This window comes from Oncorhynchus tshawytscha, linkage group LG01 (assembly GCF_018296145.1).
Source record: "Oncorhynchus tshawytscha isolate Ot180627B linkage group LG01, Otsh_v2.0, whole genome shotgun sequence".
In the NCBI taxonomy this organism is placed as follows: Eukaryota; Metazoa; Chordata; class Actinopteri; order Salmoniformes; family Salmonidae; genus Oncorhynchus; species Oncorhynchus tshawytscha.
The window spans coordinates 84,339,603-84,611,480 of record NC_056429.1 but is presented as its reverse complement, the minus strand read 5'-3'; the positions used below and the strand labels follow the sequence as shown (position 1 = coordinate 84,611,480).

The following is a 271,878-nucleotide window of genomic DNA, read 5'->3' as shown; positions in this document are numbered from 1 at the left end:
CTCAAATGGTGTCAATTAGCCTAACAGAAGCTTGTAAAAGCCATGACATAATTTTCTGGAATTTTGCAAGCTGTTTAAAGGCACAGTCAACTTAGTGTATGTAAACTTCTGGCCCATGTATATACTGTGATTATAAGTTAAATAATCTGTCTGTAACAATTGTTGGAATAATTACTTGTGTCATGCACAAAGTAGATGTCCAAACCAACTTGTCAAAACTATAGTTTGTTAACAAGAAATTTGTGGAGTGGTTGAAAAACAAGTTTTAATGACTCCAACCTAAGTGTATGTAAACTTCCGACTTCAACTGTATTCTATTCTATGGTATCTTAGTCACTTAATGTTTACATATCTGGCATTACTCATCTCATATGTATATACTGTTGTCTATACTGTGCTACAGTATCTCATTCACTTTATAATAATGTTTACATAACTTGCATTACTCATCTCATGCACTACCGATCAAAAGTTTTAGAACATCTCAGTCAACGGTTTTTCCTTTATTTTTTACTATTTTCTACATTGTAGAATAATAGTGAATACATCAAAACAATGAAATAACACATATGGAATCATGTAGCAACCAAAAAAGTGTTAAACAAATCTAAATATATTTTGTATTTGAGATTCTTCAAAAATCACCCTTTGCCTTGATGACAGTTTTGCACACTCTTGGCATTCTCTCAACCAGCTTCACCTGGAATGCTATTCCAACAATCTTGAAGGAGTTCCCACATATGCTGAGCATTGTTGGCTGCTTTTCCTTCACTCTGCGGTCTGACACATCCCAAACCATCTAAATTTGGTTGAGGTCGGGGGATGGTGGAGGCCAGGTCATCTGATGTAGCACTCCCTCACTCTCCTGAGCCTGGAGAGTGAGGAGGTGTGTTGGGTCATTGTCCTGTCGAAAAACAAATGATAGTGGGACTAAGCCCAAACCAGATGGGATGGCATATCCCTGCAGAATTCTGTGGTAGCCATGCTGGTTAAGTGTGCCTTGAATTCTAAATAAATCAGTGTCACCAGCAAAGCACCCCCACACCACAACACCTCCTCCATGCTTTATGGTGGGAAATACACATGTGGAGATCATCCGTTCCCCCACACCGCGTCTCACAAAGACCAAGGTGGTTGGAACAAAAAATCTCCAATTTGGACTCCAGACCAAAGGACAAATTTCCACCGGTCTAATGTCCATTGCTCGTGTTTCTTGGCCCAAGCAAGTATCTTCTTCTCATTGGTGTCATTTAGTAGTGGTTTCAATGCAACAATTCAACCACGAAGGCCTGATTCCCACTGTCTCCTCTGAACAGTCGACGTTGAGATGTGTCTGTTTCTTGAACTCTGTGAAGCATTTATTTGGGCTGCAATTTCTGAGGCTGGTAACTCTAATGAACTTGTCCTCTGCAGCAGAGGTAACTCTGGGTCTTCCATTCCTGTGGCGGTCCTCATGAGAGCCAGTTTCATCATAGCGCTTGAAATATATATTTTGATTTGTTGAAAAAAAAATGTTTTCCACTGATTCCATATGTGTTATTTTATAGTTTGTCTTCACTATTATTCTACAATGTAGAAAATAGTAAAAATAAAGAAAAACCCTTGAATGAGTATGCGTTCTAAAACTTTTGACCGGTAGTGCATGTATATACTGTATTCTATTGTATCTTAGTCTGTTCCGCTCTGACATCGCTCATCCATATGTATATCGTCTTAATTCATTCCTACTTAGATTTGTGTGTATATGTTGAGTAATTTATTAGATATTACTGCACTGTTGGAGCTAGAAGCACAAGCATTTCGCTACACCCGCAATAACATCTGCTAATCACGTGTATGTGACCAATAAAATTTGATTTGAAGAGTTGTTTCTGGACGGGTTTAGAGAAGCAGTGAAACGACTGCAAAGGCAATGTAATTCGCTTGTTTAGATAGCAACGGAACAGTTCTAGGAAGTGTGTTTCTTCAACTGCCATATTCAAAAAAATAGCGGGAATGAAATCAGAGGGGAACGGAAATGCTGCTGCACATCTGTAATAACTAACAAAACAGACCGGCAAAACATATGTTAGACGTTCTGGAACGAGTCCTGTTGCCGCACAAAACAATACGTTAGGACATAGCTAGGTATGGCTATCTAGTATCGTATGCATAGCTATAAATATGTTACCTTTCCCCCCAGACATGTGTTTTTGCATGTCTCTCCACTGCAGTCACCAGGAACTTTGATCCGGTGATCGAAAATGGTAACTATTTCTGCCGATGTGTGCCACTGTGTGTGTACGTTGTCGTAAGTAAGTATACAATACTATTATACAAATAATCCCCCCCCAAAAAAAAAAAAGAAACAAGACATTTAACATCAGAGCGAGAGCTAAGAACTTTAGAACTAAAGATAAATCACAGCCTGTCGTTTCAAATGGGAACACATTTACCATAGTGGGCAGAACCAAGTAAGGAGGTGGGCAGAGTCAAGCACGAGCTAGCGAGATCCTATTGGCGCTTTATAGCATATATTTGCATATTTCCATAGAGGAACCTCTGTACTGCGAAGAGCGCGTGTACAATAACTCAATTCGCCTTTGCACTCCTTCTAAACAAAGCTTAACGTCTACAAAACGTAGTCCACTCTGTTCGTGACGTATAGTTGTGGGAACAGAAAACTGTATGGAGGACAAATGTTTCATCGATTAGTAAATTAGCAGAATCTCGGCCAAAATCCATTTCGTCCATCTTCTAGCACTGCTGGCCACTGGGCTTCAGTTCAATTTGTTTACATTGCCTAAGCAAGTGAAAGACAAACAAAAAATTAACTGTAAACATTGCTCACAAAAGTTCCAAAAGAATAAAGACATTTCAAATGTCATTATGTCTATAATATGTGTCAAGAAAAAGTATGTGAAGCTTTTGTAATTACCTGGATTTATGCATAAATTGGTCATACAATTTGATCTTCACCGAAGACACAACAATTGACAAACAGTCTGTTTAAACTAATAACGCACAAACAATTATGCGTTTGTCTTTACTGAACATAACGTGTAAACATTCACAGTGCAGGGTGGGAACAAGTATGCGAACCCTTGGATTTAATAACTGGTTGACCCTCCTTCGACAGCAATAACCTCAACCAAACGTTTTCTGTAGTTGCGGATCAGACCTCCTTCAATGATAGCAAGCTGTCCAGGCCCTGAGGCAGCAAAGCAGCTCAAACCATGATGCTCCCTTCACCAGACTTTACAGTTGGGGTGAGGTTGATGTTGGTGTGCTGGGCCTTTTCTCCAGTGTTGTGTGTTCCTTCCAAACAACTCAACTGTAGTTTCATCTGTCCACAGAATATTTTGCCAGTAGCGCATCCAGGTACTCTTTTGCGAACTTCAGATGTGCAGCAATGTTTTTTTTGGACAGCAGCGGCTTCTTCCGTGGTGCCCTCCCATGAACACTCCTAGGGAGAGTAGCAACAGTGTTGAACTTTCCCCATTTAGTTGAGAAATAAAAATGTATAGACAATTTGTCTTACCGTGGACTGATGAACATCAAGGCTTTTAGAGATACTTTTGTAACCCTTTCCAGCTTTATGCAAGGCAACAATTCTTAATCTTAGGTCTTCTGAGATCTCTTTTGTTTGAGGCATGTGAATAGCAAACTAAAATTTTGTGAGTGTTTTTATAGGACAGGGCAGCTCTAACCAACATATTCAATCTGGTCTCATTGATTGGACTCCAGGTTAGCAGACTCCTGACTCCTATTAGCGTTTGAAGAAGTCATTAGCCTATGGGTTCACATACGTTTTCCAACCTACACTGTGAATGTTTAAATTATGTATTCAATATAGACAAGAAAAATACAATAATTTGTGTGTTATTAGTTTAAGCACACTGTGTTTGTCTATTGTTGTGACTTAGATGAAGATCAGATAAAATGATATGGCGAATTTATGCAGAAATCCAGGTAATTCCAATAAATATGGGTTGTATTTACAACGGTGTTGGTTCTTCACTGGTGTCCCTTTTCTTGTTCTCAACTGGTCACAAATCTTGCTTCTGTGATTGCACACTGTAGTATTTCACCAAATAGATATGGGAGTTTATCAAAATTGGATTTGTTTTCAGTGGGTTTGTGTAATCTGAGGGAAATATGTGTCTCATATTTGGTAGTGAGTGGACAAGCCAACCGGATGCTTCACATTTATACTTCTGGTGAAATATGTCTCATTGTTCTGTCTGTGACGAAAGGTACCTGTCCTCTGTAAGAGTGAAGATTCCATTGCACTATAAACATATGTACATATGTAGCCAGTTCCTCAGCGTAGCCACTAAGCAAGAGCCAGTACAGAGAAGTTTGGTCAGGAGTTGCGCATTGTGTTACTTTATTGTAGGGAAACCAGAGCACACAATTATTTTATTGAGTCTATTCCAGCCAACATCTGAATAAGCCTATCAGAGACACTAGTCACATTATACATACAATACATATACAAATGAGCTAGCTACTATAAGCATGATTATTAAAAAATATTTAAATCATACTAATTCAAGGCTTTTTATTTACACTTGAAACATCAAACTCATGCATGAGAACATGGCCCAGGGGTCTCGTATGGACCAACTTCAAAATAAACATTATTGGGTGTGATTTCAAAAGTTATATATATATATATATATATATATATATTAATTCGACAAACACAATAACTAAACTACCATTCGATGCGTTACATCAGTATTTATAGCTTGCATTATTGCCAACTCTCGCCCCTAAAAGCATTGCAGGGATAAGTGTTCCTCACTATGTTATAAGTTCAGAACACAGGGACAACATTTTTCATTACTAACATCTATATAGTCTCGAAAATCCGAGACCTTGGGAGCACATGACAATGGAACCTTGTGGGAGGTAACCCATCTGTCTTCAGAGACTAGAACATCCATACACAAAAAACAATCCCTTGATTTGAATTTGCTCAGTGTTCTTTCTTGTCATGTGCTTTCAAAAGTTCTGTCCGACTGAAAGCTTTCTCGCATTTTAAACACTTGTAGGGCTTCTCTCCGGTGTGAGTCATCATGTGTCTTTTCCGTACCCGTAAGTCAGAAAAGTTTCTCCCACAGACAGAACACGGATACGGCTTCTCCCCCGTATGAGTTCGCATGTGTCGAGTGATATAACAATTTTGCGTAAAACCCTTCCCACAGATTTTGCACTTATATGGCCGCTCTCCAGTATGATATCTCATGTGTACCCTTAGTTCCTTTGGAGATCTGAAACCTTTCCCGCACTCAGACTCTGTGCATTTAAAAGGCCTCTCCTGAGTGTGAATCAGGTCATGCCTTGTCAATGAGGACATACTAAGAAACAGCTTACCGCAGTATGTGCATGGATAACGCACCCCAGCATGACAGATTTTCACATGACTTACCAATGCCCTCTTCTCCCCGTAAGATTTGTCACACTGGGAGCAGGAGTGTTTATCTTCAGGTTTGCTGTGAACATTTAGCATGTGGTTTCTCAGCGTTGTTATGTTGATAAAGCCTTTTCCACACTCCCAGCAAAGGCATTTCTCCCCTGTGTGTATTCTTTCATGTTCGGCAAGGGTCGTTGACGATTTGAATTTCTTTGGACAGTGGGAACACTGGTAAGGGAGAGTGTGAGTCCTCTCGTGTCTGACAAGATCTGATAACTCAGTGTAGCTTTTCTCACAGTAGGTGCAGAGGAATGGCCCGCTGAATTTATGGACATCCAGATAGTGTTTCTTGAGTGGCTTGACACCATTGAAGCTGTTTTCACACATGATGCATTTCAAAGGGTTGTGCACCAGCTTATGCCTGTCTAGCTTTTCTATGTCTGCGAACATCCTTCCGCAAATGCAGCACACTTTTGACTCTTTCTGTTTTGAGTTCTGGATAGGCTCCCCTGTGTGGATTTGCTGGTGCCGCTTCATGTCTGCACTTCGACTGAAAGTCTTCTCACAAATCTGGCACTGCTTCAATGTATATTTTTCAGAAAATTCTCTGTCGGTTTGTTTCTGTTCTTGTGTAAGAAATGTCTTCATCTTCAGCCCTCTGTTTCTTCTGACTGGTATAAAAGGTAATAATATCAGGTTGGTAGTGTCAACCCTTTGTAGATCCACTGAGTGTTGGTAAAGCACAGAGGATATGATCACATTAGACTTGCTGTTGATTATGCTAAGCATTTGTTCTCCATGACTTCCACTGGCTTTGTGTGTCTTTATTTTAGGCTTTTTGAAAGATCTCTTTTTCCCGACACTTAAATCTTCAAAAGGCTGCACCATCCCGTCTTCCGCGATAACCATCACCGTTTCGTACTTTGGTTCCACCTTGCCTGTCTCGGGGTCCACAAACTCTGCATCATCCTCATCACTAACAGAGGATCTTTTGTTTTTCTCACATTCCCCTGACCTGCTATCCACCCCCTCTTCTCTTTCTTTCACATCCATACTTTTTCCTTCTTTCTCCACCTCTGTTGCAATCACCACCCGTTCCACGGGAGGAAGACAGAGAGCTGAGAGAATGCAGTCCCCATCGGTGGAAGTTGGAGGGTCTGTGAAAGAAGGAAAGGGAACCAAAACTCAACTCAGTAATGCTCAATAGACGTAATTTGCCATTGGGTGTGTCAAAACGAATCCATCATATAAAGCATGAAAATGGGTTCTGTGAGATGCCTACCATGGTTGTCCAGCGGGCCAAGGTCTCTGTGGTACTGAAGCAGGATATTCATCTGCTGAGGGTGAGACACAGACTCAGCACATTCCTCCAGAATAGAGGGAACATCGCTGAGCAACAAGGCAGCCTGACACAATGAGGAATACAGAGTTAGAAGGAATATAGGTATAATTCACACAATGCCTAAGTGTCAGTCCATGGTTCCTCTATATCAGTGGTCTCTAACCTTTTCTAGCACGAGAGCTACCTTTAAAAAATGAAACATGTCAAAAGCTACTTGTTTTGTTCTAGCTTTCGAATAGAAACATTTCTCTTCTCCCGCGCAACTCTTCACCAGGTCCTTAGTGTACAAGAGAAAGTAGTACACTATGTTTTCTGTCAATATACCTGGTAAAATAATGGTTAATAAACAACCTCCACCTGCAATTTTTATCCCCAAATTATGTTTTCAGTTCAAATAAAAAACCTGGTTTTAGATATTTTAGTTTTTCACTCTCAAAATTACAATTGTTCATAGAAAAACAACTAAATGTGATATTCTGAGTCCATATCAATAGCTCAATCACATCAGAAGACCATTTATTTTTAGGTCTGGAAGAAAACTAACAAATTTGGTTCTTCAAGTGTAATTCCCCTTTAATTGCGCATCTGGCAAGTGAGGAATGTGCGAAGGTTCTGTACTGCTGCTGCTCATTTCATGGCAAAGTGTGCAAATAACAAATAATAGATACAAATGATATACTTCTGCCAGGTAAGCATACATTGCAGTTAACATTTTCTTGAGAAGGTTTTGGGGAAAGTATTTCTATCAACCCACAAGACAGTAATAACGTCAACTGGCTACACACAGAGTGATAGACAAACGCGTGCACCACACACAAGCAATATTGCTGGAAATTAAGATATTGTGTTAGGTTTGGCTTTTTAAGCCAATAGTGTCTAACAAGGGGTGGGATAATGTTGCGTTGATTAGATAGCTGCTAGGAGCTTGTGGTGTCTGTTACTCGTGAGTTTTGTTTGTCAGTTTGCCGTGGAACACGTGAAAAATGCATGTACTTTCAGAATTGTTAGGCAAGCTACTCATAGGTGGGTTGCGATCAACCTGTTGAAGACCCCTCCTCTATACGAGTTTAGTTTATTTCTACTAGTACCTGTTGGAAGTTTGATACAGGAAGTAGCTTCTCAAGTCTCGAAAGAAATTGCCACATGAGTTTCTGAATGGCTGCATCATAACTGGGACCAAATTCTACAGGAAAAACATCCTAAAACAGAGTAAAGAAATATGAGCTATGAAACCTCTCAAAAGAGATTAATATTTAAATTGTTGAAATACACAGCAGTGATGTGGAAATGACCCATGGCTATTCCATACCCACATACTGACTGACCTGGAAGAAATGTTCTCTCTCATCAGGGTCTTTTAGAAGGGTTTGAACCAGCCCCAGGAAGTTGGATTCAGATAATCCTACCTCTGCATCAGTCGCCTGAAACACAGAATATAAACATGTTGACTTCATCAGGACATCTAGATGATAGCTTGTCATTTAGGCTGCATATTTTTTCCCCATAATGTATTATGGGAAATACACTACATGACCAAAAGTATGTGGACACCTGCTTGTTGAACATCTCATTCCAAAATCTTGGCCATTAATATGGAGTTGGCCCCCCCTTTGCTGCTATAACAGCCGCCACTCTTCTGGGATGGCTTTCCACTAGTGGTTGGAACATTGCTACAGGGACTTGCTTCCATTCAGCCACAAGAGCATTAGTGATGTTGGGCTAACAGTCAGCATTTCATTTCATACCAATGGTGTTCAATGGAGTTGAGGTCAGGGCTCTGTGCAGGCCAGTTAAGTTCTTTCACACCAATCTCGACAAACCATTTCTGTGTGGACCTTGCTTTGTGCACAGGGCATTGTCATGCTTTAACAGGAAAGGGCCTTCCCAAAACTGTTGCCACAAAGTTGGAAACACAGAATTGTCTAGAATGTCATTGTTTGCTGTAGCGTTAAAATTTCCCTTCATTGGAACTAAGGGGCCAAGTCTGAACCATGAAAAACAGCCCCAGGCCATTATTCCTCCTCCACCAACTTTACAGTTGGCACTATGCATTCAGCAGGTAGCTTACCTCTGGTATCCGCCAAACCCAGATTAGTCTGTCAGACTGCCAGATTGTGAAGTGTGATTCATCACTCCAAAGAACGCATTTCCACTGCTCCAGAGTCCAATGGCGGCGAGCTTTACACTACTCCCGACAAACAATTATTGTGCTGACGTTGCTTCCAGAGGCAGTTTGAGCTCTCGATGGTCCCGTTCTGTGAGCTTGTGTGGCCTACCACTTCGCAGCTGAGCTGTTATTGCGCCTAGATGTTTCCACTTCACAATAACAGCACTTACAGTGGACCGGGGCAGCTCTAGCAGGGCAGAAATTTGACACACTGACTTGTTGGAAAGGTGGCATCCTATGACGGTGCCACATTGAAAGTCACTTAGCTCTTCAGTAAGGCCATTCTACTGCCAATGTATGTCTTTGGAGATTGCATGCTTGTGTGCTTAATTTTATACAACTATCAGCAACGGGTGTGGCTGAAATAGCCGAATCCACTCATTTGAAGGGATGTCCACATACCTTTGTATATATTGTGTATTACTGACTGATTTAGAGTCTCTGCCCTAAGGAGCTCACCTGTGTCCCCCAGAGAGGTGTGAGGGTCTGTATCCTGTCCAGGTGTGGCTGAATGGTCTGGAGGTCTGTGATCGGCTTGGAGCGACACAACTCTAGGACCAGCTGAAACCAGGGCAAACCAGTTAAGATACTTATTTGGGACAATAAACATGACTAAATATGATCATATGCCATCGTTCCCCACATAATGATGAACACTAGTTCCATCCCTCACCCGTGCTCGAAGACCCAGAACAAGTTGGGCCCTCTGTCTGAGGTTCAGAAGCTCTGGAACCATCTCTGTGACCATGGTAACAAACTCATCCAGCATCCCATAATCCATCACGTGTCTCTGCTGGACCGTCTGCCAGATGGCAGCTGAGACCAGCCGCAGTGGTGGGACCATAAGGCGCAGAGAGTGGAGAGGAATACCTGAAAAAGAGAGGTTGACTTGATTTTTCACAAATCAATGTATATGCACCTATTATTGCACATCACAAAACACTCTAGCTTGTGTAACTATTTTTCCAATTCTGTGATTCGTTGTCAAGAATGTTGTGAGTGTGAGAAACATCATTCATCCAGAAACAACCCCTAGGTGTTCCCCTTATTAGAATAATTGAGCCTTCCTTTTGCTTAACTTAAGGGAGTTGATCAAAGCGTGGATCTACAATAAAGAGGACAGGTAGTAAGGGTTGTTTCTGGACGGGCCTAGAGATGCGGTGAAACGACTGTGCAAAGTAGCAAAGGAATGTTTGCTAGCTAGCAAGCCAACACTTCAAGGACGTTTATTTCTTAAACTGCTTACTGTATATAATAAAAGAAGGGCATGAAATGTTGCACATCTGCAATAACAACAAAACAACGGACACGCAAAACATATTTTAGACGTTCTGAAACGAGTCCAGTTCCCGTACGAAACAGTAAGAAGTTAGCCATACATATATATCTAACGTTAGCAAGTATGTCCGATATAGCTCTAGTATCGTAATTATAAACATGTTACCATTCCCCCCAGACATTTGTTTTTGCATATCTCTCCACTGCAGTCACACCAGACACCTGGAAATGCAATAAGGTGATCGAAAATAACAACTACTTGTGCCACTGTGCGTGCGTTCTCGAACAAGACTGTGGGGGACCTATTAAGATGTAACACATGAGGTCCCGATAAATGTGTAGTTCCTTTCTTCTTCGCTGAGGTTTAAATGGCGGTTGGCATCCAATAAATGTTGCAACACCGCCAAATCAAATCGAATTATATCAGTCGCATGCGCTGAATACAACAGGTGTAGGTAGACCTTACAGTGAAATGCTTACTTTAAAGCCCCTAACCAACAATGCTGTTAAAAAAATACGGATAAGAATAAGAAATAAAAGTAACAAATAATTAAAGAGCAGCAGTAAAACAACAATAGCGAGACTATATACAGGGGGTACCGGGATAATATGTACATGTAGGTAGAGTTATTAAAGTGACTCCACAAATTTCTTGTTAACAAACTATAGTTTTGGCAAGTCGGTTAGGACATCTACTCTGCATGACACAAGTAATGTTTCCAACAATTGTTTACAGACAGATTACTTCACTTGTAATTCACTGCATCACAATTCCAGTGGGTCAGAAATGTACATACACTAAGTTGACTGTGCCTTTAAACAGCTTGGAAAATTTCAGAAAATGATGTCATGGCTTTACAAGCTTCTGATAGGCTAATTGACATCAATTTAGTCAATTGAAGGTGTACTTGTGGATGTATTTCAAGGCCTACCTTCAAACTCAGTGCCTCTTTGCTTGACATCATGGGAAAGTCAAAGAAATCAGCCAAGACCTCAGAAAATAAATTATAGACCTCCACAAGTCTGGTTCATCCTTGGGAGCAATTTCCAAACGCCTGAAGGTACCACGTTCATCTGTATAAACAATAGCAATAGCTCTACCTACATGTTGTTAAAAACAAATAGAAGCAACCATGAATAAAAGTAATTTTTCTTGTAAAACATCCCATCTGTAAAGGCCATTTAAAATGTGTACAAACTATTTAACAAAGGTAACATTTTTAAGACACGAAAATATGTTAAGTCACTTTGTTCAAAAAGCTGTCTTCGTCCTTTGTGTACAGGAACGGGGTGGGTCCTTATCAAACTCACCTCCTCCTGCTCTTCTGGATTCTGGGGTTGCAGGTAGCCTAGTGGACTTGTAACCAAAAGGTTGCAAGATCAAATCCCTGAGCTGACAAGGTAAAAATCTGTCGTTCTGCCCCTGAACAAGGCAGTTAACCCAGTGTTCCTAGGCCGTCATTGAAAATAAGAATTTGTTCTTAACTGACTTTTCTAGTTAAATAATGGTCAAATAAATTAAAAATCAATTACCGTCCTGTCCTTCGGGGCCCAGAGGAGATCCCTCCCCTAGGTGCATCGCCTTAGGTGCTGCAGCGCTGTCAGGCCGTGGCCGCCGGGACCTTGGGTGTTGTGGGGGACCCTTCGCCTGGAGTCGAGGCCCCCTTTCTTCTGTACCACCCCAGGGCTTACGCGGCTACCATGGCCACTTCCAGGGAGGGTAGTCTCTACTAGTTTCGCTACCAGCAGGTTGCGGGAGGACCACAGTGCATCCTTCAGACACGTGAGGGTGGGCCAGAGCTTAGTGAAGGCCTTCGGTGGAATAGGCCTTCGGCCCACACCATACAGCACAAGCTGGCAGACACGGGGAAATCAGGGGGCCTGCTTCCTTCCACAGGTCCCTAGCTGCTCTGCACTCCCAGAGCAAGTGCCTCACCGACTCATCTTGGCCGCAGCCTGGACGGGGGCACGTGGGTGTCCTCACCATGCTCCGGGTGTGCATAACGGCCCTGACCGGGAGGATCACATAGGCGACCATCCAGGACAGGTCCCGGTGCCGGTTCAACAGAGCAGGATAGGCCACGTTGCGCCAAACCATTGTGGGCTCGCTTGTAGCAAGCCCGCGCACTGGACACTGGTTCCCGCTCCTGCACAAGAGAGAGAAGAGAGCGGTGTTTAGTTAAAACCGTGACTGCCTCTTTTTCCAGTTTAAAATGTCTTAACTTTAGGAGCTGGACGTAGTGTGGGGGGAGCAGGAAGGAGACTGGGGCTCGCAGGTTGACTGGGGTCAGCCTCAGGGTCCTGAGCTAAGATCCCAGCCAGAACTGTGCGAGGGCCTGGGTCTTGTTGTTGACCGGGGAGGTGGCAAGAGTGAGGTGTAACGCTGTGTAGCGGCTGCCCAGGAACAAGTACAGGTCAGGCAAAATGTTGAACTTACAATATGGCTGCTAATACTGGAAAAGCTCAATCAAAGTCCAAGTATACAGATTTAACGATATTCTTGCAGAAAAATTTAATGTAAATGTCTCCTTCACGATTTGCCCAAATGTACCTGGGTGACACACTAAATGTTATGTAGCTTGCTCATACTTCAAGTTATCAGTCTGAAACGTTGCATATACAATGCTGCCCTCTGGTGTACACCATCGGAACAACAACCAGAGTGATGGCTAGATTTGGGACCTTTCTGTTAAATTTCAAAGATGGTGGTAGAAAAAAAACAACTTTTTTTCCCTTTGCATTTTCTTCTACCAGATCTATTGTGTTATATTCTTCTTCATTCAATTCACATTTCAACAAACTTCAAAGTGTTTCCTTTCAAATGGTACCAAGAATATGCATATCCTTGCTTCAGGGCCAGAGCTACAAGCAGTTAGATTTGGGATTGTGTGATTTTTGTGATTATGTGATTTTAGGCGAAATTTTGAAAAAAAGGGGGCTAAGTAAATTTTAATACATGCATTTAACATAAATGAATGTAACCAAATGACTGGGGATTAACGGTACATTAACTAGACCTACTGGTGACCTATATAATGGGGGAATTGATCAAATAATAAACAATCTCGGCACTGTATTTTTGAGCATTCAAACTGCCAATCGATAAAATGTAATTGTGTTTCGTCATCCGAAGTTTATGCCTGCCCATACTGTAACCCCACCACGGGGCACTCTGTTCACAATGTTGACATCAGCAAACCGCTCGCCCACGAGACGCCAAACACATGGTCTGCAGATGTGAGGACTTATTTTGCAGAAAAAAATCTGGGCTCGTGCTGACAGCATAATATCCTGCTGCTAGGAGAACAGCTAATGATCTCGTGCTAAAGCAGGAGTTGACTGTACTATTAATCGGAATGTAATGTCCACCAGAACTTTTAACAGAGAATTGAATGTTTATTTCTCTACCATAAGCCACCTCCAACGTCGATTTAGAGAATTTGGCAGTACATCCAACCGACATTACAACCGCAGACCACGAATAATCACGCCAGCCCAGGCTACTTCACCTGTGGGATCGTCTGAGACCAGACACCCGAACAGCTGATGAAACTGTGGGCTTGCACAACCGAAGATTTTCTGCACAAATTGTCAGAAACAGTTTCACTTTCTGTAGTTTGGCATTGTAACCGACTGCAGTGGGCAAATGTACAGCTTCATATCGCAAGGATCTGTACACATTCCTGGAAGCTGAAAATGTCACAGTTCTTCCATGGCCTACATACTCACCAGACATGTCACCCATTTAAGCATGTTTGGGATTCTTTGGATAGACGGGTACGACAGTGTGTTCCAGTTCCCGCCAATATCCACCAACTGCACACAGTCACTAAAGAGGCGTGGGACAACATTTCACAGGCCACAATTAACAGCCTGACCAACTCTATGCGAAGGAGACGTGTCACGCTGCATGAGGCAAATGGTGGTCACACCAGAAGTGGACTGGTTTTCTGATCCACGCACCTACCTTTTTTTAAAGGTATATGTGACCAACAGATGCATATCTGTATTCCCAGTCATGTGATATACATAGATTAGGGCCTAACGAATTTCAATTGTCTGATTTTCCTTGTATGAACTGTAACTCAGTAAAATCTTTGAAATTGTTGCATGTTGCCTTTTATATTTTTGTTCAGGGTAGATGTAGGGGACATTGACATTTATTCTCTATTTAACCATTGTATTTCATTAATCATCTTCCTTTTCTACATACTCTGTCTTCCAATGTTGGGGACTGCATTCTCTCAGCTCTCTGTCTCCCTCCTTTAGAAAGGGTGATTGCAACAGAACAAACAGAATCAGAAACACCTGTATCATCCTTGAATGTCTTCATGGATACATTCAACATGAGTTGGATGTGGACACCGCAACACTGACAGAGTACACAGAGATGGAACCGGGGACAAGTATGAATGTCGTAGAAAGAGAGGAGAGGGTGGAATGTGAGAGAAACAACAAACTATCTATAGAGTTTGCTGACCCTGTGGACCATGAGAACATGGAGGTTCATGCCGGTAATGAAGAAGAGAAGGTTGTGGGGATTGGACCAGTAAAAGATGAGACGGAAGATATTGTTGAAGAGGTGGACTCCAGGTACAAAACAGTGATGGTTATTGGGGCAGATGGGGTGGCGCAGACTTATGAAGATTTAAGTGTCAAAAAGATCTTTCAGAAAGCCTAAAATACAGGCACATAAAGCCAGTGGAAGTCACGGAGAACAAATTCTTAGCATATTCAACATCATGTCTAATGTGATCATATCCTCTGTGCTTTACCAACCCTCAGTGGATCTACAAATGGTTGACACTACTAACCTGATATTATTGCCTAAGACCATTAAGAAGAAACAGAGGGCTGAAGATGGAGACATTTCTTGCACAAGAACAGAAACAAACCAAAACTCAATTTCCTGAAGATTATACATTCATGAAATTCCCAATCTGTGGAAGACTTTTAGTTGAGGTGCAGACATGAGATGGCACCAGAAAACCTACACAAGGTAGCGTCCATTTCGGTGTAGGAAGCGCTCCCAGTGCCATTTTGATCAGACGAGACATCAGCAAAATGTGTGTTAAGTAGTTATCAAAACCTAAAGGTGAAATACCCAAGCAGCTTGAAGGCAAAGATGAAGGACCTGAAATTTCAAACAAGTGCTTCAGACATGTCAAGGCACTTGAAGACCCATTCCCAGGATCACCTCTACCATTCTAGTAATTGTACAAGAACTTACAGAATGTACTTAAACACCATAATGGTTCACAAAGAGGCTTGACTGATTGAGAAAGGGCAACCAGGGGAGGTTCCCTCTGGAGAGAGCATTAGTCCTTCAGCTATGGGACAGAAAGACCCAGAGCTATCTGGTAGTACACAGCAACAACCATATGCAGGGGGAAAAGATGAGTCATCCAGGGCAAACCAGAGAAGCAGAAATCTCACAATCTCCCGTCATCAGCAAACCTCAGAGTTCATCCTCCATCAACACCCGTTGAGCAGGAGCTGTCACTCACAATAAGATTCCCCCAAACCACATAACCTCAGAAGAGCGCCCCAGTCATTGTCTAATGTGTGATAAGAGATACAAGGACCCACAATGCTTGGAGAAACACAGTCTTAAATGTGTCTTCAAACAATTGCATAGCAGATCGCCAGCTAGTGATGACATGGACTCAGATGTCCAGCGAAACAGTCCAGAAACTTGAAGGAGAGGACACCGAGCTGTCCAGTGGAACTCCTCGAGGCCACCAGTACACCACAGGACCCGTCTTACAACCCATTTAGCAACCTAGCCAGACCAAAACACACAAACAGTAAAAAGTATGCCGCATTTGCAAAAAACATTTGCCAAAATCTAGCAGCATGAGATCCCACTCAGATCTGCACCCTCACACGTCTTCATTGTGAGAAGAAATTAATGTTCCTAATAACACTAAGTGAACAAGAACTCACCCCCAACCCATTATTCTGTGCTCTGTGCAGAAGGATGTTCGCAGACCCCCCAAAAATAGAAATGGATCAGCTGGTATTTTATTTTCTAATTTAACTAGGCAAGTCAGTTAAGAACAATGTCTTATTTACAATGACGGCAAACCGGGGAACAGTAGGTTAACTCCCTTGTTCAAGAGCAAAACGACAGATTTTTACCTTGTCAGCTTGGGGATTTGATCCAGCAACCTTTCGGTTACTGGCCCAATGCTCTAACCACTAAACCACTGACAAAACAAAGCTGAGATTGCACATGCTGTTTGTTCATAGCAAAGCCGAAGATAAACTCTTCTGCTTCCAGTATGACAATCTTATGGTGGAAAGAAGGCGTTGTGGCAACCTGTCATGCGCATAATCCATCCACCTGATAGGTGTTGGCATATCAAGATGCTGATTAAAGAGCATGATCATTACACAAGTTCACCTTGTTCTGGGGACAAAAAAAGGCCACTAAAATGTGCAGTTTTGTCACACAGCGCAATGTGTGGTGGATGAATCATAATTAGTTGGGTAACATAGATAATTTAAGATGTCTTATCTGCATAATATGTTTATGTGATATAATTGTTATTAGAATGTATCCCTTTGGACTTTGGTGTTGGGAGTTGTACTTCTTACCTCAACTGGGGCTCAGTCACTTGGGGCCCAGAGAGGGAAGAGGTCAGGCTTGTCTTTCACATGTCTCTGGTGCTATGCAGAATATCAGAAAGGGAAGAGGACAGGATGGATAATTGTCTTCATATGTGAATGTATCTGTTAAACCATGTGAAGGGATGATGTGATTAATGGGGAGCCAATTACTTGTCTCCACAATGTCTGTGCACCAGTCACTCCCTCCTTTGGCATTGGGGGGAGGTGTATGGCAGTGTCTGGAACCATTGTATGTCCTCTCTGATGTTGCACTTATCCTGGGAGAGTGTATGACCTAGAGGCTCACTCCCCTCAGTGAGCTTGTCCAGGAGATGGGTCAAGAAGGGGTTTTACTTGAGATGGGAGTATCTAGAGTTGACAATTGAGTTATGCCATTGGATGAGGTAATATTTATGTGCTATGAAGTACCTTGAACGAGATTAGAACCTTGTTTAAGGAACCAAACTGAACGATAATTTATAGCGAATGCTATCTGGCTACGGCATACTCCTTTCTCAATTATAAGCAAGGGTAGCATTCCAGAGGGACATCAGAGACTGTAACGTTCTTTGCTTACTTCCGCGACGCATATAAGGCCCTCCCCCGCCCTCCTTTCAGAAAAGCTGACCACGACTCCATTTTGTTGCTCCCTGCCTACAGACAGAAGATAAAACAAGAAGCTCCCGCGCTCAGGTCTGTTACAACGCTGGTCCGACCAATCTGATTCCACACTCCAAGACTGCTTCCATCACGTAGACTGGGATATGTTCCGCACTGCGTCCAACAACAACATTGACAAATACGCTGATTCGGGAAGTGCATTGAAGATGTCGTTCCCATAGCAACGATTAACACATTCCCAAACCAGAAACCGTGGATTGATGGCAGCATTCACGTGAAACTGAAAGCGCGAACCACTGCTTTTAACCAGGACATGGTGACCAGAAACATGACCGAATACAAACAGTGTAGCTATTCCCTCCGCAAGGCAATCAAACAAGCTAAGTGTCAGTATAGAGACAAAGTAGAGTCGCAATTCAATGGCTCAGACACAAGAGGTATGTTCCTGTTCACCAAAAAGAAAGCCCCGTAGGTAACTCTTGCTCCCAGGCAGACTAAATGACTTTTATGCCCGCCAATACAGTGCCACTGACACGCCCGCACTAAAACATGCAGACTCTCCTCATCATGAGCCAACGTGCATTTGAACATGTTAACCCTAGGCTGCAGGCCCAGGATCCCCAGCCGCACCCTCAGAGCATATGGCTGGTGTGTTTACCATATTCAATCAATCCTTATACTACCTGACCCAAATGCTTCAGACCACCATTGTTCCTGTTCCAAGAAAGCTTTAACTGCTGACTACCGCCCAAATCATGTCCAGTCAGGATCATATCACCTCCACCCTACCTGACACCCTAGACAATCTCAAATAGGTCCACACAATCTCAACCACACTGCACACTGCCCTAACCCATCTGGACAAGGGGAATACCTATGTGCGAATGCTGTTCATCGACTACAGCTCAGCATTTAACACCATAGTACCCTCCAAACTCGTCATCAAGCTCGAGACCCTGGGTCTCGACCCCGCCCTGTGAAACTGGGTACTGGACTTCCTGACGGGCCGCCCCCAGGTGGTGAGGGTAGATAACAACATCTCCACCCCGCTGATCCTCAACACTGGGGCCGCACAAGGGTGCGTTCTGAGCCCTCTCCTGTACTCCCTGTTCACCCACGACTGCGTGGCCATGCACGCCTCCAACTCAATCATCAAGTTTGCGGACGACACTACAGTGGTAGGCTTGATTACCAACATCGACGAGACGGCCTACAGGGAGGAGGTGAGGGCCCTGGCAGTGTGGTGTCAGGAAAATAACCTCACAATCAACGTCAACAAAACTAAGGAGATGATTGTGGACTTCAGGAAACAGCAGAGGGAGCACCCCCCCTATCCACATCGATGGGACAGTAGCGGAGAGGGTAGTAAGTTTTAAGTTCCTCGGCGTACACATCACGGACAAACTGAATTGGTCCACCCACACAGACAGCATTGTGAAGAAGGCGCAGCAGCGCCTCTTCAACCTCAGGAGGCTGAAGAATTTCTGCTTGTCACCAAAAGCACTCACAAACTTCTACAGATGCACAATCGAGAGCATCCTGTCGGGCTGTATGACCGCCTGGTACGGCAACTGCTCCGCCCACAACCGTAAGGCTCTCCAGAGGGTAGTGAGGTCTGCACAACGCATCACCGGGGGCAAACTACCTGCCCTCCAGAACACCTACACCACCCGATGTCACAGGAAGGCCATAAAGATCATCAAGGACAACAACCACCGAGCCACTGCCTGTTCACCCCGCTATCATCCAGAAGGCGAGGTCAGCACAGGTGCATCAAAGCAGGGACCGAGAGACTGAAAAACAATTTCTATCTCAAGGCCATCAGACTGTTAAACAGCCACCACTAACATTGAGTGGCTGCTGCCAAGACACTGACTCAACTCCAGCCACTTTAATAATGGGAATTGATGGAAATTGATGGAAAATATATCACTAGCCACTTTAAACAATGCTACTTAATACAATGTTTACATACCCTACATTATTCATCTCATATGTATATGTATATACTGTATTCTATATCATCTACTGCATCTTTATGTAATACATGTATCACTAGCCACTTTAAACTATGCCACTTTGTTTACATACCCTACATTACTCATCTCATATGTATATACTGTACTCGATACCATCTACTGCATCTTGCCTATGCCGTTCTGTACCATCACTCATTCATATCTTTATGTACATATTCTTTATCCCTTTACACTTGTGTGTATAAGGTATTAGTTTTGGAATTGTTAGGTTAGATTACTCGTTGGTTATTACTGCATTGTTGGAACTAGAAGCACAAGCATTTCGCTACACTCACATTAACATCTGCTTAACATGTGTATGTGACAAATAAATTTGATTTGAAGTCCCTTTGTGAAGTGTTCCTAATATCTGTGGTTCATCAAGTAGGTTGAGAGGGGTGAATCTTGGCTATAAAAGATCTTTGTACTTTTATGCTGACACTTTCAATGTTTCATTAGAAATGGCGCATCATTGAAAGTCAGCGCTATTGCAAAACTCTTATTATTAAAGATGGAGTTTAAGTATAACTCTGACTGGTGTGTGAAGTTTGTCTCTCTCCTCATTTGGTAATGCAGAAATTAACCACCACAAATGCCACAGATGTCTCAAGTTTTGAGGGAGCGTGCAATTGCCAGTGCAATTCTTAGATTGGGGCCTAATGAATTTATTTCAATTGACAGATTTCCTTATGAACTGTAACTCAGTAAAATATTTGAAAATGTTGCATACACAATTTTGTTCAGTATAATTGATACGTATACACCAATCAAACACAGTGAGGGGGAGAAATGCAGTGAAATGTAAATATGGTGAGGAATGTGACACACAGCACAAGAAACCCCAAACTGTTTTGTTTCTGTAAATAACAGCAAGGATTGTGTTGACTCTCCAGATAGTCAAAGGGATGTTGAATCTTCTACTTTTCTATGCAACTCAGAATCATGACAAGTTAAGTAGAGCCATTGCAAAATGGATTTAGTTTAAAGGGGACTGTGACACAGTTATACATTCTATTGTTTGTGACAAGGTAAAAATAAAAAATGGTACAGAGATCATGTAAATAAGGCTCAGGTACAAAACCTATTGCCTGTTGAGAGTTTAAATGGGGAATGTCAACTGCTCAGAGAAAACCCTCAGACTGTCAACTTCATATGCTAAATTTACACACTTTTGAGGATGAAGAACCTGCTTCTGACGAATGGGAGTGGTTCCTTTCAGAAAGAAGTGGTAGGCATTTTGGGTAGGCCTATTTGCACCGCCGAGAAGCGGGGTCCAGAAAAGTCGGATCCGCAGCCTCTGCCTTTTAAAAAAAACATTGCAGTTGTGATGTTTGTGTGCTTGTTCTCTAAAGCAGTCTTATAAGAGGGCAATGTGGATACACTTTTTTACAATGGCATGCGAGACTATGTTTTACATGAGTTATCAGAGAGGAAATTACTTAGTTGTAGGAAGTTAAGGTTTTAAGTTTGAATTATACAGCACACTGATGAAATTAAGCTATATCCTTAATAATTCAATAAAAATGTTTTTTATTTAATGTAGTGGTGGGCACCAATATGGATAATTTGATATATCAATACCTGATATCGATATGAGCAAGGCATATCGTGATATTGGTTTATTCTTCCTGTTAACTGTACAAAAAAAAAGCAGTTGTCCGTACTCCACAGAAAACTTCAGTTGCAATGTATGAATCACAACTGATATTGTTATAGTATTTCCATACTGGTGCCCATCACTACTTTAATGGATTTATTCAATGAGTGATTGTAATGACTTAATGTATCATAGACTGTGTCAGACCATACATTTTTAACTGACACAATTATTAAAATGGGTGATTGAAACGAACGAATGCATCAAAGTGTGTTTAGATCATGATTTTTTTGCCAAAACATTTTATGAAATGGGGGACAGTAATGAATGAATGTATCCTAGAGGTAGTTCGACCATCAATTTTAACTGACACATTTTATAAAATTGGTGACTAGTGATGGTGTACCTATAGCCTGTTTGATATTTATTGCTAATGAATTGTAAGTAAACAAGATTTTCGTTTTGACTAAAAAGTTTGCTTATGTGTTGACGTCAGGGCCATTGACAGCACTGGGTCATTTGAAGGTGATTTCTACTGACTGCACTGAGTACTCCCAACCACACTTTCACCTCTGCACATAAAATCGTTTTTTCCCTCTATAAGCCACTATGTAATTTATCAGTCTACAGTGTATTGCATTGGGACCAATGGAGAGGGTGGAGTAGAAAGTGTTGCTGGGCATATAAACCTCAACTCTTATGAAAGAACACCATATATAGATTTTACAGACCATAATGAGTAATACCAACCCACGTTTACTTCAGCAAAATGGTTTAGTTTAAAGCAATGTATTTCATGAACAGTGTATTGCATTTGGGGAATTTATTTGACCTTGGAAAATATTTTTAAACCCAAATGTGTTGCAAATATCACTTAAATATGAACAAATATGTATCATTGTTAATGTATAGACACGTTTTCATTTCATGAATAAATAAGGTTAATTATAATTTTATACTATTACGTGGAGGACGTTTATTTTGAAAATGTCCTAAATTCCGGAAGTAACGTTACATTTATAATGTTGCTGACGAGACAGTCAAGATAGACCAACTACCCCAAGATAGACCAGATCCTGTCGTTTCCAATAGGGAAAAATGAATAATCGTGAGAAGAACAAGCAAGGATGTGGGCAGAGCCAAGCACGAGCTAGTGAGATTCTATTGGCGCGTTCTAGCATTTATTTGCACATTTGCGTTAGGGAACGCCTACTCTGAGCTGGCGTGTGCAATATCTCAATTCTCCTTGCACACATATGCAGAGCACTCTGTTACAAATTCTAGTTTTAGAAACTGAATACTGTATGGAGATCAAATGTTTAATCGATGAGAACATTTGCAGAACGTTGGCCAAAATCCATCTCGCGCCATTATCTCACACTGGGCTTCTTCTGGTAGTGAGTGGAAACGCGAACCGGATGCTTCACATTTATACATCCGGTGAAATATCTGGCTCGTTGTATCTGTGGTCGAGACGCTGAATCGCTTCCCGTCTGTATTAGTGACGGACAGATGCTGACGAAATACTGCCGGTACTCTTTTGACATTTTAGTCTTGCTGCACTAAATTTGACTTCGAGGCGTCTACATCTATACTTCAACAGCCTATTTATTCTACACTTCACCCAATAACAATTACTTATTTTGAGGGCATTTTCGATCCAATAATGGCAAATTCCGTTGCCTTTCACACTCAGCTAGCCTCCATCATGGAGGTTTTAGCTAACGCGGCCGTGGCTGAAATCTGCGAGCTTGTTGACAATGGCTATGCGGTCCTGCATTTGGAGATATCTCAAGGGCAGAAGGAGAATGACGCGTTGAGGAGAAAACTACGGATGATGGAGCTGAAAGTGTCTCGTGCGAGTGCCATGAGAGCGGGAATGGGAAGCTCAATCCTCGCGCACAGTCGCTTTCGAACTCACGTTGGCATGGAATCGAGAAGGACATCAAGCAGTAAGATTGGCGTTCTAATAGAGAGCAATAGTAATGGCGTCTTTTTGTAGGCACTAACTCCGCCTATGGAAAATGAATACCGTTTTTGTAGAGTTTTTTTGGACTGACGCCGAAAATGTCTTCAGGCGTACATTTTATACGTTTTGTTCTATGCGTATCTTCATCAGCTAGTCACTTTTTAAAACATTTAAGCATTTATGTCATATAAAAAAGCATAAAGGCAATGTTAACTGGCTGATATTTTCTTATAGACCAACACGTATATTATCTCCTAAACCTGTGTTAAACTCAGACCTTATTCTCAACGTTTATCCCAAAACCCAATAATTTCCCCCATCGGAATAGTGCCCCACAGTGGACACGTCAGAATACCCATACAATATAGCGGTCAACACGGAAATAGTTTGTCTGTTTTTTCACGATTAATTATCATAGGGGATTTTAGATCCACTACAAGGTTTGTTTCATGTAGGCTTTCCCATCGTGACTTTTATAAATATGTTCTGCTCTATTTACTCTCAGACTCGAAAATGTTAATTAGCATCAAAGTAGACATGCAAGACTACAAATTTCTGCAAGCTCCGGTACATCATCTTTAGCAGACACATTTGCTGTCAGCTAGTAACTACTAGCAACCTTGATCCAAAACAATAAATCTAGAAATGTAATTTACTGTTACAGATTTTAACTAATATTTAACTAAGGCTTATTTATGCATTTGGTCTTGTCTTGTTCAGAATACTTTCAAAAGAAGCTAGCATACCTACCCAACTAGATGATATTAGCAACATATCCATATTTTAACAAATCCTTCAGTCGGTGGAGGCCTGAATTTAATCCCTTATAATTTCTGCCAACTGTATGATTGAGGTGAAATCTGTTTCAATTTATAGTGTCAGAATGCACTGCTGCATAAAGCAATTCAAAACTTACTTGACATGTTCTGTTGCAGATTCAAAGCAAGATTAACTTATTGCTGAATGTATCTATAATCATGAATGAATAAGCATATTTATTTGACAAGAATGCACCTAGTCACTCAAACACCTGAACTCCAACAATTACATTGTTTTAAAGAAATCGAAATAGTGAACAATGCATACATATGTCTTTCATACATAACATATGAACATCTAACTTGAAGTAAAGATACAATTATTTATTAGTCAATGCCACAAACCTGGGACATCGAAGAGCACCATATTAACTATTATTACTATCCGAGCACACACAGATTATTCTGCTTGTCCATTTTGGGAATTAGACCATCACAAATAACACAATGTAAAACAGCAGATTGTGATTTATGGTGGTTGAGTTACAAATGGAGAAAAAAATGGCTAAGGTAGGTTAAATATAAAATACTGTGTCAACTCAAGTAGAATGAGAAACGCACTTAAGACTCAAAACAAGGTAGCCATGCCTAAACGCAGTTATATCAACACTCTTCTTGTCAATTTAACAGGTACATTTTTCTGCTGTCAATTGTGAGCAGCACATTTGACATTGCATTGTCAAAACCCCAGAATAAGCAGCAGGACAGCATTACTGAAGTGAAAAGTAGCAAAAACAGTAGTACACAGCAACACTTTTAAATGTGTTACTGAGTCTTGATGTTATCAAATCAGGAGAACAACAAGTGAAAGAAGCAGCATAGGGAAAATGGGTGAAGGTAGGGTGGGTTTATAGAGAAGATGCAGAGGTCCAAAGTTGAGGGACCAGGGGGCAAAAAAAGCTATATGGAATAAGGGGTAGCTAGAGGGATTGTTGGCCATGTAATAAATATAAAATGGTTTGCTTCTGCACCCCTTTTAGGTCGTTGTCACATATCCGGCCCATGTCCAGTTATACTCGGGGTCTCAGGGCGCGTCCCTCGACATCATTCCGTCTCTGTTACAGCCTTCAAATTGTGGTCATTGTGTGTCTGTGAATCACATTAAAGACGTTGACTGATCACAGCATTTCCACAAAAAGAGCCATACACAATACAACTTAAGCATTGAGGACATAATTTTGTTGACAACATGGTGGTTCACACGGTCTACTGTGTGAATAATGGAAGAATCTTACCCCAGCTGTAGGTCCATTTGAGTGTGTGGTCACTTAGGCCTGTACATCAACCAGTACTGGAACCATTGGAGACTTGGGATGCTTACTCAAAGTTCTTCTTGAATGTCTTCGGGTCTGTGTCTGTAAAGGTCAAGTACAACATGGAGGAAGTTAATCTGTGGCTTCGATTGACTTGAAAGTTTACACAAATGATAAACTAAGCAATATGATTCAACAAACTACTACACATATAATAGACTGCCACACAGTCCAGTCCAATAGCCTACACATGGAGAGGAACCTAAAAGCACATACAGTACCAACAAACACTACTCACCCAACAGACAGGGCAGGTGTGGATCAGTGCTGCCTTGGCTGCAGTCTTCTGGTCTGCAACTGCAGCCTCCACCTTGGCATCAGTCAACAAGTTCAACTTGAGAGTGGAGCATGCGTTATATTAGTTGAGTGGCGACTAGTGTGAGGGGACTGGAGCTCCGTTAATTGCGGGTGGGCTATTCTTTGGATGCTGAAATCAGTCGTTTTTCATACAACTTCATTTTATGTGACATCGGAGCTCCAGTCCGCCCACACTAGTTGCTGCTCAGCTCCATCGTTAATTGTGGAATTGAGTCGGCTAGGCTCGACTAACTTTTTTCATCACTGTCCCAGAATCATCCGGAAGTGCAATTTAAACTGTCCCAAACTGAAGATGAACGTCTCATAATAAAATACTTGTAAAAAAATAAACATTGATATGCCAACATGGACCTACTCTAGGACCTAGGTCACAGTGATTTAAAAGGCACTAGGACACTAGAAAATGTAGGTAAACTTTAATGAGACTTAAATATAGGCTGAACGCCAGTCATGTTTGACATTTATCAAGTAGGATATTTAACACATTAACGTTTAAAGGTTTGATTCTGTTGACATAGCTTTCTCGAGGCACAGTTAGTTTAGATCATTGGTCACGAGCGGAGAGTGAAGGACAGTGCCTGTTACGCACTGCACACACCTTGAAATCTGAATGGAGGCAGTCAGCATTTTGAAACTATTTAACCATGAAGGTAATTGTTTGAAACCTGGAAGTTGTCCTTTTTTAGGCATATCTTAGCTTGTTTCAAAGTACCCTATATCCAAAATCAGATCATAGAAATGTTGAGGGAATTGTTTATAAAAACGCCCTTATGCCATAGAAACCAGCATTTCTATGTTCTATTGGTTTTCAAATCAACTTTCTCTATTTTCCAGAAGACCACATCCTAGTCATATTAGTAACCCAAGCTAGTTGTTGCATCTTTAGATTTCACCTCGTTCTAAATTTCTAACTGCTTTTTTCATCTTTGTCACATCAAACCTGCTCACATGTGCAGTGCATTTATTTTTTATATCTTTATTTTTGTAGAACTGCGTTCCTGCTAATTGCATTTTGGAACATTCACGTGTACCCTAGGCTACTTCTGCGTGTGCATTTCTGTGCGTATGTGAACAAAATAATAGTTTATCAACATTTTAAGCCAAACCTTCTGATATGTTGCGCATTTGCCTCATTGCTTTTAAAATTGTACAGTAGTTGTATGTGTTTTGGATCTATCGTCTCAGAACTACATTTTTAAAAAAATCGTCGACGGGACAACCTAAATTTCGAGCCTTTGCTACATATCCAGAGAGAAAGTACATCATTCGATCCTCTCTCTGAAACTGTTGGATGATTTTCTCAGTTTCTCACCTTTCCTGTGTTGTCTCTAGTAATGATTGGTAGGTCTTGGGGTGGTCAGGATACAACAAACGAGGCAAATATGAATTATGAGGGAGAAGTATGTTTTTCTCACATCACTTGTCATGACTACCTGCTGCAGCTCTCTCTCAACTCCGGCCCACCCCTCCCTCCCCACCACTCTACTCACGCACTCAACAACAGCCTGCCTCACTACCTGATTGTCAGCAGTAGCAGGTAACAGTGAAATTTTAAAAATTAAAAATAATTAAAGAGAAATGCTATTTAGAAGTAGCCCAAAAACCTGCAACCCGCGACCAATACATTTTCACCCACAACATTGTTTTCAAAGTAGCCCAATTTTGCAAGACAACCGCAGACATGGCAACCCTGCTCATTGGCCAAACCCTACGGGGAAATCAATTTGATTTATTTTGTTGCAATTAGTGTATATATATTTTTGGGGATAAACACAGAAAACTAGGTATATGGGAAACCCAGGCTTAGGAGATTTGATACGTTTTGTTCTGAGAATCTTCATCAGCTAACTCACTTTTGTAATCAAAACCAACATATAAAGGCTTCACAATTCCTAAAGTTCATATTAACTGTCTATTATGCCATAGAACAAAACATATAAGATCTCCTAAGCCTGTGTTAACCTCAGACCTTTATTTTAGTTGTTTATCCCAAATCCCATTCCCCAATGAGAAAGGCTGAAGAACCAGAGGTAACTAATTTCTGTTTTTTTAGGACTACAAGCTGGCGAGTGCTATAGAACATATAGTAGCTACATTAATTGGTTACATCATTTTAGAAATGAACTTATCAAGACACCATTGATAAAATGTGTTGCGTATGTAAACAATTTCCCTTGTCTGCTAATTTTAGGCGAGGTACATTGTCGGAGAGGAGTTGATTCCCAGTTGGTCACCAGCCTGTTTAGGGACGGAAAGTCCCCAGGTGACACTGGACAGACTACCACACAGAGAAAGGTAAGCATTTGTCCACACTTGTTTCAGAAAGGGCAGCCTAATACTTCAGTGGTTGTCAACACACCCTAGGTCTGAATGTAAATATGACATATAGCCCACCCATGCCAGTGGTAATTTTGCAATCAAGTGATCCTGTTTTACCTGTTTACTGTTCTGTTAGTGTTCTTGTGTTACATATTTTTTCAGCTGTCTTTATGACTGACTGTACAGAGTAAATTTTCTCACAGTTAGTGGATTATTCCCAGTTATAAACTGTGTGGTTCCAGCCCTGAAAGCTGATTGGCTGACAGCCATGGTATATCAGACTATATACCATGGGTATGACGAAACATTTATTTTTGTTTTACGTTGGTAACCAGTTCATAATATAAATAAGGCACTTAGGGGGTTTGTGATATATGGCTAATATACCACGGCTAAGTGTTGTGTCCAGACACTCCACGTTGCGTTGTGCCTAAGAACAGCACTTAGCCGTGGTATATTGGTTATATACCACACCCCCCCGTGCCTTATTGCTTAATTATATCTTGCATCCCAATTGATTTTACCCAACCTTGTGTCCAACAGCCTGCTGCGTTGGATGAGATAAAGCCCAAATCACTTACCATCAAAGAGGAGAGGGGGGAAGAAGCCTGGGACAATCATGACCAACGAGAGAGATTGAGTACCGGTAATTAAATGGGAGACGGGCTTAAAAAAGTGTTTTCGTTATGCCCTTTGGGGGGGGAGATGTTGTATTACACACATCTCACTCCACTTAGGTTCTGGGCTGTACCATTTATCCTTTTCCCATAAATATGAATTCATCTAAATGTTATATTGGGGAAAAAACATGATAAATTAATATTGTCACGTAAAATGATTGCAATAATGTTAGACTGCATACAATTCATAAATTGATTTAATTATAAGTACAACTGATTTCATGCCAATATTTTGGGCTTTCATATCGACTATACATGGCTCATCCTTTGACTGATTTGTGATATTTGATAACCTTCATGAGCATCCAGTTCGTAGTGATTCACATACTGTTGTTGATTTTGTAGGAGCTTTAAATCACAGTGTTGATGGAGGAGAAAGGCATTCCAACATCGTCACAGAGGCCACACAACAAATCAGCAAACAGGAGAATGCCAGCTCTTGTAAATGGGTGAGTGGCGAAACCGACAACAATGAAAACCTGAGTGTGAACAAAAGATCTCAAACCCCAGCATTGGAAGATGGTGATGGAATACTTGACCATGCAGGCTTTGATTGTATGATGTTTGAGCCCCCCAGACAACTTGGGACCCTTAGCACCCAGGGTCCTGGGGCTGATCTTCCTGAGTGCTCTTACTCTCATGTGGATGTTGTACCTCTTAATTCTGATTCAGAGAATAGTTTTCCCTTTTCGATGAACAAGGTGAGTCGCTCCATAACTGAGCACAAACAACCTGTAGCTTACAGAGACAATAGACAGAGGGTGCCGTTGCCCTCAGATGAGCCTCACATGACTATGCGAAAAGGCATGGAGACTGGATCCAATGCCTTGGTAATGACGGATGGTTGGGTTTCCCATGACAGTCATAATAACGACGCTGTGAATTACAACCAAGACGGCACAGCAGGTAACCGGTTCATTTGTAGTTTCTGTGGTAAGACTTTGGCGTGTCTGAAGAACCTCAAGACACACCTTAGGGTTCACACCGGGGAGAAGCCGTTCAGCTGCATGCAGTGTGGGAAGCGCTTCTCCGACTCCAGCAACCTCAAGCGACACCAGAGCGTACACACGGGGGAGAGACGCTACGGCTGCAGCCACTGCGGCAAGCGCTTCGCCCAGTCGGGGCACCTCAAAGTGCACCTTAGCGTACACACAGGATGCAAGCAGTTCCGATGCCCACAGTGTGGAAAGACTTTCATATCGGCCAATCACCTCAAGAGACACATCAGTGTCCACGATGGAGAAGAAAGTATTTTACCAACCACTTTTCAGTGAGTGAAAGCATACCCAAACGTGCTCCAGCCCAGCTTGAACAAAAAAATGAATTGGGGGCTCGACTGAAGGAGTTGATCATCCAAAAAGTATTCCATACACTTTTGAATGACTGTTTTTGTAACTCTTATCATTTAAGTTGTTTATCACTCATCCTCAGCCCACTGTGTGAAAATCGGTTTGCGGACTCGAGGTGTCTCATCAGACAAAACTGTTCACACAGGAGAAAGACCCTCCATCTGCATACAGTCTGGGTGAGGAGCTTACTGCGAAACACAACCTTACACTTCACCTATAGAGAAACCATTCTGGTTGCTCAAGTGCTGGTGATGTATTGTCACTGAGTGTACCAGGAACACGATCATGAATAATTCTACTTTAACATTTTGACTGAACACATTTTTGTCTGTAGACTATTTGTCATTCACAGTTTAGGAGTCGTCTTATAATGAAACAAAAACAATGGAATCAACAAATAATTTGTGTACGTCCGTTAATATTAATATTTCAAGTGCTGCAAGCAATATATGAAATGTGCAGTACAAACAGTTACAACTATTGTTAATGTAAAAAATGCTACCTCTTTAGGAAAAACACTCCTCCAATCACTCTAATCAAATGCTATCTCGCAAAGGCTCATTTATGACATTTTTGTAATAAGTATTCTGTTGCACACTATTTTTTTCAGAATTACCCCTGACAATTGATGTTTTTGTGAAATAAACAATTTTAAGAAAAAGGCCACCACATTCCTGATTTTCTTGACTCTCATCCAGTAGGATGCAGAACCAGCTTCTCGTCAGCAACCCTAAAGAAGCACTTCTGGGTCATGTAATTTCTGAAATCTTCAAAAGGCTCCCACGTAATAGTAGAAGTGTCAATAACCTGTATTTATTCATGATATATGAAAATTGTCTAAACATTAACAATGAATCATATTTAAGTGACATTTGCATTGAAGTTGGGTTTTTAAAACATGTTCCAATCAAATAAAGAATAACACATTTCTATATATAGCACATACAAATATTGCACTGTTCAGGAAAAAATATTGATTGTATGTCCATAAAACTACTATAGCCCCTAGAATACAAAACAGATGAATTTGAACAAAAAGCTAGGTCATAGGAAGTGTTGCTGGCTTTTTAGTCTGCCCCTTCCATTGCCCACAATGCAACACACTGTATATGGCCAGCCAGCAGCATACCACCCTGCATCCAACTGCTGGCTTGCCACAGAAGCTAAACAGGGTTGGTCCCTGATGGGTGACCAGATGCTGCTGGAGGTGGTGTTGGAGGGCCAGTAGGAGGCATTCCTTCCTATTTTCCTCCATCTCCTCTCCCGTGTAACTTTCCCAGGTCGTTGCTTTAAATAAGAATGTGTTCTCAGTCAACTTACCTGATAAAATAAGGGTTGTGCTATATATATATTTTACTGTAGAGAATAATTTTACTGCCTGTCTCAGATAAACTGGGGTGGAAAATACTCCGTAGTACTAACCAAACATAATCAGTTTTGGAGGGGGACTTTGTCATACAGATTGTTGCTGGCTTTCACTCCACCACCTCCATTGCCGCCAGTGGATAGATGCAGCTACATGTAGCTGATATAATGAAAGTCCTGTGGGCAAAGAGTTTAACAATTTTGCAGGGATGGGGAGCATTCAAGCATAGAAGATGAAGATTCTGTAAAACTGCATTGTGCTGTTATGAAGGTAGATGACTAATAATGTGACAAATGTATAATATCTCTTACCTGGGAAATGTTTTCTACGGTTTCAGGCACCCTAGTTAAAATCCAGTATGTTACAGCCTTATTCTAAAATGGATTATTATTTTTTCAACCTACACACAATACCCCATAATGACAAAGCAAGAACAGGTTTTTAGACATTTTTGCTAATTTATTCAAAATAAGAAACAGAAATATCTTATTTACATAAGTATTCAGAGTCTCTCCCATATTTTACCTAGATAGTTTGTGTATGTATTGATATGTAGGCAACATGTGCCTTTTAATACATTTTTTAAATTGATGTAGTTCTTGTCTATTAATTTGATGTATTATGTCATGTTTTGTGTGGATTTCGGGAAGAGTAGTTGCTGCTTTTGCAACAGCTAATGGGGATCCTAATAAAATAAAAATACCAAGACCCTTTGCTATCAGACTTGAAATTGAGCTCAGGTGCATCCTGTTTCCATTGATCATCCTTGAGATGTCTTGTTTGGAGTCCACCTGTGGTAAATTCAATTGATTGGACATTACTTGGAAAGGTACACACCTGTCTATACAAGGTCCTACAGTTGACAGTGCATGTCGGAGCATAAACCAAGCCATGAGGGTCGAAGGAATTGTCCATAGAGCTCTGAGACAGGATTCTGTCGAGGCACAGATTTGGGGAAGGGTGCCAAAAAATGTCTGAAGCATTGAAGGTCCCCAAGAACACAGTGGCCTCAATCATTCTTAAATGGACGAAGTTTGGAAGCACCAAGACTCTTCCTAGAGCTGGCCGACCGGCCAAACTGAGCAATCGGCGGAGAAGGACCTTGGTCAGGGAGGTGACCAAGAACCTGATAGTCACTCTGAAAGAGCTCCACAGTTCCTCTGTGGAGATGGGAGAACCTTCCAGAAGTTCAACCATTTCTGCAGCACTCCACCAACCAGGCCTTTATAGTAGAGTGGCCAGACGGAACCACTCCTCAGTAAAAGGCACATGACAGCCCACTTGGAGTTTGCCAAAAGGCACCTGAAGGACTCTCAGACAATGAGAAACAGGATTCTCTGGTCTGATGAAACCAAGATTGAACTCTTTGGCCTGACTGTCAAGTGTCACATCTGGAGGAAACCTGGCACCATCCCTATGGTGAATCGTGGTGGTGGTAGCATTATGCTGTGGGGGTGTTTTTCAGTGGCAGGGACTAGGAGACTAGTCAGGATCAAGGGAAAGATGAATGGAGCTAAAGTACAGAGAGATCCTTGATGAAAACCTGCTCCAGAGCGCTCAGGACCTCAGACAGGGGTGAAGGTTCACATTCCAACAGGACAATGACCATAAGCACAAAGCCAACACAACGCAGCAGTGACTTTGGGACAAGTCTGAATGTCCTTGAGTGGCCCAGCCAGTGCCCGGACTTGAACACGATCGAACATCTCTGGAGAGACTTGAAAATAGCTGTGCAGTGACGCTCCCCATCCAACCTGACCGAGCTTGAGAGGATCTGCAGAGAAGATTGGGAGAAACTCCCCAAATACAGGTGTGCCAAGCTTGTGGCGTCAAACCCAAGAAGACTCGAGGCTGTAATCACTGCCAAAGGTCCTTCAACAAAGTACTGAGTAAAGGGTCTGAATACTTATGTAAATGTAATATTCCAGTTTTGTATTTTTAATACATTTGCAAAAATGTCTAAAAAAACATTTTTGCTTTGTCATTATTGGGTATTGTGTGTAGATTGATGGGGGGAAATAAACAATTGAATCCGTTTTAGAATAAGGCTGTAATGTAACAATGTGGAAAAAGTCAAGGGGTCTGAATATTTTCTGAATGCACTGTATATATTTTGTCCTTGGTCAGCTATGGCTCGGGGAAACAGTTCTTCAGATCACGTTGATAAGATAGTCTCGAACTGAGCTCGTCCAGTTTATTCTCCAGTGCTTGAACGTTCGACAATAGAACGGAGGGTAGAGGCGGTTCATCCACTCGCCGACGTAGTCTTGTCAGGTATCCCGCAGGCCGTCCTCTATAACAATACAGACCGTACTAACATAATTATCTCTGAGACGTCATATTATTGAAAGCTTTTAAGAAAGGATGAATCTGGTTCCCTTACAGTATATGGTGAAGGAGATGAGTAAGCCTGAGTGCATCGAATTCAAAGAGGAAAGACAGGAGGACACCATAAGCCTACAGAATGACTCAAGAATTAAAGGTGGGTGCTTATATTTGTCCTATTTCACACATGCACAAGTGTGTATTACTACGCATGTGTGAATTGAAAATGTGTTTTTTTGCATATTCCACTCCCTGAGACACCCTCGGCGAGTGGGATCAAGGCCATGGTCTGCCATTCAACGTCGACCGTGGAGCAATTAGGATTAAGTGCCTTGCTCAAGGGCAGATCGACAGATTTTTCACTTTGTCGGCTCAGGGAGAGTAAGTGCAATGCAGGCCTATAACAAAATGTAAAATGCCAGTCGTATGGAATGGATGATTTATCTATACTAAAAAATACCACCCCATCTTAGAATGATTTCTCCAAAAGTCAAGGAAAGGCAATTATCCACAATTTAGTGTATTTCATCAATTATTTCCTCTCTATAGGCAGTGTTGAATCAGGTGCTGATGAAGACAACAGGGGTGTGACTGGACACACTCAGACCGACAGCCTCTTTGAGGACTATGATCCGCACATCAACGCAGACCAAGAGAGGAAAAGCACGATCCAGAAGTTTCAGCATACGAACGTTGCACACCGCGTATGGAGGCAGGGATACTCAGGCTTGTGGACACCAAGAAGCACTGAAACAGATTCTGAGGATCCAGCTTGCTCTTATTCTGAGGAAATTAGCCCCACTCATGTCAAAGCTCACACAAAGCAACAACAACAGACTTCCGTATCTGAGGAAAGCAAGCTGTTCGCTGTTGAATCTCATAATGTGAAACCAGTGTCTGCAATGCTTGATTCTGAACCCTATGAAGAAAAATATAAATCTAGCAATAATGATAGCAGTAATAATTTGCATCTGCAAAACAGCATCTCTTATGAGACTAGTGAAAACTTTGGAAATCTTGCTGGGAGTGGTTTCTCTAACAGTCAAGGAAATATTAGAGGGAACACAGCTAGGCCCAAGGTGGGCATAGTTCAAAGCTACATGGCAGGACATAAAATGCAACACGGGGTTGGCAAGCGAGAAAAACGGTTTGTTTGTGGCTTCTGCAGAAAAAGTTTCACTTGTCCAAAGTATCTTCAGTCTCACCAGCGGGTTCACACGGGAGAAAAACCCTTCAGCTGCTCTCAGTGTGGGAAGAGGTTCGGCCAAGCTGTTTATCTGAAGAAACATCAGAACGTCCACACGGGAGAGAAACCATTTGTTTGCCCACTGTGTGGGAAGCAGTTTGCAGATGCAAGTAATCTCATCAGACACAAGAGTGTTCATACAGGAGAAAGACCCTTCATCTGAATACAGTCTGGGGAGAGGTTTGCTGTGAAGCACAACCTTATAATTCACAGAGAGAAACACTTCAGGTTGCTCAAATGCTGGAGATTCTATTGTCACTGAGTATACCATGGACACAATTAGTCAGGAATAATTCAACTTAACATTTTGACTGAACACTTGTCTTTAGGCTATTTGTCATTTACAGTTGATGACTGGTCTTGTAAACAAAATTAATGGAAATAAAATTTTAAAAAATTGTGTGCACCTCCATTAAAGCAGCAATATGTAACTTGATCGACACAACCAAATTCACATAGAAACCGAAGTTATAGATTTGTTATTCTCATTGAAAGCAAGTCTAAGAAATTGTAGATCTGTTCTATGTCCACCATTTCTATGCTTCCTGTCCTTAAGTTTTTTACTTTCGGTTTTATACACCAGCGTCAACCAGCTGAAAATATATTTTGGGTTATTGAAAATATATTTCACATCGGTTTAGATGGTACAATAATTCTTTCCACTATGCATTGCTTGTTTTGTCACAATCTGAAATTAATCGAAATTTTCTAGTCTTTGCAACCTTGAAATGACGGAGTGATTTCTGCATATTGATAGTAAAATGATATCCCACAAAGGCTCACATATCACATTTTTGAACAATTTAAGAAATGCCACCACATTCCTGACTTTCCAGGCTCTCATCCAATAGGATGCAGAACCAGTGTCTCATCAGCAACAGTTAATCACACCAGGCGGTTGGAATTTCTGACATTTTCAATATAAAAGCACCCCACGTAATAGTGGAAAAGTGTCAATAACCTGTATTTATTCAGGATATGAAAATACATTTTCTAAACTTTAACAATGATTTATATTTGTTCATATTTAAGTGACATCTGCATTAAATGTGGATTTTAAATTGTTTTCTAAGATCAAATAAAGAATCAAATTTCTGCATACAGCACATACAAATATTGCACTGTACAGGAAAAAAATGTTGAAACCAGGGTCCAGTCTACTCAATAGTCCCTAGAATACAATATAGATGAGTTTGAACAAAAATCTAGGTCATATGTATTTGGAATACATATTGGACTGTAGAGAATACACTTTACAACCGGTCTCAAATAAACAGGGGTGGAAAATACTCCGTAGGGTCTCTACTAACCAAATATGGTAGTCTGGACCCTGATTTTATGGACACACAATCGATTGTTTTCCCCACACATTGATACATTTGTACTGTATAATGTCCAGGCACCCCACATTAAGCTGTTTGACCACAGTAAAAGTCCAGCAACACTTGCTATGTTTTTTGTTCAAACACATTTGTTTTGTATTCTAGGGACTCTAGTGAGTAGACTGGACCCTGGTTTCATGGACACACAATCAATAGTTCTCTGTACAGTGTAATATCAAATCAAATTTATAAAGCCCTTCGTACATCAGCTGATATCTCAAAGTGCTGTACAGAAACACAGCCTAAAACCCAAACAGCAAGCAATGCAGGTGTAGAAGCACGGTGTCTAGGAAAAACTCCCTAGAAAGGCCAAAACCTAGGAAGAAACCTAGAGAGGAACCAGGCTATGTCGGGTGGCCAGTCCTCTTCTGGCTGTGCCGGGTGGAGATTATAACAGAACATGGCCAAGCTGTTCAAATGTTCATAAATGACCAGCATGGTCGTATAATAATAAGGCAGAACAGTTGAAACTGGAGCAGCAGCACGGCCAGGTGGACTGGGGACAGCAAGGAGTCATCATGTCAGGTAGTCCTGAGGCATGGTCCTAGGGCTCAGGTCCTCCCAGAGAGAGAATTAGAGAGAGCATACTTAAATTCACACAGGACACCGGATAGGACAGGAGGTACTCCAGATATAACAAACTGACCCTAGCCCCCCGACACAAACTACTGCAGCATAAATACTGGAGGCTGAGACAGGAGGGGTCAGGAGACACTGTGGCCCCATCCGATGACACCCCCGGACAGGGCCAAACAGGAAGGATATAACCCCACCCACTTTGCCAAAGCACAGTCCCCACACCACTAGAGGGATATCTTCAACCACCAACTTACCATCCTGAAACAAGGCCGAGTATAGCCCACAAAAATCTCCGCCACGGCGCAACCCAAGGGGGGGGCGCCAACCCAGACAGGGAGATCACATCAGTGACTCAACCCACTCAAGTGACGCACCCCTCCCAGGGACGGTATGAAAGAGCCCTAGTAAGCCAGTGACTCAGCCCCTGTAATAGGGTTAGAGGCAGAGAATCCCAGTGGAAAGAGGGGAGCCGGCCAGGCAGAGACAGCAAGGGCGGTTCGTTGCTCCAGGGCCTTTCCGTTCACCTTCACACTCCTGGGCCAGACTACACTCAATCATGACCCACTGAAGAGATGAGTCTTCAGTAAAGACTTAAAGGTTGAGACCGAGTTTGCGTCTCACATGGGTAGGCAGACCATTCCATAAAAATGGAGCTCTATAGGAGAAAGTCCTGCCTCCAGCTGTTGCTTAGAAATTCTAGGGACAATTAGGAGGCCTGTGTCTTGTGACAACCTTGAAATCAGCCCTTGCCTTGACAGGAAGACAGTGTAGGGAGGCTAGCACTGGAGTAATAAGATCCATTTTTTGGGGTTCTAGTCTAATATTTGTACCGCATAGTGTCCAGGCATCCCATTTCAAGCCTTTTGACCACAGTAAAATTCCAACAACACTTCCCTTTACCTATATTTTTGTTCACTCACCTTTTGTATTCTAGGGACTCTAGTGAGTAGACTGGACCTTGGTTTTATGGACACACATTCAATCATTTTTCCCTGTACAGTGCAATTTGTTTGTGCAATACAAAAAAAATACAGTAAGACTTTGCTTAAACACTACATTTCAAAATGGCATCCTTGAACAATAGCACCAGTAAATTAACAGGATTTATATAATAAAAATGATTTCTTATCTTTATTTTATTGAAGGTTTTTTAACCAGTAGACTTATGTTCCTTACATTAATTTACTTAAGCGCCAACCATTTCTCAATGAGCTGCAATGTATATTTTTCTTCTATAAAGTAGAAACTCTTTTTAGTTTAGATTTTTCCCCAATGTAGTTGTAATTTTGTAACAATTTTAACTATGTACTATGCAAAGCTGCAAAAAATATTTATTTTGTATCATGCACATAGCGTTTTACTGCAGACTTTTATTTTGAAGGCCAAATCCGAAAACCGGAAGTCTTACTGTGATAGATGAAGCTACAGGTTGCTAATATATCTGGAGTCCCGTAGGTAAAGAGTTGAACAATAAAAAAAACATCCCACGTTATGTCGAGACTTATTTATCTCATGAACACTACATAACAAAAGTTGTTTTGTCGAGATACGAGATTTTAAAAAATTCCAAGTATAATCCATGAATTTGTTCGGATGCACGATCACATCATCAAGGAGTCCTGTGACTGCTTTGATCGAAATGCTGGGCATTTAAGCCCTGAACGATGCCGGACAGTCAGCTCTCCCAGGCGTCGTTCAGCCCCCAAGACCACTGCCTATCGCATGCAACGAACAATGCAGCTAACTTGGCTAGGCATGTGAGCTAGCTAGTTAGCTACATAGTGTTGTAAGCTAGCTTGTTATCTACAGTGGCTTGCGAAAGTATTTACCCCCTCCACATTTTTCCTATTTTGAGGCCTTACAACCTGGAATTAAAATAGTTTTTTTTTAGGGGGGTTTGTATCATTTCATTTACACAACATGCCTACCACTTTGAAGATGCAAAATATTTTTAGTTTAACAAACAATAAATAAGACAAAAAAAAAAAAAAAAAAACTTGAGCATGCATAACTATGCACCCCCCAAAGCCAATACTTCATAGAGCCACCTTTTGCAGCAATTACAGCTGCATGTCTCTATAAGCTTGGCACATCTAGCCATTGGGATTTTTGCCCATTCTTCAAGGCAAAACTGTTTCAGCTCCTTGAAGTCGGATGGGTTCCGCTGGTGTGCAGCAATCTTTAAGTCATGCCACAGATTCTCAATTGGATTGAGGTCTGGGCTTTGACTTTTTTCTTTAAGCATTGGCTTTTTTTCTGACCACTCTTCCGTAAAGCCCAACTCTGTGGAGTGTACAGCTAAGTGGTCCTATGGACATATACTCCAATTTCTGCTGTGGAGCTTTGCAGCTCCTTCTGGGTTATCTTTGGTCTCTTTGTTGCCTCTCTGATTAATGCCCTCCTTGCCTAGTCTGTGAATTTTGGTGGGCGGCCCCTCTCTTGGCAGGTTCGTTGTGGTGCCATATTCTTTCATTTTTTAAATAATGGATTTAATGGTGCTCTGTGGGATGTTCAAAGTTCCAGATATTTTTTATAACCCAACCCTGATCTGTACTTCGCCACAACTTTGTTCCCGACCTGTTTGGAGAGCTCCTTGGTCTTCATGGTGCCGCTTGCTTCATGGTGCCGCTTGCTTAGTGGTGTTGCAGACTCTGGGGCCTTTCAGAATAGGTGTATATATACTCAAATCAAATTTTATTTGTCACATACACATGGTTAGCAGATGTTAATGCGAGTGTAGCGAAATGCTTGTGCTTCTAGTTCCGACAATGCAGTAATAATCCAACAAGTAATCTAACTAACAATTCCCCCCCAAAAAACTACTGTCTTATACACAGTGTAAGGGGATGAAGAATATGTACATAAAGATATATGAATGAGTGATGGTACAGAGCAGCTTAGGCAAGATACAGTAGATGGTATCGAGTAGAGTATATACATATGAGATGAGTATGTAAACAAAGTGGCATAGTTAAAGTGGCTAGTGATACATGTATTACATAAGGATGCAGTAGATGATATAGAGTACAGTATATACGTATACATATGAGATGAATAATGTAGGGTATGTAAACATTATATTAGGTAGCATTGTTTAAAGTGGCTAGTGATATATTTTACATCATTTCCCATCAATTCCCATTATTAAAGTGGCTGGAGTTGAGTCAGTGTGTTGGTAGCAGCCACTCAATGTTAGTGGTGGCTGTTTAACAGTCTGATGGCCTTGAGATAGCTGTTTTTCAGTCTCTCGGTCCCAGCTTTGATGCACCTGTACTGACCTCGCCTTCTGGATGATAGCGGGGTGAACAGGCAGTGGCTCGGGTGGTTGATGTCCTTGATGATCTTTATGGCCTTCCTGTAACATCGGGTGGTGTAGGTGTCCTGGAGGGCAGGTAGTTTGCCCCCGGTGATGCGTTGTGCAGACCTCACTACCCTCTGGAGAGCCTTACGGTTGTGGGCGGAGCAGTTGCCGTACCAGGCGGTGATACAGCCCGCCAGGATGCTCTCGATTGTGCATCTGTAGAAGTTTGTGAGTGCTTTTGGTGACAAGCCGAATTTCTTCAGCCTCCTGAGGTTGAAGAGGCGCTGCTGCGCCTTCTTCACGATGCTGTCTGTGTGAGTGGACCAATTCAGTTTGTCTGTGATGTGTATGCCGAGGAACTTAAAACTTACTACCCTCTCCACTACTGTTCCATCGATGTGGATAGGGGGGTGTTCCCTCTGCTGTTTCCTGAAGTCTACAATCATCTCCTTAGTTTTGTTGACGTTGAGTGTGAGGTTATTTTCCTGACACCACACTCCGAGGGCCCTCACCTCCTCCCTGTAGGCCTTCTCGTCGTTGTTGGTAATCAAGCCTACCACTGTTGTGTCGTCCGCAAACTTGATGATTGAGTTGGAGGCGTGCATGGCCACGCAGTCGTGGGTGAACAGGGAGTACAGGAGAGGGCTCAGAACGCACCCTTGTGGGGCCCCAGTGTTGAGGATCAGCGGGGTGGAGATGTTGTTGCCTACCCTCACCACCTGGGGGCGGCCCGTCAGGAAGTCCAGTACCCAGTTGCACAGGGCGGGGTCGAGACCCAGGGTCTCGAGCTTAATGACGAGCTTGGAGGGTATTATGGTGTTGAATGCCGAGCTGTAGTCAATGAACAGCATTCTCACATAGGTATTCCTCTTGTCCAGATGGGTTAGGGCAGTGTGCAGTGTGGTTGAGATTGCATCGTCTGTGGACCTATTTGGGCGGTAAGCAAATTGGAGTGGGTCTAGGGTGCCAGGTAGGGTGGAGGTGATATGGTCCTTGACTAGTCTCTCAAAGCACTTCATGATGACGGAAGTGAGTGCTACGTGGCGGTAGTCGTTTAGCTCAGTTACCTTGGCTTTCTTGGAAACAGGAACAATGGTGGCCCTCTTGAAGCATGTGGGAACAGCAGACTGGTATAGGGATTGATTGAATATGTCCGTTGTCCTGGTTGAAAGGCAGAACACAGGATCCGCTTCGTGAAAATCATATTCTTGGTCGTACTGATGGTGAGTTGACGCTGATCTTATATTCAGTAGTTCTTCTCGACTGTATGTAATGAAACCTAAGATGACATGGGGTACTAATGTAAGAAATAACACGTAAAAAAACAAAAAACTGCATAGTTTCCTAGGAACGCGAAGCAAGGCGGCCATCTCTGTCGGCGCCGGAAGTACTGAGATCATGTGACAGATCATGTGACACTTAGATTGGGCTAGGCTTGGGTTTCTTTTTTCTACTGTGTTATTGACTTGTTTATAGTTTACTCCATGTGTAACTCTGTGTTGTTGTCTGTTCACACTGCTATGCTTTATCTTGGCCAGGTCGCAGTTGTAAATGAGAACTTGTTCTCAACTAGCCTACCTGGTTAAATAAAGGTGAAATAAATAAAAATATTTCTCAGGACCAGATGCTAGAATATGCATATATATATACAGATTAGGATAGAAACACTCTAAAGTTTCCAAAACTGTCAAAATATTGTCTATGAGTATAACATAACTGATATTGCAGGCAAAACCCTGGGAAAAATCAAACCATGTTGAAACAATAAAGAAAACCCCTTGAATGAGTAGGTGAGTCCAAACATTTGACTGGTACTGTATATTATATCTGTAATTTAAATGGACATTTATTTGGATTACATGTAATGGACATACACAAAATAGTCCAAATTGGTGAAGAGAAATGGAAAAAAATTACTTGTTTCAAAATATTCTTAAAAATAAAAAACAGAAAAGTGGTGCGTGCACATGTATTCACCCCTTTGCTATGAATCCCCTAAATAAGATCTGGTGCAACCAATTACCTTCAGAAACTCCATGTTCCATAGCCTGCCTTTGCTCCATTTAAAGGGATATCAACCAGATTCCTTTTCCTATCGCTTCCTCAAGGTGTCAACAGTCTTTAGACATAGTTTCAGGCTTTTATTTTGAAAAATCATCGAGAAAGACAACATTGCGTCATTGTATGGCCGGGTGCCAGCAGCGTTTTGCTTGGCGCAACAGAGTTTGGGCAGCCATTGCCTTTCCTTCTCCTACTGAGAAAGACAGTTGCGGTTGATATATTATTGATAATATATTTTAAAAACAACCTGAGGATTGATTATAAAAAAAACGTTTGACATGTTTCTGTGGACATTACGGATACTATTTGAAATTTGTCTGCGTTGTCGTGACCGCTCTTTCCTGTGGTTTTCTGAACATAACGCGCCAAACAAACGCAAACGCTTGGATTGCTTTCGCTGTAAAGCATATTTTTAAAATCTGACACGACAGCTGGATTAACAAAAGTGTGTTTTGTTATATTGCACTTGTGATTTCATGAATATAAATATTTTTAGTAATATTATTTGAATGTGGCGCTATGCAATTCAGCGGTTGTTGATGACAATTATCCCGCTAAAGGGATGGGTAGAGTCAAGATTAAGGGCAGGGAAAACTTGTTGGACGCTAAGAAAGCTTTGTTGTAGAGAGTTTAACACAAAATCTGGGTGAGGGGGCAGCTGAGTATAAGACTATCATCTGCATATAAATGCATGCGAGAGCTTCCTACTGCCTGAGTTATGATGCTGATGTAAATTGAGAAGAGCGTGGTGCCTAGGATCGAGCCATGCAGATGTTCAAACAGCAGATGTTCTGACTTTATACACTGCACTCTTTGAGAGAGGTAGTTAGCAAACCAGGCCAAAGACACTTCAGAGACACCAATACTCCTTACCTGGTCCACAAGAATGAAATGTTGTACCGTACCAAAAGCTTTGGCCAAGTCAATAAAAATAGCAGCACAACATTGTTTAGAATCAAGGGCAATGGTGATGCCATTGAGGGCATTTAAGGTTGCAGTGACACATCCGTAACCTGAGAGGAAACCAGATTGCATACCAGAGAGAATAGAGTGCTGAGGACCAGGCAGTTAGCAAGTTTGGTAGGCTACTAATGACCACCAGCAGCATCAGAGCTTGGAGAAGCCTAATTACCCTGACTAAACGGTCATGTGGAAGTTGACTGCCTTCACAACTTGTGACCGCCGGTGTGGCAGTAATACAGTCACCATAACAGCCCTAGGGTGAACTCCATTCATGACAGACTGATCAGATTCAATTTCAGCCTCAGAGGCTGTTAAGTCAGGATTTGTAAAAATAAAAAATAAAAAAGAATATTTTACTTTTTTTTAACTAGGCAATTTACAATGACGGTCTCCCTCAGCCAAACCCTAACCCGGGCGACTCTGGGCCAATTGCGCGCAACCCTATGGGACTCCCATTCATGGCCGGTTGTGATACAGCCTGGAATTGAACCAGGGTCTGTAGTGACACCTCTAGCACCGAGATGCAGCTGCGCCACTTGGGAGCCCTAAGGCTGATCAGATACAATAGCAGAGTCTGATTTCTGGATGATGGCTTGTAGGCTGTTTAATATGTAAGGCTACTTGCAGACAGCCTACAAGGCATTATCCTGACTTGTCAGCCTCTGAGGCTGCTATTGAATCTGGTCAGCCTGCCAGGAGGAGAGAACCCATTCTTGATTATATTTATATATAATGCACTGAATGCAAATCTGCCCGCAAGGAGCTTTACTTACAAAATAGCCTACAAGGCAGCATCCTGACTTTGAGACTGCCTCTGATCAGTCTGTCAGGAATGAAGGTCAACCACTCTGTGAATGTAAATATTATCCATATAACATTAAGTGTCCCTTATAATTATACACATCAGTTATGCAAGCTAACAACCAGCATAGATAACAAGACTACTTATCTAACTAGCTCGCTCGCTCGTTCACAAGACTAGCCAAGTTTGCTGCATTGTTGCTTTCATGCGATTGGCTGTGTTTGTACACTGCCTGGGAGACAGGGCTGCCTGTCACGGATTGTTCAGGGCTTAGCTGCCTCATGAGCTTTTAGCTCAAGGTAAGGGACATTTATCTTGCTAACATTCTAACTTATAAACTGATAATGAACTCCAAACACAAATGAAATCAAATCAAACTTTTTTTGCCACATGCGCCGAATACAAGTGTAGACTTTACCGTGAAATGCTTACTTACAAGCCCCTAACCAGTTCAAGAAGAATAACATATAGGTGGGGGCGAAGTGACTATGCATAGGTAACAAACAAGCAGCGAGAAGCAGCGGGTACAAGAGGGGGGGTCAATGTAAATTGTCCGTTGGCGTTTTTATTTTTTATGAATTGTTCAGCAGTCTAATGACTTGGGGGTAGAAGCTGTTGAGGAGCCTATATACAGTGCCTTGCGAAAGTATTCGGCCCCCTTGAACTTTGCGACCTATTGCCACATTTCAGGCTTAAAACATAAAGATATAAAACTGTATTTTTTTGTGAAGAATCAACAACAAGTGGGACACAATCATGAAGTGGAACGACATTTATTGGATATTTCAAACTTTTTTAACAAATCAAAATCTGAAAAATTGCCCTCGTCACAACTGGTATGTTTGGACCATGATAGTTCATTGGTGATGTGGACACCAAGGAACTTGAAACTCTCGACCCACTCCACTACAGCCCCGTTGATGTTAATGGGGCCTGTTCGGCCCGCTTTTTCCTATAGTCCACGATCAGCTCCTTTTGTCTTGCTCACATTGAGAGAGAGGTTGTTGTCCTGGCACCACACTGCCAGTTCTCTGACCTCCTCCCTGTAGGCAGTCTCATCGTTGTCTGTGATCAGGCCTACCACTGTTGCGTTGTCAGCAAACTTAATGATGGTGTTAGAGTCGTGCTTGGTCACGCAGTCGTGGGTGAACAGGGAATACAGGAGGGGACTAAGTACACATTCTTGTGGGGCCCCAGTGTTAAGGATCAGCGTGGCAGACGTGTTGTTGCCTACCCTTACAATCTGGGGGCAGCCCGTCAGGAAGTCCAGGATCCAGTTGCAGAGGGAGATGTGTAGTCCCAGAGTCCTTAGCTTAGTGATGAGCTTCGTGGGCACTATGGTGTTGAACGCTGAGCTGTAGTCAATGAACAGCATTCTCACATAGGTGTTCCTTTTTTCCAGGTGAGAAAGGGCAGTGTGGAGTGCGATTGAGATTGCGTCATCTGTGGATCTATTGGGGCGGTATGCAAATTGGAGTGGGTCTATGGTGTCTGAGAGGATGCTGTTGATGTGAGCCATGACCAGCCTTTCAAAGCACTTCATGGGTACGGACGTGAGTGCAACGGGGCAGTAATAATTTAGGCAGGTTACCTTCGCTTCCTTGGGCACAGGGACTATGGTGGAAAAATGTAGGTATTACAGACTTGGTCAGGGAGAAGTTGAAAATGTCAGTGAAGACACTTGACAGTTGGTCCGTGCATGCTTTGAGTACCAGTCCTGGTAATCCGCCTGGCCCAGCGGCTTTGTGAATGTTGACCTGTTTAAAAGTTTTGTTCACATTGGCTACTGAGAGTGTTATCAGGGGCTGCAGGTAGCGTTGGGCCAGTAACAGAAAGGTTGCTAGATTGAATCCCAGAGCTGTCAATGTAAAAATCTGTTGTTCTGCCCTTGAATAAGGCAGCTAACCCACTGTTCCTAGGCCATCATTGTAAATAATAATTTGTTCTTAACTTCTTTGGGGTAGGGGGCAGTATTGGGTAGCTTGGATGAAAAACGTGCCCAAATTAAGCTGCCTGCTACTCAGCGATAAAAGCTAGAATATGCATATAATTAGTCAATTTGGATAGAAAACATTCTGAAGTTTCTAAAACTGTTTGAATGAGTGAGAATAACAGAACTCATATATGGCAGGCAAAAACCTGAGAAAAAATCCAACCAGGAAGTGGGAAATCTGAGGTTTGTAGTTTTTCAACTCAGCCCCCATTGAAGATACAGTGGTATATTAGTTATGTTTCACTTCCCAAGGCTTCCACTAGATGTCACTAGAACCCGTTTTGAGGATTCTACTCTAAAGGAGGGGTTCATAAGAGCTCTTTGAGTGAGTGGTCTGGCAGAGTGCCACACCCTCGGTCTGGCGCGCTCATGTGAAAGGTTCGTTCTACTTCATTTGTATAGACAAAGGAATTGGAACATTAATTAATTAAGTTTTATGTTAAAAACGATTGATTCCATACTTAGTTTGGCATGTTTCTACGGGCTGTAACGGAACTTTTTGTCCAACGTTCGGCGCGACCTGAACGCGCTTTTGGATTTGTTTACCAAACGCCCGAACAAAAGAAGATATTAGGACATAACTGATGGACATTATCGAACAAATCAAACATTTATTGTGGAACTGGGATTCCTGGGAGTGCATTCTGATGAAGATAATCAAAGGTAAGTGAATATTTAAAATGCTATGGCGGGTATCTTGTTGGCTGCTTTGTTGTCTCATGGCTGTACTCAAATTATTGCATGGTTTGCTTTCTCCGTAAAGATTTTTTGAAATCTGACACATCGGTTGCATTAAGGAGAGGTTAATCTAAAGTTCCATGTATAATAGTCATATCTTTATCAATGTTTATTATGAGTATTTCTGTAAATTGATGGCTCTCTGCACAATCACCACATGTTTTAGAACTACTGAACGTAACACGACAATATAAATATGAACTTTATCAAACAAAACATACATGTATTGTGTAACATGAACTCCTATGAGTGTCATCTGATGAAGATCATCAAAGGTTAGTGATTAATTTTATCTCTATTTCTGCTATTTGTGACTCCTCTCTTTGGCTGGAAAAATGGCTGTGTTTTTCTGAGGCTTGGTGGTGACCTAACATAATCGTTTGTGGTGCTTTCACTGTAAATCCTTTTTGAAATCAGACACTGTGGCTGGTTTAATGAGACTTTTATCTTTAAAATGGTGTAAAATACTTGTATGCTTGAGGAATTTTAATTATGAGATTTTTTGTTGTTTTGAATTTGGCACCCTTGAATTTGGCACCCGGGGGGTTCCGCTAGCGGAAGTCCAGTCCTAGACAGGTTAACTGACATGCCTGGTTAAATAAATAAAAATCACATAGTCATCCAGAACAGCTGGTGCTCTCGTGCATGCGTCAGTGTTGTTTGCCTCGAAGTGAGCATTAAAGGCATTTAGCTTGTCTGGTAGGCTCGCGTCACTGGGCAGCTCGCGTCTGGGTTTCCCTTTGTAGTCCGTAATAGTTTTCAAGCCCTGCCACATCCGACGAGCATCAGAGAGAGCCGGTGTAGTATGATTCAATCTTAATCCTGTATTGAAGCTTTGCTTGTTTGACAGTTCGTCTGAATAGTGGGATTTCTTGTAAGAGTCCGGATTAGTCTCCTGCTCCTTGAAAGCGGCAGCCCTAGCCTTTAGCTGGATGCGGATGTTGCCTGTAATCCATGGCTTCTGGTTGGGATATGTACGTACAGTCTCTGTGGGGACAACGTCATAGATGCACTTATTGATGAAGCCGATGACTGAGGTGGTGTATTGGATGAATCCCGGAACATATTCCAGTTTGTGCTAGCAAAACAGTCCTGTAGTGTAGCATCCGCGTCATCTGACCACTTCCGTATTGAGCGAGTCACTGGTACTTCCTTCTTTAGTTTTTGCTTGTAAGCAGGAATCAGGAGGATAGAATTATGGTCAGATTTGCCAAATGGAGGGCGGGGAAGAGCTTTGTATGCATCTCTGTGTGTGGAGTAAAGGTGGTCTAGGATTTTCTTTTCCCTGGTTGCACATGTGACATGCTGGTAAAAATTTGGTAAAACTGATTTAAGTTTGCCTGCATTAAAGTCCCCGTCCACTAGGGGCGCCACTTCTGGGTGAGCATTTTCTTCTTTGCTTATGGCGTTTATAGAGTTGGTTGAGAGCGGTCTCAGTGCCAGCTTCACTTTGTGTTTCTTGGCCCAAGCAAGTTTCTTCTTTATATTGGTGTCCTTTGGTAGTGGTTTCTTTGCAATAATTTGACCATGAAGGCCTGATTCACGCAGTCTCCTCTGAACAGTTGTTGTTGAGATGTGTCTGTTACTTGAACTCTGTGAAGCAATTATATGGGCTGCAATTTCTGGGGCTGGTAACTCTAATAAATGTATTCTCTGCAGCAGAGGTAACTCTGGGTCTTCCTTTCCTATGGCCGTCCTCATGAGAGCCAGTTTCATCATAGTGCTTTATGGTTTTTGCAACTGCACAACTGCACTGAAACTTTAACATTGACATTTAATATTGACATTTTCCAGATTGTCTGACCTTCATGTCTTAAAGTAATGATGGACTATTGTTTCTCTTTGCTTATTTGAGCTGTTCTTGCCATAATATGGACTTGGTCTTTTACCAAATAGGGATATCTTTTGTGTGTCACAACACAACTTCACTTCTAGATTAGACTAGTGCAATGCTCTACTTTCCGGTTACCCGGATAAAGCACTAAATACACTTCAGTTAGTGCTAAACACGGCTGCTAGAATCTTGCTAGCCTCTCTATACTGGCTTCCTGTTAAGGCTAGGGCTAGGCTCCTACCTAGCTCTCTGATTTGGTCCTGACCTACATACCTACTCGTACTCTACGATCACAAGACGCAGGTCTCCTTATTGTCCCTAGAATTTCTAAGCAAACAGCTGGAGGCAGGGATTTCTCCTATGGAGCTCCATTTTTATGGAACGGTCTGCCTATCCATGTGAGAGACAGTCTCGGTTTCAACCTTTAAGTCTTTATTGAAGACTCATCTCTTCAATAGGTCCTATGATTGAGTGTAGTCTAGCACAGGGGTGTGAAGGTGAAAGGAAAGGCACTGGAGCGATGAACCGCACTTGCTGTCTCTGCCTGGCTGGTTCCCCTCTCTCCCCCGGGATCTCTGCCTCTAACCCTATTACAGGGGCTGAGTCACTAGCTTACTGGTGCTCTTGCATGCCATCCCAAGGAGGGGTGCGTCACTTGAGTGGGTTGAGCCACTGATGTAATCTTCCTGTCCGGGTTCGCGCCCACCCTCGGGTTCGTGCCGTGGGGGAGATCTTTGTGGGCAATACTGTCTCAAGGTAGTAAGTTGGTGGTTGAAGATATCCCTCTACTGGTGTGGGGGCTGTGGCACTTTGGCAAAGTGGGTTATATCCTGCCTGGTTGGCCCTGTCCGAGGGTATCGTCGGATGGGGCCACAGTGTCTCCTGACCCCTCCTGTCTCAGCCTCCAGTATTTATGCTGCAATAGTTTGTGTCGGGGGGCTAGGGTCAGTCTGTTATATCTGGAGTATTTCTCCTGTCTTATCCGGTGTCCTGTGTAAATGTAAGTATGCGCCCTCTAATTCTCTCTCTCTTTCCCTCCCCTCCCGGAGGACCTGAGCCCTGGGACCATGCCTCAGGACTACCTGGCCTGAGTCCCCAGTCCACCTGGTCGTACTGCTGCTCCAGTTTCAACTGTTCAGCCTGCGGCTATGGAACCCTGACCTTGTCCCGGACCTGCTGTTTTCGACTCTCTCTCTCTACCGCACTTGCTGTCTCGAACTCTGAATGCTCGGGTATGAAAAGCCAACTGACGTTTACTCCTGATGTGCTGACCTGTTGCACCCTCTACAACCACTGTGATTATTATTATTTGACCCTGCTGGTCATCTATGAGCATTTGAACATCTTGGCCTTGTACTGTTATAATGTAAACCCGGCACAGCCAGAAGAGGACTGGCCACCCCTCAGAGCCTGGTTCCTCTCTAGGTTTCTTCCTAGATTCCTGCCTTTCTAGGGAGTTTTTCCTAGCCACCGTGCTTCTACATCTGCATTGCTTGCTGTTTGGGGTTTTAGGCTGGGTTTATGTGGCTTACTTTGTGACATCGGCTGATGTAAAAAGGGTTTTAAAAATACATCAGTTAAGTTGGCTAATGTTGCTCAACATTTCTCTGGCTAACTAACCTCAAACTTTCCAAATGCCAGTTGTTTTTCGGTTACAGCTCACGAAGTACGCTTCATCACCTTCTCACCCCCGTCTCTGTGGTCAGGCTTCTCACCTACCTCTTTGTTATCGTTCAGGGGATGTGCTGCTGTAACTGGAAAACTGCCTGTTTCGTCCCAGGAAACTTTATCTTTTAGTGTCACCTGAGAGGGAGGTTATTAGAGAACCACTAAAACAGATGATAGCTTGGGCTAACTATGAGGGGGTATTTGATAGTAGGGGTTTAATTTTACCATGCCATCAGATTCCTAATGTTAAAGCATTAATGGATGATACAGTACAATTAATTACATACAAGGCTCATAGTCTGTCTTGCTTTGACACCCGAGGATAAGGATGAAGACTAGGATTCCATTGGCATAGAACAGAACGGATGGACGGTTCTTTCCCCAGTCTTATTCGCATCAAGGATGGTGTGAAATTATTAAATGTGTATTTTCTCTTCCCTGTTCAAGACAATACAGTTGAAGTTAGAAGTTTGCATACACTTAGGTTGGAGTCATTAAAACCCGTTTTTCAACCACAAATTTCTTGTTAACAAACTATAGTTTTGTCAAGTCAGTTAGGACATCTACTTTGTGCATGACACAAGTAATCTTTTCAACAATTGTTTACAGACAGATTATTTTACTTAATTCTCTGTATCACAAAGTCAAGATATTGGAGTAGCCATCACAAAGCCCTGACCTCAATCCTATAGAACATTTGTGGGCAGAACTGAAAAAGCGTGTGCAAGCAAGGAGGCCTACAAACCTGACTCAGTTACACCAGCTCTGTCAGGAGGAATGGGCCAAAATTCACCCAACTTATTGTGGGAAGCTTGTGGAAGGCTAGCCGAAATGTTTGGCAATGCTACCAAATACTAATTGAGTGTATGTAAACTTCTGACCCACTGGGAATGTGATGAAAGAAATACAAGATGAAATAAATAATTCTGACATTTCCCATTCTTAAAATAAATTGGTGATCCTAACTGACCTAAGACTGGGAATGTTTACTCATTAAATGTCAGAAATTGTGAAAAATGTACCTTAAATGTATTTGGCTAAGGTGTATGTAAACTTCTGACTTCAACTGTATGTTTTCTAGGTGTCATGGAACGAGTGATCATTGTTCCAGAGGAGGGATTGTTGGAAATTTACTTTAGTAGTGACTAATGTGTTATGGGTAAGATGGAATTATTTATGTGCGAATGTATTTGTGGCCAGAGGCAAGGTATTGGAGACAGAATGTTTGCATAAGGGTGTTAATTGCAGAGTCTGGCAAGACCGACATCAGTATATTATGTGGAGTCCCGAAAAACCAAGGCATTAACATTGTAGGTGTCACATCCTGACCATAGTGAGCCCTTATTTTTTATGGTAGAGTAGGTCAGGGCGTGACTGGGGGGTTTTCTAGTTATTATTTTCTATGTGGGGTTCTAGTTTAGTTTTTCTATGTTGGTGTTTGGTATGATTCCCAGTTAGAGGCAGCTGGCTATCGTTATCTCTAATTGGGGATCATATTTAAGTAGCATTTTTCCACCTGTGTTTTATGAGATATCGTTTTGAGTTAGTGTATGTTACACCTCTTTCTTACGGTTCGTTGTTTGTTTCTTTCTTTGTTGTTTTGTGCGTTTCTAATAAATAATATGTGGAAATGTTATCTCGCTGCAGCTTGGTCTGATAATTATTCCAGCGTACCTGACAATAGGGAATTGGGAGAACGGAATGGAATGTGACTAAGGAGATCTGTGTGGCTCATAAGGAGGTAGTATACCACTCCTCTGTGTATAATGATATCAGGGAATAGCTTGTTGGAGAGGAAGGACAGCAAACTGTGCACAATATAGAGACTACGAAGTTATATTGAAAGTCACACATACCCAGATCATGGTGGGAGTAGCAGAGATAATGTGATCATTTCAGACACCATTGTCAACTTTCAATGATGGGTTTGTCAAAGGTACAATGCTTACGGATGCTATAGTAACAGCATGGAACTGGACTATAGGGCAAATTAGGGGATTTTGAAGTTTGCGTCATGGGCAGTGTTAGTAGAAGCAGGGGTTACCTTAGTGGCATTGTTGGGATATCATCTTCTGACGGCATTGATGTGAAATGTATGTACAGTGCTGAGTTTCCTCAAGATGAGGTAAAGTTGATTAGGGCCACCGCACTTGTATATCGGGTGGCAATGGAGGAGGAAGGAGATGGGGAGCGAAGTGAAAATGACATGGCTTGGGAACACCTCTTGGAACCTGTTATATTTTGAAAAGAAAAAAGAAAAACAAGTCTTTGCTATCACTCTCTTAGGAACCAGAAGGAGAAAAATAAAATACATTGTTATGTAATTTTTCTATTCATGTCACTAAGAGGAATGCAGAATGTTAACATTCTGTCAGAACATGTTCTTGTTAAACATCAGGTATCCTATGGAAAAGAGAAGGTCCACAGTCTGTTACAAGTCAACAGGACAGCCGTGAGTTGGGGAGGAGTGAGGAATTTGGGCTGAGATCAGGTCAGATGAAGTGAGAAAGAACAGGCATCACCAAAGTCCAGCCTAGCAACCGAGCTGTATTGACTGTCCAGATGTGTAAGGAGGCGACTCAGCATAGGACGAAGGTTAAATACCAGTGATTCTGTAAATACAGTGGGGCAAAAAAGTATTTAGTCAGCCACTAATTGTGCAAGTTCTCCCACTTAAAAAGATGAGAGAGGCCTGTAATTTTCATCATAGGTACACTTCAACTATGACAGACAAAATGAGAGAAAAAAAATCCAGAAAATCACATTGTAGGATTTTTTATGAATTTATTTGCAAATGATGGTGGAAAATAAGTATTTGGTCACCTACAAACAAGCAAGATTTCTGTCTCTCACAGACCTGTAACTTCTTCTTTAAGAGGCTCCTCTGTCCTCCACTCGTTACCTGTATTAATGGAACCTGTTTGAACTTGTTATCAGTATAAAAGACAGCTGTCCACAACCTCAAACAGTCACACTCCAAACTCCACTATGGCCAAGACCAAAGAGCTGTCAAAGGACACCAGAAACAAAATTGTAGACCTGCACCAGGCTGGGAAGACTGAATCTGCAATAGGTAAGCAGCTTGGTTTGAAGAAATCAACTGTGAGAGCAATTATTAGGAAATGGAAGACATACAAGACCACTGATAATCTCCCTCAATCTGGGGCTCCACGCAAGATCTCACACCGTGGAGTCAAAATTATCACAATAACGGTGAGCAAAAATCACAGAACCACACGGGGGGACCTAGTGAATGACCTGCAGAGAGCTGGGACCAAAGTAACAAAGCCTACCATCAGTAACACACTACGCCGCCAGGGACTCAAATCCTGCAGTGCCAGACGTGTCCCCCTGCTTAAGCCAGTACATGTCCAGGCCCATCTGAAGTTTGTTAGAGAGCATTTGGATGATCCAGAAGAAGATTGAGAGAATGTCATATGGTCAGATGAAACCAAAATAGAACTTTTTGGTAAAAACTCAACTCGTCGTGTTTGGAGGACAAAGAATGCTGAGTTGCATCCAAAGAACACCATACCTACTGTGAAGCATGGGGGTGGAAACATCATGCTTTGGGGCTGTTTTTCTGCAAAGGGACCAGGATGACTGATCCGTGTAAAGGAAAGAATGAATGGGGCCATTCTGGCAAAGATTTCCAGCTGGCAGGCGGACACTGGAATAAGTTTGAGTGACAGAGTGAGGTCTTTGCATAGGCACTTTGTTGTGATTTTTGTGGGACTGGGAAAAAATGCAGCTAACAAAAAATAAAGTTATTTATCGGTTCCCATGCATTTTTAAATAATGGTTCTGTTCTGGAACAGTATAAATCACTTTCATTGCCGGTTCTGATTCTGTTCCTCGAATAATTGTGTTATTTTCGGTTCTGTTCCATCACGTTTAAAAGTAGTACATTTTCTTCCTATATCTACTTTAGTGGTGGGTGGCAATGTCCATGCTAAAATGGGTTATGTCCATGAGTCCCCTATTTATCTCTATGGGCTAGATGCAGCTACATCAGAGATTTGGATATAATGAGGAGATGCCTAACAATGGGATTCGTTGTCCACAGAGCAGAACAGCAGGCTGTCAACAACCGCCCGTTCTCAATGGAGAGTGAGATGCTATGCTATCCTCATGAATATGCATAGACCGTCTCGAATTTCAACAGGGACAACACTGATATAAAGTGTTTTTTTCTGGGTTAAGCTGGCGGGTGTTAAGGAGCGCGGTTAGGTGGGTCATGTTTCGGAGGCCGTGGGGGGTTGCAGCGATGAGACAAGATCGAAAACTGGGGAGGAAAAGGGTGTAAATATAACAATAATGCATTTATAACATACATTTTAAGGGCCTATTCTGGAAAAAAAAGAATGTGTGCAAAAGAATACATATTTCAAAATGTCATGTGAGATATAATTTTACTAGAGTGATTGGCTTGGAGGAGTGTTTTTCCTAAAGAGAGGTAGTATTTTTTTATATTATTAATAATAGTAGTAACATTCACTGTTTGTACGGCACCTTTCATATATTGCTTAAGCACTTTTGAAATATGAATCACACATTTTGTTACAATAGTCCTCAAATGTAAATGACAAATAGCCTACAGACAAAATGTGTTCAATTAGTCCACTAATTGCTTTCCACACAGTGGGCAAACAAATCTTTTCTCTCGTGTGGACATTCTGATGTTTCTTCAGATAACCAGGTTGGCTGAACCTTGTGGTGGAAGAATCAGAAGTAGTTGTGTAACATAGATAATTAATATGTCTTATCTGCATAATATGCTTATGTGATATACTTGTTATTAGAATGTATCCCTTCGGACTCTTGTGTTGGCAGTTGCACTTCTTCCCTCAGCTGGGGCTCAGTCACCTGGGGCCCAGAGAAGGGAGAGGTCAGGCTTGTCTTTCACATGTCCCTGGTGCTATGCAGAATATCAGAAAGGGAAGAGGACAGGAGGGAACAATGTCTTCATATGTGAAAGTGTTTACCTATTCTTAAACCATGTGAAGGGATAGCGTGAATAATGGGGAACCAATTACTTGTCTCCACAATGTCTGTGCACCAGTCACTCCCTCCTTTGGCATTGGGGGATATGTGTGGTAGTGTCTGGAACCATTGTATGGCATCGCTGATGTTGCACTTATTCTGAGATAGTGTATGACCTAGAGGCTCACTACCATCAGTGAGCTTGTGCAGGAGTGGGGTCAAGAAGGGGTTTTACTTGAGATGGGAGTATCTGGAGTTGACAATTGAGTTATGCCATTGGATGAGTTGGTGTTTTTGTGCTATGAAGTACCAGGAACGAGACTAGAACCTCGTCTCAGGGGCCAAACTGAACGATAATTTATAGCGAATGCTATCTGGCTACGGGATACTCCTTTCTCATTTAAAAAGTCTCACCTTGTGACCTGTTCAAAATATCTGTGGTTTGTTATGTCGACTATGGGGTGGATCTTTGCTATAAAAGATCTCAGCAGCCTTTGTCTCGCCGTTCTCAACGGATTTGCTATTGCAAAGCTCTCACTATTAAAGATTTAGTTTAAGTATAACTGTGACTTGTGTGATAAGTTTGTCTCTCCTCATTTGATAGTAAAGAAATGAACCACCACAACCTCTACCCACACAGAGCAGCTGGAGGGTTTCTCTCCTGTGTGAACACTGTCGAAAAAAGGAATAAATCCAAAACTGAGCCTTGAATGGAAAATCAAGATGTTTATTAGAACATGGTGCCCAAAAAAATCATAGTGCAAGAAAGGTTAAAAAAAAAAAAAAAAAAAAAAAAAAAAAAAAAACAGGTCATCCTCAGTGTAAATCGTTGGCACACAAAGTTCCTCATCCGTGTCCTAGTCAATGATACCAGTACTGCAATTTAACTAGGTTGCCTAAAACCGTAGTAAACATTTCCCAGACAAGAGATATTATGCATTGTCACATTATTAGTCATGTACCTTCATAACAGCACAAGACTGTTTTACAGAATCTTCATTTTCTTTGATTGGATGCTCCCAAACCTGCAAAAGTTGTTCCAACACTTTGCCCACAGGACTTCCATTATATCAGCAACATGTACAGTTGAAGTCAGAAGTTTACACCTTAGCCAAATACATTTAAACTCAGTTTTTCACAATTCCTGACATTTAATCTTAGTAAAAAGTCCCTGTCTTAGGTCAGCTAGGATCACCACTTTATTTTAATGTAAAATGTCAGAATAACAGTAGAGAGAATTATTTATTTCAGCTTGTATTTCTTTCATCACATTCCCAGTCGGTCAAAAGTTTACATACACTCAATTACTATTTGGTAGCATTGCCTTTAAATTGTTTAACTTGGGTCAAACGTTTTGGGTAGCCTTCCACAAGCTTCCCACAATAAGTTGGGTGAATTTTGGCCCATTCCTTCTGACAGAGCTGGTGTAACTGAGTCAGGTTTGTAGGCCTCCTTGCTCGCACACGCTTTCTCAATTCTGCCCACAAATGTTCTATAGGACTGAGGTCAGGGCTTTGTGATGGCCACTCCAATACCCTGACTTTGTTGTCATTAAACCATTTTGCCACAATTTTGGAAGTATGCTTTGGGTCATTTTACATTTGGAAGACCCATTTACGACCAAGCTTTAACTTCCTGACTGATGTCTTGAGATGTTGCTTCAATATATCCACATAATTGTCCTACCTCATGATGCCATCTATTTTGTGAAGTGCACCAGTCTCTCCTGCAGAAAAGCACCCCCAAAACATGATGCTGCCACCCCCGTGGTTCATGGTTGGGATGGTGTTCTTCAACTTGCAAGCCTCCCCCTTTTTCCTCCAAACATAACAATGGTCATTATGGCAAAACAGTTCTATTTTTGTTTCATCAGGCCAGAGGACATTTCCCCAAAAAGTACGATCTTTGTCCCCATGTGCAGTTGCAAACCGTAGTCTGGCTTTTTTACGACGGTTTTGGAGCAGTGGTTTCTTCTTTGCTGAGCGGCCTTTCAGGTTATGTCGATATAAGACTAGTTTTACTGTGGATATAGATACTTTTGTACCTGTTTCCTCCAGCATCGTCACAAGGCCCTTTGCTGTTGTTCTGGGATTGATTTGCACTTTTCGCACCAAAGTACGTTCATCTCTAGAAGACAGAACGCGTCTCCTTCCTGAGCGGTATGACGGCTGCGTGGTCCCATGGTGTTTATACTAGCGTACTATTGTTTGTACAGATGAACGTGGTACCTTCAGGAGTTTGGAAATTGCTCCCAAGGATGAACCAGACTTGTGGAGGTCCATATTTTTTTTTACTGAGGTCTAGGCTGATTTCTTTTGATTTTACCACTGAAATACATCCACAAGTACACTTTCAATTGACTCAAATTATGTCAATTAGCCTATCAGCCATGACATCATTTTCTGGAATTTCCCAAGCTGTTTAAAGGCACCGTCAATTTAGTGTATGTAAACTTCTGACCCACTGGAATTATAAGTGAAATAATCTGTCTGTAAACAATTGTTGGGAAAATTATTTGTGTCACGCACAAAGTAGATGTCCTAACCGACTTGCCAAAACTATAGTTTGTTAACAAGAAATTTGTGGAGTGGTTAAAAAACAAGTTAATGACTCCAACCTAAGTGTATGTAAACGTCTAACTTCAACTGTAGCTGCATCTATCCAAAGAGCACATTGAGAAATGGTTGGAGCTCAAGTCAATTCATGTAAGGAACATAATAGTCTACTGGTAAGAAAATAAAACATAATAAAAACATATATTGTATAATTACTGTTAATTTACTGGTGTGATTGTTCAAGGATGCCATTTTGAAAAGTAATGTTTAAGCAAAGTCTTACAGTATTTTTGTTTTTTTGTATTGCACAAACAAATTGCACTACACAGGGAAAAATTGATGGTGTGTTCATAAAACCATGGTCCAGTCTACTCACTTGAATTCCTAGTATACAAAACAGTTTGAACAAAAAGCTAGGTCAATGGAAGTGTTGCTTGACTTTTACTGTGGTCAAACAGCTAAAGTGGGGTGCCTGAACAGTACAAATACAGCCCTGTACAGAAAAAAATGATTGTGTGTGCATATTTGGAGAACCTACTGACTATTTTCCACATCACTTAAGCTGAGACAGGTAATAAAGTTTATTCGCTACAGTCTAATATGTATTCCCTATTCAGTAAATTGAAATGGCGGCTATGGAGGGGGAAGAGTTAAAAGCCAGCAACACTTCATATGACCTAGCTTTTTGTTCAAACTCATCTGCTTTGTATTCTCGGGACTATAGTGAGTAGACTGGACCCTGATTTTATGAAGACACAATCAATAGTTTTTCCTGTGCAGTGCAATATTTGTATACAGAAAAGTATTATTTATTTGACCTTGGAACATGTTTTAAAACCCAACTAATGCAAATCTCACTTAAATTTGAACAAAAATGAATCATTATTATTGTTTAGGCAATAATTTTTCATATGCTATGACTTAAATACAGGTTATTTACATTTTTCTACTATTACGTGGGGGACTTTTTATTTCATGACCCGGAAGTGCTTACTTAGTGTTGCTGACGAGAGGCTGGTTCTGCATCCTACTGGATGAGTCAAAAAAGTCAGCAATATACTGGCCTTTTTCTTACAATTGTTTATTTCACAAAAACACATTTTCAGAGGAAATGTTTACAAAAATAATGTGTGCAAGATAATTCATATTTCAAAATGTCATACATGGGCCTTTGCGAGATATCATTTTACTAGACTGGTTGGCTTGGAGGAGTGTTTTTCCTAAAGAGAGGTAGTATGTTTTATATTACTACTACTACTAATAATAATAATAATAATAATAATAGTAGTAACAATCACTGTTTGTATTGTTCATATATTTCTTGCAGCACTTTTGAAATAATAATGGTACACATTATTAGATACATACAACATCTTTTGTTTTAATTCCATTCCTTTTGTTATAAGACTACTCCTAAACTGTAAATAACAAATAGCCCAATACAGACAAAATGTGTTCAGTCAAAATGTGAAGGTAGAATTATTCACAAATAACTGTGTTCGTGGTATACTCAGTGACCACCAGAACAGTTTCTCTCTAGGTGAATTCTAAGAGTGTGCTTCGCAGCAAACCTCTCCGCACACTGTATGTAGTATCCGGTGTGACGAATGAGATGACTTGAGTCCACAAACCACTTTTCACACAGTGGGCTGAGGATGAGTGATAAACAACTTCAATGATAGAAGTTACAAAAACACTCATTCAAAAGTGTATGGAATACTTTTTGGATGATCAACTCCTTCAGTCGAGCCCCCAATTCATTTTTTTGTTCAAGCTGGGCTGGAGCACGTTTGGATATGCTTTCACTCACTGAAAAGTGGTTGGTAAAATACTTTCTTCTCCATCGTGGACACTGATGTGTCTCTTGAGGTGATTGGCCGATATGAAAGTCTTTTCACACTGTGGGCATCGGAACTGCTTGCATCCTTTATGTATGCTAAGGTGCACTTTGAGTGAGCCTGACTGGGCGAAGCGCTTGCCGCAGTGGCTGCAGCCGTAGCGTCTCTCCCCCGTGTGTACGCTCTGGTGTCGCTTGAGGTTGCTGGAGTCGGAGAAGCGCTTCCCGCACTGCATGCAGCTGAACGGCTTCTCCCCGGTGTGAACCCTAAGGTGTGTCTTGAGGTTCTTCAGACACGCCAAAGTCTTACCACAGAAACTACAAATGAACCGGTTACCTGCTGTGCCGTCTTGGTTGTAATTCACAGCGTCGTTATTATGACTGTCATGGGAAACCCAACCATCCGTCATTACCAAGGCATTGGATCCAGTCTCCATGCCTTTTCGCACAGTCATGTGAGGCTCATCTGAGGGCAACGGCACCCTCTGTCTATTGTCTCTGTAAGCTACAGGTTGTTTGTGCTCAGTTATGGAGCGACTCACCTTGTTCATTGAAAAGGGAAAACTATTCTCTGAATCAGAATTAAGAGGTACAACATCCACATGAGAGTAAGAGCACTCAGGAAGATCAGCCCCAGGACCCTGGGTGCTAAGGGTCCCAAGTTGTCTGGGGGGCTCAAACATCATACAATCAAAGCCTGCATGGTCAAGTATTCCATCACCATCTTCCAATGCTGGAGTTTGAGATCTTTTGTTCACACTCATATTTTCATTTGATTCTGGCAAGAGGCTGTTGTCTGTTTCACCACTCACCCATATACAAGAGCTGGCGTTCTCCTGTTTGCTGATTGATTGAGCAGCCTCTGTGTCGATGTTGGAATGCCTTTCTCCTCCAACACGGGGATTTAAAGCTCCTGCAAAATCAACAACACAGTGTGTGAATCACTGAACTGGATGCTCATGAAGGTAATCAAATAATACACATCAGTCAAAGGATATGAGCAATTTCTGAGAAATGTATTAGTATAAATCTAGTCTAGTCTATATGAAAGCCAAAAATATTGCCATGAAATCTATTGTACTTATAATTAAATCAATTTATGAATTGTACGCAGTACAGTCTAACATTATTGCAATCATTTTACATGACAGTATTCATGTATCATGTTTTTTCCCAAAAGGCATAATGAAAACACTTTTTTAAGCCCGTCTCCCATTTAATTACCGGTACTCAATCTCTCTCGTTGGTCATGATTGTCCCAGGCTTCTTCCCGCCTCTCCTCTTTGATGGTAGGTGATTTGGACTCATCCAACGCTGCAGGCTGTTGGACACAAGGTTGGGTAAAATCAATTGGGATGCAAGATATAATTAAGCAATAAGGCACGAGGGGGTGTGGTATATGACCAATATACCACGGCTAATGGCTGTTCTTATGTGCGACGCATCGTAGAGTGCCTGGACACAGCCCTTAGCCGTGGTATATTGACCATATACCACAAACCCCCGAGGTGCCTTATTGCTATTATAAAACTGGTTACCAACGTAATTAGCGCAGTAAAACTAAAAGTTTTGTTATACCCATGGTATACGGTCTGATATACCATGGCTGTCAGCCAATCAGCATTCAGGGCTGGAACCACACAGTTAAAACTGGGAAAAATGCTCTGTACAGTCACAGTCATAAAGACAGCTGAAAAAAAGATAACACAAGAACACTAACAGACAAGTAAACAGGTAAAACAGGATCACTTGATTACAAAATTACCACTAGCATGGGTGGGCTATATGTCATATTTACATTCAGACCTAGGGTGTGTTGATAACCACTGAAATATTATGCTGCCCTTTCTGAAACAAGTGTGGACAAATGCTTACCTTTCCATAGGCGGAAATTCCAGGGGGGACACGACCCCCCCATCCTGGGAAAAATATGATTTGTCCCCCCCAATATATCACTGTAAACATGGTCATTAGGCAGATCAGGCAACAGAGGGCACACAGACAGCAGAGGTGGGGACAGATGGGCAGGGACAGACTGGCAAAGACAAGGAGTCTCAGGTAAGTTTGTTGAGTCTTTGTTTGGCAACATTATGAAAGGTTCTCAATTTTTTTTTTTTTTGACTTGTAAAATAGGGACACAATTGAAAAATGCCATGGATACCCCCACTCTCAACTTAAACAAATTTTAGTTCAGTCACCAGTTTAAGGCAATGGTATTGCTGTTGTGATTGGGTAGTTTTGGGTAGCGGTAGTTAGGAGTAGGGCAAACACCTTATTTCATTTCTAGGAGACAGACAGTGAGGCAGTGAGGGTGATGAAAGGGAAAGGGCCAGGGAGAGAGACTTCAGAGGACAGTGTCACAGCCATGGCAGGACCAGGTGTCAACCTTGTTGCCAGCAGCACCAGTATAGAGGACAGTGGCACAGCCACGGCAGGACCAGGTGTCAACCTTGTTGCCATCTGCACCAGTATAGGGGACAGTGGCACAGCATTGTCCAGTTACCTCAGTGATAACACAAAACCATATCAGTCACACCCACAATTTATAGAACCGCAAACTCTTGCCAACAGAGTGTTGACGTTTCAAGAGAGATGGTTTTGCGATTTCCCCTGGCTACATTATAATCAATCAATAAAAGGAGTTTTGTGTTTTCAGTGGAGCCAAGGGTTTTCATGCCAGCCATCTTTTGGCCAAAGAGCGGATGCCTTTGTAAAATTCACAGCCCATCAAAACTGCCAAACCCACCGCCACTGTGTAACTGTAACAGCACACCAGCTAAATCCAATCAATGTCCAGTTATCCAGCGCGTGGAAACGACGAAAGCTACCTTGCACTGTATGAGAAAGCAACAACATTGATTGAATCCATTGAGACACACTCAAGACGATTTGCTGGCAAAGCAGTGGATCACTATAGGGCAGAATTGTTTTAAGTGTTGGATGGTGTGGAGGTTCCGTTTGGCCACCATTTTGACCAGGACAGTCTAAACATTCTGCAAAAGTTGGAAAGAGTGCTTCTCACGGGGGAGTTGGATGAGTCTCTAGATCAGTACCCTGAGCTGAACATTGATTCTCTTTCAGTGCAGTTGCCTCTCTTTCGCAACAAATACCCCTGTAGCAGCAGTTGAGAGACAGCAGAGGTCCTCAGGAGGCTTCCAGTGCAGGTGCGGGGGTTGGTTGACCAAGTTGAGGTGCTGATCAGAATTTTGTCTGTAATTAACATAAAGACAGGCTGGAAAGTCTTGAGGGAAAATATCTGCCATCAATTTGTTGGATCCATTGAAACCCTCAAACATATGTTTGGTTGTTTTGTTCAGTAGTGTGTATAACAGTGGTTCTCAACCTTTTTTGAGTACTGGAACCCCTGCATATTTTGAGGAAAGGCAGGCAAGGTTTTGAGTGGTCCTCCTCAGGGACCTCCACCCCCTCTATATTATATGTAAAGTTAGTGGAATCCTTGTGCTGCTGAATACGTTCATTACACTTTTTTATTTCATGGACCCCTTGACATAACACCAGGGACCCACCTACCCTGTTTGAGAACCCCTGGTGTATAGTATGATATTTGTTATTTTGTTTAGTAGTTTTTAGTACATGAAAGTACACTTACTAATTATTTATTTCATTTAAAATTGCATACTTTGTGTGACATACTTGTCAATAGCTGTTGTTTGAAGAGTTGAGACACTGACTGAACAATAACTAAGTATTTCTGAAGGATATTTTGGTTGATTTATTTGGGTTTTTTATTTAAGTAGTTATTTTGCTTTTAGAACTGAACTTATTCTGAGTGCTTTGTTATTGTAAAGATGTTGTAATAGACTCAAACCAGTGGCACATATTTAATGACTATATAAATGAATCAGAAAAAGTTAAATAAAAAGGTCCGTTCAGTGCGGAGACCAATTTTGTGATGGTTCTCATTGGAGATTATTTGAGATTAGATCACATCATGTTCATTGTATTTATGAAACCTGCACCCATACAGGGTACAGTACCATTACCACCTACTGGCCTTGCTTGGTATTGCTGGTTGTAAATACAAATACCTGCATACATACTGGACTGATAAGGAACACTGCTATAACTATTATTAGTAGTAGTATTATAATGATTTAAACATTTCAACAAGTTGGGACAACCCTTCAGTTAACTACTGTACCTATCAATTATCCAGTAGTAGTAGTAATTATGATGTGTTACAGCACTACTTTTGGTGTCCCCTTCAGGAATTGTTCTTGAGAGAATGTCATGTAATTGTCCCCTCCAAAGTTGATATCAGATTTTCGCCCCTGTACCTTTCTCTGTGTGGTAGTCTGTCCAGTATCACCTGAGGACTTTCCGTCCCTAAACAGGCTGGTGACCAACTGGGAATCAACTCCTCTACGACAATGTACCTCGCCTAAAATTAGAAGACAAGGGAAATTGTTTACATTCACACACAACACACTTTATCAATGGTGTCTTGATAAGTTGGTTTCTAAAATGATGTAACCTATAAATGTAGTTAGTATGCGTTCTATTGGAACCGCCGAATCTTACCGACTGATGTCCTTCTCGATTCCATGCCAAAGTGAGTTCGAGAACGACTGTGCGCGAGGGTTGAGCCTCCCATTCCCGCTCTCGGAGTACTCGCACGAGACACTTTCAGCTCCATCATCCGTAGTTTTCTCCTCAACGCTTCATTCTCCTTCTGCCCTTGAGATATCTCCAAATGCAGGACCGCATAGCCATTGTCAACAAGCTCGCAGATTTCAGCCACGGCCGCGTTAGCTAAAACCTCCATGATGGAGGCTAGCTGAGTGTGAAAAGCAACGTCATTTGCCATTATTTGACTGAAAATGGCCTTCGAATAAGTAATTGTTAATGGATGTGTAGTGTAGAAGCAAAAGGCTGTTGAAAAGTACAGATAGATGCAGACACCTCGAAATCAAATTTGGTGTAGTTCACTAAAAAGTAAACAGAGGACCACCAGCGTAGGTCGCCTTTTCTTCTTCTTTGATGAGGTTTAATGGCAGCTGGCATCCAATAAATGTTGCATTACCGCCACCTACTAGACTGGAGTACGACTCCCTAATACTTTGCTTGAAAAAAATCTATAAATAAATACCTTTACACCACTCACAAAAAAAAATCAAATAATAAAAAAGTAACACCACCAAACTCCACTATTTAAATATATTTAGTCCTACCTCACACCCTGTAACTCTTCTCATGTCAAGTCTTGTATACCCAAATACCTCTCTGCAGCTGCCAACACAACCTCAATTTTCTGCGACTTACATTCCATCCCTGCAGTACAGTTGATAACCATTTCAATAAATGCTAAAAATCAAATCTTACTGAAACATATATCAATTGTTGGCCTATCCCTCTGTACTGGTACAGATCTACTACACACACCACTCCTTAATGTACGTCCTCTCAGGATCCCTCCCCCATGACCCATCTTCCTCTATTTTCTTCACTGCCTCAGCATATGACAACTTCTGCACTACTCTAACCCTGGAAACCTCAACCTGCTTCTCTCGCACGGGACATTACTGATCCCCAGCCCCATGGGCACCCCTACAATTACCACCTACCACTACTTTCCCCAATTACTTTATCTTCTTCTTCTTTTAGCTTTATTGGCAGACTACAATCGATACGGTGTATTGCTGCCACCTACTGTACGGGTAGTGAAAAAAATATATACAAATCCATAGCAACCATAAGCTTCTCTTTTCAGTACCAGGGTCTTCTTCTTCGTGTGAGAGGCTATACCAAAGATGTTTTATAACTAACCCTAGATAGACCAGAGCCTGTCATTTCCAATGGGAGCAAATCAATTAAATCATAGTGGGCAGAACAAGAACAAGCAAGGAGGTAGGCAGGTCCAAGCACGAGCTAGTGAGATCCTATTGGCGCGTCCTAGCATTTAATTGTATATTTCTGTTATGGAACGCCTACGATCAATCAATCAAATGTCTTTATAAAGCCCTTTTTACATCAGCCGATGTCACAAAGTGCTATACAGAAACCCAGCCTAAAACCCCCAAACAGCAAGCAATGTGATGTGCGAGTGTGCAATAACTAAATTCGCTTTTGCACTCCTTAACAACACCATTTTTGTTTTACTTTGGCAAAGGGTAAAGTCTACAAAACGCAGTCCACTCTGTGTGTTACAGATTCTAGTTTTGGAAACAGAAAATGTTATGGAGATCAAATGTTTCATTGATGAGAAAATTAGCAGAATGGCCAAAATCCTTCTTGGCCATGTTCTCCCCCTGCCGGCCACTGGGCTTCCTCCCACCACCATATTTGGTAGTGAGTGGAAATGCCAACTAGATGCTTCACATTTATCTGGTGAAACATCTGTATGGAGCGAGGTACCTTCCAAAAGGTTTAACGTACGTATCGTTAGGCTCGTAAGAAAATCCATCCGTAAATTGGTAGGGTAGTAAGAAAAGCCATGCGTGAAACATTAAACGTAAATGTGAAATTATGTCTGTGAACATACAAACATCATGTTAAGACTACGGACTAATATTTTAGGCTTGAACAAATAGTGTGATGCAATTCTGATTTACAATAATACCTGTCAGAGTTTTGGCAGTTTCATCTCAGCGACATAAAAACGTACACCAAACGGCCTGTGAGGAGTGCTACGAGAACAAGCATAACACAGTAAAAAAAACGGAAGTCAAGGAAACCAGAAAGAGTTATCCTGCACGTTTTCAAGTTAAAAGTCTCCATTCTCTATTACTCAGTTGAGTTTACTTCACATTTAGGTAGCTAACGTAATGGATTGATTTGCCAGCGTGAGTCTCGATAGCACTAGCTGTATTGTGCCTACAACAGTGAGGTTTCAGTCCGCTAGGTCTATCTCCACAGCATGGGCATCCCCATGCATGCACCTTATTAAAATATGACTAATCCAATATTGCACCATCCCATTCACTGGGCTCTGTCTGCAATCATAACCAGCTTTGAGGACAATACAGTGCCACTGACACGCCCGCTACCAAAACCTGCGGGCTCTCCTTCACTGCAGCCAAAGTGAGTAAAACATTTAAACGTGTTAAACCTCGGAAGTCTGCAGGCCCAGACGGCATCCCCGGCCGCGTCCTCAGAGCATGCGCAGACCAGCTGGCTGGTGTGTTTACGGACATATTCAATCAAACCTTATCCCAGTCTGCTGTTCCCACATGCTTCAAGAGGGCCACCATTGTTCCTGTTCCCAAGAAAGCTAAGGTAACTGAGCTAAATGACTTCTGCCCTGTAGCACTCACTTCCGTCATCATGAAGTGCTTTGAGAGACTAGTCAAGGACCATATCACCTCCACCCTACCTGCCACCCTAGAACCACTCCAATTTGCATATAGGCTATTTCCTCCATCGCGACCCAGTTGTTTTTTTTTAACCTTTATTTTACTAGGCAAGTCAGTTAAGAACAAATTCTTATTTTCAATGACGGCCTAGGAACAGTGGGTTAACTGCCTGTTCAGGGGCAGAACGACAGATTTGAAGAGCTTGTGATCTTCATGCAGAACCAAAGCATCATGCACCTTCAGAAAAGCACCCCTCAGCCTCAGAAGATGCCCTTCTATAGGCATGCAGCCATAGAGTTGAGAGATTGGGGTAGATGTTTGGTTAACTGTAACTCTAAGTAATTTGGCATCAAGATTATCTGTACCAGGTGACTTGTCATCCGAAAGAGACAACCACATCCTTTCTATCTTCCCTTTCTACTTGATGAAATTAAAACATGCAATGCCTCTCCTTCAAGATACAATCTTTTAAAAGGGTATATGACATGGAGCCATCATAGCATTCCTCAACTTGTCCACTTTGCCTGTAAAATATTCATGAAAGGAGTTTGTGATGTCATGTGGTTTTGTAATAAATATACCTTCTGATTCAACAAAAGAGGCAGACATGTTCAAATTCCTACTCATAAGTGTTCAACGCTCTCCACAGTTTTTCCCATCACCTTTTACTTCATACATTTTGTGCTGATAGAATCCCTTCTTCTTTCCTGTATTTAGCTTAGTCACAAGATTTCTTAATTTACAAAAACTTTGCTTATCAAACAGAGGGACAGATTTATCTGCTACTTTTTTTGGCATCATAGCGTTGAATCATTACATTTCTCAGCTCATCATCAATCCTTGACGCACCGTTTGACCTCATAGTGCATTTTCTTAAAGCGGCATGTTAATCAGCTATTACTCATAAATAATTTCATAAACAAACTTTGTGACATTTCAGGATCATCCTTACTACACACTTCCAACCATTGCACATTCTTAATCTCATCCACGAATTAGTCCTAATTGAACCCTCTGTATTTTAGTTTTCCTAGTGAGTGCAACCAAGTTATGAACACTGCAACCTAGTGCCACTGATACAGCTTTAGAACAATGTTCAACCATGTTAGTAAAAATGTGATCGATACAAGTAGATCATGTGATACCGGACTTATTAGTGAACATTCTGTTTGGTAATGTCATAACTTGGGTCAGGTTACATACATTGGCAACAGAAATAGGTTTCTTTCTCATTGGACAGTTGGTATTCAAAAAAATCTATATTCAGATCTCCCAAAAAATATATTTCCAAATTTCATCAGATACCTTATCCAACATTTCGCAAATTACATTACAAGATATTTCACATCAGCACTAGGTGGCCTATAGCAGCAACCAATTAGTATAGGTTTCAAATGTGGTAAATGCACTGTAACATCTGCTTCCAACTCACACTTTTCATACACATACACAGCTCACTTTCACAGCTCATACACAGCTCACTTTCCAGCCCACTTTCCAGCTCACACTCTCAAACACAAAGATCCCCTGAACGTAGCTCACTCTCCAGATCCCAATCACCTGAATTCTGATCACCTGTTCACACACCTGTATGTCATTATCACACACTAATTAGTTCAGTTCTTTGCACCCCATCATTGTGAGGCATTGTTTGTTTTTGACACACTTCTATTTGGAGCGCTGGTTTAACTGTAATGTACCTCTCCCGTGTATGATAGTTTTTGCCTGCCTCAATGACAATGCCTTTTTGCTTATTCCCTGAATGTACTTTAGCCTATCGGATTTCCTGTTATCTACCTATTGCCTGATCTCCCGGATGACGTTACTAGCCTTTTCCCTGCCTGTACTGTTGCCTTTTTTGGACCCACTGTGTATGACTTTCTGCCTGCCCCTGGACTCAACTACCTGCCTCCTCCTGTGGTCCTTTACAATGAACACCTGCTGCGTCCTGCGCTTGAAACCAGCTCTCTGTCTCCCATCGTGTTCATTACATGCACCGTTACCCACAGCGCCTCTAATCCATTCAACATTAAGTCTTGATGTTGTTTTGCTGTAATATGACTCTGAATGGAAACTGAACCTCCACCCCCATATCTATTTCTGTCCCTCCTGAAAAAATTGTATCCATGTACAGAGATCTCAGCATCCTCAAAAGAAGAGTCCAAGTGAGTCTCTGATATTGCCAATACATGAATATTGTTTGACTGCGCTAGACAGCATATTTTATAAATTTTGTTCCTTGAACTACATATATTCAAGTGAGCAATTAACATACCTTTCTTTGGTAGATTTCCAGTATTTATATGTCAAAACATGAATCAGCAGTTGGAATCTGAGAGAGCGATACTAAGTGTGTGTGTGGGTCTGGAATTACTTGTGTCGGTCGCTCCTCATAACTTCTTGGGAGGGAGGGTGAACAATCAGTTTGTCATACCTCAGATATGCTATGTCACCTCGTTCTCTTGCAGCCTTCATAGCTGGTATTAGTTCCTTTCTTATTTGACGGACTGCATCTGAGAAATACTCATTGATGATGATGAAGGACCCTTTAAGACGTTTGGCTTTTTCAAGGACCGCAAGCTTATCCTTAAACCTCAGGAATTTCACTACAATTGGCCTGGGTCTGGTTCCATTGGCCCCATCAGTGCCCCCTGGTTTCCCAGACCGGTGAGCACGTTCCAGCTCAACCTGTTGATCCAATTGTAGCTCCTCAGAAAACAGATTTTGAACTTTGTCATCTGAGTCAGCGCATGTCTCACTTTGGCTCTCCTGGATACCATCTATTACAAGATTATTTTTCCTCGATTGTCCATCCAGGTAATACGCATTCCCAGACATGTTCTGGAGGCCCTCCCTGTCTGTGGTGATTTTATTCCGCATAGAGGAACAGTTTCCGGAAAGTGTGTCCTGTGGGGTCTTCAATACATCCACATCCTTTTGTGTGAACTGAAGGCTTGTTTTAATGTCTTGTACATTGTTAGTCAGGTCGTCCAGCCATTTGTTGGTAGACTCCATGATCATTTGTATGAAGCTTTTAAATTATTTTCCTGCTGAAGCATCTTTTCCTTATAGAAAACGTTCTGCTTCTCCAAGAGTTCACGTACCTGCCCAGCAAAGATGTGATCCTCGTCTTTTTTCGAGGGCATGATAGTACTGATCGTAGGACGAGCCCGCTATTCACTCCGTGAAATGAGACACCGGCAGTATTAAACTCTGGAAATTGGAGGTCCTAAAACTGAGACAAATAAAAGTGCAGCCCTAGCCACAAGGGCTAACCGCTTAGCGTGCTTGGTATCTGGCAATAGTAGACCAGGTTGCCTAGCTTGATTGTTAACAGCTAGGTTAGCTGCTTCGCCAGTGTAGTACCACCTTGTTTGAGCAAGGATCCTGGGACATATATCAGTGGTCCTAGCGTTAACTCTAAATGCGTCCCAGGATCCAGATATGAATAGGATGAATAGAATAACAAGCCTTCACTAATACAACAGTCAAAATGCCTAATATAATAATATAAGGCCTACAGTCCATTCTCCAAAATACTGGAAAAGGTGTGATTCATTAGGTTACATTATCAACACAGTAGCTCCAAGCAGAGATAAAAAATATATGCAATTATGTGGCCATTATATAACACACAACATCATGGCATATTTAGATAGCGGAATAGACCTAGCCTAAATAAGAAACTGTTTTGCAGCTCAGGTGGTTATTCTAGAGAAGGATCTTCTGTGTCTATCATTCTCACACAAGTAATTTACTGAAGGCCCATCTACTGGTATAATGCCATTATTGAATGCAGTTATAAAACAAGCTCTAACGTCTGGGCTGGAGTTGCTTGATTGACTTGCCAACTTCGACTAGCTATGTTCGGTTCATGTCCTTTGCAGATGTGGGGCGGCAGGTAGCCTAGTGGTTAGAGCGTTGGGCCAGTAACCGAAAGGTTGCAAGATAGAATCCCCGAGCTGACAAGGTAAAAATCAGTCGTTCTGCCCCTGAACAAGGCAGTTAACTGTTCCTAGGCCGTCACTGTAAATAAGAATTTGTTCTTAACTGACATGCTTTGTTAAATAAAAAATGCCACATTACTGACAAAAGTTTAAGTTTCAAAAAGCTTTGTATCCAAGTAAAGGAAGACGTAAGATTTGAATGTGTAAATGTTCATTCATAGTCTTAACATAGATCTGTAAATGTACAAATTCTAATTTTACGTTTCACGTATTGGCTTTTCTTACGATCCTAACAATATTGTATTTTCTTATGATCCAAACGATACATATGTTCAACATTTTGGCAGCTATCTCGCTCCACATATCTCGCTCATTGTTCTATCTGTGGCTGTACGGACACCCATGGTGCCCAAACTGATGACGTAAATTGTACAGTTGAGAGTTGAGTGGAGACGAACGGATTCGGTTCAGTCAATTCTTCAGTCAGTCGCCTGATGAGTCTAGGTTATGCTGGCTAGCTGGCCACAACAGCAGCAGCTAGTTAAAACCTAAAAGAAAGTAATGTTTATTTTGATGGGTAAGGGATAAATAACTTGTAATATTTTTCACCACCTAGATTTCACTGTGACATAGCTTAATCCGGTGTGAATGACTAGTGTGCAACGGTGTTGTATCGAGGTGCTTCCCACTGTTGCTTCCAACTGGGCAGCTGTATCACTTCGCTGGTGGCAGTTAATGTGACCAATTTGTTCCATCCCACTTGATTATATTTCAAATTTGATAGCAGCCTACACGAGAAACAACTTGTTGTATATTGGCAGTTCTTGACTTGGGCAGGAGCTCACCAGAGCTGAGTACTGGTGTGGTGAGAACTCCATACATTGGAACATGGCAATAGCAGTGCTGTCAACTAATTTTCAGGGTAAGTTGCTAGAGGCAGGTTTGATTTGTTGCTAAATGACGTTGTGATGTCATTGTGTGATAACGTAAAACTGCGTCATTACGTATAATACACAATAACGTTACTCAAATTGACTGGCCTTCTCGGCGAAAAATATGATTTTACATTTGTTCAGGTACAGACTCCCACTCTTTTCTGTCCTTCTGGCTGTACAATATTGATTGAGACATGTTGATTGATGTTGTAAGTTCTGTTCAAGATCAAACATTCTTGACCAACTATATTCATCGGGTTTGGCTCGTCAGCCAACAATGATTTGCAATTTGCTGAAATTGCTGCAGGCCTTCTGCTGTCGTGCACACGCACGAACTGAACACCTGCTGCTGACATCAATCACAATGCACTTTTGCAGCCAGGCACGTGTGTTGTGACTGTGTGACAGAGAAATCGTTTTTGTGTCATTTAGAGGGAAAATGCTTGCATTTTAGCATTTGAGTCACTTTTCAAAAGTTCCTAAAAGTCCCAAATACATTTTTAAAAGTAGCTACAGTTGTTGCTAGGTGCTGTTTGAAAAAAAAAAGTTTCCAGGGTAGTCTGAAAAGTTGCTAAATCTAGCAACAAAATTGCTAAGTTGCCATCACTGAATATGAGCTCTTATTTCAAAGAGCGCTCTGTAAACCACACCCCAGTGGACATATCTAGGCATGTTGCACAGAGAGATATTTTAGTATTGGGAAAAGCCGCCGTGGTTCTGTGTAACCTAGTTATGCTAATATATTTTAGACCATTGTGTTGCAGTTTAATTTCGCCTTTGATTTAACAAGTCAAATATGTTTGAGTAGTAAACGGCATAACAACAACGAAGGGAAGGGAAAGGGGATACCCTAGTCAATTGCACAACTGAATGCATTCAACCAAAATGTGTCGTCTTTGATAAGATGGGCCTGGCTGAAAATCGAACATTAGTGTGGTACTGTTTATTGCAATTTTATCTTGTGACCAGAACATAACGATTTATTTTTACTCAATTATTTACTCGATTAGAGATTTAAATAAATAGTGTTTCTTTAAAAAGATGGGCCTGGCTGACATGAAAAATACATTAAGGTGAAAGGATTCAGAGACACCGAGGCTGATTATATTTTTGCACATCTCTTTATTTACTATGATGGCTGCCATGGTTAACACAAATGCAGGACATTGAATGCTACCTGAATTGACTCAGAAAACTGACAGTGAATGTCAGAGCAAAAACCAAGCCATTAGGCCGAAGGAATTTTCCATAGAATTGAATCCATTTTAGAATAAAGCTGTAACGTAACAAAATGTGAATAAAGTAAAGGGGTCTAAATACTTTCCGAATGCAATGTATGTAGTGGGGTAATAATGTTATATGATTTACTGTTTTATAGTTTGTTTTATGTGTGGTGTAAGTGCCTTGGACCACAGGAAGAGTAGCTGCTAATTGGGATCCCTAATAAAAACAAATACAAAAATTAAGTCAAATACGAAGTTAACTGCAATACACTGGTCTCAAATATATTAGCATAATTATGCTACACAGAACAATGGCGGACCCATTATAAATTGAGAGAGCCTCACAGTGGAGGTGTCATAATACCCATTAAACCTAGAGGTCAAACAGCAAAATGGTTCCAATCGTTTTTCCACCATACATTTTTCCCAGAGGGGATTTAGAAACACTTCAAATAAGGGCTGTGTTTTGGCATGACATTTTGATAACCATGTAAATCTCTCACGGACAAGGTGACTTTTATCAATATATTTGTCTTTATTTACTCTCAGATTCAAAAATGCTAATTAGCATCAATGTAGACATCATGCAAGACTACACATCCCTGCAAGGTCCTGCACATCATCTGTAGCCGACACCTTAGTGTCACGCCCTAACCTGAGATATCTCTGTTTTCTTTATATTTTGGTTAGGTCAGGGTGTGACATGGGTGGGTACGCTAGTTTTTGTATTGTCTAGGGGTTTTGTATTGTCTCAGGGTTTTTATTGTCTAGGGTTTTTGTATGTCTAGGATTTTGTAGGTCTAGGTGATTTGTATGTTTATGGGTGGCCTGATATGGTTCCCAATCAGAGGCAGCTGTTTATCATTGTCTCTGATTGGGGATCATATTTAGGTAGCCATTTCCCTATGGTGTTTGTGGGATCTTATTCTATGTTTAGTTGCCTGTCTGCACTATTTGTATAGCTTCACGTTTCGTTCATTTTGTTGTTTTGTTAGTTTGTTCAGTGTTCTTTAATAAAAGAATGTACGTATACCACGCTGCACCTTGGTCCAATCTCTATGACGAACGTGACAGAAGATCCCACCATAAAAAGACCAAGCAGCGTGTTCAAGAGGAGTGGAGGACATCCTGGACCTGGGAGGATGTAATGGCAGGGGACATGACCCTGCTATGGAAGCAGGTGGAGATAGCGCAGGAGGAACGGCGATGATAAGAGGGAACACGGCTAGCACGGAAGCCCGTGAGGCAGCTCCAAAAAAAATTGGGGCGGGGGCACATGGGGAGATAGGCAGAGTCAGGGGTTAGACCTGAGCCAACTCCCCTTGCTTACCGTGGGGAGCGTGTGACTGGTCAGACACCGTGTTACCCAGTGATGGTGTCTCCAGTTCGCATTCATAGCCCGGTGTGCTCTATTCCAGCTCCTCGCATTTGCCGGGCTAGAATGGGCATCCAGCCAGGAAGGATGGTGCCGGCTCAGCGCTCCTGGTCTCCAGTACACCTCCTTGGACCAGGATATCCTGCGCCGGCTCTGCGTACTGTGTCTCCGGTGCGTCTGTGTCATGAGAATAATTTTTTTGATGTTCATAAACCAATTCAATTAAACTACTCAGTCTGCTAATCAGGATTTGTAAGATACTGATTGAAATGAAACAGACGGAGGCCCAGCTAAAATAGTCAAGGTTTTTTCACGAGAGCGCTGGTCTGTTGTACAAAACCATTCATTTTATACTGGCTTCTTACGCACATACTTTCACACACAAACATTAGGTATCCTACGCACACACGCACATACTTTCACACACAAACATTAGGTATCCTACGCACACACTGTCCAGCTACCCAGCCGACAAAGATTAAGGGAGTCCGTGAGAATCACTCCCCATCCTCCCTCAAGATAGGGAGACCCTGGGAAGTACTCTCACTGGCCCTCAGCCAAGGTCGGCACCGAATCTTGCTCAGACTGTCTGTTTTTAAGATACTATGATAGACATTGTTTCAGTTGTATTGTAACAATGTTCTACACCTGCATTGCTTGCTGTTTGGGGTTTTAGGCTGGGTTTCTGTACAGCACTTTGAGATATCAGCTGATGTACGAAGGGCTATATAAATAAATTTGATTTGATTTGATTTTACCCTAATCCTGACTAAAACTACACATATCATGACTAAAACTACACACATCATTTATTATAATTTTAATGACTATTAATCAATTTCATACAATTATATGGCTTCAGGGTGGAATATTCTAGTCATTCATTTAAACCTATAAATTCCATCAACAGTCTGCACAGCCCAGTGCGTCCTGTGCTAGCGCCCCGCACTTGCCGGGTTCAAGTGAGCATCCAGCCAGGACACATTGTGCCAGCTCTACGCTCCAGACCTCCAGTGCGCCTCCACAGTCCAGTACGTCCTGTTCCTGCTCCTCGCACTCACCCTGAGGTGTGTGTCCCCAGCCCGGTACCACCAGTGCCGGCACCACGCATCAGACCTCCAGTGCGCCTCCACAGTCCAGTACGTCCTGTGTCTTCTCCCCACACTCGCCCTGAGGTGCGTGTCATCAGCCCGGTACCCCCAGTACCGGTCCCACGCATCAGGCTTCCAATGTGCCTCCACAGTCCAGAACTTCCGGCGACAGTTCCCAGTCCAGAGCTTCCAGCGACAGTTCCCAGTCCAGAGCTTCCGGGCGACAGTTCCCAGTACAGAGCTTCCGGGCGACAGTTCCCAGTACAGAGCTTCCGGGCGACAGTTCCCAGTACAGAGCTTCCGGGCGACAGTTCCCAGTACAGAGCTTCCGGGCGACAGTTCCCAGTACAGAAATTCCGGGCGACAGTTCCCAGTACGGAGCTTCCGGGCGACAGTTCCCAGTACGGAGCTTCCGGGCGACAGTTCCCAGTACGGAGCATCCGGGCGACAGTTCCCAGTACGGAGCTTCCGGGCGACAGTTCCCAGTACGGAGCTTCCGGGCGACAGTTCCCAGGGAGCTTCCGGGCGACAGTTCCCAGTACGGAGCTTCCGGGCGACAGTTCCCAGTACGGAGCTTCCGGGCGACAGTTCCCAGTACGGAGCTTCCGGGCGACAGTTCCCAGTACGGAGCTTCCGGGCGACAGTTCCCAGTACGGAGCTTCGACAGTTCCCAGCGGAGCTTCCGGGCGACAGTTCCCAGTACGGAGCTTCCGGGCGACAGTTCCCAGTACGGAGCTTCCGGGCGACAGTTCCCAGTCCGGAACCTCCAACGACGGGCCACAGTCCGGAACCTCCAACGACGGGCCACAGTCCGGAACCTCCAACGACGGGCCACAGTCCGGAACCTCCAACGACGGGCCACAGTCCGGAGCCTCCAGCGACGATCCCCAGTCCGGGGTCTCCAGCGACGGTCCCCAGTCCGGGGTCTACACAGACGGTTCCCAGACCGGGGCCTCCGGCGATGATCCGCAGTCCAGAGCCTCCGTCCGGTTCTACAAAGGAGGAGGGATCAGCGTAAAGGGGGGGGGGGGGCGGCGTCCAGAACCAGAGCCGCCACAGAGTGTAGATGCCCACCCAGACCCTCCCCTATAGGTTCAGGTTTGCGGCCGGGAGTCCGCACCTTTGGGGGGGTACTGTCACGCCCTGACCTGAGATATCTCTGTTTTCTTTATATTTTGGTTCGGTCAGGGTGTGACTAGGGTGGGTACGCTAGTTTTTGTATTGTCTAGAGGTTTTGTATTGTCTAGGGGTTTTGTAGGTCTAGGGGATTTGTATGTTTAGGGTGGCCTGATATGGTTCCCAATCAGAGGCAGCTGTTTATCGTTGTCTCTGATTGGGGATCATATTTAGGTAGCCATTTCCCTTTGGTGTTTGTGGGATCTTATTCTATGTTTAGTTGCCTGTCTGCACTATTCGTATAGCTTCACGTTTTGTTCGTTTTGTTGTTTTGTTAGTTTGTTCAGTGTTCTTTCTTTAATAAAAGAAGAATGTACGCATACCACTCTGCACCTTGGTCCTATCTTTATGATGAACGTGACACTTAGCTAACAGGTATTGTGTCAATTTTAAACTTGTACAAGACAGTTCACAGAATTGTCAATATAAAGAGTTTCAGACAATTTATTCATTACTACATTTAGCTAACATTGTATAGTTAATCCAGAGATTCTTACCTTTGCCTCGATTCGTCAGTCTCGTCCAGATCATCATGGCATTTGTAGTTCCTTATGATAACCACATTAGCCGCTAATTAGCATTTCATTTCGGGGGGGGGGGTATATACAGGCGAATATATGGATAAAAGTCACCTTGTCCTAGAGAGAGATGTACACGATTATTGTACACAAAACGTCTTGCCATTGTAAGCCTACACAGCCCTAATTTGAAGTGTTTCTAAAATCCCCTATGGGAAAAATGAATGGTGGAAAAATGAAAGGGAACCATTTCCCTGTTCGACCGCTAGATTTTATGGGTATTATGACTCATACTGTGGTACTGTATTCCAACAGATTGAGTTCTCACCACACCGGCACCTCACATGTTCTACAGCTAGAGCTCCTGTTTGTCTTATAGAATATTAGCTCAAAAGTATTGTGAAGTTCCTGCACCTAAATATAAACAGTACCAGAACCCAAAATGAGTACCTCCACAATATTTCAGTCCAAGTCAAGCACTGAATATTGGTAGTGAATAACCATCTGGATGTCTCAGTGTAAATTCAGGGAGAATTTACAACAACACAGGGCCCAGTAAGGTGAGGGAAGTTGCTAGATAGTGTAGTCCAGTGGTTCCCAACCTTTTTTGGTTACTGTACCAGCAACTGCATTTTGTTCTGTCCAGACTACCCCTGAATTACCCCCTCATGTGCATTTTACAATTAAGCCTGTGGTCATATGAGTCTTCTCAAGTACCCCGTGTGTATAGGCCAAGTACCATCAGGGGTCCTAGTACCCCTGGTTGTGAACCACTGGTTTATCAAATGTATTTGTCACACGCACCGAACACAACAAGTGAAAATTCTCGCCAGACTTTCTAGCCACAAGCATAAAGTAGCTAGCTGGGGAGGGCTCATGAGGATGACTGAATGAACCAAATCCATTTGTCCCCACTGAACTCTCGCTGCACGTTATACAGTGCCTTGCAAAAGTATTCATCCCCCTTGGCATTTTTTCTATTTTGTTGCATTACAACCTGTAGTTCAAATTGAACTTTATTTGGATTTCATGTCATGGACATACACAAAATAGTCCAAATTGGTGAAGTGAAATGAAAAAAAAAACTTGTTTCAAAAAATTCAAAAAAATTACAAATAGAAAAGTGGTTGGTGCATATGTATTTACCCCCTTTGCTATGAAGCCACTAAATAAGATCTGGTGAAACCAATTACCTTCAGAAGTCACATAATTAGTTAGAAAGCACACAGGTGGACTTTATTTAAGTGTCACATTATCTGCCACATGATCTCAGTATATATACACAAGGGGCAACATCAAGCAAGTGGCACCATGAAGACCAAGGAGCTCTCCAAACAGGTCAGGGACAAAGTTGTAGAGAAGTACAGATCAGGGTTGGGTTATAAAAACAAATCTTAAACTTTGAACATCCCATGGAGCACCATTAAATCCATTATTAAAAAATTGAAAGAATATAGCACCACAACAAACCTGCCAAGAGAGGGCCACCCACCAAAACTCACGGACCAGGCAAGGAGGGCATTAATCAGAGAGGCAACAAAGAGACCAAAGATAACCCTGAAGGAGCTGCAAAGCTCCACAGTGGAGATTGGAGCATCTGTCCATTGGACCACTTTAAGCCATACACTCCACAGAGCTGGGCTTTACGGAAGAGTGGCCAGAAAAAGCCATTGCTTAAAGAAAAAAATAAGCAAACACGCTTGGTGTTCGCCAAACGCCAACGCATGTGGGAGACTCCCCAAACATATAGAAGAAGGTACTCTGGTCAGATGAGACTAAAATTTAGCTTTTTGGCCATCAAGGAAAATGCTATGTCTGGTGCAAACCCAACAATTGTCATCACCCAGAGAACACCATCCCCACAGTGAAGCATGGTGGTGGCAGAATAATGTCTTGAGATGTTTTTCATTGGCAGGGACTGGGAAACGGGTCAGAATTGAAGGAATGATGGTGCTAAATTCAGGGAAATTCTTGAGGGAAACCTGTTTCAGTCTTCCAGAGATTTGAGACTAGAACGTAGGTTCACCTTCCAGCAGGACAATGACCCTAAGCATACTGCTAAAGCAACACTTGAGTGGTTTAAGGGGAAATATTTGAATGTCTTGGAATGGCCTAGTCAAAGCCCAGACCTCAATCCAATTGAGAATCTGTGGTATGACTTAAAGATTGCTGTACACCAGCGGAAGCCATTCAACTTGAAGGAGCTGGAGCAGTTTTGCCTTGAAGAATGGGCAAAAATCCCAAAGACTAGATGTGCCAAGCTTATAGAGACATACCCCCAAGAGACTTGCAGCTGTAATTGCTGCAAAAGGTGGCTCTACAAAGTATTGACTTTGGGGGGGGTGAATAGTTGTGCATGCTCAAGTTTTCTGTTTATTTTGTCTTGTTTCTTGTTTGTTTCACAGGAAAAAATATTTTGCGTCTTCAAAGTGCGTCTTCAATTTACACAACATGTAAATCAAATGATACAAACTCCCCCAAAATCTATTTTGATTCCAGGTTGTAAGGCAACAAAATAGGAAAAATGCCAATGGGGGTGAATACTTTCGCAAGCCACTGTACGCCATACATTTTGGGCACTAGGCGTGGCCATATAGCCTTTCTCCATCTTCTTTTTATTCTTTGAGGTTTATTGGCAGACTACAACCGATAAGGTGTATTGCCGCCACCTACTGTACGGCGTTGTAAACAATAGAAAAAATCCAATGTAAGGGGTGGATTTTTATTTTATTTACAAAAATAGACACTTTAAAAACCATCCTACTCCTCCAGTCACAGTCCAATTCAAATCACATCCCTACATGCTCAGGGGCCTGTGAGGGTGGAACATTCTTCAACCGGATTCCTTGCATGGTCTCAGCTGTAAAATCACTGATTCACAAAAAATGTTCAGCTGCTCTCACAATGATGCCAATTTTCTCAGATTGCTTCTCCATTTGCGCTGAGCAGTTTATGGACATTGCAATAAACGATACAAGGTCCACCTTTTTAACATGCATTATATCAGGATCCCTCGGCTGCCGAGAAACATTATATAAGGAAATCAGTCAGTTGAAATGAATTCATTATGCCCTAATCTATGGATTTCACATGACAGGGCAGGGGTGCAGCCATGGGTGTGCCTGGGTGGGCATAGGCCTACCCACCTGGCAGCCAGGCCCACCCACTGGGAAGCCATCAGGCCCAGCCAATCAGAATGAGTTTTTCCCCTCAAAAGGGCTTTGTTACATACAGAAATACTCCTCAGCAATTGCACGCTCCCTCAAAACGTGATCCCCTCTATGATGATCACAGGCCGCACTGGACATGTTAGAAGGGAGTGTCACAAAAACAAAATTTGCCCCCCATAAGAATATAGCTGAATAGCTCTGTCATAGCCCTTCTAAGGATATCCTTTCCACTCCCTATTAATCTTTCTCTTGGAGGACACCTGGTTCGATCCCACATGTCATAAAACTGTGTTAGGCCACTTAGTTAAAGTCCATAGGGATAAGTTCAGGAAGCTAACACAAGTCTTCAAGTCTCCAGCAAGTTTACTCATCAAAAGAGCATGGTTCATCGAACAACTCAGTTACATTTTACACACCCCTTTGACCTTATACTCAGAGATCACGGCACCAAGATAATTGACTGGGTTCTAAATCAGGCCTACTGCACAAGAACAACACTTTCTGTGGCAAACAGAAGCAGACACATCTGTGAACCCCATTTAATGAGAGTGCAACAGAGGTGGTTTTGTGATCTATGCATGTGATGAGCAACCTTGCCTGAGACCAGAAGACGTGTTAGTTTGATTGATGGGGTTCTAATCCAGGTCTCCTGTGCACCAGACAATGCAACTTCTCGGGTCTCAGACAAGTTAGTCATCACACGAGTGTGATCACCGATCCACCTGTGTTACATTTCACCCCCTTGTTACCTCCTTGAATCGACCCATCCAAGTCACAGGACCATTGCCTAGGCTTTAGCTCAGCAAGCAAATGTAGTCTTAACCCAGTCGGTCACATGTTACCCTTATAATGACCCCCCTTGCCAGAGACATGTCTAACACAAACTAACATTTGTCAAACTAACACGTTTTCAGGTCTCAGGCAAGGTTGCTCATCACATAAGCATGAACCACCAAACCACGCTCTGGATCTTGAAGGCTTGTATTAGTGTAGCAGAACGGGATCTGTGAAACTGATTACTCAGCCTATAGTATTGCCCTTTATGCAATTGAAAAAAAGCCCTTTTTAATAGCAAGATGGGTTAGAATGCTTCAAGAGGGCGGTCAAGTATGTTTCTGAGGCAGAAGTCCTGAGTTCAAATCTCCATATGAGCTGAATCAGGGGTAAGAGGGACTCGCTAAGCAGGCTGTCTTTTACATTAACTTCCTGAACTTATCCCTATAATCAAAATTAAATACAAATTTTAGGCTTTCGCTAATTGGGCTAACACAGTCTTGTGACATGTAGGAGACCTGGTTTGAACCCAGTCAGTCACAAGAGCAAGATTTTTTTATTTATTTTATTTCACCTTTATTTAACCAGGTAAACCAGTTGAGAACAAGTTCTCATTTACAACTGTGACCTGGCCAAGATAAAGCAGAGCAGTGCGACAAAAACAACAACACAGAGTTACACATAAACAAATGTACAATCAATAACACAAAATAAATAAAAAAATAGAAACATCTATATACAGTGTGTGCAAATGTAGAAGAGTAGGAAGGTAGGAAATAAATAGACCATAGAAGCAAAAATAATAACAATTTAGCATTAATACTGGAGTGATATGTGCAGATGATGATGTGCAAGTAAAGATACTGGGGTGCAAAAAGCAAGAGGGTAAGTAATAATATGGGGATGAGGTAGTTGGGTGTGCTATTTACAGATTGGCTGTGTACAGGTATAGTGATCGGTAAGATGCTCTGACAGCTGATGCTTAAAGTTAGAGAAGGAGATATAAGACTTCAGCTTCAGAGATTTTTGCAATTCATTCCAGTCATTGGCAGCAGAGAACTGTAAGGAAAAGCGGAGAAAGGAAGTGTTGGCTTTGGGGATGACCAGTGCAATATACCTGCTGGAGCACATGCTTAGGGTGGGTGTTGCTATGGTGACCTGAGCTGAGATAAGGCAGAGCTTTACCTAGCAAAGACTTATAGATGACCTGGAGCCAGTGGGTTTGGCAACGGATATGTAGTGATGGCCAGCTAACGAGAGCAAACAGGTCGCAATGGTGGGTGGTGTATGAGGCTTTGGTGATAAAACGGATGGCACTGTGATATGCTGCATCCAATTTGTTGAGTGGTGATTTGGAGGCTATTTTGTAAATGACATCGCCGAAGTCGAGGATTGGTAGGATGGTCAGTTTTACAAGGGTATGTTTGGCAGCATGAGTGAAGGATGCTTTGTTGAGAAATAGGAAGCCAATTCTAGATTTAAATTTGGATTGGAGATGTTTGATGTGGTTCTGGAAGGAGAGTTTACAGTGTAACCAGAGCATGCATTTAGTTTTACTTGTATTTCAGAGCAATTGGAGGCAACGGAAGGAGAGTTGTATGGCATTGAAGCTTGCCTGGAGGGTTGTTAACACAGTGTCCAAAGAAGGGCCAGAAGTATACAGAATGGTGTCGTCTGCGTAGAGGTGGATCAGAGACTCACCAGCAGCAAGAGCGACATCATTGATGTATACAGAGAAGAGAGTCGGTCCAAGAATTGAACCCTGTGGCACCCCCATAGAGACTGCCAGAGGTCCGGACAACAGACCCTCCGATTTGAAACACTGAACTCTATCAGAGAAGTAGTTGGTGAACCAGTGAAGGCAATCATTTGAGAAACCAAGGCTGTTGAGTCTGCCGATGAGGATGTAGTGATTGACAGAGTCGAAAGCCTTGGCCAGATCAATGAATACGGCTGCACAGTAATGTTTCTTATCGATGGCGGTTAAGATATCGTTTAGGACCTTGAGCGTGGCTGAGGTGCACCCATGACCAGCTTTGAAACCAGATTGCATAGCAGAGAGGGTATTGTGAGATTCTAAATGGTCGGTAATCTGTTTGTTGACTTGGCTTTCGAAGACCTTAGAAAGGAGGGTAGGATAGATATAGGTCTGTAGCAGTTTGGGTCAAGAGTGTCCCCCCCTTTGAAGAGGGGGATGACCGCAGCTGCTTTCCAATCTTTGGGAATCTCAGACGACACGAACGAGAGGTTGAACAGACTAGTAATAGGGGTGGCAACAATTTCGGATCAATTTTGGGTATCATCATGGTAAGTGGGGAAGTAAATATAGCCAGTTACAATTTTAATGGCTTAGCAGATCATAATTTTTTACATTTTTAACCTGGCTAAAAGAGAGAATATATTATCTATTGTTTAAAGGAAACTCACTCTACAAATATTGATGAGGTTGGGTGGAAAAGGGATTGGGAGGGAGAAATATATTTTTGTCATGGAAAAAGAAACTTCAAAGGGGTGATTATACCGCCATCGATAAAAGACAGTACTGTGCAGCCGTCTTCATCGACCTTGCCAAGGCTTTCGACTCTGTCAATCACCATATTCTTATCGGCAGACTCAGTAGCCTCAGTTTTTCGGATGACTGCCTTGCCTGGTTCACCAATTACTTTGCAGACAGAGTTCAGTGTGTCAAATCGGAGGGCATGCTGTCCGGTCCTCTGGCAGTCTCTATGGGGGTGCCACAGGGTTCAATCCTCGGGCCGACTCTTTTCTCTGTATATATCAATGATGTTGCTCTTGCTGCGGGCGATTCCCTGATCCACCTCTACGCAGACGACACCATTCTATATACTTCCGGCCCGTCCTTGGACACTGTGCTATCTAACCTCCAAACGAGCTTCAATGCCATACAACACTCCTTCCGTGGCCTCCAACTGCTCTTAAATGCTAGTAAAACCAAATGCATGCTTTTCAACCTTTCGCTGCCTGCACCCGCACGCCTGACCAGCATCACCACCCTGGATGGTTCCGACCTTGAATATGTGGACATCTATAAGTACCTAGGTGTCTGGCTAGACTGTAAACTCTCCTTCCAGACTCATATCAAACATCTCCAATCGAAAATCAAATCAAGAGTCGGCTTTCTATTCCGCAACAAAGCCTCCTTCACTCACGCCGCCAAACTCACCCTAGTAAAACTGACTATCCTACCGATCCTCGACTTCGGCGATGTCATCTACAAAATTGCTTCCAACACTCTACTCAGCAAACTGGATGCAGTTTATCACAGTGCCATCCGTTTTGTCACTAAAGCACCTTATACCACCCACCACTGCGTCTTGTATGCTCTAGTCGGCTGGCCCTCGCTACATATTCGTCGCCAGACCCACTGGCTCCAGGTCATCTACAAGTCCATGCTAGGTAAAGCTCCACCTTATCTCAGTTCACTGGTCACGATGGCAACACCCATCCGTAGCACGCGTTCCAGCAGGTGTATCTCATTGATCATCCCTAAAGCCAACACCTCATTTGGCCGCCTTTCGTTCCAGTTCTCTGCTGCCTGTGACTGGAACGAATTGCAAAAATCGCTGAAGTTGGAGACTTTTATCTCCCTCACCAACTTCAAACATCTGCTATCTGAGCAGCTAACCGATCGCTGCAACTGTACATAGTATTTCGGTAAATAGCCCACCCATTTTTACCTACCTCATCCCCATACTGTTTTTATTTATTTACTTTTCTGCTCTTTTGCACACCAATATCTCTACCTGTACATGACCATCTGATCATTTATCACTCCAGTGTTAATCTGCAAAATTGTAATTATTCGCCTACCTCCTCATGCCTTTTGCACACAATGTATATAGACTCCTCTTTTTTTCTACGGTGTTATTGACTTGTTAATTGTTTACTCCATGTGTAACTGTGTTGTCTGTTCACACTGCTATGCTTTATCTTGGCCAGGTCGCAGTTGCAAATGAGAACTTGTTCTCAACTAGCCTACCTGGTTAAATAAAGGTGAAATAAAAAAATAAAATAAAAAATACTAATTAATATTTAAATAATTGATCCAATTGTGCAAAATGTGCAAACAGATCCTCAAGGAAAATTGATTATTTTAAATATGCTATTGGACCAAAAACAGATCTGGCTAATTAATCTATATGGGCTAAATAATGATGAGCCACACTAATTTGAAAATAAATATAATAATCTATTGAGCTCACAAGCAAAGAATTAATCAATTATTATCGAGGGGTTTAAAATACGCTGTTAAGTACCTCAATGGATCGTAAAGGAAATCACCATTTTTGGGGCAGCAGGTAGCCTAGTGGTTAGAGCGTTGGACTAGTAACTGAAAGGTTGCAAGATTGAATCCCTGAGCTGACAAGGTAAAAATCTGTTGTTCTGTCCCTGAACAAGGCAGTTACCCCGCTGTTCCTAGGCCGTCATTGAAAATAAGAATTTGTTCTTAACTGTCTTGCCTAGTTAAATAAAGGTTAAAAAAAAAGAAAAGAAAAGGAAATCGCACTACAAACTATCGCACTTAAGGAGATCATGAAGATCATGGCTACATTAGAACTAGTGGATATATGGATGCTGAAAAACCCTGACCTAGTGAGATATACATGGAGTTGGCTTAATCAAGCTAGGCGTCTTGATTACTGGTCTTGTTCTTGCTGGCATCAAAAGTAAAAAATTAATTAATAGGAGACGGAATGCGGTCGGACCACCATCTAATTGGCCTCCATATAACTCTTACAGAATTTCCACGTGGACGGGGATATTGGAAATGTTATCAAAGCCTATTGAATGACAATTTGTTCTTAACTAAGACAAAATCATTCATAATTTACTTTTTTTCTGCACAACATAGGTACAGCAGATCCCCTTATTGTGTGGGACACTTTTAAATGTACTTTTAAAGAACATTCAATACAATACTCATTAAAACAAAAGCAGTTTAGGTCAAAAGAGATTAGACTAATAAAGGAAATAACAGCGCAAGTAGATGGTAATGGAAACTGTACTATTGAGACACAAAATAGGTTAGAGGAAAAACAAAAAGAAATGGAGGTACTTATTCAAGAACAATCACTTGTAATGTATTACAAAAATAAGCTGTCCCTGATTTACCAAATTATATTTTGAAAATATTTTAAGCAGATGTTTTCTTTTCAATCTCCTCAATTTCCACTGAATGATGTTAACTGTAAGGATTTATTTCCTGAAATTAATAATAAGAATGTAAAATTTAACAAATTTACAGAAAGGGCTGTATGAAGGCCAACTTACAGAAGTGGTACTGTTTGAGGCAATTAAATATTTCCACCAGGGCTTGATGGTATACCAGCAGAAGTATATTAGACCTTTTTTGATGTACTATTAGCATGTTTTAATTACTCCTATAAAAATGTTAGACTTTGTTACTCAACAAGAAGATATGATTTCATTACTATTAAAACAGGACCCAGGTGGTAAGTATAAAGATCCAGTCCATTTAAAAAACTGGAGGCCTCTTACACTTCAATGTTGTGATGCGAAAGTCCTGGCAAAATGCATAGAACATAGAATAAAAAAGGTTTTACCAGATAGTTCATTCTGATCAGACAGGTTTTTTACATGGACGATTTATTGGAGATAAGACAATTAAGACAATTACTTGAAACAATTGAACATTATGAAACATCAAAGATACCAGGCCTGGTCTTCACAGCAGATTTTGAAAAGGCGTTTGATAAAGTACTACTAGAGTATATATATATATATATATATGCCTGGATTAGTTTAATTTCGGTGAATCTCTTATACAATTGGTTAAAGTTATGTACAGCAACCCCAGATGTAAAATAGTAAATAATGGTTACTTCTCAGAAAGTATTGCGCTTTTAGGAGGAGTTAAACAAGGCTATCCGTTGCCTCCATATCTTTTTATTATGGCCATTGAAATGCTAGCTATTAAAATGAGATCCAACAAGAACATCAAGGGGTTAGAAATCCAGGGGATAAAAACAAAAGTGTCAATGTATGCCGGTGACTGAAGTTTTTCTAAAGTCTGCAATCTGGATCCCTGCACAGTCTCATTGAAGATCTTGATCACTTTTCTAGCCTCTCTGGACTAAAACCTAATTATGACAAATGTACCATATCACATATTGGATCATTAAAAGACACAGTGTTTACACTACTTTGTAGTTTACCAATAAAATGGGCGGATGGTGAAGTAGACATACTTGGTATTCACATCTCAAAAAACATGAATTAACTTACCACAATCAAAATAGATAAGATTCTGCAACGATGGAGAAGTAAATACTTGTCTTTTTATGGTAAAATCACATTGATTAACTCTTTGGTCCTATTACAGTTTACTTACTTACTAATAGCACTGTCTTCTCCAGGCGACTCATTTTTTAAATCCTATGAGAAAAATGTCTCTACAGCCAATATGTATTCCATATACAGTGAATTGCATTGGGGGCTATGGAGGGGGATGAGTAAAAGCCAGCAACAGTCTGTACGACACAGTCCCCCTCCAAAACAAATTATGTTTGGTTAGTAGAAACCCCACTGAGTATTTTCCACCCCAGTTTATTTGAGAATGGTAGTAAAGTTGTTTTTTTCTCTACAGTCCAATATGTATTCCATATACAATTAATTGAATTGAAGGTTATGGAGGGGCGTAGTAAAAAGTCAGCAACACTTCAAATGACCTAGCTTTTGATCAAAATCATCTGTTTTTTATTGTAGGGACTATAGTGAGTAGACGGGACCCTGGTTTTACGGAGACACAATCAATAGTTTTTCCTGTACAGTGCAATATTTGTATGTGCGGTATACAGAAATGTTTATTTGACTTTGAAACATGTTTGTTTTGAAACCCACATTTAATGCAAATTTCACTTAAATATGAACAAATATGAATAACTATTAATGTTTATACAATTATGTTTACTATATTATGAATAAATACAAGTTATTGACACTTTTCTACTATTACGTGGGGGACTTTTATTTCGAAAATTACAGAAATTCCGTGGCCTGGAAATGCTTTTTTTAGTGACGCCAAAGATTTTTTTGTATAACTAAACCAAGATAGCCCCCTGTCGTTTCAAATATGAACAGATGAGTCATAGTGGGCAGAACAAGCAAGGAGGTGGGCAGAGCCAAGCACAAGCTAGCGAGATCCTATTGCCCGTTAGGGAACGCCTACTATGTGAAATGCGCATGTGCCATAACTCAATCCGATTTTGCAATCCTAAACAACGTGATTTTGAAAAACGTTTGCGAAGGCTAAAGTCTACAAAACTTAGTCCACTCTGTTCATAACATATTCTAGTTTTGGGAACAGAAAACTGTATTGAGATCAAATGTTTTAATCGATGAGAACATTTGCGGAATGTAGGCCAAAATCCATCTCCTTGCTAATGAGCTTCCTCTCACGACCATATTTGACAGTAAGTGGAATCTCCAAGCTGATTCTTCATATTTATACATCCAGTGAAATATCTGTATCATTGTTCTATCTGTGGCCAATATACCACGTTTTTTATACCTTTATTTTACTAGGCAAGTCAGTTAAGAACACATTCTTATTTTCAATGATGGCCTAGGAACAGTGGGTTAACTGCCTGTTCAAGGGCAGAATGACAGATTTTGTACCTTGTCAGCTCGGGGATTTGAACTTGCAACCTTTCGGTTACTAGTCCAATGCTCTAACCACTAGGCTACCCTGCCGCCCCATAAGGGCTCTAAGGGCTGTTCTTCTGTACGACACAACACAGAGTGCCTGGACACAGTCCTTTTAGCCGTGGTATTATTTTGGCCATATACCACAAACCCCAAAGGTGCCTTATTGCTATTATCAACTGGTTACCAACGTAATTAGCTCAGTAAAACTAAATGTTTTCTCCTACCAGTGGTATGTCAGCCAATCAGCATTCAGGGCTGGAACCACACAGTTAATAACTACAAATATGCTACCTCCCCAGAAATGTCTCTGTACGTCTTGTCTCTCCACTTAACGTTAAGTCACACCAGACAACTGAAACCGTTGAGGTGATTGAAAATGCCATCCATCTCTGCCGATGTGTGGTTTGGGGTGTGCATTGTTAAATAAAGGTTAAAGAAAACAATTAATTGTTGGACAAGACTATGTGGGAACTATTTAGATGTAACACAGGAAGCAAACGTGTATTTCCAGATTTTTACCCCCTATCCTTTTTTGTAGGTTTATGGTGCTTTCAAGACAACTTGGGAACTCGGAAAAAAACGAGTCATGACGTCAGCGAACTTCAGGTCGGAAAGTCGGAGCTCTAGAAAGAGGCCCGGTTTCCCGAATTGGAATTCCGGGTGGATGACTGTTGAAAACGAATTTTACCAGTCGGGGGTCGTTATTTTTCGTAGTTCTTAGTTGTTTGAATGCACAGAATTCGGAACTCTGATATTTCCCAGTTGTTTTGAACGTAGCATTGCTAGGCTGGCAGTCTTCAGATGTGACCGTCACAAGACAATTCGAATTGAGCTGAAAGTATTTGCATAACGGATTAAGATGTCGAATAAATAACATGTGGACTCCAAAAGGTCACCACGCCTTCAGGTTTGTGTGTTTGTTATGTTTGGACCTGAAGGTATGCACTGCGTGTGCTATCACAATTGGATACTCTCTGCTAGTTTATCTAATATTACATCTGTCTAACAACTTGAAAATCTAGTGACCAGTTAGTGAACAACCAGGTTGCAGCAGGCACTTTTCCAATAGCTGCCAAGTCTGTTGCGTTATTGTCGGTATGTGTCATTTACAGCTGAGGACATTGCTTTTTGTAGCGTGGGTGTTGGGCTACATCGCCTTTCTGCTCGGTACTCGAAAGATGTGGACAGGGAAGTACGTCCGCAGTCCACTCGCTCGTTCACTTTTCATGAACATGATAAGCGAAAGCGAAGAATCCGGACAAGAAACCCAAGAGGTAAGTGTCTAACTACAGAGTTACCTTTAAACAAATACAAAACTATTTACTGGCAGAATATCACACTTCTCCCTGACATAATTTTGCGGAAGTGAGCATTTTAAAGGAAAAATTGTGCATTCAGCAAGAACCAGCGACTGTATTTCCTTGGTTGCCAGGTGGAATAGAAGTCGTATTTCCTAATCAAATATTCAAGAGCTTTTATTTTATGTCCTTATTTATGAAGAGATTGACACAAATAACCGGATAAACCAGTGTTGTGGTAATGAGTAATTTTCACTCTCTTGCACTCTCCCATTTCTCCTCCTTTCCCCTCCCTGCTCCTCAGTGGTACAAGTGCTCCCCAGACCTGTTGGGGGAGGTGGTTAGGCCTCTGTTTGTGCAGAGCCATCTGGACCAGGACACCCAGGCTTTTCTGAGACACAGCATAGAAAAGTCTGGCTGGATGTTCACCCAGTTCTACCACTCCTTCATCTCCACTGTCCTCAGCCCCCTGGTGTCACGCACATCCATCAATGGGTAGGGAAACACTTTTAATGCTGTCATTCTGTCTTTCTCACGCCCTCCTGTTTTGGGTCTCTGCTCGCTCTTTTCTCGCCTCTCAATATGTTTTGTCCAGGTGCCGTACCCCTCACTCATTATTATCCTTTCTCTACTTCTCTCCCAGGTTCCTAGGTCGTGGCTCTATGTTTGTGTTCTCTGCAGATCAGCTCCAGCAGCTGCTCCGCGTCACCCCCGAGTGGCGAGGGGAGAGACTGCTGGACCTAGGGGCCGGGGATGGGGGCGTCACTGAGGTGATGGGAGCCCACTTCAGAGAGGTCTACGCCACTGAGGTTTCTCCTCCCATGAAGTGGCACCTCCAGAGGAAGAAGTACAGGTAAGTGATACACACACATTACACACCATACACAGTCTCTGATGTCCTCTTCTTTCTCTTAGGCTTTTAGGCATTGATGAATGGCAGCATACTGGGTTCCAGTATGACCTGATCAGCTGTCTGAACCTGCTAGACCGCTGTGACGATCCCCTGGATCTCCTCAGGGGCATCCACCGCTCGCTGGTGCCCAGCACGGGAAGACTCATCCTGGCTGCTGTCCTGCCCTTCCAGCCCTGGGTGGAGATAGGTGAGATGGAGCACAAATCAGTGATACAGGTTGAAGACTTAGGGCCATGTCCATACTTGAGACTTCCAGCTAAATCATATGTTGATGTGAATGTGTATGGAGCTGCTTTCGGACTGGATAGTAACAGTATTTAAAATAAAATATGGCGACAGGTAGAATACTTTTATTGTTTTGGCTGCCACAAGGCCTTTTCTAGATTGGTCTCCTGAATCTGTGTTTTTTTCTGTCTCTAGGTGGGAAGTGGCAGCGCCCTAGAGAGCACATCAAAGTGAAGGGGAAGAAATGGGAGGAGCAAGTCACCAACCTGTCCAATGAGGTGTTCCGGGAAGTGGGGTTTGAGGTGGAGGCAGTGACTCGGCTGCCGTACCTGTGTGAGGGAGACATGTACAAAGATTACTATGTACTGGATGATGCTGTCTTCGTCCTGAAACCTGTGGAGGAGTGAAGTCAGTTACTGTATCTTGGGGTGCATCTCAATTATCCACATTTGCATCCTCATCTCCTTCCTTCATCATCTTAAAACAACCAACCGTCCTTCCAACGGGACTGAACCATAGATAATGGGCTGGTTCCACAGTGCAGGTGACTGCTGACTGACTGATCTACAAATGATTTAGCACCATACATAACAACTTGTTTATTATTTTTAGATCGTTATGTCAGTCACCATTTGCCCACAATGCATCATGGATTTGATGCTCTCAAACAGGGCCAATGATAAAGTCCTCTAGAGGCCAAAAGGCTGTATTAGCATGGGCAGCGCCATTTAGGGCTTCCACCATTTTAATGTAGTCAACTGGGTGGGACTTCCAACTTATTTGGCTGATTCCTATTGGTGACCCTGTTGGAGTCATGCTCAACTGTTGCTTTTACCCATCCTTTGTTTTCAGATGAGTGCAGATTGAGGAGAGGAAGCAACTTTAGACTATTGAGATGCATCAGCTGACCTTTCCTAGAGCATCTGTGTACAGTAGATACAGTAGAAAGCTTTCTGACTGGCTGCTGGATTTGTATTGAATTAGTAAAGGTTAAGTAAGATTTTCTTAATTACATTGAGCGTATTTCTCATTTACATTACCACTTTATCTCTTTAAAGCCAGCTGGGGAATCCTGGTTTGAAACTCTGGTAGCTCCACTGTTTACCAACTGTCGTGTCATACCTCTACATTCTAAGAAACAAAAAAATTGATGTTTGCCATTGAATATAATAACTTGATTGGAATATAATAACACAACTCTGTAAATGATAGGGAGGGAGGATTTCATCTTCTGTGCCAACATATCACTGGAAATGGTCTGTTCTTGGTTGACGTATAGTGATGTAAATGTATTGTCTTATTCTGGGTTAGTTGGTCATTTCTCCAACAATAACATTGTGATACTGTACATATGAACCGGTTGATCTAATTGATTTAGTCAAGCACAGATGGAGGGAATTCCTTCCCACCAGTCTATTTGTCTTAAGGTTTAATTATAAGCACACTGTTTCTAACTGTTGTATTATCAACTGGGCAGTAACGTTCTGTTACAATGACATCTGGGTTGATTATTTATAGCAATGTGAGGCCTTGTCAGTGAATATCTCCCATCTAGTTTTATAGGCAGCAGAACAAGTTTACTTTAATGTTCCAGTCACTGTATTTTACGTAAAGTAATATCACCTCAACAATTAAAATATTTTTTCTGTGACTTATGTCATTCTTGACCTTCATATTCAATAGTAGTTCACTTTTTTATATTTAAAGTGCAGTGGACGTTTGAGATGACGTATGTGCAGTATGTATCAGAAAGGATGTAATTTGCATGAAGGATGTCTTGGATGCCAGTGTAATGTATGATGTGCATTTGAGTGACTTAAGTCTATTTAAGCTTATTTGAATATACTCTCCAATGTAGTTGTTCAATCCAATGTCAAATTCTCAGTTCGGTCTGTGGATTAGTCCGTTTTTTAATAAATAGACTAGTTCAATTTCTGTGATCACGGACGTGCCCCTCCCACGGGCGTGTACCATTCCGCGAACGTCAAGTTTTTCCCGACTTGCATTTGGGCGCCGATATCTTTGGCCACGTCGCGCATTACTCGACATTTTCCCGTTCAGACCGATGAAAACGTCCATTTAGGTGCCTGACAGAACCTCTTGTAAGGTTTTAAACCGGTCAGTAACGGGGGCTAGAAGGTCGAATTTATTTTGACGGACATAAGTTCGTGCTAGCGAAGGCAAAGCCGCCTTCAATACCCAGCGGAATCATGAACATTTTCAGACTCACCGGCGATCTTTCCCATTTAGCAGCCATCATTATTCTACTTCTAAAAATATGGAAAACTAGGTCCTGTGCCGGTGAGTAAGATTCCCATTTGGAGTATTTGCAGTCTGCACACATCTCCGATTGACATCTTCATTCCAGCTAGCAACGTTTCCTTAGCTCAGTAACGACGTTAGCGCTTGCGGCTTTATAGCAAATCAGATTGTTAACATTGATGCTAGCACGGCCTTGTTAATAATGTTGGGAAAGGCCGAAATACACCTAGCCAAATTAAATAACCTAAATCCCAGTGATCATGACACTTTTGGTTGGTTATCGTTAGTTAGCTTGTACTGCTAATTAACAAGAAACCAACATCAACTAGTTGAGTTGAGTATCCCATTCATTTACTGACCAGCTAGCTGCTAGTGATGTCAGGCAACAGATTTGCGCATGTCAGTTTGGGGGCACCCATCAGTACAGCGGGCGAATGCGCCACTATTAACCCGTTTCCCTGTGTGATATGTCATGCATCAGGTAGCCTAGTGGTTAGAGCGTTGGGCCAGTAACTGAAAGGTTGCTAGATCGAATCAACCGAGCTGAAAAGGTAAAAATGTCGTTCTGTCCCTGTACAAGGCAGTTAACCCACTAATAAGAATTATTTCTTAACTGACTGGCTAGTTGAAGGACGGTAAAACAAAAATAAATACAATTTATCCCTGTTGTAGTACAGGAACTGGGAACTCGGAAACAAACGAGCTCAGATTGGGGAAAAATCGTTATGACCAGCCATCCAACTCGAAAATATAGGCCTCTTTCTAGTATTTAGATTTTCCGACCTGAATCGTCACTGACGACATGATTTGACCTGGTATTCTTCTGAGTTCCCAGTTGATTTGAACGCCGATGCTACCCTGGCCTGACCTGTGCCGTGGCAGCGCTTTTACTTAAACCCGGATAAGAGAAATAGCTGTCGAATGCACAGCTAGAGCAGAATATTGACTTTACCTTATACAAAATTAAATTCGTTCAATTCCAATGTCCCCTGGGAATATAAGGTTTGTTGCATAGTCTGTTGTGTGAACTAGTTTGGGGCTGAAGGTCAGGTTTAGGATGCATTATCTGAGGAGTCACTGACACCTGTCATGTATCAACAACTTCAGTTGGCAGGTGGCCCACAAGAGTTTGGATTTGTGACACCAATTCCAGTCAGGCAAAAATCTGTTTATGCTCAGGTACTGTGCCTGTTATTAGGAACATAACCAAACCACTGAAGTTGAATACATTCTTTAGTATACTGTAGACTAGGGGCGTTATTAATGTATTGGGAGGTTGACTACAAGTGGGTGTGAGGGGACAGGTTGCCACTTGAGTGTTTGCAGGCAGGCCTTCTGAGGGGCAGCTGTGAGTCTATGCCTGTTTAGATTGCCTGTAATAAAACTCCTTGGAAGTCTAAGTTCTTATCACTGTCATCACTATCTGGCCATGCTAGAGAAGACCGAAGCCTGGTGCAGGGTCTAACTGGGTTAGCCTGTGAAATGGGATAAAATTAGCTTGCCAGGTTTGGATTCCTATCAAGAGGCCACCACAGTCCCTGTTCCTCCCTGGGAAGTTACACTGATCTGACTGGATAGGTGAAAGCAAGGATTCCACTTCTTAGCCTCACACCAACCCTGTCGCATCACATTCGTGGTCACCCTAAGGAAGGATGCACAACAATTTCAGATGAAGGACAAGAAGAGGAATTTCTTAAGGCTTTTGAGATACACTCTTGGGGGACTGTTGTGAGTTTGGCAGAGAAGAGCAACATTTGACATCTCATACACCCGTTGGTTGGTTGTCTCTCTGACAGGTATCTCCGGGAAGAGTCAGATCCTGTTCGCCTTGGTGTTCACTACGCGCTACCTGGACCTGCTCACCTCCTTCATCTCCCTCTACAACACCACCATGAAGGTGAGACACCCACACCATAGACCCCCTCACCTCGATGAGGGTGGCAGGCTCATCCTCTTACAGCTCTTTGTGCAAGCAACACACCCCACCCGTGCTCTGTGGTAGAGCAATCTATTCACGAGTCAATATTGAAGTACTGATAAGTTGACACACCCTTGAATATCCAAGGTTCATTGGTGTATGTGAGTGGGTGTGTCCAAAACGTATACCTCTAACTATGGATACTGCTAGTTAGTACATTTTAAAACCCAACAAGCAGATCATTTGCTAACTTTTCTCATCTGTATCTGAGGTTGCTTTTAGTAAGATGTCAACAGTGCCTTCAAAGTATTCAAAACCCTTCATTTATTCAACATTTTGTTATAGCCTGAATTCAAAATGCATAAAATGTTGTCTTTTTCTCACTCCTCTACACACAATACCGCATGACAGTGAAAACATGTTTGCAAATGTATTTAAAATGAAATACAGAAATCTCATTTACATAAGTATTGACATCCATTTGCTATGACACTCCAAATTGAGCTCATGTGCATCCAATTTCCTTTGATCTTCCTGTCACAACTTGATTGGGGTCCACCTGTGGCCAATTCAATTTTTTGGGATGTGATTTTGAAAGAAACACATGTCTAAGGTCCCACAGTTGACAGTGCATGTCAGAGCAGAAACTATACCATGAAGTTGAAGGAACAGTCCATAGATCTGCAAGATGAAATTGTGATGATGCATACAGTGGCAAGAAAAAGTATGTGAACCATTTGGAATTACCTGGATTTCTGTGTAAATTTGACTAAATCTGTTCTTCATCTTATGTCAGAACAATAGACAGTGTGCTTAAACTAATAACACACAAATTATTGTATTTTTCTTGTCTACATTGAATACATAATTTAAACATTCAGTGTTGGTTGGAGAACATATGTTAACCCCTAGGTTAATGACTTCTCCAAAAGCTAATTGGAGTCAGGAGTCCGCTAACCTGGAGTCCAATGAGACGAGATTGGAGGTTTTGGTTAGAGCTGCCGTGCCCCATTAAAGAAAAACACTCAAATTCGAGTTTGCTCGAATCATTGCCTGATGTGAACCAGGCCTCGAACAAAAGAGATCACAGAAGACCTAAGATTAAGAATTGTTGCCTTGCATAAAGCTGGAAAGGGTTACAAAAGTATCTCTAAAAGCCTTGATGTTCATCAGTCCACAGTAAGACAAATGACCTATAAATGGAGAAAGTTCGTCACTGTTGCTACTCTCCCTAGGAGTTGCCGTCCTGCAAAGATGACTGCAAGAGCACAGTGCAGAATGCGCAATGAGGTTAAGAAGAATCCTAGAGTGTCAGCTAAAGACTTACAGAAATGTCTGGAACATGCTAACATCTCTGTTGACGAGTCTACAATACATAAAACACTAAACAAGAATGGTGTTTGTGAGAAACACCACGGAAGAAGCCACTGCTGTCAAAAAAAGCAACATTACTGCAAGTCTGAAGTTCTCAAAAGAGCACCTGGATGTTCCACAGAGCTACTGGCAAAATATTCTGTGGACAGATGAAACTACAGTTGAGTTGTTTGGAAGGAACACACAACACTGTGGAGAAAAGGCCCAGCACACCAACACCTCATCCCAACTGTAAAGTATGGTGGAGGGAGCATCATGGTTTGAGCTGCTTTGCTGCCTCAGGGCCTGGACAGCCTGCTATCATTGATGGAAAAATGAATTCCCAAGTTTATCAAGACATTTTGCAGGAGAATGTCTATAGGACAGCACATACACATACTTTTTCTTCCTACTGTATATCTGGGGAAGGGTATAAAACAATTTCTAAAGTGTTGAAAATTTCCACAATGGTCTCCATTGGGAAATGGAAAAAACATGAACTACCCAGACTGCCTAGAGCTAGCTGTCCAACCAAACTGGGTACCGGGCATGAAGGACCTTGGTCAGGGAGGTGACCAAGAACCCAATGACCACTCTGACAGAACTACATAGTTCCTTGGCTGAGATGGGAGAACCTGCTAGAAGGACAACAGTCTCTACAGCACTTCACCAATCTGGGCCTTGAGAGAGTGGCCAGATGGAAGCCACTCCTAAGAAAAAGGCACATAACAGTCCTCCTGGAGTTTGCAAAAAGGCAGGTGAAAGACATGCTGACTAGACCGCGTGCGTCATCGCGCAAATGTTGATTTTGTCCAGATGCGATCAGGACATGCTGGTTGAAATATCAAAACGAACTCCAAACCAATTATATTAATTTGGGGACTGGTCGAAAAGCATATTAATATTCATGGCAATTCAGCTAGCTAGCGTGCTGTTGCTAGCGAATTTGTCCTGGGATATAACCATTGAGTTGTAATTTGACCTGAAATGCACACTAACCGAGTTAGTTTCTAGAAATCTCTTCTTTGAACTTTATATGGCGGTTGGCAACCGACCTTACGATGCATCATCACCAACTGAACTGGAGTGTGGACCTCAGTTAATCGTTCAATCACCCACGTGGGTATATGCTCCTAAAGGGGGTGGGACTTTCAGGGGGTGGGACTTTCAGCTTTTTTAGCACCTGGCCATGTAGACACAAGTGAGCAGTGTGGATACAATGATTGAATAACATATGTGTAATGTTTTTTGTAACGCAAGTGCTGTGGTCAGCATGAAAGACAAAATATTCTCTGGTCTGAGACAAAAATATAAATGTTTGGCCTGAATGCAAGTGCAATTTCTGGAGAACCAGGCAGCGCTCATCACACTTCTAACACCATCCCTACCATGAAGCATGGTGGCAGCATCATGCTATGGGGATGCTTTTCAGCGGTGTCGACTAGGATCCAAGTACAGGGAAATCCCAGACGTGAATCCTATTGAAAATCTGTGGAAGAACTTGAAGATTGCTGTTCACTGCAGCTCCCCATCCAACTTAAAAGAGCTTGAGAAAATCTACAAGGAAGAATGGGAGAAAATCCCCAAATCCAGATGTGCAAAGCTGATAGACATACAGTACCAAAGACAACTCAAAGCTGTAATTGCTGCCAAAAGTGCTTCTACAAAGTATTGACTAGGTGTGAATTCTTAAGTAAATTGGATGTTTATGCATTTCATTTTCAAGTAAGTTGCTAACATTTCTAAACATTTTCACTTTGTCATTATGGGGTTATTGTGTATATATTTGAATACATTTTCAGGATATAAAACACTGAGGAATAAGTCAATGGGTATGAGTACTTTCTGAAGACTGGTTAACTCGGGTCTGCAACCTTTTCGTATGTGTGTGTGTTAAACCTTTTGCAAGCTATAAAGTTTACTTACATTTTTTAAAATAGCTTTCAAATTGGCACATTCTTCTCTATCCTGCAACTCTTCCCTGGGTCTGTGATGTATGTTTTCTGTCAATATACCTGCTAAATAATCTAAGGGGACCCCATAAAATGTTTAGTATTTTCCCAAATTCTTTTTCCTGTTTTTATTTTGCTACTCAATATTACGTTTTCATTGTTTCGCTATGTTCTGAGTCCATGAAAATATTTAAATCGCATCAGAAGACCATTATTGAGGTCTGATTTAGATTTGTTGTTGGTGTAATTCCCCTTTTAATTACTCATCTAGCAAGAGGAATGTGTAGGTCTAGCAATTTTCTGCTGTTGGCCTACTGCTGTAGCACGTCATGGCAGTTTGCAAAACAATGGCCACCCAATGATTGTATCAATATAGTGCTGTCAGGTAAGCCTACTTTGCAGTTAACATTTCAATGCGATTTGAGTTTTTTTGTGAAAACCATTCGGTCTACCCACAAGATGGTTATCATTAGCATCGCTAACTGTCTAGATAGACACGCGCACACCAAACAGACTGGGGCAATATTGCTGAACATTTATTGGCGGATGTTACATTTGGCTTTTGGAGGCAATAGTGGATAACCAGAGGTGGGATAATGTCAATGTGGCTTTGATTGGATAGTAGCTGGGAGATTTGTTTATGACAGTTTGCAACGGAACACTTTAAATGCATGTACTTTTAAAATTGATTGGCGAGCCACTCTGGTGAGCTGCGAGCTAATCTACCTGTTTGAGACCCTTGGGTTAAAGTAATTTGGATGTAAACACACTCGCCTTCCAAGTTCTAGTGAAGGGATCATCTAATCAGTGTGCTGTATGTATCCTCACCCTTGACTAGTGGATTGTATTATGTTTCAGGTAATTTACATTGGCTGTGCGTATGCCACCGTGTACCTGATCTACACTAAGTTCAAGGCCACCTACGACGGTAACCATGACACCTTCAGAGTGGAGTTCCTGGTCGTCCCCGTGGGAGGGCTGGCTTTCCTTGTCAACCACGACTTCTCTCCTCTTGAGGTAAGTCCACACACACACACACACACACACGTCTCGGTATGATGAGTGCATACTGCATCAGTGTCTTATACAGCAACTGATTTAGAGCCACACACTCCACCGCTCTCTCTCCGCATCTTCTCTCCCTCCAGATCCTGTGGACATTCTCCATCTACTTGGAGTCGGTGGCCATCTTGCCACAGCTCTTCATGATCAGTAAGACTGGCGAGGCAGAGACTATCACCACCCACTACCTGTTCTTCCTGGGCCTGTACCGGGCCCTGTACCTCATCAACTGGATCTGGCGCTTCTATTTGGAGGGGTTCTTCGACATGATCGCTATCGTGGCCGGTGTCGTTCAGACAATCCTCTATTGCGACTTCTTCTATCTGTATGTAACGAAAGGTGAGTCGAGTTGCAGTCTTCCAACTTAATTCCTAAGTAGGTTTGGTGCAAAGTGTGACGCTGTAGTGTCCTTTTACTCACTTCTCTTACAGTCGCCGAAACTGTTACACAAAGAGTGCTTAGAGTAATGCCCCATTCACATCGTGCCGCATGACATCTTCATGCAATCTGGTTCCGCTACTGGACGGCGAGCATAGAAACCCTATGCTTCTCCATCCAGTAATGGAACCAAATTGCATGAAGATGACGCAACGCAAGACAAGATTGAGGAGAGTCTCTAGTCAGAGATCACATTTATTTTGGAAAATTGCAAAACGACATTCTAGACAGGAGAAACATATTGTTTCAGGTGATAATAAAACATTTATTTTAGTTTTTCCTAAACTTGTTTCTCAAATTTTCTACCAAGTAAAACTAGTTTACAGAGCAGCTAGCTAACGGTAGCTAAAAGCTAGGCTATGCATAAGATATTGTAGCTAGCGACCTGCACCTAATAATTAGAAATAAAAACAAACTCAAATGGGAGGCAAGTCACATAGTATAATTGGCTTAGCGGTCAATGTGTATTTAACAATACTATTAAAATGGTTAAGGAATGGTTAATTGTTTATAAGCCACTAGCTATCCCATAAAACCATTGCTGAAAATCACATCTTGTTCACCTGTATTTAGCTTGTTTTTATTTTATTTCTCATTTGTTTTTGTTCTGTTATTTTTAGTACTACATTGATATTGAGTACTGCATTGTTGGGTTTAGAGCTTGCTAGAAAGTCATCTCACTGTACTTGTACACGGACTCTGGCTGCGCTGAAGCACACTTGATGACAATTGCAAAGTTTGGAAAAATGTAAAAGTATGCACATCTGTTTCACAACAGAGCCTTCAACTGCAGGGTGTGCAGTGATACAACACTGTTGCATACAGTCCCCATTTAAATTAATGACATCTGGCACATCTCTACAGACTTCTCAGATGTAATGTGAATGAGGCATTAATTATTCTATGGGGTACTGGTTTTGACACACAGCTAAATGTAAGAAAATGGGTCTGGGTGTATCGTGCAATGGTGACTTAATGAGGCCGTGCAGCGTGAATAAGCTAGCATGAACTTTGACTTTGAGTCTAGTGTCTCATCTTACCACGTTCTATATTAAGTGGGAGCTATAATGGTTCAGCATTTGTATACGTTGGCTAACTAACCAGGCACTTTACTCCTACTCTCAATGTGGAAGCCTAGGGTCTTAAAGTCCAGTATATATGATTGGCTTGTCACTTTCAGCACTCACCAGGAGGCTCTGGTATCTGTTAGATGTGAAGAAAATGTGCTGAGCATCGGTTGAACAGGAGCGTTGAACCTAAACATCTCTCCTCTGTTTCAGTACTGAAAGGAAAGAAGCTGAGTCTTCCAGCATAAGTGCCAAAGATCATCAATTTGGCAGACTCGTGGATGGTGCGACAAAGGAAACCGTTGCCTCCATCCCACCCCCTCTACTCCCCCCACCAGTGTAAGATGCGTGAGACAGAGAGCGAGACTTTTACAGTTTGTCCTGTCTCCTGACCACTATCAGCGACACCCATGGGCCTGTTCAGGGGGGTGCAAACGTAAGGGCTCTCAGAAAGAAATGTACTGTGTAGAACAGATTATGTAGAGCTAGATAATAGTTGTCAGCTCAATTCATTATATTTCTATCTGCAACGCTTTGAACGCTTCACCTCGCTGAATACACCCTAGAATCAACCTGAAGAGGCCATCCTGCAGCTTTCTGTTTGATGCATCAAGCCTTTTTTTTATCACTGTATAAAGGAAGAAAAACAGGAAGAATTTTTCTACATAAGTGTACTCTGATTTGACACGTTAGCGAAAGAGGTGAAAACAAATTGCCTTTGATTTGGCACTGTAAAACATTGGAGCCAACTTCTTGGGGTGGGATATTAACTAAAACCGTTTATCTCAAATGTACATAGTATTTTTTTTCTGAATCCCAATGGAGCGGAAGTGTAATGGAGGCGTTGTATCCCTTGGCTGGAAAACCTTTTTGTTTTGTCTTTCTGACCCAGTGTACATTCCTGTATAAAGATGGCAGTTAAAACTGTTCATGTCCTAGTCAATACTTAATATTTCCCCAAACTTTTTTTTTTTTTGAAGTTGGAATTTACCAGTAACTGTCACCTGCTATTTGAATTAACTGTACATTTTTGGTGGATATGAGATCTCACTCAGCGCCCCAAATGTTTTCACTGATACAGTAACTGCCGCATCTGCATTGCTGTAAATGGCTTTCAATTCACGTCAACATTTTCATAATGGGCTATCTATATTTATCATAGTCTGTCATTTCAAAATGGCTCTTCTGAAATTAGTTCATTCAATGGCAATATACTGTAGGCTACCAAGGCAGAAATCAGCTCCTGAAGCCATTCAGATATATTTTGTGTATCTTTCTTTTCAAAAAAAGATCATGTCCATAGAATTGTCTACATGATGTGCATATTGTTGAGCTCACTTTAGAGGAGATCGAGCTGTTGATCTTTGTGACAAACATGATTCTACGGGCATTGTTAAATTGGAACCAGAATGACTACCTTATTTTAAAGACATCTGCCTTGATGTTGTCTTCACATGCAGATCATTCCAATTGGTTAGGATTTGATTTTTTTCCTGAGCTTTCTTTTGCATGATGTTGCCATCACAAATAAAGATTTTACGGGAAACATTGGACTCTGGCTTCCTGACTTGACTGAATGAGAAGTGAGGTGTTGATGACTGTACTTTATTAATTGCAGAAATTAGTTAATCACTACAGCCATAGTAAAAAATGAAATGCAACATTATGCATGTTCAATTCAGGCAGTGTTATTTGCTACTGGCTACATAATAAGCTACATAAATTGCAGTTAATTTACAGTTGGATAACACAAGCAATTATAGAACATTGACTAATAAGCTGGGTGGCATTTGTCTTGATGAGTCCGCAAACGATCTCTACGATTGAAAGCTTTCCCGCAATCCATACATTGGTAGGGCTTCTCTCCCGTGTGAGTCTTCATGTGTCTGCTCAACTGATGGGAGGTGCCAAAGGACTTGTCACAGGTGAGACATGGATAAGGCTTCTCCCCGGTATGACTTCGTCGGTGTATGGTGAGATAATGGGCTTGAACAAAACCCTTCCCACAGTCCTTGCACTTGAATGGCCGCTCTCCAGTATGGTATCTCATGTGTATCCTCAGTTCAGATGCGGATTTGAAAACCCTTGTACACTCCTTATATGTGCAGGAATAAGGATTCTCCCCTGTGTGAATCAGCACGTGTCTTGCCAATGGAGCAGGGCTGTAGAATCCCTTACCACAGTAGGAACATGGGTAACGCACCCCTTTGTGGTAAACATTCTCATGCATTTTCATTTGACCTTTGTCTCTGAAAACTTTGTTACACTGGGAACAAGGGATGCGTTTCACCTGAGGAGTATGAACACGATTCATGTGCGATTTCAGAATCCCCTTGGATTGGAAGGTCTTACCACACTCCCAGCAAAGGCATGGTTTCTCTCCCGTGTGATTTCTCTGGTGTGTCACAAGAGCAGTTTCAAAATGGAATTTCTTTGGACAGTGGGCGCACTTGTATGGGGGCTCCCCGCCAGTGTGAATCCTCTGGTGTCTGATGAGAGCTGCTAAATCAGCATAGCTTCTCTCACAGTAGGTGCAGCGGAACGGACCGCTGAACTGATGGTCATCGACGTAGTGTCTAGAGAGGTACCTTATCACATTGAAGCTCTTCTCACACATGGTGCATTGAACCGGTTTGTGCTCTACCTTGTGTATTGCAAGTGTTTCTTGGTCTGGGAACATCCTTCGGCAATAGGCACAGCGGAGCGGGTTGTGGATGCGCTTGTGTGCCGTCAGTGTGGATTTTAGCCCGAATTCCTTACCACATTCATTACACTTATGGACTTTCTTTTCCCCTAATTCAACAGGTTCACCCTTCTTCACCTTGCAGAACAGTCTCATGTGCCTCCTCAACACAAAGTCAAACTTGTACTTCGACCCACAACGAGGGCAAGCATGTGGGCGCTCATCTGAGTGAGATAGAATGTGATATCGCAGGTATCCCAATATAAATTTATGGCAAATAGGACACCTTGCACAGCGTTTGGATGATCCTATAGGTGCGCTGGGTTCCGGGGAAGAAGATTCGGTTGCATTGGTGGAGGACAACTCACTGTCCTTAGGCGTTTCCTCAATAGGAAAGACACATCTTTCAATATGTTTCTGGAAGCTTCTCAAGGTCTTGTAAATCTTCTTACAGGTGGGACATCGATAGGGCCAGTCACCAGTGTGAGTCACCATGTGTTTCCTCAAGACTGCAGGACGCTGAACGACCTTACCACACACCTTGCATGTCCTACGCTCCAGGGACCTTTTGGCCCTTGCGGATGACCCCTCCACGGAATGCATGTAAGTGAAGGCAGAATTCTGTTTGCTCAGAGTGGCAGAGAGTTGTAGGATTTCTGCTTCACATGTCACGCTCTGCTGGTGTGTACTGCCCGATGGTCCTGGGTCTGTTTGCCCCGTAGCTGGAAGACCACTGCTCTCTCCAAGCTCCCCTTGTTGACGACTCAGAAACAGACAAGCCTCTTCATGAGCCTTCACACTGTAATCGTGCTTGAAAGTCCTCTCACAGTTACTACATTGATGGATGCCTTTCTTCGGATGGGACTCCATGTGGATCTTCAGTTCGGAAGGGTTAGGGAAGACCTGTTCGCACACTCTGCACTTTTTGGGCTCGGTGTGGATAATCTGATGCCGCTTCATGCTCGAGCTTGTGGCTAAAGTCTTCCCACAAACAGGACATGTCTTGCAGACAATGCGTTTTTGTTTTTTATCGTTTTGGGCTACTTTTTGTCCTGGCGGACGCGGTAAAATTTTCTTCAACATCAGACCCTTGTATTGCATTACTGATATGGACGGCTCACTTTCCTCAGGCGTTTCCTCAATAGGAAAGACACATTTTTCAGTATGTTCCTGGAAGCTTCCCAAGGTCTTGTAAATCTTCTTACAGGTGGGACATTGATAGGGCCAGTCACCAGTGTGAGTCACCATGTGTTTCCTCAAGACTGCAGGACGCTGAACGACCTTACCACACACCTTGCATGTCCTACGCTCCAGGGACCTTTTGGCTCTTCCAACCTTTTGACTGGATTTGGGGGTCTGTGTTACGTTAGCGATAACAACCCCTTGTAGGTCCACTGAGGGCTTTTGTATCATGGAGGACATGATTGCTTTAGACACGCCTATGCTTATCTTTTGTCCAGGTTTGACTGTGGTTCTGCATTTTTGATCAAGGGTTTCCTCTTTCTTTTGGGGGTGCTTTTTGAGAAGTTGGAAAGGCTTCTCAATCCCATCTTCCCCTATAACCATCACTGTTTCATACTCCGGATCTCTCTCTCTCACTTGGTCAGCAAACTCGGCAGCATCCTCGTCACTAACAGAGGATCTTTTGTTTTTCTCACATTCCCCTGACCTGCTATCCACCCCCTCTTCTCTTTCTTTCACATCCATACTTTTTCCTTCTTTCTCCACCTCTGTTGCAATCACCACCCGTTCCACGGGAGGAAGACAGAGAGCTGAGAGAATGCAGTCCCCATCGGTGGAAGTTGGAGGGTCTGTGAAAGAAGGAAAGGGAACCAAAACTCAACTCAGTAATGCTCAATAGATGTAATTTGCCATTGGGTGTGTCAACACAAATCTATCATATAAAGCATGAAAATGGGTTCTGTGAGATGCCTACCATGGTTGTCCAGCGGGCCAAGGTCTCTGTGGTACTGAAGTAGGGTTTTCAGCTGCTGAGGGTGAGACACGGACTCAACACATTCCTCCAGAACAGAGGGAACATCGCCGAGCAGCGAGGAAGCCTGACAGATGAGGGTACAGAGTTAGAAAGAACATAGGTAGAATTCCCACAAAGCCTAAGTGCCAAGCCCATGGTTCCTCTATATGATTTTAGTTTATTTCTTCTAGTACCTGTTGGAAGTTTGACATGGGAAGTAGCTTCTCAAGTCTCGAAAGAAATTGCCACATGAGATTCTGTATGGCTGCGTCATAACTGGGACCAAATTCTACAGGAAAAACATCCTAAAACAGAGTAATGAAATATGAGCTATGAAAACCTCTCAGAGGAGACTATTTAATTTGTGGAAATGACACACAGCTATTCCATACCCACTGACCTGGAAGAAATGTTCTCTCTCATCAGGGTCTTTTAGAAGGGTTTGAACCAGCCCCAGGAAGTTGGATTCAGATAATCCTACCTCTGCATCAGTCGCCTGAAACACAGAATATAATCATGTTGCCTTCATTAGGACATCTAGATGATATCTTGTCATTTAGGCTGCATATGTTTTTGCCATAACGTATCATTGTTAGTGATGCACCGATATGACATTTTTGGCTGAAACCGATATCCAATATTTTCCTTGACAAAAGATTTGATACCGATAACCGATATTTTAATTTTAGCGGCCTTTTAAGCATTCTAGTACAGTTAAATAGTTAACACACACACATGGACGCAGCGGTCTAAGGCACTGCATGCCAGTGTAAGAGGCGTAACAACAGTCCCTGGTTCGAATCCAGGTTGTATCACATCCGGTCGTGATTGGGAGTCCCATAGTGCGGTGCACAATTGGCCCAGTGTCATACGGGCCATCATTGTAAATAAGAATTTCTTCTTAACTGACTTGCCTAGTTAAATAAAGGTTACACACACACCACACTGACCAAAACGTTATTTTGTTGGCATAGATGTATGTCCCCATTACCAGTAAAACATCATCAAAACATATTTCTTTCACTTACTTGCTGTGCTGTTTCGTTGTTAATTTGTTCAGTTGTTTCATTCTCAACCAGGATTTCTATGGAATGCAGTTTGAGTCTTTGCTTGTCAAGAAAGATACACGTCAAATAAGCTTGTTGACCAACCAGGACCTGAATATGCGTTCATTAATTTTTACACGTCGATTACACTATCCCTCGTATTTCATATGTCACAACGATTCATCGATACGTATGCTATGATGCTGGTAAAGTTGTCTCACGCACCTATAGTGCTGGTCACAAAAAACCTATCTAGCTCATGGATGCAAACCATGTTCTTTCCCAAAAACAAAGTAAAACAACAATCTGTTTCAGTAGCTACAGTTAGTTTGCTAGGTGTCATCTAAAATAATTTATATTATTTGATTAATGGTAGTCGGACCCATCTATTTTATTTATTTTACCTTTAGGCAAGTCAGTTAAGAACAAATTCTTATTTTCAATGACGGCCTAGGAACAGTGGGTTAACTGCCTGTTCAGGGGCAGAACGACAGATTTGTACCTTGTTAGCTCGGGGGTTTGAACTTGTAACCTTCCGGTTACGAGTCCAACGCTCTAACCACTAGGCTACCCTGCCGCCCCATCTTTGTGAAGATAGCCACAATATGGATTAGCCACAATAGTGGACATTGCAGTTAGCCTTCAAAATAAAACTATGGCATAATTCTACTATTTGTATTCATTTGCATCACTGTCAATTATATACTTTTATTTTGAAGGCAAACCGCAAATTCCACTATTGTGCCTAATTCTTATTGTGGCTAGCTTCACAACACGGTCCGGTTGAGCCTCACTAGCCAGATGAAGCTAGCTGGCTGCTTATAACATTAGCTTTGGGCAACAGGGTTAATCAATCAAATCAATCAAATGTATTTATAAAGCCCTTCTTACATCAGCTGATGAAGTAGCTGGCTAGCTATTTATTTTCATGAACTGAAGTTTAATTTCAATAGGCTAACAACAAGTGGCGACCTCGCTAATACTTACTCACAAGGATTCCTAAAACTGCAGTTTCTACTGGTCATTGTTTACAAGCTGGTTGTATTGATGCTAGCTAGGTACCAAGCTAAAGCTAACTACCCCAGAAGTTGCGGTCGAACAAATGATGCTTTATTACCCACGCGGTATTGTAAACACATCGTTTGTGGCTGGTGTTTGCTTGTTTGCAGACCGTTTTGTACATTTTTGACAGTGCTACTGTATCTTTGTTGACACACAAAGACCCAATTGTGTTCCATAGTATGCATGTCGTGAAGCGAATATCAGTGAAGCTTATACTGCGTAACTCCGGTAGGGCAACATCTGAAAAATAGCACACTTGGTAGTGTGTACTGGTGCTCAACCAGTCGGCTTAAGCCAACATGACCAACGACAGAGAACGGTTGATTGTCAAGGGCAATGAATTCCATTATCTTGGCTTTAATAGATTTCGTCTTTGAGTTGTCTCTATGAAATGTTCTTACTCTTTCAAATGACTGCTCGACTTGTTGCCTGCTCGATCCACATAGCAGACATTGTGTGGGCTAGGTTAGGAATGCTGTGTTAAGCAAAATTTTACGTGCCGTTATTATGTCACGTACCTAAGTTATATAGGTATGCACAGTAGCTTTGACATCGGTTTTTAACATCGGCGTTAAACTAGACATCGGGTCGATACTGATGTTGGCATTTTTGGCTAATATCGTCCGATTCCAATATGCTCACCAATATATCATGCATCCCTAATCAATGTCTTAACAAAAATATGCCTATGACTGACTGATTTAAACAATAGCTGAGTATCTGCCCTAAGGAGCTCACCTGTGTCCCCCAGAGAGGTGTGAGGGTCTGTATCCTGTCTAGGTGTGGCTGAATGGTCTGGAGGTCTGTGATCGGCTTGGAGCGACACAACTCTAGGACCAGCTGAAACCAGAGCAAACATGTCAGGAGACTTATTTGAGACAAAGATGACTAAATATTATCATATGACATTGTTCCCCACAATGATGAGCACTAGTTCTGTCTCTTCTTCTCACCCTTGCTCGAAGACCCAGAATAAGTTGGGCCCTCTGTCTGAGGTTCAGAAGCTCTGGAACCATCTCTGTGACCATGGTAACAAATTCCTCCAGCATCCCATAATCCATCACGTGTCTCTGCTGGATTGTTTGCCAGATGGCTGCAGAGACTAGCCGCAGTGGTGGGACCATGAGGCGCAGAGAGGGGAGAGGAAGAGGGGGACCTGAAACACAGAAGTTGACTTAGTTGTTCACAAATCAATTTATAAGTACCTATTATTGCACATTCCATCAAACTCTAGCGGGATGAACAAACTATAAAACACTAAAAGATGTGAGAACGATGAGCAACTATCAGTTAATGAATCAAATGTATTTTATAAAGGCCTTATTACATAAGCCGTTGTCACAAAGTACTATACAGATACCCAGCCGACAACCCCAAACAGCAAGTAATGCAGTTGCAACTGACTGTGATAAATATGTTTTTTTGTTTATGTTCTTCAACATTCGGTTTCAGGAAGTTAGCCACTTTGCTAGCTAGCTCGTCATGTAGCTGCTATACTGATTTCTTTATATCCACTGTCTAGCTACCTTTTTAGCTAAAAGTCCTGTTTTACCTTTTCCCCCATGGATGCGTCTTTCCATATTGAGTGTTTCTTGCCGTTACATCCGAAAACGGTAGGTGTGAAAATTATGTTAATAATAGCCACGTTTACTCGTAAGTTTGCACAAAAAAATGTTAGGTCGTTACGTTATCTTTTGTAACTCAATCAAAGATGGTGGCTCAATGGTCGTTAATGGTACCTATTTTACATCCGTGTGGAAGCTATACTGACATTGCAATGGTTCCGCACAAGCGCTAGAGCAAAACAAAAAAATAACTCGCTGCGCAGAACTTTTGAGCAGTGCGATCAATTCCATACGGAATAATTTTAGAGCGGGACTGCCGACAAGCGCTTCCGTTAATAGCTCAATGACAAAGATGTTCTATTATATTGACAAGATAGTCGAGCAACCACTCAACAATGGAAATAGTCCGATTCGTAACAACCTAACCTTTACGAAACTAATATTCGATCAAATAAGACGCACGTAGCAAATGAAATGTTCTTGTTGACCAAATTCAATACTCTGATTGACCTCCATACATAAAATCCTCACTTCGTGGTTCTATTTTCGTGGACAGATTTTTGGGCGGAGTAAACGCTCTCGCTTCGCCTCTTCCTCACTGTCAATGAGCACTTCCCAAGGCAAATCTTTGGCGCCTCACATTCACGAACTTTAAGACCGGAAATTAATTTGATTAACCATAAAGCAACACCACAGTTTTTGAGTATAGATGTGACTGGAGCGAATACCACACGATGAGCGGACACATTTCAGGAAAAAATGGTAAAATGCAGTAGAATTTGTGATCCAAACTAGTAACGCTACAGAGAAGCTAGCTATCTAACTTAGCTAACGTTAGCCAGTGAAGTTAACGTCCTTTTCTCTTTTACCAAATTATCTAACGCTAGCCAGTGAAGTTCACGTCCTTTTCTCTTTGCTAAACCTGCGAACTGTCCGGGTCGAATTGCATTTATTTTAGCCATGTGTAGCTTTACCAAAGAACTCAAGCTAGCTAGTCATGTATTAGCTTAGCCACCACCATCCATTTTTACATTGTTCATCGCAGCGTAGAACAACTGCCCCTTCTCATTAATGCCACGAAGTTCAAGGCCAACCTCGGTAATGCAGGCTGTTGTTTCCAGAATGCAGGGGACTGATTTAACACCCCGTGCCTAAATGTTTTACTACATTCTGGAGTAAATTGAGATTCTAGAAGTAGCCTGCCCACACTTTTTGGGGATTTAAAGGTATACTTCGGTTTCTTGCAAATTAAGCTTTTTGTCTACTTGCTACCTACAGCCCACATGTCTATACAAAAGGTGAATTGTTTAATATTTTGTTTATTAGAAACACAATAATGTATTATCTCCTGCCTTTGTATAGACTCTGAGATGAAATAGGTTACTATGTTGCGCTCCTATTTCACGGCAATACTGTAGCCTACCCATACTGTCATAGACTACCGGTCTATTTACGTTTGAGCATGGTAATTGAGTTGGCAATTGAATGAGCAATGAATAAATAGCCTAATATTTATTGTGGAGTGGGAATACTCAATTCTTGTCAGAAAAAGAGACATGCCCTGCAATATGATTGATTTAGGCCTACAAAATAAAAGTAAAATAAATGGCTACCGAGTGGCGCAGCTGTCTAAGCCACTGCATCTCAGTGCAAGAGGTGTCACTACAGTCCCTGGTAAAAATCCAGGCTGTATCACATCCAGGCAAAAAAAATGTAGTGGTTAGCACCCCCATATCTAATTGATAAGCTGTTGTCAAAGCTGAAATGAGTATGACATCCGGGCATTATAAAGTATACTACATTTTGGAAATGTTCAACTTTGTCCTACTGTTTAGGATGCCTCCTAGAGTAGCTCAAAAAGCTCATGCAATGTTTCCAAAAACTGCTCCATGAAGCAAGATGGTGAAGATCTAAAACGACACTACTTGATCTTGAAATGTGCAACTGAGACTTCACATAGGAAACAATGGGGTGGCGTTATCGATGACTCAGTCTATGGTTCATCTGAACGGAATCAGTTGTAACAAAACTGGCATTGCTGTCCTCGTCAACCAAATTCTCTGTTTTCAGGTCCCCCTCTTCCTCTCCCCTCTCTGCGCCTCATGGTTCCACCTCTGCGGCTGGTCTCAGCAGCCATCTGGCAAACGGTCCAGCAGAGACAAGTGATGGATTATGGGATGCTGGAGGAGTTTGTTACCATGGTCACAGAGATGGTTCCAGAGCTTCTGAATCACAGTCAGAGGGCCCAACTTATTCTGGGTCTTCGAGCACGGGTGAGAAAGGGGGGGTTAGTGTTAATCAAACCATTGGAAAGATGAGATGATCATATTTAGTATTATTGTACCCACTATGTCTCCTGACTGGTTTGCTCTGGTTTCAGCTGGTCCTGGAGTTGTGTTCCTCCAAGCCGATCACAGACCTCCAGACCATTCAGCCACACCTGGACAGGATACAGACCCTCACACCTCTCTGGGGGACACAGGTGAGCTCCTTAGGGCAGAGACTCAGCTAATTTCTAAATCATTCAGTCTTAGAGATTTCTGATAAGACATTGATGCATTTTGGCAAAAACATATGCACCCTAAATGACAAGATTTCATCTAGATGTCCTAATGAAGGCAACATGATTTTATGCGTTTCAGGCGACTGATGCAGAGGTAGGATTATCTGAATCCAACTTCCTGGGGCTGGTTCAAACCCTTCTAAAAGACCCTGATGAGAGAGAACATTTCTTCCAGGTCAGTCAGTATGTGGGTATGGAATAGCCATGGGTAATTTCCTCATGACTGCTGTGTATTTAAACAATTTAAATCATCTCTTCTGAGAGGTTTTCATAGCTCATATTTCTTTACACTGTTTTAGGATGTTTTTCCTGTAGAATTTGGTCCCAGTTATGACGAAGCTATCCAGAAACTCGTATGGCAATTTCTTTCGAGGCTTGAGAAGCTACTTCCCGTATCAAGTTTCCAACAGGTACTAGTAGAGATAAACTAAGATCATAGAGGAACCATGGACTTGACATTTAGGCACTGTGGGAATTCTACCTATATTCCTTCTAACTCTGTATTCGTCATTGTCAGGCTTCCTCGCTGCTCAGCAATGTTCCCTCTGTTCTGGAGGAATGTGTCGAGTCTGTGTCTCACCCTCAAGAGTTGAAAACCCTGCTTCAGTACCACAGAGACCTCAGCCTGCTAGACAACAATGGTAGGCATCTTTCAGGACTCATGTAGATGTTAGATATTTTTTTCAGTTGGGGACATTAACATTTATTCTTTATTTAACCATACTATCCTTTTCTAGATACTCTGTCTTCCACCGACGGGGACTGCATTCTCTCAGCTCTCTGTCTCCCACCTGTAGAAAGGGTGGTGATTGCAACAGAACAAACAGAATCAGAAACACCAGTATCATCCTTGAATGTCTTCATGGATACATTCACCAAAGAGTTGGAGGTGGACTCTGCAACACTGACAGAGTACACAGAGATGGAACCGGGGACAAGTATGGATGTAGTAGAAAGAGAGGAGAGTGTGGAATGTGAGAGAAAGGAAAATGAGGAGGATGATAATGCAGAGCTTGCTGACCCAGAGACTGAAGCGGTGGAACCAGTGTATGAAACTGTGACAGTTTTAGGGGAAGATGGGACGATGGAGCCTTTAGTCAAGAATAAGCTCAAAAGGCACAAAAGAGAGAGAATTGATGCCAGTGGCATGCCTCATGGAAAGAAACACAGAGAACCTAGCCCTGCACAAATGAAAAGCATAGACCTGTCTGATAGGATCATAACGTCCATGCTTCACAAGCCCTCAGTGGAGATACAAAGGATTAATACCACTAACCTAACATTGCCCTTAAGACCAGTGAGAAGAAACAGGGGGTGTAAGATGAAGACCTTGTTAGCAGGAGAACGGAAACAAACCAAAACTGAATTTTCAGAAGAGAAACGCAGTGTCTGCAAAAGAGTTAAAACACCCCAAAACCCCAATACATGCACAGTGTGTGGACGTGTCTTATCCCGCTTTTCAGACATGAAAAAGCACATGCAAACCCATAACAACGGTCGCACCTATCAATGTCGCAATTGTCAGAAGACTTTCAAGCACTTGTACAATTTGCAAACTCACAGAAAGTCATGTCTGTTTGGAACTGGGCAAAAAGAGGAGGTTCCTTCTGGAGAGGGCAGTAGTGCTCTGTTTACTACGTGTGAGACAGAATTCGCACAATCCTCCATAGACCGTAGAACGTGCAAAGTGTGCGGCAAGATTGTGCATCGCATTGGATACTTAAGTACCCACATGAAGATTCACTCAGAGAATCGCCACTATTCTCTCGGACAAGTGGAAACAGTCCAGAAACCGTCACCTGAAGGAGGGGACACAGAGCCGTCCAGTGGTCTTCCTCTTGAGGCAACACCTGAGGACAGTGACTCGTCCTTCACCAGCAGTACACACCAGGACCCGTCTTACGACCCAGAACCCAGCCAGACCAAAAGACCCAAGTGTTGCAGCACAACAAAGAAGCCTGACCGAAAAACTTTCCAAAAACATATTTGCCGTATTTGTGGTAAAAGCGTGACTGCTGGCGCCTTTGAGTATCACATGAGAACTCACTCAGGCGAGCGCCCTTTCTCCTGCCCTCATCCTCAGTGTGGGATGAAATTCATACACAGCGGAGGTTTGAGGGCCCATCTCAGACGTTATTGCAAGGTTCAGACAGTTGACGCTGCTGAGCTCGACAGCTTCGACATAAGTTTTGAATGTGACAAATGTGAAAAGACATTCACTATCCAATCAAAACTAAGGAAACACAAACTTATCCACGGCCCGCTCTACTGCGCAGGATGCAGAAAGGTATTACCTGACTTACAAACTTTAACCAGACACAAGCTCTGGCACCGGCCTGTTCAGTGCAGCATGTGTGAGGAGAGCTTCATGCTCACAAACCTCAGAACGCACTATCTGGATGTCCATAAGTTCAGCGGGCCGTTCGTCTGTACCCATTGTCCGAAAAGCTACAAGAAGTTCCATTCCCTCATCAAACACGAGATGGTTCATACTGGGAACCTCCCCTTACAGTGCTCCCAGTGTCCAAAAAGGTTCATCTACAATTATGACCTAGTCGAACACGAGAAAAGGCACTCTGACGACAGGCCTTGTCTCTGCTGGGAGTGTGGCAAGGCCTTTTATACCAACATAGACCTGAAACAACACATGCAGAATAGCCATGGTGAAAAATCCACAGAGTATCGCTTCCCGTGCCGCCATTGTGGGAAACCTTTCAGGCTTAGTAATTCCCGTGCGAACCACGAGAAGACTCAGCACGGTGGGGTGCGTTACCCGTGTACGTACTGTGGTAAGCAGTTTGTTTGTGCAGATTCGTTGAAAAGGCATGATCTGATTCACACAGGGGAGAGGCCTTTTAAATGCAATCATAAGAATTGTGATAAGGCTTTCCGGTCGAGAGCTGAACTGAAGATACACATGAGATACCATACTGGAGAACGGCCGTTCAAGTGCAACGTCTGTGGAAAGGGCTTTGTTCAAGCCAATTTTCTCACTACGCACTACAGGACTCATACAGGGGAGAAGCCGTATTCATGTTCCCTCTGTGAAAAACGCTTTAACTACCATGACTCCCTGAAGAGACACATGTCTACACACTCAAACGAGAAGCCTTATAAGTGCCTGGATTGTGGAAAAGCTTTCGAACGTAAAACGCTGTTGAATGTACATCAACGATCATGTACATCATAGTATTGAAATGTACTTTTTTTTGTTGCATAATATAACAAGATGTGTACAGAGTTGATAAGATTGTGGCCTGATAAATAATTTCCCAGTTTTTTGTTTAACACGGTCAATCTGTAAATGTTCTTCTTTTTCATATTACTGCAGTTGTACTTTTCTTCCATAAGTGAAATTTTAATAAAAGTATAATACAATACATCATTGGAGTTGTATGGTTTTGTGTATGTGTAGCCACACACTAGGAGCTCAGATGCAAAAATGTAATGTCTATTTTAATATATGAGAATTAACCAATGATATCAGGCCACACCCAGCCATGATTACAGACACCTGTGTGTGTCTTTTGAGACTATATAAACGAGTCACCCCGCAGTATTTGTCATTATACCCTGATGAAGACAGCTTGTCTGTCAATGTTGGACATTCCATTTTTGCATCTGAGCTAGAGTGAGTGGCTCCTTTATTTTTCATGTGTTCCACTCCGATAGCCAGCACCTCACCTAAATAGGTGTGTTTCTTTCACCTCTAGATTTGTGTATGTGTAACCATGGTCCATTAGTCACTCTCTTTGCCTCAACCTGGGCTACATTGCACACAGTCTGGTCTATAAAAAATAATTTAGTATGCAAGTATTTTTACATTGTCTTGTGCTTAGAATGCAAAACAATTTAAAAGTACTTGGAGAGTTTATTTTAACTATGAAAACACCATGACACAGAATTAGCTCATTGAACACATTCATTAAATCCCATGAACATCATGGAAATATGCAAATGATAGACAACCGAAGTGGAACTGATTCACATCACATCGTTTGATTGGGGGTCTTTTAACAGTCGGACACAATCACAAGAAGAAAAACATTTCGAGCAGGCTATGAGTAGCTTTGTTGTCTGCTCCTATACTGTACTGTCAGCCTGCTAACTATATTAATTATTATTTTTGGGAGGGTTTTTTTGGTACTTTTCCTCAAATGAATAAACCTACGATGGCTTCCAGGAATTTACCAGGAATTAAATGACAGCTGAAGCTGGTGCTCAAATCGCAGTGTCATTAGCGCACTGCTTGATAAATTAGCTAGCAAATTGAATTCAATGAAGCAAAAATAATCTAGCTGTTTTTTTTATATATATTTTTTTTTACAAATCCTTGACATTACAATTAGATTGTGAATGAGTGTGCGGTAGTTTAGCTATAAACGAACTCTTACAATCGCGGCTGGTGACGTTCTAGCTAGCGAAGTGCGTTAGCCTAAATTCGAGAGCAGTCCAATGTCAACACATTAACGACGTCCCCTTGGCATTACATCAACAACAATTGGTCGATCGAGGGTGTTGCGAAATGGCAATCTTAAAAAAGTAGTGTTTCTTCACCCAGAGATAACAATTAAGAATTTTTAACTTTGGCCAGTTAGCTAGCTGTTCACTTTTACTTGCTAGATAGGGAGATTTCTCTCTGTCAAGATGCCTGGAATGGTAGCGTTTGGCCGGCGATGGGGAATTGCGAGCGACGATCTGGTCTTCCCCGGCTCATTTGAGCTGTTCGTCAGGGTTCTATGGTAAGTGTTGTTGCCACACAATTAAATTTGTCCCATCAAAAGTGAGCTCGACATTAACAGTACGATATTTAAACGGAGGGATGATTCACAAGTGTTGTCATGTAGCACGTGCAGTATTAAAGACTGCTGTCAGTCATTGCTACCTCGAACCCACACTGTAGCAACTAGCAAGGCAGCAGCTGAAGGCCTATTCTCTCTTCTTGGTTTGTATTTATTTTATTAGAAAATTATGAAAGCAAGAAAAACAATGTTATCCTCCTTGCTGTGCCCAACCCACAACCTCACCCTTCCAAAGGTTGCCGCAGTGACCTCTGCTGGTATTGCATTGATGTTTTAATGATCTAATAAAATCAATATGTACCTCTGCCCTGCCCTACAGGTGGATAGGGACACTGGCACTGTACACTCTCCATGAAGGGAAGTTTGACTGTTCTGGTGGGAGAGTTCTACACAGCTACCTGGTGGTTCTACTCATCCTGTTGGCTTTCATCATCCTGTCTCTATGTGCCATCGTCTACGTCAGCGCTCAAGGTGAATCCGGCACACTTTTACTGTTATGATATGATGAGGAATTTACATGAATTATCCACAGAGTTTAGAATTGGTGTTATATGTCATTTTTTGTTGTTGTTGAGCCTTCATAATAATATATTAAAAATAAACAGGTCTGTTTATCATAACATATATCGTCAACATGGAACTCATCTCTGATTGCTTTGTTTCCCTAGGGACGATCACTAACCCAGGCCCGCGGCGCTCCATCCCAGTGCTGGTGTATGTGCGGGCGATGCTGTACGTCCCTGAGCTAATTTGGGCCATCCTGGGGACCATCTGGGTGTCTGATGACAGCCAGGGCTGTCAGCCTGCTGAGGTAGGGGCCGTCATCGCTGCAGTGGTCGCCAGGTGGGTTGGAAGAACTCATTTTTTCCCCCCTGAATGTATACTGTGGTATGTTTACGTGTGGTTAAGGCAACACATATAGGCCTACATGCCCCATGAATACACATTGTCAGTTTACATGATGTGAAACATTCTCCTGTCTCCCTCCCTGGCAGTTGGATTCTGCTGCTGTCCACAGGGGTGGGGGTGCTGTTTGTGTTCGACCCGCTAGGCAGCACCCATCCTGGGCCTCAGTCACAGGAGCTGCTGGGAGTAAGGGACCTGGAGAGCAGTCAGGGCTCACAGCTCCTGTCCACTGCCCGCTCCGTGGCTGTCAGGGTGTGGGAGAGCAGGCTGAGGCTCCTCTGCTGCTGCCTGCCTCGGGATGAGAGCCACAGAGCTGCCTTCTCCAGCATAGCTCAGCTTGTCAGTGGATTTTTCTCGGTGAGTAAAGGAAACAGGGTGTGTGTACGTGCATGCACATCTTGTTCATTTTTTTACTTTGTGTAATTGTAGGATACAGACCTGGTTCCCAGTGACATCGCAGCAGGTTTGGCTCTGCTACACCAGGAGCAGGATAAGATGGAGCAGTGTAGAGATCCAGACGAGGCCCTATCTCACAGCCCCTCATCACCTATTGTAAGTACTGGAGTCAGTCAATTAATCAGTGAGTCTGTCAATCAATCAATCAGTTGCCTTGGTGTGTGTGTTTTCCATAGGCAGAAGATCTTGAGGCAGAGCTGGAGAAGGCAACCCACTGTATGCAATTTGCTGTAGCTGCATATGGCTGGCCCATGTATGTCTACTCCAACCCTCTCACCGGAGCCTGCAGACTCAGCAGGGACTGGTAAGACTGTGGCACCTCTAATTTAATGTGCTCATCCTTAACGATTTTTGAGCTGGGGTGTGAAAGTAGTTTGTCCTACATATTTGTTAACAGCAATATCAAGAACAGTGGACATCAGTGTATTAAGTAACTACATGAACAAAAACACAAGCACACATATGTACTGTAAACACATACCGTGGCAAGAAAAAGTATGTGAACCCTTTGGAATTACCTGGATTTCTGAATTAATTGGCCATTACATTTTTATCTGACCTTCATCTGGCACAACAATAGTCAAACACAGTGTGTTTAAACTAATAACACACAAATTATTGTATTTTTCTTGTCTATATTGAATATATAATTTAAACATTCACAGTGTAGGTTGGAAAATGTATGTGAACCCATAGGCTAATGACTTCTCCAAAAGCTATTTGGAGTCAGGAGTCGCTAACCTGGAGTCCAATCAATAAGATGAGATTGGAGATGTTGGATAGAGCTGCCCTGTTCTATAAAAACACTCACACAATTTGAGTTTGCTATTCACAAGAAGCATTGCCTGATGTGAACCATGCCTCGAACAAAAGAGATCTCAGAAGACCTAATATTAAGAATGGTTGACTTGCATAAAGCTGGAAAGGGTTACAAAAGTATAAAAAAGTATTTAAAAGCCTTGATGTTCATCAGTCCACAGTGAGACAAATTGTCTATAAATGGAGAAAGTTCGGCACTGTTGCTACTCTCCCTAGGAGTGGCCGTCCTGCAAAGATGACTGCAAGAGCACAGTGCAGAATGCGCAATGAGATTAAGAATAATCCTAGAGTGTCAGCTAAAGATTTACAGAAATCTCTGGAACATGCTAACATCTCTATTTATTTTACCTTTATTTAACTAGGCAAGTCAGTTAAGAACAAATTCTTATTTTCAATGACGGCCTAGGAACAGTGGGTTAACTGCCTGTTCAGGGGCAGAACGACAGATTTGTACCTTGTCAGCTCGGGGATTTGAACTTGCAACCTTCCGGTTACTAGTCCAACGCTCTAACCACTAGGCTACCCTGCCGCCCCGGTACGTAAAATACTAAATAAGAATGGTGTTCATGGGAGGACACCACGGAAGAAGCCAGTGCTGTCCAAAAAAACATTGCTGCACGTCTGAAGTTCGCAAAAGAGTACCTGGATGTTCCACAGTGCTACTGGCAAAATATTCTGGGGACAGATGAAACTACAGTTGAGTTGTTTATAAGGAACACACAACACAATATGTGGAGAAGAAAAGGCACAGCACACCAACATCAAAACCTCATCCCAACTGTAAAGTTTGGTGGAGGGAGCCTAGACAGCTTGCTATCATCGACCAGAAAAATTAATTCCCATGTTTATCAAAACCTTACATTCTCCTGAAAAATGTCAACTGTCCGCCAATTGAAGCTCAACCAAAGTTGGGTGATGCAACAGGACAACGACCCAAAACACACAAGTAAATCAACAGATTGGCTTCAACAGAAGAAAATACACCTTCTGGAGTGGCCCAGTCAGAGTCCTAACCTCAACCCAATTGAGATGCTGTGGCATGACCTGTGGCATGAGAGCAGTTTACACCAGACATCCCAAGAATATAGCTGAACTGAAATAGTTTTGGAAAGACGAATGGTCCAAAATTCCTCCTGACCGTTGTGCAGGTCTGATCTGTTACTACAGAAAACATTTGGTTGAGGTTATTGCTGCAAAGGAGGCTCAACCAGTTATTAAATCTAAAGGTTCACATACTTGTTCTCACCCTGCACTGTGAATGTTTACACGGTGTGTTCAATAAAGCCAAGAAAACATATAATTGTTTGTGTTATTAGTTTATGTCTATTGTTGTGACTTAGATGATCAGATCAAATTTTATGACCAATTTATGCAGAAATCCAGTTATTTCCAAAGGGTTCACATACCTTTTCTTGCCACTGTATGTACTGTAAACACATATATGCCCATATACTGTATGTTTCAGCTGTAAGACCCAGTCTGCTGAGTATGACATTGTCGGAGGAGACAATATGGGCTGCCATTTCTCCTCCGTCCTCCACAGCACCGGCCTACAGTACAGAGACTTCATCTACGTTAGCTTTCACAACCAGGTACTTCAACTCAGGGCAAATCTCAAGTGAGATTCTATTCCCCCATTAGTGTGCTGCCCGTTGGCCAGTGTTGAATTCTCTAGTTCTGATAAATATAACTCTGTCTGTTCCAGATCTATGAGATTCCGTTCTTTGTGGCTCTGGACCATAAGAGAGCGGCAGTACTGGTGGCTATCAGAGGAACACTGTCACTACGGGTGAGACTTCTCATCACTCTAAACCTCCTGTCTATCCATCTCAATCTTTCACTCGTTAATGTACATTTCTGTGTAGGATTTGCTGACTGACCTGTCTGCAGACTGTGAGAACCTTCCAGTAGAGGGAGTGTCAGGAGCATGCTATGCTCACAAGGTGGGTGGAATAATCACATTACATTTTAGTCAGCTCTCACCCAGAATGACTTACAGTTGTGAGTGGGTACCTTTTTCATACTTTTTCATACTGGCCCCTGTGGGAATTGAACCCACAACCCTAGTACTGCAAGCGGGGCCACGGGACCAAACTTAACTTCTATTGAGCTTTAATTTCTTAGAATTTCTATCAAATCAAAACTCATCTACGAAGGGAGGTATTGGTAGACATGAGCTGGCTGTAACCTCTTATGTTCCACAGGGCATGTCTCAGGCAGCCAGCTACATCTGTAAGAAACTCCTCAACGACGGCATTCTAAACCAGGCTTTCACCATCGCGCCTGTAAGAACCCTCACCTTTCCTCTCTCAGATAAAGTACATTAGTTGTATATAACCCTAAAATCACCAACTGTGTGTGTTTGTGTTTTTTCAGGAGTACAAGCTAGTCATCACAGGCCACAGTCTTGGAGGGGGTACAGCCTCTCTCCTGGCCATTCTATTACGGAGCTCCTTTCCTACCCTGCAGTGTTACGCCTTCTCTCCACCAGGGGGACTCATGAGGTAACAAGTTCAACACACATCAAAAGAATGCATGTTTAGCATTACATCAAGCGTTGATTTAACTTGGTGTAATGTACATAGTATTAGATTGATTTCCCTCTGTGCTCTCCCTGCAGTAAAGCCCTGGCTGATTTCTCCAAGGAGTTTGTAGTGTCTGTGGTGCTGGGGAAGGACTTGGTGCCAAGGTGAGGAGGAGAGGAGCCCCCCTCAACTCATCCCTCTGGTTATGGAGACCCTCTGCTCCCATGTTTATCTCAAACAAACTGTCTTTTATTAATGAGTTTCTGTTATGAGTTTCTCACTAATGCACATTATTAGGGGCGGCAGGTAGCCTAGTGGTTAGAGCGTTGGACTAGTAGGTAGGTTGCAAGATCGAATCCCCGAGCTGAGCAGGTAAAAATTTGTCGTTCTGCCCCTGAACAAGGCAGTTGACCCACTGTTCCTAGGCCGTCATTGAAAATAAGAATTTGTTCTTAACTGACTTGCCTAGTCAGTTAAAGGTAAAAAATAATAATAATTATACTAGTACACACAGTGGACCAGGATAGGGACTGGGAAACACTTGTTCCTTGTGTGCATGTAATAATAATAATATGGGCCATTTAGCTGATGCTTTTTATCCAGTGACTTAGTCATGCATACTTTTACGGATGGGTGGCCCCGGAAATCGAACCCACAACCCTAGCAGTGCATGCTCTACCGACGGATCTACAGAGGACCATGCTCTGACGGATCTACAGAAGACCATGCTCTACCGACAGATCTACAGAGGACCAATCTAGAATTGGCTTCCTATTTCGCAACAAAGCCTCCTTCACTCATGCTGCCAAACTTACCCTCGTAAAACTGATTATCCTAACAATCCTTGACTTCAGCGAGGTCATTTACAAATTAACCTCCAACACTCTACTCAGCAAATTGGATGCAGTCTATCACAGTGTCATCCGTTTTGTCACCAAAGCCCCATATACTACCACCACTGTGACCAGTATGCTCTCGTTGGCTGGTCATCGCTACATATTCGTCGCCAAACTCACTGGCTCCAGGTCATCTATGAGTCTTTGCTAGGTAAAGCTCTGCCTTATCTCAGCTCACTGGACACCATAGCAACACCCACCCGTAGCACTCGCTCCAGCAGGTATATTTCACTGGTCATCCCCAAAGCCAACACCTCTATGGCCGCCTTTCCTTCCAGTTCTCTGCTGCCAATGACTGCCAATGACTGGAACGAATTGCAAAAATCTCTGAAGTTGGAGACTTATCTCCCTTACTAACTTTAAGCGTCAGCTGTCAGAGCAGCTTACCGATCACCGCAGCTATACCCAGCCCATCTGTAAATAGCCCATCCAACCAACTACCTACCTCATCCCCGTTTTTGTTTTTCTGCTCTTTTGCACACCAGTATTTCTACTTGCACATCCTCATTTGCACTTATATCACTCCAGTGTAAGTTGCTAAATGGTAATACTATTTGCCTATTTATTGCCTTACCTCCTTACTTCATTTGCACACACTGTATACAGATTTTTCAATTGTGTTATTGACTGTATGTTTGTTTATCCCATGTGTAACTCTGTTGTTTTTGTCGCACTGCTTTGATTTATGTTGGTCAGCTGGCAGTTGTAAATGAGAACTTGTTCTCAACTGGCCTACCTGGTTAAATATAATTTTTTTATTTTTAAATGCTCTACTGACTGAGCTGCAGAGGACCATGCTCTACCGACTGAGCTGCAGAGGAAAATGCTCTACCGAGTGTCAGTGTGTCGACTCCAGTCTGAATGTGAAAGGGCTATGGTGTACGATGGAGACTATATATTTAGGATCTGTCCCCTTGTTACAGGCACACAGACAATGACAGCAAAAAAAAAAAATTTGCCCTCTCAAAAAAAAATTCTCTTGAGTTAGCGTTCATGTGCTTGTTCTGTGTTTTGTTGAAAGGCTGTACATATTTCATTTTCCCTCTCTCCATCTCTCAGGTTGAGTTATCCCAACATGGAGGACTTGAAGAGGAGAATACTAAAAATGGTTTCTAATTGCAATAAGCCCAAGGTGAGAACATTATCATTCAAATCCAAAATGAAGTTTATTATGAGTAAAATGATATGGGCAGAATCGTAACTATGGAGAGGGACCTTGATGATTTCTGATGACTTCTTCCTCTTCCTTCTCCTTTTCTCTCTTCCACTCCCTCTCAGTACCGTATCCTGCTCCAGGGCTGTTGGTATGAGTTGTTTGGGGGAGAGCCTGATGACTTCCCTACTGAGATGGACAACAGACGGAAGGAGGAGCTTAACCAACCGCTTTTGGGGGAGGAGTCACTGCTGATTCGCAGCTCATCATCCTATCAAGGCCTGGCTTCCGAGGAGTCACCTGTACACGGCTCCCACCTGCCACTTTACTTACCGGGACGTATACTACACATTACAGAGGATGGGCCGGCACGGAGGTGTGTATGAGGCACACACACACACAAAGTTAACTTTTTTACAACCAGATCTGTATTTAGGATTTTATAGAAATGTTCAGACACTTTTTGCGATGTCACTTGTTTTTGAGAAACTTACTCCACCCGGTGAGACGTCCTCGTTCTGCAGTATGGGGGCTTGAACAAAACATGAACAAATGCTCCAAAAACACCCAAATACATCATTTTAGAAACGGAAACACTCTCAGTATAGTGATGCGGGTCTTTTAGATGTTGTACACATGAAATTGTGTAATTCCGACTTTTTCTGCAACATTATGTTCCATTTTGTTGCGACTTGAGCGATACCTCTCACTCCATTCTCCACGCAGCCTACACAGAGCATGGAACATCTGGATAGGGGAAACTACTCAAGTCATACAAAATGGAATATAACGTTACTAATTAAGTTCAGAATTACACCATTTTGGTTGTGTAAAAAAAAAAAAGGTTAACTTTTCCTTGCATGGAGTCTTTAATGTTATTTTGAAATCATCACTTTGTCTTAATAAATCACTGTTTATTTATTGAAAATAACTTTTGGATCATTTATTTCCCTGAGCCTCCTTTGTTTCTTGAAATGCGCAGGCTGATCGTGTGGGCATTAGGAAACAAATTTGAAGATACAGTTGAAGTCGGAAGTTACATACTTAGGTTGGAGTCATTAAAACCCGTTTTTCAACCACTCCACAAATGTCTTGTTAACAATCTACAGTTTTGGCAAGTCGGTAAGGACAGCTACTAAGTGCTTGACACAAGTAATTTTTCCAACAATTGTTTACAGACAGATTATTTCACTTATAATTCACTGTATCACAATTCCAGTGGGTCAGAAGTTTACATACACTAAGTTGACTGTGCCTTTAAACAGCTTGGAAAATTCCAGAAAATTATGTCATGGCTTTAAAGCTTCTGATAGGCTAATTGACTTAATTTGAGTCAATTGGAGGTGTACCTGTAGATGTATTTCAAGGCCTACCTTCAAACTCAGTGCCTATTTGCTTGACATCATGGGAAAATCAAAATAAATCAGCCAAAACCACAGGGGGAAAAATGGTGGAGCTTCACAAGTCTGGTTCATCCTTGAGAGCAATTTCCAAATGCCTGAAGGTACCATGTTCATCTGTACAAACAATAGTACGCAAGTATAAACACCATGGGACCAGGGCAGCCGTCATACCGCTCAGGAAGGAGACACGTTCTGTCTTCTAGAGATGAATGTACTTTGGTGCGAAAAGTGCAAATCAATCCCAGAACAACAGCAAAGGACCTTGTGACGATGCTGGAGTAAACGGGTACAAAAGTATCTATAACCACAGTATAACAAGTCCTATATCGACATAACCTGAAAGGCTGCTCAGCAAGGAAGAAGCCACTGCTCCAAAAACGCCATAAAAAAGCCAGACTACGGTTTGCAACTGCACATGGAGATAAAGATCATACTTTTTGGAGAAATTTCCTCTGGTCTGATGAAACAAAACTAGGACTGTTTTGCCATAATGACCATCGTTATGTTTGGAGGACTGGTGCTGCAGGAGGGACTGGTGCACTTCACAAAAAGGATTGCATCATGGGAAGGGAAAATGATGTGGATATATTGAAGCAACATCTCAAGACATCAGTCAGGAAGATAAAGCTTGGTTGCAAATGGGTCTTCCAAATGGACAATGACCCCAAGCATACTTCCAAAGTTGTGGCAAAACAGCTTAAGGACAACAAAGTCAAGGTATTGGAGTGGCCATCACGAAGCCCTGACCTCAATCCTATAGAAAATTTGTTGGCAGAACTGAAAAAGCGTGTGCGAGCAAGGAGGCCTACAAACCCGACTTGGTTACACCAGCTCTATCAGGAGGAATGGGCTAAAATACACCCAACTTATTGTGGGAGGCTACCCAAAACGTTTGACCCAAGTTAAACAATTTAAAGGCAATGCTACCAAATACTAATTGAGTGTATGTAAACTCCTGACCCACTGGGAATGTGATGAAAGAAATAAAAGCTGAAATAAATCATTCTCTATACTATTAATCTGACATTACACATTCTTAAAATAAAGTGGTGATCTGAACTGACCTAAAACAGGGAATTTTTACTTGGATTAAATGTTAGGAATTGTGAAAAACTGAGTTTAAATGTTTTTGGCTAAGGTGTAGGTAAACGTCTGACTTCAACTGTATTTACAAACACAGCCCTGATTGGCTGATAGGATGGTTTCGAGCCTACCCCCTTACCCAGATGAATAGTCATGGTCTATTATAATCAGACCACATTGTGACACACACATTCCAGGATTTTTTTTCAATCAGCTCTTACATAAAAAGGGCATTATCATTTTCACAAAGTTTTTTTGACTTCTGTGTGGAAATATGTAGAAGGAAAAACAACAGGAAAATCATGTTAACTACACTGCCCCTTTTAAGTACATTACATCCATGTCTGCCTTTGTCATTGACCAAAGTCTTCCACTTTTTCTTACCCTTCCTTCCTCCTAGGTCCTGTTTTTCCCAGGTGAGTTACCGGGTGGAGTGGTCCAGTGAAACGGTGTTCCGTAGTGTTCTCATCAGTCCCAGGATGATGGCCGACCACATGCCTGACGCTGTGCTCCTGTCGCTTCGCAGTCTGACACAGGACAGGCCCTTCAACCTCTGCCCCTCGTCGCTTAGCAACAGCCACCTCAACGTCATCTGATTCACACTGCTACACACACCTGGACAGGACAAGCCTGACTGTCTTTCGCTAGTCTGACCCCATTCTGTCTCCAGTCCTTCTGTTACAGTCCTGTTTCTTCCTTTCCCCTGTCTATAATCCCCCCAGTTTCTGTCCCTGTTTTGTCGCCACCCCATGAGGGGTTCCTCAACAGCCAAGTCAAAGGGGCAAGACAATTAGACTCATCAATAAAAGGAATGTGCAGGACTGTCTTTCTCACTATGACTTTGGAAAGGGAGTTGCAATTTAATTATTTATTTGTAGTCATCATTTGTTGCCAATTCATTGGTTATTGCTTTCTTCTTTTGAGTAATTCCATGAAAAACTGTCATTGTGTTGGTTACATCAAATGCGCTTTGTGTACATAGTTAGATATTATTGCAGTGTAACTATAATTCCAAATGTGTACATTCAGATTTTATTTTGACTATTTTTTTAGGTTGCTGGTTTTGAGGAGATTATTTGTTGATTGTTTAACAGTGGTTTGTCTTTGTCCTGTGCTGAATGTCTGAGATTTGAGGAAGAAATTGTCCTGGACCACAGATCTACGATCAGATTATCCTCCCCCTAACCATTAGGGTGATGAACAATATCTGACCCTGTATAAGTGGTTGGGGAAAACTTCTACCTCAAAGATCAGGGTGAATAGTGCCTATGCATCACATAACAATAAGTCTCACCAATACTCTCGATGCTTGACCAGTGTTCTGTTTTGCTCCATGTATGCACAATGAGTAGTGCATGAAACAAATGAGTTCATTTGCATGAAAACAACTTCTGGGTGATATGAGGTAACCTAAATTACTCCAGTTTCATAACACATTTTCTGTTAACTTGCTAGTTACATGTTATTACATCATCAGGTAATTCAACATTGATAACAGAAAGTCACAGTAATGTAGTAGTTTACATCCTGAATTGTGTATTATTTCGTTTGACGATACAAATAAAAGCATGTCATGTTTCTGTAGTTATTTTTGTTTCTGGAGGCAGCTTACATTATTTATCAAACATTTGCAAAGTCCCGAAGCAGCTTTTTAGACTACCTGTTAAAACAGTACATTGATGAGGCACATTGAATAAAGATGGCCAATTACAGATATGACCAATATTGATGGGAATGAAAACTGGCACAAATTACAAAATGTTTCCAAAATATAAAAAATTATTAAATTTTCTCCCCTCAAACCCCAGCCCGCTTTTAGCATGTGACGTCACCATGACCGGAGCCAGTCAACAACACAGAAGCTCATCTGTTGGGAAGTCGGGAAGGTAACTAAGAAGCGGAGCCAAGTAGCAACCGAGATACTTTTCTATTTAGCCCCCTTGTAAGTCAACTGTCCATATGAGAAAGGGACCGCAACTTGTTGAAAGTCGTTCTTTGTACTATTGTTTATCTTCTCCGTAGCTAATGGTAACTCGGTTATATTTTAGGGACACTATTTGGTCTCGCTGCACCACAGAAATATAATTGGGTTGCTGCTGGCAGGCTTTCTTTCACAATTAGCGTAACGTTTTCCTCGGCTACTGTTAGCCCGCTAGCTGGCGAGAAGAGAGGAGGACAAGAAAATGGAGTTGGACGATGGAGTTCTTTACCAGGACGACTCTGGCAGTTCGGCGATGATGTCTGAACGGGTTTCGGGTCTGGCGAGCTCAATTTACCGAGAGTTTGAACGGTTGATCTGTCAGTACGACGAGGACGTTGTGAAAGAACTCATGCCGCTCGTCGTCGCAGTGTTGGAGAACTTGGACGCGGTGTTCGCGGACAACCAGGAGCACGAAGTCGAGTTGGAGCTTCTGAAAGAGGACAACGAACAACTTGTTACCCAGTATGAACGGGAGAAATCGCTCAGAAAATCTACAGAAGAGGTGGGTTTGAGTCCTCGACTGTCAAAGAAGGACAAGTTAGTTGATGGAAAAGCTTTGCATGCTTCCAACTGCTAGACCACTAAAGTTAGCTTTGACAGCTCAAGCACAAGTAATATTCCACAACAAGCAGCACATACATACTGTACCCAATACTGTACGTTTTCCAATTTGAGAACTCTCAGCTAGCAGTGCATGTTTCTTAGGAGAACTTGCGAACCGTTTGTTAGCTTTAATCCCCTAATATGCTAGCATGCATGCAAACTATGGCAATGTTGGTAGCCTGTAGGCTAACCTTAAAGCTATAGCAGTCTGACGCCAGGAAGATAATGTCATCTGGCTGCAACAGCTGATACATATGCCTCATTTAGCACTGTTGCAAATATTATGGCCGGTGACACATTACTGTACTTAAATAATTTACACTATACGAATGCAGCTCCACCCAAGGATAATGACATGTTTCTCAAATAATGGGTCAGTACGGAGTGGTGGGTCTCGGTTGACTCCTTTTAGGTCACAGCTCCAGATAGCTGTAAGCAGGGTTGCCAGGGTCTTGCAAAAATGTGTAGCCCAATGACCCCTCAAACGGCTCACATGGCCGGGAAAACTAGGCCAACATTATTTTTCTGCAGCAAAAGACTGGTATCATTTATCCAAGAAACCCTTTTTCGATAATGCTATGAGCGAATTAGGAAGGAATATCGATGTAACGACGTAGGCTAAGAAGCAAAATGTAGTTTTTCTTTAAAATAATAATTACAGTGAGTTTAAGAATGTCAGAAGAGAAAATATAATTTGTCCATATTAGATCATTTTCCATCAATGGATGTCGATTAACTTGTTTTGACTTCTATGATTAAGCAATAAGGCCCGAGGAGGTGTGGTATTTGGCCAATATACCACTGCTGAGGACTGTTCTTAGGACACAGCCCTTAGCCCTGGTATATTGGCCATATACCACAAACCACTGCCTTATTGCTATTATAAACTGGTTACCAACATAATTAAAACAGTAAAGGCCATTTTTTTGTCATACTCGTGGTACATGGTCTGATATACCATGGCGTTCAACCAATCAGCATTCAGGGCTCAGACTACCCAGTTTATAATTGTAAATAAATCCAGTTTGCATGTACATAACTATAGATATATTCTACAGAAGAGTTTGAGTGATAAAAGTTGGACAGACATAAAAAATTAATATTTGGCTATTCTTCTGGCAATTGTGCTGTTATTATGTGCCAGATGTTAAGACTACAAACTGTTATAAATTGCCTATTTGCGAGTGATGCATTTCAATAGGCATAGGCTGGCTACTGACTAAAATCTGAGGTAATAATTGCAATTCAACTTTGCCGAGCTATATGCAGGTAGCCTATGGCCACTGATATCCCAGTATCTAATTTTAGGGAAAATTGTATTTATTTATTTATTTGTTATTTTACCAGGTAAGTTGACTGAGAACACGTTCTCATTTGCAGCAACAACCTAGGGAATAGTTACAGGGGATGAATGAGCCAATTGTAAACTGGGGGTTATTAGGTGACTGATGGTTTGAGAGCCAGATTGGGAATTGAGCCAGGACACTGGGGTTAACACCCCGGTTAACACCCCACCGGTTAACACCCCACCATGGGATCTTTAATAACCTCAGAGTCAGGACACCCGTTTAACGTCCCAGCCGAAAGACTGCACCCTACACAGGGTAGTGTCCCCAATCACTGCCCTGGGGCATTGGGATATTTTTTTTAGACCAGAGGAAAGAGTGCCTCCTACTGGCACTCCAACACCACTTCCAGCAGCATCTGGTCTCCCATCCAGGAACTGACCAGTACCAACCCTGCTTAGCGTCAGAAGCAAGGCAAGGCAGCAGTGGTATGCAGGGTGGTATGCTGCTGGCAACAACAAAAAAAGTCCACAATGAAACTGTGGAGGATGATATATTTGCGATAGCGCTATGACCATGATTACAATTGATTACTTCCAAATGAATTTAACATGGCTATTAATAATATCATAATAACACAAGGCTACAACAACAAACTGAAGTTATAAGCTTTTTATTAAATCTGTTTGCCAGTTCTGATAGGTTACACAAGTGGCACAAATTGATTTTCAATGACTCCAGTGATATTGTAATTTCAACATTTATTGTACCAAATTGTAGGCTACAGTAGCCTACAATGGCATATACATTAATAGCCTACTTGATGGCCAACAGATGAAAAACTATCATTCTCCATATTTAATGTCAGTTTTTGGACTTTTTTCCCCATAACAGAAGCATGTAATATAACTTCCATTTCAAATTTTACTCGTGCAGGACTCAAGACCCAAGAACTGAGCATGCATAAAACCCTATGCTTGATATGGTTTTCCATAATAAATGTTGACATTAGAATGCAGTTTATTTATACCACCTCTGAGCGAATTTATCTAAAGCACTCTAGTGCGCCTAAAGTAGTTTTCCAGTGCTTTGTTGCCGTTATATCAGTTCTTACGCTTTAATATGTTTTATGGAAAGAGATTTGGAAATAAGTGTCTCCACAATGACCAATGTAAATAGCCTACCTACAACTGGTAAAAAGTTGCCATGACGTGTGCGAGTGATGCTCTAGCTCTGTGAATCAGTTGTCCGCTGCAGCAGTCTCAACCAGTGCTCTCAACACTCACTCAGTAACAGCCTACCTCACTGCCTGATAGTCAGCAGCATCAGGTTATATTGTTTTATTTTTTTAAAGAGAAATGCCATGGAGGCCGCAGTGCAATTTTAGAAGTATCCCAAAAACCCGCAACATCGTTTTGAAAGTAGCCCAATTTCGTAAGGGAACCGCATACATGGCAATCCTGGCTGTAAGTATGGCTAGGTTCGAGCTTTCTGGCTAGAGACGCTGAAAGATAGGGCAGCCATTCTTCTTGCTCCATGAACAACTTTGCAGTATTTTTTTTTGTGTTATTTCTTACATTACTAGCTCAAATGTTTTGTGTTATTACATACAACAGTAAATAACTTTTGGATATCAGAGCGGAGGTAACTCACTAGCATTATGACCAGGAATAGGACTTTCCCGAATTGGATCCTTTGTTTGTACCCCCCAGGGCAATTGAACTTATTCCAGAGGCTGCTCCAAAACACCGCTGGCGGAGAAGAGGTATTCGTAGTGGACTCCTAGTCCGACTCAGGTGGCGCACACACCACCCACGGCTTCCGAGTATATTACTCGCTAATGTTCAGTCTCTGGATAATAAAGTTGACGATCTTAGGTCGAGGATTTCCTTCCAGAGAGACATCAGGGATTGTAACATTCTGTTGAGAGCATCCTGTCGGGCTATATCACCGTCTGGGACGGTAACTGCACCGCCCGCAATCGCAGGGCTCTCCAGAGGGTGGTGCGGTCTGCCCAACGCATCACCGGGGGCAAACTACCAGCCCACCAGGACACCTGCAGCACCCGATGTCACAGGAATGCCAGAAACAACAACCACAACCACCTGACCAACTGCCTTTTCACCCACACTACCATCCAGAAGGCAAGGTCAGTACAGGTGCATCAAAGCTGGGACCGAGAGACTGAAAGAAGCAGTTTATCTCAAGGCCATCAGACTGTTAAATAGCCATCACTTGGACCTAAGAGGCTGCTGCCCTATATACATCGACTTGAAATCACTGGCCACTTTAATAATTGGAACACTAGTCACTTTAATAATGTTTACATATTTTGCACTACTCATATGTGTATATACCGTATTATATTCTACTGTATTTTAGTCTATGCCGCTTCGACGTTGCTCGTCCAAATATGTATATATTTTTAATTCCATTCCTTTACTTTAAATGTGTGTGTACTGTTGGGAAATTGTTAGATATTACTGCACTGTTGGCGCTAGAAACTCAAGCATTTTGGCTGTTTGAAATGAGGTCATATAAACCTTGCCTTATGTATGTTGACAGGTAATATAGTACATCTTCTGTAATTTCCCTTAGGTGGAGCTCCATTTGTATGGTGTAAATTACTGAAGTACAGTAATGTTGTCACAACCATAATATTATGTGTAACCTTGTCATCAGCTGTTGCATCCAGATGACATATCTGCCTAGCTTCAGACTGCTCTCTTTCGCTCTATCCTGCTGCAACTGAACAGTTGTTTGTTTGTTCTGCCACCAATGCATTATGCAGTCTACCTACCAGACTACTCTCTTTCTGTCCCCCTGTTGCTCTCTCTCCCGGTTCTCTGCCTTTCACCCACTAGGCTATCCATATGTTCTCTATCTATAATCACGCTGTTCTAGAGTGGTTGTATTTCACCCCTCCTAACCCCCCTCTGTGTCGTTGAACTCTCTTTATTCCCATAACTGCTGTTGTGGAAAATTTGATCCAAAGATTAAGGCAAAGACTATTCAATGATATAATAGAATAATCTTTAACACAAGCAGCTACAAGGGGAGATCTATCTCTGATTTCACAGGGATGAACTCCAGGAAGAAATGGTTACATGTCCCTTATATAGTGGGAGGTGATAATACAATCATATTGTTTATACAACATTTATTTGAATAAAAGCAGCTCTTCCAGAACACAATGGCTTTGTGTTAGGGTGCAGACATACCAGGAGTCTATGAAAAGCATAACACAGAACATATCCCTTGAAGTTACAACCGCTTACCCTAAATTCTGCCACCACACAGCCAAAGTGAAAGCTCCTTTCCTCTCCTATAGATGGGTTAATTTACAGGTCAGGTGATCCTTGTTTAGCAGTTGACAGCAGCAATGCTGTATGCTTCACCTGTTTTTAAATGTTTTGCTTTCTCTGAGCATGGTTTAGGAGTCCTCTTTTGTAGTGTTGGTTATGGATTGTGTGTGGTGCTCTGCCCTTTCATTTTCATTCACTATTAGTGTTAACTCTGACATTACACCACTTAGACAACATTTGAAGGTCACAGTGTAATGTTCCAAATCTGCGACTTCTCTCACTTTGTCTTGTCACAGCATTCTCTGCCGCTAGCCACCAATACTGAGAGCTCTTGTAGTACACTATGTAGGCCTAGTTTTTATTAGACATGTCATGATTTGCACACTAGGTGGGTCTGGCCAGGGACTGTGTGTGTGTGTGTGTGTGTGTCCCTCCAGTCATTTGCTTTGCACTGCTCTTGACGTTCTCCTCAGAGCTGCAGTTCATTGGCATGTGGAATTACAACAAGAATCGGGATGGTTCGTAAGTAGTTAATAAACGGGGAAATTACTTCACAAGCACTTTATAAACAAATAGAAAAAGCATGAGTCCAATGTTAAATTATTTACCAGTGTGATGCCTAGGTGTTTACTTCGAGGTTGAAAACTGTCTGCTTAATTTGCTTTACATACAGGCCTGGCTAACTCGGTCATGTTGTTCGTTAGGCTCTAGAAAACCCATTCACGTTCGCAGGACTGTAAAAATCCAGACACCTGCTAGGCTGTAAGTAGAGACATAATGGTTCTCAGTTAGTGAGCAACACTGCAGATGAACACCCCGGTCACAAGTACTTCTACAACCCATTTAATACTATTGGGACTCAAGCAACAGACAGACCCAAACAGTGTCAGTAAGTCCAGTGTAGCACTGATCTCTCCCAGAGCTGAAACCACAGGAACTCTTCGAGATGGACTGTTACTCGTCACTACAGAAGGAGAGAGGAAGAGAGCAGGGCCAGGCAGGAAATTCCTGGGAAAACGAGACTTCCTGAGTTCCTCTCTCTGGCCAGGATACACCTGGGACACATTCCTCGAGACATCCTGAGGTCATGGACCGGTTCAGGATGATGATGTCAGAGGGTTATGTCATTTGTCAGACCCACAGCACACTTATGCCTTTTCCACCATATCCTAGTTGTCAGTTCACAGCGGTTCTCAGGAGCGACTAAAAAAGCATGTCATTGAATTGGGGCTGGAAAACCTGCCTGGCCCTGCTCTCTTCCTCTCTCCGTCTGTAGTGAAGAGTAACAGTCCATCTCGAAGAGTTCCTGTGGTTTCAGTCTATTCTTGTTCTGGCGAGTTTGCACTTACCTGAAGTGAACTTTCCAGGAGCCGTCCTTGTCCTACGAGTCAGTGGATGAGTGTGACGAATAGTTTTACATTTCTTTTGTTGTTGAATTTTACCCCCTTTTACTCCCCAATTTCGTAGTATCCAATTATTAGTAGTTAATATCTTGTCTCATCGCTACAACTCCCGTACGCGCTCGGGAGAGCTGAAGGACGAAAGTCATGCGTCCTCCGAAACACAACCCAACCAAGCCGCACTGCTTCTTAACACAGTGCGCATCCAACCCGGAATCCAGCCGCACCAATGTGTCAGAGGAAACACCGTGCACCTGGCGACCTTGGTTAGCGCACTGCGCCCGACCCGCCACGGGAGTCGCTGGTGAGCGATGAGACAAGGATATCCCTACCGGCCTAACCCGGACGACGCTAGGCCAATTGTGCGTCGCCCCACGGATCTCCCAGTCGCGGCCGCCTGCGAACCCAGGGTCTCTGGTGGCACAGCTGGCGCTGCGATGCAGTGCACTAGACCACTGCGCCACCTGGGAGGGTACGAATAGGTTTTATAGACGTGTCAAACCCAGGCTCTAGTCCAGCTGTGTCAGTTTCTCACAGGTTTATAGACATGTCAAGCTAGGGCTGGGCGATATGACATTATTACGATATACACTACCATTCAAAGGTTTGGTGTCCTTGTTTTTGAAAGGATATCACTTTTTGTCAGTTTAAAATAACATCAAATTGATCAGAAATACAGTGTAGACAATGTTAATGTTGTAAATGACTTGTAGCTGGAAACGGCAGATAAAATAAAAAAATAATTTAAAAAATGAATATCTACATAGGCATACAGTTTATCATTTTAAAAGGCTAATTGATCATTAGAAAATTGCAAAAGGGTTATGTTAGCACAGCTGAAAACTGTTGTTTTGGTTAAAGAAGCAATCAAACTGGCCGCCTTTAGACTGGTTGAGTATCTGGAGCATCAGCATTTGTGGGCTCGATTACAGGCTCAAAATGGCCAGAAACAAAGCAATTTCTTCTGAAACTTGTCAGTCTATTCTTGTTCTGAGAAATAAAGGCTATTCCATGCAAGAAATTGCCAAGAAACTGAAGATCTTGTACAACGCTGTGTACTACTCCCGATTTTGCATGTTTTCCTACTTACAAAGCATGTAGAAGTCTGTAATTTTTATCATAGGTACACTTCAACTGTGAGAGACGGAATCTAAAACAAAAATCCAGAAAATCACATTGTATGATTTTTATGTAATTAATTTGCATTTTATTGCATGACATAAGTATTTGATCACCTACCAACCAGTAAGAATTCTGGCTCTCACAGACCTGTTAGTTTTTCTTTAAGAAGCCCTCCTGTTCTCCACTCATTACCTGTATTAACTGCACCTGTTTGAACTCGTTACCTGTATAAAAGACACCTGTCCACACAATCAAACAGACTCCAACCTCTCCACAATGGCCAAGACCAGAGAGCTGTGTAAGGACATCAGGGATAAAATTGTAGACCTGCACAAGGCTGGGATGGGCTACAGGACAATAGGCAAGCAGCTTGGTGAGAAGGCAACAACTGTTGGCGCAATTATTAGAAAATGGAAGAAGTTCAAGATGACGGTCAATCACCCTCGGTTTGGGGCTCCATGCAAGATCTCACCTCGTGGGGCATCAATGATCATGAGGAAGGTGAGGGATCAGCCCAAAACTACACGGCAGGACCTGGTCAATGACTTGAAGAAAGCTGGGACCACAGTCTCAAAGAAAACCATTAGTAACACACTACGCTGTCATGGATTAAAATCCTGCACCGCACGTAAACTACACTACTCATCTCATATGTATATACTGTACTCGATACCATCTACTACATCTTGCCTATGCCGCTCTGTACTCATTCATATCTTTATGTACATATTCTTTATCCCTTTACACTTGTGTGTATAAGGTAGTAGTTTTGGAATTGTTAGGTTAGATTACTCGTTGGTTATTACTGCATTGTCGGAACTAGAAGCACAAGCATTTCGCTACACCAGCATTAACATCTGCTAACCATGTGTATGTGACAAATACATTTGATTTGATTTTGTTTTGCTCAAGCCAGCGCATGTCCAGGCCCATCTGAAGTTTGCCAATGACCATCTGAATGGGAGAAGGTCATGTGGTCGGACAAAAATAGAGCTTTTTGGTCTAAACTCCACTCGCCGTGTTTGGAGGAAGAAGAAGGATGAGTCCAACCCCAAGAACACATCCCAACCGTGAAGCATGGAAGTGGAAACATTATTCTTTGGGATGCTTTTCTGCAAAGGGGACAGAACGACTGAACCGTATTGAGGGGAGGATGGATGGGGCCATGTATCGCAGATCTTGGCCAACAACCTCCTTCCCTCAGTAAGAGCATTGAAGATGGGCCGTGGCTGGGTCTTCCAGCATGACAACGACCCGAAACACACAGCCAGGGCAACTAAGAAGTGGCTCCGTAAGAAGCATCTCAAGGTCCTGGAGTGGCCTAGCCAGTCTCCAGACCTGAATCCAATAGAAAATCTTTGGAGGGAACTGAAAGTCCGTATTGCCCAGCGACAGCCCCGAAACCTGAAGGATCTGGAGAAGGTCTGTATGGAGGAGTGTGCCAAAATCCCTGCTGCAGTGTGTGCAAACCTAGTCAAGAACTACAGGAAACGTATGATCTCTGTAATTGCAAACAAAGGTTTCTGTACCAAACATTAAGTTCTGCTTTTCTGATGTATCAAATACTTATGTCATGCAATAAAATGCTAATTAATTACTTAAAAATCATACAATGTGATTTTCTGGATTTTTGTTTTAGATTCCGTCTCTCACAGTTGAAGTGTACCTATGATAAAAATTACAGACCTCTACATGCTCTTTTTAGTAGGAAACACTGCCGATTTAGCAGGTTATCAAATACTTGTCCTCCCCACTGTGTGTGTGTGTGTGTGTGTGCACATGTATATATACAGTGCCTTGCGAAAGTATTCGGCCCCCTTGAACTTTGCGACCTTTTGCCACATTTCAGGCTTCAAACATGAAGATGTAAAACTATTTTTTGTGAAGAATCAACAAGTGGGACACAATCATGAAGTGGAACGACATTTATTGGATATTTCAAACTTTTTTAACAAATCAAAAACGGAAAAATTGGGCGTGCAAAATTATTCAGCCCCTTTACTTTCAGTGCAGCAAACTCTCTCCAGAAGTTCAGTGAGGATCTCTGAATGATCCAATGTTGACCTAAATGACTAATGATGATAAATACAATTCACCTGTGTGTAATCAAGTCTCCGTATAAATGCACCTGCACTGTGATAGTCTCAGAGGTCCGTTAAAAGCGCAGAGAGCATCATGAAGAACAAGGAACACCAGGCAGGTCCGAGATACTGCTGTGAAGAAGTTTAAAGCCGGATTTGGATACAAAAAGATTTCCCAAGCTTTAAACATCCCAAGGAGCACTGTGCAAGCGATAATATTGAAATGGAAGGAGTATCAGACCACTGCAAATCTACCAAGACCTGGCCCTCCCTCTAAACTTTCAGCTCATACAAGGAGAAGACTGATCAGAGATGCAGCCAAGAGGCCCATGATCACTCTGGATGAACTGCAGAGATCTACAGCTGAGGTGGGGGACTCTGTCCATAGGACAACAATCAGTCGTATATTGCACAAATCTGGCCTTTATGGAAGAGTGGCAAGAAGAAAGCCATTTCTTAAAGATATCCATAAAAAGTGTCGTTTAAAGTTTGCCACAAGCCACCTGGGAGACACACCAAACATGTGGAAGGAGGTGCTCTGGTCAGATGAAACCAAAATTGAACTTTTTGGCAACAATGCAAAATGTTATGTTTGGTGTAAAAGCAACACAGCTCATCACCCTGAACAACCATCCCCACTGTCAAACATGGTGGTGGCAGCATCATGGTTTGGGCCTGCTTTTCTTCAGCAGGGACAGGGAAGATGGTTAAAATTGATGGGAAGATGGATGGAGCCAAATACAGGACCATTCTGGAAGAAAACCTGATGGAGTCTGCAAAAGACCTGAGACTGGGACGGAGATTTGTCTTCCAACAAGACAATGATCCAGAACATAAAGCAAAATCTACAATGGAATGGTTCAAAAATAAACATATCCAGGTGTTAGAATGGCCAAGTCAAAGTCCAGACCTGAATCCAATCGAGAATCTGTGGAAAGAACTGAAAACTGCTGTTCACAAATGCTCTCCATCCAACCTCACTGAGCTCGAGCTGTTTTGCAAGGAGGAATGGGAAAAGATTTCAGTCTCTCGATGTGCAAAACTGATAGAGACATACCCCAAGCGACTTACAGCTGTAATCGCAGCAAAAGGTGGCGCTACAAAGTATTAACTTAAGGGGGCTGAATAATTTTGCACGCCCAATTTTTCAGTTTTTGATTTGTTAAAAAAAGTTTGAAATATCCAATAAATGTCGTTCCACTTCATGATTGTGTCCCACTTGTTGATTCTTCACAAAAAATACAGTTTTACATCTTTATGTTTGAAGCCTGAAATGTGGCGAAAGGTCGCAAAGTTCAAGGGGGCCGAATACTTTTATTTATATATATATATTTATATATATTTATATATATTTATATATATATATTTATATATATTTATATATATATATATTTATATATTTATTTATATATTTATATATATATATATATTTATATGAGTTTGGGGTCACTTAGAAATGTCCTTTTTGCAAAAAAACACTTTTTTTGTCCATTATCACGATATTAATCTAATAATGTTTAAAAGGTGCATATCTGCTTCAGACTCAAGAATGCCTGAACAATCCAAAGGCTTCAGTGTTTCTTATTGTCAGAAGTCGAACTCACAAATAACATTAACTCCACATTTTAAAATAAATAAATATGTAAACCCTTAAGCTATAATAGTGCAAGTCGATATGCATTAACTGTTAGCCTAATGGCACATCAGTTTATGTTGGGTTGTTGTCTTATAAGTTGCAAGAAAGACAAGTCTGTCTACGGTCTCTGGCTTTAAAGCTGCCCTATGGCAGGTCACTATGTTGCCACCTGTGCTAAAAACACGCTCTGAGGTGGATCTTTTTTTGGGGTGGATCTTCCACCAGTCCAGTGGATTGGTTTCACTGTCAGCATCCGCAGACTGAAGGTAGCAGCTGAGTTCCTTTTCTACCAGCTGGATTTCAGTAAGACCTGTGGTGGTGGAGCATGGCTTTTTGAAAAAACTGGCCAGTGACTTTCTCTTTTAGCTGGCATTTGTGGTGAAGCAGCAGCAGCAATGTCTCCCTGTGCTGGGCTTGGGGTTTCATGTCCCTCATTGACCATCTCTGAGACAGCTCTTGCTTTTATGTGGCCCATCTTCTCCTCTGAAGTAATGTGTATTCAACCGAGGGTCGACCAACGAGGCTTTGTCCAGGAGGTCATCTGTGGCTAGGTCATCATATTTCTCATTTGTTTTGATGGTTTGGGTGAGCCCTGTTTCATGACCTTTGAATTGAACAGGTATAGTACTGGCTTCAGGTAAGACACACTGACATAAGACTCACCAGGCGGAGCATCTGTGAATTCTAGGAGTGGGGTCAATGCCTGGTTTATGGACTCAAGAACATCTATATCTGTATAGGTGGGAGCTCAGTGCCGGGTCGTCTTGTCACTGTACAAGACCTGTGAAATGTCTTTATCCTGCTCCAGTACTCTTTGCACCATCTTTTGATTTGATCCCCACCTGGTAGGCGACTCCGTCACAAACTTGTGCTGGGGTCGGTTGTGTTCTTTTTGATCAACTGCCAGGTCTCTTCTTTTTCCACGAATAGGAAAAGGCACCTACCACTTTCTTGCTCGATTGCTCATGTACCCGTTTCTCTACCCACTCTCTGTAAGAGAAATCAATACATTTTAATAAAATGTTAAAATAACTAAAGGGATTATTGTGATGTACAAATGTAATACTTAATCAGTTGATTGGGGGGGGGCACATTTAGTTTATTCTATCCAATCAAGTCAATATACACAATTGACAAGGTTACTTACCAATGGCCAAGTGTAGACGATGTCCAAAACATTGCAGTCGGGTCCATTTGTTGATTTGAGCGGCCTTCACAATGTTCGCACCACTATCCGTTGTAATGCAGACCTGTCTGTCTTGACTGGGTCCCCAGGAGGCGTGAGCGTCAATGAGCCCCTCTGCTATAGCTTCACCCGTGTGGTCATCGGGAAAGTATGATGTTTGAAGGCATTTATTACGAAGATTCCACTCTGTCAATATAGTGAAGCTAATTTAAGGCTCTGATGTGTGACTAGACCACAGATCGGTAGTAGTAGCAACATACATAAAATCTGTCTTGAGCTGTTCCTCGACTTTTTCCATACACTCGGCGTAGAGTTAAGGCAGTGCGATGTGAGAGAAATGTTTGCGGCCAGGGAGCACGTACCTGGGGTCAATTAAATTGATAAACAACTTTAAACCTTCATTTTCGACTGTGTTAATTGGTAGCATGTCTTCAGCAATGCATACTAGCGTTTGTGATGTCCTTGTGTCTTTTCAATGTTTGCTCATAGGGTATAAACGCTGTCAGTGTTGACTGCTTCGGGCGAACATCCCGAGATTAGCTGGTGCTTGAGGTGCGTTTATCAATACCGTGGCTCAAACTTTTTGTATGTTCCAAGGAGTGATTTTGCTTCAGATGGTGACAAAAGTTTGTCGTATTACCAGACTTGGTAGCCACCTGTCTACGGCATACTTTGCATCGAACATTGATCTGCTCTTTGTCGGACTTCAAAAAGCGAAACCACTTCCAAATAACTGAAACAGTTGGACCCTTTTTTATCAATAATGTCTTAGAGGGAACCTGCTTCTTCTCCATGGCTATTACTGCCACTGTTTTTGCCTAAATCAATCATTTTTCGTGGTTAATAGTGGCTACTCCATCACTCGAGGTGCTAAGTGGTTTTTCGTGGCCGTATACCTCTCCACGTGCATATTGTCACTTTTCCGCACTTTTCTGCTACATCACGTAGGTGAAATGGACTGCGGTACCTAATTATTCTATATCGATATTGTCGAAATGAATGTAGACGTTTTTATATGGTTATTGAGGGAAGTAATTACCTCTATTGATATTGATTTATCGCCCAGCCCTACGTCAAACCCAGGCTCTAGTCCAGCTGTCCGTTTCTGTCACTGTACTGAAACAAACCCCCACAGTCGCTCAGCCCCTGCTTTGCTGTACTTAGCTGATGAGAGCTTGAACAGAGCAGACCCTCCCTAAGCTATGGGCCTGTTAAAGGCAGGAGCTGTTACTGTCTTGCATCTGTACCCAGGATGAGTAGGAGCAGTCAGGACTGACACACACACCACATACAGAGAGTCAGGACTACCAACGTGGCTCTCTGGATTAGACCTACATTTCTGCTGTAAAAAAAAAAAAGAAGTGCTGTTTCAATTAACCTACTTGTGTAACCGACCAGGTATTGAACCCAATTCATCAGTTTTAATTAAGTTAGCCCCGCAGTTGAATTTCACAGCCTAAACCATTCATATTGTTTGTTGATTTGGACAATGATCGTATTCGTTTGATGTTGAGCCAGTTCTGATTTCATATTATAGTCAATTGGGATTTGAAAAAAAATGATAACAGGCTTTGATTGAATACACCCTGGCTGTTATTGACTTGTTGAAAGTGAAAAGGTCTTTGTGTTCCTGTTCACATGATGTTTGTTCTTATGTTGTCTCACTGGAAGTTCACAAACGCTCTGACAGATCGTGCTGTGACCTGCTCCAACCCCAGACACATTAATGCACGCACAATACACACACACACACTTGACCCTCAAACCAAGGAACACATAACACAACATTTTAAATTGATTGCATGTTTAATAAACTCATCTCAAATCTAACTTCAGGATCTTGCCAAACACAGATGCATGACCCTTTTAGTGACTTCCAGATCTGTGATATCTGACATCCTCTCTGGCAGCGCCATCCTGCTATCCCAGCTGCCCTGTTCTACCCAGGCAGCAACCCAAAGAAGACTCCGTGCACTTAATAAAACTCTCGGTCAATACAATGTTGATACACTGGGGCACTTTGTGCGTGGTGAGAGAAAGAGAGCTGTGTGAGATGGAGCGTGTGTGTGTCTGTGTGATAGAGCTGTGTGTGTGTGAGAGCGAGGGAGAGTTTGTGTGTGTGAAGGGACAAAGGGAGCATTATCCATGGTCAGGAGGAGAGGGGGAAGAGGAGGTAGATGGAGACTAGAGAAACTCTTTCTCTGAAGCGTTGTCTTATGAACACCCAACTATGGGTCATATGATTAGCAGCACGGATAAAGTGTGGTGTGTGTGTGTGTGGTGGTGGGGGGGTAGTCTAAGGAATTAGGAAGAGGGGGTGAGGTTCTAGGGATTGATGTTGGGTATTATGCTTTTATGACAGTTAAAACCATATGTGACGTGGAGCCTTGTGTTTAGTGTTGTTAACTGATCAATTCTCCCTCCTCTTGCTCTTCTCCCAGCCCTCTTGTCCAGTCCAGACCTCATGTAGCCTAATGCTCTTATTAGATTTGCTGTTTTACTTGGAGTTTACTGTGAGGAAGTCTGTGTCTTTTCTTTACTACCCTTCAGACCCTCTCTCATACCTTCCCACATTGTTTTCTTAATCCATTTCTCTCTTTCTTGCCCTCTCGTTCTCTCGCTATGCTTATGGTTTCCTAACCATTTGAACAGGGCCTTGAATACACCTGCAGCCAAACGAATGATTTAATGTTCGTAAAAGGCATTCTGAGTAATGCCTTTATCTGCTTTCTGACCTAGAAAGTTGCCTTCATGTAGAGAAGAGCCTATTTGTTCCAGTAGGCCTCCGGCAGAGCAGGGGACTCGGGTGATTCAATCCCGCAGCAGATGACTGCTCATCCCAGCCGATGGGCTCTGGTCGATAAGCCCTGCATCCACACACAGCTCTATGATCACAAGACTCTAGACTGTTTACGTGTGTCGGCAGTGACTGAGGGCAACTTTAGTTCCAGCCTTGTGTTATAACACCGGATTCACCTCAATCTAGTGTCAGGTGTGTTGGTGCTGGGCCAGACCCAAAGCCTGCAACACTGTTCTAATAGGTCTCTAAACTGTCACCGGCTGGTTCAGCTCTTTTACTGTACGTTTTACTGTACGCAACCGGGAGACCCATGAGGTGGCACACAATTGGCCCAGCATCGTCCGGGTTAGGGGAGGATTTGGCCGGCTGGGTTGTCCTTGTCCCATCGCACTCTAGCTTCTCCTGTGGCGGGCAGGGTGCAGTGCATGCTGACACTGTCGCCAGGTGTACAGTCGTGGCCAAAAGTTTTGAGAGTGACACAAATATTAATTTCCACAAAGTTTGCTGCTTCAGTGTCTTTAGATAATTTTGTCAGATGTTACTATGGAATACTGAAGTATAATTACAAGCATTTCATAAGTGTCAAAAGCTTTTATTGACAATTACATGAAGTTGAGGCAGTCAATATTTGCGGTGTTGACCCTTCTTTTTCAAGACCTCTGCAATCCGCCCTGGCATGCTGTCAATTAAATTCTGGGCCACATCCTGACTGATGGCAGCCCATTCTTGCATAATCAATGCTTGGAGTTTGTCAGAATTTGTGGGTTTTTGTTTGTCCACCCACCTCTTGAGGATTGACCACAAGTTCTCAATGGGATTAAGGTCTGGGGAGTCTCCTGGCCATGGACCCAAAATATCGATGTTTTGTTCCCCGAGCCACTTAGTTATCACTTTTGCCTTATGGCAAGGTGCTCCATCATGTTGGAAAAGGCATTGTTCGTCACCAAACTGTTCCTGGATGGTTGGGAGAAGTTGCTCTCGGAGGATGTGTTGGTACCATTCTTTATTCATGGCTGTGTTCTTAGGCAAATTTGTGAGTGAGCCCACTCCCTTGGCTGAGAAGCAACCCCACACATGAATGGTCTCAGGATGTTTTACTGTTGGCATGACACAGGACTGATGGTAGCGCTCACCTTATCTTCTCCGGACAAGATTTTTTCCGGATGCCCCAAACAATCGGTAAGGGGATTCATCAGAGAAAATGACTTTACCCCAGTCCTCAGCAGTCCAATCCCTGTACCTTTTGCAGAATATCAGTCTGTCCCTGATGTTTTTCCCGGAGAGCAGTGGCTTCTTTGCTGCCCTTCTTGACACCAGGCCATCCCACAAAAGTCTTCGCCTCACTGTGCGTGAAGATGCACTCACACCTGCCTGCTGCCATTCCTGAGCAAGCTCTACTGGTGGTGCACCGATCCCGCAGCTGAATCAACTTTAGGAGACGGTCCTGGCGCTTGCTGGACTTTCTTGGGCGCCCTGAAGCCTTTTTCACAACAATTGAACTGCTCTCCTTGAAGTTCTCGTGAATCTGATAAATGGTTGATTTAGGTGCAATCTTACTGGCAGCAATATCCTTGCCTGTGAAGCCCTTTTTGTGCAAAGCAATGATGACTGCACATGTTTCCTTGCAGGCAACCATGGCTGACAGGGGAAGAACAATGATTCCAAGCACCACCCTCCTTTTGAAGCTTTTTGTCTGTTATTTGAACTCAATCAGCATGACAGAGTGATCTCCAGCCTTGTCCTCGTCAACACTCACACCTGTGTTAACAAGATAATCACTGACATGATGTCAGCTGGTCCTTTTGTGGTAGTGGAAATGTTTTTGATGGATTCAGTTCATTTGCATGGCAAAGAGGGACTTTGCAATTAATTGTAATTCATCTGATCACTCTTCATACATTCTGGAGTATATGCAAATTGCCATCATACAAATTGAGGCAGCAGACTTTGAAAATGAATATTTGTGTCATTCTCAAAAGTTTTGGCCACAACTGTACAGTGTTTCCTCCAACACATTGGTGCTGCTGGCTTCCGGGTTAAGCGAGCATTGTGTCAACTACCAATTGGATATTGCGAAATTGGGGGGGAAAAGGGGTATTAAAAAAAAAAACTAAAAGTAGACAGTTGATCAGTGTGTGGGGGGGGTTGTCTCGCTAGGTTATGTCATAACTCCTCAGCCTGTTTTTGCTGGCAGCGGCAGAGTTCTCCAGTTACAGACAGATTGTCTCGTTCCCATCAACAGAAAAACTACAACAGTTGTCGATGTGAAGATACTGGTGCTGAGCTCTAATGGACAACAACAAGAAAACTTACTGCCGGACACTGATCTGTCAGTGCAACACACACACTCAAGTAGTGTGTGGGCACCAAGGAGCTGGTGCTCTGAGCCTGTTGTCTGACATCCACTGAATAGAACTGAAGACCGACTGTCTCTTCATGTTGACCTCAGACCTGATCCACAGACACAAAACAACACACTGAATGCATCTGCAGACAGAACACACACAAAACAACACACTGAATGCATCTGCAGACAGAACACACACAAAACAACACACTGAATGCATCTGCAGACAGAACACACACAAAACAACACACTGAATGCATCTGCAGACAGAACACACACAAAACAACACACTGAATGCATCTGCAGACAGAACACACACAAAACAACACACTGAATGCATCTGCAGACAGAACACACACAAAACAACACACTGAATGCATCTGCAGACAGAACACACACAAAACAACACACTGAATGCATCTGCAGACAGAACACACACAAAACAACACACTGAATGCATCTGCAGACAGAACACACACAAAACAACACACTGAATGCATCTGCAGACAGAACACACACAAAACAACACACTGAATGCATCTGCAGACAGAACACACACAAAACAACACACTGAATGCATCTGCAGACAGAACACACACAAAACAACACACTGAATGCATCTGCAGACAGAACACACACAAAAACAACAACACACTGAATGCATCTGCAGACAGAACACACACAAAACAACACACTGAATGCATCTGCAGACAGAACACACACAAAACAACACACTGAATGCATCTGCAGACAGAACACACACAAAACAACACACTGAATGCATCTGCAGACAGAACACACACAAAACAACACACTGAATGCATCTGCAGACAGAACACACACAAAACAACACACTGAATGCATCTGCAGACAGAACACACACAAAACAACACACTGAATGCATCTGCAGACAGAACACACACAAAACAACACACTGAATGCATCTGCAGACAGAACACACACAAAACAACACACTGAATGCATCTGCAGACAGAACACACACAAAACAACACACTGAATGCATCTGCAGACAGAACACACACAAAACAACACACTGAATGCATCTGCAGACAGAACACACACAAAACAACACACTGAATGCATCTGCAGACAGAACACACACAAAACAACACACTGAATGCATCTGCAGACAGAACACACACAAAACAACACACTGAATGCATCTGCAGACAGAACACACACAAAACAACACACTGAATGCATCTGCAGACAGAACACACACAAAACAACACACTGAATGCATCTGCAGACAGAACACACACAAAACAACACACTGAATGCATCTGCAGACAGAACACACACAAAACAACACACTGAATGCACCTGCAGACAGAACACACACAAAACAACACACTGAATGCATCTGCAGACAGAACACACACAAAACAACACACTGAATGCATCTGCAGACAGAACACACACAAAACAACACACTGAATGCACCTGCAGACAGAACACACACAAAACAACACACTGAATGCATCTGCAGACAGAACACACACAAAACAACACACTGAATGCACCTGCAGAACACACACAAAACAACACACTGAATGCACAGACACAAAACAACACACTGAATGCACCTGCAGACAGAACACACACAAAACAACACACTGAATGCACCTGCAGACAGAACACACACAAAACAACACACTGAATGCACCTGCAGACAGAACACACACAAAACAACACACTGAATGCATCTGCAGACAGAACACACACAAAACAACACACTGAATGCACCTGCAGACAGAACACACACAAAACAACACACTGAATGCACCTGCAGACAGAACACACACAAAACAACACACTGAATGCACCTGCAGACAGAACACACAACAAAACAACACACACAAAACAACACACTGAATGCACCTGCAGACAGAACACACACAAAACAACACACTGAATGCACCTGCAGACAGAACACACACAAAACAACACACTGAATGCACCTGCAGACAGAACACACACAAAACAACACACTGAATGCACCTGCAGACAGAACACACACAAAACAACACACTGAATGCACCTGCAGACAGAACACACACAAAACAACACACTGAATGCACCTGCAGACAGAACACACACAAAACAACACACTGAATGCACCTGCAGACAGAACACACACAAAACAACACACTGAATGCACCTGCAGACAGAACACACACAAAACAACACACTGAATGCACCTGCAGACAGAACACACACAAAACAACACACTGAATGCACCTGCAGACAGAACACACACAAAACAACACACTGAATGCATCTGCAGACAGAACACACACAAAACAACACACTGAATGCACCTGCAGACAGAACACACACAAAACAACACACTGAATGCACCTGCAGACAGAACACACACAAAACAACACACTGAATGCACCTGCAGACAGAACACACACAAAACAACACACTGAATGCACCTGCAGACAGAACACACACAAAACAACACACTGAATGCACCTGCAGACAGAACACACACAAAACAACACACTGAATGCATCTGCAGAACACACACAAAACAACACACTGAATGCACCTGCAGACAGAACACACACAAAACAACACACTGAATGCACCTGCAGACAGAACACACACAAAACAACACACTGAATGCACCTGCAGACAGAACACACACAAAACAACACACTGAATGCACCTGCAGACAGAACACACACAAAACAACACACTGAATGCACCTGCAGACAGAACACACACAAAACAACACACTGAATGCACAGACAGAACACACACAAAACAACACACTGAATGCACCTGCAGACAGAACACACACAAAACAACACACTGAATGCACCTGCAGACAGAACACACACAAAACAACACACTGAATGCATCTGCAGACAGAACACACACAAAACAACACACTGAATGCATCTGCAGACAGAACACAACAAAACAACACACTGAATGCATCTGCAGACAGAACACACACAACACACTGAAAACAACACACTGAATGCATCTGCAGACAGAACACACACAAAACAACACACTGAATGCATCTGCAGACAGAACACACACAAAACAACACACTGAATGCATCTGCAGACAGAACACACACAAAACAACACACTGAATGCATCTGCAGACAGAACACACACAAAACAACACACTGAATGCATCTGCAGACAGAACACACACAAAACAACACACTGAATGCATCTGCAGACAGAACACACACAAAACAACACACTGAATGCATCTGCAGACAGAACACACACAAAACAACACACTGAATGCATCTGCAGACAGAACACACACAAAACAACACACTGAATGCATCTGCTGACAGAACACACACAAAACAACACACTGAATGCATCTGCTGACAGAACACACACAAAACAACAACACACTGAATGCATCTGCTGACAGAACACACACAAAACAACAACACACTGAATGCATCTGCAGACAGAACACACACAAAACAACACACTGAATGCATCTGCAGACAGAACACACACAAAACAACACACTGAATGCATCTGCAGACAGAACACACACAAAACAACACACTGAATGCATCTGCTGACAGAACACACACAAAACAACACACTGAATGCATCTGCTGACAGAACACACACAAAACAACACACTGAATGCATCTGCAGACAGACGCAGACAGGTGGGTTTTGTCTCATTGATCTCACTCCAGATTTGAGTCAGTCCCTAGTCTCTCCCAATTCACTTCTGTGTCTGTCTGTCTCTGTCTCTAAGGATCACAGGAGGTGGTGGCAGAAGGAATCTGACAAACATGATGCATACAGCTAGCAATGTGTCCTGTCTGTTGGCTAGAGATCAATGACCTTTCTCACAAGTACTTAACACACATGGACACATGCCATTGTGTTACACACAGTGTTATACAGTGTTTTAACAACTCTCTGTCTGTCTGTAGCGGTACATGGTGTTTGAGGACAGTCAGGACATGGAGAAGAAGGACCTTCAGGGTCGACTGGTGATGCTGGAGTCTCACACACGTCAAATGGAGCTCAAGACCAGGAACTACTCGGACCAGAGTGAGTCTTAACAAACACACAGAAGGACAGATTCATACTGTGGTGGTTAATTTTTTTATCAAATGAGGAGAGACTGACTTATCACACAAGTCAGAGTTATACTTAAACTAAATCTTTAATCACTTATTAATAAGGAAGCAGGTCAATACAACACACACACATATAAAGTGAATCAATTGAGTGCTCTACGATAATGATGGCTGGTCGACGAATCACCCTCAAATGATTTGTTGAGAGCCCCGAGACAATAGTAAAAAGGTATTTTTATAGCCAAGATACACCCCTTTCAACCTACATGACGATGTATAGAATGGGTCACAAGGTTAAGATTCGTATGAACGTTACTTATAATTCACAGCAGACCGTATCTGCTGTAAAAACAGTTCTTATTGTGTAGACTCCAAGGTCTGGCCCTGGGGTCATCTCTCCCTGGTACCTTATAGAACAGAAACATTAACTCATGCTCTGGAATGCGGTCTCTTTAGGTTTTGTCACCCAAAAGACATTGTAAACCTCCTGTCAGTGTTATCTCCCAGAGGCCCATCCTCAGTAGAACACACACAGATGAGTGTTCTAACAACCCCTTATTCTTTTGCATAAAACAACCATTTGATGCAATGAAGGTATTATAACAATCTTTTAATTTCCACCATAATACTCAATCAGTTACATAATTGATCAATCAATCATTATCTTTTAGGACTGGAGCTGTGAACCCCTAATCAGTGTCTCCCCTATAATTATTTTCAGCAGTGGTGGGGGGTTTGTTCAGAGGTGTCTGTAAGTGCAGTCTATAAGGGGGTTGTTTGGAGGTGTCTATAAGTGCAGTCTTCAATAGAGACTTTAATTTCATTCTGCATCACATCAAAGTAAGTTTATTCCGGTCTGCTGAATTGGTGTTTGACTCTGATCGGGTTAACTAACCACTTTATGGGGAAGTACATGTATTGCTCTCTGCCAACTGACCCTGACTGAGTGTGCACACACACACACCGCCTGACTTGATATTCACCAACACTCACTGCCAGGTCCACAGTCCTTGTTCTCTCCAATGTTGTCTTTCTCCCCCTTCCCCTGTCACCACCTCTTCCTTTCTTTTATTTCACTTTTCTTCTTTTAGCCATATCTCTCTCGCTCTCACACACAGGAACTAGATAGGGAGAGGCTGAGCAGTAATACGCATGTGTTATTTAGATGTGAGAACACTCCTCATGAGGCCAGCTCATAGTTCAGATTGCTCATCAGGTGTGGGTAGAGTAGATGATGAACAGGACAGATATAGTAGACCGCAAGCCCTAAACACACTTCCACTTTCCAATACACACACAGCAGGTGAATTCCTAAAGGGTTATTTCTGTCTGTTCATTCTCTACTTGGTTCCTCTTTGTCTACCGGTAGTCACTAGTAATGGTAACAAGTAAATCACATAGACAGCAGAGCTAAGTCCTAGGCATTCACTAAACCACCTCTGACGGTCTGGGTTTGAAGCCTGTGTTCTACTGAAGCAAATCCCAGACCTATATCATATTCCACTAAGAGGCAATGACAAAAAACCACAGTCCGCTGTTAGCCGTGCTATCATAGAGAAATGTAGAGGGGGGTAGCAGATTTGATTTAGATAACTTTGTTAGCATTTACTGACAAACACCTCACGCTGTGTTGGGAGGGTCATTGTCAATGACCAGATGGTATTCCTGCTTGGGTTAGTGTGTCTGCCTCACACACTCTGTCTTTGTGAAGGCATTGGTTGAGTTCTTTTTGCATGGCCTGGGTGGGAGGAGTTAGCTCATTTTAGACCATTCCATTGGTCCTTTAATTGAAATCTCCACCCACCCAGGGCACCGGGCCATGCAAATTCAAATTCCACCATTTATAAGGCTGGGCAGTCATCTGAACACTCACACAGGATATTGTCATGGTGTTTTCACTATAAACAGTCCAAGCCAGCCAAGTTTCCTACAGTGGATTAAGTTACAGATCTCATAGCTATGTGTTATACTGAAATAGAGTAGAGTTGATTCTAATGTAGGCTAGTGTGTTTGGGTTCCTACTTTTCCTTTTTTTTATCGTACAGTTTAAACATTGCTTCCGAGTTTGTGATGAATGGTACAACTTTGTGTATGAAACGGCATAGAATTCCTGAAATTTTTCATAGGGAAACGTTTTTACTCATGGCAGGATTATGGCTGCTCAGGGACCCCTAACCCAAAGCTGTGTAAAATATCTCTGCATGAATGTTTGAGTGAGCCAGACAGTGTTGTTACTAGTGTGCTAATGACACCTGGTGGTCATGCATTGCTACTACAACTGACAGTAGTTGGTACTTCATTTGGTTTCTCATCTTGGAAGCCTGTTTTGAGAAGGATATTACTGATGTTCACGTACAGATGTTACTGATGTTCCAAGATTGCATTAACTTTTAACTAACTGGACACCAAAGGCTTTTCTATGTTCTTTATAACAGTTGGTGTTATTTTGCCTCATTGACCATGTTATGTTTTAACTGAGATCACACGTTCTCTCTTTCAGTCGGTAGAATGGAGGAACGAGAAGCAGAGCTGAAGAAGGAGTACAATGCCCTCCACCAGAGGCACACAGAGGTATGAGGAGGGAAGGGAAGTGTGTTGTAGTGCGTATTGGGACCAGGGTTGGGGTCAATTTCATATCAATTCAGAAATTACAATGACATTCCAATGCTTTTCAGTTAGGAAAATTTGGAATTGGAATTTAGTTTACTTTCAGAATTGACACCATCTGTGATTGGGACTGTTCCATTCTTACCATTGTACTGGGCAAGTAAAAGTCAAGTATTTGTAAGTATATGACATCTGTTTGAGACCCGGGTCTGCATCCTATTGTTGAGAGAGACTCCCTACATTTAAATATGTTGCCTCAACTCAGTCTGTCTAAAGTCTGTTTTCCATAATGTATTACAAACACATTGGCCCAGATGCCAAAACAAACCACTCTGGCCTGCATAGAGAACATGACATTTTGAATATGGATGGAAATGCGATTTTAGAAGCTGACACAGTGCACAGTTGACAGCTGAATACCCCACATGCCAGGAGGCTGTCTGTTCCAGCTGTACATGGTACCCCACATGCCAGGAGGCTGTCTGTTCCAGCTGTACATGGTACCCCACATGCCAGGAGGCTGTCTGTTCCAACTGTACATGGTACCCCACATGCCAGGAGGCTGTCTGTTCCAACTGTACATGGTACCCCACATGCCAGGAGGCTGTCTGTTCCAACTGTACATGGTACCCCACATGCCAGGAGGCTGTCTGTTCCAACTGTACATGGTACCCCACATGCCAGGAGGCTGTCTGTTCCAACTGTACATGGTACCCCACATGCCAGGAGGCTGTCTGTTCCAGCTGTACATGGTACCCCACATGCCAGGAGGCTGTCTGTTCCAGCTGTACATGGATGCAAAACCCCATAAGAAACAGTAGCCATCTTCAACAATGTATTCGAATAGGGACACTCCCTGTCCACGCTAACCCCCCCCATGCAGATGATCCACAGTTACATGGAGCACTTGGAACGTACCAAACACCAGCAGGAGACACCCTCGGACACAAGCACAAGCAGATCAAGGTAAGGTCATTTACAGTACCAGTCAAAAGTTTGGACACACCTACAATTAAGGGTTTTTCAATATTTTTGCTATTTTCTACATTGTAGAATAATAGTGAAGACATCAAAACTATGTAATAACACATTTGGAATCATTTAGTAAATAAATCTAAATGTATTTTATATTTGAGATTCTTCATAGGAGCAACCCTTTGCCTTGATGACAACTTTGCACTCTCTTGGCATTCTCTCTACCAGCTTCACCTGGAATGCATTGCAATTAACAGGTGTGCCTTGTTAAGTTTCTTTGGAATTTCTTTCCTTAATGCTTTTGAGCCAATCAGTTGTGTTGTGACAAGGTAGGGGTGGTATGTAGAAGATAGCCCTATTTGGTAAAAGACCAAGTCCGTATTATGGGAAGAACAGCTCAATGAACAGTCCATTACTTTAAGACATGAAGTTCAGTCAATCTGGAAAATGTCAAGAACTTTCATAGTTTCTTCAAGTGCAGTCGCAAAAACCATCAAGTGCTATGATGAAACTGGCTCTGATGAGGACTGCCACAGGAAAGGAAGACCCAGATTTACATCTGCTGCATAGGATAAGTTTATTAGAGTTAACTGCCCCTCAGATTGCAGCCCAAATAAATGCTTCACAGAGTTCAAGTAACAGACACACATCAACATCAACTGTTCAGAGGAGACTCCTTCATAGATGAATTGCTGCAAAGAAACCACTACCAAAAGACACCAATAATAAGAAGACTTTCTTGAGCCAAGAGAAATGAGCAATGGACATTAGACCGGTGGAAATCTGTCCTTTGGTCTGATGAGTCCAAATTGGAGATTTTTGGTTCTAACTGCCGTGTCTTTGTGAGACGCAGAGTAGGTGAACGGATGATCTGCGCATGTGTGGTTTCCACCGTGAAGCATGGAGGAAGAGGTGGGATGGGGTGGGGTGCTTTGCTGGTGACACTGTCTGTGATTTATTTAGAATTGAAGGCACACTTAACCAGCATGGTTACCACAGCATTTTGCAGCGATACAGTATCCCATCTAGTTTGCGCTTAGTGGGACTATCCATTTGTTTTTCAACAGGACAATGACCCAACACACCTCCAGGCTGTGTAAGGGCTATTTCACCAAGAAGGAGTGGGATGGAGAGCTGCATCAGATGACCTGGCCTCCACAGTCACCCGACCTCAACCCGTTTGGGATGAGTTGGACCGCAGGGGGAAGGAACAGCAGCCAACATGTGCTCAGCATATGTGGGAACTCCTTCAAGACTGTTGGAAAAGCATTCCAGGTGAAGCTGGTTAAGAGAATGCCAAGAGTGTGCAACGCTGTCATCAAGGCAAAGGGTGGCTACTTTGAAGAACCAAAAATATAAACTCAGCAAAAAAAGAAACGTCCCTTTTTCAGGACCCTGTCTTTCAAAGATAATTCGTAACAATCCAAATAACTTCACAGATCTTCATTGTAAAGGGTTTAAACACTGTTTCACATGCTTGTTCAATGAACCATAAACAATTAATGAACATGCACCTGTGGAACGGTTGTTAAGATACTAACAACTTACAGATGGTAGGCAATTAAGGTCACAGTTAAGAAAACTTAGGACACTAAAGATGCCTTTCTACTGACTCTGAAAAACACCAAAAGAAAGATGCCCAGGGTCCCTGCTCATCTGCGTGAACGTGCCTTAGGCATGCTGGAAGGAGGCATGAGGACTGCAGATATGGCCAGGACAATAAATTGCGATGTCCGTACTGTGAGATGCCTAAGACAGCGCTACAGGGAGACAGGATGGACAGCTGATCGTCCTCACAGTGGTAGACCACATGTAACAACACCTGCACAGGATCGGTACATCCGAACATCACACCTGCGGGACAGGTACAGGATGGCAACAACTGCCCGAGTTACACCAGGAGCACACAATGAGTGCTCAGCCTGTCCGCAATAGGCTGAGAGAGGCTGGACTGAGGGCTTGTAGGCCTGTTGTAAGGCAGGTCCTCACCAGGCAACAACGTCGCCTATGGGCACAAGCCTGCCGTCGCTGGACCAGACAGGACTGGCAAAAAGTGCTCTTCGCTGACGAGTCTGGGTTTTGTCTCACCAGGGGTGAAGGTCAGATTCACGTTTTATCGTTGAAGGAATGTGCGTTACACCGAGGCCTGTACTCTGGAGCGGGATCAATTTGGAGGTGGAGGGTCTGTCGTGGTCTGGGACGGTGTGTCACCGCATCATCGGACTGAGCTTGTTGTCATTGCAGGCAATCTCAACGCTGTGCTTTACAGGGAAGACATCCTCCTCCCTCATGTAGTACCCTTCCTGCAGGCTCATCCTGACATGATCCCCCCCAGCATGACATTCCCACCAGCCATACTGCTCGTTCTGTGCGTGATTTCCTGCAAGACAGGAATGTCAGTATTCTTCCATGGCCAGTGAAGAGCCCGGATCTCAATCCCATTGAGCATGTCTGGGACCTGTTGGATCGGAGGGTGAGGGCCAGGGCCATTTCCGCCCAGAAATGTCCAGGAACTTGCAGGTGCCTTGGTGGAAGAGTGGGGTAACATCTCACAGCAAGAACTGGCAAATCTGGTGCAGTCCATGAAGAGGAGATGCACTGCAGTCCTTAATGCAGCTGGTGGCCACACCAGAATACTGACTTACTTTTGATTTTGAGCCCCCCTTTGTTCAGGGACACATTATTCCATTTATGTTAGTCACATGTCTGTGGAACTTGTTCAGTTTGTCTGTTGAATCTTGTTATGTTCATATTTACACATGTTAAGTTTGCTGAAAATAAACTCAGTTGACAGTGAGAGGACTTTTTTTTTTTGCTGAGTTTATTTTGATTTGTTTAACACTTTTTAGTTTTTCATGATTCCATATGTGTTATTTCCTAGTTTTGATGTCTTCACTATTATGCAATGTAGAAAATAGTCAAAATAAAGAAAAACCCTTGAATGAGTAGGTGTGTCCAAACTTTTGACTGGTACTGTATACAACTATCAAAATCACAGCGTGTACAGTATCATATAGCACTGTTTCCCAAATACACTGCTGGTTTGTGGTCAGTACATCCTGGGTAGCGTGTGTGTTTTTGTATTTTAGTGTACAATGTCCGTATCAGTATGGCACATCAAGATTCATTGGCATAGTTGGCTCCTCACCCTGAGAGAGTAAGTTGATGTGAGGTGCTTCATCACTGCAGGCAACACTCCAATGCTTGCTGCTCTCCACAGGCAGTTCAGGACCTGATGGAGGGAAGAAGAGAAGAGAAATGGGAGGAGAGGGCAGGCAAGGGGATGGGAGAGGAGATGGGATGGGGAGAGGGCAAGCAAGGATGGGATGAGCAGGACAGAGGGAGAGGGCAGGCAAAAGAAGAGAGGATAGGAGGTGATGACATTTTAGTGGATCTGAGTTGAAGGGAGTGGAGGAGGATGAAGAGGAGATTGGGATATGGAGATTGAGTGGGACTATTCTGTTGGATATAAACCAGCTAGAAGTTGTCAGTGGTCAGCTGCAGTAATCTCAGTGTGATGATTAGAGGGGTTCAAAGCTGTAGTGTGTTAGTCTGCTGAGCAGATCAAAACAGTGAGTCAAACAGCAGTGAAAAGAGGTCATGGTCTCACGCTGGATAAGCCTCTGTTTTGAACGGTCTAGAGAGGGATGTTTACTTTGACCACTACATTAAAGCAGATTGTGATGCTTTTTAGATTGAAACCGATTTAAACATTTTGTGTTTGTTCACAAGGCACTCATTTGTAATTTTCAGCGGTTTTCCCTAACACAGGTGTTACATTATGTATTATGTGTGTGGCAGCAGCCCTCCAGTCTTTCAGTAGTAGCAGGCGCTGCCAGTATCCACAGGTTTGTCCTCCGTCTCTCCCTGGCTCAGCCAATCAGCATTGAGCTGGGAGGAGGCATATGTTACTAGCTCTAATGCTGCCTCAGCATCCGAAAGGGAGGGATAAGAGGGGAGGGAGGCGGGGGGGAAGAGCGAGAATTCTAGACTGTACAGCGGCAGCAGTGTCGCAGCTTAGCAAAGAAAGGACAAGCAAGAGTATCGTCTGACAGAAAGAGGATACAATACATCAAGAGTGGAGAAAGGGAAAACCGCTGCGAAGCCAGTGTCCACTCTCTCTCTTTCTCTCTCTCTCTCCCTCTCTGGATGATGTCACAGTAGTGTTGAACTGAAGCCGGCATCACTCTACAGTAGCAGTTGCTGCTCTGTCTCTCTCTCTGCCGCCGCCACCACCACCGCTGCGGCTAATGGGATTGCTGTTGTTTCTGTGGCCGTCGCTCGTTGGCCTGCTGGTCTGAGCTCACATAGCTCGAGACTGCTCTACTCTGAACCAGATCTCCTGTACCTGACTATTCTTCTCACTCCAGCAGTCGGCGACAGACCGTGTGTATGTCAGGTGTACTTTGTCGACAGACACCAAGGGGATTATACTTCTTGGCGTTGTGATCCAGGAACAGTGTAAAAGCTTCAGAGGCGTGTGTTTTAGCCCCCTTCCCCTGGTCCCGGCAGTGTGGGGCGCTGGGCCATGTTCAGGGAGGGCCATGAGCCCGGGGCGTATACTGTTGTTTGTCTTTGGCTTTGTGGGGGGGGCCGTGGTCATTAACTCTGCCGTGCTGGTCTCTCTGTCTGTCCTGCTGCTGGTGCACTACTCTGTCTCTACTGGCCTCCCTGCCCTGCCCGCCCTGCCACGACCGAACAGGTACTGTACGACCGTGTGTGTGTGTGTGAGAGAGAGAGAGACAGAAACGTAAGTCGCCTCACTCCTGAAGGTAACTTTGTGAAAGGGTTGGGTGTGTTTACCTTCTTCCTGTCCTCTTCTCCATCTCTGCTCTTTCTCTGTTCCTACTCTGTCTTCTCATCTTCTCCTTGTTTCATGCTGTCCATTCTCTGCTTAAATCACCTGTACATTTATCTGCTTGCTTACCCCTCTCACTCTACCTCATCCCTCTTTCCCTTCCTTGTTTACTTCCCGTGGGGTAAAGCCAGTTGCCATTATATTAACATGTGTTTACCATGCTGTTGCTGTGTTTGTGACAGACAGCCAGGTATTATGGTTCTGCAGGCTGAAAGTAGGTCAGGTGAGAGAACCTTCTCAGATAGTAGATACTCAGACACACTCATCCATTCTAACATTACAACAACATTACATATTATTTACGTTAATGTGTCATTTATTTATACAGTTGATCCCATTTGATAAATAAAACATCTCCTTTACAAGAGGGACCTGTCAAAGCTGTATGCTATTTTTGGTTTTAGGATATTTCTTTGATAGTTGAAAAAATATAGTTGATTTTTAGTTAAGCTTCTCTCCAGTTTATGTCCAATGGCAGACAGTGACGCCTGTCTGTCTCTGTCTCTCCATAGTGGGGTGACGTTAGCCTATGGTCTGCTATTAAGTACAGCTGGCTCTTTTTAACATGGCTCCTCATTTGATGTGGGTGGGTTAATATTGAGCTCCACTTCATTGATGTTTAAAGTAGGCTTGGGCGGTGTACCGTGTTATGGGGTATTTAGAAATACACTGGGGCAAAAAAGTATTTAGTCAGCTACCAATTGTGCAAGTTCTCCCACTTAAAAAGATGAGAGGCCTGTAATTTTCATCATAGGTACACTTCAACTATGACAGACAAAATGAGAAAAAAAATCCAGAAAATCACATTGTAGGATTTTTAATGAATTTATTTGCAGATTATGGTGGAAAATAAGTATTTGGTCAATAACAAAAGTTTCTCAATACTTTGTTATATACCCTTTGTTGGCAATGACAGAGGTCAAATGTTTTCTGTAAGTCTTCACAAGGTTTTCACACACTGTTGCTGGTATTTTGGCCCATTCCTCCATGCAGATCTCCTCTAGAGCAGTGATGTTTTGGGGCTGTTGCTGGGCAACACGGACTTTCAACTCCCTCCAAAGATTTTCTATGGGGTTGAGATCTGGAGACTGGCTAGGCCACTCCAGGCCCTTGAAATGCGAAGCCACTCCTTCGTTGCCCGGGCGGTGTGTTTGGGATCATTGTCATGCTGAAAGACCCAGCCACGTTTCATCTTCAATGCCCTTGCTGATGGAAGGAGGTTTTCACTCAAAATCTCACGATACCTGGCCCCATTCATTCTTTCCTTTACACGGATCAGTCGTCCTGGTCCCTTTGCATGTTTCCACCCCATGCTTCACAGTAGGTATGGTGTTCTTTGGATGCAACTCAGCATTCTTTGTCCTCCAAACACGACGAGTTGAGTTTTTACCAAAAAGTTATATTTTGGTTTCATCTAACCATATGACATTCTCCCAATCTTCTTCTGGATCATCCAAATGCTCTCTAGCAAACTTCAGACGGGCCTGGACATGTACTGGCTTAAGCAGGGGGACACGTCTGGCACTGCAGGATTTGAGTCCCTGGCGGCGTAGTGTGTTACTGATGGTAGGCTTTGTTACTTTGGTCCCAGCTCTCTGCAGGTCATTCACTAGGTCCCCCAGTGTGGTCCTGGGATTTTTGCTCACCGGTCTTGTGATCATTTTGACCCCACAGGGTGAGATCTTGCGTGGTGATCGAGGGAGATTATCAGTGGTCTTGTATGTCTTCCATTTCCTAATAATTGCTCCCACAGTTGATTTCTTCAAACCAAGCTGCTTACCTATTGCAGATGTAGGCTTCCCAGCCTGGTGCAGGTCTAGAATTTTGTTTCTGGTGTCCTTTGACAGCTGTTTGGTCTTGGCCATAGTGGAGTTTGGAGTGTGACTGTTTGAGGTTGTGGACAGGTGTCTTTTATACTGATAACAAGTTCAAACAGGTGCCATTAATACAGGTAACGAGTGGAGGACAGAGGAGCCCCTTAAAGAAGAATTTACAGGTCTGTGAGAGACAGAAATCTTTCTTGTTTGTAGGTGACCAAATACTTATTTTCCACCACAATTTGCAAATAAATTCATTCAAAATCCTACAATATGATTTTCTGGATTTTTTTTCCCTCATTTTGTCTGTCATAGTTGAAGTGTACCTATGATGAAAATTACAGGCCTCTCTCATCTTTTTAAGTGGGAGAACTTGCACAATTGGTGGCTGACTAAATACTTTTTTGCCCCAAGGTAGCCACGGGAGGGTTTTTCAATACCGTCAATACCTTTTTGAAATGCACAAATCAAATGTTATTTGTCACATGTGCCAAATATGCGCCATCCTTTCAGTCTCCTGAGGGGGAAAAGGTGTTGTCGTGCCCTCTTTGTGACTGGCTTGGTGTGCTTGGAACATGATAGTTTGTTGGTGGGGTGGACACCAAGAAACTTGAAGCTCTCGACCTGCTCCACTACAGCCCCGTTGATGTGAATGGGGGCGTGTTCTGCCATCCTTTTCTGTCCTCTTCCACAATCAGATCTTTTGTCTTGCTTACATTGAGGGAGAGGTTGTTGTCCTGGCACCACACTGCCAGGTCTCTGACCTCCTCCCTGTAGGCTACCTCATCGTTGTCGGTGATCAGGCCTACCACTTTTGTCGTCAGCAAACTTAATGATGGTGTTGGAGTCGTGCTTAGTCACACAGTCGTGGGTGAACAGGGAGTATAGGAGGGGACTAATCAGGCACACCCGAGGGGCCCCCGTGTTGAGGATCAGGGATCAGGGTCCTTAGCTTAGTGATGAGCTTTGTGGGCACTGTGGTGTTTGAATTCTGAGCTGTAGTCAATGAACAGCATTCTCACATAGGTGTTCCTTTTGTCCAGGTGGGAAAGGGCAGTGTGGAGTGCGATTGCATCATCTGTGGAGCTGACAGGATGGTATGTGAATTTGAGTGGGTCTAGGGCTTCCGGGATGATGGTGTTGATGTGAGCCATGACTAGCCTTTCAAAGCACTTAATTGCTACCGACGTGAGTGCTATTTAGGCAGGTTACCTTTGCTTTCTTGGGCACAGGGAATATGGTGGTCTGCTTGAAACATGTTGATATTACAGACAGTCAGAGGTTGAAAATGTCAACGAGATACTTGCCAGTTGGTCCAGACATGCTCTGAGTACATATCCTGGTAATCCGTCTGGCACTGCAGCCTTGTGGGGCGGCAGGTAGCATAGTGGTTAGAGCATTGTTCTAGTAACCGAAAGGTTGCAAGATCAAATCCCTGAACTGACAAAAAATAAAATCTGTCTTTCTGCCCCTGAACAAGGCAGTTAACCCACTGTTCCTAGGCCGTCATTGAAAATAAGAATTTGTTCTGAACTCACTTGCCTAGTTAAATAAAGGTAAAATAAAAATATATATAAAAAATGTTGACCTGTTTTAAAGGTCTCGCTCACATCGGCTAGGGACAACGTGATCACCCAGTCGTCCGGAACAGCTGGTGCTCTCATGCATGCTTCAGTGTTGCTTTCCTCGAATCGAGCGTAAAAGGCATTTAGCCTGTCTGGTAGGCTCACGTCACTGGGCAGCTTGCAGCTGGGTTTCCCTTTGTAGTCCGTAATAGTTTGCAAGCCCTGCCACATCCAACGAGCATCGGAGCCATTGTAGTATGATTCAATCTTAGTCCTGTATTGATGCTTTGCTTGTTTGATGGTTCGTCTGAGGGCATAGCGGGATTTCTTAAGTGTCCCGCTCCTTGAACGCAGAAGCTCTAGCCTTTAGCTCGGTGCGGATGTTGCATGTAATCCATGGCTTCTGGTTGGGATATGTACGTGTGGGGACGACGTCGTAGATGCACTTATTGATGAAGCTGGTGACTGAGGTGGTATACTCCTCAATGCCATTAGATGAATCCCAGAACATATTCTAGTCTGTGCTAGCAAAACTGTCCTGTAGTGTAGCATCTGCCTCATCTGACCACTTCCATATTAAGCCACTGGTACTTCCTTCTTCATTTTTTGCTTGTAAGCAGGAATCAGGAGGATATAATTATGGTCAGATTTGCCAATTGGAGGGCGAGGGAGTGCTTTGTATGCATCTCTGTGTGGCGTAAAGGTGGTCGAGTTAATTTTCCTCTGGTTACTCATGTGACATGCTGGTAGAAATTAGAGGTGGACCGATTAATCGGCATTGCCAATTGGCCGAAGTTTTCATAACAATCGGTAATCTGCATTTTTGGATGCCGATTTACATTGCAATCCACGAGGAGACTGCGTGGCAGGCTGACCACCTGTTACGCAAGTGCAGCATCAAAAGGACCTGGTGGCTGCAAGGAGCCAAGGTAAGTTGCTAGCTAGCTTTAAACTTATCTTATTAAAAACATTAAATCTTAACATAATCACAAGTTAACTACACATTGTTGATGAAATTACTAGTTTAACTAGCTTGTCCTGTGTTGCATATAATCAATGCGGTGCCAGTTCATTTATCATCGAATCACAGCCTACTTCAACTGATAATTTAACAAAAGAGCATTCGTGAAAAAAGCACAATTGTTGCACCAATGTACCTAACCATAAACATCAATGCCTTTTCTTAAAATCAATACACAAGTATATATTTTTAAACCTGCATATTTAGTTAAAATAAATTCATTTTAGCAGGCAATATTAACTAGGGAAATTGTATCACATCTCTTGCGTTCCGCGCAAGCCGAGTCAGGGTATATGCAGCAGTTTGGGCTGCCTGGCTCTTTGTGAACTGTCTGAAGACCATTTCTTCCTAACAAAGACCTTCATTCATTTGCCAGAATTTGACATAATTACAACATTGAAGGTTGTGCCAATGTAAGCAATATTTAGACTTAGGGTTGCCACCTGTTCGATAAAATACGGAATGGTTCCGTATATCACTGAAAGAATAAACGTTTTGATTCCGAAATGATAGTTTCCAGATTTTACTATATTAATGACCTAAGGCTCGTATTTCTGTGTTTATTATATTATAATTATGTCTATTATTTGATAGAGCAGTCTGACTGACTTGCGGAAGGCTCGTAAGCATTAATTCAAACAGCACTTTCCTGCTTTTCCCAGCAGCTCTTAGTCATGCTTGAAGCACAGCGCTGTTTATGACTTCAAGCCTATCAACTACCGAGATTAGGCTGGCAATATTATGTGCCTATAAGAACATCCAATATTCAAAGGTATATAAAATACAAATGGTGTAGCGCGAAATAATTGATTCGTCATAATGCCTATAATAATGACAACCTAAAACTTAACTGGGAATATGGAAGACTGATGTTTAAAGGAACCACCAGCTTTCATATGTTCTCATGTTCTGAGCAAGGAACTTAAACGTTAGCTTTTTTACATGGCACATATTGCACTTTTACTTTCTTCTCCTACACTGTTTTTGCATTATTTAAACCAAATTGAACATGTTACATTATTGTTTTGAGACTAAATTGATTATTTGTGTATTATATTAAGTTAAAATAAGTGTTCATTGTTCATTCAGTATTGTTGTAGTTGTCATTATTACATATATCTATATCGGCAGATTAATCAGTATCAGGTTTTTTTGGTCCTCCAATAATCGGTATTGGTATTGGCATGGAAAAATCATAATCGGCCAACCTCTAGTAGAAATGAGGTAAATACAGATTTAGGTTCATAGCTCTATGACTCACAGAAAGTGCAATGAGGAAAAAAATAACCCCATCCATGGAGATGAGACCAGCAATCAACAATCTATCTCTTCTCCCTTATTCTGTCAATACTGAATATTCCTCCCCCTCTTCTTTCTCTTAATCCAGGAAGGAACGTCCCATCTCCATGGGGTTATTCCAGTTACCAGGAAGTGATTTGACCCCTGACCCACAGAGGGAAACCGTGGAAAGACCGTCTGAACCCTGGAGATATAACGACCTGAGCCACCCTCACTCCAACACCAGCCTTAAGGTAACAATCTACTTCCCACCTGTCAATCGCTTTCCTCCGGTGCCAACGTTGTTCTATCATGCAGCCACTGTTTTGGACAGACTTTTCACAAATTCACTGTGTGAGTACAAAGTGTACTCGGTGGTTTAAGTCTGCAATCTAAGATGAATGACTGTACCCTCAGACCTGACCATCCCCCATGCCTCCTCTTAACATTTCCCAGAACTCAGAGGGGTGACGTAAGGCAGGGGTAATTTGGCCCAGAGTAGATACTCTGTGTCTTTGTGGAAACATACGCTTTCAACCCATCACCCTGCCGGAGGACGGGAAGGCTTATTGAAAAGGAAGCTTGATTCAGTGTGTCTGCAGTACCAAAGCACGATTGAGAGGGAGACTTGAATCAGTGTGCCTGGAATGCCTAAGCAGGGGGGTGGGGTATGAGTGTGTCTGTGTGTGGCTGAGGGCCCATGGGGAGAGAGGAAGTGGTACCATTCGGGGCCAGGAGCAGGGGAAGGGTAGAACAGAGGAGAGAGGGAGAGAAGAGGGGAACAGAGGAGTGAGAGAAGAGGGGAAGAGTCTAACAGAGTGTCTGAGCAGACCGAAGGGCTGCTTTCTGCCAGGGCCATGCTAGAACCTCCCCACAGTTGCCCATAGAAACCACGCTGTGAGAACAGTTATATTATGAATACTCATTCATGATGGGCTGATTTTAAGTAGTCATTTGTTGTGATATTCTTCTACACGGGGGTCAAATGGAATAATTCAGGTACCAGGAAGAGGGGTATTTCATGTCAGAGATTGCAAGACAACATTTGACGTAAGATATGGGACTGGCACTTAAGTTTTATCTATTCATGTTCAAGCTCAGTCCTGGCTGCTGCTAAATCATATTTTCTACATAATACTCCTCCCTTCTTCTCTCTATCAAACCTTTGCTTTCTCAATCCCTGATCCCACTAAACTGTCTCTTTCTCACTTTAGATGCCTCTGGCACAATAGAGGTGTCACTGTGGATCTCTCATGCTGACTTTTTAGCACACACACAGCCTTTTCATCAGGCTCCCACAGTTCAGACTCACAGGGATGCCTTTGTGTGACACCTCCGATTCGACATTTCCCAAAGATTTACAGTTTTTGGTTACACTCCTCCCCCTCTCCCACGGTCTCTTTCTCTCTCTCCCTCTCTTTCTCTCTCTCCCTCTCCCCCGCTGATTCTATCTGTCTCCAGTTTGCACACACCAGTGTTTCGCATAGGATTTGTTTTCAGTACTGGTGGGTGTTCCCATAGACTTCCAGTCATTAAGCCAACAACTACCCATTTAAAAGCGTGTCTCGCCAGGAAAAAATAAGTGTGTGTGTATATTTGCATACAGACGTGTATATATGTATATACAGTTTAAGTCATAAGTTTACATACACTTAGGTTGGAGTCATTAAAACCTGTTTTTCAACCACTCCACAAATTTATTGTTAACAAACTATAGTTTTGGCAGGTCGGTTAGGACATCTACTTTTTGCGTGACACAAGTAATTTTTCCAACAATTGTTTACAGGCATGTTATTTCACTTATAATTCACTGTGTCACTATTGCAGTGGGTCAGAAGTTTACATAGAGTAAGTTGACTGTGCCTTTAACCTGAAAGGCCGCTCAGCAAGGAAGAAGCCACTGCTCAAAAACCACCATAATAAAGCCAGACTACGGTTTGCAACTGCACATGAGGACAAAGATCGTACTTTTTGGAGAAATGTTCTCTGGTCTGATGAAATAAAAATGTAACTGTTTGGCCATAATGACCATCCAACAAAGTCAAGGTATTGGAGTGGCCATCATAAATCGCTGACCTCAACCCTATAGAAAATTTATGGGCAGAACTGAAAAGGCATGTGTGAGCAAGGAGGCCTACAAACTTAGTCGGACTCTGTTACACCAGCTCTGTCAGGAGGAATGAGCCAAAATTCACCCAACTTATTGTGGGAAGCTTGTGGAAGGCTACCCAAAACGTTTGACTCAAGTTAAACAATTTCAAGGCAATGCTACCAAATACTAATTGAGTGTATGTAAACTTCTGACCCACTTTCGGCCTTTCAGGTTATGTCGATTATAGGACTTTTGTACCTGTTTCCTCCAGCATATTCACAAGGTCCTTTGCTGTTGTTCTGGGATTGATTTGTTTGAACAGATGAATGTGGTACCTTCAGGTGTTTGGATATTGCTCCCAAGGATGAACCAGACTTGTGGAGGTCTATAATTTTGTTTTCTGAGGTCTTGGCTGATTTCTTTCGATTTTCCCATGATGTCAAGCAAAGAGGCACTGAGTTTAAAGGTAGGCCTTACAATACATCCACAGGTACACCACCAATTGACTAAAATGGTCAATTAGCCTATGAGAAGCTTCTAAAGCCATGACATAATTTTCTGGAATTCCCAAAGCTGTTTAAAGATAGACTAAGTTGACTATGTAAACTTCTGACACACTGGAATTATAAGTGAAATAATCTGTCTGTAAACAATTGTTGGAAAAATTACTTGTGTCATGCACAAAGTAGATGTCCTAACCGACTTGCCAAAACTATAGTTTGTTAACTTTTTCAACCACTCCACAAATTTCTTGTTATGACTCCAACCTAAGTGTATGTCAACTTCTTATTTCAACTGTAGGTGTACAGCAGCCCATTAACAGCAACCATCACTCCTGTGTTCCAATGGCACGTTGTGTTTGCTAATTCAAGTTTATCATTAGAAAACCCTTTTGCAATTATGTTAGCACAGCTGAAAACTGTTGTGCTGATTTAAAGAAGCAATAAAACTGTACTTCTATAGACTGGTTGAGTATCTGGAGCATCAGCATATGTGGGTTCGACTACAGGCTCAAAATGGCCAGAAACAAAGAATTTTCTTCTGAACTCGTCAGTCTTTTCTTGCTCTGAGAAATGAGGGCTATTCCATGCGAGAAATTGCCAAGATGCTCGCCTTCTAGGCATTGTTCTTCTGTCCAGTGTCTGTTTATTTTGCCCATCTTAATCTTTTCTTTTTATTGCCCAGTCTGAGATATGGCTTTTTCTTTGCAACTCTGCCTAGAAGGCCAGCATCCCGGAGTCGCCTCTTCACTGTTGACGTTGAGACTGGTGTTTTACGGGTACTATTTAATTAAGCTGCCAGTTGAGGACTTGTGAGGCGTCTGTATCTCAAACTAGACACTCTAATGTACTTGTCCTCTTGCTCAGGCCTCCCACTCCTCTTTCTGTTCTGGTTAGGGCCAGTTTGCGCTGTTCTGTGAAGGGAGTAGTACACAGCGTTGTACGAGATCTTCAGTTGAGGACTTGTGACGAGTTGCTGAAGAAAGTCCTTTGTTTCTGGCCATTTTGAGCCTGTAATCGAACCTGGAAATGACAGGTTTCAACAGGTATGCCTTGGTAAAAGTTAATGCATTTGAGCCAATCAGTTGTGTTGTGACAAGGTAGGGGTGGTATACTATTGGTAAAAGACCAAGTCCATATTATGGTAAGAAATGCTCAAATAAGCAAAGAGAAACAACAGTCCATTACTTTAAGACATGAAGTTCAGTCAATCCGTTAAATTTCAAGTGCAGTTGCAAAAACCATCAAGTGCTATGATGAAACTGGCTCTCATGAGGACCGCCAGAGTTACTTCTGCTGCAGAAGATAAGTTCATTAGAGTTAACTGCACCTCAGATTACAGCCCAAATAAATGCTTCACAGAGTTCAAGTAACAGAAACATCTCTACTGTTCAGAGGAGACTGCGTGAATCAGGCCTTCATGGTCAAATTGCTGCAAGGAAACCACTACTAAAGGACACCAATAAGGAGAGGAGACTTGCTTGGGCCAAGAAACATGAGCGATGGACATTAGACCAGTGGAAATCTGTCATTTTGGTCTGAGTCCACATTTTTGGGTTCCAACAGCATTCAACAGCATTCTGCAGCGATACGCTTTCCCATGTGCTTTGTGGGCCAATCATTTGTTTTTCAACAGGACAATGACCCAACACACCTCCAGGCTTCGTAAGGGCTATTTGACCAAGAAGGAGTGGGATGGAGAGCTGCATCAGATGACATTTATTTCTCTGGCAGCAGCTCTGGTGGATATTCCTGCAGCCAGCATGCCAATTGCAATCTCCTTCAACTTGTGGCGTTTTGACATCTGTTGCATTGTGTTGTGACAAAACTGCACATTTTAAAGTGGCCCTTCATTGTCCACAACACAAGTTGCACCTGTATAATGATCATGCTGTTTAATCAGCTTCTTGATATGCCAGACCTGTCAGGTGGATGAATTATCTTGGCACAGGAGAAATGCTCACCAACAGGGCTGAAAATACATTTTTATTTCAGCTCATGAAACATGTTGCATTTTATTTTTGTTCAGTGTGTAAATATCGATAGATACTTAATGACTTTGCAATAATCTTGTTTCAACATAAATCTGTTGTTCTATCTCTTCTGATTGCCCCCCCCACCCCCTTTGTAATCTTTATACCTCTGTGGTTTGATTATGTGGCCAGTTGTGATTGCGGCTCTAAAACAGGCCTTCGTTGTAATTTTTCTCTTAACCAGTTGGGGGCGCCAGACTCCCCAAGCAGATGGCAGAGGCTTTCGGCCAATCAGCAGGCTAAACAGAACCAGGTCCAAACTACCGCGTTGTTGTTTTTATGGCCTGTAATTGCTGTGTTGTTGACGACGAATACGACGTCGTCTCATAAAAGCGTAATCTAGCCTTTATGCCACCATAGATCATAGTACATTGCCAGCTCCATGCAACCCAAGCAGGTTCCTCACCTGGACCAGGGTGTGACCGTGGGGCTGAATCTTAAATGATCCCTATTCCCTATGTAGTGCATTACTTTCAGCCCTATGGGGCTCTGACCAAAAGTAGTGCACTATATAGGGAGTAGGGTGCCATTTCAGATGCATTGCAATCTTTCAGGGGTTCAGACAGCTTGCTAGGATTACTAATGCATAGAGAGCACCAACTGTACTTCAACCCAATCAACTAGCCGTAGCTGTAGAATATACTACAACATGTTTGTTTTGTTTTCTAACTGTGTGATCTAATGACTTTGATCTGAATTTAGATGTTTTTCTGGTTGATTTAAACTGCATTTAGTTTTCTTGTTTTGTTTTATGCACTTTTATACCATTGCCTTTACCATTGTCTTTTGACTGAGCATTAATGGTTTTGTTGCATTGGCTAACTTTTTTTCAAATATGCTTATTCCTTTTTGAGAGAAAGAAGCTGACTTGAGAATGACCATCTGTCATTATTGAATTTATTCTTCCTCTTTCTCTTCGGTAGGATGAGATGTCAAATGCTAACCGTGGAGGCTCCAAGTCCAACCCACCTATGTCTCCTAAAGGGGGCTCTAAGTCGGGGACCCCCATGTCCAGCCAAGGAGCAGGCTCCAAAATGTCCTCGCAGCAAGGTGGCTCTAAATCGGCCACCCTGATGTCTTCTCAAGAAGAGTCCAAATCCAGTACCCCTATTTCATCTCAAGGGGTGGACTCAAAGTCGGTTACCCCAATGTCCACGCAAAGCGGCGGCTCCAAATCTGTCTCCCCAGTGTCCAGTCAAGGGGGCAGGTCTATGTCGGCCACTCCCATGTCTACTTCTGCGTCCGATGTTGCCATGGCATCTGTGGGCACGCCCCACCACGAAGAGTTAGAGGAACTGAGCGAGGGTCTGAACAGGAACCTGGACAGAAGCGACAGGAAGCCAGATAACATCAGCAGTAAGAACACCACAGTACAGGAGGGACAGGACTCCGAGCTGAGAGGAGCAGGAGCCAGAGGAGGGTCAGGACCTCTCACAGGTCAGAACTGTAGCTCCAGGGCATAAACTGAGATAACATGGGGATTGGCTATGTTGGGGGACTTGGATTGTGTTACATTAGAAAACCTACTAAAATGTGTTTGGCATCACATTGGCCTCACCACATTGGCCTCCCAGAAGGTTAGTACTCTAACATGTTATTCCATCTCCTCTATAGACGCAGCAGATGATAACACTGAGTCATCAGAGGTGCAGTCCATCATAGACTCCACTCCTGAACTGGACATGGACCTCAGTGGCTACAAAGACGCCAGGTAGGGTCAACAGGAACTAGTGTTTCTATCTCCATCTCTGCATCTCTATCCTGAACACTCAATCATCATTTATCTGTCAAACTGTACAGACAATCACTTCCAGCTTGGTCCTTGCAGCCGGATATGAAAACAAACACTTTATTTCATGATGCAGTGTATTGAAGCTGTGGTCACTCAGATGACCTCCCGCTCTCTCCCTCCCCCCATCCATCTCTCCCCCTTCCACCTCCCATCCCTCTCTCCAGTACTCCTTCTAAAGGAGTAGGTATAGAAAACATGGCGTTCGACAGGAACACAGAGTCTTTGTTTGCGGAGCTGTCCTCGGCAGGACCCGACATGGAAGTAGACATAGCAGACATGGACGAGGGGGCCGACCTGCTCGGTAAGACACGTCCCCTGTAGACACTTGCCGCTTACCTATTCCAAGACCATCATCTCATACCCACACCTTGGGTAAATCTGGAAAACTTTACCTCAGTCCCAAATGAATGGCAAAAACTCGACTGGCACTTGTGTGTACTTGCCATAAATACTAGGATGGACTCCCCTTTCTACAGAAAATATTTGCTATTTCTCCCCTTTCACATTAACTTTATTTCCGTACTGCATACTTCATCTCATTATTTCATATTTTCCTGGTTCTTCTCTTCAGATGAGTTTTCTGGTGTGTATCAACCATTCCATTCACACCCCTTGCATTTTCTCCCTTATCACTTATCACCCTCTCCCTAGTTCTCCCTTTTTAGCTTCCAAACTATGACTAAAATATACAGTGGGTCTCCCTTTTAGTGAGGTTGTAGGTTAGGTGTTCTTTAGGCTGTATATTGACCTGGTGGAGTCCCCATAGAGTCAAGTCGTGCTGTAAGACGATCTTGTCAAGTTAATCAGTTTTGTTTTCTACCTCACATTGCCAGCATGGGTGTCAGACTCAGACCTTAACTTTCTTGGTAAGACTGAAGGAATGTGTGTATCATGTTTTATATCGTTCCATTTGAGGGGAATTCTCATTTCTTATTAAAAATGTTTCTTTTTCATCCCTCCTTTTCCTCAAGGTATGGGTCGTGAAGTGGAGCACCTCATCCATGAGAACACTCAGCTGCTGGAGACCAAGTAAGGCGTGTTTTCAAATCACCTCCATCCATGCTCAAGAAATCAATGGAACATTATTAATTTGCCAGAGCAAGAATGTCCCACGTTGTGTAGTAAATTCACACTACTGCCACCTTCTGTTCACAGAGGGATTTAGCTTTCGTCAAAGAGTTCACCTAGCGCAGTGTTTCTGAATCCTGGTCCTGGACCCAAAGGGGTGCACATTTCTGTTTTTGTCCTAGCACTAAACACCCAATTCCATTAATCAAAGTTTTGATTATGAGTTGATTAGTGGAATCAGGTGTGTAATGATAGGACAAAAACAGAAATGTGCACCTCTTTGGGTCCCCAGGACCAGGATGCAGAAACAGTGGCCCAGAGAAAGTTGGTGTAGGGCCTAATGATCATGCTGACTAATCTCTGTCCTCACGGTTGGTCAGAAATGCGTTGAATGTGGTGAAGAATGACCTGATAGCGCGTGTAGATGAGCTGTCGTGTGAGAAGGAGGTGTTGCAGGGAGAGCTGGAGGCTGTGACTCAGGCCAAGACCAGACTGGAGGAGAAGAACAAGGAGCTAGAGGAGGAACTCAGGAGGTCAGTCTTCACTCTGCCTTCCTTCTCTCTGTCTGTTCGTTCCCCAGTTGAGATTAATATGGGATCCCCAGGCATCTCCTGTGTGTGTTCATCTCAAGCATGTGTGTGTCTGGGGTGTGTGCATCTCCGGTATGTGTGTCCCCGATGTGTGTTCATCACATGGTGTGTTTCTCTCTTAGGGTTCGGGTGGCAGAGGAAGACAAAGTGAAGACCAAGAGTGAAGAAGATGTGAGTTTGTGTGTGTGAGTTGTTTGTGTGTGTGAGTTGTTTGTGGAAGTGTCTAATGAGGGTGCTGATACCACTCCTGGCAGGCGGATGTTCCCACGGCTCAGAGGAAGAGGTTCACCAGGGTAGAGATGGCCAGAGTCCTCATGGAGAGGAACCAGTACAAGGAGAGACTGATGGAGCTACAGGAAGCTGTACGATGGACAGAGATGATACGGTGAGGGGAGGGAGAGGGAGGAGGGGAGTCTTGTAAATAAGAGCCAATTTATGCTTGATTCAAAAAGGCTTCGTATGGATGATGTGACTCAGTTGCGGAGCCTCCGGAGGCATGCAGAGGCCAAATTTAGTGTCGCTGTGGGCCTTCCAAATTTTGTAACAATGCGGAGGGCTCCGTATAGCTCCACATTGACAGGATTGGTTGACGGTAGGTGGCGGCTGGAGGTCCTGTATAAACATAAACTCACTTGACGACAGCTCTGCTCAAAACCTCTGCACTGCTCTGTGAAGCGCAAGAAGTATGAATGCCCTGACTTCTGCAGAGGCCGCATGACCGCCAATGCAGACATCGGATTGACCAAGCAGCGCCTTTTAAAGCTGAGCTACTCCAAAATAAAGTGATGCATATTGAAGAGTTTTTGTCTTCTGTGTTCCACCCACACATTGTTCTTATTGATAAACATGCACCCCTTCTAGTGCGTTCCGTCTTTGGCGACTAGCTAGTTGAGTAACAAGATTGTTTTTGTCTCAGCTGAATAGTGATGACTGCATGAAATATGTTATCTTCCCTCAGAGCATCTAGAGAGAACCCTGCCGCCGCAGACAAGAAGAAATCCAGCATCTGGCAGTTGTAAGATTCTCTCCTTTTTCACCATCACTCCTTTCCTACTACCACTCCTTTCCTACTACCACTCCACTCCTTTCCTACTACCACTCCTTTCCTACTACCACTCCACTCATTTCCTACTACCACTTCACTCCTTTTTCACCACCCCTCCTTTTTCACCATCACTCCTTTCCTACTACCACTCCTTTCCTACTACCACTCCACTCATTTCCTACTACCACTTCACTCCTTTTTTACCACCCCTCCTTTTTACCACCCCTCCTTTTTTACCACCCCTCCTTTTTCACCACCCCTCCTTTTTCACCACCCCTCCTTTTTTACCACCCCTCCTTTTCACCACCCCTCCTTTTTCACCACCCCTCCTTTTTCACCACCCCTCCTTTTTCACCACCCCTCCTTTTTCACCACCCCTCCTTTCCCCATTGCCCCTCCTTTCCCTATTGCCCCTCCTTTCCCTGTTGCCCCTCCTTTCCCTGTTGCCCCTCCTTTCCCTGTTGCCCCTCCTTTCCCTGTTGCCCCTCCTTTCCCTGTTGCCCCTCCTTTCCCTGTTGCCCCTCCCTTTTCTACTACCACTTCTTTTTCTACTACCACTCCCTTTTCTACTACCACTCCTTTCTATCTAATTTTCTTTACTCTTTTCTTTTTTGTCGCTTTTTTTGTGTTCTCTTTGTATTTCTCCGTACACTCCTCATCTCAGAGGTGTCATACCATACCTGAAGCTAAAGTCACTACGATGATTGTTGACCATCATTGATTCTGTTTTCCCCTTTTTGTTTTCAATTTTGTCTTTATTATATATGGTTTTTTTTACATCGCGTTTTGATCTCCAGCGTGTAGGTAAACCTTTGCCATGCTAAGTGTCTTCTTGAATCTGGTTTTTAACAAACAACATTAACAAAACATGCAGGGAGTGCCTGCCTGATCAGGGAATGTCTTTTTACTTCAAGTGACATTTTGTTTTCATTTAAAGTCGGAGTGAGCTCACATTTTTTGAAAACTCATAAGGAAAACCAACACTTATCCTCTTTGTCAAAAGTTTTGAATACGATTCACCTACAAACAGAAGGTGTGTGTACCTAGTACGCATATGAAATGTATTTAACTTCAATGTCTTGTAAATAGCCATTTCCCAATACAGGCTCTCCCTGTTGAGTTTCAGTAGGAATGGCTATGGTGTGTGGTTAATTTATGAATGACATGTATTGTTGGAGAGGGGTGTAATGCATCTGACTAATAATTTACTTATATTTTAGGCAGAGGGTAAAGCATTTATTTGTTGAAGAGGCGGTGTGTGCGTGAAATGTTAAATGCATGTTTATTGATGAAGAAATCCCTTGTCTTTCCTGTTGCCCTCTGGTCCCTCTGTCTCTGTTATCATGCCTGTGGTGGTTGTTTGTCATATGTGTGCAGGAGGTGTGTTGGGATGTGGGAGGGTGTGTGTGATGGGGTTGTGATGAGAAACTGGGCATAAGGTGGAATAGATGGTTGAATTCCAGAGTCAGGTGCAGTATGCCATCTGTGATTGGACAGATTTATGAATTGACAGACTGAGGTTGTTACCAAAAGGGAAGGCTATTTTCTGCTATATGGAGAGGGTCATAAAGTCTATGTTTTGACCTGATGGACTGTAGATATTTGATCTTAAACAGAAAGAATCCTGATATTTTTGGATCTAGCCTTATCTCACTCTTACTTAAAAAGCGTTGTCTAGAGTTGGGATTAGCAGTAATAGTTTGTAATTTTTGTTGTGTTCTGTGTTGACATACTAACTGCCTGGTTTATGTTACAGTATTAACCAATGCATTCCCTGCTCTCCCAACCCCTGTAAAATTGCTGAGTGGAGGCTGGCTCGCTGTTAAACCCTCCTTTTGGTCGTTGGTGTAGTCTTGGGGGTGGGGGGGTGTAAATCAACCCTTGATTTGAATATTTATCCCTTAAACCCTGCCGCTGCTGCTTTGTCCACCCCTCTATATGTGTCTCTGTCTGCTCTTTCTTTCTACCTTCTCTCTCCCTCCATCCCTGTATCCCTCTCTCCATCCCTCCCTCCGTCCTCCAGTTTCAGCCGGTTGTTCAGTTCAAGTGGTGGAGCAGCTAAGAAACCGGCGGAGGCGGCTCCAGTCAATGTGAAGTACAACGCCCCCTCGTCCCAGGTCCAGCCCTCCGTGAAGAAGAGGAGCGCAGCGCTGCAACAGCTACCCAGTGACAAGAGCAAGGCCTTCGACTTCCTCAATGAGGAGTGAGTGTTGGAGACATCTACTCATCTCTCCATTCACTCATGATCCTCCCAATTATTAATGCAGCCTTTCCTCCTTTGGCCCCACCTCCATGCCCCCATCTATTCTGTTTATTTATCTATCTATGCCAGATTGTGTGTCCAGAATAGATGGGAGTTTTTTTTATGCATCCCCCCGTTCAGGTCTGAGGCAGGCAACATGGTGTCTCGTAGGGAGCAGAAGAGAGCCCAGTACAGACAGGTGAAAGCCCACGTTGAGAAGGAAGAGGACGGCCGGGTACAGGCCTATGGGTGGAGCCTGCCACAGAAATTCAAGGTAGTTCAAGTCTCCTTGTGAATTACTTAATATGGCTGACTTTTAATATACGGGCTGTAGGTTACGTTAGGTTAAGTGACTCCAGGTATTTTGACCACACAATTTTATTTTACAGGTGGCCAACGGTGGTCAGACGTCAGAGAACAAGATGAAGAATCTACCTGTACCGGTCTACCTCCGACCACTGGATGAGAAAGATGCTACCATGAAGGTGTGTATACCAGAGTATGTGAGCTAGAGCGGAGCGTGCCCAATTTGACTGGAGCGTGGAGTGAGTTTCCCGAAGGCTGGCGCTTCGGCCTTCTCGCCCACTCCAGTAGCGCTCACTTCACAAGCTCAGGCCATGCCCAGCCCAGCATGCATTTGTAGTTTATTTGTGTGCTGCTAATAGCCCTTGCTTTAGTTTCTGTCATCTAGTATGCTAAATATTTTCATAAAGAAACTGATAAAACACACAGGTGCAAAATCAGGTGACTTCCAAAGATGAAAAGGTCCAAGCACAAGAGAGGGCAGGGCGTGTGGTAATGTAGTGCCCACAACTAAAAAATCATTATGGGGTCAGGAAAGACTGGTATCCCGAAAGTACTTAGTATGTGTACATACTAACAGAAAGGAACGAGGTGAGTAGCTAGCTGTGTCATTGTAGCAAAGTATTTATAAACTAAAAATCAGATCTCTTTAAGTTTTGTTGATTTTTGTTCTATTATCTATACAATAGGTCATCATTGATTTTTATCCCAATAGGCCAGGCATATTACCTCTTTCAAGGAGATGTATCTGTTTTGATAGGGTTGTTTTACCTAAAATCCTTTTAGGCCTACCTACAAACAAAAAAAAACTAATTCCTGCCCAACCTGGCAAGAACGGCCCAAAGGGTGTTTAGTGTCCCCAGTGGCTCTACAAGTGGTTAGAGGGTAATTCTCCACTGCTGGCCTGTTCTCCAGGCACCATCACATGAGCCTGAAGTCACAGACTGGCCAAACTCATGTTTCTAAAAGTGAATTCAAAGGCACTGTAGACTGAGCCTAATAAGGCATTTTTTGTTTAATTTGTAATGAATTCTAAGTAAGTCATAGCATATATATGCAAATTATAGAATATAATTATTTAATGTTGGGTTGTAGTTTGAAATACTTTCTAAACTAGTAGTTAATGGTTACATGTATGAGGAATGTATATGGTGGGATCAATGGAGGGTGGATAAGAAGTATGGGTCTGGAGAGTTACAAAGTAAGGGAAAAGGAAATCACTTGGTTGCGGTCACTGATAAAGTTGGATAGTGAGGAATGTGGACCGAGGTCAGATGAAGGGAGAAGGAACTTTTTTTACATTTTTATTATTACACGTAACTTAACATGCCGGACAACAAAGATGTAGTGTTTAGAGGTGCAAGGAGGAGACTCTACCTAAAGGAGGGTATAATTACTTGTGCTGGGGGAGACATATCTTTGTCTTTTCAGCTGTTTGACCCAGTTGGTGAATAAACTTGATTTAAGCTTTGATTAGTTGTCTGTTAGGTTCTGACAAACAGAGTGAAAAACTAACAAATACAACAAAATGTTGTTTTCAAATGCTGAGCACTTAATGTCCCTGCCAGCCTGGTGTAGTGCTCGCTAATGCTTCACAATATATTTCTTTGTAGCCTATAGCCTTGACATTTTTAAAATAATATAGTAATTAATTGAAAGTAATTCAATTTTGTTCCTTCTTAGGCTCCCTGTCTGGCTCCTGACCTATTTAGATTGTTTATATGCTGTTTAATATGACATGTAGCCTATGACATGTTTATTCAAATACTTTTCCTTCAGGTCATATGGTTTGGTTTCAATACTTCAAAACAAAATGGTAGGTCTGGGTAGTCACAAAAATAATGGGTGTTGGTTCAATTGTGATTTTTAATGAATGGAGCGAATTTGGAGCAGCAGTTTCTCTTCCTATGAGCGATGAGTGGTTTTTAGCAGAGCAGTAGGAAAGGACCGCCCAGCTCCACTCACAAACTGGTCTCTACACCTATTCTTACCTTGTATGTCTCTCTATATATAGGGACATATTGCTAACTGTGTGTCTCCCCCCCGTAGCTGTGGTGTGCTGTAGGTGTGAACCTGTCAGGGGGTAAGACTCGTGACGGGGGGTCAATAGTAGGAGCCAGTGTGTTCTACAGTGACCTGACCAGCCCTGGTCCTGAGAGCCGTTGCAGGAAGACAGGATCACAGAGCAGTCTGGACAAACTGGACCAGGACCTGAAGGTACATGTACACAACACACATGGTCAGCCAGCATACACACACACACATGCGCTCATGCAATACAGGCACGCTCATGCAATACAGGCACGCTCATGCAATACAGGCACGCTCATGCAATACAGGCACGCTCATGCAATACTTGTGTGTGGTGTAGGAGCAGGAGAAGGAGCTGCATCACCAGGAGGAGCTGTCCTCTCTGGTCTGGATCTGTACCAGTACTCAGGCCACCACGAAGGTCATCGTCATCGACGCCAACCAGCCTGGGAACGTCCTGGAGAACTTCTTAGTCTGCAACTCCCACGTCCTCTGCATGGCCAGCGTGCCAGGTCTGTCTTTGTGTGCGTTTTTATATGAGCACTCAAGACCCAGCAAAATACGTATATTTATTTTGATTGTAGCTAACCATAACATGTTTGTTTGTACACGTTTATATATGGTGGTCTTGGGTGTATATGTGCTTGCGTGTGTGTCAGGTGCCAGAGAGACTGACTACCCGGCAGGGGAGGAGGTACCCCATAACCCGGAGGCGGGGTCAAGTGCTGAGGGCGGGACTCTCGAAGCCAGCACAACCAGTAGTGGCTCAGGGGGCGAAGCTGGAGTGCTGGCAGGGATCAATGTGGTTGGCTGCTCTACTGAGGGGGCGGTGGCTACCCCCCAGACAGCAAGCCCAGAGAATGAGACCGACACAGGTAAGAGCCGTCCCTCTGAAGTTTCTACTGATCTAGTCACACTGGACTGATGTGCCGAGTTAGTAGATACTTTGCTAGTTCCAGAGGTGGGTGATTGCTGGGTTTGCTAGCTAGACGAGAGGTCATGGACCCGGACGAACCCGAGAACAATCAGACCGGAACCCGAATGGAACCTAGACCCGATTGGACCAGAGTGACAAAAATGTTATGTTTATCAGCCAAGGTGGTCAACTGGTTAACAAGTAGGTCTTTATATGTTGACTAGGCCTTCTATAAGTTAATACATTCGCCTTATTAGCGTAAAATAAATATGCTATAGTCTATGCAGAGCTGTGGTCAAGTCCATTCAGTCTGTCAGCTGTAGGTACGTAGACTGAGACCCGATGACAATCAAACAGGACCCGACCCGGTCCCGAGGGACAAGTTACGACTGTCGGGTATATCAGGCCCACTCGGACCAGTGAAGACCTCTAAACTAAACCCTTTCCCCCCACTTTCTCCATGGAATGATCCACTGAATTCCTAGGTCTACCCTACAGGGTTATAGAAACATGTGATTTGGACTATTGGTTCCCAAATGGGATTCCCGGTCCATTTAAAAAGTATTCTACTCTTCTTCTCTCTCCCTCCTCCCTGTGTAGACTCCAAGGCTGCAGAGGAGGCTACTGAAGCTACAGAGGCCAGTGCAGGTCCCGCAGGTCCGGAGCATGACTTAAGTCAGAGGGGAGTCTACACTGAACATGTCTTCACTGACCCTCTGGGTGTTCAGAGTACTAGCCCTGGGAAGTCGCCAGCCAACTACACACAGAGGTATGGACAAACACACACACACGGACAAACAAAAACACACACACAAACACACATTATACATTCTGTTTCCATTCTCAGGGAGTCTGATCTGGTAAAGGATGGTGTGAGCTCCAACCCTAACCCAGAGGAACAGGACCTGATGAGAGAAGAAGCCCAGAAGATGAGCAGTGTTTTACCCACCATGTGGCTGGGGGCACAGAACGGATGGTGAGACGCCAATCTGCTAATTAATTAATCAGATCTGTTTATCAATCTCATATTGATCTCATCAGTCAAACGTGTGTGTGTGTCAGTGTGTACGTGCACTCGTCAGTGGCCCAGTGGAGGAGGTGTCTCCACTCTATAAAGCTGAAGGACTCTGTCCTGGGCATCGTCCATGTGAAGGGGAGAGTGTTGGTGTCTCTGGCTGATGGAACACTGGCTATCTTCCACAGAGGAGTGGGTAAGGCTGACGTGTTTCCATATGCTTTCTTACATTTGTTTGTGTGTCCGTTGATCTACTTGAATCCCATATAAGGGGATTCACCTGTTTTTGCTTTGTCATTATGGGTATTGTGTGTAGATTGAGGGTGGGGAAAAAAAGAAAAGATTTAATGCATTTTTAGAATAAGGCTGTAACATAACAGTGGAAAAAGTTGAGGGGTCTGAATATTTTCTGAATGCACTGTATATGCTGGTGCTAACCCCCACCCCTTCCCCTCCAGATGGTCAGTGGGATCTGACCAACTACCACCTGTTAGACCTGGGCAGACCCCACCACTCTATCCGCTGTATGACCGTGGTTCACGACAAGGTCTGGTGTGGCTTCAGGAACAAGATCTACGTTGTCCAGCCCAAAGCCATGAAGATAGAGGCATGCCTGACACACACACGGAATCATGCAGGCTCAGACGGACTGACTCGCATTCTAAACACACAGGCTGACGGACTGACTCGCATTCTAAACACCCAGGCTCAGACGGACTGACTCGCATACTAAACACACAGGCTCAGACGGACTGACTCGCATACTAAACACACAGGCTCAGACGGACTGACTCGCATACTAAACACACAGGCTCAGACGGACTGACTCGCATACTAAACACAGGCTCAGACGGACTGACTCGCATACTAAACACAGGCTCAGACGGACTGACTCGCATACTAAGCACACAGGCTCAGACGGACTGACTCGCATACTAAGCACACAGGCTCAGACGGACTGACTCGCATACTAAGCACACAGGCTCAGACGGACTGACTCGCATACTAAGCACACAGGCTCAGACGGACTGACTCGCATACTAAGCACACAGGCTCAGACGGACTGACTCGCATACTAAGCACACAGGCTCAGACGGACTGAGCACACAGGCTCAGACGGACTGACTCGCGTACTATACACACAGGCTCAGACGGACTGACTCGCGTACTGAACACACAGGCTCAGACGGACTGACTCGCGTACTGAACACACAGGCTCAGACGGACTGACTCGCGTACTGAACACACAGGCTCAGACGGACTGACTCGCGTACTGAACACACAGGCTCAGACGGACTGACTCGCGTACTGAACACACAGGCTCAGACGGACTGACTCGCGTACTGAAGACCGGCTCAGACGGACTGACTCGCGTACTGAACACACAAGTCTAACCATCCACAGATTATAGTTGTCACCCTCCTCTCCTTTTCCATCCTCTCTCATCTCTCTCCCCCCGTAGAAGTCATTTGATGCCCACCCCCGTAAGGAGAGCCAGGTGAGACAGCTGGCGTGGGATGGAGATGGTATCTGGGTGTCGATCCGACTGGACTCTACTCTGAGACTGTTCCACGCCCACACACACCAACACCTGCAGGATGTCGACATAGAACCCTACGTCAGCAAGATGCTGGGTGAGGAACCCAGGGCATTTAAACACATGTTGTTGTGTTTTATGCTTCTAATGCAACTTGTTTGAGTTTGTGTCCTCGTTAGCTGATTAATATGGAACAGGGATTCATGGCGTTAGAAAGCCCAAGTCACGTACAGGAAATATAGACCCGTACTTCATTATTTATTTTCTTAATAATGAGTCATGTTGATCTCCCTCAGGTACGGGGAAGCTGGGCTTCTCGTTTGTCAGGATCACAGCTCTCATGGTGTCCTGTAACCGTCTCTGGGTCGGCACTGGCAATGGAGTCATCATCTCTATACCTCTCACTGACAGTAAGGGGAAGTAATGCATCTCTCTCTCCATCACCGTCTCTTTGCCCATCTCTTTCCCCTCTATGTAATTTTTAATTTATCTCTCATCCCTCCATCTATTCACCCTTTCTCTATTTAATGATTCATCTCTCTCTCGCTCTGTCTCTAGCCAATAAGGTGACGGCGGGGCCAGGTAAACCTGGTGGAACAATCCGTGTGTATGGTGATGAGAACAGTGACAAGGTGACAGCTGGAACCTCTGTACCCTTCTGCTCCATGGCTCACGCTCAGCTCTGTTTCCATGGTCACCGAGATGCCGTCAAGTTCTTCACGGCTGTCCCAGGTAATTTCACTTCTCTTCCCTCTTCTTCTCCTCCTCCTGCCTTTTAACTGGATGAAGGTCCTCCCTCCCCCAGGTCAGGTGATCCCATCAGGTGCTGGCGGAGCAGCAGAAGTGGGGAGTGACAAGTTGCTAGAGGAGCACCCTCAACAACAGCAGGAAAGGTCTGTTCTAGTGATGAGTGGTGGAGAGGGATACATTGACTTCAGGATGGGTGAGTTGGCTAGGACCGTATTATCAGACAATCAATTGACAAGTACTGCCCGTATATGGCAGGGAATGAAAACATACAGATTTGTATAAATTGAAGTGGCTTAATGTTTGTCTGTGTGTAGGTGACGAGGCTGGGGAAACTGAGGAGCCACTGGATGAGCACACTCTGAAGCTGCAGCCTTTCCTGGCTAAAGCTGAGAGGAGTCACCTGATCGTCTGGCAGGTCATGGGCAGTCAGGCCTGAACTTTTAACCCTTGATCTCTAACCCTGCCACAGAGATGAAGAATGGGAGGAGCCTGCTCGAAGCAGGAACAAAGCTGGCCAATCAGATTCACTCCTATGCATGTTTCTTTTTGTTTTACGGTTATTTTTTATTTAATTTGTAATTTACTGATTGTATTGAATTTTAAATCTGATACAAGCCTGTTGCTCTTCTATTATTACTATTTTTATTATTATTGAAAACTAAATCATTTCTGTTTATTTAATTTTCTTAGGTCATGTTTTACACTTGGTTTTATATTGTATGCCTAGTGTCCAACCCCTTTGTCCAAATACTGCGTGGCGATTGGTGGGAATCAATGTAGGTTCAAGGTATGTCTTTGGCCACACCCCTGTCCTCATCTTTGCTTCCTTTCAGTAAAGGACCAATGGGACAGAGGGGACAATACTGTATGAAACTGTACGAAACACCTGCACACAGGAGAATAATAATGTCGGTGTTTGAACTGCAAAACCAAATCAACTGCATGATGTCCAATAAGAAAGCAAGTATTACAGGACAATCCAGCGATGGAGCCAATCGTGTGTGTCCTAAATGATACAGGTGTGCTCTTCTTGCATGATCATTTTTATTTTATTTTGTGAGAACATGGATGTTGCAATACAGTTTAATCAATTGTCTGTTTTCTGGACTTGGGATCAGTGTTGTTCTCCATGACTATGGTCTATGGAAAACCTGATAGATCGCAGATCAATCATGTCTGCAGCTGCAGGGTCAGAGAATCACCCTATTCCAATACCTAAAAATGCATCCTCCCTTCCTAGGGGTAATTACAACTGGGTTGGATTGATGATTGAGACAGATTAGTAGTTAATTACCTCACGGAAGGTAGGTAGGAAGGCAGGGTTGCACTTTAAGTGTGTTGGAACAGGGTCTCTGACTTTAGTTTCTGGGCCGCTGCTCTCCCATCCTGCTCTCCCATCTTCCTTCCCATCAGTTAGAGCTTGCAGACATTTTACAAAAATCAACTGTTGCCTTAGGTTTGAAAGTTTTTAAAAAAGAAGGAAAAAAAGGAAATGTTTAAAACTGCATTATGGACTTTTGAAGTGTGACTGAGTATGTATACCTATGTGAAAGAATGTTACCAAAGGAAAAATAATTTCAGTTGATCAGAATAAAGTAAATGTACAGTGTTGTAGCAGTATTTTCAACCCGTCTCTCTGTAGATACAATAACATTTTGACAGACCGTCTTTGTTATAAAGTTTGTGGTGTATGGATAGATATATTTTTAAGCCATCTCTGCAAATGCAGAGATGTGATTGTGTATAATAGCTGGTTTCTCTGCGCCTGGAGTCTTTTGTATGCTCAGAGTAGATGTTACCCATAGGCACAGATCTAGGATCAATTTACCCTCCGCAAATCCCAATGTGAACAATTAGGGGAGGAACAACTCAACACTGACATTAGATAAGCGTCTAGGGGCAACGTCTTCCTTTTACCTTTTGTACACTAGGGGACAGAGTGACTGATCTCTGACCAAACAGGATCCCTCCTGATAGGTTGATAGTCTCTGAACACTTCAGTATCATATTTGAAGCCTATTTTTATTATTGACTTTTTGTCTTTTCGACCCTAATCTGTGGTTGTGTCTAGATGCGGAGTAAAGTGTCATTTGACACACTCTGCCGGAGTCTGGTCTGTGTACCAGCAGATTGTGCTGGTGAGTGACTACGGTGTCTGTCGTGAGGAGTGAACAAGGGCGTGTGTTTTGCCTTTGCTGGTCTGTGTGTGTGTGTGTGTCTGTCTGTCTGTCTGTCTGTCTGCTCTCCAGGAGAAGAGACGTTTCATATCGCAGTTTAGCCATTTCAGTATTTATTTCTATGAAAGAGTCTTTGCAGTTCAGAATGTAACTTTGTACAATATGAAATATGACTATGAATATAAATTGTATATGAAACATTGAAATGGCTTGGGTTTATTGTTTTGACAATGATTGTAATTGGAATGGTTGAATTAGAGAGAGAGACTACTGCGCTATACACTACCCTGCTTGTACAAAACATTAACACCTTCCTAATATTGAGTAGCACCCCCTTTTGCCCTCAGAATAACCTCAATTTGTCTGGGCATGGATTGTTCAAGGTATCAAACGTTCCACAGGGTTGCATGTTGACTCCAATGCATCCCACTGTTGTCAAGTTTGCTGGATGTTCTTTGGGTGGTGGTGGACCAATCTTGATACACACAGGAAACTGCTGAGCATGATAAACCATTCTTACCCATTTATCCTCTGAATGCCACACATATATACACAAGCCATGTCTCAATTGTCTTGAGGATTAAAAATCGTATTTTAACCTGTCTCTTCCCCTTCATCTACGCTGAATTGAAGTGGCTTTAAAAAGTGGCGTCAATAAGCTTCCAACTGGATTCCCCTTGTCAGTCTGTCATGGAAAGAGCAGGTGCTCCTAATGTTTTGTACACTCCAGGGGGGAGGTTGAGTGCACTGGGCAGAAGTTGGCATTAGGCACAGATCTGGGGCCAGTGTATCTTCACAAAATCCTTAATTACTGCTAAGGTAAAATGTGAAACTGACTTTAGGTCAGTGCCTAAGATCAACTTCTTCCAACTCCTGTGTTGAACAGGTCAATGCCCCCGCCCCCCCAACTTGTGTTGCTGTGACTGGTTGTCCTCAATAACAGTACATCCATCACCTATCTATGTACTGATACAGCATATCTTTAGCCTTTAATTATTTTAACTATCAATTAAACTGACTTGTGGGGAAACTTGTGTGTCTCTGCTTTTTGCAAGATTTTCAAGAATTTTGGAAGCACTGTCAGCTGCTTGTTAACAGACCTGGGTCTTTCCAATACATGAAGTGTGTTTAAAATCGACCTCATGAAATATACATTGTTTTCAACGCATACATGCAGTGAGCTCAAAGTATTGGGACAGTGACAAATGCTTTAATTTGAGAGTATTTTCATCCATATTGAGTGAACCATTTCAGAATTACAGCACTTTTGGTACATGGTATCTCATAGCTCTGGTTCATCGTGAGTCTCCTGTAACGCCCTGGACCAGAGCTAATCGGGTACCAGTGTCCAAGAGGTTGCTACAATCACAGCTGCATCCTGTAGAGCACTCAAACTCAACTCTGGACATCAAAGCCAGTACCACTACGTGTTTTCATTTGTTGCCCTCTAATTGGGAACTGATTTAGACAAGGGACACCAGGTGGGTGCAATTATCAGGTAGAACAGAAAACCAGCAGGCTCTGAACCTCGTAGGGTCGCAGTTGAATAACCCTGGTATAGAGTATAGCGATAGTATAGCATGTAGTAGTTTTAGTGACCACTAGATAGCACCAGTGTCTTGTATATAGCCAACCTCTTCAGGAGTACTTAGTTACTATGCAAGCTCAATGCTCTATGGCAGAGAAAAATACTTGCTTGCTTTATGTGCATGTAACACTGGGATTCCTGACCTGGCGTGGGATCAGAGAAAGTTTTACCTGAGAATTCTAACACTTCCGGGAATGTTTCAAATAATTTCGATTTTAGGTGAGAGTCAAAAGAAGCCCATGCAACTAGTGTAGGCTAGTCATTTAAATTGGGTGCGTTTTAGATTATACTTAATATTAATTTGACAAAGGCTGTGTAGAGAAATACGGTATGGTCCTGATATGATCATTGTACATTGGCCTGTCTGACTGTGCACTGGGCAGGAGCTGTCCCCTCCGCTGTGGTGCTGAGTATAAGAACGTTCGGGATGGCGAGAATCCGGGTGCCATAGCCACGATCATCCCAGAGCAACGCGCAAGAGCAGCGACATGATTAGGGAATTGTAAAGAAACAGTGATAAATTAAAACTCCAATAATAGGCTAATAACTTGGGCCAATACATCTGGAATGTCAATCAGTGTACCTTGCTGGGAGGGTTTTCCCGCGATCGTGTAGGTTTAGAGACGTCATGATGATGCTCACTCTTATTGGTTAAGGGACTGCCATGTTCTGAATTAGCATAAAGGACGCAACTGGAAAAGGATCCACTTGGGGGTAAGCTGGTGATGCGTCACAGCCCTTGGTGAAAGAGAGAAAAAAAAAAAGAACTCAAAATATCGACAAACCTGCGAATCAATGCGTGCCAATGGCAACGAAACCATTCGTGATCTCAAAACGGAACACAAACGTGCTACAGGTGATTCGAGGCATGAGCATTGGAATCGAAGATATCCGGGGTCCCAAGTTCCATAAACAACTTATACAAACGTTCCATAGAAACTTGACATGGAGTATTCGCGGTTGAAGTCCTACACCGTGTAGAGAAGAGCACAATATTTCACCGCATCACTTCTATAGACCATGAAACAGCACCGAATGTGAGCGCGAGGGAGTGAAACAAGAATAAGTTGAGGCTGAGAAATCCACCAACCGCCGAAGAAGCCAGCAGCCTCGCGCGCTGTCAGAAAATCACAAGGAGAAAAGTTCTAAGCCTGCTGCGCCTTTGTCTTTCGCATTGCGTAAGTGAACTAAAAAACAGCTACATAAATGTACAGGGACAGTATTATCTGTCTTGCTGAGATATCAGAATAGCAGCAGAGAGCAGAGGAAAATAAAACAACAACTGCTGTTTTGTATTGACAACAACAATAATAGCAGATCATCATGGATACAGGGGAGTCCTCCGGGCTGGCCAAATCAGCCGCTGTAAAACTGTCCGAGATGGGAGAAAGAACGAAACAGTTTGGCAACGCAATGAAAGCCCCGGACCATCAAAGACGGATCATTTTAGTGATCGTCTGCGTGGCTCTTCTTCTAGACAATATGCTCTATATGGTTATAGTCCCGATTATACCCGACTACCTTGCTGATTTAGAGCTTGAGCAAGCAGAGCACGTCCACGTAGTTATACATCCTAATTCTTCAATCAACAGCACAATGAGCTCAGCCCAAGCTAAAAGCAACAGGGACAATTTAGACGTCCAAATAGGAGTACTTTTTGCGTCGAAGGCTATCTTGCAGCTATTGGTGAACCCTTTGTCAGGAACTTTCATAGACCGCGTTGGATACGACATTCCACTCCTGATAGGACTAACCGTCATGTTCTTTTCCACATGTATATTTGCTTTCGCTGAGAACTACGCGACGCTGTTTTTTGCCCGTAGTTTGCAAGGTCTGGGCTCAGCTTTCGCCGACACCTCAGGAATTGCCATGATAGCAGATAAATACACCGAAGAATCGGAGAGAAGTAAAGCCCTTGGTATCGCCCTGGCGTTCATCTCTTTCGGGAGCCTGGTAGCACCTCCCTTCGGGGGTATCCTGTACGAGTTTGCCGGTAAAAGAGTACCGTTTATCGTTCTCGCCGTTGTTTGCCTTATAGACGGGATTCTGCTCTTGACCGTGATCAAGCCGTTCTCGAACAGGACTAGAGACAATATGCCGGTGGGTACCCCCATCTACAAACTAATGGTTGACCCCTACATAGCTGTCGTGGCAGGTGCCCTAACAGTGTGCAATATCCCCCTGGCCTTTCTGGAGCCCACCATAGCCAACTGGATGGAGAGCACCATGCATTCAACTAAGTGGGAAATGGGATTATGTTGGCTGCCTGCTTTCTTCCCACATGTTCTGGGTGTCTACATGACCGTCAAACTGGCTTCTAAGTACCCCAACCTGCAGTGGTTCTATGGAGCCTTGGGCATGGTCATTATCGGGGCCAGCTCATGCACCGTTCCAGCATGCAAAACATTCGGCCAGTTAATCGCCCCGTTATGCGGCATATGTTTCGGCATTGCTCTCGTGGACACTGCCCTGTTGCCAACACTTGCCTTTCTGGTCGACGTGCGTCATGTGTCCGTGTACGGCAGCGTCTACGCTTTAGCTGACATCTCCTATTCTGTCGCGTATGCCATGGGTCCTATCGTGGCGGGGAATATAGTGCACAACTATGGGTTTGTCCAACTCAACCTGGGCATGGGCCTCGTCAATGTCCTGTACGCACCGGCGCTTCTGCTGCTCCGTAATGTGTGCCAAATGAAGCCGTCCTACTCCGAGAGAGATAACCTGTTGGTGGACGATGATGAACCCGAGGGTCTGTATGATACCATGAAGATGGAGGAGCGGAAAGGCAAGAAGAAGGGTTATAGTTCGGCAGGGAACTGCTTGCCTGTGGTGGTGGTGGATGAGAATGGAGGGTTTGACCCGTTTAGAGCACAAACACGTGCCTCTTCAGAGGAATCCTTTGGTCCAGAGTACAGTTAGAATACTCAGAGTACAGCTAGAATACTGTATCGCAACATAGAACTACACCTAGAATGGAGTACAACTTAGAACGTCCCCGAATACACTGAGAGTTCGAGAGTTATGATTTATGGACCTGCCAAAAGAGGGTATACAGTCACTTCACTCTGTAATATACTCATGTGCAATATAGAAATACCCAATCACCCAATCATACTTGTGTGACCCGTTTCCAAAGTTGATTTAATTTCATCGTAATTGAACAAGTCTTCTCTGTATGTATTGTTTCTTATGGTCGTCTAAATGGAGTACTATTGTGAGAGGTCTATCAAATACAGTTGACTATGTGTGCATTACTACTGCAGAGTATTGTAAAAAAAGTAAATAGATAAATGTATGTACAATATTATATTGATATTATAAATACACGTCCAACTGCCAACGCATCAACTAGCCTTTTGTGCAAAAAACAACAACTCCTTTTTAGTACTGGCAACCCTTGATTTCCTTTCTTAATTTCGTTGACATATTGACTATCATTTGTATTTTGCTTTTGTTTTGTTTTGTTTTCCTTTTCCATATCTAATATCGAAACGTTGCCTAATTGTGACCTCTGTATTTTTGTAATTTCTTTTTGTGATGTTTTTGTTTTTCTTCGTGAAATGTAGTGTATTATAAACAAATGCGTGTTGTACATATGTGGATATTTACATAGTAAATGATTCAATTGTATTTGGGCCTATGCATATTTGAGTGTGTGCGTGATGTATGCGTGTATGTTGAAACGGTGTATTGTCAAAACGTAATGAAGTGATTATCCGTCATAGCTCATTAACAACTTCCTAAATTGAGCACATATATGTTAATATATCGATAATAGTTATAATAAAATTGTATTTAAATATAAGGTGTTTTGTGTGTGTCATAATTATTTATAGTGAGATTATAAAATCATCTTTAAATCATGTTCTGAATCAAACGAATAGCGTTTGATTAGGTGCGTAATGGTCGCTAGCTAGCAATGTTACCAAATAAACTGGTGGATAGAAATCCTTAATGTTGTCTGTCCTACACCCAATGCCTATGTTGAAGAGAATAGACAAGACGATGAAGTTAATACACAAGCCCCCTTCGGATCCTGGTTGAATCAACAGTTTAGTTACAGACATTAGTTAACAATCTCTATTACAAACATTACCATTTCTGTGCGTAATTTTGATTTAGGTGTAAACGCTTTGTAGTCAGAGATTTGAGAGAAAATTACAGTTACAGGGGTGGATTGTTATTCTACCCATACTGTAAAGATAACGAATAGTTTGCCCTTTTGAAATACGGGTATTGAATATGATACTTCAACCAACTGATCGTTTCACTGTGGGGCTTATAGATTACATCATTCATCAAAAGCTTTACACACGAGAAACAGAGAGAGAGAGTGCGTGTTTTATGGGTGTGTGAGTGAGAGGGGCAGAGAGAGAGAGAGAGAGAGAGAGAGAGAGAAATGCGAACCGTATTCTTATTATTTAAGAATGATTTAGTTCCTGTAATGTCATGTAAACGTCTACTTGGTGGTGCGTAAAGTCATGGTGCAACTAGCTTGTGCTCAGCGCTGTCCGTGGTTCTGAAAGTTGACACGCGCTGTGAAAGCTCGCAGCAGACGCCCCACAAGGAGAACGGTTCTAACGATATTGTTCTCTCCACAACCAAGTGTAGGTAGTCAACCTATTCGTTGATTTTCAGCTCTCAAACTCAGAAAAAGCCCCTTCTTTCCCCCGACACACTCTAAATTCAACAATAAAGTCATACGGGCTAACCCGGATTGTAGCTACTACAATCTCAAGATCATTTTCATACTTTGTCAGAGGTGGGCAGGGGAAGCAAGCCAAGCTGTCAAATAATATGTTCCACGAATAGATTTCGATGGGAGGAGTTTGCTGCTTGCGGGTTAGGTAGAGACAGACAAACACCTAGAGCATCTTTATTAAGCAAGCGCGCTTTAAAAGTCAAAGCCTTGCAATGGGTGTGAGATAGGAGTGAATATCATGAAGCGTGAGACAGAATGGGGAACGATCATTCGTTCGCGTCAAAGGATTTAGTTATGTTAGTTCTATGCACGTACGCGGGACAATATTTAATCTTGTTGCAAACCTTTTTGACCTCTTGAGGAGTGAAGGAAGACATCAATTTCTCAGGTAAGCGGAAATCTTTTCTCTTATCCTCATTATTCACAAATATGCCTAGTTCAGTAAGTTAACAGGTGCACGATGTGCTTAGTTTGGATGACTTGGAAGGAGACAGCTCCTCGATTAATACTTATGGATAGATTGTGATTGTGGTTATGTATCTATAATCTATCTATGCTGAATACAATAATACATTATATTTAACACTAATGCATACCATATCAAAACCTGGTGATAAGATTTTGTTTTATAATTCAATTTATAATACGATTTATAATACAAACTCGACAGTGACAGTTATAACGTAGCACTCCTATTTTAAAGTAATACATTTTTTCCTTTGTTTTGAATGATTTGGATGTACCGGCTTCATGCAGAATGCTGAACTTCAACCAACTCTTGTGAGTTTGAATTCCTCCTGACGGATCCTGGCTGGATAACAACATGCCTATCCTGGAGAGAGAGCCGCCGAAAGGCCGAAGGGAAAGCTATGTATGAAAGTCTTAGGTTATATATATATCGATATACTAATATTCTTTATGCACTAAATCGATACATTCAAATTGTTTAAAGCACTGAGGGTAATGAATTGTTTAGTAAGGATTGTGTCTGGCTGTAACTTGCTATCAACTATTTCTAAAAACAAATCTTTGCTTTATCTATACGGGCATATTATGAAAATGTAGGCTTTATCGGACAACATTATAAGGTGAATTGTAATAGGTCTATGTTATTCAGGTCGTCGCAGAAGTGAGTAACAATAACTGAATCGATAGTCATTTATTGGTGGATAATTAGCATAATCTAAAATCTGCTTGCTTTACTTGTTTCACTCAGTTTACATTGTTGCTGTTTTATCACAATGTTGCTTGTGACTGACAAAATACCGTTGCTGAGACACTATTTTAGGGAATTCGTTTCTTACCTTGACATGTACCACAGTCCTTTTTGTAGCCTTAATTGTTTTCCAAAGTATGCACTTATTGATACAAATTGGCTTCTTACTTGTTCTATTTCTTAACAATTTGTAATGAGAAGTGATTTTCACAAGTGTCTTGCAGAACTAACGCACTGATTATCAAATGAAAACTATGCAGCAACAAGCTTGAAAGCTATTCCAAGTGTAACAGGTACAGGCGCTGCCTATGGGGCTGAAAATAACATGGATGCTGAAACGCTGTGTCCTTGTACTGACCGCTAGGGGCAGAAACTAGAGAACTGGAAGGCTTTTATTATACTGGTATTAACAAAACTGGGAAATTAAAATACACTCTCAGATTTGATGTAATGCAAATGTATGATCCAACACAGAGCTTTGGAAGCCGTGATACTTGCGCCCAAATTATTGTTCTCTGTCTAAACTTTTATAATGTAAAAGCCAATTTATCGAGGCTTTTTTTGTTGTTGGAAGATATACACATTCTGCGAATTGTAAAGAATACCGAGAAGTAATCCGGGAAGTCAAACGTCTCAACAATTCACGTTTCTGTTGGCAGAGCACTTTAGCTATATGCTACTAGAATTTACACAGCACCATTGGTTTAGGTTACGGCGAATATGAACGAAGCACAAGCCCGTGGTGTGACACTTCAATTGCCCACTGGGGATCAATTAATTAAACAAAATTGAATTCAGAACGATACGATTCAAATGGATCTCGCCCAAGAGTGGCCATTCGCTTGGGGCTAATTCTAAGGTAAAATATCACCAACATATCCATTCAATCATACCTATTTCACATTTGATTTACACACTAAAAATAAGGGTTCCTCAAAGGTCTTTGGGAAGGGTGATGGTTCTATGTGGAACCATAATGACCCAAATAATCCCTTCGAGCCCTTCAATGGTTATTTGCAGTTCAGATAAGGGTTCTTTCCTCTTTTAGTGATGATTAACATGTAGGGCATTTGGTTCATTAGAATATGTTGGGGCGTGGTTTGCGCACAGCTCTTTTTGTGCAACCGTGAGTGAGAGTGTCATTCCAGTTTATTTAATATGTTGTGTTGTATTATAGTATGTTGTGTTGTATTGTAATATAATATATCACTTATGCCTCTGGCCAGTGATTGTGTCTTGTTAAAGACTAAGATATGGCCTTGTGTCAATTGAGAACGGTTGACTAAATGCTGGCACACTTTATTCAACCCATCAATAAAAACAGTAATAAAGTCTTGTGGAAGTTTAACAATGCATTATGGCTATTAAACCCTAATTAAAAACACTGTATTGTTCTTCAAAGAACATTTCAGATTGAAACCATTATTTATAGAACCATTCTCCATAAATGTTCTATATAGCACCAAAAAGGGTTTCACTATGGTTACAAGCCATATTAATCCTTTTTTGGCACTATATAGAACCCTTTTATTTTAGTGTGTAGTTAACCCATTCTCACAAGTTACACTGGCCAGAATGACAGAACTGATTCAAACATTTCAGGCCAAATTGGGACAAATAATTAGTCAACACTCAACACACTTACTCCCACTCCATATACAGCACTTTCCATTAGCATTTTATCCAATATAAAATAACCATAGCTGTTTCGATCAAAAGGAGCGTTTTCGTTTCCCACAGGGCGCTGTAAAATTAATTCTCGACTAGGCTTCAAGCAGTTCGAATGAATAATTCACTCAGGCTCTAAGAATACAAGCTTTAAAGAGAAACTTCCTGAAGAAAATGAGGTATTTTAATGTTCAGACGAATGAATACATGCCTACAGGCAGGAAAACAGCTTCCTTATAATGATGAACACATTTTGTCCTTTTGGGTGCAGCATCATTGAGTCAATATTTATCCCAATCCAACCATTACAGAGGGTCTGATTGATTGATCTCACAATGTTAGGTCCTGCCCAAGGTGCCTGTCCCACCCCTGAAACAGACTCTGGACATGTACCTGAGCTGTATGAAACACCTGGTGAAGGAGGAACAATATCAGAAGACTAAAGCCATCGTGGTGAAGTTTGGAGAGCCAGGCGGCACTGGAGAGCTGCTGCAGAAGAAACTACTGGAGAGGAGTGACAAGACATACAACTGGGTAAACTCCCTCCCTCCCTCCGACAAGCATTGTGTCCCAAATGGCACCCTATTGCCTATATAGTGCAAGGGCTCTGGTCAAAGGTAGTGTGCACTATAGGGAATAAGGTGTCATTTGGGAGGCAGACAAGACCCTCTAGTAAATGTAAACATGACACCTTATACATTCTGTTAGCCACTGTGGGAGTGTGATCCTTGTTAGGTTTCTATTGTTTTGAAACAGAAGTCAGATTTGGTGTGGGATGGGATGCCAGTTTACCTTTTAGTTCCCACATGTGTGAAGCATGCAAAGTAGTATACCCGTGTACTTCTACACTCCTTGAAAAAAATGGTGCTATCTATAATATTTTTTGTTGCAATTAGAACCCTTTTAGTTCCAGGTAGAACCCTTTTGGTTCCAGGTGGAACCCCTTTGGGTTCCATGTACAGTGCCTTCAGAAAGTATTTACACCCCTTGACTTTTTCCATATTTTGTTATGTTACAGGCTGAATTTAAAATGGATTATATTTAGATTTAATGTCACTAACCTATACACAATACCCCATAATGTCAAAGTTGAATGAAGTTTTTCCAAATGTTTCCAAATTAATTAAAAAAGAAAATTCTGAAATGTATTGGGTCAATAAGTATTCAACCCCTTTGTTATTGCAAGCCTAAATACTTTCAGGAGTAAAAATGTGCTTAACAAGTCACAGAAGAAGTTGCAGGACAATAATAGTGTTTAACATAGTTTTTTAATGACTACCTCATCTCTGTACCCCAGATATACAATTATCTGTAATGTCCCTCAGTCGAGCAGTGAATTTAAAACATAGATTTAATCACAAAGACCAGGAAGCTTTTCCAATGCTTCGCAGAGATGAGTAAAACAAATTTAAAAAATAAGCAGACATTGAATATCCCTTTGAGCATGGTGAAGTTATTAATTACACTTTGGATGGTGTATCAATACACCCAGTCACTACAAAGATACAGGTGTCCTTCCTAACTCAGTTGCCGAAGAGGAAGGAAACCTCTCGGGATTTTACCATGAAGCCAATGGTGACTTTAAAACAGTTACAGAGTTTAATGGCTGTGATAGGAGCAAACTGAGGATGGATCAACAACATTGTAGATACTCCACAATACTAACCTAATTGACAGAGTGAAAAGAAGGAAGGCTGTACAGAATAAAATATTCCAAAACATGCATCCTGTTTGCAACAAGGAATGAAAGTAATACTGAATTTTTGTCCTGAATACAAAGTGTTATGTTTGGGGCAAATCCAATACAACACATTACTGAGTACCACTCTCCATATTTTCAAGCAAAGTGGTGGCTGCATCATGTAATGGGTATGTTTGTAATCCTTATGGACTGGGGAGTTTTTTCAGGATAAAAAAAATACTGACTGGAGCTAAGCAAAGGCAAAATCTTATAGGAAAACCTGGTTCAGTCTGCTTTCCACCAGACACTGGGATACCTTTTTTCTAAGAGTGTACAGTATACTTCGACATCACTTCAGGTTGAAACATTGTAGAGCACAAGTAGAAGTAAACACGACCTAAAGGTGTGATATATCAGGAGTGTGTCGATAACGGAAAGCTAAACAATCTCCTTTGATAACCCATTGGAGACCTGTCCATAAAGACTGTAGAGTCTCCACACTGTGATTGAAGACACTATCAACTTCATAAATGGCCCAATACACTTGGACCATCAATAACAGCTGGCAACGGAAGGAGGAAAGAACTAAAGCTGTGGCCATAGATCTATCAGATCTGCCACTTGGTGTCTGCAGGACCGATCCATCACTGGCCACTTAGATGATCAGTCAGTCCTGAATTAAAGTAGCTTTCTGATATCTATCAAATTCCCACTCCTCCGCCACAGCCTCTCCCCTCCTCGAGTTCTTTTGTCCTCTCTTTCTCTTTGTTCTCTATCAAACTCCCACTCCTCCTGCTGCAGCCTCTCTCCTTCTCTCCTCCTGTAGTCTTTTTGTCCTCTCTTTCTCTCTGTTCTCTATCAAACTCCCACTCCTGCTGCTGCAGCCTCTCACCTCCTCTACTCCCCTCCATCTTGCTATGATATCCAGTGCACTCATGATATTGATGGCTTCTCACACTGATGCCCATGAGATTCCCTTCTAAGAATACGTTTTCAGTATTGTGTTTAAAGCCAGTTCAACAAAGTCACAGTTTAAAAACCTGCAGGAGCAGCTCTTGGCACCTTGTCAACATGGATGGACAAAGTGGAGGCCTTGTGCCTGTGTTCTCTCTCTCTCTCTCCCTCTCTCTCTCTCTCTCTCTCTCTCTCTCTCTCTCTCTCTCTCTCTCTCTCTCTCTCTCTCTCTCTCTCTCTCTCTCTCTCTCTCTCTCTCTCTCTCTCTCTCTCTCTCTCTCTCTCTCTCACCATCTCTATCTCTCGCTCTCTCAGGTTTATGACTACTGGCTAGAAGATATGTATTTGAATCAGAGATTGGCCCTACCAGTCAACTCCAATCCTGCCATGGTCTTCCCAAAACAAAACTTTAAAGATCGCAAAGACTCACTCAGGTATGTGAAATACTCCCTCAGGTACAGTGGGGAGAACAAGTATTTGATACACTGCTGATTTTGCAGGTTTTCCTACTTACAAAGCATGTAGAGGTCTGTCATTTTTATCATAGGTAAACTTCAACTGTGAGAGACGGAATCTAAAACAACAATCCAGAAAATCTCATTGTATGATTTTTAAGTAATTCATTTGCATTTTATTGCATGACATAAGTATTTGATCACCTACCAACCAGTAAGAATTCCGGCTCTCACAGACCTGTTAGTTTTTCTTTAAGAAGCCCTCCTGTTCTCCACTCATTACCTGTATTAACTGCACCTGTTTGAACTCGTTACCTGTATAAAAGACACCTGTCCACACACTCAATCAAACAAACTCCAACCTCTCCACAATGGCCAAGACCAGAGAGCTGTGTAAGGACATCAGGGATAAAATTGTAGACCTGCACAAGGCTGGGATGGGCTACAGGACAATAGGCAAGCAGCTTGGCGAGAAGGCAACAACTGTTGGCGCAATTATTAGAAAATGGAAGAAGTTCAAGATGATGGTCAATCACCCTCGGTCTGGGGCTCCATGCAAGATCTCACCTCGTGGGGCATCAATGATCATGAGGAAGGCGAGGGATCAGCCCAAAACTACACGGCAGGACCTGGTCGATGACCTGAAGAGAGCTGGGACCACAGTCTCAAAGAAAACCATTAGTAACACACTACGCTGTCATGGATTAAAATCCTGCAGCGCACGCAAGGTCCCCCTGCTCAAGCCAGCGCATGCCCCGCCCCATCTGAAGTTTGCCAATGACCATCTGGATGATCCAGAGGAGGAATGGGAGAAGGTCATGTGGTCTGATGAGACAAACACAGAGCATTTTGGTCTAAACTCCACTAGCCGTGTTTGGAGGAAGAAGAAGAATGAGTACAACCCCAAGAACACCATCCCAACCGTGCATGGAGGTGGAAACATCATTCTTTGGGGATGCTTTTCTGCAAAAGGGACAGGATGACTGCACCGTATTGAGGGGAGGATGGATGGGGCCATGTATCGCAGATCTTGGCCAACAACCTCCTTCCCTCAGTAAGAGCATTGAAGATGGGCCGTGGCTGGGTCTTCCAGCATGACAACGACCTGAAACACACAGCCAGGGCAACTAAGGAATGGCTCCGTAAGAAGCATCTCAAGGTCCTGGAGTGGCCTAGCCAGTCTCCGGACCTGAACCCAATAGAAAATCTTTGGAGGGAGCTGAAAGTCCGTATTGCCCAGCGACAGCCCCGAAACCTGAAGGATCTGGAGAAGGTCTGTATGGAGGAGTGGGCCAAAATCTCTGCTGCAGTGTGTGCAAACCTGGTCAAGAACTACAGGAAATGTATGATCTCTATAATTGCAAACAAAGGTTTCTGTACCAAATATTAAGTTCTGCTTTTCTGATGTATCAAATACTTATGTCATGCAATAAAATGCTAATTAATTACTTAAAAATCATACAATGTGATTTTCTGGATTTTTGTTTTAGATTCCGTCTCTCACAGTTGAAGTGTACCTATGATAAAAATTACAGACCTCTACATGCTATGTAAGTAGGAAAACCTGCAAAATCGGCAGTGTATCAAATACTTGTTCTCCCCACTGTATGTGAAAGACTCAATCAGGTATGTGAAAGACTCACTTCCTCAGTGTGAATAAGATTAGTGGTATTTCACTGACAACCAGTTTAATTATACTTGACAACAGGGAGTCATGTACAGTACATACTGTAGTAATCTCGGCACCCAAACCGAATCAGCTACTCTGACGAGAGTATGTACATTGAGATGATTTTGACTGTTTGAACTAGGTACTTACTTATTTAGATAGTTAATAGTTAGTTAATAGTTAATAGATAGTTTCTTTATTTATTTTTGCATTTTCTCATCCTGAATCCCTCCACAACTTAGAAGCTGTCCAACTATATAATGGTAAATACAATATACAGAGTACAACATTGTATTATTCTGCAATATGCAATGCAATACATGGCTACTATGCTTCCTGTCCTGTACTGTAAACCACATTTGGTGAGAGATTTACAACAATGTTTTTAGCAGGCTTAAACCAAACCAGATTTACAACAATGTTTTCAACAGGCATAAACCAAACCAGATTTACAACAATGTTTTCAGCAGGCATAAACCAAACCAGATTTACAACAATGTTTTCAGCAGGCTTAAACCAAACCAGATTTACAACAATGTTTTCAGCAGGCATTAACCAAACCAGATTTACAACAATGTTTTCAGCAGGCATAAACCAAACCAGATTTACAACAATGTTTTCAGCAGGCATAAACCAAACCAGATTTACAACAATGTTTTCAGCAGGCATAAACCAAACCAGATTTACAAGCTGCAGTACGTGGAGGGTATCAGTAGCCAGTCTGCATCATCTCTTCTCTGCATCTCTGCTGCTTATTAAATGAGCTGTGGTCTGCCAGCCTGACAGACAACACACAAACACACACACACAAACACACAATTACACACACACACACACACACACACACACACACACACACACACACACACACACACACACACACACACACACACACACACACACACACACACACACACACACACACACATGCACAAACACAAGCACACACATACACACACACACGCAAGACCATCCAGATACAGACTGTGTACTGTTGGTCAACATTAGCTTTTGTCAGCTTACAGTGAGCTAAGTGAAAACTAGCAGGACCTCCAGAACAGCCTGCTAATAGACCGACAGAGACTCTTATTAGATTAGGAGTGAAAGATCTAAGCAGTCCGCTGAGACTGGTGGCCTGCTTAGCTGGCTGCCCTCCTCCTCCCCATCCTCAGCCTCCATACAGGGGTGTGGTGGTGAATGTGTGGTTGGGGGGGTGTAATAAGTATCTGTGTGTGTATGTTTGTGTGTGTGTGGTGTAGCCCACTTTGTATATTGATCTGGGGTTTGAACACATAAACACTGAGACAAATGACAGAAAACACCAGGGCTGACGTGGCGCTGTGTTTTGCTCCTTATCTAGATACACACACACACGCACACACACGCACACACATACACACGCACACACGAAAACACACATGCACGCACGAAAACACACACACGCACGCATGAAAACACACGCACACACGCACGCACGCACGAAAACACACACGCACGCACGCAAACACACACACGCACGCACGCAAAAATACACACGCACACACACACACACACACACAAACGCACGCACACAAACACGCGTGCACACACACGCGCACACACAGCATAGCCCTATAATCTAGTAGAAATGTAATTATAGCTCTCCAATGAGAAAAGGGGGGAGTGGGTTGTGGTGTGTCTTGCGTGCATTTGAAGCATCGTGAGCAGATGGAGATGTTAAAGTAACAGCCTGGAACTGTTTGTCAATCAGTATATGTGGATATTTAAATTAGGGATATGGATGAATAAAATATCCACATGCAGAACAATTATATAGTTACAATTCAGTAATACATATTTTAATTATTTATTTAACCAGGCAAGTCAGTTAAGATCAAATTCTTATTTACAATCAAGGCCTAGGAACAGTGGGTTAACTGCCTTGTTCAGGGACAGAACGACAAATTTTTACCTTGTCAGTTCAGGGATTCGATTCAGCAACCTTTCGGTTACTGGCCCAACGCTCTAACCACTATACTGTACATATGTGGAGAAAAGTGTAAGGAGAAGAGTATATTGCAGTGTATAGTGTGGAGTATATTGTAGGGTATAGTGTACAGTATAGTGTACAGTATAGTGTAGAGTATATTGTAGAGTATATGGTAGAGTATAGTGTAGAGTATATGGTAGAGTATATGGTAGAGTATAGTGTAGAGTATAGTGTAGATTATATTGTAGTGTATTTTGTAGAGTATTTTGTAGAGTATATGGTAGAGTATATGGCAGAGTATATGGCAGAGTATATGGCAGAGTACAGTGTAGAGTATAGTGTAGAGTATAGTGCAGAGTATTTTGTAGAGTATATGGTAGAGTATATGGTGGAGTACAGTGTAGAGTATTGTGTGGAGTATATGGTAGAGTATAGTATATAGTATATTGTAGAGTATATGGCAGAGTCCAGTGTAGAGTATATAGTAGAGTATATTGTAGAACATAGTGTATAGTGCAGAGTATAGTGTAGAGTATATTGTAGAGTATAGTATATAGTATATTGTAGCGCATAGTGTGGACTATAGTGTAGTGTATAGTGTGGAGTATCGTGCAGAGTATAGTGCAGAGTATAGTGTAGAGTATATTGTCGAGTATATCGCTGAGTGTATCGTAGAGTTTAGTGCAGAGAATTGTGTAGAGTATATTATTGTATGTTGTAAATTGTATAAGAAGGGTATATTTTAATAATGGATGCCAGTAATTTAATGAATCTACTGTTACATGTACACTTTGTATTGTGCCAGTCCTATTGATGTTGTGTGCTGTGTGCTGAATCAGTCTTTCTATTCTCTATCTTCTCAGATTTGCTGCTCACCTCATCACAGGAGTTCTGGAGTACAAGGAGCGTATTGACACGTGAGTGCCCTTAAATACAGTTTGTCCACTCTAGTCTATTCTATACCGTAGAAGGTGAGTATGAAGATAATCTATATTCTACAATATAAAGGGGAAAAATAACACTTTTATTTCTAAAAACAATATACAGACAATCTAGAACAGGGGTATTCACCTCTTATCTTACGAGGTCCAGAGCCTGCTGGTTTTCTGCTCTACCCGATAACTAATTGCACACACCTGGTGTCCCTTGTCTAAATCAGTCCCTGATTAGAAGAGAACAATTAAAAAATGCAGTGGGACTGGCTTCGAGGTTCAGAGTTGAGTTTAAAGGATCTAGAATGTAAGTGGATAAAACGGTCCTGTAGAGCAGCTGAGGTTGTCTGAAGTCCCATGCCTCTGTGTGTTTCCTGGGCCTGCTGCCTGACAGGTGGGCGTTGCCTGTGTACTATTTATCATAAACATAAATAACACATAGAAACAGAGTACACAGACCTCATCTAGAAAATAAAACAAACAAATATTTATTTATATATACAGAAACAGAGTACACATACCATGTAGAATATAAATGTCCTCTCCAGAGCAGCTGAGGGTTGTCTGAGTCTCTGTGTCTGTGTGTCTCCTGGGCCTTGGGGTCTGACAGGCGGGTGTTGCCTGTGGACTTTGCTCGGGGCCAGCTGGCAGGGACCCCTCTGTGTATGAAGCAGTATTACCGTCTCTTCAACACATACCGTCTGCCCGGCCACAAGAGGGACACCCTCGTCATCCACAAGCCTGGGTCGACTGAGCAGGAGCACATCATCGTGGCATGCAAGAACCAGGTCAGAGAGAGACTAAGGGCTCGATTCAATCCGTAGCGGTGTGATTGAAATGTAAAGATAATTTACGATTGAGCCGACGTATACAGCGTTTACCGTGAATGCAGTCTCAGCGAATGCGGGAACAATGCCTTTAAATTTATATTATGCTGTAGCGCAGGTCTTTAGCGCTACGGATTGAATTGAGCCTTAAGATTGCGTATCAAATGGCACCCTTTTCCTATCCTTATGGGTCCTGGTCAAAAGTAGTGCATTATGACCTCCCGGGTGGCGCAGTGGTCTTGGGCCCAGGCTCTGTTGCAGCCGGCCGTGACCGGGAGGTCCGTGGGGCGACGCACAATTGGCCTAATTTCGTCCGTCGTCCAGGTTAGGGAGGGTTTGGCCGGTAGGGATATCCTTGTCTCATCACGCACCAGCGACTCCTGTGGCAGGCCGGGTGCAGTAAGCGTTTCCTCAACACATTGTTAGGGAGTACGCATGGCTTTCGACCTTCGTCTCTCCCGAGCCCGTACGGGAGTTGTAGCGATGAGGCAAGATAGTAACTACTAACAATTGGATACCACGAAATTGGGGAGAAAAGGGGGTAAAATAAATAAATGTTAAAAAAGTAGTGCATTATATCAAATCTAATTGTACAATTTTCTTCGTAAACAACAGGTATGGACTAACAGTGAAATGCGGGCCCTTCCCAATAATGCAGATAGAAAGAAAAGATTTAGTCAGAACAGAGAATATTGTTTCTCAGGATCTGAAAGTCTTTAGGTGCCTTTTGGAAAACTCCATGCGGCTGTCATGTGCCTCTTACTGAGGAGTGAGTGGCTTCCGTCTGCCCACTCTACCATAAAGTCATGATTGGTGGAATTCTGCAGAGATGGTTGTCCTTCTGGAATGTTCTCCCATCTCCACAGAGGAACTCTAGAGCTCTGTAGGAGTGACCATCAGGTCCTTGGTCACCTCCCTGGCCAAGGCCCTTCTCCCCTGATTGCTCAGTTTGGCCGGATGGCCAGCTCTAGGAAGAGTCATTGGTGGTTCCAAATTTCTTCCATTTAAGAATGTTGGAGGCCACCATTGATTTGATTTGATTTTGATTTGATTTTGATTTGATTTGATCTCAAGGATTATCAATGGAAACAGGATGCACCTTAGCTCAATTTTAAATCTCATAGCAAAGGGTCTGAATACTTATGTAAATAAGGTAAATAAGGTATTTTATATTTGCAGAAGTTGCAGAAGGGTCGGAATACTTTCCGAAGGCAATGTATATAATTTATGTCATGGTTCAAAGTTCATAAAGGGAAAACGTCAGAAACATCAACATAAACAATAAATGTGAAGACGGTTAAAGTAACCATGACTATTAGGGTGGGAAGCCAAGAGTTATCTTTTACAATGAATCTCACTCCCGCCACATGAAAAGGCTGAAAGGGAGGTCGAGGAAAAGAGAGTCTTTCCGTACCTAGTGATGGTTCCAGGAACTATCAATCAGTGGTACATATTAAGAAGCCATCCATGTGGAGAAATGGAATATTAAATTAAATTACTGATTGAATCTGCCATTTTGCCAGAGAGCCACCTTGAGTCACAAGGACAATTGATCAGGTTGCGTCCCAAATGCCCCCCTATTCCCTATGTAGTGCAATACTTTTGACCAGGACCCATAGGACTTTAATTAGCCAGCTGCCATATGGACCGATATACAGCCGGACTTTAGTTAGCCAGCTACCGCATGGACCGATGTACAGCAGGACTTTAGTTAGCCAGCTACCGTATGGACCGATGTACAGCAGAACTTTAGTTAGCCAGCTACCGTATGGACCGATGTACAGCAGGACTTTAGTTAGCCTGCTACCGTATGGACCGATGTACAGCAGGACTTTAGTTAGCCTGCTACCGTATGGACCGATGTACAGCAGGACTTTAGTTAGCCTGCTACCGTATGGACCGATGTACAGCAGGACTTTAGTTAGCCTGCTACCGTATGGACCGATGTACAGCAGGACTTTAGTTAGCCAGCTACCGTATGGACCGATGTACAGCAGAACTTTAGTTAGCCAGCTACCGTATGGACCGATGTACAGCAGGACTTTAGTTAGCCTGCTACCGTATGGACCGATGTACAGCAGGACTTTAGTTAGCCTGCTACCGTATGGACCGATATACAGCAGGACTTTAGTTAGCCTGCTACCGCATGGACCGATGTACAGCAGGACTTTAGTTAGCCTGCTACCGTATGGACCGATGTACAGCAGGACTTTAGTTAGCCTGCTACCGCATGGACCGATGTACAGCAGGACTTTAGTTAGCCTGCTACCGTATGGACCGATGTACAGCAGGACTTTAGTTAGCCTGCTACCGTATGGACCGATATATAGCAGGACTTTAGTTAGCCTGCTACCGTATGGACCGATGTACAGCAGGACTTTAGTTAGCCTGCTACCGTATGGACCGATGTACAGCAGGACTTTAGTTAGCCTGCTACCGTATGGACCGATGTACAGCAGGACTTTAGTTAGCCTGCTACCGTATGGACCGATGTACAGCAGGACTTTAGTTAGCCTGCTACCGTATGGACCGATGTACAGCAGGACTTTAGTTAGCCTGCTGTACAGCAGGACTTTAGTTAGCCGTCTACCGTATGGACCGATGTACAGCAGGACTTTAGTTAGCCAGCTACCGTATGGACCGATGGCAGGACTTTAGTTAGCCTGCTACCGTATGGACCGATGTACAGCAGGACTTTAGTTAGCCTGCTACCGTATGGACCGATGTACAGCAGGACTTTAGTTACTTTGGACCGATGTAGCCTGCTACCGTATGGACCGATGTACAGCAGGACTTTAGGCCTGCTACCGTATGGACCGATGTACAGCAGGACTTTAGTTAGCCTGCTACCGTATGGACCGATGTACAGCAGGACTTTAGTTAGCCTGCTACCGTATGGACCGATGTACAGCAGGACTTTAGTTAGCCTGCTACGGTATGGACCGATGTACAGCAGGACTTTAGTTAGCCTGCTACCGTATGGACCGATGTACAGCAGGACTTTAGTTAGCCTGCTACCGTATGGACCGATGTACAGCAGGACTTTAGTTAGCCTCTACCGCTGTACAGCAGGACTTTATGGACCGATGGACCGATGTACAGCAGGACTTTAGTTAGCCAGCTACCGTATGGACCGATGTACAGCAGGACTTTAGTTAGCCTGCTACCGTATGGACCGATGTACAGCAGGACTTTAGTTAGCCTGCTACCGTATGGACCGATGTACAGCAGGACTTTAGTTAGCCTGCTACCGTATGGACCGATGTACAGCAGGACTTTAGTTAGCCTGCTACCGTATGGACCGATGTACAGCAGGACTTTAGTTAGCCTGCTACCGTATGGACCGATGTACAGCAGGACTTTAGTTAGCCTGCTACCGTATGGACCGATGTACAGCAGGACTTTAGTTAGCCTGCTACCGTATGGACCGATCTACAGCAGGACTTTAGTTAGCCTGCTACCGTATGGACCGATGTACAGCAGGACTTTAGTTAGCCAGCTACCGTATGGACCGATGTACAGCAGGACTTTAGTTAGCCTGCTACCGTATGGACCGATGTACAGCAGGACTTTAGTTAGCCAGCTACCGTATGGACCGATGTACAGCAGGACTTTAGTTAGCCGTCTACCGTATGGACCGATGTACAGCAGGACTTTAGTTAGCCTGCTACCGTATGGACCGATGTACAGCAGGACTTTAGTTAGCCAGCTACCGTATGGACCGATGTACAGCAGGACTTTAGTTAGCCAGCTACCGTATGGACCGATGTACAGCAGGACTTTAGTTAGCCAGCTACCGTATGGACCGATATACAGCAGAACTTTAGATTAATCTATTTTGAGGTCCTATAATAAAGCACATCAAATCAGATGTATGTTTTAACCTGTAAATATTCTAACACCTTTTCATGTTTATGACAAATTTCCGCTCGGGTACAATAAAATTAATCCTAATCCAAACATTTTTGTTTTTCCTCTTCTCAGTTCTTTGTGTTGGACCTAGTTGTAAATAAGAAAAAGCTGAAAGAAATGGACATCTTAACCCAGTTGGAGAAGATAGTGAAGATGGCGGAGAACTCAGAGGAGAGACAGCCTCCATTTGGTCTGCTGACATCTGATGGAAGAACAGAATGGGCCCAGGCTAGAGAAGTGCTCATCAAAGGTTTCACTTCAGACACCTTACAGTCTGCATTATATCATAACTATAATAATAACGCAGATATCAAGTAGTAATATCCTCATAGTAATAACTCGAAATAAATCTCGGCAAGACTATGAAAACACATATATTTGCATAAACTCACCTAGTCTGTCTGTCTCCCTTCCTCCCTCCCTCCCTCCCTCCCTTAGATTCGGTAAACAGAGAGTCATTGGCTGTGATTGAGAAGTGTCTGTGTGTGTTGTGTCTGGACAACCCCAGTGGGATGGAGGTTGGGGATACGAGCCGAGCCCTGCTGATGCTCCATGGAGGAGGCCATGAGAAGATGGGGGCGAACCGTTGGTATGACAAGCCAATGCAGGTAAGGCCATGCCAATGGCACCACGACCCGTATTCATACAGTGTCTCAGAGTCCGAGTGCTGATCTAGGACCAGTTTTTCCTTTTACAGAAGATAATACAGAATAAGATAATATGGATGGGGTTGACCTGATCCTATATCAACACTTATAAATAAAGGCCCTGGGCCCGTGGAATGGAATAGAAAGAAGCGTAGACAGTTCCATGTAGGATGTGTAACCCTCCTCTATTTCAGTTTATTGTAGGGGAGGACGGAGTCTGCGGAACAGTGTGCGAGCACTCACCCTTCGAAGGCATCGTTCTGGTGGCATGTACTGAATACCTGATGAAATTTATGTAAGCAAAGGAACAAAACATGAATGCATCCTTATGGTGGTAGATTTATGTCGAGTTGACAACTGGTATCCCCCAAGGTTCTATTGTGGGTTCTATGCAATATAGTTAACAGCCAGTTCATTACATTATACATCTTAAATCAGATCATTCACATTTACAGCTAATGTATTAATCAAATTGTATTATTTGAGGTCTGTCATAAAGCAGCATGCTGTTGATGAATAATACATTTATAAATAATAATACATGATTCTAAGGAAGTCATGTGACGTGCTCTCTCCACAGGACTGGAAGTCCCTCCAAGATGGGGAGGGCCACCAGCGTGTCGGAGCTTCCTACTCCTGCCAGACTGCTCTGGAAGACCACACCTCACATCCAGGACCTCCTGAAGGCCTCTGCTGAGAGACTACAGAGGTAAGACACACACACACACACACACACACACACACACACACACACACACACACACACACACACACACACACACACACACACACACACACACACACACACACACACACAGCATAGCCCTGCCATCTAGTAATCTACCCTTAATCTTACCCCCTCACTGCAATAACCAATGCATTTTGAATCCAAACGTTGTTTCTTATTCATTAATGTTTTCTATTCCTCAGGCTGGTTAGAGATCTGGACATGGATGTGCACAAGTTTGAGGTCTATGGAAAAGAATTCATCAAGAAACAGAAGATGAGCCCAGATGCATACATACAGGTGGCTCTACAGCTGGCATTCTACAGGTACATAACATGTGGTTGGTTGTTTTGACAAATTATACTGTATCAGCACACTATTAATTTTAATACATTGTTTGCTAATTAATGATAGTCATTTTAAAACAACAAAAACCTCAAGGAACTTTGTTTCGTTGGTCACACATAAAGTGAATTTATGGAAGTGTCTCCATTGATATACAGTAATTATATATATTTTATTTTTGATTTGTCAGATGCAATGGAAGGCTGGTGTCCACTTATGAAAGTGCATCTATCCGTCGTTTCCATGAGGGCCGGGTGGACAACATCCGCTCAGCTACCTCCGAGGCTCTGGCCTTTGTGAAGGCCATGACGGACGAGAAGGCATCTCTCTCTGTGAGTCATTTTTCTTACTTAGTCCCCCAATTACTGGGCTACTCCCATTATACTGTTCATCATGTCCTCTTAACTGGTGCCACCGCCTCCCTCCCACCAGAGTCGAGAGTCCGTTGTTCCAGCCACAAACACACAAGCAATGCACACACACACACACACACACACACACACACACACACACACACACACACACACACACACACACACACACACACACACACACACACACACACACACACACACAAAACACACACACACACACACACAAAAAAGCAGCTGATCCCTCTACATATTTCAAGCACAATCTCTCATATGACTCCTTGTCTCCTCTCATAACATGTTCAAAGTGGAGTAATCATATTTAGCTCATAAGACTTAATGTAATTATTTATTGTGATCTTGTTTGTATTACATTTTACAGGATTCTGAAAAGATGAAACAATTGTGGGATGCAATTAACGCCCAGACAAATTACACAATCACAGTAAGTGCAGATATTTGAATAAACTGTCCATTGCATAAGTCAATTTGATAAAGAGAAACATCTTTTTCAAGGCCTAGATTCAATCAGATCAAGCATTAACCGCTGCTCTTGTGATTCTTGTCACAAAGCCACACCCGCCCCACTCGCATTAAAGGTTCAGAACGAGAGAGTGTAGCCTATACAGAAATAATGACGCGAAATTGAAAATCATTAAACTAAATAATGAGGATTTCTATCAGCCTAATCGAGGTGTAGATTACATCTCACATTCCAGTGTTCGAACTTGTAAACAAGGCTGCATGGGATTTCTCTTAATGCAACTCTGTGCTTCCAGTGGCAATGTCCGCTTTAGTTATAATGCCGGTAGCCACTTGTGGATTTGACAGCTCTAACACAGTTCCACCTCAGACACCGCCAAAAGCTATGCACATGTTGGCTAAAACAGATCTGATTGAATTGGGCCCTAACTAGCTTAAATGCATGGAGCGCTAAGGGTTCTTGGTGTTTCACAGGCTATTACAGGGTTGGGAATAGACAATCACCTTCTCGGACTCAGAGAGATCGCACAAGAGCTCAAGATGGAGAGGCCGGAGATCTTCACAGATGAAACCTATGTGGCCAGTAACCAGTTCATTCTCTCCACCAGTCAGGTATACCCTCTAGTCATCGCTTTGCTATGTGGCTATTGCTAGTGCAGCCATAATATATGCTATATAATATGTGCAATTTAGCAGACACTTTTATCCAAAATCATGCATGCATACCTCTAATCTCAGTATTTGACAAGCAGCTAGATGACAATAATATTATTTCAACCAATTGTGTTATAACTATTTATTACATATATATATAAATCATCTATGAAGTAATCAGTAACAGTTTATATAACTACTTATAAATCCCTAGTTAAAGTATACCTGAGTATACCTGAGTAGATGGCAGTGGCAATTTTAGCAATATTAACACTGAGCTAAAGGCTAGAGCTGCCGCTTTCAAGGAGCGGGACACTAATCTGGACGTTTGTAAGAAATCCCGCTATGCCCTCTGATGAACCATCAAACAGGCAAAGTGTTAATACAGGACTAAGATTGAATCCTACTACACTTGCTCTGATGCTCGTCGGATATGGCAGGGCTTGCAAACTATTGCCAACTACAAAGGGAAACCCAGCCGCAAGCTGCCCAGCAACGTGAGCCTACCAGACGGGCTAAATGCCTTTTATTCTCGCTTTGAGGCAAGCAAAACTGAAACATGCATGAGAGCCCCAGCTGTTCCGGACGACTGTGTGATCACGCTCTCCGTAGCTGATTTGAGCAAGACCTTTAAACAGGTGAACATTCACAAGGCCGCGGGGCCAGACGGATTACCAGGATGTGTACTCAGAGCAAGTGTCTTCATTGACATTTTCAACCTCTCCGAGTCTGTAATACCTACATGTTTCAAGCAGACCAGCATAGTCCCTGTGCCCAAGAACGCGAAGGTAACCTGCCTAAATGACTACTGCCCTGTAGCACTCACATCTGTAGCCATGAAGTGCTTTGAAAGGCTGGTCTTGGCTCAAACAACACCATCAACACCATCATCCTGGAAATCCTAGACCCACTCCGATTTGCATACTGCCCCAACAGATCCACAAAGATAACACAATCGAAATTGCACTCCACACTGCCCTTTCCCATCTGGACAAATGAAACATATATGTGAGAATGCTGTTCATTGACTACAGCTCAGCATTCAACACCATAGTGCCTACAAAGCTCAGCACTAAGTTAAGGACCCTGAGACTAAACACCTCCCTCTGAAACTAGATCCTGGAATTCCTGGCGGGCTGCTCCCAGGTGGTAAGGCAAAAACACATCTGCCACGCTGATCCTCAACACGGGGGCCCCTCAGGGGTGCGTGCTTAGTCCCCTCCTGTACTCCCAGTTCACCCACAACTGCGTGGCCAAGCACGACTCCAACACCATCATTAAGTTTGCTGATGACACAACAGTGGCCTGATCACCGACAACAATGAGAGCCTATAGGGAGGAAGCAAATACCTGGCAATGTGGTGCAAGGACAACAAACTCTACCTCAACGTGAGCAAGACAAAGGAGCTGATCGTGGACTACAGCTGCAACATCGAGAGCATCCTGACCAGTTGCATCACCTCCTGGTATTGCAACTGCTCGGCATCCGATCGTAAGGTGCTACAGAGGTTAGTGTGTATGGCCCAGTACATCACTCGGGCCAAGCGTCTTGCCATCCAGGACCTCTATACTAGGTGTTGTTAGAGGAAGGCCCCAACATTTTTTAAAGACTCCAGTCACTCAAGTCATAGACTGTTCTCTCTGCTACTGCACGGCAAGCGGTCCTGGTACGCCAAGTATGGGTCCAAAAGGATCCTTAGCAGCTTCTACTCCCAAGCCATAAGACTGCTGAACAATTAATCAAACGGCCACCCAAACTATTTGCATTAACCCCCCCCCCCCGAAAAAAACATGGTCGAATCATGATGTCAGTGATCTTCAGGTTGGAGAGAGAGGCGCGAGTTCCCGACTTCGGAATTCCCAGTTGGATGACCGTTCAAAACATATTTTCTCAGTCGGAACTCGTTTTTTCCAAGTTCCCAGTTGTCTTGAATTCACCGAAGTCTGAGATTTCCCAGTTCCAAGTTTCCAGTTGTTAGGAACGTGGCAGAAGTCATGCTGGATTGAAAGCATGGCCAATGTATTCAACCTTTTCTGGCCCATGGTGTTGCATGTGAATGTTTATCCTTTTAAGCTTGGAAAAGAGACCCTTAAACCCAGACTTGGACTACACACACTCTCCACTGAATAGCTGGCTACTGACTGCTTTGCAATGCTTGCAGTTAGCCCCTGATTCCTTCCAACCCATCATTGTTGAATTTGAATGTTTATGTCCAATAGCCGATGAGCACCGATACGTTTTATCTATAATTTTTCTTCAAATGACAAGGATTGAAAAGGATTTGCCAGTAGATTGTCGACTTGATTCATGATAATGACTGCTTGTCTAGCTTGCCAGCTAAGATTGTGAAAGTATGATATTGACATGATCAGTCCAATCAAAGCTACGGTAGATTTGACGTCATTTTATCTGCATCCAATGATCTTGAGCTTTCTTGGATGGGCATTACCAATCCCTACACTCTGGGTTGTCCGCTGGCTGCCCCTCCACCACAGAAAGCACTGATCTAGGCTGAAACACCTGCATTTGGGAGCTGCCTTACACAAGAAAGCCAAAAATAGACAATGCTTGTATGTGGCTTTATTAACTGAATTATTATTTACATTGTTTACAAACTGATATGTGACACGTATTAATGCCAAAATAACATGCAAGACAGACAACAAAAGGGTGCCCCACCTGCCCTGAATAACGAGGCAGGTAGATGGGTATTAACCACTGGTAGATGGGTATTAACCACTGGTAGATGGGTATTAACCACTGGTAGATGGGTATTAACCACTGGTAGATGGGTATTAACCACTGGTAGATGGGTATTAACCACTGGTAGATGGGTATTAACCACTGGTAGATGGGTATTAACCACTGGTAGATGGGTATTAACCACTGGTAGATGGGTATTAACCACTGGTAGATGGGTATTAACTGGTATACATCCTCCTCAGGTCCCAACCACAGTGGAGATGTTCTGCTGCTATGGCCCGGTTGTTCCTAACGGCTACGGGTGTTGCTACAACCCCCAGTCAGACCACCTCCTCTTCAGCGTGACCAGCTTCCACGGTAGCACCGAGACTTGCTCTGCAGTGTTCATCAAGGCTCTAGACGAGGGCCTCGTAGAGATGAGGGATCTGTGCAGGAAGAGTAATAAGCCTCAGAGCAGCGCTGCTCCTGCTGCCTCGAAGGCGGTTGTGAATAACCAAGGAGCAGGCAGCAAGCTTCCAAGCACACTTCAGAAAACAGGAAAGTAATTCATGCCAATGTAGCTTATGATGGCTTCACACTCAACTTCCGCCGCATCCCGGTATGTCGTAAAAGGAGCATTAACTAGTTGTCCTGTGTGTATTTTCATGTTTGTGCAATCAGGTTTTTGTTTTATGACTTATTCTCTCAATTCAATCAGAAAATATGAAGCCATAACTATGTAACTATGTACATAAAACGAAGAGTTAATAATTAGCTGTAATGACTACAAAGAATTAAACATGGAAAAAAACATAGTTGTAGACTCTCATTCATCATTGACACTGTGTGGGAGTCAAGACAGAGCAGAGATATCTGGTCTACTAATAGGAAACTAAAGCCATGCCTGCTATTTCAGCACTGTAGTGACGGACAGCTCCTCTTCACCGAGAGGATGAATGAACTAGCTCCTAAATGATCTCAGTGTATGTACGCTCAACATATATTCATCAGCTTTGTTGAAACAACTCCTAAATATATACCGGAATATACCATTATTCACATTTGTCATGCAAACAATCATATTGTATCTAATGGGATTAAAGTAAACTAGGTTTAAGATCGTCAATATAAGGACGATGACAAAAAGGGATTTCTATCAGGTAAAGTCTAAAGGATGACAGGCACTTTAATGTTCTATATGTTTTACTTACGTTTGTTAAGAAATTATATGAAATACATGATATGTGAAGAATAACAGTTGACGGATATACAGGAGCTCATTGCTTGAGAAAAAAAATACTTCAATGATTCTTAATTCAGTAGCAACCGTTGCTATGTATCAGTATATTTGTGCTGTGAACCATATTTGTCATGTCCTATATGTGTGTATATATGACGCAATAGTTTGAGTAATGAAAATGTCTGTGTTACCTTACTGCATCAGTTCAGTAGGATGAACTGAGCTTTACTCACTAAGGGGTGATAATGTAACGTGACTCATTATGTGTATGTTTCTATAGTATACCAGTAGTAGTGTAGAAACATTAAGAATAAAATACAGTCATTCAAGGCTTTACTGTGCAATAATAAAATAGCTTACGCAGCAAGGCTTGCACATGCAATTCATATGAAATCTATTCATTATCTTAGCTATTTTTGGTATTCAGCAATATTTTGGTCACAGTAGAATGTAGAATGTGTTAGACCATATAATACAGTAATGTCCTCTTGTGTGTAATAGAGAAGTGTCTTATTGTAACAAGCAAAACCCTGCATGTTTTAGATGATGGTCTCATGTTCAAAACCTGTCAGTTTGTCCTTGTAAATGTTCCATTACTATCACAAATATCGAAGTCAAGAATGTTTAAATGTTAATTGTTGCTGTTACATGTTATTGTTGTTTTGTGTTAATAATGTATTTTGCTGGACATTTGAAAGTGAACCAGGTGACAGCGCAAGTATTTTATCAGATGTACTTCTTCTCACTTCATACCTCACATAGTCACCCTATCCTCCTTTCTCTCTCTAGTTCCCTATGCGTGCACAATGAGGAAAACAAGTCTTAGAAATGCACGTTAAGTGCACTTAAAAAAGCTTACAAATCGATAAAAAAAGGTCTGCTTGTTGTTGTACCTGTATATGAGTCCATACAAAACATAAACAGATTTGCCTTAAACCTTGGACTGATGCTTACAGTACAGTATTTCTAGAGGTATTTCCATAGGTATAGGTAGTAGAGATTATGTGCGGGATTGTCTCATACCGTTTCATCAAGTGGATGTGGTGATTCTGTGGAAGAAGAAATGTGTTACCTGTTTGTGTGACGTATGGAAATGAATAGGAATGTAGTAGTGGTGTTGATAGGCTGGTTTTTGAGTTTCATATATGCTTCCCTAATGGCACCCTTTTCCTTTTATATTGCACAACTTTTGACCAGGACTTTGCTCAAAAGTAGTGCACTATATAGGGAATAGGCTGCCATTTGGGATACATACTTTCTATATTGATAATGGTCTAATGTGTGGTTCCACTCATATTATGGAATCTAAGGCATTGATTGATACTGATTGCAGTAGCGCAGAATATCAGCGTTATAGCTTGATTCACATTTAAAGGCAAGGTTTCCCCCTTTCCTCTATTCACGGTAAATAATGCATGTCAGCTCAATCGGAAATTAACTTTACATTTCAACCATGCTACAATGCAGATCTTCAGTGCTACAGATTGAATCGAGCCCTAAGTCCATGCTCATGTTATCGTTAGTGATAGGGAGAGTACTGTAGTTTATGCTGTATCAATTGTATTTATTTTATATAGTCAATTGAATTTTCAGTGAATGCATACAAATCTAGTAAAACACTGAAAAGCTTATTTATTTTTGTAGTTAAATACATACATTTATTTTCATCCAAAAACCGATATGATATACGCACTTGAATTGTATTGGAGATATTTATGAGAATATATTGTAAGCTTTTGCTGTGTAGAGAATACTGCAATAAATAAAATTAATTCCAAAATATCACGAGGCTAGCTTCTCCTTGGAATAACACACTCAATTCCTATGTCAATCCTCAGCTGTGAATGGGGGTGCAAGAGAGCGAGTGTATCCCAAATGACACCCTATTCCCTACGTAATGCTCTAACATGAAAGTACTGCACTCTATAAGGAATAGGGTGCCATTTGGGATGAACAAGGACACAATCCGTTAAATATAAAGTGTATGGGAGTAGCCTACAGTATACTGTCGTAAGTCTCTCTAATGAACATCTGTGTCAACTGCCACCACAATTGGAGGTATAACAACCAGCCTGTTTTGCCTGAGTCAATCTGTGTGTATTATAACATCACATCTGTAACCCATAGAAATATCAAAACTAGAATGGAGATCCATTCAGTGGTATATTCAAAATGGCCGCCAGTCCACCCATCACAGAACATAGACTTGAATGGGTATCTCTATTCTACTCATTCAATTTCAATGTTTTACCTATTCCATAGACGGGTTGGTTGTTTAGCCACAAAACCTATGCGTGCACAACTATGGGGCAAAACAGACGAGGTTGGCTTAGATTTTTGACAACATGTAAACTATATTTAGTCTCAATGTTTATTGAAAACATAAATACATTTGCACAATGAACACTTGTTGTCTCTCAAATACATTGTTACAGTTGTTGGTTACTTAGCTAGCCAATATTAGCATTGACATGAAATCAGTCAAAACAAGACATGGTATAAAGAACAAGATAAAACAAGCTGAAACTAGCCACCTACGATTCCCTAAATGGCAGCTTCTTGTCATTGTTGCTAGCTATCTGATCGTTCAGAATCATAACAATACGCGGCTTGCGGCCACATCGATGCGCGCTTCATTTTCGTGACGTTGTCAGCCAATCCGTCAAAACAGCAGATGGCTTAGTTCCACTGGCATCTGATTGGGTCTAAATTATTTTATGTGTGTAACGGCCGTCGTTGGAATGAGGTGAGGACCAAAGCGCAGCGTGGTAAGGGTTCATCATATATTTATTAAACCGAGAACACTAAACAAAATAACAAAGGCGAAACGAAACAGTTCTGAAAGGTGACATACACATAACAGAAAATAATCACCCACCACTCAAAGGTGAAACCAGGCTACCTAAGTATGGTTCTCAATCAGGGACAACGATTGACAGCTGCCTCTGATTGAGAACCATACCAGGCCAAACACAGAAATCCCAAATTATAGAAAAAATTACATAGACTGCCCACCCCACTCACACCCTGACCATACTAAAACAAAGACAAAACAAAGGAACTAAGGTCAGAACGTGAGAATGTGAGAGAGATACACACACTATGAAACTGTACCTCACAGCACAACAGCCAGGAAGTCTATGAGCTCTGGAGCTTTCCAGAGAACTATCTAAGTTGATATATTATATGACAGTATTTCTCAACTCCAGTCCTTGAATACTAATGGGCTCCCAAGTGGCACAGCTGTCTAAGGCACTGTGTTAGAGGTGTCACTAGAGATCCTGGTTTGATTCCAGGCTGTATCACAACTGGGCTGTAATTGGGGGTACCATAGGGTGGTGCACAATTGGCCCAGCATTGTCAGCTGTCATTGTAAATAATAATTTGTTCTCAACTGACTTTTCTAGTTAAATAAATAAAATCCCCCGAACAACACACACTTTTGTTGTAGTACATCTTTTTGTTGTACTACAACAAAAGCACAACTGATTCAACTTGTCAAGGATTTGATGATTAGTTGACAGGTGTAAATAGGTGTGCTTGTCCATGACCACATCAAAAGTATGTACTGTTGGGGATACTGGAAGACCGGAGTTGGGAAACATTCTGATATGATACTGTATTTAATTATATAAATTCTATGAATTTGTACAAATGACTACATAAAATGATGGATGTCACTCTCCCCACATTGAGGCACCTTACAGCACCTGAAGCCAACTGAGAAGAGCTGAAAAGTCAAACTTGACAACACAAAATCTCCTGGAAGTCCTGGAAGGTGACAATGCTCCAGTACCGGAGACAAAATCTTCCATTATACTAGATTATCCACACATGTACCTTAACATTTTGATATTTTTGTACCCCAGAGAACAGAATTGTACCCTAACTGTACCCTTATTTCTGAGAATGTGGTAGAGTGTGTGTTATTATTATTATTATAACAATGATATTTAATTAAGCAGACGCTTTTATCCAAAGTGACTTAGTCATGCGTGCATATAGTTTACGTATCGAACCCATTATCCTAGAGCTGCAAGCGCCATGCTCTACCAACTGAGCTGTTGACGAGGCAGCCTTGACGAGGCAGCCTTGACGAGGCAGCCGTTGACCAGTCCAGGCGGACTTGGACAGGTTAGGATCCATGGATGTAGGAAGCCCACCTGTGGATGGGTGATGTGGGAACATCAGTGCTGATCGGTGTCTGCCACGCAGCAGACAGAAAGACAGGCTCACCTGCTGACTGCTATTGACTGACTGGTGCTCAGAACTGACCTCTACACTGTTGTGTACATCTCTCCCCTGTTAGGAGACAGGCTGATTATGTGGTTCTGTTATGAAACAGTGTTCTAGAGCAGAGCAGAGCAGAGTAGAGTGGAGTGAAGAAGAGTAGCAGACTCATTTACTCAAAGCAACAAACAGAACTGTCAACATGGACAGGGACACATATTCAATACATGTGGCCCATGCAGGAATTGAACCATAACCCCTGCTGCTATTTGTATTTGTATTTATTATGGATCCCCATTCCCACTCTTCCAGGGGTCTAGCAAAATTAAGGCAGTTTATACAATTAATTTTAATTTTAATATAATACCCATTTGAAAGCAAATGGGTACTTTTAGGTCCATCTCTGAGAGACATACACTGTTAATACAGTACAAGACAGTACAAGCCTATTCTATTCTGTTTTATTCTTTTCTATTCTATTTTATTCTATTGTCTCAGACAGGATAGAAACTAGATGAGTTCAAATGCCCAGCCCACACACAGTACGTTCATAATGACCATTTATTCAATAGGCTGTCCTTTGTCATCATTTGTACAGTATTCAGCTCTAATGTTGCAGCAGCTGATCACCCTGTAGTTTGAATCACCTTCTCTAATTGAGCATTTGCACATGGATGAGAAATGATAGCCACAAGGAAACCATGAGTCCATTCAATGGGCAATTATCCTGTTTCATACCAACCAAAACTATAACTGTCATCTAAATATGTTGTTCAACTCCATTGATTTATGAATATGATTCAGAGCTTCAACAACAGTCATGATGTAGCCAGTCATCTCTGAAAAGCAAACTGAGCATGATGACATTTCTATTTCTTTCCGGAAATGAATCTAGATGTGCATCTCAAATGGCATACTGTATAGTGCACTACTTTTGACCAGTGCTCTATGGGCCCTAGTCAAAAGTAGTGCACAAACTAGGGAATAGGGTGTGATTTGGGACACATACTAGATAGCAAACATTCTCACACCGTCGCCTTGTGTTTCAGTTATTCAGACAACTCAGTCAGTGACATTTAAAAGTAAATTTAAAGAAAATAATACTGTCTACCACACTAGACTGCCATTCTTAAAATCGTTCAATTAAGCCAGACTATGGCTGTCTGTTTTCCTCACTAAAGGATCTTGATAATAACCTTCCTGGCATTCATGAAGGAGCTGTTCTTGAGGAAGAGGTTCCTATCTTGCTAAGTTTTTATACAACGTCTCAGAGCCTAATTGGCCGAGAAGTGAAGGCCTATTAACTAATAGCTTTCTGTTACAGTTATATGCCAAGAGCTGAGTGAAGGACTCCCTCCCAAATGGCACCCTATTCACTATTTACTGCAGTATGGGTAAAGAAGTGCACTAAATAGGGAAAAGAGTGCCATTTGGGAAGCAGACCAGGTATTGTCATGTATCCCCACCTCAGAACTCAGATCTCAGAAGTCCATTTAAAAGTCATAGATAGACGTAAAGGTACTGATATGTACCTCTTGTCACTTTATCCAATCCTCCACAGACATTCTTACACTGAAAAGTATTTGTTTTATTTTGACTGGTTGCTTTTAAGACTTGGACTACTTTGAAATAGTTGTATTATTAATGTTGGCTATAGAATGGAAGTTATACTGTATCCATAGAAAGCATTGAAAATAAACCCTAGTAATGGTTGAGTGCTCAATCTTTCTGCACATGAATAACCAACAAGTGGGTGCTTTTTTAAAACTAATCACATCCCAAAAATAGATAAGGATAGGATTGGAAAATGTCGGTAACCTTCCCAATATTACCAGGTTTTCCAGAAATTCTGGTCGGAGGTATCTTTATTTCCAGCTTATAAAAAAGTTATGGTAGAAGACATAATTTTCACAATGCGGCATTCTAATGTCAGAAAGATTCTCCTCAAACACTTATCTTCAGTGTATTACTATTACTATACTGTTTTTTAATTATATGGTTTGTCAAGAGGTAAAGCCTGAGAATCTCTTTCAATGTAATTTCACACTATACATTGTATCATGATTACTCCATTTTTAATGGCACCTATGCATTTATTTCCTTACAGTACCTAAACAAATATCTTCAAGTGCATTTCAGCTCTAATCCAAATCATATTACTATAAATATATCTAAACAGTGTTGGCAACACGTGATTCATATCCTCATCTTTCTAAACAGTGTTTGCAACACGTGATTCATATCCTCATCGTAAAATCAATAACCAATTTGAGGGTTGACATTGTGGAGTGGTTCCAGATTGCAGGCCATGCTTAGACATGGGTGTAAATCTTAGCCTATTGTACGCTGTGCAGGACGAGGATGCCATTGGAGTGATTTATGCTTTTGTGTGTGCGTGTGTGTGTGTGTGTGTGTGCCGCAGTGTTCGGGCTCCTACTAAATGACCGGGGTTAATTTGAGTGGTCTACGAGATGGATAGATAGAGGCCCCTGGGTGACCAGCGGGAGGAGCTGGTTGGTAAAACAGCACGGTGTGTGTGTGTGTGTGTGTGTGTGTGTGTGTGTGTGTGTGTGTGTACAAAGGTACGGGACATGAGGCAGGCGGGGGTCTTAGTCATCAACAGGAAAGGCCCCAGCAGGGCTCTGATTATTAAGGAGATAAGAACCCCTAATGAGGGACCCACTAGCATCTTCATCTGCATCATTCACACCCATCATTCATCATCATCAGGTCTGATTCCTATTTTCCACTGATTTCCCGTCCTCAGAAAAAATGTAATAGTACTGTAGACTCAGTTGGAAGTGAATAGAGAAGACTGTGTTATTTTACTGTACCGTTTGTATAGATTTGGATAGTATGTAATCTGTGCCCACGATACAACAGAACAGGATACCCTTCTGGACTACAGTCTTGAACAGGATAAGGGACTGTATATAATTCCCCCTATACATGCCAAACCAACTCAGCTATCACACTCTGCATCTCTCTATCACTTTATCCATCTATCTATCTAGAGAGAAACAGAGAGAGCGAGATGGAGAGAGAGAAAGATAGAGATATAGATAGAGAGAGATGCAGAGTGAGCAGCCACATGACTAGATGAGAGTTGAGAGTCTCTCAGGAGAATAAGTGGTTGTGCCAGGCTGTCATCTTAAGAGGAGACTCAACCATCCACAAAAGCATTACAAGGAGACAATCATTTAATTCTAATCTTCGCATCAGAGTAACGATTCTGGGCTGCCTGCCCTGGTCTCACAGCGTAGCATGAGAGGAGAGAAGCTCAGAGAGGAGAAGAGAGGAGAGCCAGTTGCATAAGTATCCACTATATAGATCAATCCGAGTCGCCAGGACAGAGAGAGAAGTTAAGATAGAAAGCTCCTCATTAAGGACAGTGCATAAAGACTCCTCTACTGCTTGTCTCACAAGCCCTGTCTCACTGATGCATATTTGTGGACTGGTGAGTTCTCTGAAGGACATTGCCGCATAGTTGTCGTGACTTGTAGGTGAACAGAGACTGTATATACGCCACTAATATCCCACTTGTCAAGGGAGGGTAAACCAGAATGCATAAGTTTGCAGTTTGTATGCATATAGACTGTCATTTAGGTCATATGGACCTATACTGCTGTTAAGGTAATTTCCCCCAACTTTCTACTTCTGTGTACAGATGAGTTGTGAGGGGGGTGGAAAAAGTCAGATGGAGGGAGAGGGATGGAGGGAGTGGGATGGAGGGAGAGGAATGGAAGGAGTGGGATGGAAGGAGTGGGATGGAGGGATGGAAGGAATGGGATGGAGGGAGAGGGATGGAAGGAGAGGGATGGAAGGAGAGGGATGGAAGGAGAGGGATGGAAGGAGAGGGATGGAAGGAGAGGGATGGAAGGAGAGGGATGGAAGGAGAGGGATGGAGGGAGAGGGATGGAGGGAGAGGGATGGAAGGAGAGGGATGGAGGGAGAGGGATGGAGGGAGAGGGATGGAAGGAGAGGAATGAGGGAGAGGGGTGGAGGGAGAGGAATGAGGGAGAGGGATGGAGGGAGAGGAATGGATGGAGGGAGAGGGATGAGGGAGAGGGATGGAGAGAGAGAGGGATGGAAGGAGAGGAATGAGGGAAAGGGGTGGAGCGAGTGGGAGAGAAGGATGGGAATGAGAGAGAAGGATGGATGGAGAGGGATGGAAGGAGAGGGATGGAAGGAGTGGGATGAGGGAGAGGGGTGGAGGGAGAGGGATGGAGGGAGAGGAATGAGGGAGAGGGATGGAGGGAGAGGAATGAGGGAGAGGGATGGAGGGAGAGGAATGGAAGGAGAGGGATGGAGGGAGAGGAATGAGGGAGAGGGATGGAGGGAGAGGAATGAGGGAGAGGGATGGAGGGAGAGGAATGAAGGAGAGGGATGGAGGGAGAGGGATGGAAGGAGAGAGATGGAAGGAGAGGGATGGAAGGAGAGGGATGGAAGGAGAGGGATGGAAGGAGAGGGATGGAAGGAGAGGGATGGAAGGAGAGGGATGGAAGGAGAGGGATGGAAGGAGAGGGATGGAGGGAGAGGGATGGAGGGAGAGGGATGGAAGGAGAGGGATGGAGGGAGAGGGATGGAGGGAGAGGGATGGAAGGAGAGGAATGAGGGAGAGGGGTGGAGGGAGAGGAATGAGGGAAAGGGATGGAGGGAGAGGAATGGATGGAGGGAGAGGGATGAGGGAGAGGGATGGAGAGAGAGAGGGATGGAAGGAGAGGAATGAGGGAAAGGGGTGGAGCGAGTGGGAGAGAAGGATGGGAATGAGAGAGAAGGATGGATGGAGAGGGATGGAAGGAGAGGGATGGAAGGAGTGGGATGAGGGAGAGGGGTGGAGGGAGAGGGATGGAGGGAGAGGAATGAGGGAGAGGGATGGAGGGAGAGGAATGAGGGAGAGGGATGGAGGGAGAGGAATGAAGGAGAGGGATGGAGGGAGAGGGATGGAAGGAGAGAGATGGAAGGAGAGGGATGGAAGGAGTGGGATGGAAGTAAAGGGATGGAAGGAGAGGGATGGAGGGAGAGTAATGAGGGAGAGGGATGGAGGGAGAGAGATAAGGGAGATGGATGGAAGGAGTGGGATGTAAGAGGGATGAAGGGACAGTCAGCAGCAGGGCAGGAGAGGCTGACTGAGGAGAGAAAAGGAGTAGAGCTTCATTACAGACCGTGGATGGTCCCAGCACTGTGTCCCAGACGAGAGAGGCTGTGTAAGGAGACAAACAGAGGCTCTGTCATGAGCAGCCAGACCCAACACAGGCTCTCCCCACAGTCCAAGCCCACCACAACCCCACAGCAGACCCCCATCCTCACAAACAACAGCCGTCCCTCGAGCCGCTCCCCAGCCCAACGACCACAGTCCCCCAACCAACCTCCACATACACCCCCCACCCCCAGCCAGCCAACCATACCACCAACCCCCATCCCCAGCCTCTCCCCAGCCAACATTACATCTCCGCATCCACCCCCACCTCCCACCCCCACCTCCCACCCCCAGCCAACCATCACTTCCCCATAGCTGTTAGCTACTCCATCAATCAGTCCTCATCCCACAACCACATCCCGTAGAGCATCTGATCACTACTCGCTAGCCCACAACACAGGCCGCAACCAACAACTCAGCCAATTATAGTGATCCATTAAAGCATGAGCAACTGACGGGTGCACAAAAAGATGGAAGCACCGCCCCAATGCCACGGCAACGGTAGCCAGTGTGTTCCAGTGCTCCATCTACAGCCAGCCAGTTTGTTGTTGTTGACAGAGAGAGAAGAGACAAAAGCTATTCTGCTGTTGATACACGTCCTGTCCTCCGACCAGGGGAGGAGAATAAATCACAAGGCCAGAACGAGTGGAGAGGAGAGATTAATAATGTCTTGCTTGGTGTGTTTGGGTTGTGTCAAGCCTCACCTTTTCTATGTTCCTTAAAAAGAGGTAATGTCCCAATTGACACCCTATTCCCAACATAGTAGACTAGCAGCCTTATAAGAATAAAAACAACAGTAAAAAGACAGCGAAAAATAATAGTAGCAAGGTTATATACAGACACCGGTTAGTCGGGCTAATTGAGGTAGTATGTACATGTAGGTATGGTCAAAGTGACTATGCATATATTATAAACAGAGGGTAGCAGCAGCGTAAAAGAGGGGTTGGGGTGGGGTGGGACAATGCAAATAGTCCGGGTAGCCATATGATTACTTGTTCAGAAGTCTTTAGGCTTGGGAGCTGCTGAGAAGCCTTTCGGTCCTAAACTTGGCGCTCCGGTACCGCTTGCCATGCGGTAGTAGAGAGAACATTCTATGACTGGGGTGGCTGAGGTCTTTGACAATTTTTGGGGCCTTCCTCTGACACCACCTGGTGTAGAGGTCATGGATGGCAGGTAGCTTAGCCCCAGTGATGTACTGGGCCGTACGCACTACCCTCTGTAGTGCCTTGCGGTCTGAGGCCGAGCAGTTGCCATACCAGACAGTGATGCAACCAGTCAGGATGCTCTCAATGTTGCAGCTGTAGTACCTTTTAAGGATCTGAGGACCCATGACAAATCTTTTTAGTTTCCTGAGGGGGAATAGCCTTTGTTGTGCCCTCTTCACGACTGTTTTGGTGATTTTGGACCATTCTAGTTTGTTGGTGATGTGGGCACCAAGGAACTTGAAGCTCTCAACCTGCTCCACTACAGCCCCGTCAATAAGAATGGGGGTGTGATCAACCCTCCTTTTCCTGTAGTCCACAATCATCTCTGTTGTCTTGATTATGATAGGTTGTTATTCTGGCACCACCCGGCCAGGTCTCTGACCTCCTCCCTATAGGCTGCCTTGTCGTTGTCAGTGATAAGGCCTTTCACTGTTGTGTCGTTGCAAATGTAATGATGGTGTTGGAGTCGTGCCTGGCCACAAAGTCGTGGGTGAACAGGGAGTACAGGAGGGGACTGAGCACGCACCCCTGAGGGGCTCCACTGTTGAGGATCAGTGTGGCGGATGTGTTGCTACCTACCCTCACCAACTGGGGGCAGCCCATCAGGAAGTCCAGGATCCAGTTGCAGAGGGAGGTGTTTAGTCTCAGGATCCTTAGCTTAGTAATGAGCTTTGAGGGTACTATGGTGTTGAACGCTGAGTTGTAGTCAATGAACTGCATTCTCACATAGGTGTTCCTTTTGTCCAGGTGGGAAAGGGAAGTGTGGAGTGCAATAGAGATTGTGTCATCTGTGGATCTGTTTGGGCGGTATGCAAGTTGGAGTGGGTCTAGGGTTTCTGGGATAATGGTGTTAATGTGAACAATTACCAGCCTTTAAAAGCACTTCATGGCTGCGGAAGTGAGTGCTACAATTCAGTAGGCATTTAGACAGGTTGCCTTAGTGTTCTTGGGCACAAGGACTATGGTGGTCTGCTTGAAACATGTTGGTATTGCCTCCCGGGTGGCGCAGTGCTGTACTGCAGCGCCAGCTGTGCAACCAGAGACTCTGGGTTCGCGCCCAGTCTCTGTCGTAACTGGCTGCAACCGGGAGGTCCGTGGGGCGACGCACAATTGGCCTAGCGTTGTCCGGGTTAGGGAGGGTTTGGCCGGTAGGGATATCCTTGTCTCATCACGCACCAGCAACTCCTGTGGCGGGCCGGGCGCAGTGCGCACTAACCAAGGTTGCCAGGTGCACGGTGTTTCCTCCGACACATTGGTGCGGCTGGCTTCCGGGTTGGATGCGCACTGTGTTAAGAAGCAGTGCGGCTTGGTTGGGTTGTGTATCAGGGGACGCATGACTTTCAACCTTCGTCTCTCCCGAGCCCGTACGGGAGTTGTAGCAATGAGACAAGATAGTAGCTACTAAACAATTGGATACCACGAAATTGGGGAGAAAAAGGGGTAACATTTTTTTTTTAAAGAAACATGTTGGTATTACAAACTCAATCAGGGACATGTTGAAAATGTCAGTGAAGACACCTGCCAGCTGGTCAGCACATGCCCGGAGCACACATCTTGGTAATCCATCTGGCCTTGTGATTGTTGACCTGTTTAAAGGCCTTACAGAGAGCGTGGTTTCAGAGAGCGTGATCACACAGTGGTCCGGAACAGCTGATGCTCTCATGCATGCCTCAGTGTTGCTTGCTCGTGTCACTGGGCAGATCACGGCTGTGCTTCCCTTTGTCGTCTGTAATATTTTGCAAGCCTTGCCACATAAGACAAGCATCGGAGCCAGTGTAGTACAATTCAGTCTTAGCCCTGTATTGGCACTTTGCCTGTTCGTCAGACAGCATAGCAGGATTTCTTATAAGCTTCCAGGTTAGTTAAGTTCAGAACAAATTCTTATTTACAATGATGGCCTACCCTATGGGACTCCCAATCACAGCCGGATGTGATACAGCCTGGAGTCAAACCAGGGACTGCAGTGAGATGCAGTGCTTAGACCATTGCGCCACTCGGGAGCCACACCATAGAGAGCAGGACACATGGGAGTCTTTGATCAAAAGCACACATTACACAGTATGGCCCACTAGGGATCCCAGTGCAATAAACTTCTTACCCACAACACACTGGCAAATTATGAGATATGATAAGAGAGCATTAAAAAACCAATGGGCCATACAGCCCATAAAGTAACATTGGTGATTTTCACAGCTAGGCTATGGCTCAGGAGCTTTACCTCAGACTTTGTGTGCATTCCACATGGCCCCCTATTCCCATATAGTGCACTCATTTTGACTAGAGCCCTATGTGCCATAGTAAAAAGTAGTCAATAGGAAGAAGGGTCCCATTTGGGATGCAGCCTCTGTTTACAAGTGAGTTGTTTATATTTACTTCCATCAGGGCTGTTATATGAAGACTGTAGGAGGTGAAGTAGTGAAGGTATATAGAAAGCGGACACTTTTAAAGTAATGAGTCCTTTGATAGGAGGCTGGGGACAGGACAGCATTGGTTGGTGACAGAGAGAGATAGAAAGAAAGGAGGAAGAAAGAGAGAAAGAGAGAGAGAGAGAGAAAAAGAGAGAGAGAGAGAGGTACTCCATCATGGCGGAGGCTAGGAAACTCATCCTATGACCCTAAATCACAGTGTTATTGCTCTAAACAGATCACAGCACCAAGATGGCTCCCCTGGGACCACTGCTCAGCTCCAGGTTTATAGGTTACTTGGGTAATTGAACAGCAGGAGGTAAAATGTTTAATACACCAATCTGTTAAGGGAAGTGTAGCTTCAGCTACTCACTAAACCATGGGTAGATGGAGTCTTTTTCTCTCTCTTTCTATCTGTCCCTCTCTGTCTTTTCCTTGCTAGATGTCTTTTATCTTCTTCTCTCGTTCTTTATCTCACTCCTTGTTGTTGTGTTCTTGTTGTGATGGGGCCTGGCTTTAGAGGGATGGAGAGACGGAGGGATGGTATCATAAGTGGGATGTATGTCTCAGTGTAAATAAGCCTGCCACACAGCACAGATGGGGTCCTTGCTGTGGATTGGTGATGGTTCCTGTAGCTACTGCAGAGTAGAGGGATGGCTGTGTCTTCACTTTATTGCTTTTAGGAGGGAAACTTGTCAGGAAAACTAGCTCTGAGCAGGCTGGAGTGTGGACAATGAATGACAACATTTTTGGAAAGTAGCCATATAACTGCAAATTGTCTCCACATGTTTACAGTTACCCAAAATAAACACATATCAAAAGTTGTGTTAAAACAAACTGGAAGGAACTGTTCTCATTTGCATATGGTTGAGTTTGATTATTGCCAAGTCACTGCGTTGCCTCTGGGAAGATGTCACAGTAGGCAATGTTCTTCGCTTCTAGTATGCTTGTGACGATTGTCACCTAAGCTAAAGTTAGGCCTGATTATGAATAACCAGACAATGCTAATGAAACTGTTTATTAGACGTACATGTACTTTCTGAATATAATGTGGGATTAGCGATGTATTTCAATGTCTTGATTGTTGATCACCTGCAAACATGTGGTCGAATGCTGTCAATGGGTTTATGTGAGCAAAACCTGTTGTCATGCGTCGCCCAGTATAGAACTTTATCACAGGAGGTCGGTGGCACCTTAATTGGGGAGAACGGGCTCGTGGTAATGACTGGAGAGGAATTTGTGGAATGGTATCAAATATATCATACACATGGTTTCCAGGTGTGTGATGCCATTCCATTTGCTCCGTTCCGGCCATTATTATCAGCCATTCTCCCCTCAGCAGCCTCCTGTGAACTTCATGTTCATGTATTTATGATCAAGAAGTACAACTGTGATATAATGATGTTTGATGATTAAATTGTGAGGGTTATCCTTAAATGTAGATGCTTACCTTGTTTTCCTTGTTTATTAAAGAGGGTTCATTTCCTGGTCTGAGAATTGACAATCAAGAGCGCATAGAGCAGGGGTGTCAAACTCATCCCATGGAGGTCCTAGTGTCTGCTGGTTTTGGGTTTTTCCTTTCAATTAAGACCTAGACAACCAGGTGAGGGGAGTTCCTTACTAATCAGTGACCTTAATTCATCAAGCAAGTCCAAACCATTAGTGTGGGAACTGGAAAGGATATAGGCACTTGTCAAATGTTTGCAGACGGGAGAAATATTGTATTGAAGATGTTGCAACTGTGGTGGGGATCATACTCTGGACTTCCTTGAGTGCCCTGTTAGGTGGCCCTGTCAATAGCCTTCATTTCTCAGCACAAGAATAGACTGACGGGTTTCAGAAGAAAGTTCTTTATTTCTGGCTATTTTGAGCCTGTAATCGAACCCACAAATAGTGATGCTCCAGATGCTCAACTAATCTAAAGAAGGCCAGTTTTATTGCTTCTTTAATCAGCACAACCGTTTTCAACTGTGCTAACATAATTGCAAAAGGATTTTCTAATGATCAATTAGCTTTGTAAAATGATCAACCGGGATTAGCTAACACAACGTGCCATTGGAACACAGGAGTGATGGATGCTGACAATGGGCCTCTATACGCCTATGTAGATATTCCATAAAAATAAGCCGTTTCCAGCTACAATAGTCATTTACAACATTAACAATGTCTACATTGTATTTCTGATCAATTTGATGTTATTTTAATGGACAAAAAAATGTTTTTCCTTCACAAACAAGGACATTTCTAAGTGACCCCAAACTTTTAGATGGTAGTGTATGTCAAAAGCCCTCGTCAGCTCTACTACTAGTCAACGTGTCTACAGCTAGAGATGCTAGGGCTGCCAGGGATTCCAGGACCAGGGCACCCCCCCCTCCACGTCTCCCCCTTCACCCCCAGGCAGAGAGCTGTTCACTGGGGCCGTGGCATGGTGTGCTGCCCTGCCACCCCCAACCCCAGCCCAGCAGTGACAGCTCCTTAATGAGCCTAGTGCATGGAGAGGACCTGGAGGTCCACTCTGCCAATACAACACTGACTAGCCTGACAGCCACTCAACCCCCTGTTTACAAAGCCGGTGGAGGTCCTTGCCACACACTCCCACACACACACTCTCTCTATTCTCTCCACAGGCCAGTGTCACAAAGCCAAAGGTACAGGCCCCACTGTATAACATTAACAGTGATAAATAAATATGGCAAGGAAAGGACTGCACCTGACCAGTAACTACCCAAATCTAACAAAGTCCAAACAGCAATCCCTCTGCAAAACTTCCTTGCTAGACTGCAACTTTCTCCACTGAAAAGTCTTATTTCCCCTCTGAAACAGATGTGTAGGGAATCTAATCATATCCTAAAAAAATTATCAAGGGCCAAAACCTGGCAAAATGTCTCCTTTGAAATGTGGAAGAAAACATCTGTCAATGGCTGCTTTGATATGACAGAAACACAGCTGTCTCTGCTACGCTGTTGACTTCGGTTGACTTCCATAGCTTTGCATGGCAATATAGTCAACATTATACTGCACACCTGTCCTCTCCCTGACGGCCTTACTGAACCCTAGGATTCCAACATCCTGATCCTATTAGAAACTCTCATGCAATTTTTAAAGTTAAAATAACGTTCCCTTGTGTTCCCGTAATAAGCTGCTGCCTGTGGCACTTTGAAATCACTGCCAGAGGAGAGAGAGAGAGAGAGGGGAAAAGAGAGAATCTGTTTTGCTTTCTGATATGATTGGTCGACTCTAGTGTGGACACAGAGCAGATGGTGTTATGTAGTGCATGGAGAGAAGACGTTGCAACAAGTGTGCAATTACAGGCCCAACGAGGTGCTACTGCTGGGGTTCAAAACAAGCTCCAGGAGAGAAAGATTATTCAATGGCAATGCAAAACTAGACTTCAAATCTAGCCTGTGCCATTGGACAGTTTCGGGCTGAGTCCCATTTGGCACCCATCCCCTATATAGTTTGCTACTTTTGACCAGAGCCTGTATAGGGAATAGGGTGCTATTTGGGAGGCAGCCTGCATGTATGCCCCCCCCCCTTGACTTGACAACAAAAATGGTAATTCAATGTTATAATCATCATGCTACTGTCTTGTGAAATGCTGACAATCAGTTTATTTATGCAGCCCCTAAGTGGTAGGCACTAGTGTCATATTATTATGTGAATGTGATCATGTACATGTATCATTACTGTCAAAAAGTTAATTTGGCAATAATATGTCATCTTTCCCACGCAGACGCCAGATCATTTCATTTGCTCAGCCAGCTGTTTTGTTACACTTGGTGAAATTGTGTGTTTTATTTTGAAGTATGAATACTGAATGTCTTCAACCAGGCGTCATACTAAACTCAGATGTATGGTATTGGGTCATCCTGCTTGGCCATCAGCGCTCAGCTGCCTCAGACTTCACCTCCAGCTACCTCAGTCAATATCCATCCTCCCTCACTGTCATCAAGATGAGAAAAAAATGAACTCACCAAATGCCGGATGTGATTTCCCAAACCAAACTATTTTCGCTGCATGGCCTTGAGCGTGTCTGAACTCTGACCTAAATATTTCACTTTCATTCTGTCTTCCTCTTTCTCCTCTGCTTTCCCCTCCTCTCTTCTCATCCGCGGATTTTCAGAGGTAGGAACGGCACCTCTGTTCCTGCCCGGGTGGTGTGTGAGGATAATTTGTCTCTCCTGTGGCCCTGGCTGTAACACGCTGAGATGGTTCCTGGTCCAAAGGCAACTTCCTCCTTCAGAACCACTGATTCTGCAGTATTCTGATTATAACCTCGAGTCAAACAATGAGGAGAATACACGAAGGAGGAGTGGAAATCCGAGCCATCAGCAATGCTATTGTTTATGTGTTCTAAACAGGCAAGCCTACAATAGCATAGTACTCACTAGTATCATACTCATTGTCACACTATGCATAGGGTTGATACCAAAACAACTCTTGCTAACCTCTACATTGTGTAACAACTGTTTGGCTGATGTTGCAATGTCAAAGATGAACTGCACCAAAGACGATTTAGCGAAATACCCTGCACATCAAACTATTTCTACTAACGCCCATTGAGTACGTTGCCCGTGTGGTGTCAATGGGCTGTGCAGTGCATTCTGGGAGATTCTGGTTCAAGGAGTCAATTGGCCTATGAGTCAACTTGTTCTCTGTAAAATTGTATATATTTGGAATCTTGACATTACATACTCTGGAGCTAAATAAGCAGTTCCTCAACTTTCTACAAGGGATGCTCCAAGCATTATTCATTTCTCCACTCATTGGCCAAAAAGATTAGCATCTTCTCATTTCTTAGAGTATCTTTGACTGTACAGTCATCCAATGTGCTAGCAACCCTCCAGCAAGAGATAGCAATGATGGGAAACTTGCCAAAATACCAATTTCTTCCATCACGTGGACTGGGACATGTTTCGTATTGCGTCAGATAACAATATTGACGAATACGCTGATTCGGTGTGCGAGTTCATTAGAACGTGCGTTGAAGATGTCGTTCCCATAGCAACGATTAAAACATTCCCTAACCAGAAACCGTGGATTGATGGCAGCATTCGTGTGAAACTGAAAGCGCGAACCACTGCTTTTAATCAGGGCAAGGTGTCTGGTAACATGACCGAATACAAACAGTGCAGCTATTCCCTCCGCAAGGCTATCAAACAAGCTAAGCGTCAGTACAGAGACAAAGTAGAATCTCAATTCAACGGCTCAGACACAAGAGGCATGTGGCAGGATCTACAGTCAATCACGGACTACAGGAAGAAATCCAGCCCAGTCACGGACCAGGATGTCTTGCTCCCAGGCAGACTAAATAACTTTTTTGCCGGCTTTGAGGACAATACAGTGCCACTGACACGGCCTGCAACGAAAACATGCGGTCTCTCGTTCACTGCAGCCGAGGTGAGTAAGACATTTAAATGTGTTAACCCTCGCAAGGCTGCAGGCCCAGACGGCATCCCCAGCCGCGCCCTCAGAGCATGCGCAGACCAGCTGGCCGGTGTGTTTACGGACATATTCAATCAATCCCTATACCAGTCTGCTGTTCCCACATGCTTCAAGAGGGCCACCATTGTTCCTGTTCCCAGGAAAGCTAAGGTAACTGAGCTAAACGACTACCGCCCCGTAGCACTCACATCCGTGATCATGAAGTGCTTTGAGAGACTAGTCAAGGACCATATCACCTCCACCCTACCTGACACCCTAGACCCACTCCAATTTGCTTACCGCCCAAATAGGTCCACAGACGATGCAATCTCAACCACACTGCACACTGCCCTAACCCATCTGGACAAGAGGAATACCTATGTGAGAATGCTGTTCATCGACTACAGCTCGGCATTCAACACCATAGTACCCTCCAAGCTCGTCATCAAGCTCGAGACACTGGGTCTCGACCCCGCCCTGTGCAACTGGGTACTGGACTTCCTGACGGGCCGCCACCAGGTGGTGAGGGTAGGCAACAACATCTCCTCCCCACTGATCCTCAACACTGGGGCCCCACAAGGGTGTGTTCTGAGCCCTCTCCTGTACTCCCTGTTCACCCACGACTGCGTGGCCACGCACGCCTCCAACTCAATCATCAAGTTTGCGGACGACACAACAGTGGTAGGCTTGATTACCAACAACGACGAGACGGCCTACAGGGAGGAGGTGAGGGCCCTCGGAGTGTGGTGTCAGGAAAATAACCTCACACTCAACGTCAACAAAACTAAGGACATGATTGTGGACTTCAGGAAACAGCAGAGGGAACATCCCCCTATCCACATCGATGGAACAGTAGTGGAGAGGGTAGCAAGTTTTAAGTTCCTCGGCATACACATCACAGACAAACTGAATTGGTCCACTCACACAGACAGCATCGTGAAGAAGGCGCAGCAGCGCCTCTTCAACCTCAGGAGGCTGAAGAAATTCGGCTTGTCACCAAAAGCACTCACAAACTTCTACAGATGCACAATCGAGAGCATCCTGGCGGGCTGTATCACCGCCTGGTACGGCAACTGCTCCGCCCTCAACCGTAAGGCTCTCCAGAGGGTAGTGAGGTCTGCACAACGCATCACCGGGGGCAAACTACCTGCCCTCCAGGACACCTACACCACCCGATGTTACAGGAAGGCCATAAAGATCATCAAGGTCATCAACCACCCGAGCCACTGCCTGTTCACCCCGCTATCATCCAGAAGGCGAGGTCAGTACAGGTGCATCAAAGCTGGGACCGAGAGACTGAAAAACAGCTTCTCATCTCAAGGCCATCAGACTGTTAAACAGCCACCACTAACATTGAGTGGCTACTGCCAACACACTGACAATTACACTGACTCAACTCCAGCCACTTTAATAATGGGAATTGATGGGAAATGATGTACATATATCACTAGCCACTTTAAACAATGCTACCTTATATAATGTTACTTACCCTACATTATTCATCTCATATGCATACGTGTATACTGTACTCTATATCATCGACTGCATCCTTATGTAATACATGTATCACTAGCCACTTTAACTATGCCACTTTGTTTACATACTCATCTCATATGTATATACTGTACTCGATATCATCTACTGTATCTTGCCTATGCTGCTCTGTACCATCACTCATTCATATATCCTTATGTACATATTCTTTATCCCCTTACACTGTGTATAAGACAGTAGTTTTGGAATTGTTAGTTAGATTACTTGTTGGTTATTACTGCATTGTCGGAACTAGAAGCACAAGCATTTCGCTACACTCGCATTAACATCTGCTAACCATGTGTATGTGACAAATAAAATTGGATTTGATTTGATTCTTCATGAATCCCTTCAATGGTTAATTAGCTGTGTACCACCTGTATCATCTGAATAATTTCTATTGATATAAAAAAAATCCAGTCTTGTCAGTTACTGTAGCTACCAGTATCTAGGTTTTGAAATTGGTAGGTGCTAATGCCATAGCATTGAGATGCACTTCACATAAAGCTATCCTAGTTATTGAAACAGTTAACATTAACAAAACTAGGGAAAATAAATATAAAGTGTACAAAACATGAAGAACACCTGCTCTTTCCATGACTCAATAATAGGAAGATGTTCTTAATGTTTTGTACACTCAGTGTACAGTTGAAGTCGGAAGTTTACGGAGTCATTAAAACTCATCCACAAATTTCTTGTTAACAAACTATAGTTTTGGCAAGTCAGTTAAGGCATCTACTTTGTGCATGACACAAGTAATTTTTCCAACAATTGTTTACAGACAGATTATTTCACTTATTTAACACAATTCCAGAAGTTAACATACACTAAGTTGACTGTGCCTTTAAACAGCTTGGAAAATTCCAGAAAATTATGTCATGGCTTTAGAAGCTTCTGATAGGCTAATTGACATCATTTGAGTCAATTTGAGGTGTACCTGTGGATGTTTTTCAAGGCCTACATTCACACTCAGTGCCTCTTTGCTTGACATCATGGCGACATCAAAAGAAATCATCTAAGACCTCAGAATTTTTGTTTCAGACCTCCACAAGTCTGGTTCATCCTTGGGAGCAATTTCCAAACGCCTGAAGGTACCACGTTCATCTGTACAAACAATAGTACGCAAGTATAAACACCATGGGACCACGCAGCCGTCATACAGCTCAGGAAGGAGACACGTTCTGTCTCCTAGAGATGAACGTACTTTGGTGTGAAAAGTGCAAATCAATCCCAGAACAACAACAAAGGACGTTGTGAAGATTCTGGAGGAAACAGGTACAAAAGTATCTATATCCACAGTAAAACGAGTCCTATATTGACATAACCTGAAAGGTCGCTCAGCAAGGAAGAAGCCACAGCTCCAAAACCACCATGAAAAAGCCAGACTACGGTTTGCAACTACACATGGGGACAAAGATCATACTTTTTGGAGAAATGTCCTCTGGTCTGAAGAAACAAAAATAGAACTCTTTGGCCATAGTGACCATCGTTACATTTGGAAGAAAAAGGGGGATGCTTGCAAGCTGAAGAACACCACCCCAACCGTGAAACACGGGGGTGGCAGCATCATGTTGTGGGGGTGCTTTGCTGCAGGAGGGACTAGTGCACTTCACAAAATAGATGGCTTTACGAGGAAGGAAAATTATGTGGCTATATTGAAGCAAAATCTCAAGACATCAGTCAGGAAGATAAAGCTTGGTCGCAAATGGGTCTTCCAAATGAACAATGACCATTGACAATGATAAAAGCTGAAATAAATAATTCTCTCCTATTATTCTGACATTTCATTCTTAAAATAAAGTGGTGATCCTAACTGACCTAAGACCTCATTTTTACTGGATTAAATGTCAAGAATTGTGAAAAACTGAGTTTAAATGTATTTGACTAAGATGTATGTAAACTTCCGACTTCAACTGTATATGGTTGTGTATTTTATGTCTTTTTCCTTGAATGGATAGATAATTTAAAATAACCAAATAAAAATTGTTGCATCAAACAGATCAACATTCTGTTGATAATGTCTCTTATCTGGAGCCAACGGAAGCTTGAAACCATCCTCCACGTACTGCAGAGATCCATCAGTTGTTATCAAATATACCATGCAAATGCTATGCAAATAAGATCAATATGAATTTCAACATCTTGGGTATTCACTATAAATACAACTACGTTAGCAATTAACTTTTGGGATACAACTGTATAAATGACATGAAGATTGAATTGCTTTTTTTCCAGAATGAACTTCAGTTGTGGCAAGTTGGATAAGATTGAATATATAGTAGGCATACAAGAGCAACATTCACATGACTGACATGACAAATCCTGACAAGGTATATACAAGATAAATGTAAGTCACAAAAAACATTTTAATTAAAGAGCCGTGTTGTACAAGATAAACACAAGTCACATATACATTTTCATTTTAAAGCCATACTGATGCCAATATAATACTATTAGTGGCTCTCTTGGGGTTTAAGCGGTAAAGACCGGAGTCTGTTCCCAGATGGCAGTACATATTGGTAGTTCAGTGGATGTGTAAGATCCATAATGATTACTTTACCCCTCTTACATGCTCTCGTTGTAAATGTCTTGAATAGCCTTTTGCTTTCTCCCTACAATCTTACCACTGTCCTGCACAACCTCCTCCAGGGTATTCTGACTTGCCCATGTTAGGGAGCCAAACCAGGCAACGACACTAAATGTTAAAACAGGCTCTATAAAACATCTGTAAAAGGACTAAATAATCAACTCCACTCTACTGGACCTCAAAAGGAATAAATAGCCCACAATAGTAAACATGTCTTATATAATATATTTTCTGTGGCACAACTGTCATGGTTAATGTATTTACTTCTGTGAGATAACAGTTGGTTTGTTTAGGGGCTGATGATGCAGACATAGAAATAGAATGAATAGGATAGAATCACTATTTATTTGGATACAGGTTGGGTAGAGGCTGGTTCAACGGCAGTAGAATCACAGCAGTCCTGTATACTGCAGTGTGTTGGGTTGGTGAGCTCTGGTTTCAGGATCCCTCTTTGTCTGTTCAGACACCATCCTCCTCTCTGTCTCTCTCTCATTCTGTCTTTCTCTCTCATTCTCTCTCTCTCTCTCTCTCTCTCTCTCTCTCTCTCTCTCTCTCTCTCCCCATGACAAGCCAGCGCACTCCCCAGTACAGTCCACCCCAAAAAAGCACTCCCTGCAGGAGTTAGCCTCACAGTGTTTGACTTCCCTTAGCTTTATTCAAAACACAGCAAATACAGTTGAAGTCGGAAGTTTACATACACCATAGCAAAATATTTAAACTCGGTTTTTCACAATTCCTGACATTTAATCCTAGTAATAATTCCCTGTCTTAGGTCAGTTAGGATCACCACTTCATTTTAAGAATGTGAAATGTCGAGAGTAGAGAGAATGATTTATTTCAGCTTTTATTTCATTCATCACATTCCTAGTGGGTCAGAAGTTTACATACACTCAATTAGTATTTGGTAGCATTGCCTTTAAATTGTTTAACTTGGGTCAAATGTTTTGGTTAGCCTTCCACAAGCTTCCCACAATAAGTTGGGTGAATTTTGGCCCATTCCTCCTGACAGAGCTGGTGTAACTGAGTCAGGTTTGTAGGCCTCCTTGCTCGCACAAGCTTTTTCAGTTATGCCCACAAATGTTCTATAGGATTGAGGTCAGGGCTTTGTGATGGCCACTCGAATACCTTGACTTTGTTGTCCTTAAGCCATTTTGCCACAACTTTGGAAGTATGCTTGGGGTCATTGTCCATTTGGAAGACCCATTTGCAACCAAGCTTTATCTTCCTGACTGATGTCTTGAGATGTTGCTTCAATATATACACATAATTTCTCCCCCTCATGATGCCATCTATTTTGTGAAGTGCACCAGTTCCTCCTACAGCAAAGCACCCCCACAACATGATGCTGCCACCCCCGTGCTTCACGGTTGGGATGGTGTTCTTTGGCTTGCAAGCCTCCCCCATTATCTTCCAAATATAACAATGGTCATTATGGCCAAACAGTTCGATTTTTGTTTCATCAGACCAGAGGATATTTCTCCAAAAAGTACAATCTTTGTCCCCATGTGCTGTTGCTAACTGTAGTCTGGCTTTTTTTATGGCAGTTTTTGAGCAGTGGCTTCTTCCTTGCTGAGAGGCCTAAACAGCTTGGAAAATTCCAGAAAATTATGTCATGGCTTTAGAAGCTTCTGATAGGCTAATTTGAGTCATTTGGAGGTGTACCTGTGGGTGTATTTCAAGGCCTACCCTCAAACTCGCGTTCTGTCTCCTAGAGATGAACGTATTTTGGTGCGAAAAGTGCAAATCAATCCCATAACAACAGCAAAGGACCATGTGAAGATGCTGGAGGAAGCATGTACAAAAGTATCTATATCCACAGTAAAACTAGTCCTATATCGACATAACCTGAAAGGCCGCTCAGCAAGGAAGAAGCCACTGCTCCAAAACCGCCATAAAAATGCCAGACTTTTTCTTAAAATAAAGTGGTGATCTTAACTGACCTAAGACAGGGAATTTTTATTCGGATTAAATGTCAGGAATTGTGAAAAACTGAGTTTATATGTATTTGGTTAAGGTGTATATAAACTTCTGACTTCAACTTCTGATCTCAACATTCTAATAATTATTTAGAACACTAAAGCTTAGCAGTTACAGTAAGATATGAAGCCTTTTCAGTACAGGGCTTCCTCTAATCAATGTTTAGTAGCACTCTAAAACTGAGATGGTAAGCAAGATATCAAACTTTAATTTATGATAATGCTGTGCAAAAACTGCCCCTGATCACTTACATGATAAACATGTAAGTGATCATGTTTGGTGACAGATGGTGTCTGAAAGGTCACAGACACACACGTATGGGGTCCCATCAAAAAAGGAACAATCCATGAGCTTCTCTGCTTTGCTCTGGAGGGTCTCCTTTGTGAAGGCTGCCACCAAAGAGCCTTTTGATATCAGCATGCTACAGAGGTAGGCCCCCACACCAGGCTCTAATTCCATAGACACACATCCCCCTTCCCTGTGGATGGAGGGAGATATTGCTGTCATTCACATATACCCGGTGAGCAGTCGATACTCAACACCCTGCGGAAGCATTCATTGGATATTCATCCTGTTTCGTGTATAATAATTATTATACATTACAGGACCGGGGCATTTATTCCTCATACAAACAAATTATCTATTAATATCTCAAATGTCTTTGAAAATGCTAAATCATGCATTCTCCATCAATAATACCAAAGATTGTCTATTATAATGACAAGATAGTTGAGTGACCGCACTACTTTAAAAATGGAGGAAGCTTCAATGGCATTGTCCATGCTAAAACAGGTTATGTCCATGATGAGTTCTCCATCTATCCCTATTACAACAGGCACAACTCGATATATATATATTTTTTTCAAAGTTGAGTAAATGCATTCGTAACAACCTAAACATTACGAAACACCTATTCAATGAAATAAGCCTCACGTAGCAAATGTTTAATTACATTTTTTGTTGTCGCCACTCTCTCATTGATCTCCATAAAAAAATTACTTACTTCGTGGGCTTATTTTCGTGGACAGATTTTGGGCTGAGTAAAACCTCTCACTTTGCCTCTTTCTCTCTGATAATACTATGCTTTTATGAGTGTTTGGATATTTCACAACTGATTACACACTAAACCAAAATCAATAAAAAACTGTAGAAAGAGTCATGTTTGTGTCTTTCTTCACAAAACATCACCAATATCAGCTGTTGTTATCTTTGACAGCTGTGAACATCTTTTATCAACAAACTGAGAGACACTTCACACACTGTAGTGGAGAGTTGGGTAAGTTGAGCCAAAGGGGTAAATTGAGCACCCTTGTTTCTAGGAAACCATACACAAAATTAACCATCTGACCAAATATTTAGGAAGAGGTAATCATTTCATGGAGTCTGTGAAGGAAGAAACCACATGGAAAAATTAGTAGTAGGCAAGTTAGGTCCAAAAAAACTATTTTCACCAAGTCAAATCAATTTGTTTTAAGAGGTTTCATGATGCTTGTATCTATTCCAAAGTAGATATTTTTAAGATTGTTCTATACATCAGTTGGGGTCTATAAGCTTCAATATGAGGTCCCAAAAATAAAAATCAAGTTAATTCTTGTAGCCGTATGGGCTAATATAATCAAAATGTTTGCCTTGGGGTAAGTTGAGCCAATAGCCATGGGATAAATTGAGCAAATTAAAGTGTTTTCTTCCCAAGCATAATGCAAGGCATTATCGATGGGATATGAGGTAACAACAGGGACTGGCCTATGTTAAATGTGTAAAACAAAGTACAAAGTGTTTGTTAGGTGTTAAGCTTGTGTTAAAATATCCTCCTGAGTGGCACAGCTGTCTAAGGCACTGCATCTTAGTGCAAGAGGCTTCACTAAAGTCTCTGGTCTGAATCCAGGCTGTATCACATCCGCCCGGGATTGGGAGTCACATAGGGCGGCGCACAATTGGCCCAGCGATGTCCGGGTTTGGCCGGGGTAGGCAATCATTGTAAATAAGAATTTGTTCTTAACTGACTTGTCTAGTTAAATAAAGGTCAAATTAAAATGATTAAAAGACAAAGTGATTGGGATTATGTTGAATTGTGTTTGGGAAATAAAGATAGGCAAGGTTTTAAAAAGGTGGTGGTAATATTTAATTCAGTACAGAAATGTGTATGCAGCTCAACTTACCCCATACCCTGGGTAAGTTGTACCAAGATACCACTTTTTTAGGACAAACTGTCCCGGATTATCGCTTATTATGTTACATCTACTCCTGAGTCCAGGTTGAAGTATTGTACTATATGCGACTCATTTCAGGAAACTAAGCGTATGTCGTGCGTCACTATTTCACAGGAGAGCCATCTGAACATAAATACAAATTGTTTTATCAAAATGCATTTTTTGGGCAGAAAGGCCTTCTGGAACATGTGAACTTTCATATACCTTAATAACAAACTTGTTTGTATGCCATCTGTAAATACAAATAAAATTGTTAAATTATGAGCCTAGTTGGTTTAGCCAAGGAAAAATATTGCAACCTTCCCGCTAGCCATGATTGGCTGAGCTAATGAGTGGGCTGGACATGCCGAGAGATGAGTTCAGATTTGTCTGCCATGTAGCATGCTTCTGTCTATAATATGAGTCAGTATGTGTAGGTAATCCTTTCTAACACGGCTTTTTTGAAAGATATCACGTAGTAGAACTGCATAACTGTTGCTCTCCACTTTCTGGAGGACCGAGTTTGGAAATCAGTGGAATTAGAGTATGATAGCTACGGAGATGTAGAAAATTCTGGCATTTGATTGCAAACAGGCAGAGTCAAAAAGAGAACACACAGAAGGATCTGGATTACATTTTCAAACTGAAGGCAACCATGGCATCCGTGACAGAAAGGGGGTAGCGTCCATCCATGTATACGGGTAAGAGCTAGCTACATTGTCAGATATTACACGTTTCTAACTTAGTCAGAAAGTCATTCTCATTTCAAGTTAAAGAATACTTTTAGCTAGCTAGCTAATGTTAGCTGGCCAGCTAGCTAATATTATGTGTATGGTCTGTGTAGTACTATTATTTGTTTCTCAGAGCCATTTGCATTTCTAGTTATAGCCTAATGTTAGCTAGCTAATATTGAACCTGCTTGGTTAGCTACCTGCAGATTCATGCATGGTAGAAATGTTATGAGTTGGGATTATAGTTCATTGTTTAGCTAGCTACATGTCTAAACAAAAGACTCCACTATGCAAGTAACTGTTTCAATAGACTGTGTATGATGTTACTGTGACAACTGTCGATAGACGTATCTGGTAAATTCACTCTGGCTATCTACTCCGAATTCGCAGAATAACTGACAAATTTACGAATACTCAATACCCGTTGAATATGGCCGGTGTCAGTAAACGTTGACAAAAAAACGTTATTAAATGTTGCCAGCAGCACAGTTGCAATCACCAACTATGGATAACATAAAAACTGCCTAACCAGCTCTGCTAGGGTGAGTAAAATGGTCAGAGTGAGCTGTTCTCTCATTTGTGTCTGGAAGTTCCAAGCAAGCTAGCCAACGTTAGCCAGTTAGCTTGGGAGCTTGACTGTTGCGGTTAGGTCAAAAAGTTCTGATCAACCCTACTTTTCAGCCAGAGCGTCCAGTGTGCCCTCTGAACACTCCGAAAGTGAAAAGCTCTGAATTTACGAACAGACAATCTGAAAACGCTCTGAGTTTACAAACGCGCAGAGCACACTCTGGTGCTCTAGATTAAATTTACGACACACCCATAGTATAAATCAGCCTTTAGTCTTGACATCTTTGGTTGTTTAGTACATTGCCTCACATGTGAATCCTTAAAGAGATGGGTGGGGCTAAAGCTTAAGAGGGTGTGTAAGTACCCAAATATTCAAATCAAATTTAATCAAATCAAATGTCTTTATATAGCCCTTCGTACATCAGCTGATATCTCAAAGTGCTGTACAGAAACCCAGCCTAAAACCCCAAACAGCAAGCAATGCAGGTGTAGAAGCACGGTGGCTAGGAAAAACTCCCTAGAAAGGCCAAAACCTAGGAAGAACCTAGAGAGGAACCAGGCTATGTGGGGTGGCCAGTCCTCTTCTGGCTGTGCCGGGTGGAGATTATAACAGAACATGGCCAAGATGTTCAAATGTTCATAAATGACCAGCATGGTCAAATAATAATAATCACAGGCAGTACAGTTGAAACTGGAGCAGCAGCACGGCCAGGTGGACTGGGGACAGCAAGGAGTCATCATGTCAGGTAGTCCTGAGGCATGGTCCTAGGGCTCAGGCCCTCTGAGAGAGAGAAAGAAAGAGAGAAAGAGAGAATTAGAGAGAGAGCATACTTAAATTCACACAGGACACCGAATAGGACAGGAGAAGTACTCCAGATATAACAAACTGACCCTAGCCCCCCGACACATAAACTACTGCAGCATAAATACTGGAGGCTGAGACAGGAGGGGTCAGGAGACACTGTGGCCCCTTCCGAGGACACCCCCGGACAGGGCCAAACAGGAAGGATATAACCCCACCCACTTTGCCAAAGCACAGCCCCCACACCACTAGAGGGATATCTTCAACCACCAACTTACCATCCTGAGACAAGGCCGAGTATAGCTCACAAAGATCTCCGCCACGTTACAACCAAGGGGGGGCGCCAACCCAGACAGGAAGATCACATCAGTGACTCAACCCACTCAAGTGACGCACCCCTCCTAGGGACGGTATGAAAGAGCCCCAGTAAGCCAGTGACTCAGCCCCTGTAATAGGGTTAGAGGCAGAGAATCCCAGTGGAAAGAAGGGAACCGGCCAGGCAGAGACAGCAAGAGTGGTTCATTGCTCCAGAGCCTTTCCGTTCACCTTCACACTCCTGGGCCAGACTACACTCAATCATATGACCCACTGAAGAGATGAGTCTTCAGTAAAGACTTAAAGGTTGAGACCGAGTTTGCGTCTCTCACATGGGTAGGCAGACCATTCCATAAAAATGGAGCTCTATAGGAGAAAGCCCTGCCTCCAGCTGTTTGCTTAGAAATTCTAGGGACAATTAGGAGGCCTGCGTCTTGTGACCGTAGCGTACATGTAGGTATATACGGCAGGACCAAATCAAAGAGATAGGTAGGAGCAAGCCCATGTAATGCTTTGTAGGTTAGCAGTAAAACCTTGAAATCAGCCCTTGCCTTGACAGGAAGCCAGTGTAGGGAGGCTAGCGCTGGAGTAATATGATCAAATGTTTTGGTTCTAGTCAGGATTCTAGCAGCCGTATTTAGCACTAACTGAAGTTTATTTTGTGCTTTATCCGGGTAGCCGGAAAGTAGAGCATTGCAGTAGTCTAACCTAGAAGTGACAAAAGCATGGATGAATTTTTCTGCATCATTTTTGGTCAGAAAGTTTCAGATTTTTGCAATGTTACGTAGATGGAAAAAAGCTGTCCTTGAAACAGTCTTGATATGTTCTTCAAAAGAGAGATCAGGGTCCAGAGTAACGCCGAGGTCCTTCACAGTTTTATTTGAGACGACTGTACAACCATCAAGATTAATTGTCAGATTCAACAGAAGATATCTTTGTTTCTTGGGACCTAGAACAAGCATCTCTGTTTTGTCCAAGTTTAAAAGTAGAAAGTTTGCAGCCATCCACTTCCTTACGTCTGAAACACATGCTTCTAGCGAGGGCAATTTTGGGGCTTCACCATGTTTCATCGAAATGTACAGCTGTGTTTCATCCGCATAGCAGTGAAAGTTAACATTATGTTTTCGAATGACATCCCCAAGAGGTAAAATATATAATGAAAACAATAGTGATCCTAAAACGGAACATTGACGAACACCGAAATGTACAGTTGATTTGTCAGAGGACAAACCATTCACAGAGACAAACTGATATCTTTCCGACAGATAAGATCTAAACCAGGCCAGAACTTGTCCGTGTAGACCAATTTGGGTTTCCAATCTCTCCAAAAGAATGTGGTGATCGATGGTATCAAAAGCAGCACTAAGGTCTAGTAGCACGAGGACAGATGCAGAACCTCGGTCTGATGCCATTAAAATGTCATTTACCACCTTCACAAGTGCAGTCTCAGTGCTATGATGGGGTCTAAAACCAGACTGAAGCATTTTGTATACATTGTTTGTCTTCAGGAAGGCAGTAAGTTGCTGCACAACAGCCTTTTCTAAAATGTTTGAGAGGAATGGAAGATTCGATATAGGCCGATAGGGGCCATTTTCTCAAAAGTAAGGTTATAAGTTTTCAACTTTCAAAGAAGAATTACTTTCCCATTGTTCCTCAACTGTAGTGTATGATATACCATTTTCTAGCTCTGAGTCTCTTCTTTTATCCAATGTAAAAAAACACCATTTAAAATGTTGCTACATTAGACTGAATCGAGCCGGTCAGTCACATAATAGGGAATAGGGTGTCATTTCAGATGCAGTCCTGCTCTTGATTCATATGAAAATAAGACAAATTTCTAGCTGGCACGGAAATCAACCTTCATCCTCCCTCTAGCTAGCAGCCTGACTGAGACTGACTAGATCTTGTCATTACTTAATGAGGTGTCATGTACAGTTTATATAAAAGGTATGACCTTATTAAACTATGAGTGAAAGGGCAAGGCGATGGTTCTGAGAGGATTTAAAACATTAAAGCTGAGCTGTATGGGGACTGGAACTGCCTGGGAATCGGCCTGTCTATAACCTAATGTCCACCGAAATAGAACCGTCAGTCATTGACGTTGTTAAGGTGACAATATAATCTGTACCGTTGTTTCTGTGAATATAATTCATGGACATTTTTGTAGGGTTTGATACATTTTTTGTTTGGGCAAATCAAGTCTGACATTTTATAGTTTAAATTACAAACTTTATGAAGTATTAAAAAAGCCATTTGAAATACAGTACAATGTTATATTCATTATTGGTGCCTAGGATCATACAACAAACTGAAGACAGAAACCATATGCATATAAAAGAGACTGACAATAATATAACCACTTAATGGAGGTCCATGGTCAAGATATTCTGAAATATTTTAAAGAAACTAAATGATCATGGCACACACACGTGATCATTCCCGCATACAGTAAGCTTCTATCCAGTGCAGAAAAGAGTCCAACTAGCCGAAGACTGATGATCATTTCCCGAAGAGCAACTGGAGAAATCTAGCTTTAAATCAAAATCTCTTTTAGAGATTGCTCTGAGCTCTCTCCTCTCTAAGAACTGCTCTATTCATTATTTCCTTTTACTGGATTTCTGACAACCAATTCAATTAGTCTGGATATGTGTGGGCGTAAAAAAAAGGAAACATGACAGACTCAAAAGATGGATGGCAACCTTTGCTTCACCATTAAAAATCACAATCACACCGTATCGAAGCTCCATCCATTTGTTTATTAGCTACTACCAGCAGAATTAGAAGACTAACTTTCACTGGAATGGCACGTGGGGAATAGCGGACTGAAACACTTCCTCTGCCATTCTATTAAAATGTATTTCTCCATGAACTTCGAAATTAACAGCCAACAGTGGACAGCAGATGACGTATCAAATGGCATTTCCTCCATTTACTATATGGTCGTAAATAGAAATGTATGAATCACAAGAAGGTAATAGATCAGCTATGGACCTGTGTTACTGTAGCTTCTCAGTATGGTGAGGAAGAGATGGTGACTCATCATCCACCTGACCTTAGTGGCAATCTGTGGGGACGGTCTGTCTGGCTTCTGTGGCGCGGGCGGTATAGGGGGTGGCGCCTGTGTGTGTGTGTGTGTGTCTATGGTCTAGGGGGAGCCAGAGCCGACCTCCTGGTAAATGAAGGAGTAGAGGCTGATGTCAGGACAGCGGATGAGGCATCTCTGACACACTGAGCTGTAGTACTGACCCAGGAGACCAAACACATCCCTAAAAACAAGAGACTACGTCAGATACAAATGTTGGATCTTAATTTGACCAGTTTCCCTCAGCAGGAAAATAATCCTGCAGCAACAAGAAATATTAATTATTGTGTGGATTATAGGGGTTGATACATTTTTCTTTAGGGAAAATCAAGTATGACATTTTATAGTGTAAATGACACATTTTAGAATCCTTTTAAACCTTGAATACACTACAAGTTTGTATTTCCTACTGTGTAGGACATGTCCTGCATCAACAGGGTGATCAAATTAAAATACTATATCTCATTCACCAAGCACCAAAGTGTCTGACCTAATGCAAGACCAGCTGATCATCTAACAGAGGACAAACATTCAAAAATGGTATTGTAATTTTTATTGATTGTACAGTTCATGTGATTTAGTAAAACCAATTCTTCACCAAAAATACAAAATACTATAATCAATATCATCACAAGGTGTTTGACTTTGCAATGTGCAAAATCCTCCAATACATTTCAGTTTTGTATGTAAAGAGCCATGTGATTACACCAGACATGGAGAGAAAAAAACAACAGACTACAGTACAAGCTTCATTCATTCATTCATTCATTCATTCATTCATTTGTCAAAGCAAAGGGTCTGATGTGAGCCGAGGGAGTACCGTAGACAAGCTTGAGAGGGAGATGTGTTTTTAATACGGAGAAGCTGCACATCAGACTTTTCCCAGATCAGACTACTCCAGGCTGTTTTTTCCCCGGACTAAAGATCCGGAAGCTTCTGCGTAAGTGCGGAACACGTTCTGGATCACATTGTGGATCACGTTCTGGGTCACATTCTGCGCCTGTTTATTCTCTACTCATATAGAACTGGCTACTCTGTTGAACGGTGCTTGTTTAATAAAGGTAGATCAATCTGAATCAATGTCTGGCTGAATCAATGTATTCTACATAACATAACTGAATTTAGTAGCATAGTAGAACATTACTGTAAGACAACAACACCACATTTTTCTTTCATGTGGCCAAAACTCAACAGCGTGCACCACTAGGCAAAATAGACAGGTAGGCTACGCTACAGTACACCATCTGCTCTAAAATACGCTCACTGTGCATCATTCAAAACAACACTTTAGATTACTTCAAAACTACACTGTATAACTCAAGAAGATCTAAATGCATATCCCCATGAATCTGATTCAAGTCACATGGTTGGTGTGCAGATGCTACATGGGAGTTTCACCTGTAACACTTGAAGAATGATCAATTAAAATGAAGGGAAGGAGACCACAACAATTGTGTGCTTAAAGTAGAGGTAAAGAAACACGTGCAGAAGCTTCAGGATAAAAATGTCTGAGATAAGTCAGATACGCAGCCTTTAAAAAAATCAAATGCCTTTCAGTATTACAGTATAGAGAGAGCACCATGTGAGGGTTAGGGACATGGTAGTACACATGTCAGATATAGAGAAGGACTGTGCACGCGCGTGTGTGTGTGTGTGTGTCTTACCTACGCTGACTTGTCTCTGTGTGAGGAAGGAGTGCATGGTGTGGAAGTCTGTCATCAGGTCGCTGTCACCGTAGGTGAAGTAGGCCACGTCTCGGCCCGCCTCGGCAGCTGCCAGCATCTGGAGCAGAGCTGGGAGTGGGTGGGGGGAGATTGAGAGAAAGAGGGAGAGAAACAGAGAGAGAAAGAGAGGGTGAGAGACAGAGAGAGAGAGGAGAGAGAGGGAGAGATTGACCAATGCTTTCTACAGACACAGTACAACACCGGATGACAGGATCATAGGGTTCATGTTCTAAAGACAGCAACAACTCTCACACAAACAGATACAGCCAGCGCAATTTCAACTGGCTGTGGAAGTCATTGTCTCAAACCAGGGCTGAACTTGAATGTTTAAGGGATATACAATGAGTATACAAAACATTAGGAACACCTGCTATTTCTGTAATATAAACTGACCAGGTGAAAGCTTTGATCCCTTATTGATGTTAAATCCACTTCAATCAGTTTAGATGAAGTGCAGGAGACGGGTAAAAGAAAGGATTTTTAGGCCTTGAGACAATTTAGATATGGATTGTGTATGTGTGCCATTCAGAGGGTGAATGGGCAAGACAAAAGATTTAAGTGTCATTGAAAGGGGTATGGTAGTAGGTGCCAGGCGCACCAGTTTGAGTGTGTCAAAAACTGGTCCACCACCCAATGTACATCCAGCCAACTTGACACAACTGTTGGAAGCATTGGAGTCAACGTGGGCCAGCATCCCCGCGGAACGCTTTTCGAAACCGCGTAGAGTCCATTTACTAATGAATTGAGTCTGTTCTGAGGGCGAAGAGGGTGCCAGTCAATGTTAGGAAGGTGTTCCTAATGCTTAGTACCCTCAATGTATGATCCTGGGGATAGGTTGATTCCACCCCCATTTCCTCAGTCCCCCCCTGAGGAGCCAGCCCTAGAACGGGGGATGACAGGGTCTGGCCCCAGAGACAAGTGTATGTTTAATAAAGAGGCTGATTAATGAAGTAACCGGGTACAGAGAGAAGCAACGGTAACACGCTACGAACACTGCTGAATAAACATCTTCAACAGTGGGGGCTGAAGCTAGTTTATTTTTCTTTCGCACTCTCCTTTCCTTCTTTTTCCTGTTGTCATCTCTCTTTCAACTATTCCCACAATTCTAAGTATGGATAGAGCTATTTGAGCGAGACCAGGCAAATAGAGGGGCACATTGGGATATATTACGTTTCTGTTCTCCCCAGAGGCATGCCATTATGAAGACAGTGGGGTAACAACACTGCCAGTTGACTTCATAGAGAGAGGGGCCCTCCCTGTCTGGCTCTGGACCTATGCTAGGCTAATTAACTAACTGGGATGCATGCTGACATATATATACATAAGGAAGTACCGATGATGAAGGTGGAAAGAAGGAAGAGGATGGGGATAAAAACACAGAGGAAGATTTTGGCAATTAAGTCATTTCTTACCCAGAGCCAGATGAACTCATTGATACTATTTTTATGTCTAGCCGTTCTGGTAAACTTCCAGTCATTTTTTTGCAGTTTGAATGAAATATTATGATATATATCCATTGATTATTGGAGGATATAACCCAAATATAGTGGCAAGAAAAAGTATGTGAACCCTCTGGAATTACCTGGATTTCTGCATAAATTGATCATCAAATTTGATCTGATCTTCATCTAAGTCACAACAATAGACAAACACAGTGTGCTTAAACTAATAACACACCAATTATAGTATTTTTCTTGTCTGTATTGAATACATCATTTAAACAATGCAGGTTGGAAAAAGTATGTGACATCTCCAAAAGCTAATTGGAGTCAGGAGTCGCTAACCTGGAGTCCAATCAATGAGACGAGATTGGAGATGTTGGTTAGAGCTGCCTTGCTCTATAAAAAACACTCACAAAATTTGATTTTGCTATTTACAAGAAGCATTGCCTGATGTGAACCATTCCTCGAACAAAAGAGATCTCAGAAGATCTAAGATTAAGAATGGTTGACTTGCATAAAGTTGGAAAGGGTTACATAAGTATCTTTAATAGCCTTGATGTTCATCAGTCCACACACAGTAAGACAAATAGTCTGTAAATGGAGAAAGTTCAGCATTGTTGCTACTCTCCCTACGAGTGGCCGTTCTGCAAACATGACTGCAAGAGCACAGTGCAGAATGCGCAATGAGGTTAAGAAGAATCCTACAGCGTCAGCTAAAGACTTACAGAAATGCCTGGAACATGCTAACATCTCTGTTGACGAGTCTACAATACATAAAACACTAAACAAGAATGGTGTTCATGGGAGGACATCACAGAAGAAGCCACTGCTGTGGTTGCATCATGGTTTGGGGCTGCTTTGCTGCCTCAGGGCCTGGACAGCTTGCTATCATTGATGGAAAAATGAATTTCCAAGTTTATCAAGACATTTAGCAGGAGAAAATAAGGCTATCTGACTGTCAATTGAAGCTCAACAGAAGTTAAGTGATGCAACAGGACAACGACAAAAAACACAGAAGTAAATCAACAACTGTTTGGCTTCAACATAAGAAAATACGCCTGCTGGAGTGGCCTGACCTCAACCTGATTGAGATGTTGTGGCATGACCTCAAGAGAGCAGTTCACATCAGACATCCCAAGAATATTGCTGAACTAAAGCAGTTTTGTAACGAGGAATGGTCCAAAATTCCTCCTGACCGTTGTGCAGGTCTGATCCACAACTACAGAACATATTTGGTTGAGGTTATTACTGCCAAAGGAGGGTCAACCAGTTATTAAATCCAAGGATTCACATACTTTTTCAACCCTGCACTGTGAATGTTTACACGGTGTGTTCAATAAAGACATGACAACATATAATTGTTTGTGTGTTATTAGTTTAAGCACACTATGTTTGTCTATTGTTGTGACCTAGATGAAGATCAGACCAAATTTCATGACCAATTTATGCAGAAATCCAGGTACTGTATTTCCAAAGGGTTCACATATTTTTTCTTGCCACTGTATTTGGGTTCCATTTGTTTGATGCCATTCCATTTGCTCCTTTCCAGACATTATTATGAGACGTCCTCCCCTCAGCAGCCTCCACTGCCCCAGATATATGCCTCATCACAATTCTATCTTGATCTACGGACATTTCTTGGACTTCATGGTATAGTGTCTGCTCTGACATGAACTGTCAACTGTGGGACCTTAGATAGGTGTGGTAATTTCTAAATCATGTCCAAACAACTGAATTGGCCACAAGGGATTCCAATCAAGTTGTAGTGACTTCTCAAGGACGATCAAAGGAAATTGGATGCACCTGAGCTCAATTTGGTGTGAATCCTGATGTAGAGTGCATTCGGAAATTATTCAGACCCCTTGACTTTTTTCACAGCCTTATTCTAAAATTAATTTAAGCCAAAATGTTCTTCATTTATCTACACACAATATCCCATAATGACAAAGCAAGTACAGGTTTTTAGAATTTTGTGCAAATGTATCAAAATAAAAACAACGAAATATGTTATTTAAATAAGTATTCAGACCCTTCCCTATAATGCATCCTGTTTCCATTGATCATCCTACAACTTGATTGGAATCCACCTGTGTTAAATTCAATTGATTGGACATGATTTGGAAAGGCACACACCTGTCTATATACGGTTCCACAGTTGACAGTGCATTTCACAGTAAAATCCAAGCCATGAGTTTGAAGGAATTGTCTGTAGAGCTCCAAGACAGGATTGGGGGAAGGATACCAAAACATTTCTGCAGCATTGAAGGTCCCCAAGAACACAGTGGCCTCCATCACTCCTAAATGGAAGAAGATTGGAATCACCAAACTTCCTAGAGCTGGCCGCCTGACTGAGAAATCGGGGGAGAAGGTCCTAGATCAAGGATGTGACCAAGAACCCAATGGTCACTCTGACAGAGCTCCAGATTTCCTCTGTGGAGAGAACAACCAACTCTGCAGCACTCTACCAATCAGGCCTTTATGGTAGAGTGGCCAGACGGAAGCCACTCCTCAGTAAAAGGCACACGACAGCCCGCTTGGAGACAGCCCGCTTTGCCAAAAGGCACCTAAAGTACTCTAATACTTGATGAAACCAAGATTGAAATCTGGCCTGAATACCAAGCGTCACGTCTGAAGGAAACCTGGCACCATTTCTATGGTGAAGCATGGTGGTGGAGGCAGGGACTGGGAAACTAGTCAGGACAGAGGGAAATATAAACAGAGCAAAGTACAGAGAGATCCTTGGTGAAAACCTGCTCCAGAGTGCTCAAGACCTCAGACTGGGGCATAAGTTCACCTTCCAAAAGGATAACTACCCTAAGCACACAGCTAAGACAACACAGGAGTGGCTTCGGGACAATTCTCTGAATGTCCTTGAGTGGCCCAGTCAGAACTGGACATCAACCCGATTGAACATCTCTGGAGAGACCTGAAAACAGCTGTGCAGCGACGCTCCCTATCCAACCTGACAGAGCTTGAGAGGATTTGCAGAGAAGAATGGGTGAAACTCCCCAAATACAGGTGTGCCGAGCTTGTAGTGTCATACCCAAGAAGACTCGAGGCTGCCAAAGGTGCTTCAACAAAGTACTGACTAAAGGGTCTGAATACTTGTGTAAATATGATGTGTCCGTTATTTAAAAAGAAATGTGCAAAACATTCTAAAAAACAGTTTTTGCTTATAGGGTATTGTGTGCAGATTGATGAAGAAAACACGATTGAATCCATTTGAGAATAAGGCTGTAACGTTTACAAAATGTTGAAAAAGTCAAGTGGTCTGAATACTTTCCGGATTCACTGTAATTGAGCTATTTCTGTCTTTTATTTCAAATACATTTGCCAAAATTTCTAAAAACATGTTTTAACTGTTTTCTTGTCAGTTATTGTGTGTAGATGGGTGAGAAAAAAATATATTTAATCAATTTTGAATTCAGGCTGTTCAGACTGTTACAACGAAATGTGGATTAAGTCTAGGGGTATGAATACCTTCTGAAGGCACTGTAGGTCCATAATGGATAGGTGGGCTGGGGCAGGCGATCAATTCCCCTATTAATGAAAAATATTAACGTTGTCATTTGATCAATAAGAGGTGGGCAGACAAATAGGTCTTGAGTAAATGAACGTGTTCCATAGCCAAAACTAACCAAAGAAAGGCCATACTAACTGGCCTGTGTCCCAAATGGCACCAAATGGCACTCTATTTAGTGCACTAAACTAAACAAAAGGAGTGCACTATATTGTAGGGGATTGGGTGCCTTTGGGACTCATACATTACCTGTTGGAGCTTGGCTTTTCATGCTCGTCTCTCCTTTACTCAGCAGCGCAGTCCACATTGGATCATGACAACACAGAGTTACAGAAAAAGAATGTTCATTCTTAAAAGTCTAATCCATTGGGGGTGGGGGGTTCTAAGCGGACACATATAATTGTTTTATGATGGTCATACTATGAATCATATAGCTATTTGATTTAGCATTTTAGGTATGAAAATATTACAATTACATTGATAAAATATTGAATTTGGCCTTTACTACTACAGACCAGAGGAACGCATTGAACAACATTCATGAATGGCAGCGGTCTAAGGCACTGCATCTCAGTGCCAGACGCGTCACTACAGCCATCCTGTTTCAAATCCAGGCTATATCACAACCGGCCGTGATTGGGAGTCCCGTAGAGCGGCGCACAATTGGCCCAGCGTTGTCCGGATTTGGCCAGTGTAGGACGTCATTGTAAATAAGAATTTGTTCTTAATTGACTTGGCTAGTTAAAAAAAGGTCAAATGAAAAAGGTTTTGAAGTGTCTGTCCTACAGTATCAGTTAAAAGTTTGGACACATCTACTAATTCAAGGGTTTTTCTTCATTTTCACTATTTTCTAAGTTGTAGAATAATAGCGAAGACATCAAAACTATGAAATAACACATATGGAATCATGTAGTAACCAAAAAATTGTTCAACAAATCAAAATATATGTTATATTTGAGATTCTTCTCAAATACCCTTTCCCTTGATGACAGCTTTGCACACTCTTTGGATTCTTTCAACCAGCTTCATGAGGTAGTCACCTGGAATGCATTTCAATGAACATATGTGCCTTGTTAAATGTGAATTTATGCGTTTGAGCCAATCAGTTGTGTTGTGAAAAGGTAGGGGTGGTATACAGAAGATAGACCTATCGGTAAAAGACCAAGTCCATATTATGCCAAGAAAAGCTTGAATAAGCAAAGAGAAATGACAGTCCATCATTACTTTAAGACATGAAGGTCAGACAATACTGTCACGCCCTGGTCAAAGTATTTTGTGTTTATCTTTATGTATTTGGTCAGGCCAGGGTGTGGCATGGGGTTTTTGTAATTGTGGTGTGTTTGTCTTGGGGTTTTGGTGGTGGTATTGGGATTGTAGCTTAGTGGGTTGTCTAGCAAGGTCTATGGCTGTCTGGAGTGGTTCTCAATCAGAGGCAGGTGCTTATCGTTGTCTCTGATTGGGAACCATATTTAGGCAGCCATATTCTTTGAGTTTGTCGTGGGTGATTGTCCTTAGTGTCCTATGTGTACTCTCTGTTAGTTTGCACCAGATAGGCTGTTTCGGTTTCGTTTATTGTTTTGTGTAGTGTTCGTGTTTTCTTTGTTGTATTAAACATGGATCGCAATCGACACGCTGCAGTTTGGTCCGACTCTCCTTCATCACCACTAGAAAACCGTTACAGAATCACCCACCACCAACGGACCAAGCGGCGTGTCAACAGGCAGGAGCAGCCGAAAAAGGAGATGCTCAACAAGGATCTCTGGTCATGGGAGGAGATCTTCGACGGGAGAGGACCCTGGGCTAAACCAGGGAGTGTAGCCGCCCAAAGGAGCAACAGGAGAAGAGGCAACAGAGGCAGCAGCAGCAGGAGCAGCAGCAGCTACAGTGGGAGAGGTTGCACCACCTGGAGATATGGACATGGGAGGAGGAATTGGACGGTAAAGGACCCTGGAATGAGCCTGGAGATTATTGTCGCCCCAAAGCCGAGCTGGAGGCAGCAAAAGCAGAGAGGCGGCATTATGAGGAGCTAGCACGGCAGAGCGGATGGAAGCCCGAGAGTCAGCCCCAAAAATTTCTTGGGGGGCTCACAGGGAGTATGGCTATGCCAGGTAGGAGACCTGCGCAAACTCCCTGTGCTTACCGGGGGCTGGAGAGACCGGGCAGGCACCGTGTTATGCTGTGGAGCGCACGGTGTCTCCAGTGCAGGTGCACAGCCCGGTTCTGTATATTCCAGCTCCTCGTATCGGCCGGGCTAGAGTGGGCATCGAGCCAGGTAAGGTTGGGCAGGCTCGGTGCTCAAGAGCTCCAGTGCGCCTGCACGGTCCGGTCTATCCAGTACCACCTCCACACCCCAGCCCTCCGGTAGCAGCTCCCCGCACCAGGCTTCCTGTGCGTGTCCTCGATCCAGTACCAGCAGTTCCAGCACCACGCACCAGGCCTTCAGTGTGCCTCGCCTGTTCAGCGCAGCCAGCGCTTTTCTCCTCTCCTGCGCTGCTGGAGTCTCCCGCCTGTTTAGCGCAGCCAGAGCCTTTCTCCTCTACAGCGCTGCCGGAGCCTCCCGCCTGTTCAGCGCAGCCAGAGCCTTCCTCCTCTACAGCGCTGCCGGAGCCTCCCGCCTGTTTAGCGCAGCCAGAGCTTTTCTCCTCTCCTGCGCTGCCGGAGTCTCCCGCCTATCTAGCGCTGTTAGAGCTTTCCTCATCTCCAGCACTGCCGGAGTCTCCCGCCTGTTTAGCGCAGCCAGAGCCTTCCTCCGACACAGTGCTGCAGGAGTCTCCCGCCTGTTCAGCGCAGCCAGAGCTGCCAGTCTGCATGAAGCAGCCAGAGCTGTCAGTCTGCATGGAGCAGTCAGAGCTGTCAGTCTGCATGGAGCAGCCAGAGCTGTCAGTCTACATGAAGCAGCCCGAGCTGCCAGTCTGCATGAAGCAGCCAGTCTACATGGAGCAGCCAGAGCTGTCAGTCTGCATGGAGCAGCCAGAGCTGTCAGTCTGCATGGAGCAGCCAGAGCTGTCAGTCCGCATGGAGCAGCCAGAGCTGTCAGTCTACATGAAGCAGCCCGAGCTGCCAGTCTACATGAAGCAGCCAGTCTACATGGAGCAGCCAGAGCTGCCAGTCTGCATGAAGCAGCCAGAGCTGTCAGTCTGCATGGAGCAGTCAGAGCTGTCAGTCTGCATGGAGCAGCCAGAGCTGTCAGTCTACATGAAGTAGCCCGAGCTGCCAGTCTGCATGAAGCAGTCAGTCTACATGGAGCAGCCAGAGCTGTCAGTCCGCATGGAGCAGCCAGAGCTGCCAGTCTGCATGAAGCAGCCAGAGCTGTCAGTCTGCATGGAGCAGTCAGAGATGTCAGTCTGCATGGAGCAGCCAGAGCTGTCAGTCTACATGAAGCAGCCCGAGCTGCCAGTCTGCATGAAGCAGTCAGTCTACATGGAGCAGCCAGAGCTGTCAGTCTACATGAAGCAGCCCGAGCTGCCAGTCTGCATGGAGCTGCCAGTCTGCATGGAGCTGCCAGTCTGCATGGAGCTGCCAGTCTGCAAGGAGCTGCCAGTCTGCACGGAGCTGTCAGTCTGTAAGGAGCTGCCAGTCTGCAAGGAGCTGCCAGTCAGCACGGAGCCGCCAGAGCGGTCAGTCTGTAAGAAGCCGCCAGAGCTGTCAGCCTATATGGAGCAGCTAGTGCCGCCAGTCTGCCCAGCGCCGCCAGTGCCTCCAGTCTGCCCAGCGTCGCCAGTCTGCCCAGCGCCGTCAGTCTGCCCAGCATCGCCAGTCTGCCCAGCATCGCCAGTCTGCCCAGCACCGCCAGTCTGCCTAGCACCGCCAGTCTGCCCAGCGTCGTCAGTCTACCCAGCGTCGTCAGTCTGCCCAGCATCGCCAGTCTGCCCAGCGCCGTCAGTCTGCCCAGCACCGCCAGTCTGCCCAGCACCGCCAGTCTGCCCAGCGTCGTCAGTCTGCCCAGCGTCGTCAGTCTGCCCAGCGTCGTCAGTCTGCCCAGCATCGCCAGTCTGCCCAGCGCCGTCAGTCTGCCCAGCACCGCCAGTCTGCCCAGCACCGCCAGTCTGCCCAGCGTCGTCAGTCTGCCCAGCGTCGTCAGTCTGCCCAGCGTCGTCAGTCTGCCCAGCGCCGCCAGTCTGCCCAGCGCCGCCAGTCTGCCCAGCGCCGCCAGTCTGCCCAGCGCCGCCAGTCTGCCCAGCGCCGCCAGATCTGCCAGTCAGCCAGACTTCCAGATCTGCCAGTCAGCCAGACTCTTCCAGATCTGCCAGTCAGCCAGACTCTTCCAGATCTGCCAGTCAGCCAGACTCTTCCAGACTCTTCCAGATCTGCCAGTCAACCAGACTCTTCCAGATCTGCCAGTCAACCAGACTCTTCCAGATCTGCCAGTCAACCAGACTCTTCCAGATCTGCCAGTCAACCAGACTCTTCCAGATCTGCCAGTCAACCAGACTCTTCCAGATCTGCCAGTCAACCAGACTCTTCCAGATCTGCCAGTCAGCCAGGATCTGCCAGTCAGCCAGGATCTGCCAGTCAGCCAGGATCTGCTGAAACCACCAGCCAGCCAGGAGCTGGTAGATCTATCTACCTGCCTGAGCTTCCTCTCACTCCTGAGCTTCCTCTCACTCCTGAGCTTCCTCTCACTCCTGAGCTTCCTCTCACTCCTGAGCTTCCTCTCACTCCTGAGCTTCCTCTCACTCCTGAGCTTTCTCTCACTCCTGTGCTTTCTCTCACTCCTGAGCTTTCTCTCACTCCTGAGCTTTCTCTCACTCCCGAGCTTCCCCTCAGTCCCGAGCTGCCTCGGTCCCGAGCTGTCCTTCAGTCCCGATCTGCTCCTCAGTCCAGTGGGGTTCTGGGTGAGGACTACTAGGCCATGGTCGGCGGCGAGGGTGGACTATCCAGGGACGAAGGGAGAGGGGACTAAGACATTAAAGGAGTGGGGTCCACGTCCCGCGCCGGAGCCGCCACCATGGACAGACGCCCACCCGGACCCTCCCTATTGTTTTGAGGTGCGTTCGGGAGTCCGCACCTTAGGGGGGTTCTGTCACGCCCTGGTCAAAGTATTTTGTGTTTATCTTTATGTATTTGGTCAGGCCAGGGTGTGGCATGGGGTTTTTGTAATTGTGGTGTGTTTGTCTTGGGGTTTTGGTGGTGGTATTGGGATTGTAGCTTAGTGGGTTGTCTAGCAAGGTCTATGGCTGTCTGGAGTGGTTCTCAATCAGAGGCAGGTGCTTATCGTTGTCTCTGATTGGGAACCATATTTAGGCAGCCATATTCTTTGAGTTTGTCGTGGGTGATTGTCCTTAGTGTCCTATGTGTACTCTCTGTTAGTTTGCACCAGATAGGCTGTTTCGGTTTCGTTTATTGTTTTGTGTAGTGTTCGTGTTTTCTTTGTTGTATTAAACATGGATCGCAATCGACACGCTGCAGTTTGGTCCGACTCTCCTTCATCACCACTAGAAAACCGTTACAAATACGGAAAATTGTAAAAGTGCAGTCGCAAAAACCATCAAGCGCTATGATGAAACTGTCTCTCATGAGGACCGCCACAGGAAAGGAAGACCCAGAGTTCATTAGAGTTACCAGCCTCAGAAATTGCAGCCCAAATAAGTGCTTCCCAGAGTTCAAGTAACAGATACATCTCAACATCAACAGTTCAGAGGAGACTGATTGAATCAGGCCTTCATGGTCAAATTGCTGCAAAGAAACCACTACTAAAGGACACCAATAAGAAGAAGAGACTTGCTTGGGCCAAGAAACACGAGCAATGGACATTAGACAGGTGGAAATTTATCCTTTGGTCTGATGAGTCCAATTTTGAGATTTTTGGTTTCAACCGTTGTGTCTTTGTGAGACGCAGAATAGGTGAACGGATGATCTCCGCATGTGTGGTTCCCACCGTGAAGCATGGAGGAGGAGGTGTAATGGTGTGGGGGTGCTTTTCTGGTGACACTGTCAGTGACTTATTTATAATTCAAGGCACACTTAACCAGCAATGCTAACACAGCATTCTGCAGTGATACACCATCCCATCTAGTTTGCACTCAGTGGGACTATCATTTGTTTTTCAACAGAACAATGATCCAACACACCTCTAGGCTGTGTAAGGCTATTTGACCAAGAAGGAGGGTGATGGAGTGCTGCATCAGATGACCTGGCCTCCACAATCACCCGACCTCAACCCAATTGAGATGGTTTGGGAGGAGTTGGACCACAGAGTGAAGGAAAAGCAGCCAACAAGTGCAATGTGGGAACTCCTTCAAGATTGTTGGAAAAGCATTCCACGTGAATCTGGTTGAGGGAATGCCAAGAGTGTGCAAAGCTGTCATCAAGGCAAAGGGTGGCTACTTTGAAGAATCTAAAATCTAAAATATATTTTGATTTGTTGAAACTTTTTTGGTTAGTACATGATTCCATATGTGTTATTTCCTAGTTTTGATGTTGTCACTATTATTCTACAATGTAGAAAATAGTAAAAATAAAGAAAAATAGGACCTGCATGTAACGGTTTTCTTCTATCTCCTCCTCTGAAGAGGAGGTGTAGCAAGGATCGGACCAAAATGCAGCGTGGTAATTTTGATACATGTTTAATAACGAAAGAACACGAACAATACAAAAACGTAACGTGAAAACCGAAACAGCCTATACTGGTGCAAACTAACACAGAGACAGGAACAATCACCCACGAAACACTCAAAGAATATGGCTGCCTAAATATGGTTCCCAATCAGAGACAACGATAAACACCTGCCTCTGATTGAGAACCACTCCAGACAGCCATAGACTATGCTAGAAAACCCCACTAAGCCACAATCCTAATGCCTACGAAAAACCCCAAGACAAACACACCACATAAAAAACCCATGTCACACCCTGGCCTGACCAAATTAATAAAGAAAACACAAAATACTAAGACCAGGGCGTGACACTGCAGGACCTGGTCAATGACCTGAAGAGAGCTGGGACCACAGTCTCAAAGAAAACCATTAGTAGCAGACTACGCCATCATGGATTAAAATCCTACAGCCTACGCAAGGTCCCCCTGCTCAAACCAGCGCATGTCCAGGCCCGTCTGAAGTTAGCCAATGACCATCTGGATGATCCAGAGGAGGAATGGGAGAAGGTCATGTGATCGGATGAGACAAAAATAGAGCTTTTTGGTCTAAACTCCACTCGCCGTGTTTGGAGGAAGAAGAAGGATGAGTCCAACCCCAAGAACACCATCCCAACCGTGAAGCATGGAGGTGGAAACATCCTTCTTTGGGGATGCTTTTCTGCAAAGGGGACAGGATGACTGCACCGTATTGAGGGGAGGATGGATGGGGCCATGTATCGCAAGATCTTGGCCAACAACCTCCTTCCCTCAGTAAGAGCATTGAAGATGGGTCGTGGCTGGGTCTTCCAGCATGACAACGACCCGAAACACACAGCCAGGGCAACTAAGGAGTGGCTCCGTAAGAAGCATCTCAAGGTCCTGAGTGGCCTAGCCAGTCTCCAGATCTGAACCCAATAGAAAATCTTTGGAGGGAGCTGAAAGTCCGTATTGCCCAGCGACAGCCCCGAACCTGAAGGATCTGGAGAAGGTCTGTATGGAGGAATGGGCCAAAATCCCTGCTGCAGTGTGTGCAAACCTGATCAAGAACTACAGGAAATGTATGATCTGTAATTGCAAACAAAGGTTTCTGTACCAAATATTAAGTTCTGCTTTTCTGATGTATCAAATACTTATGTCATGCAATAAAATGCAAATGTATTACTTAAAAATCATACAATGTGATATTCTGGATTTTTGTTTTAGATTTCCGTCTCTCACAGTTGAAGTGTTAACTATGATAAAAATGACAGACCTCTACATGCTTTGTAAGTAGGAAAACCTGCAAAATCAGCAGTGTATCAAATACTTGTTCTCCCCACTGTACCTAGGAGATATAAGAAAGCTCAAGAAATATATATATTTAAAAAATATATACAGTATATATATATTTTTTACACATATTTAAACCATTTTTTGGGGGTAAGAACAAAACTACCTCCATACTTCCATACATTTTTTAAAATCGGTACCGGTTACCTTCAGACGAGTTCCGTGACACTTGTGGGGGTCATAGAGCAAAACATTGTGTTCGTGAGAATCTCCACTTTTCACAGGGCTTGTAGCCCAAACGGTTCGGATGCTACAAACAGAAGTTGGCACAACGACTGTACCGACTTCAGATGGGTTCCCTGACACTTGTGGGGGTCGTAGAGCAAAACGGAGAACACCATCGTGACAGTCTCCCCTTTCCACAGAGTGGTCATAGTTTTTAGGTCAAACCGTTCAAGACACTACAGATGTTTTTGTGAGAAGACAGATTTTTGGGATGTCTCATGGTCTGACAAACTCCACTCCAGCTCTGTCAGTGTGACATCGGCAGATGTGGTTGATTGATAAGCATCCAATGCAAAAACATATCTCGAGCTTAAATTTTCAGATTTTGATAGGGATTATTTTATTATGTTAGATCGACTTTTGGGGGTTTTAAAGGATTCATGGATTAATCAGAATATGTGTTTTTCATGTTATACTGATAGGGGCCATTTTTGGGAGCACTCCAAATAAAAATTCCACGTAATAAAGTGTTCATAATTGATTTGTAAATAGTTTATTCACCATGTATTAATCTTTACTTTGGTAATGTTAGTAAAGCAGTTATTCAAACATTTATAAACAACTTTTACAGTATGTAATAATGATTTTTAAGGTCATCATAAGATGTTTAATATAGGTCCTTATAAAACATATACTAATCATTTGTAAAGTATATTTGCATGGCTTCATCTAAAATGAGGGCTATTTATACTTTATAAATACCTTGCAAATGTTTTGAGTGTTATTATTACTCATCCATTATATAAATGCTTCATTACATGGAGTTACCCCAAACGCCCCACAGCCCCAGTTCCCTGTAGCAACCGCAGAGAGATTCTGACTCCTCTCCCCCGAGCGGGAGAAACCACAGTACGCCTGAGGGAGAAGGGAGAGGGAGCGGGAGAAACCACAGTACACCTGAGGGAGAAGGGAGAGGGAGCGGGAGAAACCACAGTACGCCTGAGGGAGAAGGGAGCGGGAGCGGGAGAAACCACAGTACGCCTGAGGGAGAAGGGAGAGGGAGCGGGAGAAACCACAGTATGACTGAGGGAGAAGGGAGAGGGAGTGGGAGAAACCACAGTACGACTGAGGGAGAAGGGAGAGGGAGCCCACAGTACGCCTGAGGGAGAAGGGAGAGGGAGTGGGAGAAACCACAGTACGCCTGAGGGAGAAGGGAGAGGGAGCGGGAGAAACCACAGTACGACTAAGGGAGAAGGGAGAGGGAGCGGGAGAAACCACAGTACGCCTGAGGGAGAAGGGAGAGGGAGCGGGAGAAACCACAGTACGCCTGAGGGAGAAGGGAGAGGGAGCGGGAGAAACCACAGTACGCCTGAGGGAGAAGGGAGAGGGAGCGGAGAAACCACAGTACGCCCGAGGGAGAAGGGAGAGGGAGCGGAAGAAAGGAAGAGAGTGACTTTAGAGAAGATATACAAAAAACAAGACCAAAAAAAGCAGCCAGAAATGTATCAAATTAACTCAAACAATGGGGCCATATAAAGTGCAGTGGTGATAAACAATGAGGGCCATATAAAGTGCAGTGGTGATAAACAATGAGGGCCATATAAAGTGCAGTGGTGATAAACAATGAGGGCCATATAAAGTGCAGTGGTGATAAACAATGGGGACCATATAAAGTGCAGTGGTGATAAACAATGAGGGCCATATAAAGTGCAGTGGTGATAAACAATGGGGACCATATAAAGTGCAGTGGTGATAAACAATGAGGGCCATATAAAGTGCAGTGGTGATAAACAATGGGGACCATATAAAGTGCAGTGGTGATAAACAATGAGGGCCATATAAAGTGCAGTGGTGATAAACAATTAGGGCCATAAAAAGTGCAGTGGTTATAAACAATGAGGGCCATATAAAGTGCAGTGGTGATAAACAATGGGGACCATATAAAGTGCAGTGGTGATAAACAATGAGGGCCATATAAAGTGCAGTGGTGATAAACAATGGGGACCATATAAAGTGCAGTGGTGATAAACAACAGGGACCATATAAAGTGCAGTGGTGATAAACAATGAGGGCCATATAAAGTGCAGTGGTGATAAACAATGAGGGCCATATAAAGTGCAGTGATGATAAACAATGGGGTCATATAAAGTGCAGTGGTGATAAACAATGAGGGCCATATAAAGTGCAGTGATGATAAACAATGGGGACCATATAAAATGCACTGGTGAGAAATAAACTGAACCCTTCAGTTGGTCAATGCTGATGTGACATTATGCCAAGTCAACAGATCATCAGTCATGGCAGGCCTGGCTGCCAGTAAGTGAGTCGAAGATGATATCTCATTTAAGTACAGTAAAGGCGGAAGGAAGCAGCCTATTTAGCCGCAGGGCTACGATCACTGTTCAGTGTAGTTCCACGTCACAGGTTACTGGTATGTTTCATAACACAATCATGACAACTCCAGTAAAATCCCATACATTCACACATACAGTGGCAAGAAAAAGTATGTGAACCCTTTGGAAAGACCTGGATTTCTGCATAGATTTGTCATATAATTTGATCTGATCTTCGTCAAAACAATAGACAAACACAGTCTGCTTAAACTAATAACACACAACAATTATACGTTTTCATGTCTTCATTGAACACATTGTGTAAACATTCACAGTGCAGGGTGGGAAAAGTATGTGAACCCTTGGACTTAACAACTGGTTGACCCTCCTTTCTGCAGCAATAACCTCAACTAAACATTTTCTGTAGTTGCGGATCAGATCTGCACAACGGTCAGGAGGAATTTTGGACCATTCCTCTTTGCAAAACTGTATCAGTTCAGCAATATTCTTGGAATGTCTGGTGTGAACTGCTCTTTTAAGGTCATGCCACAGCATCTCAAACAGGTTGAGGTCAGGACTATAACTGGGCCACTCCAGAAGGCATATTTTCTTCTGTTGAAGCCATTCAGTTGTTGATTTACTTCTGTGTTTTTTGTCGTTGTCCTGTTGCATCACTTAACTTCTGTTGAGCTTCAATTGACAGTCAGATAGCCTTATTTTTTCCTGCTAAATTTCTTGATAAATTTGGGAATTAATTTTTCCATCAATGATTTGAAGCTGTCCAGGCCCTGAGGCAGCAAAGCAGCCCCAAACCATGACGCAACCACACTATACCACACAACACTTTACAGTTGGGATGAGGTTTTGATGTTGTTGTTCTGTGCCTTTTTTTTGTGCAGAAATTATTTTTTTGAACATCAGTGGCTTCTTCCGTGATGTCCTCCCATGAACACCATTCTTGTTTAGTGTTTTATGTATTGTAGACTCATCAACAGAGATGTTAGCATGTTCCAGGCATTTCTGTAAGTCTATAGCTGACACTCTAGAATTCTTCCACTCCTAGGGAGAGTAGCAACAGTGCTGAACTTTCTCCATTTACAGACTATTTGTCTTACCGTGGACTGATGAACATCAAGGCTTTTAAAGATACTTATGTAACCCTTTCTAGCTTTATGCAAGTCAACAATTCTTAATCTTAGATCTTCTGAGATCTCTTTTGTTCGAGGAATGGTTCACATCAGGCAATGCTTCTGGTGAATAGCAAAATCAAATTTTGTGAGTGTTCTTTATAGAGCAAGGCAGCTCTAACCAACATCTCCAATCTCGTCTCATTGATTGCACTCCAGGTTAGCTGACTCCTGACTCCAATTAGCTTTTGGAGAAGTCATTAGCCTAGGGGTTCACATACTTTTTCCAACCTGCTGTAAGGGATTTCCTCCTCTTCTTCCGAAGAGGAGAGGCGAAAAGGATCGGAGGACCAATATGCGGCGTGGTAAGTGTCCATGGTTCTTTTAATATGAAATAGTACACATGAACAACTGAATACAAAAACAATAAACGTGGAATGAACGAAACCCAAAACAGTACCGTGTGGTGAAAAACACAGACACGGAAACAATCACCCACAAACACATAGTGAAACCCAGGCGACCTAAGTATGATTCTCAATCAGAGACAACTAATGACACCTGCCTCTGATTGAGAACCATACTAGGCCGAAACATAGAAATACCCAAATCATAGAAAAACAAACATAGACTGCCCACCCCAACTCACGCCCTGACCATACTAAATAATGACAAAACAAAGGAAATAAAGGTCAGAACGTGACACCTGCACTGTGAATGTTTAAATTATGTATTCAATATTGACAAGAAAAATACAATAATTGGTGTGTTATTAGTTTAAGCACACTGTGTTTGTCTATTGTTGTGACTTAGATGAAGATCAGATCAAATTTGATGACCAATTTATGCAGAAATCCAGGTAATTCCAGAGGGTTCACATAATATTTCTTTCCACTGTACATGAAATATATAACATAGCAATGTCATTCCATTTGCCTGCAGGGCCTAAAGCTTGGCACATTATTCAAGGTAATGCATGCTGCATGCGTAAAAGCCCAGAGGAAAGATCCGGTTTACCTGAGTATTAACAACTTCACAGTTCACACAGAGCTTGATTTCTTTCCAGCCATTTAAATGTTATATATTTGAAAATGACACCTAAACAGAACAATCAGACCTATAGAACATTTACATCAACAAGGGCTTTTGATATTGATTGACATGAAATGAGTCATCTAGGCAAATTAAATGATGGATATAAGCAGGCGCTCTAGATATCAATTGTTGCATGATAAATGAGGTGAGTAGAGTCAGAATGAATGGTGAGTACCCCTCCTCCACAGCTGCATCCCAAATGGCACCATATTCCCATTGGCCCTGGTCAAAAGTAGTGCAAGACATAGGGAATAGGGTGCCATTTGGGACGCATCCACACCCGTCTGTCCAGTGGTGCATTCTAGGGGTTTAAAAGGGCAGATGTGACACTTAACTAAACAACCCTCTAAACAAGATTGATCTCCATGTTCGGATGTTACACCTCCTGTCAGAAATGTCAAATGTATTTCCGTTGCTTTCTGAAGTGAGACTTGACAACATCAATGTAACGTCTTGATTGCACATTGTCAATTTCTATCAGAGAGAGAGTACTATGAGAGGAACTGGACACCTGAATAATTCTGATTCAATTCCCTCCACTTGATTTGGATCAAATCATGTGAATAGTTATAGTAGTAGCAATAAGGATCAGAATGTCGTATTAATAAACTCAGCAAAAAAACAAACATCCCTTTTTCAGGACCCTGTTTTCATTGTAAAGGGTTTGAACACTGTTTCCCATGCTTGTTCAATGAACCATAAATAATTAATGAACATGCACCAATGGAACGGTTGTTAAGATACTGTAACGGTTTTCTTCTGGGGAAAGAGAGGCGGACCAAAATGCAGCGTGGTGGTTATTCATGTTTAATTTATAAAGACACTATACATGAATAAACTAACAAAAACAATAAACGTGCGAAAACCTAAACAGCCCTATCTGGTACAAAACACAGAGACAGGAACAATCACCCACAAAACACTCAAAGAATATGGCTGCCTAAATATGGTTCCCAATCAGAGACAACGAGAATCACCTGCCTTTGATTGAGAACCACCTCAGGCAACCATAGACTTTTCTAGACAACCCTACTAAGCCACATTCCCAATACCTACTAAAACCCCAATACAAAAACACACCACAAAATAAACCCATGTCACACCCTGGCCTGACCAAATAAATAAAGAAAACACAAAATACTAAGACCAGGGCGTGACAGATACTAACAACTTACAGATGGTAGGCAATTAAGGTCACAGTTAAGAAAACTTAGGACACTAAAGAGGCCTTTCTACTGACTCTGAAAAACACCAAAAGAAAGATGCCCAGGGTCCCTTCTCATCTGCGTGAACTTGCCTGCAAGGAGCCATGAGGACTGCAGATGTGGCCAGGGCAATAAATTGCAATGTCCGTACTGTGAGACACCTAAGACAGCGCTACAGGGAGACAGGATGGACAGCTGATCATCCTCGCAGTGGCAGACCAAGTGTAACAACACCTGCACAGGATTGGTACATCCGAACATCTCATCTGCGGGACAGGTACAGGATGGCAACAACAACTGCCACCAGGAATGCACAGTCCTCCCATCAGTGCTCAGACTGTCCGCAATATGCTGAGAGAGGCTGGACTGAGGGCTTGTAGGCCTGTTGTAAGGCAGGTCCTCACCAGGCATCACTGGCAACAACGTCGCCTTTGGGCACAAACCCACCGTCGCTGGTCCAGCCAGGACTGGCAAAAAGTGCTCTTCACTGACAAGTCACGGTTTTGTCTCACCAGGGGTGATAGTCGGATTTGTGTTTATCGTTGAAGGAACGAGCGTTACACCGAGGCCTGAACTATGGAGCAGGATCGATTTGGAAGTGGAGGGTCCGTCATGGTCTGGGGCGGTGTGTCACAGCATCATCGGACTGAGCTTGTTGTCATTGCAGGCAATCTCAACGCTGTGCGTTACAGGGATGACATCCTCCTCACTCATGTGGTACCCTCCCTGCACGCTCATCTTGACATGACCCTCCAGCATGACAATCCCACCAGCCATACTGTTCGTTCTGTGCGTGGTTTCCTGCTAGACAGGAATGTCAATGTTCTGCCATGGCCAGCAAAGAGCCCGGATCTCAATCTCATTGAGCACTTCTGGGACCTGTTGGATCGGAGGGTGAGGGCTAGGGCCATTCCCCCCAGAAATGTCCAGGAACTTGCAAGTGCCCTGGTGGAAGAACTGGCAAATGTGGTGCAGTCCACGAGGAGGAGATGCACTGCAGTACTTAATGCAGCTGGTGGCCACACCAGATACTGACTGTTACTTTTGATTTTGACCCCCCCTTTGTTCAGGGACACATTATTCCATTTCTGTTAGTCACGTGTCTGTGGAACTTTTTCAGTTTATGCCTCAGTTGTTGAATCTTGTTATGGTCATACAAATATTCACACATGTTAAGTTTCCTGAAAATAAACGCAGTTGACAGTGAGAGGACATTTCTTTTTTTGCTGAGTGTAGTAGTAGTAGTAGTAGTAGTAGTAGTAGTAGTAGTAAAATGTAGTAGTAATAGTAGTAGAATGTAGTAGTAATATTAGTATAGAATGTAGTAGTAGTAGTAGAATGTATTCGTAGTAGTAGTATGTAGTAGAAGTAGTCGTATTAGTAGAAGTAGCAGTAGAAAGTAGCAGTGGTAGTAGTAGTAGAATGTCGTAATAGTAATAGTAGAAGTAGCAGTATAATGTAGTAGTAATAGTAGTAGTAGTAGCAGTAATAGTAGTAGTAGTAGTAGCAGTAATAGTAGTAGCAGTAGGAGTAGTAGTAGAAGAAGAAGCAGTAGAAAGTAGTAGTAGTAGTAGTAATAATAGAAGTAGAATGTAGTAGCAGAATGTAGTAGTAGTAGAATGTAGTAGTAATAGCAGTAGTAGTAGTAGAATGTAGTAGTAATAGTAGTAGAATGTAGTAGTAATAGTAGTAGTAGTAGAATGTAGTAGTAATAGCAGTAGTAGTAGTAGAATGTAGTAGTAATAGTAGTAGAATGTAGTAGTAATAGTAGTAGTAGTGGAATGAAGTAGTAATAATAGTAGAATGTAGTAGTAATAGTAGTAGAATGTAGTAGTAATAGTAGTAGTAGTAGAATGTAGTAGTAATAATAGTAGAATGTAGTAGTAATAGTAGTAGTAGTAGAATGTAGTAGTAATAGTAGTAGTGGTGGAATGTAGTAGTAATAATAGTAGAATGTAGTAGTAATAGTAGTAGTAGTGGAATGTAGTAGTAATAGTAGTAGTGGTGGAATGTAGTAGTAGTAGTAGTAGTAGTAGTAGTAGTAGAATGTAGTAGTAATAGTAGTAGTAGTACACTGTGGTAGTAATAGTAGCAGTAGTAAAATGTATCAGTAGTAAAATGTATCAGTAATAGTAGTAGCATTAGTAGTAGTAGTAGTAGTAGCAGCAGCAGTGGTAGTAGTAGAATGTAGTAGTAGTAGTAGTAGTAGTAGTAGTAGTAGTAAAATGTAGTAGTAGTAGCAGTAGTAGTAGAATGTAGTAGTAACAGTAGCAATAGTAGTATAATGTAGTAGTTATAGTGGCAGTAGTAGTATAATGTAGTAGTAATAGTAGTAGTAGTACTAGTACAATGTAAACGTAATAGTAGTAGCAGTAGTAGTAGAATGTAGTGTGGTAATAGTAGCAGCAGTAGTAGCAGAATTTAGTAGTAATAGTAGTAGCAGTGGTAGTAGAATGTAATAGTAGTAGTAGCAGTAGTAGGAGAATGTAGTGGTAATAGTAGCTATATAATGTTGTAGTAATAATAGCAGTAGTGGTAGTAGTAGAACGTAGTAGTAGTAGTAGTAGTAGTAGTAGTAGTAGTAGTAGTAAAATGTAGTAGTAATAGTAGTAGCAGTTGTAGTAGAATGTAGTAGTAATAGCAGTAGCATTAGTAGAATGTAGTAGTAGTAGTAGTAGTAGTAGTAGTAGTAGTAGTAGCAGCAGTGGTAGTAGTAGAATGTAGTAGTAGTAGTAGTAGTAGTAGTAGTAGTAGAATGTAGTAGTAATAGCAGTAGCATTAGTAGTAGAATGTAGTAATAACAGTATCAATAGTAGTATCATGTAGTAGTTATAGTGGCAGTAGTACTATAATGTAGTATTAATAGTCATAGTAGTAGAATGTAGTAGTAATTTTCATAGTAGTAGAATGTAGTAGTAATAGTAGAATGTAGCAGTAAGTAGTAGAATGTAGCAGTAATAGTCGTAGTAGAATGTACTGGTAATAGTAGCAGTAGTAGACTGTAGTATTAGAATGCAGTAGTAATAGTCTTAGTAGTAGAATTTAGTAGAAATAGTAGAATGTAGCATTAAGTAGTAGAATGTAGCAATAATAGTCATAGCAGTAAGTAGTAGAATGTAGTAGTAAAAGTAGAACGTAGCAGTAATAGTCATAGTAGTAGAATGTAGCAGTAATAGTCGTAGTGGTAGAATGTAGTAGTAATAGTAGTCGTAGAATTTAGCAGTAGAATGTAGTAGTAATAGTAGAATGTAGCAGTAATAGTCGTAGTAGTAGAATGTAGTAGTAATAGTAGTAGTAGTAGAATTTAGCAGTAGAATGTAGTAGTCATAGAAGTAGAATGTGGTTGTATTAGTAGAATGTAGTAGTGATAGTAGTAGTAGTAGAATGTAGTAGTAGTAGTCACAGTTGTAGAATGTAGTAGTAAAATAGTCATAGCAATAAGTAGTACCTTAGTAGCAGTATTGTAGTAGAATAGTCGTAGCACTGTAGTGGATTGTAATGACCATGGAATATGATAATTAGGCCCAACTAGCCTAACCACTCAATATCCTTTCATTGAAGATGACATGCTCCACACTCCACCTCCAGGCTTGAATCTAGTACAATGTTTACCTAAGGAACAGTAAACATGTTAGTCATTTCAGTTAACATTTGGCAGTAGCGATTATGAAATCATTGCGTTGTATTTGTCTGAATGTATGCAATGGCCTGACACTAAAGCTATTACATCAATGTGAGGAGGCTAATTTGAACTTAAATGCCAATTAAGGTTCTTTGTGATGCATATAATTATTTTAAGGCATGAGGCACAACACATACACCCAGATGGAAGATCAAAGCCTAACATCAAAGAATGGTAGCTGTAGTGTGTCCCCCTCCTTACTTCCACAGTCATTAATAATACAGAATGTTCATATTTGTGTCTACATTAAAACGGACAACACATTTCACTTAAAGCACTCCAGATATATGCAGAAGAGAATGTGTGCTCCCCAAATGGCACCCTATTCCAAAAGTAGTTAATACGTAGGGAATAGGGTGCATTTGGGATGCAGCCACAGCCCCAACCCCACACAACAACAATGTTAAGTTTGAAAGTTGCCTAAAGGTTACATCATGAATTGGTGTTTTATACTTTTTTGTACTGAATGATGTACTCTAATTAAGTATTTTGTACATTAATTGTGTTTTCTACTGTTTAGTATGCTTTTGTAGCCTACTTTTGGTTTAGTATAATTCTCACAAATCGCCAGCTACAAACCATACTCATTATATTGAGTATTTAGCTCTCTGTTCATTTTCTTACAGGCTGACTACACCACTCGCGCCAAGTGCACGAGCGTTGCAAAATAAATTTAGAAATCTATATTATTAAATTATTGCACCCACACTGCTCGCGCGCGTCAACGAGTGTCTTCATTGCCAAGGGCTAAAATAGAAGTCAGTTCTATTTCTGACGCAGATCACGCTGCAAGTCCTGCCTCTCCCATCTCCTCATCTCATTGGTTTATAGAAGCAGGTACCCACGTTCCATTTCCTCATTGGTTATACCCACGTGGGTGACTGAAAGACGAATGAGGTCAGTGGCGGTAATGCACCTGTAATTTCAGAAAATTGGGCAATCAATATTGTTTAACATTTCAAAGTGAAATCCCTTAAATATGTACAGTATATCACTGTCTGATTAGCAAGCAGCTTGGGTTCTTGTCCTGATGTTTTCTATCCCATGGGTAGCTCTCTGCGTAGCCAGTGTATGTACTGTACTGCTCAGTACCTGGGGGGCCCAACAGAACAGAAACCATTCAGAATCAGACCAATATCAACAATTAACCAAGATTAAAAGGACAGTGAGATTTAGCCAATTAAGCCGTTTTTCGATTTACCCAGGGTCAGGGATATAATGTTTATGTCTCTGTGTGCAGTTTGAAGGTAGTTTCACGGGACAATGCTAACTAGCATTAGCGCTATGACTGGAGGTCTTCCGGTAGACTTCCAGTCATTGCTTTAGCATTGGCAACTTCCTCCAACCTGCACTCAGAGACATAAAAATGGTATCCACGAGTTAATCTTACTCTAGGTAAGGGGAAATATCTTGAATTAAAGACTATAACATTCTTTAATGTTAGCCTATGGCACTTTCATTGAATGAGAGCATCAATTGAGCATAAATTACTGACAATTGACAGTGAAAGACAATGTACCAAAAATTTCAGGATAGCTGTGATTTTTACAGCCAGCCAATCTCTCTTTTTGTAATTGTACCATGTGAACTGATGAACTGATGCCACAGAAGAGCAGCTGGCTCCAACAACAGTAAGGTCAACTTATTACCGCCGTGGGTAGATGAGGGAGCTAGTTTGTGTCCCAAATGGCACCCTATTACATACATAGTACACTACATTTGACCAGACCCCTATCGGACCTGGTCAAAAGTAATGCACTATAAAGGAAATCTAAAGGATGCCGTTTGTGATGCACCCTAGCAACAGCCCTAGCAACAGCCCAGCCCACAAGGGAGGAAGGGATGGAGGGGAGCGTTCAGAACAAAACGAAGGCACAAATTAACCTCTCATTCATTAGGCGTCATTAGTACCTGCGGTAGCTGTGTGTGTGTGTGTATGTGTGTTTGCAGTGAGTGTACAAACAAGAGATGATTACTGGAGGAGAGCCCTCTGGTCAGTGGGTTAGTATCTCTGCTCTCCAGAAGGAGACATTTTATGAGCCATGTTATTTGACAAGCCCGGTAGGTCACTAATAATCAGCTCAGGATTTATATATTATTTTTCATTTGATGTATGTACAGTATGTACTTAACTAGGATCGTCCGCTCGGTAACAACTGCCACTGTTTCAAAGAGAGACCTGGTAAGTCCTGGTAACACTTGCCTCTCTAAGACGTTGATGCAGCATCTCTTGTGTGTGTGTTATTCCAGTTCTGATAATGATAAAAAAGGATTCATGCAAAATTAGTGCTCCAAAGAACTGTTCAAATCCTACTTAAGCTACATTTTGTTAAATTGAGATAACCACTAGCAATCTTTCTAATTCTTGCCTAAAGCTTTTAACTATTTTATTAAAACATTTTTCTTCAATGGTTGGTCATAATGGAAAGAGCTTTGTGATTTCTGTCTGTAAATGACAAACGCTCTACAAATAAAATGTATTCATAGTATTATGATGATTGCATATTGGCTGATTGCCTGATATTAAGATAACAGATGGTATCGATTGAGGTAAAGTAAGCTATACAATAC

General features: G+C 42.8%; 11 protein-coding genes and 1 long non-coding RNA gene across 33 annotated transcripts; 8 read left to right on the top strand and 4 right to left on the bottom strand.

Moving 5' to 3' along the window:
- Positions 1-4,352: 4,352 nt before the first annotated feature.
- Positions 4,353-10,526, bottom strand: LOC112258384 (zinc finger protein 3). 2 transcript variants are annotated; one of them, XM_024432722.2, is made up of 7 exons: positions 10,355-10,526; positions 9,584-9,780; positions 9,370-9,471; positions 8,069-8,164; positions 7,832-7,942; positions 6,684-6,807; positions 4,353-6,558 (listed from the first exon to the last, which is right to left on the bottom strand). In XM_024432722.2, exons 1-7 carry the CDS (start codon positions 10,380-10,382, stop codon positions 4,964-4,966), a joined length of 2,253 nt encoding a protein of 750 aa, XP_024288490.1. In that variant the 5' UTR covers positions 10,383-10,526; the 3' UTR covers positions 4,353-4,963. The 2 variants fall into 2 exon arrangements, with proteins under 2 accessions (XP_024288490.1, XP_024288500.1); XM_024432732.2 differs by having other exon boundaries at positions 6,684-6,738.
- Positions 10,527-22,493: 11,967 nt separating this feature from the next.
- On the top strand, positions 22,494-35,141 carry LOC112258333 (zinc finger protein 583). Of its 9 annotated transcripts, none has more exons than XR_002954737.2 (7): positions 22,497-22,988; positions 27,646-27,749; positions 28,317-28,419; positions 28,799-28,902; positions 29,885-29,978; positions 33,554-33,874; positions 34,043-35,141. XR_002954737.2 is itself a non-coding variant. In XM_024432680.1 (7 exons), the coding sequence occupies exons 1-7, from the start codon at positions 22,703-22,705 to the stop codon at positions 34,050-34,052; spliced, it is 828 nt and encodes a 275-aa protein (XP_024288448.1). In that variant the 5' UTR covers positions 22,497-22,702; the 3' UTR covers positions 34,053-35,141. The 9 variants fall into 9 exon arrangements, 7 of the variants coding, with proteins under 7 accessions (XP_024288429.2, XP_024288448.1, XP_024288458.1 ...); XM_024432680.1 differs by lacking the exon at positions 29,885-29,978 and having other exon boundaries at positions 33,554-33,650; positions 33,751-33,874; XR_002954721.2 differs by having other exon boundaries at positions 22,494-22,988; positions 28,799-29,978.
- Positions 23,983-27,652, bottom strand: LOC112258377. 2 transcript variants are annotated; one of them, XR_002954740.2, is made up of 3 exons: positions 25,375-27,652; positions 25,059-25,178; positions 23,983-24,912 (listed from the first exon to the last, which is right to left on the bottom strand). It is a non-coding gene; the product is annotated as an uncharacterized LOC112258377 (long non-coding RNA). The 2 variants fall into 2 exon arrangements; XR_006084062.1 differs by having other exon boundaries at positions 25,059-27,652.
- Positions 35,142-58,655: 23,514 nt separating the features above from the next.
- Positions 58,656-64,630, bottom strand: LOC112258370 (zinc finger protein 616). 2 transcript variants are annotated; one of them, XR_006084061.1, is made up of 4 exons: positions 63,978-64,630; positions 63,734-63,837; positions 60,660-62,645; positions 58,656-60,348 (listed from the first exon to the last, which is right to left on the bottom strand). XR_006084061.1 is itself a non-coding variant. In XM_024432704.2 (4 exons), the coding sequence occupies exons 1-4, from the start codon at positions 64,261-64,263 to the stop codon at positions 59,405-59,407; spliced, it is 1,431 nt and encodes a 476-aa protein (XP_024288472.2). In that variant the 5' UTR covers positions 64,264-64,572; the 3' UTR covers positions 58,656-59,404. The 2 variants fall into 2 exon arrangements, 1 of the variants encoding a protein (XP_024288472.2); XM_024432704.2 differs by having other exon boundaries at positions 60,660-60,756; positions 63,978-64,572.
- A 23,567-nt stretch (positions 64,631-88,197) lies between these two features.
- Positions 88,198-92,733, top strand: mettl9 (methyltransferase like 9). 6 transcript variants are annotated; one of them, XM_024432617.2, is made up of 7 exons: positions 88,200-88,411; positions 89,185-89,553; positions 89,781-89,920; positions 90,249-90,439; positions 90,588-90,797; positions 90,860-91,044; positions 91,278-92,733. In XM_024432617.2, the coding sequence occupies exons 3-7, from the start codon at positions 89,825-89,827 to the stop codon at positions 91,487-91,489; spliced, it is 894 nt and encodes a 297-aa protein (XP_024288385.1). In that variant the 5' UTR covers positions 88,200-88,411; positions 89,185-89,553; positions 89,781-89,824; the 3' UTR covers positions 91,490-92,733. The 6 variants fall into 6 exon arrangements, with proteins under 6 accessions (XP_024288348.1, XP_024288394.1, XP_024288385.1 ...); XM_024432599.2 differs by having other exon boundaries at positions 89,759-89,920; XM_024432580.2 differs by lacking the exon at positions 89,185-89,553 and having other exon boundaries at positions 88,198-88,411; positions 89,759-89,920.
- Positions 92,734-93,047: 314 nt separating this feature from the next.
- On the top strand, positions 93,048-102,687 carry LOC112258326 (ER lumen protein-retaining receptor 2). Its single transcript, XM_024432637.2, has 5 exons — positions 93,048-93,383; positions 95,141-95,241; positions 99,426-99,584; positions 99,716-99,968; positions 101,348-102,687. Exons 1-5 carry the CDS (start codon positions 93,293-93,295, stop codon positions 101,380-101,382), a joined length of 639 nt encoding a protein of 212 aa, XP_024288405.1. The 5' UTR covers positions 93,048-93,292; the 3' UTR covers positions 101,383-102,687.
- A 36-nt stretch (positions 102,688-102,723) lies between these two features.
- LOC112258277 (zinc finger protein 665) lies at positions 102,724-109,763 on the bottom strand. Of its 2 annotated transcripts, XM_024432555.2 has the most exons (8): positions 109,453-109,763; positions 108,854-109,056; positions 108,639-108,740; positions 106,193-106,288; positions 105,987-106,097; positions 105,754-105,877; positions 105,136-105,628; positions 102,724-104,382 (listed from the first exon to the last, which is right to left on the bottom strand). In XM_024432555.2, the coding sequence occupies exons 1-8, from the start codon at positions 109,478-109,480 to the stop codon at positions 102,906-102,908; spliced, it is 2,634 nt and encodes an 877-aa protein (XP_024288323.1). In that variant the 5' UTR covers positions 109,481-109,763; the 3' UTR covers positions 102,724-102,905. The 2 variants fall into 2 exon arrangements, with proteins under 2 accessions (XP_024288323.1, XP_024288316.1); XM_024432548.2 differs by having other exon boundaries at positions 102,724-105,628.
- A 295-nt stretch (positions 109,764-110,058) lies between these two features.
- LOC112258289 (zinc finger protein 14) lies at positions 110,059-115,410 on the top strand. Its single transcript, XM_024432569.2, has 7 exons — positions 110,059-110,227; positions 111,536-111,738; positions 111,846-111,947; positions 112,108-112,203; positions 112,328-112,438; positions 112,546-112,669; positions 112,766-115,410. The coding sequence occupies exons 1-7, from the start codon at positions 110,200-110,202 to the stop codon at positions 115,216-115,218; spliced, it is 3,117 nt and encodes a 1,038-aa protein (XP_024288337.1). The 5' UTR covers positions 110,059-110,199; the 3' UTR covers positions 115,219-115,410.
- Positions 115,411-116,038: 628 nt separating this feature from the next.
- LOC112258271 (diacylglycerol lipase-beta) lies at positions 116,039-127,655 on the top strand. 2 transcript variants are annotated; one of them, XM_024432538.2, is made up of 15 exons: positions 116,039-116,770; positions 117,150-117,301; positions 117,499-117,673; positions 117,826-118,093; positions 118,166-118,288; positions 118,369-118,496; positions 120,477-120,603; positions 120,717-120,800; positions 120,877-120,954; positions 121,216-121,296; positions 121,388-121,515; positions 121,632-121,700; positions 123,492-123,564; positions 123,711-123,961; positions 126,472-127,655. In XM_024432538.2, the coding sequence occupies exons 1-15, from the start codon at positions 116,676-116,678 to the stop codon at positions 126,665-126,667; spliced, it is 2,028 nt and encodes a 675-aa protein (XP_024288306.1). In that variant the 5' UTR covers positions 116,039-116,675; the 3' UTR covers positions 126,668-127,655. The 2 variants fall into 2 exon arrangements, with proteins under 2 accessions (XP_024288306.1, XP_042182614.1); XM_042326680.1 differs by lacking the exon at positions 116,039-116,770 and having other exon boundaries at positions 117,160-117,301; positions 117,499-117,641.
- A 269-nt stretch (positions 127,656-127,924) lies between these two features.
- On the top strand, positions 127,925-184,347 carry spag9b (sperm associated antigen 9b). Of its 4 annotated transcripts, XM_042326676.1 has the most exons (29): positions 127,925-128,554; positions 149,780-149,900; positions 152,430-152,500; positions 153,420-153,502; positions 164,160-164,304; positions 169,599-170,112; positions 170,290-170,386; positions 170,632-170,768; positions 171,439-171,496; positions 171,916-172,068; positions 172,248-172,296; positions 172,380-172,510; positions 173,084-173,140; positions 173,968-173,970; positions 175,194-175,373; positions 175,554-175,686; positions 175,802-175,897; positions 177,765-177,932; positions 178,087-178,258; positions 178,406-178,621; positions 179,263-179,431; positions 179,510-179,638; positions 179,725-179,873; positions 180,136-180,284; positions 181,140-181,311; positions 181,511-181,624; positions 181,773-181,946; positions 182,020-182,157; positions 182,279-184,347. In XM_042326676.1, exons 1-29 carry the CDS (start codon positions 128,255-128,257, stop codon positions 182,398-182,400), a joined length of 4,200 nt encoding a protein of 1,399 aa, XP_042182610.1. In that variant the 5' UTR covers positions 127,925-128,254; the 3' UTR covers positions 182,401-184,347. The 4 variants fall into 4 exon arrangements, with proteins under 4 accessions (XP_042182610.1, XP_042182611.1, XP_024288284.1 ...); XM_042326677.1 differs by lacking the exon at positions 173,968-173,970 and having other exon boundaries at positions 127,926-128,554; XM_024432516.2 differs by lacking the exons at positions 127,925-128,554; positions 153,420-153,502; positions 173,968-173,970 and having other exon boundaries at positions 173,084-173,141; positions 175,192-175,373.
- A 2,090-nt stretch (positions 184,348-186,437) lies between these two features.
- Positions 186,438-189,524, top strand: LOC112258243 (probable vesicular acetylcholine transporter-A). The gene has a single exon (XM_024432489.1). It carries the CDS (start codon positions 187,053-187,055, stop codon positions 188,646-188,648), a length of 1,596 nt encoding a protein of 531 aa, XP_024288257.1. The 5' UTR covers positions 186,438-187,052; the 3' UTR covers positions 188,649-189,524.
- A 1,087-nt stretch (positions 189,525-190,611) lies between these two features.
- Positions 190,612-215,062, top strand: LOC112258237 (choline O-acetyltransferase-like). The gene is made up of 15 exons (XM_042326673.1): positions 190,612-190,819; positions 191,188-191,302; positions 193,658-193,849; positions 196,266-196,384; positions 200,907-200,960; positions 201,586-201,763; positions 205,787-205,964; positions 206,153-206,322; positions 206,556-206,656; positions 206,942-207,070; positions 207,292-207,414; positions 207,624-207,765; positions 208,187-208,249; positions 208,762-208,899; positions 211,888-215,062. The coding sequence occupies exons 2-15, from the start codon at positions 191,255-191,257 to the stop codon at positions 212,188-212,190; spliced, it is 1,938 nt and encodes a 645-aa protein (XP_042182607.1). The 5' UTR covers positions 190,612-190,819; positions 191,188-191,254; the 3' UTR covers positions 212,191-215,062.
- Positions 215,063-271,878: the final 56,816 nt, after the last annotated feature.

Coding starts and splice junctions, on each gene's coding strand:
- LOC112258243 (XM_024432489.1), top strand. CDS start 187,053: ATGGATACAGGGGAGTCCTCCGGGCTGGCCAAATCAGCCGCTGTAAAA.
- LOC112258326 (XM_024432637.2), top strand. CDS start 93,293: ATGAACATTTTCAGACTCACCGGCGATCTTTCCCATTTAGCAGCCATC. Junction 93,384..95,140: donor GAAAACTAGGTCCTGTGCCG/GTGAGTAAGATT, acceptor TCTCTCTGACAG/GTATCTCCGGGAAGAGTCAG. Junction 99,585..99,715: donor ACGACTTCTCTCCTCTTGAG/GTAAGTCCACAC, acceptor CTCTCCCTCCAG/ATCCTGTGGACATTCTCCAT.
- spag9b (XM_042326676.1), top strand. CDS start 128,255: ATGGAGTTGGACGATGGAGTTCTTTACCAGGACGACTCTGGCAGTTCG. Junction 170,387..170,631: donor AGTGGCTACAAAGACGCCAG/GTAGGGTCAACA, acceptor CCCTCTCTCCAG/TACTCCTTCTAAAGGAGTAG. Junction 178,259..178,405: donor CTGCATGGCCAGCGTGCCAG/GTCTGTCTTTGT, acceptor CGTGTGTGTCAG/GTGCCAGAGAGACTGACTAC.
- LOC112258289 (XM_024432569.2), top strand. CDS start 110,200: ATGAGCGGACACATTTCAGGAAAAAATG. Junction 110,228..111,535: donor ACACATTTCAGGAAAAAATG/GTAAAATGCAGT, acceptor CTCTGTTTTCAG/GTCCCCCTCTTCCTCTCCCC. Junction 112,670..112,765: donor CAGCCTGCTAGACAACAATG/GTAGGCATCTTT, acceptor ATCCTTTTCTAG/ATACTCTGTCTTCCACCGAC.
- LOC112258370 (XM_024432704.2), bottom strand. CDS start 64,263: ATGGCAAATGACGTTGCTTTTCACACTCAGCTAGCCTCCATCATGGAG. Junction 63,838..63,977: donor ATCGAGAAGGACATCAGTCG/GTAAGATTCGGC, acceptor TTCTAATTTTAG/GCGAGGTACATTGTCGTAGA. Junction 60,757..63,733: donor AGACTACCACACAGAGAAAG/GTACAGGGGCGA, acceptor TGTGTCCAACAG/CCTGCAGCGTTGGATGAGTC.
- LOC112258384 (XM_024432722.2), bottom strand. CDS start 10,382: ATGCAAAAACAAATGTCTGGGGGGAATG. Junction 9,781..10,354: donor ACAAATGTCTGGGGGGAATG/GTAACATGTTTA, acceptor TCTCTTTTTCAG/GTATTCCTCTCCACTCTCTG. Junction 6,808..7,831: donor CTGTATCAAACTTCCAACAG/GTACTAGTAGAA, acceptor TCATTGTGTCAG/GCTGCCTTGTTGCTCAGCGA.
- mettl9 (XM_024432580.2), top strand. CDS start 88,337: ATGAGAACATTTGCGGAATGTAGGCCAAAATCCATCTCCTTGCTAATG. Junction 89,921..90,248: donor CCGGACAAGAAACCCAAGAG/GTAAGTGTCTAA, acceptor CCTGCTCCTCAG/TGGTACAAGTGCTCCCCAGA. Junction 90,440..90,587: donor TCACGCACATCCATCAATGG/GTAGGGAAACAC, acceptor CTTCTCTCCCAG/GTTCCTAGGTCGTGGCTCTA.
- LOC112258277 (XM_024432548.2), bottom strand. CDS start 109,480: ATGGAAAGACGCATCCATGGGGGAAAAG. Junction 109,057..109,452: donor ACGCATCCATGGGGGAAAAG/GTAAAACAGGAC, acceptor TCTGTGTTTCAG/GTCCCCCTCTTCCTCTCCCC. Junction 106,098..106,192: donor AGAGAGAACATTTCTTCCAG/GTCAGTGGGTAT, acceptor ACTCTGTTTTAG/GATGTTTTTCCTGTAGAATT.
- LOC112258333 (XM_024432649.2), top strand. CDS start 22,703: ATGGCAAATTCCGTTGCCTTTCACACTCAGCTAGCCTCCATCATGGAG. Junction 27,750..28,316: donor AGACTACCACACAGAGAAAG/GTAAGCATTTGT, acceptor TGTGTCCAACAG/CCTGCTGCGTTGGATGAGAT. Junction 28,903..33,553: donor ATGCCAGCTCTTGTAAATGG/GTGAGTGGCGAA, acceptor GTTCCCTTACAG/TATATGGTGAAGGAGATGAG.
- LOC112258271 (XM_024432538.2), top strand. CDS start 116,676: ATGCCTGGAATGGTAGCGTTTGGCCGGCGATGGGGAATTGCGAGCGAC. Junction 118,094..118,165: donor TTGTCAGTGGATTTTTCTCG/GTGAGTAAAGGA, acceptor GTGTAATTGTAG/GATACAGACCTGGTTCCCAG. Junction 120,604..120,716: donor ACGTTAGCTTTCACAACCAG/GTACTTCAACTC, acceptor TGTCTGTTCCAG/ATCTATGAGATTCCGTTCTT.
- LOC112258237 (XM_042326673.1), top strand. CDS start 191,255: ATGCCTATCCTGGAGAGAGAGCCGCCGAAAGGCCGAAGGGAAAGCTAT. Junction 193,850..196,265: donor GTGACAAGACATACAACTGG/GTAAACTCCCTC, acceptor TCGCTCTCTCAG/GTTTATGACTACTGGCTAGA. Junction 206,657..206,941: donor GAATACCTGATGAAATTTAT/GTAAGCAAAGGA, acceptor CTCTCTCCACAG/GACTGGAAGTCCCTCCAAGA.